The sequence below is a fragment of the Myzus persicae genome, unplaced genomic scaffold (genome assembly GCF_001856785.1).
Source record: "Myzus persicae strain clone G006 unplaced genomic scaffold, MPER_G0061.0, whole genome shotgun sequence".
NCBI classification, from domain to species: Eukaryota; Metazoa; Arthropoda; class Insecta; order Hemiptera; family Aphididae; genus Myzus; species Myzus persicae.
In genome coordinates, this window is record NW_019101643.1 from 83,981 (window position 1) to 372,338 (window position 288,358).

The 288,358-nt window shown below is 31.4% G+C and overlaps 3 protein-coding genes across 8 annotated transcripts; 2 read left to right on the top strand and 1 right to left on the bottom strand.

The window, feature by feature from the left end:
- Positions 1-18,897: 18,897 nt before the first annotated feature.
- LOC111029930 lies at positions 18,898-213,666 on the bottom strand. Of its 6 annotated transcripts, XM_022309177.1 has the most exons (6): positions 213,602-213,666; positions 160,735-160,806; positions 156,901-156,973; positions 88,350-88,419; positions 46,428-46,540; positions 18,898-23,774 (listed from the first exon to the last, which is right to left on the bottom strand). In XM_022309177.1, the coding sequence occupies exon 6, from the start codon at positions 23,625-23,627 to the stop codon at positions 21,225-21,227; it is 2,403 nt and encodes an 800-aa protein (XP_022164869.1). In that variant the 5' UTR covers positions 23,628-23,774; positions 46,428-46,540; positions 88,350-88,419; positions 156,901-156,973; positions 160,735-160,806; positions 213,602-213,666; the 3' UTR covers positions 18,898-21,224. The 6 variants fall into 6 exon arrangements, with proteins under 6 accessions (XP_022164869.1, XP_022164872.1, XP_022164870.1 ...); XM_022309180.1 differs by lacking the exon at positions 213,602-213,666 and having other exon boundaries at positions 156,953-156,973; positions 160,735-162,544; XM_022309178.1 differs by lacking the exon at positions 213,602-213,666 and having other exon boundaries at positions 88,350-88,415; positions 160,735-162,544.
- LOC111029929 lies at positions 128,488-132,944 on the top strand. The gene is made up of 2 exons (XM_022309176.1): positions 128,488-128,880; positions 132,674-132,944. The coding sequence occupies exons 1-2, from the start codon at positions 128,726-128,728 to the stop codon at positions 132,942-132,944; spliced, it is 426 nt and encodes a 141-aa protein (XP_022164868.1). The 5' UTR covers positions 128,488-128,725.
- LOC111029931 (glucose dehydrogenase [FAD, quinone]-like) lies at positions 157,550-159,654 on the top strand. Its single transcript, XM_022309183.1, has 2 exons — positions 157,550-157,723; positions 157,787-159,654. Exons 1-2 carry the CDS (start codon positions 157,682-157,684, stop codon positions 159,548-159,550), a joined length of 1,806 nt encoding a protein of 601 aa, XP_022164875.1. The 5' UTR covers positions 157,550-157,681; the 3' UTR covers positions 159,551-159,654.
- Positions 213,667-288,358: the final 74,692 nt, after the last annotated feature.

Below are 288,358 nucleotides of genomic sequence, written 5' to 3' on the forward strand. Positions count from 1 at the left end.
ATAGTGCCAACTGCCAATGAATTGTAGAATACTTAAAAATATGTTTGTATTGCTTGTATAGATGATGTAGATTCTCATTCAATGAAAAACGTCCACTGAGGCACACTGTGGCTGTCTAAAGATCACAACACGAGAGAAAATAAAATTATTACAATCGAACATGGTTGACTCGAACTTCTTAAACTCGAAAATCGTCGATATCTCGATGACTTTTTCCGGTACCTAGAACTTCCTATGATTGTATTATCCTAGGATAACCCAAATTCTAAGATAACTCGACATTTTTGGTTGGCCCCATCAGCTTAAAGTTAACCAAGTCTTACTGTTTATTAATTGAACATTTTTCAATGCCCCACATAGCATTTTGGGCTCCTGCACTAAATATTTTTGAAGGTCTATATATAATGTTCAATATATAATACAATCCTTTACAAGCGATAGGAGAATCCTATACACTATTTCTAGGTAATAAATGATTAACCTGCTACAGCTGAAAATAACAAAATAATTTTATCTATTATAATATACATTTATTTTACTTTATATTACTTAATATACCTAAAATAATTATTTATATAAAAGTTTAAAATTTCATAATAACTAAAAATTAATTTTAACAGGACTTTAAACAAACAGGATCCTGTATTCCTGGTCCACCCCCTCTTAAGTGAGACCCTGATTTCATTCCCAGTCATCAACTATCATAAAATTGTATTAAAACACTTAAAAAATTAGTTCTAGACAGTGTGCAGAGGTGTAGCTAAAATGCCTATTTCAGACGCCGTGTAATCGATTCTTGTAGACAATTAGATTCCGTTGGTACTGTTTGCAACTTGAGGTAGAAAATTCTCAGTAATTTTCAAAATTAAAAATATTTTTGAAAATTACCAAAAAATACTAATATTTCTTAAAACTGTAATATTGTTTTCAAAATAATTGTTTGGTGGTAACCGTGGTTAGACAGTCAGTCGTCACTCAAAATTGTTTTTAAACATAGACAATATTTTATCATTTATAGTGATTCACGCAATGACAATGTACACCCGACATCTATCGTACAGCTGAACTATAGAGAGATTTTTGTAAAAATAATTTTAAAAAACAATTCTGTTCTTTTGAATAGTTTTTTGTTTGGAAACCTGTTTAGAAATTGTTCGAATAATTGTAAAAAAATCAATGGAACAATTATTTAGATTAAAATGTACCTGACTTTGGTAACCAGTGCACAAAAAGTCACATTGGAAAAATAATAAGGTTTACTTATTTAACTTATGTACCTATTTCATTAATATTCTTTTAGTAACTTATTTTTTAAAGTTATTAACATAAACTTTTAGCTGAAGTTGCTGAAAATGCTCACTTTCCACCCTCTACACACAATTTAGATACCTACTATTTAAGTTACAATCTTACAATATAAATTGTGAACCTGAAACATTATAGGTTATAGGCCCCAACCCCTCTAAAAATAAATTCAACATACAACACACCTAAAAAAAAACGATCCGGTATACTAGATATAGACTATGCACAATATATGCTCGTTGTCGAGCTTGAGCAGTCAAAACATTTAACCAATAACAGGAAAAAAATACACGAAGGAAGGCCAATGGTAGAATGATAACGAAAAGGCAGCCGAAATTCGAACCCACTGCTCAAAAAAAGTTTAGCCTAAAGTATAGTCACATTCATTTGCATTGGCTATTGAGTGTCAAATTTTGACGAAATTTGATAATATAATGTAGTATAATGACAGTCTATTATCAAACCATTTTATGCTATTAATCATTCAACTCACGATTTTAGTTATTATGTGGTTATTCTAGAAATTATAACTGTACGGGCTTTCAACTAATTGTTTCTCAATGGAAAAATAAATTAATGGTATGATATTATTATAGTGACTTAAATTGACTTTAAAACATTTATAGAAATAGAGAAATAGATCCTGCTACACAATCGCTACTCATAATCGTTTTTTATATGCAATGATTTATCATCGAATTCAAACTAAATACATATAGAATTCATTATACTATTACACTAGCCTACTTAATGTCGATGAACATTCAACATTTACTAGACAGCAGAGTGATATGTATTTCTCCGGGTTTTAATATTTAATCAGACTGGTAATTTTTTTTTTAAACTAAATACCATATTTGTATTATAACATAACTTAAATACTTACAGTCATATTGTAAAAAAGTGTGTTGATTTTGATGTTATTTGTTAAAAATATTTTTTTTTTGTATATGTTAAGATTGAAATGGTTTTCAATGATCTTTTTGTATTATAACGAATATAAAACGTGTACATAGACATATATAATACAGTTTATAATGTTATAAACTTATATAGAACACATTAGGTTAATTAATATTATATTATAACCTACAGTTGTATGACACTATATTTAAAACAGTTTTATTTAAAAAAATCTTTTTTTTTTTTTTTAAATAATTGACTTTATTTGGAGAATTACAATCTATACATTTTTGTACAATAAGTAATATTAATAATATTTACACAGTTGACAGAGAAATAACATGAGGAGGAAATCACACATTTGTGACACCTCTTTTAAAAAAATCTATGGAAATAAAATTAATAGTAAAAGAAAAAAAAAAAAAAAAAATTAATAATACAATTTGATTATCATATTATGTAAGACAAGACAATGGTCACATCACGAGGCTATCTTCTTTCATAAAAAAAAAAAAATAATAACAATACAATGTGAACATTGTTAATAAAATAAAATTGAATTGGCTTTCAGTTATCAGTCAACAGACACACACATTTTTATCATTATTATACTACATATTATATATATATATTTATTATATATATATATATATATATATATATATATGGTGCAGTTATAAAAATATTAATGATTGACACATAAAAAAATTAACGAACCAAGACCATAGCTCACCAAAAAATAAAAACTAATCCTGTGATTAAATTTAATAATAAACCAAACGACAATGGTTTTTGATCTAGGGACCTTTAATTTTTCATTGAGTGTTATGAGCGATGTGACGGAAGTAACGAACGATGTACATATATTATGTATGTATATATTTAAAATATAATATTTTGTTTTCATAAAAAAATGTGTTAAGCAGCTTGGATCTTATAAGCGGAATCAAAGTCAATATTTAAAAATATAGATACTATCTGGGATACTGAACATATTCAATTTTAAGAGGCTCTAGTTGTATTTCGCATTGGGATATTCATATATAATATGGAGTAGTTTTACTATTTATCTACGATATTTTGTTGAATAAAAATGGTCGAGTAAACATATTTAAATCATATAAAGCTCATAAGCTGAGTTTTTTTAACCTAGGTATCCAAATAGAGATGAATACTAAGTAATAAGTATTAGTATACATATCAGTTTATTTTTATTCTTTAACATTGGCCCAGTAAAATAACTCATGGATTATGATAGTATAATACTATAATATGGTATTCTGTTACAACTTACAGGTATTTATTCTAAATTAGTAAACTGAAACGACTATATCATATTAAATTATAGAAATATGTCATTTATTATTATAAAAGTACATGATGCGATTTATATCATAAACATGTCTTATAACCTTATCTTGTAATAGGCGTATCTCTTCTGTCGTGAAAAATAACACACAAAATAACGTCACAAAATAGCAAAATCATAAAACTGCGGAAAATAAATCTTTAGCTTCTAAAACTAAATCCGATATCAATGAGGAAGAATCTTAACACATCTTGGAGTCAAGTCGAATCAAAAAAATGTATTATTTCGTCAAATGCTATATTAACATCATCTAGCATAAAAAAAAATCATCCGAAAAAGATGTTGCTCTTATTACTGATTACAAATCGTTTTACGCCCATGGCACTTAATACTGAAGACAGTCCGATGTCGATCGATGGTGATCATCATACAACTCAAATCATCGGAAATACAACCAACTAACCCTCCAGGATTCCACTTATATTTGTTAAAGTTGAGGTAGATATAAATGTCTTCTCTAAACAAATTTATGTACTAGCTACACCTTTACAACTGACTCCCACACAGAGGTTGTAATATACCTCAAAGAACACAAAGTCTCATTCAATTAATTTCAGACAAAACAATCACATCACTAAATTACCATAAATCAGAGAGAAATTAGGTCTCCATATTATCTATCTGCTATTTCCAAACCAGAAACATTATGATTGTAACTAACAGGCATACCAAGTCACATCTACCCATGTTTTTTCATTGATTTATAATTTAAGTCTAAGCCTGAAGATCCTCGTGCCAAAAAAAGATACTTCCTGCGCTGTCAATCGTCACACTGGTTCTTGTTGTAACTACCAATCGTAAGTGTTTTCGTTGTAGCGAAAATTACGATTCAACTCAGTGCATTAAAAATAGAAATTTGCTGGTCTAAAGTACTTTATGCAGCGGATCTCATCCAGTCAATTATAATGAACGCCAGAACGCTAGGTACACAAAGGTAAAAGCCCTAAATAAATTCTGGAAATCTTAATCAGCTAATCATTGATTTAAAAACAAATTACTTCAGCCAAAAAGAAAAATCGCAAATCAGTTCATCAGATTCTCTTAGACCATCACAAAAAACTTCTAACTAAGCAATCAACCCCTCCATAATAATATCATCCAACATTATGTTAATATCATTCCAAGTAAAGATAGGTCGTACTGTCGTATTGGACGTGTTTTATATAGAGTTTGCTTATGCTGATAGATTATAACGGATAATAATAATATACAGATTAGGATTTATTTTCACTGTGTTTATTTGATTTTTTTAACACTCGTATAAGATCTTACAATAATTACGTTGTTTTACCAATAAGATACTTATGTCATACCAAAATTATTTTAACCTTGCATTTTTGAAAATAAATTGTGTATTTGTCTGTAAATTTGAATTATTAATTTCTTTCAACAACAAGTATAAATTTTAGAATAAATTAAAAAAAAAAATCGAACTAATATGATATAAATTATGGACTAATTTTGTAAAATTGTAATTATTGTCAAATATTGTTCTTAAAATAGTTATAATATTTGTGTGAAATTATTACAAGATGAAGTAATTCATGGCATAAAAGATTTAGTGTCCATACAATAGTTTTTGGTATTCGGGACTTTACTGCAACATTTTCTTGAAAAATAACATTTCTTTTATGTCCACGGTTTATTTTTTAATGACAATTTAACAATAGACTTTCATTAGTGAAAGGTTGAATGTTCTATGCATTATACAAGTTTGTCATTTTTATTTTTTTAAATATTAATTCATTTCTCTCCGTCAATTTCTAGTGCGTGTAAGCTGTATTATAAATTACGCATTTGGTATTTTCAAATGTTGCCGAAGTATTCGATCAAAGGTCACCACTTGGTCAAAATAACAAAATATTATAGTTCAAATAAAAATAAAAATGTTTAATTTTGTTTTTTTATATTATGAATGAACAATGAACAATGTATATAAAATAAATGATAATTATTTTGAAGAGGTTAGGTTAAATTTAAAACATTTATGTTCGTTTTTTAGTATACAGTTAAAATATTTCGATTCCTGGTGATTATGCATACATAAAAAATTGTATTGTTTTATAAAAAATTAAAAGTTTTATTGGCATATTACCAATTAGTATTTTTAAATATAAATACGTGGTTCGTGTATCGTTTTATAAAAAAAGTTTTCATTTCGTATTTTGTCTATAACATTGCTTATGTCTTTTATGCTTCAAAGTATTTTGTTAAAATGGTTCTAAGCAATTATAATTTTTTTTCATAACGTTTTTCATAAAACAACAATAAATTATTCCACAGTCGATATTTCAATACATTTTAAATTAACGTATATCTACCGTTTTAGTTTTTTAACACTTAGTTTATGAATATAGGTACCTATAAAATTCATAAAAATAATTGTTTCAATAAGTGAACGTAATATATTACGTGATATAGTATAACAAGAGTCACAATTGACAGATACAAAGTCATGCAACGATGGCATTTTTTCTTTAGCTTGCTTTTAAGTTCATATATTTTATGATTTCAGGTGTCTGCACTAATGAAGTCTAATTGTTTAAGGCGTTTTGGAGGATTTTCCATTTCCAAAAATGGTGATCTGGTATAATAAATCAGAAAATTCTGATAAAACATTGTTTCGGTTAAGGACTGTTTTATTTGCAGATTCAGTATTAAATTATAATAATATGTAAGTAAGTGATTCCAATTACAGAAGTAATTATTCAAGACATATAACAATCTGAAATAGACATTATTTGAAGGCTGGTGGAACTTGGAAGTCTCAGATTTTGGAATGTCTGGCCACGTATAAATATACACAATTATATGTCAAAAGTGAATACAAACATTTAAATTATTAACTGTATTTCAATATTTTCCTAACCCAAACGTTTGTTGTTATTTTTGTTACAATGAGTTAAAATAAACTATAGTTTTTATGTTTTTGTACAAAAACTAATTTTGTTGAAAATAATTTACAATAAAGCGGAATGAAAGACGGGTGAGCACCAAGTAGTTTCACCCAACACATTAATTGGGAAGGACTAGTCCTAAGTCCTTAGGACAGCATCTTTTTAACCGTCTGTTAGGATTTCAGGGGTTAGCCCGAAAGAAATGAAGTTTTATTAGTGGTTTTTGTTAATTTTGAACTCTTTGGTGAATTAATACCTATCTTATAAATACAGGATAACATTAAGTACAATATAAGATAAATGACTTAGCTGTAATAAATATTCAAGTTGTTTAATTAATGTAATATACATATGCGCAAAACTGCAATAACAACATAAATACTTCAAGAAAAACTTTGCGAACTAGAGAATTTCCTTAAGTTATTGGACTTTGAGATAGAGCTGGTAAATCCACTGCATATATTTGTCCGACATGTATTATGTAGACGAACATATTTGATATTTTTGTTAGTCATACAATTTGCTTTCATAAATTATGTTCGATTTGGCACGATAAAATATATGTATCTATTATTATCTATTAAAATGCAAAAAAACAGTGTTTTCACAGTTTTTTCTGTCTAAATGTATACTTATTTTTATTCCAACATTATAAGTTATACCTAAATAAGGTAGTATCTTATCTAACTAAGGTTCTAAAGCATATCAAATATCATAAAACAGTTAAAACAGTCAACAATATGATCAATAATTCAAATGTGTTTTTATCTCAATTCTTCACGGATCCTTAGCCGGTACTAATCACCTACGCTGGTTTGTACACACACACACACACACACACACACACACACACACACACACACACACACACACACACCTGATTTATCTGAAAACACATTAAAAACTTCAGTATGGGGTCCTGTTTAACTTGGATCATTTTATATAACGTATACTTATTAAAGTTGTCTCACACAACCAACTATTGTACTTTTAATGCATGCAATGCAATTCATACATTTCTTAATGTTTTTCATTTAAATCCACTTCTTCTACAACATTAGTATTTTAATTAAATAAAAAAAAAGGAAAAAAGATTCACTTATTCATGATATCGTAATAGTAAGATAGAAAATGTAAGTTATGTTTATTAAAAATATTTTATTATAAACATTTATTTTTATGAAATTAATGTCATAAGACGGACGTGAATATGATTTATTAATAAAGTATAGTATATGTATTTTCTGTGGTTAATGAAAACTATGACAATTTCAAAAAAGTAACGAAGACAAAAATATAAGATAATGATTTAATTTTTTTAACTAATTAAGTGTTATTAGACAATTGTAATTATAAATATATTTACCTATTAGGTTTTAGGTTTTACAAACCATTTATATTCTTTGAAACAAAAACTTCTTACTTCTTACTTATACCTACTACTTATTATATTTAATAAGAATAATTATGGCAATGAATAACGACCAAATGATGTATGACTCTACATAGGAATATTGATCGAGTCTATAATTCTCTGTACCTACTCAATAATAATACCAAGCCACATTGTTTCTCACATATAAAACTAGCCGGTCGCCTCTAATAAAACTCAAGTCATCATATTGGATTGTATAAATACTACGGTTATAACGTCAGTTTTTTGTTCAAATTTAAAGTAGAAGAGTTACACGGGGCAGATGAGATAGTTCGCTTGTAAGTTGTAAGACAAACTTTTTTTAAAATTTTAAAAACCCAGCATTCCAGGTAGCAGAAATATGAGATTGATAAAAACCGGGTGAATTGGTTCACATAAAGAATAACGATACAGATAGAATGCACGGAACTTGAAGAATTTTATTTGGGAGGAAAACAATATTTTGATACATTTTGGCCAAACCTAATGAACCTAGTTTCACCTATAACTCGAGGACATAAAATCATTGGCGGAAAGCCAGTACAATTTCTATGGGGTACATTTTTAACATTAATACAAGTGGGAATCACCACACTTCGGAAACACTGCATATTTATTTGTATTTTTACTTTTATTTATTTATTTTTTTTTGTGTATGGGGGGGGGGGGGCTAATCACTTCACAAGCACCACCCAAATCCTGTCTATGCAAAAAATGCTGTGTAAACAATGTTCTACAGAAAATATAATACTACAAAACAATACGCTACTATATGTATACATGCTAGCTAATGCAAAACAAAAAAAATTAAAAGATATAATATTTTAAACAAATTTAATACTGACACACAATACCTAATACATATTGTGTAATAATCACAAAACCTACCCAGCCGTTGTGACAAATTCCCGTTTTTTTTTTTGTTTATTGAATTACCTTTTACCGAAAAATTCTCGTGATACCAAAACAAGCTCGTACAGTTGCTGCTGACTATATCTGGCCAATAATGCAGACGGAAATCGTTTGACGATTATGACGCTAAAGGTATCGGACCACCGGAGTGAATAGTTATCATCGGTTTGCCGAAAACTTTACAACTACAATAATATGATTTATATCGAATGTTGATGGCCTTTCGAACACCATAGAATCCAAAACCCGTATAATATAGTCGTGCGATGATGACGAGAAATGGGGCACCTCTGGGCGGTTTTAAATAATTCATCGGCGGCTCCGCGCGTGTATATTATAGTCATCCTGCTAGTACTCGTCGTTGAGCGTTCGGGCGTAATGAAACTCTGGCGCGCAAAACTATTTAACAACTAATTAAAAGTCAAAAATAAATTTGGTTCCCTATATACATAATATATACATATATTATAGAATTTTCAGATGGAGGACCGTATAATATATATATATATATACTATATAGCGGTTTTAATTTAGTTCCTCTGAGAAATAATATACCGTCGCCGCTTTCGGCGTTCGCGGTCGGCCGAATCCGAAAATCTTTTCTTCCCGTTGGTCTCGAGTATTCTAATAATAATAATAATAATAATAATAATAATAATTACGACGATAACCACCATAAGAATATCTCTGGTGTGCTTTGCCGCGGGGGAAAAAAAATGAGGACTCGATCGTCGCTGCCCGTCCCGCCGGTGCCTGCAGCCCTCGATAATTACTGCTTACATATTGTATAGTGTACAATAAATATGGTGACATTTTAAGCATACTATTCCTGTAATTGTGCTTGAATTATGCATTTAATCAAACTACAATTTTTGGAATTTGTAAGCTTATTAAATGACCATTTAATTGCGAATAGGTACTTATAGAGTCTTATATAATTTATAAAGACTGCAGCGATCCTGTTGAAACAAATAATTTTATCTTTTAAACAAGCACATTGGTTTCTTGATGTAAATTTCCGAGCTGATGAGTGATTTATAAATATAATATTATAAATATATAAGGGCTTAGAACCTCTGATTGTAAAAAATAGATAAGACGTAATTAAAAACAAAAGAATTTTCTCTGCTGTATAGTAGATTTTCAGTGTACCTAAAGTCGTTGAGTAGGTCACTATAATGGATGTGTTATACATTCATTTCAATGATATATCATTGATTAAGATAAATTGTTATTAATTCGCAGCCTCTATTTTCAAGGATATTAAACAGTTTATTTCAGTTTCTATTAGATGTATTGTGTGTGTTGAACTAATTTGTCCTAAAATATCCTAAAATTAGTTTGTTTATTCTTGAAATGTCATTGTGTAAACATAGTATACGTAATAGTTTACAATATCCGTAGTATTGATACGTTTCAAGTCTCTACAGTTAATATATTTTGTATCACAACAAAATAATAAGTACAACCTAATCCAATTTGCTACCCACAGAAAGTATAGTGCAGTTTGAAGCAATTTGTCTAGTATAATTCAGTCACAAACTCCTCTCACCTCCTCCTCAACCTAAAAAACAACATCGTTCAGCCAATACATTCTTCTTTCAGCTCAGAATTTAGAACGCGAATCGACTTTCAAGGATTTTTAACGAACATCTATTTTATGCACGCCTATAATTAGACCTCAACACGTATTGCATAGATACTAAACCCTATTAAAAAAATTCAATAACATACCTAGTTTATAATATCATTATTATTACATGCAGTATATTATGGTGAATAGCACGCTATGACTGTTTATCGCCACTATAGGAAGTCCTGAAATGCCTTTAAAATCATCTGATCGTGAAAATATTAAATGCCTAAAAATCCAAGGCCTATAAAAGCATAGTTGTTGAGGTTAAGACTGAGCGTAGGCGGAGTGTTCCAATAAAAATGTTCGTGTACACTCATGTTGTGAGCATCGATCTTATTATCCTCAGGTTTTCGCGACGTCGTCATCGTCAACGCACTCGGTCGTGTACCCTCCGAACCGGGCGGCGCTAGGGTGCCAATCGTATATAATATTATGTGTATTGTGCGTGTCGCGAGACGAGTGCTAACTATAAACCCCCAACTCCCCCGTAAGTCTTTTGTACGACGGATTACACCTCCGACCTAGGTACGTATATAAATGCGCACACGCGTCACACACACACACACACACGCGCGCGCGCGCTGCTGCAGCCGTCGTGTGCTGGAGATCCAATCATCCGGTAATCCTTTATTGTTTCCGTCTTCCGGTCTCGCCGTCCTCGTCTGTATTATACACACACACATAAGCCGTACACCGATGAAAAGCCGAACGCGGGCGACACGACGCGAACCACGTGTCGTAATTATTACACTTGCATGCGGCGGCACTAGAGTCGTCGTATATTCTTCGACGTCGTCTCTTGCTATAGAGAGGATTATCATTTGCCGTTATGTGTATGTGCTCGTGTACACATATATGTACACCTAATGCCGTCGACGTCATAATACGCACACAAGTCGCCGTCGTCGTCGTGCAGGCGTTGACGTCTACAGCGGCGGCTGCGACGACGACGATCTTTTGTCGCACTTTTGAAATCCTCGATTAATCCTTACTCGCGACGGGTCTCCTCTTCCTGCGCCCGTCGTGCTTCCTACGCTATACTACACACACACACACACACACACACACACACACACACTATTTATATATATATATAAAACATGTCGTGAACTCGCCGTGTTAACACATATTCGGGACTTAGGTACCTGTGGTGCGAGAAAAGCGCTAGGGATTTTTTCTTTTCTCGTCGCTTTCTTTCTTCTCGAAGGAAGACGAAGGCGCGTCGTTGTCGTGAAAAATCGATCGAATTCGATTCGCTCGTCACTGCCATCATATTATACATATGCGACAGCTACTATATAATAAATTATTATATTGCAGGGTAGTCTAAATGTTGTGTGACTGCAAAAATTTAGAGGGATCCTGCATAATCCTCTCCGTCTTTATCTCACGAAATGGGTACTCGTATTGTATATACTATATATACTATGTTATACATAATATGGCGGTGTAACCTTTGTAATATGTACGTAAAATATTACACATAGTACGGTTAAAAAATAATAAACATATTATAATATTTTTTAGATTTGACTACACAGTATTTTAGCACCAACGTCATGTGTACGATTATTTTTGAATTCGCACCATCAGTGTTCGGCGGCAATTACCTATTGTCTTATTATTATATATTTTGTTGTTTCTAAAGTAGGTACGTTGTTTTTTTCGATTTTCAGTGTTTTATTTATGACTTGTCAACTCGTTTTTATCCAAGGGCACTGCTACTTTGGTGGTGGTGGTATGTTTGCGAGTCAAAAGTTTAGTATGGTTTGTGGTTTGTTTTTAGTAAAATTAGCTGTACAGCGTTTCAAAAAAAATTTTATAGTTTGATCAATTCACCGAATTTAGTTCCATCGTGATGGTAATAATGAATTATCCTAATAATTATTATTGCCCACTGTGCACTCTACACTATTATAGTGACGTACGAGCTTAAAATTAAAGCGTTTTTCGTGTATAAAATACATTTAACCATTTAGTTTGGTTAATTGGAAAAGTTTCTGTAAAAATAAAAATAAAAATAAAACTCGCGTACTCGTTTTCATTAGCGTTATTATCGATGTTGTACTATTTTCTATATAGATCGGCGTTTATATAATATCCGCGGTGATGAAATAATTGAACCGATGAACTCTTTTGATTATTTTAAACCATTATTATTTAGTGTTACCAGAAATACTAGGGTATATGTACCTATACTTGAATCACATTATTTCGAGGTTATAGGATTATTTTTGGTTTTTATAAACCCATAGTCAACAATGGGTCTAAAGAGCACAATACTAATTTTTTTATAAGAAGACCGAGAAAGAGGTTTAAAAGAACAGCTTATTGTATTATAATATTTTACGTATGGTGTTATTCAGCGGATAAAAAAGTTTATTTTATTAATTGGGTATGTTTACAATTTATACAGAATAGGTGTCAAAACCCACCAACTAGTATAAAATACACGATCATACACGTTCGCATATATAATATATTATATGAATTATGTATATAACGTCTTCGAGATAAATCTTATGCGATAAAGTTTCACAACTGAACTTCGAAATTAAAATCTATGTTTTGAATGTAAGTGTTAGCTTACCTACCAGGCGCAATAATATACGTGTGTGGAAAGGAGGATTCTAGAAGTCATCGTTAAAACTAAAACGAGTTAGAAAGAAATGTATGTTTTGAAAACTCGTATTAATTATTATAGTACCTAGTTGAGTATACGATGACAATGCGATAAAGACATGTATAACACGAGCAACACGATTACGTCATTTGCTTACCTATATATTTTAATAAGTGTCAAGTTTTACGTAAGTACACCAAATTATACATGAATACACTGAAAAAGCTACGGTAGGATAACTTAAAGTAATTAACGTATCAAAAAACACTTGATTGCGGTCAGGGAAAGGTTTTCGCGTAGAATATATATATATTAATATTTTAGTGTAATACTCGAATGTTTATAAATTTACTATCGATCAAGTCGTATAATTGTATTTATATTTGTTCGCAAGCAGTTAAATAACCTATTTATCCGAAACCAATATAACGGTTATATTCCGAAATCAAATTGAACTGTGTTTTAGAATAATAATAATAATAATAATAATAATAAAAAAAAAAATGATAAACGTCGGGGTTGGGAATATGAGGCCAACGCGATTTAATCGAAAAAGTAGTCGAGCGTATTATAGTCGCCGTCGTAATTTGATCAACGTAAAATATGTTAGTTGCTAGGGACGTTCACATACTTTTTGATCTATATATGATACTGTCGTTCGTGGCAGCCTCACACAAGAAAAAAAGAAAAAAATTCTTTTGCGTCTATGCCCTTGTCGGGTCACAATCTTTACGATTTCATTTGAATAGCACACCGCCAAATCGTATATGTATAAGTGTGTGGGTTTCGTACACAATTGTGAACGTTGCACAGCCAAAACACACACACACAGACACACAACCTAAACGTAACCGTGTGTATAATATGCGGCGAAATCCTCAGCACGAGACCCTCAAACTACATGTAAGTTAAATGGCGCGGAGCAAACGTCGACAGTTTTCCACACCGGGTCATGCATAATTCAGATAACTGCTGCAGAAGGCCTCCTCCGAATTCGGGGCCCGTCAAAACTCTAGGTATCAAGATTAATAACATGGTGATAAATAACCAATATGAACTTTGGTATACGAGAGAAAAATAAGTGAAAAGAAAACGTGGAAAACTGGATAGACGAGAGACGACGATACCAAGACCTCGAATGATTTGGATAATGAACTATTTTTTTTTCCATTTCTGCTCCGACTAAAAATTTGTTTGTTTGTTTGCTTTTTATTTTCTTGGACAGAATAACAAATCACATAGTCTTGATTTAAAGTTCAAACAAATTCAATGTTTTTTTTTTTTGTATAGTGTTATATTATTTTTATAGGATTAAACTTAATTACAGGTTCGCTCAATTATGTCACGATTACGTACATTATTGACAAATAATAATAATAATAATGTTAGTACAATGGCCTTAAAAGCTTCTTACAGCGGCAGTCAGTCGCATTTACTCTAAAAAAATTAAAATAAAATAAAATAATATGGTTACATTTCTTTGAAGTATTCCGAAATAATCAAAATTGATTCGATTTTACCAAAAAAAAAAAAATACTTTTCTTAAAAATAAACGTAACACAAGGTGATTTGTTCAGTATGTTCACCATATTTTATGCTTTAACAATGCATATATTCGAATTCTGATTTTTGGAATTTTTAAATACACTTGACGACCGTATTTCCTAATCCTTGAGATTTTTTGTATCACTTAAGGACGATTTTGATAATACAAATGCCCATTTTGTTATTAAGCAGATACATTTTTTGAGAACTTTAATGTATCTAAATCAAAATTCAAGTTATTAGTTTTTGAATTATACAACTTTGTGTACCTACAAAGTACCGTGATGTAGAGTGAATATCTTTAGGTGGTAATAGATTTAGTAGATATATGGGGGCTTAGAGGATTTGAAAATTATAGTAATTACTATTTATCTATCAATACGAATAATTTGTAAAAATTATCCAAGTATAACGAATAGTACATCTAATATCATATAATAGCTTATATTTGTGTTAAGCCATTTTTAAAGATAATTATATGCTTAAAATAAACATTTTAATAATTTGGAAACTACTCATCAGAATTTTGATTTAAATACATCAATATGTTCATTAAAATGATCTTTCAAATAATTTGCAGTAAAAAAGGGGGATTCTTATTTGAAAAATAAAAGTTTATATTGCCACAGGACATTCCTTAAGTAATACAAAAATTATTAGGAATTTGAAAATATGATTTCTGGTATACTCAAAATTGAAAAAATCAGAATTTAATTAAATAATATGAACAACTATTAAAAGAAAAAATGCTGAAGATCTTACCTAAAAAATCACCTCGTGTATTTATATAGTATTGTACTCTCAAATATCACCTAAAGGCTAGACTTTGTCAACATCCCCCGATTATCCATAAATAAAAGATTAAAACTACAAAAACGTTTAACAAGATTTCAAATTTTAATATTACTACTTAGGTAAAAATAAGATATATGATACTATATTAGTTTAAATAATTAAATGTGTGTATACTTATGGTAATGTATTAAATTAACTATTACACTTGTAATGAAGTCAGATTTTAGTACAATTTGTTATCAGTAGGTATAAGGCGTTATATTTTCATCCTAAATGGTATTTTGAAAATTAAACAATGTTGAACCTAACACACAATAGTATAAATTAGAAAAAATGTTTTTAGTCAATATCATAACTAATTGATTATTTTGTTAAATTATGGTTACTCAACTAATGTAATATTATAAAAAATATTTAAAAAATATTTTCCAATTTATTCACATTAAATGTATGTGTATTACGTACTAATAATTATATAAAATATACAACTTAGGGATAAACAGTTACTTAATGTACGATCAATGATTGATATACTGATAGTAGTTCATTCATATAATGTTGTCATTAGTATTTAATGTACATTTTAAACTAAACCAACATTTATATTATTTTTTTTATAAATATAACACGAACCTATAGTATTATGCCCAAAGTAATATATTTTAGCTTATCGACTAAACATTTTAAAATGTATAAAATATAACTGACATCATAAAAAAATGAAGTGTAAAATAAATCAAATATGGTAAGAAAATAATAATATTATCTTGGTATTACGATGGTATATCATTTGGGCTTATATATAACTGCATAATTGCAGTCTAAAGCTTTAACATGAATTACGGTTCCGTCAAGAATAATGTTCCGCTTGACTTAGTAGGACATTAACGCGATTTCGTGCAATTAATAATATGACAATTTTCAAACTAAATAAACTAAATTGTATGTTGACGATAAGACTAAAATCATTGTTTTACGTAACTTTAATAATATGTTTAATTTCTAGCAATAAATTAACCCTATTTGCTGTGGGCTATGTATATTATTATATAGACTAGATAAATACTGTCATAAGAATTAATATTTTTTTTTAGTAATATAAATGAGTTGTCGAGTATTAACGCTCTTAAGTTCCTGTAAACCTAACCGTATTCTCAACTTTTGAATGATGAAATTATTAGATTATTCTGAACTCTGGTCTTGCCTCACCAACTTTACCCGAACCAGCTTTATATACATATAATGATGGTAAATTAATTTTATTTATTGACAATGGGATCTTTTTGAACATTTTTATTTCTGGAAAAATGTAATACCTTATGCTATTTGAACAAATAATTACACGAATTGTTTATGGGAAAAGTATTTATCAAAAACAAATAGCGGATATAATTCACTCGAATTACAACGTTTTGAACAGACTATTAAGCTGAATGCTTTTAAAATTCATTCAAATACGTATTTAATTAGCTTCACTTAAATATATCAGTGATAACAACTCGAATACTGCAACATCGATGATTTAAATTTAATTTACTCTATATTGTCAGGAATTTTTATTTTAAATGACTGCTTATATTTCTTCAATGTTGTCTCAAACTACTTTAAATTCTAGGAACGGCATATTATCCAAAGTACAATAAATTTATGTTCAATTTTTTTTATTTTTCCTATCTATATTGTAAATAATTTATAGTTTTATATGAAACTTTTTGAGCTTTTCCACTTTTTTTCCACTTGTCTTAAAGTGTTTTCCACAAAACAGCAGATGTCATTATAAAACTAACAACTTCTAGAATCTGACAGTCGTAGAATCCTGAATAATTTATTATAAAATAATATATTTTAATATTATATATGTATATTGAAGTTGATAAAATATGTATAGTTTTAAGTCACATGTTTGTAGATGTTAATGATTTGTATTTATTTGACATTAAAAACAAAGAAATATTAGAACACTCACAATAGAAACATATTAATCGATAACTCTTGGCCAATCATACACAATTAGTATTCGACGATTCGTTACTTAGTTATTGTTATATTATAGTAACTTATTTAGGTTAACCTAAGATACTAAGAGCTTGAATTTTAAATAATTTAAATTTTGGAGTCTAGAAATTCTGAACTAAACTATACTTAGAATCGTTAAAATCCACAAATTCACGTTCTTGCTTCAAAACTATTTCGACAACTCTCTAGTTACGTAGGTTTAAAAAGCAATTCGAGCAAGAGGCCTTTTCAACATAACTCACTCTAACTACGTAGAACATATACGTCTGAGAGGTCACTTAATAAAGTGATTTCCTCCATCTAGTTTATAATACACTGTCTAGTAAGTAATAGGTATGTGAGTTAGGTGCAACAATATACAGTGAACGCGTCTGAATATCGTTATGCGTATTATATGCTTGAACTACTTTTAATAAATCGTGCATTTACATTTCGAAGTAAAATTAAAATGATTAATGCATGCAAAAAAAAAGTTTACTTAATATTTCTCGCATTAATCTTGCTTTTTATGAGACCAGTCGTTTTATATTTTTTGCTCATTTATTCAGTATGCGGATAATTAAAAATAATGTTCATATTGTTAAATCCTTGCGATACACTTTTTATTCGGTTTAGTTGTTGTTGTTGTTGTTGTTGTAGTAGTTGGCTTAATACACTTAAAACCTTTAATTGGTCGAAACAAACTTTTATTTGTTTTTTTTTTTTAATTAATTCCCATAGTTATGACCATAATGTTTTGTGAACAGTACAATATACATTCCAGAATCCTTGAACTTGTGGTCGGACAATCACTTTAAGTTCTCTCTTCTGATTTATTTCACTGTAGACATTTAGTTGGAAATTTGCCATGCACTGATTAAATGATGAGCGTTTTGACCATATTTCAGCATTAAATACCTACCTGTTTACCGCTATAAGTTATAAATGAGAACTATAGGGCAAATAATGTGAACAAGGTGATCAGGCAATATTTTGTATTATAGTAATGGCGTAGTTGAACTACAATAACTAATAATAAACGCTTTATTTAAATGACTATAAATTATTATTTTTATTTAACCATAAATATCATAATCAGCGATAATATATTTTTATACAGTACATACATATACAATGTCATAATATTATCATGGTTCTCTGGTAAAAAAACACTAATCTTAAATTTCTTCAATGATAATAAAACTAATGGGAACCTATAATATTATGGAGTAATACAATATAACAATATGCCAAATCAATTCGGCATGGCAACATATTTCTACAATAATTAACATACACGTAAATATACAACAATGATATAGGTATAGCTTAACAGTATATATATATTATATTATTAACATAAAATAAGATCATCGATATACATATACTATTATATTATTATGCATATCAGTTTTGTTAGGTTATTTTTTTATTTACTATAACAATGATTTAAAATAATTAAGGGTTTCTCAAACGCGTAAAGCCGAATTCCACTTCACCGTATCTCGTGGTTCTTAAATACTATTCAATATGTAGGTATCACAATGTTGGTCACAAATTACCTAAAAGTCGAACGCCTATTATGTTCAACTCTGAACCTTGAACGGAAGGCGTAGTGACAACCCGGCTTCACTCTTGCTATTGGAGTCATTAAAATGTTTTACGATATTTTTACGGCATCCATCGAAAATAATTATTGGTGTTTGTATGGGAAATCAAAAATAATAAAACGTAGGCATAGATGTTTTTAATTTTTCTTGAACACAACGCGTCTGGTTCGTCTAAGAGGGGACACGACGATTATCATTGTACTTCCCTCTCCTGCTCTCTTATACCGAGACGGTTTCTCGAAAACTGAACTTTACGGATACGAAGCGTGTTATAAACAGTATTGAATCGAATCGTCGGGTTATTTACAATCGGCACCGTTTTTGACTCGTCGAAATTAAATTCCCCTCCCTGGAATGCGCAACATGAGAGTAAACCCGTTGGCGGTGGAATGCATCGGGCACTTTTTATTATGTATAGGCCGAGCGGCATAGTTTCGGACAACTAAGCGTTTTATTGTTACATCAATCCTACGGCCATGCCGGGGCCTAATGGCGAGGAAAATTATTATAAATCATCGGTTCACCGAAAAAGCACGGTGGTTCGCGGAAGAGCAGTCCCGCACGCGTCCGAGACTTTAAAATAAATCCACTAAACATTTCTGAACGTAAATTCTCACAGCAGATTTATTTTTATTTTTTCACTGTTTCCCGCTTTCCCGCACAATACTATAGCTAAGTTCCATTTAAGCCGTTCGTAGTGATTTATGCGATGAGTATTTTTTCTTTTCTTTTAATATTAACGAGTTACATAATATTCATTTTTTTTATTTTATATATCTTTTTTTATTTATGTACATATTATTATTACGAAAGTTAACTACACTTTTTAATCATTACTCATCGAATCTCGTTCAAAACGAATGAGTTAAAATATAATATTATAATCACGACCGATATTATTTTTCACTAGAAGAATCGGTCGTAATTTAAAATCGAATCGGGTCAATCGTCCGATTGACACGTAAAATATCATTATGTTCAACCGAAAGCGAACGGAACATATGGAAACACATTTCGCTATAAGTAATCTTTAAACTCGATGAACTGTCAAGAAAAAAAAGGTAAAGATATAATTTTATTATTTCGACAGACCCATCCTTTTTAGGGAAATTATAGGTGGGTAAATTTGAGCCAAGTACGCAATATGTAAAAGAGTTTCGTTTTACTAATTTATTGTTTTTTTTTTTTGTAATAATTATGGATTGTCATATTATCATAGTTTATATTCTTTTAATTTTGCGATAGATATTATAATATTAAATTTATTTTCGTGAGGGATAAGAAATACATTAATAAGGTGTGAGTACGCCGTGGACATGTACTTATAAATAAATATAAAAAAAGTAACTATTAAATAGGTATGGTAATTCAAGTCGAATTAAATTTAATCTGATAATAATGATATGAATTGAAAATCTCAATCTTTTTATGCGGAAAAAGTTTTCATGAAAAAGGAAAATAATAAATATAAGCTTGCTTTAAGATTCTGTACAGCATTGTTGTTAAAAACAGATTGTAGTGCCGTTACAACGACTTAAGACTAAAATATTCCATTCGTAAATTAAAAATAATAGTTGCGCTAAAAAAATATTGTTTTATATAATAATTAATCTTTTTCAGAGATCCAAAAGAATTCGGTGAAAACATACTAAATTCTGCTGAAAAAACATAAGTTTACCTCATTAAAAAAAAAAAAATTACAATAATTAGGTACATTAATTGAGATAACTTCACGGATACATACAATTAAGCAGATTATATTTTCAGCAGCGTTGAATTCAAACGGAACTAAATATGGCTCGATCGGTTATTATCTAGTTCAATATTATAAGTTTTATAATTTAATGACGTCGTTTAACTTTAACGGTCCACGACGCACGATATTGCGCCCTTCGATTACCGAACTATAACGATTGGAGAAAACCGTCGAACAGCGGTCGACATTTTCCGAAAGGGTCTATTACAGTGTGAGTGTGTGTGTAATGGTCGATAAATATCAAATTATATTTTTACAACGCTATTTCTACGGTGTGGACTTGCAAACAAGTACGCACAACAAAAATATTACATATTTCACAGCTTTTATATCGATACAATATTAATATTGTTATCGAATTATGTACAAGTAAGACTGACGATAAAGTGTCCTTGAGTATGACCTTTAGTCGTCTACGTCGGCAGACGGACGTCTGGATCGCGGAATGGACGCTTGAAACCGGCCTACGAGTCAGGACCTTCGCCCACGTACCCTTCGTCGGGACTCTCCGTGTTCGCTGGTTGCTTTTGCACGGCGGTGACGGCCTTGTGTTGGCTCGCGTGTTCGGCAGACAAGTGTTGCGGCTGTCGGCCTGCTGCGGGTAATGCGGCAGCGCCGGTCACGAGTGGTGGCGGCGGCGGTGGAGGCATCATCATCATCATGACCATCGTTTCGTCGTCAAGCGTCTGAGCGGATGCGTTCGACAACGATGGTGGTTCGTAAAAAGTGGTAGCGGCCGTCGCATAGTACGTCGCGTCTGCGGCTACTGCAGACGCTGGGTACGGGTACCCCTGCTGGTTGTACCTGACGTTTTGCGGTTCGTACCGGGTCAAGTGGTGCTGATGCTGTTGCTGTTGCTGATGGTGATGGTGGTGGTGATGGTGATGCTGCTGTAAAAGCACGAACTCAGCTTCCTGGCACGACCGGCCTTGCGGCTTGGCCGCGTTTCGGCGGTGTGGAAGCGTTCGGTACAATGACGGCGGCGCAGGCATCGGGTACTGGCCGGACAATAACTTGGGCAGTCCATAATCGGCCGGATACGGTTCTCCGGCGGCTAGCTTGCCTGGTGATAATTGCAATTCGTACGATCCACAGCCACCACCGGACGGATATATGATGGCCGCACCGCTCGCACCGGAAGTTGTCCAAAAGTCTCGGCCACCCGACGGAGGTGGTGGCACGGCTATCTTGTACACTTCGTCACTGGCATCACGGTAGTCACCACCACCGTTATCCCTGATCACGGTGGACGCGTCACTGATCAGATCTGGATTAGCTTCCAGAGTGGTGGTCGTGGTCACCGTGGCCGGATGTCCGGGGGCCACGTGTACCTGCTGGTACGCGTCGTAACCACCACCACCACCCACGTGCAGCACCTCGTGGACTTCGTAACCAGCGGACGATCCCGGGCCAGCTGTGGCGTCATACTCGCCGTACACGCTAACGTCCTCAGCCGACGACAGCTTGCCGTCGATGGTGGACGAAACCGTCAGGTTTACTGAGTCCGATTGTCTGATGTCGGACGTCGTCTTAGTCCCCTGCCCATTGTTGGACGGGTCGTCGGCGCCCGTGTCACCGCCTCCAGCGCCACCGGACTTGCCGCCTGGTCGACCACCGCGTTCCCGTCGCCGACGGCGTTTTGCCACCACCAAGCGGCAACTGATCGCGCAGACCACGGCCACGGCCACGAAGCATACCGAACCAGCCAACACCACAATCAGCAGGGCTGGAGGGGGTGCGTCAGGCGGATACGAACCAGCCGCCACCTCAGACGGATCTTGGACTACGCGCACCGTGAAGTTGCAAGCGGCCCAGCCCGCACGGTTTTCGGCTACGCAAGCGTACGTACCGTTGTCCGCGGGTCCAGCGTCTTCGATGGTCAGCTCAACGCCGGCCGCCGTAGTGCCGTTGGCCACCTGCCGGCCCTCGAACCACCATGAAACTCGCGCTTGCCCGGCCGGCGTCACCCTGCACGCGAGTGTCACGTTCTTTCCGGCGTCCGTCTCCACGTACTCGGGGGACGTGGCCGCCGCCACCGGCGCGCACGCCAGCTCCTCAGCGTCCAGCTTGCGGATGACTGTGCCGCGCAATCTGTCCGGTCCATGGCAAGTCGGCTCGACCGTGTGCGGCGCGCTGTTGTTGTTCAGCCACCGGTGTACGTCTCTCAGCCGGCAGTCACACGTCCACGGGTTGTGGTGCATCTCGATGCCATGAAACGACAGCGGCAGCACTACCGCGCCCGCGCTTTCGATCCGAACGATCTCGTTGTGGTCGAGCCGCAGCCACTCGATGCTCTGTAGGCCGTCAAAAGCGCCCGGCTCGATCGTGGACACTCGACACCGGCTCAGGTCGAGCACCGTCAAGTAGGCGAGCCGCTTGAATGCGGCAGTTCGTACCACAGTCACCGCGTTGCCGCTCAGCACTAGCTTCATCAGTTGCGGGTAGTCGTCGAACGACTTTGTCGGTATATCGGTGATCCCGTTGTCAGACAGGTCCAGCTCGACCAGGTTGGACAGTCCCTGGAACGCGGCGTCGTCCACGTACGTGATCCGACACCGAGCCATGAAGATCTTCTGCAGGTTGGACAGACCGGCCAACATAAACCGGCCCCTCGACAGTGAATCCATCGAATTTCCCGACATGTCAAGTACCTGGGTGCCGGCGTCCATGCCCGCCGGTATGGCTGACAGACTCCGATTGACGCACTCGACCGTCTGCTTGCCACCCTTCCACTTACACATACATCCAAGCGGGCAGCCGGCGACCGCTGCCAACAAAGTGGCCATCACGGCTGCCACGAAAATCATCGTCGTCGTTGTTGAGGTCGTCTTGGGCGTCTTGGTCATCGTTGTGTTTGTAGCGTACATCACGCCGGGCGGCGGTGAATCTTCTGCCCTGTCGCTGACTCTGCCAGCCTGAAAGTCATGGCGATCTCTCTGCTCCAGGCACGATGACTGTTTCTCTATATCTTGCCCGTGTCCTCATGCACCACCCCGTTGTCGATACTACAGCGTCTGCAAAACAAAAGGTATATTATATTATTACCTTAAATCGATTTTCTTTGAAAATGATTTATGATGTGTATTAATTATAATCAAGGAACTATATTAAGTGTTGTTTTTCCCATTTATTCGAAAAGGGATAAGAACACAAGCAAGACTTTGTAATGCTAGTAAAATCCCATTTATAAGAGGTGATATTATGATAGTATGTGTCTGTAACATATTATATATAAGGGTTGAAGTTTGGTCCTTAAAAATAATTCTTATCTTTTAACAATTGTTTGTGTGTGCACACATTTGTAATCATATAAATTATATCCATTAAAGTGTGGACTTTGGGTTTTCGATTCGGTTAATGACAAAGTTTTAATTTCAGTTAACATTCAATTATATTTTGTATATCAGATTGCAGTTTGTCAATCTGTTTTTTAAAGTCAGAGATATTGTTATCAATATATATAAGGAATCTTTCAAAAGTGTCATAGATCCCCTCTACTATTCTCTCTTTGTTTGTAAATAGACATTTTTCAACCCTAAAACACATTTACCTGTTTATCTTATAGATGATATAACAGTTTTTGTAGAAGAAAAATTTCTATTCTGACTATCTAAGAATCAGGATGATCGAAAATTATAATATTTTTTTTTAACTGGGATGAAACCTTTATTCATATATTGAATATTAACAAATGTCAATCAATGGTATTTAATAGAGCTACCAATAACTCAGATTATGTATTATCTCTGTAAAAACAGTATTAATATAATATGTGATCTTGGGTTAACTTTCATTTCGTTTCTTTGTCAATATGCTTACATTGAAAACGCTATTTAGAGAGCTCTTGATGTATTTTGTTTCATCAGAAGAGTTTTTGGTTAGTTCAATCTTTCTGAAATGTATTTAGTGTTATTTGTTAAATAAACTGCTGTAAGTGGGTAAGTTGTATGGGATCCTCGACAGCTAAAGCTAGTCAAAACTAACGGGTTCAATGAAAGTTTTTATACTTAACTGAATATATATTAAATATATGTTTTCTTCCTCATGATAGTTCTAACATATGCAGCATTACCTATCTATCTAATGATGGTAAGTCATTATTGCGAATTATATATTCTTATTAACTGAAGTGTATTAAATTATTTTTTCGTCTTTTCTTTTATGTTATATTTCGTTACCTCATAATACCCACTTTGTGTTGGGAATCTGTCCGTTTTTTTATTATAAATAAATAAAAGTAAAATAAAAAATATGCAATTCGTTGTTAGGGATATTATGCAGTTTATTATTATTTTTTATTTAACAACTATTGCTCTAGAATGACTCGTGGGTATATAGGTACTACAAGAGATGAATACATCAAAAGAAGAAGCTAGAGGGTTTGATGGTTCAGTCAAGGTTATACTTATAGTTCTCGTTATGTATCTAAGAGTAGCACGAGGAAATAAAGTATATAGAAAAGAAATACTGATTTAAAGTGTGTTATTATTAAAGACAGAACTGTGTACTGTAAAGTAAGTACAAGTTACTTCATTCTTACAGTATAAAGTGTCAATAAAAAATGTCTGAAGTTGAAAAAAAATATAATTTTAAAACTAACGAGACACAATGAAATAATGACTAGTTGATGTATCATATACATGCATATAACTTTTTAATGGTTTTAATTGAATGTGATATAACATATATTATTTAAAACAAAATACCAGTCATTGATATGATGGAGGAAAAATGACTTAGAGATATTGTTTATTTATTGATGTTATAGTCAAGTGAACGTATAAAAGGAAATATATTTTTCACAACCAATAAATTAGATGAAATAGTTATAAAGATAAAACATAGTTTTATCGCAGGTAAATAAAAATTGAAGTTGATAAAAGAGTCTTAGTAAAGTAGTTATTGTCAAAAATACCAGATACTATGTAAGCACAGAAATGGTTTACAATAAATTGATTCCGATTTATCAAATCTTCCACACATGAAAAGATGCCTACTACTTAAACATACGTTTTATTATTAAACTAAAATAGAAAAAATAGAAAAAAATCAGAAATATCGCAAGTACGAAAAAAGTATGTAAATATTATTTTATAAAAGTATGTTAAGATTAGGTATCAATCAATTAAAAAAAAAAAAAAATTATGGGGCCCGATCGAAAAATTTACAAAACACATCTCTACCACGTATGACATGAAATAGTACCTATGCTATACATTTATGGTAAATAATTTTTTTTTGATTACGACTGTGATGCTGTTCGAATGAGAGCAGTGTGTCGAAATGCATGTAGGACAACGTATATTATACTAATTATTCTTCATACCGTATTTAATTATATTAATATTACATTATATTATATACAACTTCTCTCGCAGAGTGGCCCTTCATCCGTTTAATATTATATTACCATACCACACCACATGGTCGATTTCACGAGACGCTGATTTTTAATAATTTTGGAAGTAACTAGTAAACTAGATGCTTTTCTGTCGCGTGATCTGCGCAAACGAATTATTTTTGGAAAACGTTATGTAATACTACAAATAAATACATAATACATTTCATGAACTAAATAAAAATCCAAAATATGTGTGTGTGTATAAAGGGAATTCAACATATCACCGACGTTCCGCTGTGCCGGAATTCCAATGATTCGATCTAAATTTGAATACGATGGCTGTAAAATGGATACAATTTTGAGGAAACTGGGTATAGATTTGGTTTTCATATTTTTTAAACTCTACCGACAATAGTATAATTTAAACGATTTTGCTGTACGCGGAGAGTAAAAAAAAAAAACTATTTACTCTGAATTATTCCCACATTCGGACATAATATTATTGCCCTTCGAATACTTAGCCCCTTAGGCCTTTCCAGTTTTCTCCCTCATTTCACGCACCGCAAAAACGTAGGCTGATTTTTGTCTTCGCATCGGTTGAACATATTATTTTGTTTTATCTACGAATACGCGAACGACGCACGAGTGGTTTCCCGTGTCCATCCCTCCTCCTCTACTACCACCTATTTTACGGAATGTCATTCGTATAAATGGTTTTCAGTTGGATTTCAATAGAATAAAAATCATTTCGCCAGCAACTGCGTGTATACACATTACACGCATGTATAAACCTGCGGGTAATAACAATTCGTCGCTCCTCGCGTTGATATTATTTTTGTTGTTTTTACTGTGCAGAGCTTCAGATGGAATGTTATGAACGGAAAATTCAATTATTATAATAATAATAATGACGATATGTATTCTTGTTCAGTTGTTTATTACACACATATATATATGTGTACAACACATTACACTTGTTATTTTTATGTTACCTTTGTTTACTTGTGCGCAGCTGACGAACCTATAGTTAGGAGTACGAATGCGAATACGGAATACGATAACCTAACCTACGTGTGGTATGTTATGTATGATTTGGTGATAATGACCCTACTCGCAGACTTACTGTAGTATATACTGTATAGTCATCAATTTGAAAATAAAACTCTTCAATAGAACGTATGACGATTTAAGATCACTGGCTAAGCCAAGTCACATGGCCCTTAAACAAAATATGTATTTTAGGACCAGTGTACCAATCATTGCTATTTTGCGGTCTATACTATACTAATCACCGAGTGGCTGGTTAAATATTGGTTGTTTTCGGAAAAAAAAGAGTTTTACATTTCAAATTTCAATAGCTGAAGACAAGAATAGACAGAATCAGCATTCGGAGCCAATATTCTTTATTAGTATCGGGACTATTATGAAACGTCACCCTAGCCAACATACGCAATATATACATTTGAATAATACATAATACGGGTATAATATGGCTATATACAATCAGAATCAAGTTTTAATTTTCGAGAATTGTTTATCGTCCTAATCGGTTCGATACATTGCACGATACTGTATAATAATTTATATATATATATTATAAGGTATGTAACAATCATGATACTATTAGATATTTTAATACATGGGTACAATATTGTCATTTATTATTATTAGATTTATAATATACTTATGTTAATTATTTTGTATGTTTTTATTTATTTTAAGTAAGGTAACTAATGTTGAGTAGGTACTGAATATGCTAAATGTCTAAATATTATTTTTTACATATTTTAAATTTGAATGACCAACGGCTATTATCAAATGCAATTTGTGTAGCAATGCATTAACGTATTGGCATATGAAAATGTCGTTTAAGCGAGATTGGTGAACTACCACTATACTACTTTTATGAGCTTATGTTTACTAAACGAAGCTTTTCTAATTGTTAAAGAGTGAAATATAATTTTTTTCAATTAAGTAGATTGGACACATGTAGGTACCTAATATTGTTAAAAATCTAAATATAGTTATGGTTTTAATTTTAGTTTATACTTCATGAGACGGTAATGAGTGACAACCTAGTGGTCCAATGATATATAAATCTAAAAATTTGCTTATTTCAGAAACAAATAAAATTAAAAAATGGATAGAGCGTTTAAAATAACAATACAAAAGAAGGGTCTGTGATATTATTATCTTCACTTCGTTTCTTAAAATGTCATTGATATTTCATTAAAAAGTAATGAAATAACATCATAGGATATTAAAAACAGAATGTTAATTATTATTAATAACTAGTATAGTGTAAGAATGAAGAAAAATTCTGGTACAATTGTTCTGAAAACCACACTATTCAACTAGTACCTTAGGGCTTAGATAATAAATAGACCCACGTGGTTGAAAACTTTTTAAAGATTTTCAGTGCTTCAAAAAATAAAATTTGTATTAAAGCTTAGCATAAACTATAAAGCCACAATTAATGTTTTCTGGGCTTTTGAAGTCAAAATTATTTATCGGATATTAAAAAGTCTAGTATCGATTTAGTTGTAATATTTTTTTTCAAGAAGTTAGTTCAACCCACCTTAATTATACTGTAATGGTAATATCAACAAAAACAACACGCCGTCTCCACTCAGAATCGTTGTCTGTGTGTTATGATTAGAATGTATAAAAATATCATTGAACTCAAAACTACAACATCCATTGCCGTGACCTACTCAATTATAAATTATAATGAGGTACATTCGAAAGATACTATACAGCAGACCCACTTTCCCGGTTTTTCTATTTTTTTTATTCGTGGTTGATTTGGTATTTATAGGGTAAAATAATTTATAATTTATGAGTATAATATTTTTCTGAGTAAAAAAGTCGTTTGTAACGTTCAGGCAAAGCTCAATGAAATCTGATTATTAAAAGCAATGGGTAAGAAGATAATATAAATAATACATTTATATTTATACTGCTTCTTCTTTCATTTGAAACATTTAGTAATTTAGGCGGATCTATGTAGTATTTGATGATAAGAAATAACTGTTAGTGCATAAATGTCTAAGTATATATAATATATATAAAAGAAAGGGATAAATAATAATAGTACAAGTTGATGAAACCCATAGTAGACAACCTCGTTCGTATATTCGGCTAATAAATCACTCCTTGTGTCTTTTACTCCATAGAGAGATATATGATGGCCACCGATGGCTGAACAATATATATCTTAAAATTACAATGCAATCCAAAAATAATGTGCTAAAATATTTTTTTTTGAAACAAAATAGAAAATCACTTAACTAATTGATTACTGTTATTTATTGTCCAGTTTCCACTATCTTATTTATACAATTTATTGCAATAAACTAAAAGGTATCAAGGGAAAATTTTATGTGGAATTTGAAGAAATTCGCATATGATTATCATCAGAAAGGTACGGAGTAGTCAAGTAGTTAGAAGTTTGTCATTTTTTTAAATATTGAAGTCGAAATGCTCATATTTATGCGTATATTATTGAGTCCCTTTTTTCCCCAATTAACTTAATTTATAGTATATGCAAATTTCGTTTATTATACAGGGTGATTTTCCTAGAATACTCAACCCCACTTTTCCCTTTAATAATTAAATTCTTCAAATTTTGATTTTTGGAAATGTTAAAAATTATACTCAATAATCCTATTTTAAAATTATTAAACCCCTATTATCTGCATATCATCTATAACCACTATTATTAGTATACAATGTTTTCAAAATATTTTGACAAAATGTATTCACTAAATAATGTATATAGACTTATATTAGAAAGCGGCGTTCCGATTTGAAAAACAGAAGTTTGTGTCTCAAAATTACACTCTTTCAGTAGTACAAAAGAACTTCAAAAAATGGAAAATATAGTTTTTAAGTATACTCGTACATAGAAATTGCTAAAATCATCTTTAGAAGAACCTTGTTATTGAAGAAAAAAGGGAGTGAACATGCTTGATCAGTCACACTCTGTATATATATATATATAATTCAGTTCAGTATATGGTCCACGATTTAGTATATTTAAAGCGATTTTGACGTGAGATTGCCGTTTGTGGGTATCGATCTATTGTAACCAATACTTTTTATGATTTCAGATGACAAGTTAAACAAATATCACTGTGGTTGATATATTACACAATATTTTGTTTGTACTAGTGCCAAACGTTTATATTCATGTAATATATCATAGCGAAGTTTTATTTTTTTTATCAAGGTACCGCATATCGAGTACGGGTAGATTTGGGAAAATCAAAGTTGTATTTTTTGAGACGTTACTGCGTAGAAGCAAATGCTAATCGTTGTGTGTGAGCACTTGCCATAAAATACACTTATTACTATCCGAAAGTTTTCAGGGTTCGTGATGAAATTCTATTTTGTTTTTCGGTCAGGCAAAAACAAATATCTTTAAGCTCGTAAATTACGAAAAAAAGCATGTAAAGTTAATCAGTAATATTTACGAATAGTAATAATATTTAGTTTAAGTTTTCAACGGTGTAGTTGCGTTTTACCTCTTTTCGGAATTTCAGATACTAAACTTAATTAAATATATTTTTACATTAAATTACATAGTTATTTGTTTTATTTCATAAGACTTTTAAAATTATCATAATATTATTCTATAGCCCTACCACGTCGAAGCCAAGTGCCGTAAATATCGTGGATACGCATTAGCAGTATGAACAAAATTTGAAAAAAACGTAATTGTATATATTATGGTGATGTGTGCTATGCATGGGCTTCTTAGCAATTTGGTAATGTCGACATTAGCCGAAAGACGTTAAACTGTTGTAGTCGAGTATTTTGGCGAAAACACATATTTATGTGACATAAAGTCACTGTGAAAATAAGTCAAATAGTAATGTACTAATGCTCATTTTAAGAGGTTTGGAAAAGACAAAAATAATAAGGAATAGGATTACATTATTTATTTTATAATAGGTATATTAAAAATGTTGTGCAAGCTGAGATTTGTTGAAGAATCTGCTTATATTATTTTATTTCCGCATGCCATCTCAACGTAATTAAAATCATATTAATAGTAATAATAATAATGATAACAATACAGTCGAGAGATGCAAATTGCGCGTTGTATGCGTTTTGCTCGCAGCCGTAAGCAGGATCATGACATGCGTCGTATTATTTATATGTTATGATTGATCGGTCCAGTTACAACCGCATAGGTGTGACCAGTATGGTCTGTAATCATCGCAGGAACAGACGGCAGTGGTTGTGTGTGTGACAACGATAAATAATAATAATAAATAATGGACTCATCGCGAAAGTTTGCGTTTGACGACGATGAAACACGATTATTATTTACGTGACGTATCCAAGACGACCGTGCATAGTGTAACGATTGTCTCATTTCGTCGGATAGGGAAGACCATACAGCTGCAGGGATGGTTTAAGGTGGTGGTCCCCAGAAAGACGAAGACTACGCGAGAGACCCTTTCTCTGTATTTTGCAGGTCGCGATTACTCGGTACCACTCGTTCTGGACAAAATTCATAAACATTAAAAAATAAAAATCTTAATAATTTATTATATTGTGTACCAAATAGGTTTTTTTCTTTACTTGTTCAGGAGTTGATGTGTCTCTCCAAATGCGACACTAAACATCACCTTTTTCTATGTTTTATACGAAACGCGATAGCAGGGAGCACAAAAAAAAAGAGATTATTATATTATATTGTATACAAAAACACACTGAATTACTTTGTACGCTTATTTGATTGTTTGTTTGTTCGTTCGTTGTTTTTCTTTTTTTTACAAATCTCTTAACAAAGAGATTTCTTAATGATTTCCCAGTGCTTGATAAAGAATAAATGTTACGAAATAATTAAAATGAAATTCCGAGTTTGCGACATAATCATATAACATAATATAATAGAGCAATAAACAGTAGTGCAGAATGATTATCCTTTATTTTTTTGTACACTTTACAATACATGGCGGAAATTTGAAACTATATACGTAGGTACTTAATAATATTATATAATATATTATATTATATTTACTGTCGCCGGCTGTCGTATTACGTTTACACAACTTAGTTTACCTTTTAGAATTTGATATGGTTTGTTTTTGGGTGATGTTCAATCTTTGTGAAATTAATTTTTCAGACCACTCGCATTAGTTCGTTCGCGGCCAAAAACATACGCACGCGGAGCTTTTGAAAATTACATTTTCGCGTTATGCAATTTAAATTTCAATGAATAGCTGAAGGAATATTGCCGCGTATGAAATTAACACACGAAATTAACGAAAACTCACATATAGAGAGAGCGAGAGAGAAATAGGGGAAAGAACGCTTGTGCATAATATGTATACACACATAACGCACATAATAACAATAATTATAATAACTGTGAATACTCTTCTGCGCCGAACTACTCCAAAACTGGGAATGTTGTTTAATATTATGTGTTTCATACTACCGTATTATTATTATTATTATTATTATTTTACACGTGTGGAAATAGAAATCGATAAATTGTGTGGCAGTAAAAGAAAATACTACTTATTGATAAGTTGGAGACCTTCCAACAGCCGTTCTTTCGTTTAACGCCTTTTAAAATGGGTCTAGGCGAATAATAATATGTGCCGTTCGATTCTATTGCATTTCCACATAACTCTGGTGGAAGTTTAGACTTTCGGCCGACCGCGAACAAAATACACATACACAATATCCTGTTGGTAAATTTCGTTTCTTAATATTTTATTTTATTTCTCCCTCACACTTTTTTTTTGCCTCGTAATTCAGTAACTTCTAGTAAACGCACGTAATATAATATAGTGTCTGAAACGAATTTTTGAACAAAGACATGTATATATACATATATATAAGTTAACAGAGCTTGTTTGTATGTGTGTATGTATTTAACAATTTAAACGTAGGTATTATCATATTACGTACAGCCATTACTTAAAAAAAAATAATTTATGCGAATCAAATTTATTAAAACATTTATTTGTTTATAATATTACTTTTAATTATACAAGTTGTAATGGTTTTTGAAAATATTACTACACCATATGAGATGGTGGTGTTTTGTAGAAACACATACATTTTGTAAGTGCGCTCCTTGTTGTGAAGGTATTTTAATAAAATGTAATATAATATATATACAATCATATATTATACAATACACGAAGGTAATAGATTTTTCCTTTAAACTTTGCGCACTGTTGTTGGTAAAAATAATATTATGACGATTTTAATACAATAACTGTTTATTTTCTTTAACGAGAGTGAGTTGTTCTTAAATTATACGTAAATATTTGTTTTGTATGAAAACACATAATTTGTTATACCTACCTACGGCCGTTATTTCTTTATTTTATTTTATTTTATTTTATGTTCGAAATAAAAACTACCTAGTTGCACAAACTAAGTTCGAAGCCAACTAGTTATTGTTTGAAATATTTATTATTTACACTACTACATAGAACTTATTCCACATTAACATGTACAAATGTTGACTCTGTGTCCACTGTATACATTGGAATATATTTACTGATTGACCTAACAGTGAGTATTTAGTATTTACACCTTAAATAACAAATACAATACAGTTTAATGTATAGAGCAGTTTTCTAGATGAATATATAGATTTTTTACCAAAACTTTTTGGATATTACGTAATTGTTAAACTAATGTAAAATAATAACACGGCGCTGTAGATAGGCAATTTCAGTACATCCTTGCCAAGGGTACGTATTTGTGGCATCTCAGTAATATAATATAATACTAATATTAATATGAATTATTTTAGTCATACATTTTTTGGTTTGCAGTAATTATCAAAAAAAAAAAATACCAAAGCATGGACACACGAACACTAAAATTATTCCAGCTCAGAAATTTTTTGTACATAAAATTGTAATACTTTTATAACACCACCGGTCCAGGTGACAATTGTTTATGGCGTAAAGAGTTAAATTTGCACTGTATGCGATTGAAATAGCTAAATGTTGGTCACTAATTAATAACAAGTAATATATCATTTTTCAAATTGAGTTATGTGTTAGGTGCCACATCAGATTCTACTACACTCCTGGCTCTGTCTATGATATATAAATCCATGGGCATAATACAATGATAACACAATAAGTTTTGTAGTAGCAATTCTACATTATGTCGATATGTCGTGTTCATTTCTAATGATCAATAAAATCTAAAATGATTAAAATATACCGACAACAGCAACAACCCCATTTCAACTCCAATAGTTTGTGTAGGTCGTTTCGAAGTTTAGAAAATTACAATGAAGATAGGTTGACCCAAAGTCCTAAACTTTGCTGCTTGTTTGGTTATGCAAAGTTGGCCCGGTGGAAGCTCATAAAGGACGACATTGCGGAAATGAGAGAACTCGCGCTAAATTGAAATGGAAGAGTGGTCGTGTGCGTATATACTGTGTAGTGTTTATATATATATAGTTTAAGTAAAAGTCGCTTGAAAAGTTTAAAGGGCAGACGTTTTGAAGTGGTCTCGATAAGGGTGAAAGTAACGACGAATAGTTGTGTAAGGCCGTTGATTATTTCTGTGCACAGAATATTATTATATAGACATTTCACGCTTTTGCGAACGCAATAATAATTTGACCTCTAAACAAATTACACTTTGCGCACGCACTTGTTAAAGTCGTATGCAACGCGTTAATATTATTTCATAGTACACTTTTACGCTGAATACTATTTTTTATTTTTTTTAGTTTTATGGTGGAGGCGTCGTTCGCTACTTCGTTTAATGCCCAGTTCGTCATTCGAACGTGAACTAAATTTTCGTTTTTTAAAAAAATTTTATTTTAAAAACCTCTCTCATCGTATATTACTATTATGTATGTATACTTGACTGTTCATTTATATTAATAGCAACTACTGCAGCGGTGTATGCAGTCTGCGACGAATGGCCACGGTACACACATACTATAATGCAATTATAATTTATAATAGAAGTTTAATTGGATTATATATTTTTAAAATGTAAATCGTTTAGTAATGGCACGGCGGCGGGGACACGTCGAATTTTGTCGGTTGCAGTGTGATCACGAACATTGGGATGCGTGTGGCGCATAGTCCATATTTAGCGTCACGTAACCGGCGAGTACTAACCTACATATTTTCCACGAGATATTTTGCAGACTGTAGCAGAAAATAATACAATATAATAATATATTATGATATCGAATCCTCGGCAGAAACCCTCCGCATCACGAGGAGCAAACACGGTTTGAACTCTGCAGAAGTCAATACGAGCTCGTCGAGGTCGAATAAAAATAAATTAAAAAACAACAATAGACGAGTATTACAATAATACGTTGTTGTACGAAAAACGGGGTATGTCGGCAAAACAGTAATTTCGGCGAAAACATCGGCCGAGCGGACGGTCAGACGGTCGGCTAAACACGCGTCGGCGAATACGCGTCCTATTTGCTTACGAAAACCCGCACGAGACTTTTAGTAAATTAGTTATTATCGACTTAATTGTTTCGGACCCGGTATGAATAATTCACCGTCTGGTTTAGTTCTGGGACACCTGTATTGTGAAGTTTATTCCAGCCGAGATTAATATTATATTAACGGTATACGGATCTCTCGTGTAGGTGCTTGTATAACATTATTATAATATAATATATATGTGTGAATAGTGGGTGGTGGGTCAGCAGGTAGGTAGACAGTGTGGTATCCCGACATCAATTTCGATTGTAGGGACCTTGGCGCGATAAATTACAGCATTAGAACGTATAATATTAACGGTTTTTACTTTTTTTCTTGTTTGCGGGCCGGATTAAATTTGTCCTCACTTCGATAACCCCTGACGAATGCAATGGTCATATTTTGTACCATCATCATCAGTCGTCCGCAAACGTTCGGCTGGTTGTTCATAATATTATATTATATTTTCCTTTCACCGGGGGTAGTATCGTTTGAGTTATCAATAAAATATAGTACGTATTTCGTTCTATCGTCGGATTTTCCATTCTGGTCGGTGGACTGCAGTGTTTTATAATTACAAAAAAAATAAAATATAAATGTATAATCCACGACAACAAAAGGGAAAAATGTCTGAAAATCGAGAATCGCTCGACAATTCTTCACGGCTGTATTGGTAGCAAGCGTACCAAGTTGACGTGTCGTCGCCGGCCCTCAGTGGCGAGACCATTTGAGCAGGCGGATTATTTTTTTTGCACCCACAATCGGCGGCGGGAAAAAGTTACGCCGAGATAGTCGGAGTCGTGGATCAGCCGCGTGTGATCAATATGCGTACACATACGCATGTGACGACGGCGTGATGATTGATCAGCGGTGACGCCCGTTACCGGTTTTCTCGCCCCTATAATTCAATGGCGTCGGCCAATGACGGGCGCGCACAGGTGACCCTCGATCGCGGGGAAGGCGTTAATTTTATTTATTCGTCCCGCGTCCGTTTTTCGCCGTTCGCGATCATCGCACCCCGAGGTGTAAACGTCACACGCGATTTATCGATCTTTCTCCCCCCCCCCCCATCGCACATGTCTCTCGACCCCCGCGGTCGTCCCGGTCGCACGCTCGGCACGGCGTCTATCTATCTATTTATCCATCTACGAGCGTTAGTCACTCGAGTGCCATGCCACCGCCTATGTGTGATATAATATATGTGCATGTATATTATACACGAGCCGAATGATTTATATCTCGTTCCGTCCTCTAACTCATCCTTTCTTGCCCACTCACTCACTCACTCTCGCGTTTCGAATCGTTTCAGGTGCACCAGAGCGGCGCCGCCCCTCAGGTTATCGCGGGATTTTCGGTTGTTTTTTTTTTTTTTTGCAATACTCGAACTGTACGTACAGATATATATTATATGAAAATCACGTTCCCGCGCGTGCCATTTTTAACGATTCGGAAATTTATCGTTTTCGAACGCTTTCGTTTTTCATCCCTCTAAACCCTCACCAACCAGCCCTATTCCCGTGTTATAATAATATATACGTAAATACACCGTTTTAGGGTTGTATTTGACGTAAATATACGAGAAACACAATAGATTTGTGTACTCGCACTTAAAAAGCCTTATAATTTCACGGACACGTATAATGCGTCTGTACATTGTTATTGATGTATAAGTAATGATGCTAACGAAAATCCAAAAAAAAATTATTCACCAACCGCTTTGATACTCATTTTTTTTCTTTTACTATATGAATAGTTTATTTAAATTCTGATTTTTAAAACTTTTAAATTTACCAAAAAACTGTTTTTGAAATTCCTAATATTTTTTGTAATACTTATGGAGTGATCTGTACTCCTGTGGGGATAAATTCTTTTTTTTTCTCAAATGAAAACCAACTTTTTTACTGTAAACTATTATAAGAAGATGATTTTTTAAAAACTGTTTATGTATCAAAATCCAAATTTGAACGAGTAATTTGGAGTTATTAAGATTCTAACTTCTAAGGATTATGTCATGATTCTATATTATGATCTTAAAAAAATATAAAATATAAGCAATACTTATATTTTAATCTAGAATTTTTTATAGAAAATTTAGAAATTATAAAATGTTGATATAAATATATAATAATCATTAGGACATTCAAATCATCATAGCTTGTCCATGACAGCTTATCATCTTTAAAAACCATTATTACGGACCTGTTTTATTAAATACACAATGTTAAATAATTTAAAACCACCCCGTCGAATTTCAATTTAGACTCATAAATATTTCCAAAAAATTCATTTGGTTAATAGGTTACTGAAAAAAGGGCGATTTTTGTTTAAAAAAACGAAGTTGACACGAGATGATACTCCCTAAATGGTATAAATAATATAAATAATTGAAAATATGGTTCGTAAGTATACTCAAAACTTCCAAACATTTGAATTTGAATTAATGTATTATTAACGAAAAAACGGGGGCTAGAATTCTTGATAATCACTCTGTACATTATTTATAACGTAAGAGAAAGAACTTTCAAACTCAGTTAACTGACAATATACTACATGAACTTTATTGTTATTATAAATTTAAAATATTATATGATTTTTGTTCTATACCAAATAAAAATTAAAAGTAACATTGATATGTTAATTTCGATAAAGTTATTATATAATTATTAAGTTACATTTGTCAACTAATTCTATTACACTTCGTGTATTGAAGTATTAATTAATATGTAATGTAGCGCTGAGTTAAATTATGTTTCTACGATGTTTACCGATAAGGCGATAAATGAGCTCACATTTCAAACGGTGTATGTTTTATGGTAATTATAATTGCGACGTAGATGGCTTGTTAATTGTTATTAAATTAAATTATTTTATGTTGGTATAATACTATAATATTATTGGTCTGTGCTGAATATTACGAAATAATATCATTGCACGCTTTCATGAAAAACATTTATAATATTATTATGTATTATATTAAGATGTGGATTGAAATAAAAAATATCTTCTCAAAATGTCAATATTATGTTAATCCGAGTACAAACCGAACAATTCAGTGTAATGTTTAACATCGAACCGAATCTGTACCTAAACATTTTGTCATCGTTTGTTCGAAATGTATCAAGTGTTCCAATTTTTTGGGGTTCGAATTATTTTAGATATTAAACTATTTATTGAATTTCAAACTTATTGTTCGAGTTTAATTTGTTTTTTTTAGACTAGCTTCGACTGTCGAACTTGAACAGTACACCTTAAAGTTATTTATTACCTTTAAGTTCGGTTCAATTTTAAAAACTTCGAACAGTTCGACTCACCTCTCATTATATTATGTTTATTATATCTGAATACTAGTTTATACCTAGATAAGGTTTCTTTACGACTTTCCCGTTACACTTTGAACACTTATGTACATTGTTCTCGAACCTTGGTAGCCACTGGTAGGTGTGTATAGTATATTTATTATTTATACTTAATATTTTATTATTAATTTAACACAGTTTTAAAAACGCTGTCCATTACACTACGTAGGTAGCACTAACACCTTAAAATAACACTGAGTGTCATATTAATGGTGTTTCAAGCTTGTGCACTGCGAGTTGGAGCTCACAATTACCCGCAAGCGAAAAGCGATATTCCACCGCATGATATAACATCATAATAATACACATTGCACAGTACCCATACCGCGCTTAACAAGAGTATTCATTACTTTTTGTTTTCTACACCGTGGCACGTGCATTTTGACGACCTTTTTTGGCAATTAAAAACGAGATTTCTTTTGACGGTGAACTCATTACTTCACTCGGACATGTTTTAAAAGCGAAATTAGTGCAAAAGGGCATAACAATACCGTTATACCCCTCCCTCGTGCAATTATATATGCACGTAGTATAAATGGTTTGTAATTAGAAAGGGATGATCTTTCAGTAGACTTAATTTACTTCGGGTTAAGTTTCTGGGGACAGTTTTGTTGGAAATCGTGAAGTGACGTTAATCCGACCACTGCAGATACCACACAGACAGAATTTTTTTTTGGCCAGATAATATGCCGTTGATGTCGTTTTTTTATACTCAATCGCGGTGGTTGTTATATGGTTAGCTTGGGCGATTAGTTTTTTCGTGTCCTAATATATTATTCTACATGAATCGGTTTGATAAAAATATATAGAGAGAGGGAGAGAAAGAGAGAGATACACAGATACATAGACGGCTAATACTGTAAGTTGTTTGGTATCTTATTTTTAAAACTCCCAAAGGACATAAATTGAGTTGGCTGTCGGATTTTTTTTCGCCTCGAGAAGAGAAAAAACGGCATGCAAATTAAACTGTGACCGTAACGATTGTAATTCTTTTCTTATTTACAACTACTCTTACACACACACGCACGCGTTAGCGTGCACACACATATTTATATAGTATCTACTCTCGCACCGCGTTCTCCTCTCGTCTGGCCAATGAAGTCTCAATAAACCGAAGGTTTTATTTTTTTCTCCACCAGCGATTTATACATGAAATGTGTACGGACGTCAATGAGTGTGCAATCCGTTTATCTGCAGGCAATGGGGTTTTCGTGTTCGACTGGATAAGAAGCAAATAAATAAATAAAAAAAAAAAATGTCCCGAACGGTTTCGACGACGACGGTTCCGGATAGATAACATTAATTTTCACGGCAACGCGCGATTTAACGTGTGGCACAAAATATAACTGCAGCTCTAATACAGGCGAGGTGTAAATAAAACTGAACGTGTTGACGCGAAGAATAATATCGCAATCCATGCGGAATCATTGACAATAATTATAACTACAATAGTAATCTAATTGTCTCGTGTACGATTTAACATTTTGTGTTGGATGTCCGGCATGGATTGAAAATGTTTTATAATGATTGTGTGTATGATATGGACGCTACGCGCTGTGATTCCGAAATTGATGGCGGTATTCGTTTTTAGTGTGATATTATATTTCAATCTAATAATATGACGGAATATAATAAAATGCACAGGTACACGGTGATAGTATTAATTACCCACCTGGCCACCTATATAGAAAAACATAAATATAATACATTTTTATCTGGTAAATTCTTTTGCACATAATATTTCCTCTTATCTAGTCGGACTCGTAACATTATCGTTATCCGGGAAAGTAGTAGTCCACCTTATACCTACTGAGAAGCACACAATTATTATAACATATCAGGTACGCAGAATCAACGGACGAAATCAATCAGACGGAAAAATCAACCGAGGATAATAATATTATGTGACGAGGTTAAACAATAAGCTAACTAAACGTTGGTATAGTTATATAACCATTGGTATTTTACCAAACGAATCGGTGGCGTGCGACGACCCACTCTCACCCACCCATATTACGGGTTCGGACGACGAAATGTGTTGGTGTCGCATACATCGTACCATAATATTATTTTGCGGTGGATACATTTTGCAGATTTACAAGCTATATATATATATATAATATGCACACACACTCGCCCACACGGTGTGCCGACGTTTGTTCAGCGTGTGTGAAAACAGACTGATAACACAAAGAACCCTTACCGTGCATAATACATATTATAACAAATATACCTACACACGTACGCTCAATCGTTATTGCGGTACACAACATCCACATATTATTATGGCCAGCTACAATCACTGGTACGCCCTTAGTTTGTTGGTTGGGGTATGCGGTTAGTGGGTGGTTGGATGGGGGATGAATATGAAGCAAACTCGTAACGGACAGACTCGTGTTTATACCTGGTATAATATATAATATACGGTCCGGGTTATGTTAAGCGCGAGCGTCCTTTTTCATATTTTCGCGATTAACAAAACTTTTCGGCACTCGGGTCAATATCAGTTGTGTTTGCGGCTCCGTCCAATTCTCTGTTCTGCGTGTTGCGACAGTGTCTCTACGCCCAGAAACGTATATTATTTTATTTGCTATACACCGAGCGAACGTTTTTGAATTTCAATTTGTGAAGATTTATCGGATGACTATATTATTATTATTATTATACGTCAATAAAGCCGGTACTCAGATGCCTTTCATCCTTTGACCGCACCTCTATTTACTGCCATCACGAACGTTACGGTTTTTTTCCTCCTCTTATTTCTCTACTCATGTCCGCCATTGACGTATTTAGAGCGTTCGAGTGTTACGCTCGTCTTATAGCAAATAAAGGGTCGGAATGCCCTTTCCGAAGTCGTAATGTACGTTGGCCCCCAGGTTATGTTCAGTTTTTTCTAATATTACAGTTAATCGCGATCGATCGTCTCAGATTCTAGATTTCTCACTGACTCACTGACAAACACATAGATATTCAACCGAAGACTGTTATCACATTAAAATAGTGACTGCAATTACACAACATTTACGATATCCTATATTATGTACATTTTGGGCCCGTTGGTTGTGTTCTAAACTCTAACATGATTCAGCGACGTTCATAGGTTATATATAGTCATAAACTATATAAGTACATTGGTATCGGTCATAGACAAACACAAATTAACTACAATTTTACCATAGCTTTTGCCCTTTGAATATTTTCTTAGTATAGTTTTGTTAGAAGTTTAAAAATACATTTTTATATGAATAGACTGTCAAAAGCACACATGTACGTATATTGCTTATTTTTATATCCTACATGACATTTTCATTGGAAATATTCATTATGCATTTAATATGCTTTTCATAAACATTTTTGAACTAGGAAAATGTATTTATTTTTATTTTATGAACGTTTTTGTACGGTATGTCTTACATATTATTATATTACAGAAATGTATGTATAAAAAAAAAATCCAAAACTATTATTACCTATACCTATTACACGAACCATAACAGTTTCAAAATGGTGTATACATTATTTGATACACTCGGTATGTCATATACTGCTTTTTTTTTTATTCGTCGCAATTTAAACTTATTGCAGTATCAACTTTATTTAGCTAATAACTTATGACTATGAAAAAAAAATAAACCTCACAGTATAATTTTTTAATTACACCCTATAACCTTCTTGGCAATACGCTCATTTAATTATGTCCAAAACGCGTATAAAATACTTCTAATAAAGTTAAGTGTAATACCGCTTCAAAGGTCCAATGAAAAACAGTGTTATCCTTATTTTTAATTATTAAAATGGAATTTCCTTCCCTTTTTTTTAGCTGAAATTTATAACTCCAATTATTATTAATCGAAGGATAAATAGACATTAAATATTTATTATATGTTTTTTGCAATGAAGTAGGTTCATACTAAGGCTTTAATTTATTTAAATGGGTATGGTATAAAAATAATGGATGTATTTTCAAAAAAAAAAAAAAAATGAAATGAAATAAGCCTCCCAATAGACATATTTAGGAAAAATGTATTTTTTTTTTTTTGGTTTCTCCTTTTCTTTTATATCTCTGTTCTTAAAATTAACACAAATATTAAACAAGTTTTCTTCAACCATCGTACAGTTAATGGATGGTGTCTCAACGTTTAAGAATCGGAAAGTACATAATTATTTTGGTTTTAAAACAATTATTGTGATTTATTTTCTTCTTAAGCTACTTAAGTTCAGTAGTAGACGTAAAATAATAAAAATAAATTTTACAAATAGAAACATTGCAGTATTGAATTAATTCAATCGTATTAATACCAGTGTAATTATATAATTTTTATCTGAACGGAACAAGTCAATTTAGGTTAATTGTGTTGAATTTAATAACACAATCGATAAGCCATGTACACATTTTTACTACAGGCATTATTACCAATAAATATAATGCTGCAGTTTATTGCACCTATATTTTAACAAAAAAAAAATTGGTTATAATGAAACTACAATCCGATATATTCTCTATATTTATGTATTTAAATACACAACAGTATAAACATTGATATATTTCATATTGACATTATATAATATTATATTTGATTTAGTTACATATTAAAAATTAAAATGAGAATATTTTCACTTAGAATATCATTATAATAAATTATAATATTTTTATATTTTTACTATGCACCTCTTGAATTTTTTTTCATGACCAATAATTTTGTAATTGCAAATAATATTATGGATATTTATATTTATTTATGAACTCAATTATAACGTAAATATCGACAAATAATTATAACTCGACATGTTTTATTCAGTGATTTTAAAAGTAAAAGTAGCGTTAACTATCGATTTGGGGTTGAAGTAAATAAAATAAATAAATAATTGTAAGGAAGAATTTAAATAGGTAATCTAGATTATTTTTAACCATTTTGTAGAATTATTGATGAATATGATATTAATAGGAGTTACTTTAAAAAAATTGTTACATTACAATTTTTATCTTTAATTTGTTATTTAATTTAAAATTTAAAAAATACATATTTAAGTTGAAAGAAAGGACTCTGAATTTATTTTTATAGTCTTTATCAGGTACCTCAAATATTTAATTCATAGTTAACGTGCCTATGGTAATAAGGATAAACCTATGGATATATTTTGTATTAGACTTAGAGTGGAATGATAAATACTCACGACTCACTTAAAAATTAAAATATCGTAAAAACTAACGAGGGAACCCAGATAATGATCTTAATTTAAGTTTGATAATAGGTCAACTAACTCTAATACTTAAGTTAGCAACACAAAATTAAAACTGTTAGACTTACATGAGGATATATTATGCTTTATTAAGAAGAAGACAACCTATGAGTGTAAGACTCTGTCTTAATAATCTTACAATTGTGTGTTTTTACATTAAAAAAAAATGTTTTTATAGTTATTTAGTCATTTATTTAGTCATAGGGATTAGAAAACAGAACGAATTCGATTGTGATTAGGGAGATTTCTAGTAGAAAATTGTACCTAGTTTATACTATAGGGGTAAAAAAAGTAGGTTATAAGCATGAAAAAATTGTTGGATTAAGTTTAAAACATTTATAATAGAGAATTACCTAGTAACAAGGTTCACTTGAAACCTTCTGTACAGCAGAGTAATTTCCTTTGGTCATTTCTAAATTTTAAACCAAGCCAAAAAATATAAATCTACAGACATATACTAAACTAAAGTATTGAAATGTTAACTATTTCATATTTAATTTTTGTGCTTAAAAAATGTTTAAAAAAAATAGCTAGATTTGAAATGCACACACATTTTTTTTTTTTTATGAATTACTAATGTATTTCCTAAAAAAATCTTTGTTTACTTTATATTCTTATGGTTTCATATTTAATCCTATTAAAATGTTAGCTCTGAAAAATGATTCTCATACATATTTTTAGAGTTTTTGGAAGTTGCATCGTTATAATTGAATTACTGTTTGTTCATTTAGCTCGACGTGACTGTTTGGTAATTTTTTTATTATTACGTGCACGTTCAAATCTTATTAAAGTTTCCCTTAGAGAGGAAGTCAATCAAAGAGAGAGTGTTTCTAAAATATTCAACAGCTTCGATTTTGCTCTTAGGTACTTTTTTTGTATATTTAATTATTTAAAAATTACACTTAGAATAAAAGTTTCATCTTTGAGACAAAATAAAGGGTATCATTAAAATATATGGATTTTGTTTTGTTCATTTACACTTTGTAACGTTTAATTGAAACGTATATTATTTTAATAGTTTTTATATATTGACCAACTTTTAGAAAATATCTTATCCATCATATTATATGTCCATAATATATGCCTGATGGATGACAGATTTTCTTAAATAAAAAAATATAGTTTGACCAGCCACCAACTTTTCTTTCACTTTTTAATTTCAAAATAATATCTAAAAGTATTTAATTTTGCAAAAATGCAATAGAATTAATAATGGGTTAAATTAAATTGTTTAAAATGTGACAACTTGTTCCAAAATAAATTCAATAATAGATTATATTATGCACACCAATTATTTGAACAGCCGTTTCAATTTTAAAAGATAATGCAATCAAACATAATTTTGAAAAGCTTTGTCATAGAGTTTTTCACAGTAAGATAACAAAAGTAGATATACCCTTTTGCCTTTTATTAATTTGCTATAGTTGAAAGATAATCTTAGACTATAGACTACATAATAATACATTTTTTTTTCAAGTTAATTAAATTTGATTGAATTAAAAAAGTTGATATATTTTTTTAACTTAAAATCTAAAGTAAAAATATAGGTACAATAGTAAGTGAGTAATGAGTATACTAGTTGAGCAAAAATAACTTTTTTTTAATCTTTTTTTCTTTCTATTTTCTATTTTCTATTCATCCACCTTTCCAATGTTTCTAGCAATATAAATCATATCAAATTAGTACAAATGATTTATATTTTCACAATCAAATATGATTTATTAATTAAAAACACTATCTTCTATCTATATATATATAAGAATCTTTTTTTTTTTTATTTATTAAAAGAATAATTACAATCTATACATAATTTTGTACAAAAAATAATTTTGTTGAGTGAAATAGCGGTGAATATAACAGAGTGGGAAGATACTCAGTACTTCAGTAGCACCAACCGACTAAATATATAAGAATCTAACTTGATTTTGGAGACGAAGGAAACCGGTTTTGAACCCTCATAATAATAATAATAATTATTAACTAATTACCAATTATTTTCATATATTCACCGATAATACTAACCGATTTTATAATCGTTTTATTATTTGTATAGCCAAAAAATAGTCTTATGTTTTTAAATTAAATTATAAAAAAATAATTTCTTCCGGAGGAAGATCGGGCAGCTAGTACATATTATAAACTCAGTATATATACCTAAATAATCTATAATAATCTTTCAATAATGTAAACATGTCGAAATGCTTAACTGTGTCTGTTTTTGGAGAAAATTAATTAAATAACATTAATTGGCCTTATTATATAAGCTATAAATACCTATTTAGTATCGGATGAATTGCATAACATAGTTTTAGACAACATTGTTTTGTCTGTTATCGAGGCTTGTATTTTGTGTTCAATCATGCTCGCTAAAATTCATGGCACCAAACCTGGAATGAGAATGTGTTATATTTCTATTATTATTACCATCATAATAATATGTTATGGCACATTTTTTGATTGAACATAATATCATATTGAATAATATTAACCATACATATAAATCAAAGTTTATTGTGTAGCTTGTTGTAAAATTGAAAGTGAAATCATTTTGAAGTACCTATTTAGGAAATAAAGTTACAACGCAAGACTGGACCCGTTGCTGTTCACTGTAGGTACATAGGTACATAATCGATCAAATTCAATGTTACACAAATGGTAGGTATTACGTTGGGGTCTTATTGTATAATCCCCCACTATTTTGTAACATAAAATATGAATGGCCTTGAATGGTTTTTTTAGTACAAGACGCATTTCTTGAATAAAAATAAAAAAGTTTTTAAAGATATGTAATTTAAAGAAATACACTTTCAGAACTGTGCTCAAATACAAGAAGCCAACTCGAACAGGAATTTATTAATCAAAATAAAAATAGCAGCCATTTAAGTCAACGTAGATTCGTCCGTTGGTACATGGTAGGCTTTAAATCAAACCTCTATTATAATAGTAGGTGCTTGTAAATCAAATTGCCTCAATTTCATAATTGTATAAGACAAATGAATACATTTTAAAAACATAATTTTAAAGGGTTTATTATAGTTTTAAATTATTGAAAAATTATTAATTTTAGGTAAAACGAACAAAACTAAATTTGCACATTCAACTTTACACTGACTGTAAAATGTATAGAGATATTTTAAGCTTTTAAAACTTTAGTTGGTTAATTTACATTAGGAAAATATCTGTAGAGTATACGTTATGCTATATTTAGAAAATTGTAAACGTAATCAATGAATTATTAAATTTGTTCATTCTGCGTATTTTTAAGAATTATGATATATATAAAATATATTATAGTTTTGAATTATGATGGTGATTAATATAAAATGTTCAGTCATTTGTTATGGACTACAGTGGTTGAAAATAAAATAACACACCATCATTATTGTATTTTCTTTGAAGTTTAAATAAGCGCACTATTGCGAAATAAGAACTTCTAAACTATTTAAAATTGTATCGTAGTTAACATTGATAACTTTACTTAAGCTATCGAATAATAACTAAATTTCAAAATTACAAAAAAAACTTCTTTTGAAAGTTTTAAAACTTTGTTTAAAAGAATAATTTTGGTTTTAATTTCGTAACTTTTTTATTTGGTTAATATTATTATCTAACTGGAATGATATTTTCAAAGGGTAAATTATAAAATCAGGAATATAAAAATAATTTAAATACTTAAGCGTCAATATATAATACTACAACTAACCAAGTTTTTATCTAAATATAATGCATGGCAGCGTTTAAGGCTTAATCGATAAGTATTACTTTCAATGCAGTCAATTCTAAGTAGGTAGTAATAATTTACCAGTTGTGGGAATATTTCCGTTTAAAAACATATGTATGTGTATATTTATATAATATATTTTTTAAATAATTCTTTATTTATTCAATATTTTACAATACATAAAAAAATAGATGAACAATACTATTTATAATATAATAGGAGTACACACTAATACACACTAAAACAGATCGAAGAAATCTCTCGGTGCAGCGACTTCGATATGAATTAGTTACGAATGTTAAACATAAGCATTTACTATTTTTATTTTAAAAATAAAATACATTTTGATTCCTTTTTATACATGTATATTTTTTTAGTAAATATTATCATTATACTTTTTACTTTGTCGCCTGTGTTTCCTTATTAAAGATAAATCGAAATCCAATATATTAATCAAACAAATGTAGGAAAGTATTGTTTTAATTTTTTTTTTTTTTACTTTTTATTGTTAATACCATCAATTTACAATAGTTATTAGTTTAATATTAATATTTAAATTGTGTTAATATTATATTGAGTTCAAAATTTTTTTGAGATCGGAAATGAATCTTTTGATATATGATAGTGGATCAATTGCTTCGTATCGACGCCGTCCGGGATGTTAAATCCATTTTTGACTCAGTGAAATTTGGACAATTATGGACGATTATGATGTTCTTGGTGGAATTATTTGCATAACATGTTAGGAATAGGGTGGTTTCGTATTTCCCATAAGGCGTGTCCAAGTGAGAATTTAGTGCCACCAATTTTTAGTTGGTTAAGAAATACCTCTTCTTTCTGATTTAAATATATGTATTTGGGACAGAGTTGAAAGGAGTGTTTTATTTCTCTTAATTTGTTTTCTGCGGTCTAGTGACATTCTGTGTTTCATATGCCCATGCGGTATTTATTTATATTTTGTTGTGTATTTATGGTGTGTCTACAAGTAACCAAAAAGAAAATATTTCACTATAAGAGTTTTTTTATCCTCGTTTTCCTTTATGTTGCAAAGTCCTAGAGTTCATATAAATCTCATATATATTTGTTAGATTTGGAATTAAGACCACTGATTTTTAAAGCAAAGAATAAGGTGCAATTAATATTTTTGATTTCAAATTGGACAGGATATTAAGTGTGTCAAAGGGTATGTCTATTTTCGTTTCTTTAAACTGAAGAGATAAATGGGTTTTTTTAAGAAGTGTTAGGTATTCGGCAGCATGAATGCTACTTTGACTATTTGATTGGAAGTGTTTCTTATAAATATTTTAAAAATACGTGAGACAATTAATATGGCATACAATTATTATTAAATTTTATTCGAGATTGCACTAATATTAAATACAACAAAAGAGCCAACGAATATACTAAATCCGTTACACGCCCACAGACGAACTATAACTGCTTTATTAATATGATATCTCATTCGATTTATTTTTAATCTTGAAGCAGAAGTTGAAAGCTCTGTTGTAACCGTATTATTAGTATTATTAATATCATGAACGCGTGTACTAATATAATAATATGAACTCTAATGTGGGTGAATCGAGAGAGAGAGAGAGAGAGAGAGAGAGAGAGAGAGAGAGAGAGAGAGAGAGAGAGAGAGAGAGAAAGAGAGAGGAAGAGAGATAGAGAGCAACCTTATTTTCGACGATCAGACACAAATGGTCTGAACTAAATCGACGGCTAACTGGCGCGGCTTGACAGGTGCAGGACTCTTGAGTAATGGTGGTTACTAATTTGGACATCTAGCCGGCTGTAGATCAAAAAGAATTACGGATATATAAAGGATCTAGTGTCCGAGATAGGTATCGTCCGTGGTGGGCTATTACGTGATAAGTAGTCCGAATAATTCGGACAGGCGTTAGACTCCGTTACTTAAGACAGTACAGGATTTCCGCACAATCGTTTATCGATAATGCGATCGTGAGTTGAGCGTTCACTCCCGTTATTCTGGCAAAGACAAATGTACTGGTCCAACGTCATCGTCTTCATTAGAAATCGAAATATTTATATAAATTATAAAGAGCTAGTATCGTGTACCCATGTATTACGACATTACGTGAATGGAGGGTAATTTTTAAAAAATGCTCACCCCCGTATTTTAATTTAATAATGCATTAAATGTATCATACAATACATTTTAGATCCTGATATTATTTTTATTACTTAACGAATATTGTGTGGCGATATAAACTTTTATTTTTCAAATGAGAGCTCAATTTTGTATTGACAATTATTTAGCAGGGGATTTTCTTGAAAATGTCCATGCGTCTAAATCAAAATTCTAATGAGTAAATTCCGAGTTATTAAAATGCTTATACTTAGAATATTTATCCTTAAACATGGTTTCACAAAAATAAAAACTATGTATAATATTAGATGTAGTATTTGTTATACTTCTACAAATCAACTGAGCATCCACATTACTTAACCCATTACCATAGTCCATAGACATACTATGATTGTCCTATCAGTACACAAAGGTATAAAACTAAAAAAATATTTGTTCGAAAAATTAGAAGTCAAAAAGGTTGGTTTCTATTTGAAAAACAGAAGTTGGTATTGTCGTAGGATCATCTTGTGGTACATATAATATCGAGTTGAAAATATGATCTTCAAGTGTATTTGAAAATTCTAAAAATCAAAATTTGAATATATTATGTGTAATTTAAGCATAAAAATACGGTGACCATGCTTAAGAAATCACCCTGTATACTACATTCATAATGAAATCATACATTTATAATATGTAGTAGGTATATATACGAACGCAATCCAATTGGTGCCGGGCGCAATCACTTGAATTCACCTGACTTGTGGTTTTGAAAGAGGATAACCACTTCAAGAGTTTGAATAGCGTACGCAATAAACATTATTTTCTCTTCTCACAATATTATAACATATTATTATTATTATTATTATCTTTGTGTCTGTCGATAAAGTGTTTTATACTTTTATAATCTCAAATGTCGGTCTTTTGATTATACGATACACCGTGTTTCATCACCTCATCCACCCCTTTACATAATAAATGCCTATACCGGACCTTATATACTCATATCTTCTGTCTAATCTTGCACTGCCATTCAGTGGAAATTAATAATTCAGATCTTTATTAATACTGCCATATTATTTTGTAAAAATATTCACCATTGGGGCCACTGTATCACAGTACACAGTTACATTTATCTCAAGTTTTTAGTCACCTATGTTTAATATTAAAATACGTGTCGACAGAAAATTTTAAAATTTATATATTTTACGTGGAAGTACAATGAACTTTTATTTTGGGAAGTGATAATATTGTTAGTAATGAAAATAATTTAATAATAAATAAACGTATCTTGACTACTTCTATTGCATTTTTAAAAATAACATTACAGTCAATTTATATATATATAAAGGTAATTATAGTTATTGTTGAAAGAAAAACGAACATCCCCGCACACTGGTCGACGCAGTATAATGATCGTAGCGAAATGTAATAGATTAGGAACGAAATATATATATCACTTATTATTACGGGCAACGTGGTATAGGTATAGCAACTAATATATAAAACTCCATATGGTATATAATATTATATATGACGTGCATTTCCAGTGTTTGTGTACTTTTACTCGGACGAAAAGAAAGTTGGGGTGAGGAGTGCGGAAGACAACATGACGATGATGGTGATGATGATGATGATGGTGATGATGATGATGACGATGATTATCATTGTTACTTTTTTTTTTATTCTGTTGACATTGGTTAGAAAAGTATTACAACAACACGAAAGAGAAGTGTCATAAATAACGTTGATAGTATTAAAATTACTTTACGAAACATCTTTTGTTGAAGTGTCAAATGGAGTGGGAGAGGAATGTGCGTGCATCATTGTAACAAGCACACCCACACACACACTCGTGCCCGCGTAGCCATCCCGGTACGAGTTGTTCCGGAGTGTGAGCGTGCTCCGGGGGATGAAAAAGGGATGTGGCGTGCCGGGGGCGAAGGAGCATATTTGACATGATGTTTGTTGTGGTTTATATTCCTAGCTAATACACGCCACAATGCGTACAACAATGACTACGGTGGGTACACGCTGTTAAAGAGCTTTTTACCCTCCCGTAGGCACCCCGAAAAACCCTTCTTTTCAGGGTTTGTTTTTTTTTTGTCTGTTCCTCTCGGGTTAAAGTTTTACGATGACGTGTGTGTGTGTGTGTGTGTGTGTGTGTGTGTGTGTGTGTGTGTGTGTGTGTGTGTGTGCGCGCGCGCGCGAGTGAGGCGGTGAAGGAGGAATCGGCCCGGTGCGGGTTGGGTCATGTACATCTACTGGTCGCGCGGGGTCCGCTGCAACTGGGTCGATGGTAAAACCGAGGTCCGTATTCTTCTTTTATCATTATTATTATTATTTTTTTTCTTTTTTGTTGTTTACCCCGTATATTGAAAATATGGATGAGTGCCGCACGCGGATTTCAAAGGGAGAGATTTCACTTAACGCGTGCGACCGAGAGGGTGTGTATGCATAATACGACGGCGTGCAGTACCTACTACCTACCTACCGACTGTATGTACATTATACGAATATATCGTACTCGATGACAATGTCGAAACAAAAATAACAGCACTACCTGCCTGCGTACCTACTATATTATACGCGTAGATGGTATCACATAATATGATGCGACCGCTGCGCCGAGAGAGACTACATTCACATAACATTAGTACATAACATAATAATATATTATATGAACGCCGTGAACAACGTCTGACGCGCTCCGAGTAAGTCGCATAATCTCCGTGAGCGGAACGAGATATTATATTTCGAAAGCTGTTTGATTCAAACAATAGGAAACATTAAAAAAAAAAAAAACCACTTTTGTGTGATTTACTCTGTATACGAAATTTTAACCGTACGCTTAAATATTTTTCAGTTTTATCTTGTTTTTTTTTTTTTTTTAACTTGAGTACTATTCTCGGAAAAATATAACGCGTACATCATAACGCATACGCATTTGTCGTACGTATGTATTTTTTTTATTATTATTTAACTTTTTGTTCTATATTTTTTAATTTTTGTTTTTAAAATCGTACTATTTTTGGTCAATAGACATGCAGATCCGACAGTAATGAAATTCTAATTTAAATAATTATACTATGATTTTCCGTAATCTGATTTTAAAGTTGTGATTTTTTTGATAAGTTATTAAAATATTTAATTAATTTATATATATATTTATAAAATAATATTATTTAAAATTTTAAATAATCGCTTTCATATGATTTACACTTGGCACATAATTATAATTGGCACTCTCGACAGATCAAGAGGGAGGTATATTATAATAATAGAGCAGAGAATTATTCGTTTAAGTTTAAGTTTTCTTTTTTTTCTGTTGGCTATTGAAGAATTTGTAGACCTTTATGCCAAAAGACCGTATTATTATCCAATAATTATTATACCCTCGTTAATCTCTGGCATATTTAAGTAATTACAAAATTATATATAAAAAAAAATATAATGAAAAATTTATGACAAAAACTAAATCTAATATTAAGAAAAAATACGTCCATTATGTACGTAAAAATGACGGCCATTAAAAGCGATTAAAAAATGAATGGTTATTAGTATTATTATTAATTTATTTTCTTAACTCTGACGCCGTAAGTCGAGATCGTAAGTAATTAATTGTGTATGTGTATAATAAACGCATTTCGTGTTTTGTGCAAATGAAATATCTATAACATGCTATAATGCCTATTAATCCAAGATTTATTATATTACATTGCAAACTTCTACAACGATGAACATTTAGTAAATGAAATTATTCTGTTAACATGTGTTGGTAGTTCGTCAAACACAGTTGGTCGAGCATGACGTGGCACGTGTTCGGTAAATTGAATTATTGTAACACTGTTAATATTATAATATTATTATGATTCTGAAATATTATTATTATCATGAACGTTACACGATATGACGTGATCTGATAAAAAACGTCAGTGTTATATGTTATGTTAGTGTATAATTATGTAAGACTGTCACTTAGTTACAATACAGTTTGATATTGACCTACATTATATTATAGTCGCTATATTATCATCTTACAGCAAATACCTACAATATCTATTGCTAAAAGACGAAATAATTGATATTGTCGGTTTATCGAATATGGCCCATAACTTGGTACTAGATCTGCATCGCAAGCTGGACTTTCACACAGTTTTATCAGCTAAGAGCAACAACGTTCGGTTGTACCTACCTATATTATGGGCCTGAGGTCGATCGTCAATATTCGAACACTGATCAGACGTCTACCAACTTGCGATCGATATATTATTGTTATAATTATAATCGTGTGATGGATGCTGCCGGGTAACATTTCGGAATAATTTGTTTTCTGGTTCGAATAACGAAGGGGATGATTATTATTGTTTACAGCTTAAGACCGGACATCCCTAATGGCCGACACAGATCTTAACAGAACTCACAGTTTTTTTCAGTAGAACGCATTTCCAGCACGAGAGTATGACTACAACTATCCTTCGTTATTTTTGTGGGGTTTTTTCATCCTTATACATAATATATATTTTATACATATACATACTTATTTTAAATCGTTAGAACTTGAAACCGCTTAAGAAAACCGCCAAGATTTACATGTAGATATCTGTAGTTGTTGCTCACGGGGACAGGGTACTAAAGTAGTATATTATTATACGTATATATAACACGGTGTGGACCCCAAAAAGCTGGTATCGTTCGAACCACTTTTGTTCAAACAGCGTGCAAACGCATCGTGACTAAACGGCACACTTGGTTTTTATGACATTTTCGATCCTAGAACAAATATTCCAGATATGGGTTTTCTGCTTGAGTTTTTCAGTTATACGCCCGTCAGCGCCGTCTTATCGTCTTTGGTTTTTTGGCCCTTCACCTGATTATGGAATTTTTATACAACCAACTTCATGATGATGACGTTATCGTATTATTAAAGACATTTGGTAACAGGGGATTTTTTTCTTTTTTAAACTCTTTGTTACAATATCATATTACTAGTTAAATAATAAATGTGGAAGTGGAATGTTAATCCATGGAATATTCGTTCATCGACATTCAATTAAATTATTCCACCACAATGAAAGTATTCCGGAATATGGTATCTATATGTTATTTTATTTTATTTTACTTTATAACAATACAGGCCAAAATCATAAAGTGGTCATAACTATAATTTATTAATTAAAACGAGGAATTTTGAAGGGTGAAAACGATACTTTGGTCGTTGACTAAAAATAATAAGAGATATAATCTCAAAATACTATAGCTGATATTCCTATGATGTAAGTAAAGTGTTTTTAAGGACAGAGATACGAAATAAAATTAATTAGTTTTTTTATATCATATTTACTTTTGAAGTTTATGATTATTGGTTTCATAATTTTATCATTTTTGATAAGCTAAGAATGTAAAATAGTATGCGACATATTTGAACAGTTATTTGATAACGTTTAACATACTAAAATATCTTAAGTGTACCATGTTGTCATTGAATTTATACTTAAGGTCTTTTTTATTCAAACTATAATTTAAAAACTCTTTGAATTTAGCTTACACGCAAGAAATATATTTAATTATATATTCATTTTAGGGTTTGATAAATATATGTAACCATAATATTAACTTGACCGGTTTCTTGGAATTGAATATCCCAAGTTGAATGATGTCTTAATTTTTTTTTTTATTATTTTACTGTTTCTAAGTGTATACACGTAATAGTATTTTTTATCTATAATTCCATTTCAATATATATAGATATAATTTGGTACAGTATTTTAGTTTTATTGTATTATACTTCGTACAGTTATGACTATAGTACAATTATAGTCTGAGTAACTCTGTATCAAAAGTACATATATATGATGTACTTAAGTACTAGCAGCATACCAATTGTGTTTTACAATATTTTATTGTAATTAAAAATAAAATGCAATCACAAGTCACTATTATTCACATAATGATATTATAACATACATTTTTGTATATGAATGAATAATAAGATTTTCTGATTTTTTGAATGTTAAACCCAGCAAATTTAAAACATAATATTATTTCATGGGGCGAGCTCTTTTACAACGTTATATTCAAGTAGTTTTAATTATAATGAGCATCCTCGTACTGCGATATTGTAGGTAATATATATATATATATATACATAAGATATAATTTATTTATATCGATTATTGCGGCAACGAGATGGATAAATCGGTATCGTCTTCCATAAATTTACAATTCATACGAATAATGTCAATAGTAGGTATTAGTGTCACCGTCGTAGCGAAATAAAAACTATACCGACGTGTCTTAGATTGTTTTTTGACGATAATCAGATACACACCGACTACAGATGTATTTTATTCCAAGTGACAATACCGAATAGTCAAATAATAAATACATTGTTGTAATACTTTATTTATACACTAATATCTGAATATCGAATGATAGAGCCGTAAACGATTTAAGTTTAAATAGGTAATATTACACCTAATAGTACTCAATACATAAGACTTATTATTATTATTATTTATATGCATTAGTTAAACAAATATTATATTATAATATTTATATAAAAACGAGATGACATTTGAAGATTTATTTATACTGTTTTCAAGTGACTTGAGCAAAGCTGTACAGTTGAATAAAAATGTTGTATCTACCACTTTGCGTGCATTACCTACATGTAACCATTATTATAAAAATAAGGTGAATTCTCAAGTAAAGCGGTCTATGTATCATTATATTCATATATATATTATTTCATATTAAGCAATCGTTCAAACTTAAGGCAAGTCATGTTCCTATGTCGCCGATGTAGGGTACTTGGGTCATTTGAACCTAAATGCAGACAATATATATAAGAACCATAATTCAATCCACAATAACCTACTATACACATTATGTATGACAATAAAGAGTGACGGTATCTCGTCGGTCAGTGGACAACCAATATAATATAATATACTGCCTTATGAAAATCCAGAGAAAAATTATGATAATATCACGATATCAAAACACATAGTGCGTATTAGAAAAGATTTTTTTGTTGAACATTTTGATTTTTCCGTGAGGCGTCGAATATAATAACACAGTATATACTATGTGAAGTTTAGTCCAACTAAATTAGGTGACGTGGATTATATTGCAATCGAATTTATTGCACTGTGTGAGTTGTATATTCGATATGTATACGACTGGGTAATATTTACTCCAACAGAGTATATTGCGTTTACTGGAGTATGTATAATATGTAACGCATCACCTATTATAAAAAATATTTCTATACCAATTATACCAGCCATGTGTGCGTATCACTTGGTAAATGAAAAAAAAAATGAAATTTGATCGAGAGATAATACCTACGCTGGAGTGCCGTCGTTATTGGATTTATGATGTTTTAGCATCGCATGTCGTGCTCAAACCGATTTCGATAAAAGTGACAATAAAGCATGCGTATAATGTTGAATAGTCATCGAATCTTGACATTTCAATTGTTTAAACTTTCATTCGATTTTCAGAGAGTTTACTGCATTATTTTTTTTTTCACGATATATCTTACTTTATTAGATTATGTTGCATGAGCATAAGCTGAAAAGGGTTGGGTGAAGGGTAAATGTGTTTGGGACTTGGTGTTCGTGATGTTGGAATTAAAGTAAAATGAAAAAGATATCAAATGAAATACAAATAGTCAATTTGAAATGGTTTGATTTGTAAAATTTGTCACGTATCGAGATCTTATGCAGCTTTAAATGTGGCAATCGCAAATTGTAGGTACGACCTATAAAGTAGATGAAATAAATATATTGATAGCAAGGTTAAATTTTATGACTTAAGTTTTTTTTTATAATGAAGAACGCTTCTATGTAGATATTACAACATACAGATTACAAAATAGTTAATAATGGTAAATAAATAATAATTTTTTTTTTGTTAGGGTGCATAAAATAATGTTAAACAAAATAAAATGTACAAACAAATATAAATATAAAGGATAGAAATAAATGTGTTTTATTAATAATTTTAGAGGTTTATAATGTTAAAAATATATTATTGTCGTGTGGAGACTTTTGGACGAACGTTACAGTAGGCTGATTAGATGTAACCTAGAAATTGGCTGAGCTTGATGATGTTGATAGGTTCAGGTCTGAATGTATCCGGCTAAAGTTTTATTTTAGTTCATATTACACAAAATAAATAAAATAATGGCACATTACATTTAGGGATTTATGATTGATATAATATGTCGTCTAAAACTTTTAAAGACTTTTGGGACGTCTAAGTTTAATGTCGCCTTTTGTCACTATAAATAATAATATTTTATATTATGTGTACCTATATTGTACAGTGTACATCAAACAATCTTCAAACATAGATCGTCTGCAACTATGCCACTACTGTATACAATTTCCCGAAAATCACACCGACGACAGTGTGTGTACAATGATCGTATGCGTAATGATTGAAGAATATGACTCCTTTGTGCTGCTCAAGTTTTTAGCAACTGCTAGACACGCGCACATATCCCGATAGCGGATGTCTCGAAATTCCCCGCTACAATCCACAATAAAGAGACACCACAGTACTACAACTGTAGTAACTAACAATCACGTCGAGAGTCGTGGACGGTTTAACATTTCATCAGAACACAATAAGCCCCCGAAGTACGGTTAGTAGTGGTAGAATGGTATATAGTTGTAGCAGTCTAACTAGTAGACATATAGTAACAGTGTTAGTAGTGGTAGTAGCACGAGCAGCAGCAGCAGTGGAATTCGAGGGATGAAGTTTGTAAACTGCCGCAATAAAAAGCGCACCGAGCAGATCGTTAGCGGAAACAATAATTTGTTTCCACGAGAGAATTTAATATTCAACCGCTTCTCTTCCGCCTTGTGCCCATATCTTTCACCTCCCGGCACCCGCGGCCACGGCCACCGCCATCGTAAATGGCCACCTCCACCTCCACTGTCGACATGTATTTTTCGTCGTCTCCCGTTTCGGCGCCGCCGTATTTCACCACGGAAACTCGGTGTTTTATGATGACGGTCGTTACTGGTTCATTAGTTTTTCTAAGATCTCCAGGGCCTCGCTGTCACAGAGAATCAGCAAATCGCATAAGAATCCACTTATTTAAATTCCGGAACAACGTTTTTACGACCTCAAACACGTAAACCCCACGGTATACGTGTATTAATATATCGCTTAAAACAACAAGGCTTTTGCGGGGGATGATAGTCAGCGCTGAGCGTCGAAGCGACGTTTCCATCTTTCGTGAACAGAACTGCTGCAGTACTTTATGGGTGTTCCGGATTAAAACTGGGCGGATTCCACACAATCTCGGAAAATACTTATGTGGTTTTTATCGCCTCCAAATGCGAAATCCAAAAGTTTCCCGCTATTTGCTACGCGTATTTACGACGGACCCGGATTATCGGAGATTTGTTGTACAAGAAGACTCCGCGCGCGTAGTTAGTGCTCTTTTTTTTCTTTTTTTTAGTCTCTTTGTGTCCAAGATATACATACAATTTATGTTATCTTTTTCTAGTTACAATTGCAGCTGTGAGGAATACAACGCAATTTGTAGCGGAGTGGAAAAAAAAACATCTAAGCATTTTATATAGTTGAAATACAAATATTTTCGAAAACTTTTAATACATCTAAGTTTTATTTTACACTGAAAACTGAAACATAGTATGCTTAGTTGTTACGATCACATTGATTTCTAATGAATTTGATTTATCACTCTAGGTTACTTGTGCAATCTATATTCTGTTTGATTTCCCATTTTCTCTTTAACATTGCATTCTTATCCAGTTGTTACCCCTATGTTGGGGCCGGGAAAGAAGCAATAATAGTTCGTGTTCCCGGGCACCGAAGCGCTTACACGCACCTTATCACATATCGACCGATCTGTGTATTTTGTGTGTCATTGTGTTATAGCTCAATTAGAAATGGTTGGGTTCACCGCGTAAATACCAGCCAACTTTAAGTGTACATGTGTTTGTGTGTGTGCTTGAAAATATGGGAATAATTTTCGTGTAATTCAATAAAACAAATAATAATAAATTGAATATGTAAGGAATGGTCAACGGCTCCCTTAACCTTACACAAAATAATGAACTACTAATAAGTTATATCTATGACCCTTCTGGTTTAACACATCAAAATAATAAATTCAGCTGTTTGATCTGGTATGAAATAATAATTGAATCATCACAGGCCGGCCGACACAGCTAATAAATACATAAATAGTACTTATATAATATAAATCCATAGTAAATTTATTTTCTAGTTACTTAGTACAATACTTACCATTATATCTTATATAAGGCATAGATTAAATGATTAATGAATAAATCAAATCAACCACACATATCATATTATTTATTTGTCCTGTTCTCTCCCGACATTTGTCTACATTTACCTAAAGTACTTTTTAGTCTAAATATATTTTAAATTTCATAGAATGTAGATAATGATGTATAATTTATGTATAGTAGAATGTTTCAACTTTAAACCATTGATAAATTTTAATTACTACAAATAAATTAAAATCGTTACATTATGATGCGTTGACATTCAATTGAATGTTCTATAATATGAAATATAATTTATAAATAATACATTTAAAGTTTAAAATATGTTAAGAATTGATAACCAAAATTACTAAATTTCATATAATATTTTCATTTTTAACATTTTTAGTGCTACAACATTTTCAACAACTGATATTGATTCTATAATATTCTCTAGTTTTTTACTTTGAGATGATTCGTTAGATTTAATTAACTGAGAAAACTCTGAACAATGCAATTTATTTAAATAATAATATAAAATTAAAATGTTTGAATATACGAATATAATATAATTATCTAAAAATGATTTAGGTAGCTTATTTCAGTATTAATGCAATGCCATTGGCTAGTAACATATTTTAAATGGATAACGTCATATTCAACGTTTTTTGTTTTGTATTGTTATTAATTTAATGTGCAATAACTCATCGTTAAATTTGTATTGTTATAATACATATTTTATTGTTACAGTTATAATTTAATTTGTAATGTAAATAGGAATTATGTCCGTTATAAATACAAATAAATAAATAATTAATAACAATTATTTGCCTGTACCATGTTTATGTTTTTTGGATAGTGATTCGTATTTGAAAAATGATTAGCTCTCTTTTAAGTTTCACTTATATAATAACAAATTGCAGTAATTGAATAATATGTATCATAATATTTTTAAGGATAGCATATTATCTTCACTGGTGGTGAAAACGGAAACATCATGGCCAAATAAAATTATCAAATTTCAACGATTGAATGAATGTAGGCACAATAAGAAATTATATATATATATTTTATTATTTTTAAGCTTCGGCAACTGAGGCCATTAGCGGTAGGTTGTGGTACTCTAGGGTTTTGGGACTGTAGGGTTATGTGTGAAGAAAAAAAAAAAATATTATAATAATATTATACACGATTTATATGAACCATAAATAGAGAAGAATGCAATGTCATATTGAAAGTTAATTAGTTATAAGTGATAGAACATTTCTGTAGTGTACCAAACTAATAAAAAGAAACAATTTCGGAAAACATATCTGAATTACTCACGAGGTTTACTTAAAATCTATGTTTTCGAAAAATCCCCACGAACTTAATAACGAACAAAATCGAAACGACGTTAACAAACAACCGTGGTACATACAAATACCTCAAATATATAACAACACACCAGTCACAGCAGCTAACACATTACAATCAATCACATTTCTCAATAAACCAGGAGGCTAATGAACAATATGCCTCAAACAAATTATTTGCAATATAACTACAGAAACTCATCTACTCAAAGGAAACAATACCTACCAACTTAATTTGATCAAAAACATTCAAAGGATGTTTTTTTTCAAAAATAAACCACTCTTAGTGAGTCAAAATTGTAATCAATTTGGGCATACTGGTTAATAATATTGTAATTTATATTATGTTAAAAATTCGAAAAACTTCATGTAAGATTAAACATAGTTGATACCCGTTCTCCTTTAACTACAGCATCTTATAATGAAATAAACCGTACGTCCTATGTTTTACATGTTAAAATTCAATGTATAGCCCTATACTACGGCAACTCAGCAGCTCAATTAAATCAATGCTCAGCTTATTTAAAAACCATTCATTGAAATGATAATTAGACAAACATTTTTTTTAAAAGACACATCAAGCGTATACACGTCAAATTTGTAATAATTCTGGACAGTTAAAAATAATTGGCTAAAAACTGTAATTTAACCTTAAAAGATAAATTAATCAATAACAAAATAAGAAATAGTTCGAATTTAGCTCTCAATAGTCCGAACTTCACGACAGCCAAAACAATTCAACAAAGGTGTGGTTGAAAGTAGGCACGGCTCTGCTATATCATAGTATATGAAAAAAATTCTGAGTGGAGGTACCCCAATATTAAAAAGTATATTTTATCATATAAGTTAGCAAAGGTCATATTAAATTTATAAAGCCCTTTGTTAATTATTTTACTATTAGAATTATGGTACCTAAGTTGATTTAATTTTTGCCAAAAACATTGAGTATAGGGTACAATATTAATGATTCATCTTTTTAAATTCTTGTGTTTCCCAATTATTAAGAAAATATTTTGAATTTTGACCTCCTAAAAGTACCAACTAGATCCAATCTCCAAATCACAACGAAAGTTGGAAATTCAAAACATTTTTCTTCTGTTTATCATGGCGTAAACAGACACACGCAAAAAACACACATCATTGCAAAATCAATACATTCATCGTTCCGCACAGAATCTTAAATATACAAAAACAGTGTGCATTATGTGAAAAACAAAGGGCGACCTACAAAAACACTTGTCAATAACTTAAAAAATTACCTTTACTAACTCTCATCGTGGTATTATGTATTCTATGGTTTATTTAGAATTTTTTATTTATTAAACAGTCATCTAAGTGAAATATTTTTAGATGTCAAAATACTTTGAATCTATGAGCAATACTTTAATTTAAATTATGTAACGTTACTTATTTTTTTAATACTTAAGAATAACAATCTATTTAACTCAACTTGCAATTTGTAAATATACAAACAAATTTTAAAAAAAAAACTTTTTAACTATTATTACAAATATATACTACATTTGTCCACTGTTTTATTAAAGTGCTTATCATAATATTATATTGTATAAATACAAATTAAATTTTTTTTGGCTATTTTTTTTATTTTTTTGTTGTTATATCAAATATTTTAAGATGGGTAAGAAAAAAAACATCAAAAGTATTTTCCATTTATATACTTTTTTGCCAAATAGTCGTTTTTATATGTATATAACATAACCACAGTAGAAAATATTATATCCTCTGTATAGAAGTACACATTAGATATGAAAGTTCGAGATGTTCAATTTTTAAACGAGAAAATTATCATTTTTATATCTCAAAGTTAAATGAAAAAAAAACACAATTACCATCTGAGCCACACGTTTTACACACGTTTTGGCGAACCTTTAAAAATAACTGCACATAAGTTAGTCGGTTTACGTGTTCGTATTGTACATTGCCAATCTTACAAAGGGTTTTATACTATGTTATAATAATATGTATTATTGAATTGATCGCATGCATATAGTATTAAATTGGTTTCTTTTCTTTTCATCGTTGATGGTTATTGAATATTGATACATATCCACTATCATCTTCATCATCTCAATTTTATTTTAGAGATTCACTTGAACAAAATATATATACCTGTTCATATTAACACGTCATTGTCGATCGGCGGATAAGTAAAAACGTCAATGGTCTTAGAAGTATCACATTTAATACGTTCACGCAATAATACGAACTCGGAAGCATGCGTCTTATACGTAGAATAATATTGAATTGTTTCGACACGAATAATATTCAGCTCGAAGAATAATTATAATTATAATACGATAAACGTTTGTACGAGATACGGTTTCTATAATGTTGACATTTCAATCAATGCTCCTACCAACTTTAATACGAATCCGTATTCTGTACTTGAAATATTACTCCTAAACGAGCTGAGGAGTGAATCAACCGTCGTTCCGAAACGTCCATCACACGTTCATCGTTACATCCTGGTGTAACAATGTGAAAGCTTATCAAGTGCTCTTTTATATATGTCAAAGCATAATTAAATATAATAGAATTGAATTATTGTGACTATCATACTGGAACCAAAATGAGAATATTTTATGGTTTTAGAAATCGATTTAAGTATAATATTATTACATGTACATGTTGACTTTTTATGCATGTTCACCCCACATGCAATTTTTAGTACCACTTAGGTTAATCCTGTGACAATCCAAACATTTTTTTTTCAACTAAAAACCTCCTTTTTTCACGGTTCATAATTCAGAAGATATTTTTTTTTCAAATTTTTGAAGAATGTAAATCAAAATTTGAACGATTAGTTTATGAGTGGTTCAGTGTGATTCAAAATTTATGTTACAGCCATTTTATCATATACATGTTCAAAATAGTAGAAAATAAATTATACAAAAGTTTTTTGATTTAGAAACATTTATTTTGATTTCATAATTTTATAATTGTGTATACAATATTTTAATAGGACTTTAGAGAGTCAACTTTAAAAATTCAAATGAAAACCTATACTTTTTTGAAATAGCTTGAAGCATAGAGTTTTGCATTAATTAGTGTTTTCCATGAACGAAAAATTTATTTTAAAAATGTCTTCGCTTTGTCTTTGCAAAAAAAGTATATGTTCCCATTTTAATTTCTAAAGTTAACCCTCTAAAGCTCCATTAAAATATTGAATATACAATTATAAAATTATGAAATCACAATAAATGTCCCTAAATCAAAAAATGTTTGTATATCGATGTGTTTAATTTCTACCGCAGATCACTCGATGGACAAATCCCTGCTATAATATTTATTTTATTACGCATCATTCGTTTTCCTTAGCGTTATAGTTATCGATCACGAAAAAAGTACTGTCCAAAGAAAAATACTCGAGTTGTAGTGTGATAATTGATTAGTGCAATTGCTGCTGTGTAGCGCTTGATTCCGCTACAGAAATATGGGTGTGACTGACCTTATGATATTTGGAAGTAACGACATTATTCCCGTACGAATATTATACGTAATGGCGAGAACAATCTTAAAGTAAACTCACGGTTCCTTTTCAAAAATCATTACTAGAGCAATAAATTAATGCCCTCGAAAATACTGTAATAATATATTGGAGGGAGATTGTCAATAACACCTTTCGGTCGAGACATACCAGTTTGGATTCGCTGTTATTTCCTCCGAAAAACAAAAACAACACCACGTATAATATATTTTAATGGGAACACACGTGCAAGCACTCGCTCGTAATCCATAAACGTGTCAGATAAATATACCATAAAAAATGCACGATCAATATACAAACAGACTGAATGCATGTGTTCACATTACGTCATATTGAATAATTTTTTTTTCAAATGTACAGGCATAATTTTTGATTTAACTAGACATTTCAAAATATATTTATTTACTAAACTAATTAATTTAATGCGGTCAGGATGCAATTCTGTTTGATTTTCTCCCGAGCTGGTAATAGTAACGATTTCCAATGTGCAAATTGAATTGATACATTATTTGTATATATCATGTGCCCCCAATGAACACTGTGCTTTGAATATAATTACAATTAACGAAATTGTCAAAATTAATAATATACATTAACCGCTGCAAACATTATTATTATTTTTATAACCATCAATCCGTGCTTGTTTATATTATGCACGCAAATCAAATAATCCGCCCGTCAAAAGTTTATTCTAATTCGCGTAAATCAACCACCGTGTAAAACCACACGAATACCGTGAGTTTGTTAACTAGATTACACATTATTTTAAGCGCGTAAAGCAAAAATTACTTGTTCAAACTACGACTGTAACGTCATTTTTGAAAGCTCTAATTTCTAATTTTAATTTTACATGACTATGGTTGGCATAATCACACTTAGTTTTTACAAGTTTTCGTTGCTTAAAATATAGGTCACCGCCTCGAAATGCGCACGGCGCATATTATAATATTATCCACGGTACCGTAATCGTAATCGGATTAAACGTGATAAAACACCGGCGAGAAGATGAATATAATAATGTGACGTGTAAACGAATCCGTCGAAACGCATACTGACGTTTATCGTCGAGGTGTACCTACGAGATATCAGAACGATGAACTATATAACGCGATGCACGGCTGTCCGGGGTCGGCGACATTAATTAAACTGCTTGTGATCTAAACCACTGTAATATTATTATAACGGCGTTTCGTGTTCGACTGGTGGACTCAAAAGCTCACACCGAAAATCGGAAATCCATTCTCCTCGGAGACCTTCAGTCTCGACTGACGTACCACGCGTGAAGCGGATGTACGGCGCGGGACACGGTGTCTTCCGTGAACCGTATTTAATATTATGCATTTATACCGGAAGAGTTATAGTTTGTTCGGTGACGTTTGTAATTCAGTCTTGTCCATATAATATATAGGTAACGTGATAGAGTGGTTTAAGTCGTCCCGTAAAACATGATGAGTACGACGTTTCGTGAACTCACGAATCGAATCTTATATTATATTCCTCATCCGTCGATTATTATATTATAGTGCCTCGTGACTACATGATAAAAATTGACAGCTTCCTGTTTACGATATAATATCGTATGTTCACCGCGTTCGCGACCGCCATGGTTGTACATTGGATAAAACATTGATATCACATTCGTGCAGAGGTGGATTTAAGGAGAACAGACAAGCCTATCTGTCCCCCCTCCCCCCCCCCAAATACCATAATGTATAGCTGTGTCAGCATATAGTTTTGACCCTGGCTTAAATGTACAAGGTTATTGCAATAGTACCTCCACTATATCGTATTATCACGTTCAGGAATTAAAATGGCAGCGTAAGGAGACGATCTATACTTAAGCTATGAGCTGTACCCTTATGATGACATTTTATATTGTTTGATAATAATATTGGCCATGGGCAATAACCTTGTATTTTTAAGCCATGGTCGTGAAGTAAAACTTGTGTGAGCAGGTAACAAAATGTAAAAAAAAAAATATATTTTAAAAACGAATTTCTATAGGTTTATTATTTAAGTTTTTGAATCATATTCGATTTGATACGCAATTAATAGATAAATACTTTGTACTTATAAGTCTTTGAAAGCGTGTAAGTAACGTATCTTATTGACGATTTGACGGACCTTACGTGATAATAGTATACGAGTGCACTAATCACTAATATAAGAGTGTTATTTTTTATATATATATTATATAACATGTGCTTATTTGATATCGTTATTTTGAAAATTTTTGATCCCCCTCAAAGAAGAGTCTCGGTCCGTCTAAAACCTAATCTCGAAGTATACATTTATGTGACGTGGAGGCCGTGCACTTGACAGAACGAATGATCGTTGAATCGGATTCTCATGCCGAGTGTATTATACTACGACACGCCGCGACTTTGCCGAACAATAATTATAATCACAATAATAATAACGGTATATTCGTCGTCGACTGCATATATATATATATATATATAATATATGTATTATAAGCATGATATCATATACACACGTATAGAACCGATTCGCTTCGCCGTCGTAGCCACCATATTATCTCGTGAAGTCTGTCAGGCGTGTTCAAATATTATAATAATATACAGTTTGACTGCTACAATGGCACCGTGGTGCGTTTGGAGGGGGTGTGGAGGGGTGTAGCCAAGCAATGAGTGCTTGGTTGGATGGGCGGACCTCTCCTCTGGCGAGACGGGCGTTTTTAATAGACTCGCATAAATCCCCCCTCCAGATATATATATAATATATATATATCACATAATATCACATAATATCACATCGGTGGCAGAATTCGTGGTCCATAGTTTTCCGGCGTAAAATATGTGCGCATATTACGGTAGGTACCAACTTTTATCGCCGTTTCAGGTTTCGTCGTTTCCGGTTCGGCACACTCGAAATTAATAGATTTTTATCGTACTTTGATGCATTTTAATACGCGTATTATAATGTACTGCAGCAGCAGTGTGACCAAACAGTGGCAGAAGATATTATCTTCATAAAACATTTGTTTTCGGAGATAAACTCTTTTTTGAATTGAGATTTTTATTTTGTATTGTCTTCACGTGTTAGTACAATACACACGATATTTTACATTTATGATTGGACACCGTGCGTGTGTATTTCAAAGCAATTATTTTTCTTAAAACAATGACAATTCCCTCTGTTCATTTAAAAGAGTATATTTTTTAACGCATGATATTCTAAATAATAATATTATAACACAATATAACAACGTCATTATAGTATATAACATATTAATTGTATTATGGATAATACTTTTAATGTGGAATTAAAATACTTTTCGAGTGAAACTAGGATACAATTTTAGAATTTGTTTGAATATGCTGAAAAAAAACTGGAATCTATTTGCGAGAAATGAGATGATAAATTTAGTAAAATGTTATGTGATTATTATAAGAACGTATAAATTAAATCTTTGTGTTTTTAAAACTTTGCCTGATATTTGTTACTAGAATACAGATACATTAATTTTTGAAATATTGCCTGACTAATTTAATACAAATATCATAATATTCCAAACTTTTTTATTTTAGGGCAGTATGAAAAAAATTAAAAACTTTTTGTTAGCCAATATAAAAATCCATGTTATTTTGAATTGTAAAATGTATACTAGATTATAATTCAGGTGATAATATCTGAAGCCTGACACATGCAACATTTGACACATCATGATGGGAGGATAAAAATTTAGGATATAAAAAATACTTTTAGATTATTCACTGTCCTTCAAAGGGCCGGATAAAACTTGTTTGTAAAGCGGATGCAGCCCGAGGGCTGTAGTTTAGAAACCCCTGGTTCATCTGATAGTTATCATATTATTTTATGCATTTGTTGAAAAAATTATATTAAATAGTAAGTCGTTTGAAAATGATTTATTAATACATTATAAGTGTATCAATCGGAAAAAAAGCATTATGTTCTATAACTGAGAAATCGATGAAATATGTAAAAATATGTAAAATGTTATTTCGTTTTTAAAACTCATTATTATAATATATACGAAATACTTGAAATAAGATTTTTACTATAAATAGGAAAATACATAAAAGATCATCTTAACCCTAAAGTTTTACGATGGCTATAAGGTATAATATTATTATTGTATCGACTGTATTATTGACTGCAAGTGTATAATATGTCGTAACACTGTTTAAATGTCCAAACTTTAAGGTTCTATTATGTTATCATTATATTATAATAGCCTAAAACGTATTTTATATCTGCATAGGTAGGTACACAAATAAATGGTTAATAATTCAGTAAATTATCGCAAACGTTTTCTAGCAAATAATTTATTGATATTATGTATAAACCATATGACATAATCACCAAGAAGAGAAAACAAAAAAATATTTAGCACAACAGGTAAAATACATACTCCTTTATGGAATAATCAATTATAAATAGCAATATATTTTGTGATAATATATGAACCCCCGGAAAAGTCTTTCGGCCTTTTCTACAAATGTATATCAGCTCGTTACTAGCAGAGACGTATACCTACGTGTATTATACTTAAACGTTAACCGAACGAACCGTTGTTTTTTAATAACTTATACCTACGAACACGACGCATTACACTTATTAAATATTATATTTTCCAAGAACGTCAGCGTTTTTAACCTTATTTTTTTCCCTACACCATCAACGTTTCAAAAAGCGAACAAACTCGCCGAATCTCGTTATTTGTGACGACCCGTCATGTTTTTTCTTATTATTTTTATTTTTATTTTTTTTTACCTCGAAACTAATAACCTACTCTGTATATAATATAACACGAGTTGGAATTGAAACGAGTTGTATAAACATTTTAGTATTGATTATTCCTGGTGCCTCGCAAAACGCGTTCGAAAGTATATTATATCCACTTATATACTCACACATACTCGCCTGCAGTATCTCTCACTCTCGCTCCGGCCTCCTCTCACCCCCTCTCATCCTCGCTCTCTCTCTCTCTCTTTCTCTCTCTCTCTATCTCTCTCTCTCTCTCTCTCTGTCTCCCTCTCCCTCTATCTCTTTCTCTCTTTCTCTCTCTCGTACTTATATGTGCCTATAGGTACGACGAACGTGTGTCGTGATGTGAAGAATGTCCATAAATTACCAAGAGACGTTCGCGATACTTATACACCGTGTTTCCGAGATGTATACGCAAATATATGAGTGAAAACGCTAAAAATACAATATCCACATACGTATATGATACGCACGTAGCTATTATACGAGTTGTTTTTTATATTCCGACATTCGTTCAATCCCTCGGGTGGTGGTATTCGTCTGGTTTATGTGTGGGTACGTATATTATTCGGTGTTTTAACGAAACGTTTTGCTGGTTTCCAGGACGAGAAAAAAACTAAATAGAATATTATTCCCTCTCTAGTATTCTAACTGCGCGGCCTGGGACACGTGGCAATGGAATAATAAAAACGAAATAAAACAATGAGAAGAAAGAGAGGCATCGTGATAAGAACGTACAACACGACCACCGCGGTGATTATTCTTTGTCGCAGTAACGAGAAGAAACCGAAAACCATGACCTCATAATCTGTGTAGTTGTCGCGTTTTTTGTCACCGTGTATCGTAGAAGTCCATATTATTATTATTGTTATTATATAAATGTACAGAATCTTTTATGAAACGCTTATCCAATTAAACGCTGTATAACGTGTGACGACATAGGAATACAAAAGTTTGATTCGACATGCCTACAGGCTATAATGTGTATAGAAGTTGTTGCTGTTGACAAGTTCATCACTGAATTCTAGTTAGGTACAGCGAGACCGGCATTCCTAAATTGGTAAAGAAGTACTGAATACCTTACAACAGAATTGTATAATATAACATTATAATATTAAATTAATAATATTTATTAGCATTGTTTAATTTTAATTCTGGCATAAAAATGAAAACTATTTAAATAGTAACTTGATTTTCAGTTACGTAAGTTTATATCCTGTAATCTTACTTTGATGCACTGTCACAAACAAAACCAACCATTACAGAAATAGATAACACGATAACGAACGCACAACCGAAATGTACCTAAATTGTCTATCCATAACGCCGTGTTACTTAATTTGATTCCAAAAAATATACTTAGCGACAATCTCATATTAATTATACGAAATAATGGGTCACAACTTAAAATGAAACCACAAAATAATTTTCACAATACTTATTGTGGTACATACATTTTTTTGATTTTGAAGAAAATGTCTTATTTGATTAACATAAAACGATTCAAAGTATTAAAGGAAATAATAAAATAATTGCATACGCCTTTAAATTAAGCTTAATATGGTGGCGCAGGGAGTAAAAGCAGTGTACAAATATTACTAAATTAAACTACATAATTAAATAAATTATACTGAAAATTATAATAAAAGGAGACAAAATATACACTCATAATTTTGTATTAATTATATAACTATTTACGCGGCTATTTTATAACTTCTCATGCAGATATTGTTGATAAATGTATACTTTAAAAATCGTAGAACTCAATTATTGCATGCACAAGTTAAACAAATCAATAAATTGTATGAAAAGAAAACAATTATTTTGTAAATAAATAATATAATAATATTTAAAAAATTAACCACCCTGAGACCCTCTCATAGGAACACTCCTGCACAGACATCAAACCATAATGAATAAATTAAGAATTGTTCTTACTTTATACAATGACGAACATCTACTGAACAAAAATGAACAACGTAAATGCACCTCTTGCAACACCTTAACTACAGTTTACACCTCCCGGCGAAAGACTCCAAGGATAGACTGATGCTAACCTAAAATCTATGTGAAATACTAGCACCCAACCTAGGGATGGCATCGTTTCTTTTTCAACTCTTTAATGAAAGGAACCTGATACAAAAATTATGACATATGCACACAGATTATACCACATGTAATTAAATAACTTAAATCTTTCATATGTTGTACTTAAAATATTTTGTTTAAATGTTTAAATTGTGATGTATTTAAGAAACAACAATAACCTCAGCAGTTGAGCCGTATATATAAACAATAAAACATTTTTTTTTTTTTTTTAACTCGTCTTTTATATTCGTTTTCAGTACTTAATTATATTTGTTGTATGTATTAACGAACAAATATTTAAATGTAGGGTCTTACGAGTAATTTATTTGATTTTTTCATAACTGTTATTCTTGACATTGTTGCAGACTTGTTTAAAATGTATATAATTATAAATTAATGTTAACTCCGAACCAGTAACTAAACAAAACAAACGAACAATCGTTGACTATAAAAACGTAAAGTCTGCATATTTTTCAATTGAATTGTTTCGAAGGAGAACGAAGACGCAGCTTCATTATATTCAACGGATTTGGCAGCGGATATATATTACTCTAGGATGGTGTATGACCACTAAACATCAAGATTTACATTTTGTTTTATGCGCACGTATACGATGTGTATATAATATATATATAATTTAGGCCGTAAAAAACGGAAAAGGTCAATTTAGAATACGGTTGGGCAACCCCAAACGTATGTTGTATATATTATTATAAGTACGTAATATATATACTAAAAAAGCAGATAAATTGGGTGTGCACGCCTCGGATTTTCACTTTTTGTGTTGTATGCATATTCAAAAGCTTCTTTGAATCATATTGTTCCGTATTACGTTTTACTGCACGCGTCAAACGTTTGAACATCGTCCGCACACACGACGTACAACCCCCTCCCCTACACATCCCCTACACATACCCACCCACTACCACATGTACGTACCGTCGGGAGGTTTCTTTTCAAGGGCGAAAATTGAGTTTGACACCCCGGCGCGTCGCCGCAGGCCGTGTCCCGTCATACTTACACCTTCAATAAAAGACTCTCACACACGTGTCCTACCCTACTACTGCACCGTCACCTTTCAGCTGTAGTACGTGGGGACCTTTGCGTTGACCTTTGCGCGCGACCGTCCGTTTCAGCACCCCCGCACTGCATTTCCAACTGCTCCTCCACCGCTGTTTTTGGTGATGGAAGTTGGGAGGGGGGGGGGTGGCTGGTCCTCTGCCACCTGGAAATTCGATCTCGCCGCGGCGCTGTGGTACGCACTCGGCCTCTGGTCGACGGGGTGCGTCTTATATAGACGTAAATATTATAATGTACTCTTGGAGGGGCGTGCTCGCGGAGAGGACCACGATTGTGGGTTAGCGGCCAACCCAAAAAAATAACCCTCCGAGTCAATACTACATATAGGTACCTACTACTATATCGTGCACAAACATAACGTATGCATACATGCAGTGTGTATATTATATATTGTATATTGTTTATACGTTATCATGGGTATGAAAGATTTTACGAGCAAACCGGCCCCGCTGCGATGATTTCGGAATGGTAAGGGTTGGTACGAACCTCGCGGCGAACGTGCAAAACAATCAGTCGGCAAATCGAATGAGACCCGATGACGTTAAACGGTTATTCAAACAAAAGTCGCGCTCGCGTAACGATATCAACTAGGTAGGTATAATATAATATGGGTAGTCGGTGCGTGGCGGCGGCGGCGGCAGTAAATGAGTCCGATTCACCGGGGAATCCGCCGCCCCGCTGCTGCTTCCAATTAGGAAACGGCATTGGACGAATTCTTTATATCTCTGTCACTCTACACCACCCCGCCCTCTCCACCATCATTAGAATGTGTGTGCGTTTGCGTGCGTGTGTGCACCTATAATCTCACTCTCCCTCCCCACATAATACATACCTAAATGTGTAGTCGAGTGGTATATGCACGACGTAGGTCGTTTTGCGCCCTCTATGCCCTCGTGTGCACGCACACTGTACCATATATTATCGTATATATTTATTGTGTGTGTGTGTGTGTGTGTGTGTGTGTATAGTCGCATTGAAACGCTGCCGTAATGAATTCCATTTCAACTGTGACGTTTCCAAATTATTATTATTATTATTATTATTATTATTATATTTTTTCATCCCCTTTTCCACCTCCGCTTTTTTTTTTACGATTTTTCGTTTATTTATTTTCGTTTTTTCCGCCGGATTTTATTTGCTCGCCCTGATTTTCACATAGTGCCGCCGCTCGTTATTCAAAGGAACTCACAACCACCGTAACCACTGCCACCGCTCGTCGTGCCCTCGTTGTCCTACGCCATCATCCATTGAGTGAAGAAAAAATAAAAAATAATAAAAGCAAAAATTTCAACGCTGAAACCTAGGGGCAATGTGTGCATACCGCACTTACCTATCTGACAAGGAGTATATACATTGTATAATATATAAAAAAAATATAATACTTATTTCTTGTTTAAAAAAAAATAAGTGAATGCAATGCTCATATAAAAGATATCCTCAGCATACACATTATTTCTACATAATATATATGTATGTGCTATATTGCATACTGTATATAATATATATATATATATATAATACAAAGCGAGTGAATTTTTCCGACAACATAAAATGCTAAATATTTTTGAGACTCCTGAAATTGTCAAGTACATGATAAATAGAAAATTCTATATTACTCCAAAACATGCTCACGATATAATTTTTTAATAATGTTTAATATAATATACTTATATATCAACTGCAATACTACTTAAATATGCGGAATGAAAATTTAAAAGTGCCACAATGCGCGCGTGTATAGTACTTTTAGTATTTACAGTTATCCGATTCTGTTTCTTTTATTTTTAATTTCCATATTCCACGAGTAAATAATAAAATATATTCGGTATTCAACACGACAAATATATCGGGAAAAAAACTGAATAATAAAAAATGATAAAATGATAAAATGAAAATGTGAGTTTGTTTTTTTCTACATAACGGGATTTTTTTATATATAAAAGAGGGGTATACAATGTACACACCGTAATACCACTGCTTTACCCTTTTATTACTGTCCGAAGGTTTTTCAAATAATTCGTAAAATATTCGTGAAAAGTAAACCTAATATTGATAATCATAATATTAGTCGTCAATAAAAGCGAATCTTTTTCAATATTATTTTCATTTTGAATATAAACCACTGGTATAAATTTTAAATATTATTAACATCTCATTCGGCAGATTGATATGGAAACGATATGATTATATTATTTGATTTCGTTGATGATTTGCGTTTACGTATTGTATAATATGCATGATATTGTAATAACTGTATGTGTGCCATTTTGAATTGACTCGTTGAATGATATGTGTGGGTACCGAGAGTCATTGTAATCGAACAAATATTATTAGTAACAATTAAAAATAATTATTAAATATTTATTAATGTTATAATAATGTACAAAAAAATTATTATTGAAATAAAGAAAATTCAATATACTCTATAAGTAAATGCAATAATTAATACATCAAGAATCAAGATACATTGATACCTAGGTATTAAATAATAACTTAATAACTTATTCGGTATGTATTATACTGTGTGTAATTATAATAAGATAAATTAATTTAAGTGATTAAAAAAATGAAAAGACACGTTGTACAGTTTGCCTATTGGTTATACAAGCAAAACGTTTTTCAAAGATGCACATCTGTATTATTGTTTAAAATCTCGCTTCTTGACAACTATTTAACTCGGCTTATGGATGTTTTAGTGTAGGTTAAAATTATGTAAATTTAATAATTTCTCATATTAGTTTCTTATCAAATGAATCCCTTGAAATTATATAGTATAATAGTAAGTTACAGTATATTTAACCTTTATAATTATATTTAAAACAGTATACTGGTATTACCATCTATACATTTTAATATTATTATATTAAACATAATATATAAAATTCAAAATCCAAATAAATATATCTGGGTAAAAGATTTTAATTTTAATCTATTATTAAAAAAGGTGTATTTTTACTTCAGTATATTAAGCGTATAAACCCTTCTCTACTTACCTTTTCATTTTTTTGTCATTTTTTATTTGAATTATTTCCACAACTTTACACTATCTACTTTTTTATGAGTAGTTATTAGTTATTACTATTGACATTGTAAATAGTTTTTACACAGGGCCATAAGTCATAACAATTTATAATGTATAAATATTTTTTATTAAAATGTAGGTACTCATTTAAAATTTTTTTTTTTTTTTCATATTCACAGACGTTTTAGATATAATAATATCATATTTTTTCCCCAATTCATACGTATATTCTCACATCTTAAGTAAAATATTTTGTTTTTATCTCTAAATAAACATATAGCATTACAATAAAAAAAACGAAACATTCATAAGATGCAAAATATTTAAATGCATCTACAAATATACGTATAATTATTTATGAAGTCATTAAGATTAAAATTTTTTATTATTGGATGAAAAAAAATTTGAATGTTATACTGAATAACTAAATTATAGTTATAAATCTAATTATTCAAAAAAAAAAATTGATTTTAATACTTTTTGAACTTATGATACACATAAAACAGTTTTAACATACAACTAAAAAGTAAACTTAAACAACACAAATGTTATTTTTTCCACTTGAATTATTTTTAGAAAACAAGGAATCAAAAGAACATCATTAAGTTAGCTAAAATGTTACCTAGCTTTGGAGTAAATCCAATTACCCTAACAGTAATCCTTATAAATTAAGTTTGTTTTAATAGTTTTATATTTAAGCTCATCTTATCCTTATTTTATTGATAGCAATTTGAAAATGTTGGAAACTTTCTAGTTCGTTATAATATTAACCAATCGTATAAACTTTATAGTTGATATTAAAAAATATAATGGAAATGACAATTTGTAACAAAATGATAAGTAAAAACATCATCATGCCACGTACGAGTAATGAAAATGTACATAACATACTGTTTAATTTATAATATTTACAATATACACAATTGTTTTACTATACCATAATTGTTGATATTTAGGCTTGTACTTTTGATATTTACCCTCGTATTTTCAATTATCTCTTTTTTTGCATTCTTAAAAAACAAGTTCCCATTGTTTACTATTCTATTATTTTCTATAATTTTCTTTATATCCCAACTGATGTGAAATTTTCAATAATTCACATTTCTCATGAATTCTTATTCTTTTGTTTGTTTTCTCCGCTAACATAAACTATAAACACTTATAAGTTACAACGCATTAACATTTCCTTCCATATGATAACAATTTTGTTCGTTCTGTAAATTGTTTAAGACTTTAAACTGATATAATACAGGTAGGTAATTAAACGATTAAAAATAAAAGCACATTACGAATTAACATGACAACATGTATATATCTCGAACAAATCTTATATTGTATATATGATTTTATATTTTAATAATGATAACTTTCAAAAAATCATTGAGTTAAAATCTCATTTGTTATATTATTATTAATATTATTATTAATTAGTTTAACGCCGAATGGCACATTTACAATATTTTTTTATAGAATATTTTATATTGCATTAGATTATATTACTAATATCAAAATAAAAATAATAACTGTGCATCTTTAATATAAAGGGAGAATCATTTAATAGCATTTCATTACCGATTTAAATTCGTTTTCTACCAATTTTTATGAATGAAAAAAAAACATTATTTACTAAAGTGTTTGAAATACACGTCGTCTTAGGGACCACATGCATAATATTTTCAAATCTTTAATACTTTAGACCATAAAACGGGATGACACAATATCGGTGGCTATTGTCGGTGCGCGCATTCGTCGAACATTTAAAAGTCGATAACTTATATCGCAAGCAAGTATCGCCAGCAGTGAGAGCGAAAGGCATGAAACCGGCACAATTCAAGCGTTATTATTTTTATACACTTTTACACCACCGGAATGACGTGCCGATCGGTTTTTCTTTCTTCTTACACCCTGAAGAACGGTGGTGGAGCATATAGGTTTAGGGGAGGTAACACCGCGTGCTAGGAATTTACCAGCCACCATCACCACCGCTCGATCGCAACCCTTTTCATACGAGAACACAATACCATACGGATGGAATGCAATGTCCACGAGTGAAGGCTACAGAAGACTATTATTACATTAAAAAAAAAACACAGTGCCTTCCGGAGGACCGGAAACGCGCGCTCTCCCTCTCTCCCTCACTTTATTTCCTCTATCTCTCCATATATTATTGTGATATTATGTAATCGAGTTATCCCAAAATCCGAGGAAATATTGATAAATGATGATCAATTTTTTTCACCGAATCCTACCTCCGAAAACTCCTCTTGGGCAATTGTTGATGTGCCTCAATTTAATGCGTAATCCAGTTAACAATAACTGAATAATATTGTGCAATATATTTATATGTACATAAAATATTGTCCAGGCGTTATGAAAATAGTATTAAGTTACACAGCTGCCGCCCGAGGGTAACGCGCGAACGGTATTCACGATGTCAAAAATATATATTGGTTGTAAAAAAAAAATTCATTTTGGCTCTTGGACGTCGGAAACATGAGAAACATTTCCTGGGATCATATTCTACCAGAGATTATCGAAACAACAGTTATATATTTTTATTGTCCACAATATTATTTTATCGACTACCCCTATGTCCGTTCCAAACGTATACAACGAACTTTATTGGTGCGTTGTATTCCAGTGTCAGTCGTCGTAAGGTCGAATATTTGGAGCCTTGGGGGGAAGGTAGTGAAAATCGAAAAGTAATTATCAGTCTGTCTTTCGTGACAGCCATGCCAGTGTAAATACCTAATTAAATATTTTAATATAAATATTAGAAGAACCGCTGACACGTTATATATTTGGTTTATAAATCGTAATAATTTATTTTATGATACAGTTTCCAATAGTCTGAATATTTTTATTTTTCGTTGAGAAGTTGACAAGCGTATGACATTGACACATTGGCTTTTATATTTTTTTTTTTAGATTTCCTACTTTTTTTTTAGAATGAGGTAAAAGTAATTGATAAGAGGGGTATGGGTACCTATATAAGTAAGTGTACTAGTTTAACATATTGTGGGGAGTATTAGGGAATTAAATATTGAGAGGTTTTAAAATGATCGATTATAACTTTTTTCTGATTTACATTGAAGAATTTGTATACATTATAAAATATGTACTTGATTCATTTTATTATCAAACACATTTAATACGTCTCTTCAGCATAAACTGTCTTTAATAAGTTACCTGCTTTGAATGCCTCAATATTGTCATTTGTCATTCAACTCTATGAAACTCTAATAATATTATATCAATCAAAATAAAATTGTCTAATAAAAAACTAAATCCATTTTATAACGACTTACAGTTCTTAAAGCGCACATTATTCTCATACTGTATTATGACTAAGTAAATCGTTTTTTTTTTTGTGAGGAACCGGACGGTGTACTTTTTTATTGTATTAACCAGATATGTATTATTTGTATAACATTTTTTTAGCTTAATAATAATTAAATCTTTGGTTACAAGCAATTATGATTGTATAAACACTGTAATATCATACACATTATTATCTGTTAGGTTAGGTTAGGTTAGGTTAAGCAGCTGTACTGGATGATATTGATTGACAGTATTAAATGTTTCGTCTTGACCGAATTTAGTAAGATAAATTAGTAACAACATTCATATTGTTCAGAAAAATTAAACGTATTTACCTATAATCTCCATTTACAAACATTTTTAACGTCAAAAGAAAGAACTATACGTGATTATCCGAAAATCTGTTTCAACCCGCGGTACAATGATAAAGATTACTTTAGAATGTTCAGCAACAGGAAATTAATTTTAAGTCAACAGTACGTGTTTGGAGTGTCGAAAATATCATTAGTAGAATATTTTCAGTTTTTACGTTATGCATATTGCGTACCTTTAGTGATGTGTTTTGTATAGACACAAACATAAAATAATACTAAATTTATTAAATGACAACGATAAAATTAAACTGAAATTTTGTGATACAATATATATTTTTAATTGAAAATTAATATTTTAATTATTATTTAAGTTAAAATTGTATATAAACGTAAAGAAACTTAAGAAACAGATATTTTAGTAGGTATTTTCTAATATAGTGATATTCTTTTAACAAATTCATATATTTTAAACACTTAAATACAATTTTAAATAAAAATCACTAATAATAATAATTATTGTTAAATGTTAATAACTGTATTATTATTAAAAATAAAAACTGTTTGGTTATACTGTCTTATTTTTATGTGAAAAATTAATATCGAATTAATATTTTAAACTTAAGTTTTAATATTGTATATACCTAGCAAACTGTTATAAGTATCTTCTAATATAGCATAGAATATTGTACACCTATTAAATTTGTTTTTATGTTGTGAAAAAAAGTTTATTTATGTTGTTTTGTATTTCAAATACAGCTTTGGATGTGTAAAAATGATTTAGGAACTTCTAAGGATTTAATAAAATATCTGTGAAAAAAAATTAATAGCGTATCAAACAAAATAATAAAATCAAATTACGTTTAGTTTATTAATCAAAATATGATCATAATTTTTCCTTTTATTTAAAAATGTTTTCATTAATACAAATACTGTAGCGTCAATACAAGAAAAATATTTAAAAAAAAACAGAAAATAAGCAAATAAATGAACTATTCGTATTGTATTGAAGTAAGAAAGTCAGCTGCGATGTTTATACAGGAAGTTATTATCCATGAGGCTATTTAATTATATTTTATGACTTAAAAAACAACAAATAATGTTTCTCTAAAAAGTAAAGAAATGTGCTCAAGTTTTAAATGTATATTTGTATACATTTTTAATAACAAATCTTAAAACACAATTTCGGTAAAACTGTATTTTAGTCTATATACTGTAAATAAAACGCGTCATAAATCTAGTAATATATGGTACACTAAATATAAAACTATTATTGCATTGTTCCAGAAAAATTAATTATTGAATGTACCTTTAAAGACAGAGAAGAATGAAAAAACACGGATGATTAGGAAAACCGATGATATAATGATATATCACCTATGTGCATCACAAGACCTGAATTGATAAAAAATTAAAAATCGTTGACTCCTTCGAAATTATGTTAGTTCAAAGAGTAAAACGTTTTGAAGCCAGTTTAAAACACCAGGCTTACCGCGCGTCGTCGTAATGATTTATAATTTGTTTAACATTTCAATAACTAGATTATAATAATATCCTCATTGCATCTGGGATAACTGGTAAGGTTGCTTAATTTCAGTTTTAATTGCATTTTTATCCCTTTAAAAGACCTTAATAAATAGTTCTATCAGTTTTCACCGTTAGAGTAAGTGATATGACGAGCCATATTTTATTGTCTACGGTGAAAATCGTGAATGAGTTTGTACAAAAACATTGTCTATATGTAATGTTGTATAGTAAGTATTATACTATAATTTAGACAGTGAAGTTGTTGCATTTGTATATTTTTCGTAGATGCTTATATTCATTGCTAAGTTAGCTTAAAATATGTATCGGTTAACAGTGAATTTAAAACAAAAACATTTTTATTGCAATAAATGCAATTTTTTTAATTTTTTTTTTTTTAGTGCCATTTGAACCTTTTGATGTATAAAATAAGAATGGTTCACATAACTTATCTGTTGGTATTCATAGAGTTGCGAACAATATAGAAAATTTTTTTTAAAAGTTGACTAGCTTATTTCCAATGTACAACAAATATTTTTTAATGGACCCTCATGTATTTAACTGTTTAAAGAAGAAACTCCAAGTATTAATTTACCTTCTCAGTTGATAATAACTCGATGAGGTAATTGGTAAATACCATTTTCTACTAATGAGAACATTTTTTAGGAATAAAAATTATGGTACAATCATTAAATTCAAATTATGCTATTTGTATTAAAGAAGTTCAAAATGATAAGTTAGATAGTTCAACGGAAACCAATTTAGCATTCAATATTTCCGATTTCGAATTTATGCCAACAGAAATGACTAAGCTCGAAACCCAACATGTTCCATTAAGCGAAGCTTCATTTAAAGTTAAAAAAATTGAAATTGAATTAGAAAAAATTACGAGACAAAATGAAATTTTAATAAGGCAGATATTCAAAAGTAGATACCTATTTTACAAAAAATAGTATGGGTTTCAAACAATTATTTGTATTTCCAAAATATTGAGTGGAGAAAAACTGTCGATAAAGGGATTGTCAGAAGACCAGGCAGTGACGATCCAACTTATTTAAAGTACGCACCAATTACAACTAAAGATGTAGAAATAAGTGTCTCTCGATACAAGAATATTTTGAGCGATTACAGATAGTTATTCGATTTTGAAAACTAAAAAAAATCATTTGGCATGTAGTGTAGTAACATAAGAAACATTTGTTCTTTATTTGTTTTTGTATTATAATATTTTATTTTACTGATGAATGATGAATAAAGATTAATGATTATAATTATAATATAATAGTATAATATTATATCATATAATTATAGTTTATTATTTTATTTGACTAATGAATAATGAATAAAGATTAATGATTATACTGAGATTTTGTTAATGCAGTTTTCAAAATGTATAAGTGCAATTTTTAATATATTTTAGTGCACTAATGCAATCAATTTATTGAGTTATTAATTAATTAACTTCACTGCTTTAATAATAATGTTATCATAATCATAACCATTTGCACTGCAGTCCACAGAAATATAATATTCATTTAGAGTGCAGATTTTTTTATGTTTGTACATAATTTTGTTTAATGCAGGTATATTAATTCTGATGAAAAAAATTATAATTGCATCCCGAATAAAATAAAACTTAATGTATTATTTTTACATATTTTCGAATAAGTATTGTGAAGTAAGCATCTAACACATTATTGTTCTATATTTTCCCAAAAAGTACCTATATTTTTTTTTTAAATTTACATCACCGATTTACAGACACTGATATAATTGACATTAATCGTTATTGTGTCTTAATCATTATGTTCAATATTTTGTTAAACATTGTATAATTTATTAAGCGTCGTACCTATAAGATAAATGCTTTTGATGTCATCAGTGAATATAAATGTAGACTATAGTTGCATTCACATTATTTTGTTCATATTACTCATCAGTACATTTTTCTTTTAAACACAGTAGCAATTAATATTTCATAATAGTTTTTTAAATAAATATTTTAGCAAAAATAACAACTTAAATATATACATATTTTCTCCTTTCTATCGCAAAAAAATTCACAAATTATAATATATTATTATTATAAAATCTCGTTGAATTTTAAATGTTTTGTTGTCTCTTTGAATATAAATATATTTTTGTACCGGGATATACAATTTTTGAGACTGATTTTCGTCATCAAAGATACTTATTAACAAAAACATATTAATGATTTATGGATTTTTTTTGTACAAGAAAAATAACTACGAGCGTGCAATGTATTTTTCGAAACTATGCGTATATGATATATGTGTGTTTGAGTAGACATATTGTTTAAAATACATAATATTAATGTTTTCTTTGCTGTGGTTCTCGATTCGCTTAACACCATTACAAAAAACATTCTTGGTGAATTTGATCATCACAACAATAATATGTGATATTTTTTTACGATATTGCGTATAGTCGAGTTGATCTTGTTTAACAAACGCTTTTAATGCGCTCCCGCAAAACTTAATAATATTACTGAAATTTACAATTCAATATATATATACATATAATATATATATTATAAACATAACGACCGAGTTTACGCAAATATTCTTCAAAATTAAAACGAGGATTTTATCACACCTACCCACCTACCCACCTTCTGGTTGTAATACCAGCTTCAATTGGGACGGTTATTATATAACTCGGCACATAAAAGTATTTCGCACCCAAAATGTAATATACACGAATTGCTCGTAAAATTCTACCATAATTTATTTCATTTCATTTCCTTACGGGAAACGAAAACAATTTTCTCTCTTGATGCATTTTCCTTATGTTCATTACTCTTTAAGATATTTATGACACAAATGGTTTTTCTCATAAACGTTATGATTTTACGTAAAAATAATGTACGAAAATTGTATCAAAAATAAGAGATAATCCTTATCCATCGAATAACTGCATCTCAAAACTGTTCAAGTATTAATACGCATCAAAAAACATCTTCGATGGAATCGAAATCTGTCAATACATATATCCATTATCCAATCATAGAGATAAAGTTATCTCATATTATGATTATTATAACGCATATAAATCATAGACTTATTGAAATATGAAAAGCATCAACGATTATTTATGTTTAGCATACTTGATATAATATATAGGGTGATTCACCAACCATGCTCTCTTCTATTATCCTTTGATAAAGAATGTATTCAAATTCTGATTTTTAGAATTGCCTAAGTATTCTTAAGGACCTTAATATTATTTTAAATTATTTACCTTTTTATACCATTTAAGGAGTATCGTGTGGTTGTACAAACTTAATTTTCTTCAAATGAAAACGAACCCTTCTTTACTGTAAATTAAATTTTAACTTACTAAGTTACTGTAATTTAATTGTTAAGAAGATAATGTTTCTGAAATGTTTATGTACTTGTCTCAATCAAATTTGAACCAAATTATTAGTGTGAGTTATTAAAATTTGCATAATTTAGTCCAAATGATTGGTTTTATAAAAATGTAAAATAAATAATAATATATGTAAAATTGGGTCCAGTATTTTCTATTCTCAGACAATTTTTATTAAGTATAAAATGTTAGTGGATAATATTATTAATAACTTAAGTTTTCAAATTATCATAGCTCTAATATTCCGTACCCATCAAGAGGACTTATTATAAATTGTTAACTAAGTTAAATGACTTAAAAACTGCTTCTTTAAACTTCTATTTAGATACATTAAAATGTTAATAAAAGCTGTTGAATTCACAATTTACAGAAAAAAAGACGATTCTTCATTCAATAAGAAATTGGTATCGCCAAAAGAAACTCTCTGAATTATATAGAGAGTCTATGGGTACCTTACAAAATTGTCTTTAAGTATACTTTCTTACGAATATTCAAACTAAATAAATAAATTCAAATTAAAGGGATAATAAGAGACCATTATTGGTGGACTTTCTATTTAACGCGCATCATAATGTTAAACAAAGTAAATTGTATCATAAAAAAATATTTTTTTACTTTAATTTCAATACAATACCAACAGTAGCGACATTTGGAGTAAAATCATCAAGAACCATACTTAATATTTTATATTAAATTGCACGTGATCTAACGAAGCCTGGTAGCAGTTGGTGGATGAAATAATAAAATTGTTGGTTTAGCAATTGTTACCTGTTGTAACACCATAATCACGTAGTATCACGTAATATAACAACCAGATAAGTTTGCTCTTATTTAGTTATTAGTAGGTACAATAGGTACATATTATAATAATTCGTTGCTCCCCATACTTATGTATATGTATATATATATATATATATATAAGAAAATGCATTTAATTTTGTAAGGAATATATATATCCTAAAGGTATCAGGTATAGTTTCATCCGCAACTTTTTAAAATGTAGTTCTTTTTAGTTCCTATACTTTTCCAAAACTTTTGTCTAACAGCATTAATGATTTATGTATTTTATTCGAACATTTTTGATTATATAAAGAGTTAAAAAAATTGTCCAGTAGTAGTGTTGTTATATAAAATCCAGGTTTAAAAACAGAAGTACAATTTATATTATGCCTTATAAAACGAGGAAGCTTTATGAAACCAGCTATAAGTTATTAATTTAAATAATAGCGAGCGTAGTGTAGGTGGTTTTCACCTCTGTCACCCCAAAAACGTAAATAAAAATATAAACCGAGCAATAAAAATGCTGATTACAAAAAAAATATATAAATAGAAGTAGAAATCATTTTACGATTCACGGCTATGGGCGGTAAAAGTCCGTTGTCATGAGTCATATAAATAAATTTTAACACGTACTGCCAAATGAGTGTTTCGTGTGTGTATGTGTGTAACATAGGGGAGTGTTAATTTTTTTTTAAGAAATAGATATGCTATATACTCTCGATAGAACTTATACTTTTAAAGTTATTATTATCAACTAAGTATGATTCGGGGAAGCAGCGGTAGTGATGCTGAAGAGCCGAACGAAAGCTTTTTTTCACAAAATCCTAAATATAATATCATATTGTAACATAATAAGTCAAACGCGGAAACGTAACCTAATATACGTATTGGAATCGTAACGAGACGAACGAAAAAATACAAAAAAATACAAAAAAATAACAATACCGCAGAAGTAACATCAGATACCTAATAATATACCGGCGGCAGCAGTGGCGCTTACGTAGTTACGTCACCGCCGCCGGACACGTAATACAATAACACGATATTAATATTATTATTTTACGGTTTTTGGACCCGCGTCGTCCTTGCCGCAGCCATATCACACTACACCCGTTTAACGCGTGATGTAGTGCACGCTCGACCTACGCACCTGACCCGAGGCTCACGAGTATAATTTATACGTCCAATAAATAACGCGTCACCCCTCAGACCACACCCCCGCCGCCTCAAACTTCTACAACCCTTCTTCCACTACACCCTGCTGGCCGTCGACCAACGTTTTCCGTTTCATTTTGCACCGTTTCGCGGACACCGGACCGGAAGCTGGTTATCGGTCTTTGTATTCGTCGTTGTCGTCGTCGTCGTCGTCGTCGTCGTCGCTACCGCTTCCAGTTCGAATGTGATAACGCCGCCGCCACCCCACGTGAGACGAAAATGTGAAATTGTATTGCCACTCCCTCCCCCCCCACACATCACAAAACTCGTATTTATATAAGTCACGCAGTTCTCTGAAAATGATATAATGATTATTATATGACGTTGGCCCGGTTTGGTCGACAGTTGTTTTTAAAAAGAAATAATATACTGCGATGCCTGTTTAAGTGACTCATGAAATACTGGTCACAAAAGTTGCGTCGACTCCATATCAGATGGAGGTGGTTTTACACTATACTGTAATTAACACCGACGGCGGTGTGCTTCAGATAGAGATCGACTTATATATTGTATTTATGCCCAACAAAAAGGGAAGGTCGCGTATAACGTGCCTTCCGTTTTAGATGAACGAAAAACATCAACCCCTACTACGACAAGTATACATACATTCCTCTCAGTTTTCACTATGGTCTGTGTATATCTATTATAAGGTATCGTGGGCAATCTGCAGAGGTTATTATCTCGTTGTTATTATTATTATTATTATTATTTTTTTTTATTCTCTCTCGTCGTTTTCGTGCCGTCTACAGTTCCGTTCAACCTACAGCATGAGTAAGTTCGTGAGTAACACGGAGTAATGTATCACCGGTATGTCCGGGGGTGACATCGGAGACACACGCATAAGTCTATATGTTGTCGGTTAACGAAATTGTGAATTTTTCATTTGATGATTATTACTTTGGCTAGTATTTTTCATATTATTTCTATTCAATGATTAATAACTCTGTGTCTCGATGATCATAACTAAATATTTAATTTCTGTAAATGGTTTTTTATTCTTATTTAATTTTTATATTATATTGTTTACATTTTTTATTAATTCATAACCACGTGTGGTGACACTTGTTTGATCATAAGCAAATCTCCCAATCACCTACACGAGTTGCATATGTTATACAAATTAATATACTCATACATATAATAGTATTTCTCGATATTCTTTGTGTTGTAGGTATTGACTAAATGTATGTGATATCTAAATTGTCCTGTGCTCTCGTGAAGTCTCTGAAGTATTTATATATGATTATACACATAACTTATAAAGAATATATACATAATTAGATCACATAATATGTATATGATTATTTGTTTTATGGCTACATTTTCTGTTTTTTATGTTCCCGAGGTTTTTATGCGGGAAAGTTCTTTTACTATAAACTTCGACTATAAAATACACATTTAATATATTTAAGTAAATTCCCCCACCAATCACATGCATTTAATTTTTTATTTATCCAGCTGACCTAAAACTATTTGATATTTTATGACCTTCCTATCTATTTACCTATAATAAGTAGTATTGATTAAATAGAATAGGTAAGTATCAAACTACATTGCACAAAAACAAATTCCGAATGCTGCGGAATTTTAGGTTCAGGGCTTCAGCTGTAGTTTGGCGAGCCTTGTTAGACGTCAAACGAAACTATACCCAGACCAGAACACATGCAGGATGTCACATATTTATATATTATTATGATATAATATAATGTGTAATGAAAAATTGAATGAGGTTTATTTTAATAACAAAACTCTCTTACCTCAATCCACGTTATCCGAAAACGTACGTATTGAACATGACACTCTCAGAATGTATATGCTGACGTCTATCTGAAACAAAGATTAAAAAAAATCCCGGTTAAATGCATGTTATATTATATTCCGTCAAGACAACGACGTTTGGAATATTTCCACGCAAAACAATACTAGTACAACACTGGAGATAGATTTATGGGGGTTGTGTTGCAGAAGGAATACGTGTCAAAAGTTTTAGGTGTTTGGTGAGTTAGCTACGACGGTGATCGAATGGTGTGAGGTGGAGAGAAAACTAATGCGCACGAGAAGACGACGGGTCGGCCTGTAAACTCGACGGGGTGTAGGATTTTCGAGCTCGATCCGTCGTAGTATAACAAACAGTCCGGCGGACTGCGGTCGGACGTCGAAAGAAGATAAAAACAAAGTCCTTAAGCTCTGAAGGTTAGGACGTTAACTAGTCTTTGCAGCACGGTTATTGGCTCAAGGGCCAGACAACTCGTATACACTACCTACGGAGGTAATGTGCTAACCTAACCTTAGGGGTTGGCGGAGTGGGGTGAGAAGGGTAAAAGTATTCTACTTTCTGGAACAGACCCGAAACGGTGGCCGATATTTTATAATATTATTATTACACTGTAATTATACTGTTCGTGGCTGACTGCCGTAAAATACAACGAGGTAAAATAATAACGATATTGCCCACTCATAAAGTCATAACGATGCATCCGAAAAGCGTGTTCAAACGGTCGTCAGATTAAGAATAATAATAGGTACTCACACTGTAGCAACAAACTTCCATTAAGCCCGAGGAAACATTGCGGTGAAATTTTAAAATGTATTAATGATAATACGTACCTAATAACTAATAACGTTATGAAATATAAAACTCGATAAAGTGAAGTGTGTACCATAAAAACTGTAGAATATTACCATAATATCGGCAGAATGAAAACCGAGTGCCACGCATGAGCACAAATGTGCACAAATATAGGCCGATTTATAGTCATTGTCACTAAATTAGTAACAATAACTTATGTTTGAAAAGTTTGGTTTTTTAATTAAATGATAACGATTATAAAAATTAATGTGTACATAATATTATCTTATTATTATTATAACGTTTTCATTTGAACAATAAAGTTTAATACATCACGCATAATTAGTTAAGAAATGATGTCAATTTAATTTAATTTTAATAACACCCTTAATTTCAGCCTCAGCACCATTTTTCCTTTTTAAAGGCTACTTACAATAATATACATACCTAATACACAAAATGATCCGGTGCTAACATTTTTTTTTCAAAGATTGAAGTTGTTGAGAAGTTTATGTTGATCAGAAATGCGTTGTTATGTATGCTATACCTTTTAGTATGTAAGTCGTGTAAGAAAATGTTTTACCAGTAAACTTTAAAATATGCGCACTTTACACAAAAAAAGAAATTTTTTTAAAACTATATCCGCTGTTGAACCTCTCTACTCTTTTACACCGGGTTCAATTATCCGACGACGGTGTAAGCTTTGCCCTGAATATTTTTTTAAATACCTAATAAAGAAAAGTGTTAAAAGCGAAAATTACTTTTCAACCATGTTAAAAGCGCAGTAACCTTTAAGTATCGTTTAAATAACTTTTATTTTAAGATAAAGGTATAACCACTGTGAAGCTATAAAAATACAATATCAACTGAACATATTTTATGCGAAACCATATACTTTATGTACCTACATAGACTAAATGGTTTTTTTTTTAATTGGGAAAACTTTACTTTTACAACAAAAATCTACAAATTTCTAGTAAGTGCACAACGAAATAATAATTAATATCTAGCATCTAAAGTAATACTTCATCGAACCAAATTAAATTATTTTATATACATGTTCAGTGCAGTGCACCGGACACTCAATTACTATGAATATAGGATATAAATAAGTTTGCGAGTGCTTATGTTTTACAAACATAGTTTTTCACTCCTTCAAATGTTATAGAACAAGAAAATAAAGACAAACATACTTGGAACACACATACACACACACACTCACATATATATATAAATTAAAACAACTATTTTCTGCACATCTCTATGCGTTTTCCAAAAGCATAAAAAAACATAAGACGGAAATTAGTAGATAAGACTTATTATTTAGACATTATGTTCACAGTCCAGGCAGTGGAATAATCAGGGTTTTCAATGGGTTTTGTGGTAGAGCTAAACATAACAAATACTAATTAGGCACCCTGTAACTAACTATTATTTTCATTATAAATAAATATCTTATAATTGTGCCTATAACATGTGCAATAATTTATATAAATAAATGGTATAATATGCTAACCAGTGTTTAATGTTCCATTTAAATGCGTCACAAATGTAAATTAATCATTTTTTTTATAGATAACTACAGTATTATACTTTTATTATCTGTTCCAATCATCGGTCTGTAGGAGGGGTGAAGTGTGTAAACAAATAATTAACGAATCTACTACAGAAATGATTTCTAGTTATAGAGAACATAGTACACTTCACTACTACACCAATACTAGATAATACACTAGTTAACAGCGATGCAGCAAATTGAGTTTCTAGCAAACAGTCTGGTGCGTACCTAACTCACAAGTATAATATCTGTATTATACGATTATTATGTTCATAATATTATATATATATATTATTTATATTAATATATACGGAACTGATGAAAGGACGAAGACGATCAATCGTTTTAATTGCGCATTTCGCACAAGAGTTAAGTCAAAGATGGTTTTGGTTGATTTATACTTAACACAAACTTCTGCTTAAATAGATGAATAATATTAGTTCGTTTTCGTTTAACCGGGCGTATGCACCGGATAAGAAGGTTCGCGTTAATTAACAGTTAACATAGTTAAATGCATTAGACCAATATTTTAAAATGAACATTTTAATGAAATTAGCTTTGGATTCATGAGCGTTTATAGTTCCATAATATATTATAATATATATAAACAAGGTGATTTCTTGAGCATGCTAACCTTATTTGTATGTTTAAATTATACATATATTCAAATTCTTGAGATTTTTCCTACCACTTAAGGATGATCCTGTGACAATACAATCTTTTATTTTTCAAATAAGGACAATAATTTTCAGTTGAATTCGGAGGGGGGAGTGGGAGTGGAAGTTCTCATTTGAAATATAGACATTTGTATCACCACAGGACACTCCAAAGACTAAAAAATGCACAACAAATATCAGGAATTTGAAACTATATGATCTTTAGATATATTTAAAATTTAAATACCTATTTTAAACATCAGAATTTGAATAAATGTGTTATTATAGGAAACAATAATGGCATATTTTAAAAATCACCCTTTTCGTGTATACTCTATGTCTATACAAATATTGTTGTATCGGTATTTGCAGACGACATCTTCACGAAGAATAATGAAGCATCTGTTTTGAGTCAACGTGGATAAAATATTATTTCTTGGAAAAAAATCTTTTTTATTACATTTTTCTTATTTCATATATTTATCTATTAGTGTTTTAAACAAAGGTTTATGATTTAGCTGCGCCGAATAATGCTTTTCCCAGACATTGGAAAATATTATGGAAATGTTACTCGACTGGATCGTGAGTATAATAATAATGTTTTTATGACTCATCGCGTTCAATTTTTGAAACTATTGTATACAATTGTTCAGAAACTATGTGCGCTAACTAAAATAAATAAATACTCAAGTGATTGAGCAGTGAGTCCATGCACCAAACTTAAAAAACCACACCAGTTCGGATTTCATGCGTATCCGCAAACTTTATATATTATACATATGTATATGTACGTCTGTGCATTTAACTCTGGATATAAACTGGAAACAAAAAGAAATCTAAACTTGTAACATGTATTTGGTCTATGTGTTAAATGTCTTTAATATAACTATGAAACAAACCTAGAAAAACAGTGACATAGAAACTTCCATACTGACAATATAATACTTTACTTTTATATTTTTCTCGACACATTTATATATGCTCCATGTATGATTATTTTATATTCCGGAAATGTTGGGGTCATAGTGCTATACATATAAAAAAAAAAGATTTACTTTTTCGTGGGATTTGGAGATTTTTAATATTTATAACTTAAATTTAATATTTTAATAAATTCTTGTTCAATTACATATTTACATAACTGTATTATTTATCTGCATTTAGTTGAAAAAATATAATAAGCGTTGTATCATTATGACGTTAGAATATTATCTTATTCTTAGAAATATTATATTTTAGAATATTTTTTTTTTTGAAACTCTAATCGTCCGATATATTATAGCGTCTTATAAATTCTACTTTTATTTTAGAATCGTATAGATTGCATTCACGTATTGATTAAATTAATATTTTCAGCAACAGTATTAAAAGGGGAAAAATAATTTCATTTTTAAAATACCAAAATGTTTTGCTTTTGCACAGGAAATTTATATTTATCCAAATTTAAACTAAAGGTCTACAAGTTATTTATAATGTTCAATTATAATTTAATATTTGCATCGAGTTGTGAAAGAGTGTAAATTGTGTATCTACTTTAAGATAATTTTAACTTCATTACTTTCACAGTTTAAACTTTAGACAATTTATTATAACTTAATAAACTAGGAGTAATTTATTGTAGAGATTAAAATATGAACGCGTATTATTAACTTTTTTTTTACTATTTTTGGCGGTTCAAAAATATTAGTTATTATTTAAAACCGAAATATCGTGTAAGTATCACAAATTAAAGTCAAGGGATAAACACATTTTTCATTTTCATAAATATATTTGTGTTGTTTAACGCCATCACAAACATATCTTAGACTAGCTATATTTCCATTGTTAAGAACGGTTTTGTGTGTTTCGTGCAAATCAACTATTATTTTTTTATTATAATCACATTAAGGTGAGGTACAATTTAAAAATCTGCATCCGATTTTTGCTTTGGATAGTGTATCTGTGTATTATTGAATTAATGAATATTTAACGCACACAAAAAGCTTATATTATTAACATAAAAAACAACTGTGCAAAATTGTAAATTTTAACCCTAAGTAACTGTAGTGGAAAAATATTTAAAACACTAATTAAAGATAAATAATTGTGCACAATCTCAGAAGCATTGTTATATGGGCATCATAATTATTAATTATTGTTATTTAAAAATTACAAAAAAAAAAGGGTAGTACATTATCAGAGGGCGTTGAATACTGACGTTTAAAGGGTTAAACTTTGCCAATTTACATACACGCCTCTAAAATATGTAAAAATAAAAAAAAAATGGTTGTGAATCTGTTTTGTATCACACCTTCAATTTCCTATATTATGGGTACTTTTAAATATTTCATTATTTAAAAAAATAGAATTATTAATATTGATAATTACATTTTATCTGAATTTAGGTGTAACTGTATCAGTAGGTAATTTATACAATAAAATTTACAATTTTTGTACTGCAATAAAATTAAAGTATAAAACAATTGTCTTACTAAATTGCAATAAACAATAAAAAAAATTCAACAAAATGTTAGTATTATAATATTATTATGATATAGAAATGGTACCTTTATCATTGTAAATATTGTAATAAATTTGTATATCATGATTTCGGAAAAGTGGAAAACATAGAAAATGTTTTTTTTTTCATTATGTATATATTTATGCATTATGTTTTTTTTTTATATAGTTAAGTACAAAAATACACGTTTATTTTAATACAAACATGACTAGTATTTGACTGTGTTTTCGGTCTATATTTTCTCTACTTATTATGGACGTTTATTCTGCGGGTCTTAACTTTTTCGTGATGTCTAACGTCTAACGTCTTTATCATTTATTTACGGCATCATTATATTGTGATAGAATTATTATGGGTATCCCGTCAGTAATTCACACCATACTTTCAAAACCCTAAATTATTTAAGAAAGTCGGGTACCTATACAATTTCCCGTGCGTATACCTATGTGTACGCTCCGCGGACCATGTAACGCCGTTTAATAATACACAATGGCCGTAAAATATTATTATAATCTTTCGGTTTCCCCTAAGTAAACTTATATAAGTATGTTAACGCGTTCGGAGTCATTAACGGTGCGTATATAATAATACAGTTTCACTTATAATATAACTACTATTATTATTATTATTATTATTATTATTATTATTATTATTTTAGGTGACTGGTGCAGTATCCGTTCAAATATGTAATTTGAACGTTGGCAAATGTACTGTGTTCCCTAGCCAAAAACCCATCGGTTTCCACCGCAAACATTTCGACGGTTCCCACACACATACATATATATATATATATATATATATATATATATATATGTACAACATAACGGTCAACTTTTGTGTTTGCGTCGCAGTTGAACTCGCACGATACACATTACACACCTTTTCGAACATCGATCATTATATAGGTACTCAAATTAGAAGATCGCTGCATTGCTTCGCGAAACGCCGACTAATCGATTTTTATTGCGCACACCAAAATCCCTCGGGTAACGTTGTTTATTTCGGCTGTCAGACGTCGATATGGAGAAAAATACTTAACATTTACATATATATATATATATATACATATATATCATTATGTTATTTAACGAGAATGACGACGAGTTTCGTCATAAAGTGTTTCTGTATGAACCGAAATAATGCTGCACATATTATTAATAAATGTTTATATTATAGTGTACTCCTAGGCTGCACGCAGTCTTGTATATACCTAGTTGTGTGTAACTGTTATTACTACAGCTTAGATGAAGTGAGTTCAATCGGCGGTAGACGCAAAGAATAAATCACATCAGTTACGTCCACGGTATAATAATATTAACGTACTTTTGTAGAACAGAAACGAAAAACACAAACAAATCACTGGATAAAAAATTACAATATTTTTTTGTTTAACTTTTAATGGGTTCCATTACAACGTTTGTTTTATCGGCTGACTTAATTAAGTATACAGCCTGTGTTGCGTATAATGTCACTTATAAGTGGTCGCGTTAACTATATAATCATATTAAGTCTTATTCGAATGTATATTATGCGAGTATGTGTACGAGTGGATGGCTTTGAACTGATTCTGGTCCCATTGACCAAAGAGTAATATGGCAACGTATCCGGACAATGACAAAGTATTTGTTGACATAAAATATATTTCGACTAGTCACTACACACATAATAATGTAATGGAACCGTTGCCAATTAAAACATCATATATATAAAATATCTTGGTCTGTTTGTATAAGAGACAACAATGCAGCGATGTAACCGAGTCAACGGTACTCGAGGACTGCAGAGTTATATAAATATATATTTCATTTATATTAAAAAAAAACTTTAGTTGGTCATTAAAAACATAAAAACACAATCTAAATAAAATAATGAATTCAATCCGTCGGGATCGCGGTCATACATTTTCCGCAGTAAAGTGTCCGTATACCAGACAAAGCATGACTTAGGTTTAAATGTCGGAGGTTACGATGAGATATTGTAATAGTTTCCTATTATCGAAATGTCGAATCGTTTGCAATCTGCGTTTTGTTATTATAATATAGAAACTTCCCGGAAATTGCTTATATTAATCGTCGAATGATGACATTTTGATATTTCCTAGTTGTTTCGTATTACGATCGTTTATTTAACGCAATGCTTAAAATCGAATGACTGGCCATCATCATATTGTTACGTGTCAGTTGAGTTTGATTATGACTGTTGACAATATAATATCATATTACGGAATAATTGAATAGACAGTAATAATACTTTTACTAAAAAACTATAGTTGAGTGAAAAAACGGAAATATTTTATACGAGGATCGTATGCTTTGTTCGTCAACCGGAAACCGTCTTTGGACAATGTGATCCATAAATATGTATACGCGGTCGTTGTATCTCAAGTGTTTTGCTCTAGCTGCTGTATCCCGAGGTGGTGGATTGGGGTCAGTGGCTTTGGCACGTCAAGCGGGTCGTAGTGGACGGTTAATATTATAATATATTATTACTTCGATCTACCCAAGCGAGGATTGTCGGGTGGTAGCGATTTAATTAATCCTTCAAGACGCCGAAAAGCCCGGATATATTAAGTATGCCACCGACACGTTATGCAAACGTTCGGGCGATACAGCGGACGATACCTTGTCTAAAGCGTTCGCACTTCAACTGTGCATGAATCTACCGCGTGCTGTGAAATACTGAAAAAAAAACGACTAGGAATTATTCTAAACGAACAGTATAATCTAGGGGTAATTTAAAAAAAGTCAAATATTTTTTTAATTTTTAATTTATAAGTATTGCGTGTTGACAAACAATTATAAACAAAACATTTGAAATACAAGTGTTTTAAATTATTAGGTATTTATTAACAATTATTATTGGAAGAATACGAGAATATTGTATTTGGGCGAGTATAGTTACACGATGTGTACACCTGTTTGAAATTCGCCAACGCTTTGCACGTGGGTGGACTTTGGTCCGGCTAACGTGCCGTCGCACAAGTTCACAACTATATTATATATATCATATTTAAGTACGTACGCGTACCTTTAAATATATACATATACTTATCTACTTCTTGATGGATGAGGTTTCACCCGAGTGTGAAATATTGTTTGTTGTTGTTTTTTCCCCTTGTCCGCACGCGCGCTCACAAAAATGTTTTATTATATTATTATATCAAATTATAATATATCATTATCATATTATATCACACGCGTATTATACTTGTACATAAAATACATACGCGTGACAACGGTATACATAATTTAAGGTGCATATTGTTTACCGACCGAGTGTGCATGCACACACACATATATTATATACCGTTGTGAAAACTTTACTGCTCGGTGGTTGAATATATATATATATATGACGTATCGTATTACACATACGTATATATTACAATAATATTATGTGCCTTCTGCGGTGGTGGTCCGTCGGGGGACAGTGCTTTGAGACTCCGCGCGCGTCTTCTGCTACTAACGGAAAACAAAAGTTGTTTTTACAGTATTAAAATATGAGATTTAACGACGCAAAATCTTATGAACGATGGGTGTGTGATAATACGTACATAACACTGTGAAACGCGCCAATTATAGACGCGATGAAATCCGGTCCTTCGAAATACTATATCTATATTATAATATTATAATATCGTCTTTAAAGTAATTATACATATTATATTATAATATACTGCGTATAAGGGAGATTCCCTAACTATAGGTCACGGAAACTTTTGAAATAATATTCTATACATACGTCATATACTTTTTATAATATGACTGAAGTATTTAATGTTATTAGATTTAATAATATAAATAGAAAATAAGAATATATTTTATGCATAAAATAAGATTATATGATACAGCAGTATTCTCTGTGTAACTATATTGCGCATTTATTACTTTGGTATAATTGCAGTATAGTTCCCATCTGATTATTCAATTATTTTATCACTTTAGAACAGAGAAGAAAGTAAAAATACGAGTGTACTAGTGACGGAGAGACGTGTTATCACAAAAGCTACTAAAAGTTATATCAAAGATATAGGGATCATAATATTTGATATCTTGTAGGTGGCCAACATTTAAACGTTTTCAAAAATGAGCCATATCGTAAAAAGTTTGAAAAAATGTGTACTATAATATGTGCTACGCAGTACATACGTCAGTATCATGAAGAGTAACCACGAACGCGAGTACAGCAAGTCTAACTATCGTTTACAATGATATACTGCGGATGCAGTAAAATATACTATCACTTAACGATTATTATTTTGAGAATAATATTATTATGTATAACGTATAGTATTGCGTACTTATAATGTAACCTTTATTCACATGTACGTGTTGATAAACTTTGTTGAACCGAACGGCTGATGGCACATTCGAGGGTTTTTGTAAAAAAGTAATTTTATCATAATACTATACAGTATATTCATATGATGCATACATCGCCTCTTCGAAGTTTACGTCACGGTCGTCGTCGTCCCCGTGTACTCACTACAGCATCATAATATTAATATCTCTCGCTTTATACATATTTTAAACAACTTTTTTTCCATCAAAAGATTCTTGTCTACCGTATACACACGAGTATGGTAGGTATAGAAATTGATAAAATACAAACGACCCGTCTGCAGCCATTGCTGCTGGCTGCATGCCCGAGTCGCAAACCGTGAGTATGGTTTTCGATTTCCTTTCCTCGACAATCGAACTACAAGACTTCGACTGTAACAATGTACGACAATATACTACGACACGTATGTCATCGGTTTCCAGGATACAATATACTATATTTGGCTGTCGTGGCGATCGTCGTCGATATTCGTGAACTGGGTGACACGATATTTTAGGTATATTCAGGTAACCGCGACCGAGTTTCACCGTTCGTCGAGGAGATATATAATACATATTCTTTTTATTGAACAAAACGTTTCAACGGCAATGGTTATTGGTGAACAATTATTTAACCACATTTTTTTTTTTTTTTGATATTCTGCTAAATTTAATTAAGCTATATAATTCTGATATTTTCAAAAAATTTGAAACTTTGGCGTTCGCTTCTTCGCCGGATCTCAGGATTTCGAATAATTGCTCAGGTAAATCATTTTCTTTTCTAAAGTTTTCGTATTTTAGACATTCTGTTAATACGAGTATAATATGTTTAACTGTTAAATGTGTTCCACATGTGGTGCATACTGATGGGTGTTCTTTGGGCATTTAGTAGCCGTGAGTAAGTCTTGTGTGGCCTATTCTTAATCTGTTTAAGAATGTTTCGTATTTTATGTTTGGATTTGTGGGCCACTTAAAGGTTGTTATTCTTATTTCTCTATGTTTTTGATTTTTGTGTATCAAGTGATATTTGCTTGGATTGAATTTGCTTCTGTTGTTTTGTTGCCTTGGATGTTGGAATGTCCTGGTATTCATATTAGAACAATGTTTTTGTCTTGCACGCTGATTGAATTTTCTATTTTTTTCTGTTATTTCACTGAGGTTAATTAAGACTCGATAATACGCTAAGTGAATCGGCGAGGATTAGCCAATGTTGTTCGTTTTAGTTTGATATATATTTAACTGTCTGCAGGGTGGCAAAGGTTCGGTGGTATAGGTAGAATAGTGATATTCAATTTTTTTGGTGATATTGCTGTGGTTTTTGTGGTGACGCAAATGCCAACTCCTTCGTCAGATTTTGATGCGTCGGTGTATATTTCTGTATAGTTATTGTATTTTTCCTTGTTTTCATTTTTTTTATAATATTTCATTTGTTTCTTTTTTTTATGTTCTTAAAATGGTGTTTATTTCGATGCTTGGTGTCCAAACCTTTTGAAATATTCAATTTTTTATTATGTTGTTTACATTAATTTTATATTTTATTTCTACGTCAGGATATTATATTTATTTATGATATAGGTACGAATATTTTAACACCTAGTTATAGTGACAAAGTGCGTGTACGGTGATTAGTGAATATAAATACAAATATTGTACACCGACACTATGATATTGTACAAATGGATGCTGTCATTAATCTAAAAGAGATGATTATAGGCAAAATATATATGATTTACCCTGGAGCAAGTGTTCCCAAAAATATTAAATCAATATGCGCTTATTTGTAATTGTTTTATCTCGAAAACAAAAAAATCTTTAGATATAAGATACAATTATTTACAATCTGAGAAGAATCATATAATGAACAGTAATAGTGTATGTTTACTGTACGTTTACGTACGTAAGGTGCTAAAATTATTTGTGTACCTATTTGCTGAATATGATAATGTCTATAGACTATAATAATATCCGTTCAGTGAATGGTACTATAATAAGGTTTAAAGTGTTAGGCAAGGAAAATAAAGCCACGGTTATATAATGAGTGATTTACTTGTTACTACCTAGCAGATTGATCAAAATATTAAAAAATATCAGGAGAAAAAAAGTTATTTAGCCATGAATTTTCTTTCAAATGAATAAAGAATGTCGTGTTTCATAATTTAAAATATTATTTTACATTATTTAATAATATATTTATAAGCGAATAGTATTTTTTGCGGTGTGTGTGTGTGTGTGTGTGTGTGTAATTGAAAGGTCTATCTATAGAATGTTTCCGAAACGAAGTCGACAGAATGGTGGGTCTGAATGCATATAGCGATGAAACACACATTTTTACCCCCCCCGACTATCGGAAAACGAGATCTTTAGTGCGCTAACCACCAACACACGTCTGTGTGTACACCTCGCAGGGTTGACATATAATCAAAAATTCTTTTTATATATGCGACAAAAAGCAAGGGTTAGCTATCACTATACATAAACGCATATAGGTGTGCGTATATAATATATAAATCATAACAGCGTCGTCGTCGTCGTCGTCGTCGAGTTGCTCTATATATTATATTTTATATGGATGTATTATGTATAATATTGCTGTCGACGCGGTACGGAACGAGTGAGTATAATGCTCGTCTAGGGAACCCGTTGGCGGCGGCGCGAGCCGTGACTGTATTATTACACACACACACACACACACACACACACACACACACACACACACTCACATATATATATATACAATATAAATACTCCGCGGTGACAGAGAAATTAATTATTGCTACGAAAATGATAAAAATAATAATAATGTGAGAACACGAGAGCGTATTTAAAAATATATAGGTAGTGTCATGTATGTCATTGTCACCGAAATGTAAAACACTATTATAATCATTATTGTAAGCCAAAACCATCGGCATTCAATATATGTTAATATGACATACTATTATAGACTATACCTGTAGTATACCCAACGTACCCTATAATATTAAAATATAAACTATAGACTCTGATTCCTACCAGAAATATAATACGATTTTGAATGTTAGTAGTTCTTCAGGAACACCTCAATAATCAAAAAAAGCATTTCGTCATATTTTAGTTCAGAGCTTATCATGTTATATGTCAACGAATAATGGCAAATTTGTAACACAGAATATTCTAGTTACTACTCAAGTACTCAAAATGATTAGCAAACAAAACCAAATAATCGACTTAGTAGTGGTAATTTAGATTATTTTTATAAACACGTCCTAACTCCTATAATTGAACCAAGTTTTTTAAAAGTCTAATATTATTATAGCTAGTAAGTAGCAACTTGATAAGATATTTCTTTCCCATTTAACTTAAAAGTTAACTGGGCGATTTAACATACCGAAGAACCATAGATTGTCAAATGAGTAAAATAAAAATGATGTTCATCCCCTTCTTATGTGGTTCAAATTATTGTCCATCATAGTTTGTCGATGAAACACGTAACTGTTGAGCTTAATGTGTGGGTTAACATGATTTGAGGTATTCATTTATATTTAAATCATTTGGTAAAAACAAGGACAAATTCTACCATTTTTCTAAACCTAATCACCCATTACAAAGGAATAAAATCACACAGTATTAGTCAAACCACTGCAAACTAACCATAGGCTATTTAAATGTTCATAAAATATTATAATTTAATTACTTGAATTAATAATAAAATGTAATATTTTCATATAAATACACTTGAAGAAATCTGTACCATATTTCAAAATATTTTGTTCCTCATTCAGCTCTAAATATTCAAAAGATATAGGTCAGTATTTTTTAATTATAAAACTATTATTTTTATAAACTTTAATCTCTTGCTAAAAAATGTGATTTTAATAAGCAAAGATGAAAGTATAAGGATTAACAGAATGAAAGTTCTTCGATTTCCTTTTTGAGTCTCCGGATAATTAACTTTGCTTAATTAGCTTTACTTAAGAAAAATGTCGAAGAAACTTAGCTCTTCATGATGTCATTTAGATTCTCGACAAATTCATCAAAAATATTAAATACGTACTTTATAACGATTTATTATGTATATTTTATAATTTTTACATATTCTAATTGCAATGTTTACCAAAAAACACTGATTACAAAATCTATATATCTATTCGTACATACATATTAAAATTAAAATTAATTTCATATCATATTGTTAAGTTTTTTTGATCTTCTGGAAAGTTATTTCAAATAATTAACTTTTAATATAACTGACATAGAACCTTTATAGAGCTGGTTTTAAGCCCTAAGTATGGTTATACTGGTGGTTAGGTTACACACCAAAAGGTTGGTACATACTACATTTACTTTATAAAACTAGTCTAAATATTTTGAAATTGTCAATGTTCATAAAAATAATAATTTATATATTAATATAATATGTATTTACAAAAAGTTTTAAGTTCCTAAAGTTAATTATTTTTTTTTAAATTAAAGCATAATAACTAAAATTGTTAATTTTCGTTTAAACATCCAATCTTGGCTAGTTAAAACTATGAATAAAATATGCATATTATTGATTTTTGATATTTATATCGTGATACAAAATTAACTTTTCAAAAAACTTGTATTTATTTTTCAAAAAAAATATTTAAATCAGTAACCACGAAGAATGACAAACATTGATCTTTAATGCATTTTCGTGAAAAAAATTGATTGAATAAATCACGGAACAAGAGTATGGCCGAAGACAGAGGTGACGACGTTTGTACTGTCGGTGGCCTCGGAAAACATTCGAAGTAGTCGGCTGGGAAAAATATCGCGTGGTGGCGAGGTGTGTTTGTGTGTGTTTGTATGCACAGCCCGCACGATTCTTCGTCGCGTCGTCGCATTCGTTAAAAATAGCTAATGGGAAAACGGCGATGGCGGGAGAGGCCTATAAAAATCGCACCAACGACGATGACGTTGACGGATGGACCTCCAGAGAGCGCCGACGACCGTGCTGCCACACGAGAGGCGTTTAAATTGTATTACACGGAATACTTTTTCATTTTTTTTTTTCGTTTTTGTTTTTCACGCACACCTCGTTTTCCCCGGACGGTCTTCCGTCATCTCCGTCACGTTCCCATCCTGTCCGGTTCTCACACACACCGACACTCACGACCGGCCTCTTACTCATCATTATAATCATCATCCGTGCAGTCTGCTGGTCTTGGTTTTGTATATTATTCTATTTATTTGACTCGTGTGGGTGTCTACAACACACTTACGCAGGGTTTTAGACACGGGGGTCAAGAAAAGCCATCGCCTCCGTTACAAACAATTGTTGATTCCCTTTAAAAAATTTAGAAAATAGTAACCGTTTTATTATTATTATTATTATTATTATTATTATTATTTTAAACTTTGTTAATCCCATCTAATAAACTGGTCTGGTGATGTTTACGAAAATACAACATATTATATGGTAGAAGTGAATGATGAAAAAATGATTTGCTACCACGAAATACCAAATAGAATTCGTATTATATTGTATAGGCACCACATAACCACTGTCTTTAAAACTAGATTATAAGTTTACAATGATACACAAGCACGTTAGGGTGTAAAACGTTTTTATATAATCGTTAATCGTATATTATAATATATCTATTATAAATCAAACCGTGTCCATGCATAGTTGTAGCCTAACAGGGAACTTACCAAGGATCTACATTTTTCGGAATAGTATTTTCTGATAATCTATGTCACTAGTTTACAGATATTTCAGCCACAGGAAGTCTACTAGTCTATGCTTTTATTCTAGAAATATCAGTCTGATTCTTTTTACCTAGCATGCTATTAATATGCATATGACATGCCAATAAACGTCTTTACCCAATAAGTATCGCGATACTTGAAAGAATCGTCGATTACGGATAGGAAACTTACAAATATAATATTTTCATTTGCTTTCAATAGTAAGGTTATGTTAAGACTTACACAACCACACTTTTTTTTTCTGGGTACCTACATAAATACATATCCGATACGTATTTGGCGATTTCGAGTCAGAAGAGTGGGTGCCGATGATCGGGGAGATGGTTCGTGGACATAAATGCGTCACTACATAATATTATAATATTAACAGTAAGTACATCAAGGTATATCGTAACACTTATCGCGGTCAACACGAAATGTCAACCCAATTTTACCACCAGACGAGTGTATCATACCACGATAACACTGCACATCGGCCGTTTAGGTCAGTGCTATATCATAATATGATATACGGTACATACGCATCACGTCAACGTTTATTGACACGAAATATATAGGTATTATATGAAAACGGAGGGTTCACGTTGACCGAAAACAATAAACTATAGCGAATAACTGTTGGCCACTGTTATTGACGCATACAATTAATATAATAATAGTAATGTAGTATGTGGTGCGCGTGGTAAAATAAAATCATTAAATACCTACCGTTGGTTTTCAATTCTTTTTTTTTTTATCATATTATCAAATTATATAGGTACATGATCATAACTTACATTAATTATTTTTTGAAATACCGTTCAAATAAAAGCTTAAATACGTAGGTATATATATAAATATTTATACGCTCACAGCGATTTTCTGAAAAAAAATGAATTTTCCATGAAATACCCGTCCACGGAGATATGAATTTGCATACTGTCAACCAACTATATATTATTTTCGTACATCACAATCGTATCAAAAAGTCATGTAATACTATTATCATCCAACGAGTGTCCAGTTAAAAAAAATAATTCCAAGAAACCGGAAAATATAAGATAATCAATTATAATAGTCGGTACCCATATACGTGCGTACACTAAACCGTCCGAGTTGACCACCACCTCGATGTATATATAGATGTTGTGGCGACCGGTGGCCATTATGACTCGACGGACCCGGGCAAAGGTATATATGTAATATATACGGCACAAGTATAGGTATAAGGAATAAACTTGTAACTGCGAAACGAGGCCGCTGTGGAGATTTATTAGACCGGGGAATGTGCCGGGGTGCCCACTACTGTTTCGTCGCCAAGGAACGTCGTGTATGTAACACGACTATATATATCATATATATAAGCTTAAGGCTGATAACAATATAATATATTTATAATACATTTTTTAGGCATGTTAACAATAATAATAGTAATAATCAAAAACCCAACCGAAACAGCGGGGATGCCGATTATACAAAATCATCATTATATTAAACTATGGTATGTAGGTTAATAACGGTTAGAGCAATATATTTTATTGTGTACAGTTTGTATTATATTTAAATAATTTTGTACACTGGTGCCACAAACTGTCCTGTGTTGCTGAGCTTAATTCAGACTTCTTCACCAAACTTTTGAACGATTCTTACTTAACGTGCACAAGTGAGGATTCGCTTGTATATATTAACAGTAGTTATAGTTAGTGATCATCATTATGTACTATGTTTCTATCAATGTTATCCATATCAGTTATCATCATATGCGATGTTAATAATGCCTGCTTAAGACTCTAGCTAAATTGTCGATTATTGGTGCATAATGTTTCAGTAATCGAATAGCAAGTTTAGTTTTTAGTTAGTGTAATTTATTGATATTTTCTAAGCTGGTTATGTCGCACATGAAACTATTACTTTTTGGTTAGATTCGTTATTTTTTGAAAGAGATGGGGAGCTGAAGACGTGTAAAAATTACAAAAAACGCTTAGATTCGTTTTTTTTGGGGGGGGGGGGAGGTTGTAAGTCGAGGTGAGAGAATGACGTATACATTTTGGAAATAACACGAACTTACAAAATTTACATGCTAAATATTTGCAAAGAAAAAAAACTGGAATATTTTTAGAATTTGTACAGTCCAACGTGTGGTTTGATATTAATAAGTCCACAGCTGCTGTGGCCCTTCAAACGTAAATCAAAATATGTTGTTTGATCAGCGGGGTTCAAAATGCGACTAGGACCAGATTCGTAAACATAAAACTTAATTGAATAATTATTAATAATGCGACTCAAGTAATACGTATATCATTTTATTGCAATTGAGATTACCACTACGTATGTTACGTGCCGGAAGCGATTTTATTATGCATATGGATGGAACAAAAAAAAACCCCATCGAGTTTAAATTATATGTATAATACAAGTGCGGATTCCTGCGGAACGTTACCTGCAGTTTATTTTAGGGTTCAATACATATTTCGTAACAGGGCCGGTGGAGTAATCGGGGGCTCGTTTCTGTTTATTCGCCTGACGTTTTCGTTTTTACCAAAAACTACCCCCTTCTCCACTTATTATTATAACCCTCTCGAAACATCCCAATCGACCACCGGGGAATTAAAATCGTGTCGTAAAGATTATACGCGTATACATTTATTTATACACACCAATATTTCAAACGAATTATTCATAACGTTTTATAATAATATAGCGGTTCGACTGCATTTATAATATTATATATATTTACCCGGTCGAAAATTATCATGCTATATCCAAAAAGCATGTATAAAATAATATCAGGCTTTTAATGTTTATTAAAGTACATTATATGAGAACGATGCACGAAGTGGTTGAAAATATATTTTTATCGAACCTATTTTGGACGAGCACGAAAAGCTAACGGTATGAAATTGGAGACCGGACTTTTATAGACACACAAGGTACAATTATACACCTAGGTATAAGAATACATCTATCTTATATGAATATACCATTTTAAGTATACAAATTTGTATACGATTTGGATATGTATTAAATATCCATGTCTACAAATTGCTATATGGGCAGTGGTGTGAATGGAAAAATATCGTCGTACATACTGTTTTGGAGGTGAGTTATAATAACATGCAATATTATTCTTATCATATTCACGGTGGTAGATTTATAAAATAAACGATTATTTATTATTATTATTATTTTATTTACGATTTACTAAATATACCCAAATCCCTGGGCTTTAGGTCGGGCGTTGTTCGTGATACGATTCCGTTTATCGTGTCACACGAATTGCGTTTCAGACGGACTTAACCAGATCCCAGATGATCACCTGGACGATTTTTAGAACTACCCTCGAAGAATACATTTTTTTAAAATTATAATTTAATTTTAAAACGATTACACGATTTACGGCGACCGATTACGTCAGAATTTAAGCGCCTACCTCCATGCTATCAGCTCCACTACTCCAATACCAGCCTTCAAAGATTGGGTTCCACAAAAAATTCACCTGTGACAGTATAAAGTACTCACAAAAACATTTGTCATAATAGTAATGTTATCCCAAATTTCTCAAAAACATCGGTCAACGAACTAATCTTCATAAATATACTATAATTTGGATCTATGGTATCTGATATAATATTGTTTTTTACAAAAAGAGTAATATAATGATTTTTAGCCATCAAAACTTATCTCGTGCGAATGGAATATGAATATAGTGAACATAATGTACACGTATTATAAGTTGACAAAAAAATATTATTATTATTATTGTTATAGTTGTTATATATTTCACATCTGTTTGAAAATTATGATGAAATGAAAGAAATTGTTTGCACACAATATAGCGTTCATATTATACATCTCAGTAAGTCGTTCATTAGAACGATATAATCATTTACTTAGTGTAACGCAGAATTTAAAAAAAAAAAACAATTTTTTGTTTCTTGATTAAAAAAACCAAAAAATAATGGTTTTTTTTTGTTTGCTTTTTATGAATTTCAGTAAGCGGGCCACTAAACATCTAGAAACGTAATCGTTTGATGTTAAATGAATTCCAGTTCACGAGTGATGTAATTTTTTTTTTGGTTATATTTAATTTGAAAATAAACGATTTTGATTAAATTCTTTTGAGTTCGGTGAAACGTCAAGAAGAAAAATGACAATCAGCAAATTTGTGCTTCATGCTTTTTCTAAATATTAAAATATAATATTGTATATTATCATATTATTGTACAAAATATTTGTACATCGACATTTTTTCAAATGTCAAATAATTGTTTTTATATTTATTTTAATGGGAAATGGTATTTCTAATTTCATAGTTATTTTTTTAAATAATTTGAATCATATTGTAGATTTTAGTAATCTTAATGTATTTAATTTAATCGTTTAATTTTAATAAAACATCATAACTTTTAATTATATAGTATATACTATTATATTTATCAGAATCGAGTAACTCATAATAATTATTATTTCGTAATCATAATTAGTAAGACAATATTTTATGCAATAAAAAAAAAAATATTTAATAATATTTTTAAAATCTTTGAAGACCTAACAATGAATTACTGATCGAAATAATAAAGCATATTATTTTATGGTGATATTTCCCTCATGGGTAGTACGTACGGACTTATTTATATTTCATTATGTATATGCTTCAATCAACCATTATTATTTAAGATATTGATATCCCACAAGTTTTAATTGTAATTACCTATATAGCGTGTACAATGCACATAATACATATATTTGAATTATGTGGTTTCGAAAAAAAAAATATTTCATTTTGTTTTCAATAAACAACTATATATTATGTTATATGTGTATAACACAATCATATTATATTACACCGCGATAATTATGGTGGTCGTCATAACGTTTCGGGTGAGAAAATCTAACATTAAATGTTGTCATAATTGCAATACGTTTTTGGTTTTTATAAAACGGTGTGTTCTGTATAGTATAACAATTACTACTGTTTATATTTGCAGTTCACTTATAATGCGTTAAGCACAATATATATACGACAAGCTATACAATTTGTCTCGCATTAGTTAATGAATTTCATTACAGTGAGTGGATGGTTTCAGATGAAAACGATTGAAACGGTTCACGCTACATTATAATACGAACAGGGGTTAGGATTTAAATTAAATAAATGTTTACCGTTCATAGTTTACCAACATTTAGCGCACATAATTAATATTCTAACTGAAAAATCATGTTTACACAATATTATATCATGTCCTAGATTTGGAGTGAAGAGATTTTTTTCCTTCAAATTTTATCTTATATTAACAACTTATGTTAACAAATTTTGGACAACAAGAAGAGCTCAAAATGTTGTACGTGATCATTAGGAATGCAGTGTATAGTTTGTACAATAGAGAGGTCTTTTCCGACGGTTTCAGTTGTTTCTTCGCCACGAATCGCTACCGAAATCTGTCTCAAAAGGTTGACAATTGTCGGCTATTGTGGTCTTAACTAAGTTCTACTAAGAATCTTTTTTGTATTTGGTAGGTATAATTATATTTCGACGATGTATTTTTGTCAAAACTGAATGAAGTCGCTGTAGAAAATATCAACAAAGAATCGCATTATTTTATCAGTCAATTGGATATTTTGGTAGTAATATTTTATACAAACTCTTTATACTAACTAATAATATGTAATAATATCTACTCTTCGAACTTAGTACACTCTATTTATATAATTGTAATACATAATAGCTCTCTGATCAAAACGGTATTAAATAGGTTCAAATTTAGGTTACTCCCTCAATAGTTTTACTCTCTGCACCAAGCATGCGTTATATTCGTGAAATATGATAGTCAATAGTCCATACAACATAATAATATATCGTGACTTTATTATTATTGCCAAAATTCGTATAGTTCCAGCTATTATTAAAGTGGAAATTCTGCGGGCACTCAATATAATAAAGGCTGAGTGCCGCACAACTAACCAGAATTTAGTCTAATATATGTAATAGAGAAGATTCAATCTTCTCAATTGCACATTATTCTAAAGACACCATACTAAAATTATAGTTTCCCAATGAGTATCGAAGTGGAAGGCCAATTTGTTGGGTGATGATCAGGTAGAATTTTTTTTCAAAGTTATTACGTGCTATTTAGTAAATATATTATGTATAAATATAAGCGTTCTAATGTTTTGATACAATTTAATACACACCGAAAGTGTGCAGTATGTTTATGTAGCAGATATAAAAGGAGGAATTTAGTACTACGTGGATGCTCTATTTTATTGCTAATTCGTGGCGTGAAATGTTAAGATCAAACGTACAGACATTGCTCAATAAGAATAGGTATGTAAATATTATGACAATATAATATATGTCATTAAGATTAAATATATTGTCTCATAAAAACTTTCAAAGTGTATAGTGTTTTATAATTTTTTCGCTTTTCGAAATATATCTACCAGTAATTATTATTATTATTTGTCTAGCAGAGTGAGTGAATTCATGCAATATTATTAAACTGCAGTGATCACCGACGTCATTTGTTTCATTAGTGTCCTATTGAAAAATCACACATGCATACAAATATTATATTATTCAACAATATTGGATGGATGACTCGAGGTTTGACTGTAACAAAATATTTTATTGAAAGCATCGCTCAGCGTAATTATTATTGTTCAGTTGATACAGTATAGACACTCAAAAATCCGCGTGACTATAACCTTTGCTTTGAGTATTACGTGGTTCACGGTAACGCTGGTAACCTACCTTAATTCGACTTGTCCGAAACGGTGAGGCTGATCATCGTTGCTTAAAATCGGCCGGCAGACCAAACCGGCGTTAATTATACGCCGACCCTTTAATCATAGCAAAACCGGTGCGGTCAGGCGAAGCACGCGTGTACCTTATACATACATATTGTGTATATATAATATATATATATATAATATAATAGCAAATTTATACGTTCATGTTATAATATATATATATATAGCGTGCGCCAGGTCAAATTTTAGTTTCTGAATTATCGTATGCAAATGAACGTTAATATACATTATTAGGTACTGCCTGTGACTCCGTGAACTCGCTCTGTCCCTAGAAGTTTGTCAGTCAAAAGTTTGACAAGAATTATTCAAAAACGTTCAAAATTTGTCGGTCGGAAATTGCAAACGGCGATAGATTACACGGTGGCGCCGCCGTGTTTTGCCCTGACAGATATCAAGACCGCAATAAACGTCTCGCGCCGGATAGACGACGTCGTTTTTACTGATATATTTTCGAACACCAACTAGCACTCAAACGCCACCTCGGTAATGCCGCAATAAACGAATTATACAAATAGTCTCGTACAAACATTGTATAAATATTAATAATTATATAACGAAACATAATCTACAATGTATAATATGTATAGAATGCAGGTACACTGGCCACATCAGTGAGGTCGACAAAAATGAGGGCACAGTGTTGTAGTTGAATAGTATAAAAAATGCATCGAACTGTCAGTCTCGTCTGATGATGATTTTGGTCGTGATGCCACATAATTGAAGTACCTAGTGTACCAAAATTATTAAAATCGTTTGAGCATTTTTTATTTTTTTATCGAAAACTGATTAGGAATAATCATTTTTTGTCAGGCACGTTACACAGTAATAATATAATACTTTTCCAAACACACGACATGCAGCACCGCTAATTCATCGCCAAGACCAAATTTGTTGTGACCTTTACTTCTATTATAGTTATATACATGCCGTCTCGTGCGGATTACCATCACTGCAATGTGTCCCTCCCTCAAACACTATATATTATTATTGCATAACGACGTCTCACGTGGTCACGTGTAAACCCCGTGTCTACCTATACTGTTGCGAGCAATAGAAGATAATAGAAGAAAGTTTTAAACACGTCGAAACACGTGTCACTATATTGTCTTCTAGATGCACTGCTGTTGTACGTATATTAAGAATAGTTAACCCACCCAGGGATAGATTCCGTTTGGTCACCGCATTACAAAATAATCATAACACCTAATAATGTGTTGTCAGACAACCGGTGTACGAATAATATTATATTACATGCGTCGACGGCATTCGCAGCTATATCGTAATAACTTATTATTATTAACGTTAAGGGTACGTTGCCTATTATTACAGTCACACACCGGTGTGTATTATTTTACACATTAAAACCCCGTCGCCGACGCATTAGCACTCTCCGGCTACGTCGCAGCTGCAGCGTGTATTGTGTACAGCCCGAGCGAGCTCTGCCGAGATATTCCTGCGAATGTTTAATAATAATAATAATAATAACGCAATAACGGTACGTAATAGGAAATTACGAGCTCTCCGGAGCTAATTTCTCACACTAGCTCTGTAATATACGCTTCCGTACATTATAATATTATATCAAGTCCCCGGGGCGGCGCTGTGGCAAACGCCGACAGTCGAACGTTAACGCTCGATATAAGCGCGTAGGTACAGCACGTCATAATAATGATAATATATTATTATAATGCCCGCAACAACAAGTGGATCGTGTGTGCGATTTTTTTTCGGTGTCCTGCTGTACGTTTTCGATCACCATAATAATTATTATAACAATATAACATAGTTCCTTGAATATTATTTATTATAGTAAACGGATACCGTCTTCGTGGGCTGATATCCGACGCAGTCAAATCCAATATAATATAATGCTGGATTATGGTTCATAATCGATGTCTGGTGCACCAACCGTGTTCACAAAGTCATCTGTATTTTCAATAATAATAGTTTTAGGTACGTATTTTTATTTTTCGTGTATAAAAGGTAGGTACGAAACTTCACATTATTATCATTTATTTTAAACACATGCGGCGTAGTTATAATATTCAATGCAGCTGAAGTGCGTATTTCTTGGATAGGTTATTATAACTTGTACACATAAGAGCTTAATATTATAGTTAAGGGCATCGTAATCAGACAGTTTTTAAAGAGACCGATATTGGAAATGTTGGGAGAACTATCATGTGGTTCTTGTGTGTGTAGTAAGTGATCACTGATCATTAGTGTGTAAGTAACCGTAACTCGTAAGAGAAATAGAGGAGCAATCGCGCAAGCTCACGTTCAAGTCACCACCGTGGTCGAGTGAACAGTAAATAATGTATGCTTATTTGTAATACATATTTTCATCTCTACCAATATTGGCCTGATAAAGCTATAAGACTTTTCAAACTGATATGAGTTCGTTAACATGTCTACTTTCAATCGATCACCAGGCTTTTAGGTTTTTAATTTAAATTTCGAATAATCAACATTTAACATTTCATATACATTTTAAAAATTCAAAGTTTCAAACAACATGTATTGGGGTCAGAAAAAGTAATATTTAAAAAAGTGCCATGATCGACCAGACATACAACTAAATTTAAATTACTTTTTGAAAGTATAATACTATAATTACAATACTAATTGGTATAATTGAAAAAAAATATTATTTCGTACATTTTAGTTGCAGCGACTGACCGTTTGGAATTTCCCTCAAGGTTTTGGCCAGACGCATCTAATTAGTCAATTATAATAACATAAAAATATTATTACAATAACACGTCTTCGGCTGCTTTAGTCTCCCTGTGGCGGTTAAACCAGTGGGTTTGGCCGGCCTATGATGAAATGGCTGTGCAGCAGCTACACACGACGACGGAGGCTGCGGTACATCGGTTGACAGATTCGTTAACGTCATCGCCCCCACCGCCCCTACTTCCTACACCGTCTCCACCGCCTCCACCACCGTTGAGGATAAATAATATTATACACTCGGAAAGCACGTCGGGCTTCGCATGCATTGTGTCGACGCGGCCCCGGCGACGACGATTGATTTCGCGCGCGCGCTTTCTCGACAAAGACGAAGATAGATTAAAACGCTCGAACGCTTTCGATAATGGCATTGTGTCTTTTGCCAGGGCCCCGACGTCGTTCGGGGGATGACGGCGGCGGCGAAGTACTTACCGCGCCGCCACCGCATTTCTGCAAAGAAAGAGAACGACGAGACAACGACGACGATAATAATACACAAAACTCTTCTCGCGACAGGCAAAACAATATCAAACTATATAGTACGCATATACCTATGTGTATAATATTATTATATTATACGAATCGATTTTCTATTTTCTATAATAATAGTAATAATAATAATATTATGCGGTCGGCCTCGCGGCCCACCGCCGTTTTTCTTTTTATTCGCCACCGTTTATATTATAATATAATGATGACGACGACGATGATAATAATAATGAGGTCATCTCGTCGTGAATGGGTTCGACGCGTCATTCCGGTAAAACCTATGTACGGTCGGGGGTGGAAAAATTATTGTTGTGGAGGGTGATAAGAATGATGGGGTGAAAGGACAGACGGCGAAGGAAACGTCGACGGAAATATATTATATAAATACCCTCTATCGGTGGATAATGGATACGATATTTTTCGATGGTTTCTTTGTCATAATATTTCACTCTTCCATCCCATCTAGTTACCCATGGTTATTTTCCACCCCGGGACTCAACGCTGCGTGCTGTTGTCATACTTTGAGCTCCGCAAAATAATAACATAATATATTATTTCGCGCCCAATTATTATTATAATAACCATTTCGATCGGAACGATTCTGATCACCACCGCGACAACGAATAAAAGTTATTTTTATTTTATGAAGTTCTATTCTAAATTAAAAAAAGTACCGAATCTTTATCACATTTGCGAGCACTGGCAGATATCCTGGAACTATTGAAACGTAAATATTATTAACTCCTAAAATATTCCATTTCAAAATATGAAACTAAGATACGGACTTCAAAAAATATGTACTACAAGTTACAACATTATATAAAATCGTTTCATAATGTGGTATTACTATAATAATATAGAATAAAGTAAAAATGCATCAAAACATGTTAAATACCCCCCGAAATGATGTTTTCAACTTATATATGTACTTATTTTGCCTATACATCACGCCGTGTTACTCGGTCTGTTAAATATATCATTATGTTAGACTAAATACACATTTTTTACAAAATTAAGTTTCTAGATAACGATTTTGTGACAGTACTTAATATTAAGGACTACGATCAAAATATAAATAAACTGTAGGATCAATAAAACAGTAGAAGCACATCTCAGAATGTAAAGTGACTATAATATAATATGACATTTTTAACATTAATTAATTTTTTAAATAATTAGGTATGCTTATTTATTACAAAAAAAAAAGATTTTACAAATTTTTAAGTCACATTTTAATTAAATATGTACATCTAAACTCATAAAAGCGATATAAATAGTATTTGATTAGGTATTAACACTATGTTCAATAATTATTGTGTAACCAATAACATAGTCGTATATATTTATGAAAATGACATAGTACGTAGTATAATCTATAAAAAGTGAAATATGTATTCTGATGTATTTATGATTTCAATTTCAAGAATAGAAAAATTGAATTCCAAATAAGTTAATTTAGTTTCGTTAAATTATTTTAAGCCATTAATCATTCATACACATTTTGAGCGGTTGTGACGATACTGTCGCAGTAATGACAAGAAATTCAACAAATAAATTATTCTACCACCGAAGTTATTTGAAAAACAAACACTATCTTTAGAATCCATTACAAAAATTGGATTTTAGAGCGCTGTAAAAACTAGAATTTTGTTTGAATGAAAAAAACAGTCCATCCGAAATAAAAGTTTTTTTACATTATCGAAACTCCCATTTTTTCGTTCGATAAAATAATTAAAATAAACGTAGAATACGTACACGTAAGATACACTAGAATTCAAAACGATATTGTAATATTATCATATGGTTTTCATCTGTTTTTCTCAACCATTAGAACAATGGATATCAAATGTATGTATTTGTATACTCAATTCTAAGTCTTAGATTTCGATGCATTTGTATGTTTTTTTTCTGGAATGCTTGATATGATATATTTCAAGATAAAAATTTGTATCAAGTACACGGTTTACTCACAACAAACTGTTTTTGCATTTTCGAGGTTTTTGACTTTTAAGTGCAGCTAAATCATTTTTAGCGCATTTTTTTTTGTTCATTTTTAACCAATTTCTAGTAATATTACAAAAAAATATAATATATAAATACACGTGTGTCACATACGATATGTATCAAACAATCATTCAGTGTCGCGTGCACACAACATTATAGTTCTGTTATAGAACAAAGATTTGTTTAGCACCCAATGCAACACTATACATATAATATTATCAGCAGAATATTCGTTGTCGGTTAGGTTAGGCTTTTTGACGGAATAACCTAAACAATTCACGAGACGACTACTGATACAGTCACTCGTCTAAACTTCTAACAAGTAGACAATATCGTTCCAAGTGAAAACCTGTGTTTTCCAAATTCGCACTCTTCCCGTTTCTGCGTTGTGAATGGAAAGTGTCGAAAAATTACAATATGTTTACAGTCACTATATTTTAATGAAACGCTTATAGTATTACGGTAAACGCGTTATAATTTATTTAGTTTTAATTGATGGGATCTCCAAATAGTGTACTATTGTAAACATTTCGTTATTATTATACCTGTAGGCTGTAGGTGTTTAGAGTAATCCACAAAAAGCGTTTTCCCAATAATGTTTAATGTATTTTATTCAAATTTCATTTATTGATCGCTGTAGATTAAATTCTAGGCAATACCTATGTTTTTATTATTATATTTAGCATACGGTTAACTATTATCCTCATATAATAGTGTCTATAATGACAATAAAAGTAACAACAACAATAATAATATCTACATTAGGCTATTGTCCATAATTTATATTGTAAAATCTTAAGAGATTGAACTCTGCAGTAAAGTTAAACAAAATTGTACATTACACAGGCTGTGCACTGGAGTGACGTTTTTCGCCGCCAACACTGCAAGTCTATGTGACATCATCATCGTGAAATCTGTGATTACATATTATTAAACATAACAATTATTGTGCGTATTCCTTCGTCGTATTCACTATCGGGATAAATCTAACGTCATGAGCAACAATATAAACTCCATAGTTATTGCACTGTGTAGTGGTCTACGATTTTATATATTGTATATATATTAAATAGGTAATAAACTGCGGAAAACGAACATGAATATACGAGTGATAGTATGCGTTTAAGTGTACCGGTAGAGTTCGGTAAAATTATGATAGGATTTCAGGCACTGTTTGAATGCAGTAAAAAATATGCTCTTGATCACAATTTGAAATAATAAAACCTTTGAGTGACCACGTTTTCTCCTTCGAATATTCTAAACGCGTATGCACATTAAATCACACGGTCGCTTTTTATTAGACTTTGAAAAGGCGATGTCTCCAAAGCAATATATTATCATACACAAATTACGACATACATATTATATAGTATTATGCCTTATTGAAATATGCCCTACTGTGAATGCTAACTTTTGGCGACGTGTTTTTGTTACATACTGTTAATGGATCTTATTATTATTATTCATTATGCTTGTTCGGTGTTTGTTTGAAATATTAAAAAAAAGAAACAACTCTTTTACATAGGTACTGTAAGTCCATAACACGTAATTTGGTGGACGAAGAAATTTTCCGATTGCCATATTATTCATTTATCGTGTTCCAGATCTGGAATCAAAAAGATTTAGTTGAGAATATTTCGATATATTCTCTGTTTTGCTTCATCTATCACGATTCGTGTACGATTTAAGATGCGTCGAAAATATACCTAATATTAAACAGGGGTGTAAAATTGGTTATTGTAATATGCAAACAGAGGTGGTAGCAGCTGTTGGATTATACTTATTACGTATACCTATATATTTTCAGGGTAATCCACCCTGTAAAATATATAGTACACAACAATAAAGTAGAAATGGTTAGTATTCGATAACAGATGGACCTTTTGTACAGTTATATTATGGGATATGACATATATAGTATACATATATAGAGATTGAGAGTTGATGACATTAAAATAATGGAAAAATGACTAAAAAAAAAAAAACGCAAATAAAATGACATCAAAATGACAATAAATTACCTTAAAAATTACGAATTAAGGTTTAAAATTAACAATAATACAATTTTTTTTCAATTTACAAAATACAAATTATAAAAGCTTATAATAACTCAAAATCTTTGTATTGTCCCAATAGACTTTATATTTTAATGTTGTAGAAATTAAACGAATGACGATTATCGGGTGATAAATATTTATATTTGACACTGAATTATTGGAGCCAAAGTTCTAAAGTTATAATTTAGAGTTAATGTAAATTAAATTACGTTTTACAATATCATCGTTCATAAGGTCTTGTGCTTTTTCAATTGATGTATATAAAAATTTCAAAATATTCATAAAAATAAGTATACAGAAAAAATAAACAGAGAATAGATAGATGGATAGAGAGAGAGATGAGATTGAAACCCAGTCTGTCTGACAATCAATCAGAGATCGAATATAATGCACCAGCTCGACCATATTTTTGTATATATTATAGTAATACATGGATAGTTCCATTGATCGCTTGTATTAACGTATCCTGCAGGGTGCAAACCAAACAAATTCGAAAGCTAACTGTACGCAATATAAGAAATCTAACCAACTACCATTCGTTTCCACTTCCGTTGTGTTTGAGTATGTTGACCAAATCAAACGTCTTTAGATTTTTATGTAATACCTGTACAAAAAGTATAAACATTTATAGAAAAAAAATCCATTTCCTTTAATCCCGTGAAAATTACTCTTAAAATTACCTTCATAACTTTAGAACCAATGAACTATTGTATAAAGTATTATCCGTAACTGATTATACATTGACAATAACTTTATTGTGATCTGTAATAGCAAAAACGGACTATTCATGAGTCTTTACTCATCGATATGTGGACGAAGTGAGATTATGAAACGTTATGCGAGTAGACTTCATTGGTCGTTATTTTGCTAGCGATTTACAAAACGATTTCGATCAAATCACTCTTCGGTCACCGGAGACTATTCCGATTGTTTGTAATATGATATTATAATGTAATTTTTACACGCAATTTTTCATTAACCATTATAACCCAAGCATATTTTCACTCACAATCTCGTTTTCTCGTGCAGCTTATGAAAAACCAATAGTATAATGTGCGTATTTCAAAAACCGGAGATAAGCCTATACCAAAAATCTTGAATTCCATAGCTCTGCGCATTACGTAGAAATCTTTTAGTAAGCGTATTAACACCATTCGGATGTACTAACTATATATAGGTATTATTTGACCATCGATGTTAAGGCATGTTACAAAACGCATTATCTATCGTATTATGAAAGCAGGTATACCCTTCCAGATTGAGGAAATGTATTTTGTGGATAACTTTGACAACACACCTGCAATAGTACACCTACATTTGCTATTATAGTTCACGTTTAAAGTGCATTTGTTCGAAACAAAAAAAATGATGTTGTTCAAATTATTTTAAAATCACCATCACATCGTAATACTGCTATACTTACCGATGAAATGTCCTATTTTCTTTCTGCTAATACCCACCCACCCAAGTTTAAGGTGTTATCAGCTGAGCAACACTTGAATCTTATGATACAGCCACTGGTATAGAGGTATGACATATTAAAATATCTTTCTTGATACGCTGGATAAACGGAAACCACAACATTTATTTGTGTGAAAGTTGTACGTTATATTTTACAAGGTGAGAAATATTGAAGGCATATTTCAACGTCTCACGTGGGCTTAAGGGCCGGTAGTTTTGGGGATTTATTTTTCATGACCGATTCAAAATAATTTCCGAGAAAAGTATATGTGTGTGCGCGACCGTTACAACACTTAACGCTGAACGGAAACTGACACGATCAAGTCGAAAATTGGAACCGATTTAGCATGAAAACGGTATTATAGCCTCGGCCCGGCGTATTTCACTGCGGAGCCAAGTTCAATAAAACAAGTCAAAACGAGAGAGGGTCGCCACCGACGTTTCGGGCATAGGTATGTATAGAGGTATACTGAACGGGCGAGATAAATGTCGGAAAACGCAATATCGGAAGAATGTATCAAGCTATTTGTGACTTTTAAACAAAACTTTTTTTCACCGTTTTTTTCTCCCCCCTCCATTCCTTATCGGTTAACATTGGAAATTTACGATCTGAAAAACTTCAAGGTAGGTACCAATAACTTTAGAAAGTTTTCGCCTGAAACGTTAAGTTAATTCAAGAAAATACGCAAACAGTAGTGTATGGCACAGGTACCTAGCGAATTTGGTCATAACTGCGAACGGAGAACAAAACAAAAAAATAAATAAGAAACACTGCTCCAAAAAAATATATGCAATTTTTGTTTTTTTTTTTACCGTGCGATACACAACGCGTCTACGTAATTTGGTTTATTTTCTCAGGGAGTTGGTGCTTCCGGGCAAAAGTGATAAAAGAAGTACGACTCGGTGTGTACACTCACGTATATGGCTCATAGATTAGATGTTTTATCAGAATGTAAACAAGTCCGACAACCCGGGCGACATTGGCGAGATGCAAACGCTCAAGTAAACAGCAATCATATATTCCGTTTAAATTGAGTTTTCAATTCTCGCGGTGATGCCACAACAACGAAAACGGCATCAGCAGCAACAACAGCAACAGCATTCATAATATTTTAAAGTGGCCGTGGTCGTGGTTTTTTCTTCCAAAACTTCAACCCGCGCCGGTGCAGGCGGGGGGAAATAAAATACAATTAGGCACTAGCGAATGTTATTGTATATTATAGTATTATACAAGTAGGCAGGTACCTAGGCGTATTATTAGAATATTACAATGTATTGTTATATACCACAGTGTACACTTGGGTGGCTATAGTTTATTGTACATAATATAACGCGCGCACACACACACACACACACACACACACACACACACACACACACACACGCACACACACATATATATATAAGAAGCGTGTTGCCTCGCTGGTACAGTATACATATAATGTAGTCATCGTGTACTCGTGTATCCCTCCTCTACCACCGCTCTCCGCTCCACCGGACACCATGACAAGCCTTTGCACTCTCCACGTCGCCTCTGATTGCATTATTCCGACTAAACCGATGATAAAGTATATCCAAGTTCGGGTGAGAGGTACATTACTATACTACGCTCGGTCGTATTTAAAAACATTTTTCGAATAACAGACGGAGATGATTTTGCATTTAATCAATATATCAATGCACAAGTACAATATCCACTTTTTCCAATATTTTCGGTAACGGAAAACGCAAGCGTTGTAGTCGGTTATTTCTATTTCAAGAGCACAAACGTTGTATGTCACATTAAAAAAAAATGTTTAAAGCTCAACTAATCTGCTATGTCCGGATATGCATATTATCACCTACGTGTTTTGTGGTCTTCAAATAGAAATATCAGTCATGTGTACTAATGTCACGATACTCAAAATAGGTATAGAATTGTTTTGCTTCTTCATTGGACGTGGGGCGAAAACAACCCGTTTTGGAGGCATCGAAAAACCATACGACTTGTGGGTACCTAACTAACGAACGTTATAATAATAATAGTGTATACGAGAAAAACCGTTTCCGACATTAAATCAAATACGTTTCACGATAGTTCTGATTAGATTTGTCCTCAAACAGTCGATTCGAGCAGATTTATGATCGTGACCGTCGGGACGCTGTAGCGTGCGTTGGTCTCTCGATCGCGATATTCGACCAAACGCCAGCAAAATATATGTAGGTACGCTCTGGGTGGTTCAGCTCGTAAACTGCATCCGTATCTCGTCGATGGATCGGTATATTGGATATATCTATTGGGCATAACAATATCGTATATCATAATATTATCGGGCATATTATATACGATGTCCCACTCCGATCGGTGTCGAATAATACATGTTACCGTGGTCATAGTATTATATATTATTATTTTATATCTATACGCTGCGGCGAAGTTGCATGAGGTATATAACGGACAAATACCTAATTGTGATGCATATTAATTTGTTGTGAAATATTATTATATTACTCGACATTGTAATATGTGTGTGCAATTCATAATATTTTGAACGGTGCCTATGGCGCGGTGGTCCTGTACGACGATCCCCTCAATATCGTATCCCAGTGAGTTGTGACCACTAGTTTAATTCGTGCGAGACGATTTTTTGAAATTTCAAGCGTCGCATTCCATTTGTATACGATGTTATTGCATTTTGTTTACACCGATTCATATCCACGACTATGACCTAACCTATAGGTCTTATTTTAATATGATTTTGTTTGCTAAATAAAAAAATAGTCCCAATATACCTTCAAAAAAATACGTGCTCATAACATAAAAAAGGGGTGCCACAGGAGCAGATGATAGAACGACCGCCGTTTTAAAAGTTTAAATGCTCTTCCCTGTCAATCCTTGTTCAGCACTTTAACGATTGTTCTTAAACCAACTTGTGCAACTAAACATTTCATAAGCGGTTGGAGACCATAATATTTAAATTACTAATAAAATACAATCGTGCTATTAATTTATTTATTTGTATAAATTACATATACACGTTTGAAGTACTCAAAGACATCCCGAATGTGATTTCGACAAAAAAGCAATTGAGTATATTTCGACTGAAGTGAAACAGAAATAATTGACCTACCTATAATAGATGTTCGGCCAATAAAGAGCTGTAGTTGTTAGTCGGGAATGTTATATGTATTAACGGTGCAAGCGAAAATCTACAGTTTTCGACAAATCGGCACCAAATGTTGTACTCCGGGATCTTGGATGGATTGTGAGAGTATTAGAATAGAAGCAGCGGATAACAGATATTATATATGAAAAGCATAGTGTATGACTGATCAAAAAATACACGACTAATATACTATTGAATATTCAAGGAAGGTTTAGTTGATATTTTAACCAGTTATTAGATATAGTGGTTTAGTTGGCTTACTCTCTATTGGAAATAATAAGATCATGACCGCCTAATCGTCTATTTTTGCTTGCAATTGTTTCGAGGAAAAAAGGTTTATTTGTTACTATTTAGTATTTACCCCAATTGGATTACCAATCTCGGTTTCGTTTATCCTCGGCAAACGCTGCAGGGTAATACGACCTGTGCTAGTGTTATATATTTTTATTCTCTTAAGATTTTACGCCGTCTTTTCATTTATTATTACTTTTAGGACAAATGCTTTCAATATAATTAAATGGACTCTTGAGAATACAATTGCAAAATATTATTTTGACGAAAGGCTATATTAGTTATATCACTGTTAACACAGTTATTTTTTCGATGACACGGAGAGAAGGGGAGGCGCCGAATTGTGTTTTATTATATAAAAGTGCATGGATATAGAGGTGCAAAAAAAAAAAAAAGGAAAAACCGGCTCCGGAAAACGAGACTGATAAAATAGTATTAATGAAAGACGGAAATCAATAGTTCTGTGCAATATGCAGAGGCGGATTTCCCATTAGGCATTGTAGGCAGCTGCCTAGGGCGGCAAAATTTGGGGGGCGGCAAATTTTGTAGTGTTTTATTAAAAAACATCAAACATATAGTACATCGTATATGATATTCAGTATACCAATCTATTTTGGTTCATTATAATTTATAGTCATTACCTATAAATATTATAGTAAACAATTATATAGAAAACGGTTTTTGATAATACTATATATTTTAACACGTTGGTATAGTCCACCCAGAGCCCGCATGGGTCATAAAAATATATAAAGCAACAATGGTTTTATTATTCTTATCGGGGATCGACGTCGCGCGTCGTCGTAATTTCGATAAAAATAAATACTCACACTGCCACACTATATTACTAATTCGACATATGACAATCATATGAACTCAGAACTGTAACGAATAATGATAATAATAATCAAAAATTTGGTTATTAAATTATTATATTATTTCGCAATCTGTGTTTGAAACATCGAGTCGCGTGTCGTAAATAACTTCAGGCGAAAAAAATAGTCTAAAAATTAAAATGGATGTCCACTACTATTGTCTATATATTAAATATTTAGAGTAGGTATTTTGGAGGGGTATTGTAACTTTTTCACCTATTATAGGAGCGGCAAATTTTTGGTGCCTATAGCCGTAAAAAAGATAAATCCGCCTCTGGCAATATGTGATGGCTCATCTGGAATTTAAACCGAGTAAACATGTCGTGAAGTCAGCATTGTTTTTCTTAAGCCAATACTATAGTGTAATGTAGTGTAGTTGAAGTAGAACTATATAATAATTGAAGACCGCAGTAAAAGCGTGGATAATCGGATCACGACGTTATTGCGGGGCTTCGATGATTTATCGGTGTAATGACGAATCGGTGATACGTACCACCCCTCAGTATAGTCACTACATTTTAAAACAATATGTTCTATGAATACTGTTTTAATCGTGGCACCTATAGGTTTAGTACTACAGAGCATACTGTTAATGTAATATGTTATTATATTATACACATATAATATTATAAATAACCGGAAATGACAAATTTTTTTTTCAGCCAAATTTCTTTTTACCTCGGATTCTTTGATCTATTTCCTCCCCTTCGAAACCTCTTATTCACACGTCGAAGCAAGAACACTTTTAAGTTTCAACGAAGGTTTAAGTCTATTGTTACGTTTTGACGCGAGTAAAGAATAAAATACCTACAGCGACGTTTATATGATGTTGTACGTATCGATTTTCGATACAGCTTATAACTATATAATATATCCGTCGTATATATATATATATATATATATATATAATTGTATATAATATAATATAGATTTTTTGTATCGTAACTATATATAGAAACGTAGGTATATAATGGCGTGTTTTACATGTATAGGCTCTTGTTGACTATAATAACGATAGGTATACCTACGTATGAAAATAAAATCCTATTGTGAACTTAAATCCTTACACCTATTATACTGTGATTCCTATCTAAAAGTTTACTATTGTTAAACTCAAAGACTATATATGAGGATATAAAAAAATAAGAAGCATAATCTAATACGGGAAATAAAATCTCAGAGTTCGATCTCCTACTCTTGTTCTCAGGAGAGAAACTATTTCGGACTGGCGCCGCCCGATCTGGGGAGAGATTTCGTATTCGTTCAATTTTATACAGAAAATAATCATCACGTTTCGAAGATGATGACGCTCGTTTCGTTAACACTAAAGTGATTGAGTTTATATGTATTATAGTATCTTACACAAACGCGATTGATGAGAAAGAATAATAATTTCTTTTTGGCGGATAAAATCGGTCACTACAGAAAACCAAATCGAGATGAGAAAACAATATCACAGAAAAGCCCATGATATTATTGTTGTCGTATATTGATAATTTTCTCTGCACTGCACACGTCATGGAGTTGCAAGTGTAACATGTCTAAGGGGTGAAACTATCTGTTATATAAATAAAAAATAAATATAAAATATGGAAACAAAAATTGGAAAAGCTTCGTTGCACGTTCGATCATAAGAAATATTTTATTTAGGCCTCGAGAACCACTTCCAAATATCGTGATGTAGCAGGTACTATTGAGAGTAGATTGCACAAAATCTATACACTCAAATACTCAATTCGTGTATATATTGCATGCGCGCGCACGCGGACCCGTGTGTGTGTGTGTGTGTGTGTGTGTGTGTGTGTGTGTTTCTTCCAAATACAAATAAACTATATAATATTTGTATACGTGTATGATACGAAAGAAGATCCTAGCATTAAATAAACCTAATATTCATAAAACGTATAAATCTATAGTATTATTATATTTTATTCATCCGTTTGAAATATGCGAGCAATAAACAGCAATAGTCAAGTCACAAATGGAAAAAACACTGAATTAGGTAATATATTTTATGTATGAAAAAATCAAACGTAATATTATAATGAAATGTAAAGTTCATATGATGAACAAAATATTAATCAAAATGCGGCTATGGTTGTATTTCTATTTATTAAAATAAGACGGAGTAAACAAACTTTAATTTCAATAACACCTCATGACTTTTATTCTGAAATCAGTGGTAGAAATGTTCACCAGAATTTATGAAAATGATTACAATTTGAGTGCAAATATTTATAAGATGGTCTAATATAGTAATATATATTACTACCTAGTATAATATAATATTAACTGCATTATTATTATAGTTGTTTATAAATTAAAACAATATATTATATATTTTTTTCTTGACAAATAATTACTAACTAGTCATTTGATTACAATAAGATATTATAATAAATTAAAAGACAAACATATTACAAAAATAATATTCCCTACTGCCGTGAAGCTTTAGTACACTTAATTTGTGGATATACCTCGTACATATACCATGAAATATTGTGTGTTGACAACGAAGGTGGTAAGTTTTAAAATATTTTTTTTTCTAAACAACAGTTGAATAAAAGTGATTGGTTGACAGATGAGATAATCAAAACAAGCATATTTTAATCTTGAAAAATATTTTTTAGATAAATCTCCACTATTACATTATTATAGTATACATGGGCATAACGATTATCTAGTGATTTGGGATGTTGTGAAAGTGTACATTGTTATGGATTTAGTATTCAAATGTATATTGGGTGGTGTTTATACAAACTATCCGTGAACAATAAAGCTGAATATAAGTGCCCTGTTAGGAAAATAAATGTTGAAAAGTTATACTGAAATCTCCTTTCTCTAAATTCAGTTGTATAAAATTTCGTCACTGTGTATCGTCATTAATCGCACAATAAAAGTATTTGAGACAAAAAAATGTTTTTAAATTATGTATTATTATTTTTATGGGTCATATTATTTTTTATTCAGACTAATATCGTTATGAAATTACCAAAGTATTAAATTATTTTATAGAACGGGTTGTCATGATAAGTAAGTGGTATTAAAAGCCAAAACCGGGAAAGCATCACTGTACAGCTGAATGTGTTCATCAGCCGTGAAAACATTAGTGTTTTAATATTTCACAGAGTATTAATGAGTACGATGAGCGATAATTTGATTCCATTAAATCAAATACAAAGTCGACGGTTTATAAATAATATATTATAGCCGTGTGCCAAATGTACGCTAACATGCTGTAAGAGATTCAATTTTAAGTGTACTACCATAATCGTGTTCTGAGCGTTTTGGTGTGCGTTGAAACAGTTAAGTAGAGACAAAAGCCGATACGAAAATATTTCGTGAAGAAAGAATAATTTTTACAACCATTTTAATATCTGGCCAAAAGGGCAATCTTTTGTCTCTGTCCCTGAAGTATTCCACAGAAATCAGAGCTGCCAAGTCTGGTGGAAGCTGTCGCAAAAAAAACAGTCAGTATACCTACTCCTCGGTTTGGGGAGGGATAATTATTGATCTTGACAAAATTCTAAGAAACTTTTTTCCGATCAACCCTTTGATGACTCGAACAATGGCGTATAATATAGACAGTAGTTATAGTTTTACAATAACATTATTTTAAACTAAAAATATATAAACAAGTTGAACACTCTTTGAGTTATAATTTTAAATAATATTATATTTTATTTATTTATTTATTGAATAATATTTGAATATAAATATTTGAATTTTTTAAGGTACAAATAATAATTTCTGACTCAGAATTGGTAACATAAACCGTGCTACTCATCTACTAGAGTCGTATGTATTTGTATGTTCACAGTTCGTTTTTCTACGGTAAAATGTTTTTTTTTCAGGCGGAAATGTCCAGCTCAGAGAACAAAGATTTACCGTATCATACATTTCACACTCAGTGTCCACCTATTTACCACTCACTCAAAAATATTTACCATGTACATACCACTTACTAGGTATATACTACTTAAAAGCTCTTAATGTATGGAATATAATTGGGCATTTATAGATTTTATAATATCAAACCAATATTTTCAGAGTAACAATTTCATATGGTAACAAGTATAAACCCGGTTAAACTTTATCGGGTGACCTTATGTCGATTTTTGGTTACTGGTATGTCGTTATAGTATTTAATTCGTTTGCTAAAATTGGCATACTTACACATTTGTATTTTAGGCGAGCGTAGGAGTTTGTTTACTCTCGTGATCAAACCGAAAGTAATTATAATCTCTATACAGAAATGTTTAATAATATTTGAAAATTCGGAAGACAACATTCCAGTTGATGAAAACATTCTTCGTCGACAATTCGTTTAGAATGGTCAATATTAGTTAACGAATACTTAAGTTCACAATAACGGTCGACTACATGCATAATATTATTATGATAATCGACCCTTCGAATATTCCCATATATTTGTAGTATGGCATTCATAAATGCTAATATCACACCAAGGCTACATTTTACAGTGTAATAAATATATAGTAATAAATAATATAATATGTGTATAATATGGATAGTATGATAATATATATATATATAAATATTTTGTATATTATTACCTATATAGTAGGTATATACCTATAATACCTACAATACGTGGAGAGAGAGTCAAAAGTGAATTGGACTCTTTCGGAAACGATCAGGAGACGTGATTTTCGATTATCGGGAGCAATAACGATTCAGTCATATCATTAAATTATGTTGTCGGAATAATAAATTCGTCGAAGGTTTAAACGTCTGAATATATTATACTGATATACGCACATCGGCTTACACAGGGGAAAAAAAATAAAACGCTTGCGTTTAATTTACGATGAAAAATAAATAGATAAAAACATATGCTGTAAACCGATCGTTTCCAAGAATACGGTATCCATCAAATTCATTTTATTTTATTTGTTTTAAAAATTTTAGTTAAAAAAAAAAAAAAATTGCACGAGAGATCAAAATAGTAATATGACCGACGATAGCCACGCACGAGATTATTCAAAAGGAGGAGTGCGGAATACAATTCCGCCGGACCAGATCAATAGACTGAGCTACTGTTTGCATCCCGACGGTTACATTAACCCCTACGAAACACCGGTCGCCTTAACCGAGTACCAGCTAAAGTAAATTTATTTGAAATATCGGTCAAAAAACTCGTTTGCTCAAATATAAACGCTAAATTGCAGTGAAATAAGTAGGTTATTATCATCATCGGTATAGTTATAATATCACTTATATCGAACTAAAAATACGAATTAAAAATAAGATTGTTGGGTATTTCATACCGTATGTTCGTCGGTAATATTCACTGATTTATTTTATACTCGTATCGACCTTATATTGGGCAATACCGAAATCTATGATTAGTCGACTATGATAAAGGTTTTTTTTTTATAGTTGGAAATTGAATCTTGTTAGTGCGTTTCCAGGTTAAATTTTAAAGTTCCGAGTAGATTTTAAAAACGCTGAGAAAAAACAAAAAAAAAAAAAATTAAGGAAGAACGTACATTTTTACTCAAAGTTGGTTTTCGGTAAAATCATAATAATTATAATACAATCGTTACATACTTTAAATGTTCACAGCCACAACGACGACAGCATATTATACAAAAAAACCATCATAGTTTTGGGCCCATATTATGATGACATCGGTCAGCGCCGATGTCTTCTATATATTAAAATATTATGCAATAGCAGGTACCGTCTGCACTATAACATAATTAATATAATATTGTGTTTCTACTTTCTAGTTTCGAATTCCGTAATATCATTATAAGCACGTATATATAGCTATTAATTTTCGGTGTGCATAATAATAATAATACTGTACGGTAGGTAGTAAGTTCATTATTCAATATTCTCATCATCAAACCGACGTATAAAAATGTATTTCAAAGGTGCATTGACGAGTATATTATTATCATCGTGATACAGCACTCTGCTGCCGCACCGACAGTATAATAACGAACTCTTCATCATCATCGTCATCACCATCATCACCTTCGTCGTCGTCACATCGCTCGTGTATCTTGCGGTGCCTCTCGTGCGCACATTGTTGTTTTACCGGTCGGCCCGACTACGCGCGCGCAGCAGTCGGATCGTCTGTGGTTTTAATTAATTTAATTAAAATCCTTTAGTGTTTTACACACGGTCGAGCGTAATCACTCGAACGCCACTGGGGCGGCGCGGCCAAAGTCAGGTCCCGCCGTATATATACCTACAGCGATGAACCACTGTGGAGGCACGATATCATATTATTATTATACGATTTACACTGTGATAATACGTGCGTTTATAAATTGTAATCGTCACGTGTTCTACGGGTGGGAGAGGAGGAGGAGGAGGAAGAGGAGGAGGAGGTGGAGGATTATGCTATTCCCGAGCAATGATTAAACTCGACATCCTATATAAACAGCGGTTGTAGTAGTAATAGTAATAATAATAATACGACGGTATAAATATCGCGATTAACTTTGACAACGTTTGTTGGGGCCGACCTCGAAATAAGGTGATATAATAAATGCTTATTAAATGAGACAGTGATTTATGCGATTCGCCGCCAACTCTTAATGGCAAACATTCGTTTGAAACGCCTAAGTTTTCGTCCTAGCGCGTTATTCCCGAGCGTCGCGTCGCCGCCGTCGTGTATAACGTATAAAGTTTGTTTTTTTTTAATGTCACGTCGCATGTAAACATTGTGTTGTACAATTAGTAATTATTAGGCATTATTAAGGTTATCGGATCATCGTTAAAATATTGCTACAAATCGTGCAGGTTCATCAACACTTCAGTACACCACTCCTTGCCCCTTGGGCAATTTTCTTCGAAAAGTTTACACTACAATATTATAATTTATAACCGTTGTGGTATAGGTAGACAAAACGATGGGCATATCGCATATAATATAAAGTGTTGTATATTATGTAGATTTATAATAATTACGTCTTAAATCGCAATGTAGGTACCAGGTACACCTATAAACAAAAGCGATTATTATTAGCTGCGAAATCGTTTAGTGCCGAGAACGTTTGAGTAAAATCCTCTATTGCAAAATAAACAAAACACTCCCAAGCACATAATATTTTCTGCGAAACGTGGTATGATTGTATAAAATATATTGCGAGGGACTTCAATTTTATGTGAGTGCTCTTCGCCAGCTCTCTGCTTCGTGCTCGATGTATCTATGACTACGTCCTCGCAATCAAAAAAAATTATGTACGGGTCCCGGACAAAATTTTACAATAAATGTAAAAAGCCTATGTAAAAAACCTATAAATTTATGTCCAATTATATTTAAGTGCAAAATTTATTTTTGTTCCTAAAACTCTAACAAACGTACTGCAAAATCTTGAACATAATACTTTTTTTCTTTTAGATTCTTAACAGTTTGTTAATTCAATAAATATATTGTGTTCATTGAAAACTAAAATCGATTATACATTACTAGGCGTTCATGTACTTCGCTACAACCGATGACCACAAAAACAAGTTCGTTTTCAGATATTTAATAATTTATCACTTTTTTATCCACCCGTGGCACAATTTACTTACAATCTACATTGTAGAGCATCGTGGAATGCTAGAAATGTAACGATTCTCGTATGATACCTGGGATGCGATCATCCTTGAACGTGGTGGTTTTGGTATAGTATAGGTATGGACAGAAGTGACACAATATTATTGATGAAATAAAGTGGATACTAAGAATCTCTGTGTTTAATGGATACGCATAATATATTATACTGTTACTCAAACAAAATTATATTATCCAGTCGTAATAACAATTGTATTATATGTAACCATAAACCAGTGGCAACCATTTATGTATAATATATATATATATTATATATAAATATATATACTAAAATACTAGTTTCTACTATAACTATATTATAATATGTGACCTGAAAACCATTTATGAATAAAAAATAATTCATAGAAAAATGTCATTGAAAAATGCACTTCAGTTTTTCCCGAATTTCCCATTTTTTTTCTGGAAAACCTTCATTCGGAATAATATTATTACGAGCGTTAAAATTAAAAAAAATTTCAAAATTACTTCAACTGTTCTCGATTGATACTATTTCTAACGAACTGCTTTTCATTTTCAACATACAGATCACCTAACTACTTAAGTTATACAGTTAGTATGTGCAAGACTGCAAGATGTTCAAAAGATTACTATTATACTTTAGGGTTAAGAAGATTTATCTAATAATATGGCCTTGTGGTAGTAATACGCTGAAATCTGACTTTTTAATTAATTGTAGCTATAAAAACTTTGCAATTGATTAAAATTTAATTTTTGTAAAAACATTATTATGAGAATTTTTATTTTTTATTAAAAATACTTATATAATGGATACATTCATTATTGATTATAAATACGCGATACTAAATATTGAATATAAAATAAAAATGTTCGCTTCAACAATATATTTAATATTGTTTCGTTGATGACTATAAGTGCCTATGTGTTTTACTATAATATTAAAATATCATAGAACTATTATGAAAAATATATTTGATAGGTATTATTTTGACACACACATTTACATGATCCTAAGCATAAGAACCTAAGCTCCTGCCCCCCGAAATTTAAAAAAATTGCGCTAGACTTTTTATATTTTGAACGTAAAATCTATAAATTGAGTATCCATAAAAAAAAATTTGGACCCAAGAATTTTTTTTCAATTATTTACAGATACTAATTTGATTATTTTTTACACTGTGAATTACGTTCCTGCAAATAAATATACCTACTGGTTGCACATTTACGAGTAAGTACACTTCAGTATTCCAAACTTAGTTCGCGGTTTCAGCCAAAGGTTTTTACCAAGTTCCATCACTGATGATATATATATGTTTTGATGTTGTAACTACGTTTCATCCTGTATAACTGCACTGTACCCATAGGTATTGTACTTTCAAGTTGGAAAACACCAAGCAATTAGACGTATCGCGTGCCGAACGGAACCGCGTGCTCGCCCTAATGGAAAACCTGTCGACAGTCCAGCAGCGATCGTTCACCAACCCACACGATTCCCATTACCCGGTCATAGGTTCGACCGCGATAAAGCCAGCTCTGGACCGGAGCAAAGAGGCTGAAATGAGAAACTTCAAGATGAACGGCTGGAGTGAATATCAGGCCGTCTACGACCGGTACGGGTACAAGGCGATTGCGTGAAGTCGAAGTGTGCACATCAAAATATATTTCACATATCACAAGAATGATATCATAATCACACGAGTTCACACAGAGAAAAATAATATATTTAGAACATATTATCATCTGAACGCTAAACCATGCGTAGATTATAATAGGTAGATATGAACCATTTGTTTTAAAAATATACTCAATGAATATTAAGGTTTGTCTTATAGAATATTGCATTATTACATAAGAGCGACAGTTCATGACCGTTTGTTTTTAACATAAATACGTTTTTTTGGCTGGGTACAAGTATTTTGATTTTCTGGATTTATTTATTTATCTATTTTATTATATTAATTTTCCGATTCTAGCTGACGTGTTCGTTGTCATGGTTACTCTACTCATCAAACAAAAACATACTTATGATTCATAGATTTTTTTAAGAGGAAAAATGTCGAGTAGCATGATATAGTTTTTTTTAAATTCTTAGCAAATCTCAATATATCGAACACTCCTACAAGACATACCACCAGTGATACATTTAAAAGTGAAATATTATAGTTATTTTATCTGACCTACAACACCACAAATATCACGGTATTGTGACAAAGTATTGCTGATATATTATATTGAAATATATGTCTATTGAATAAGTAATATTGGCCGTAAATAATATTATTTTTACGAACTCAAATGATATGGGCTGTAGACAATATTATTTTTATTAATTCAAATTCTTGAAACCTGCTTACACGTCTTGTACACGATCGATTCCCTGTAAATAATATCTAAAAACAATCGAAATCTGCAAGGGCTAAGATACGATATCGGCACACGCTTTTGCACAGCGTTTCTGTGAGACCGTCGAGAGGTAATCGTCGCTTACAATAGTATACCACAACCAGTGTTATAATGAACGCGGTAGCGTAGGTATATACCCAGTAAACACAGTGGCATGCCGCAGTGGTGTTCGTGCGATTACCTACCTAGGTGGAACGTACACTCGACTCAACGACGTAAAAGATTAAAGGATTTGAATTTAATTAATTAAAACCTCCGGCGGACTGACGTTAGCAGAACAAAAAGAAATGTGGCAAACCGCAGATTAATATTACCGTTGTCAAAGGCGACGGCGAATTCAGTTTTACAACACTCTTGCACACGAGCGAGTGAGTGCACATTTTCAGACAAGCGTTTACATAATAATAATATTATGATAATCTCTCTTTTATGGTCGCTATTTTCTGTCAACGAGGCACACTCGCGCGAGCCCAAAAAACTAGGCGAAATGCATGCATGCGTATTGAGTATATTATAATATGATATAATATTATTATTATAATAATATACTGTGATATACGAAAACAGAGATGTTATTATAAGAGCATGACGTCAACGCACTGTTAGTTTTCTCCCTGTCTGGTCCACGCAAAACACAGACAATTCAACGCATTCACTCAAAATCATTTTTTTTATTTAATGTTTTTGTGGCATCTTAGAGAAAAATTATATGAAATAATAATTTTGAGTGTATGAAGGGTATCTCGATTATTTGTCCAAGTAGTATTTCAAAATAATTTTAAATACGTTAATTTAAATGTAAATGTTTTTTCTAAGAACAATAATTTAAAGTCAAATAATAAAAAACTATAAAACCGATAAGAAAAACCCTCAAAAATATAGTATAGTAAAGTTTAGTTTTGTATAGTTTTTGTAATATCAGCTGGTGAATTTATTCCAAGATCACTCAAAAATCTTAGGAAAAAACGTTACTTGACTGCGTTTTATCCATGTCGAATGAGGGTCTGAGAGAGAGAAAAAATACTTCGCTGACATCCTGTTAAACAGCGTTTGTTCTTAGAAGAAAACAATTAGAAAATAAAATGATTAAAACAAATAAAATGTACCACGCCCTTTGTTCACAAGCTAAACTAAATATTTTATTTTCAAAACGAAACTATTCAGTCGCTAGCCCCATCAACCGCAGTATTATTATATTTGTACAAACGGCGAAGTCAATTAATACCAACAATGTAGGAGTACCCGATGGAGTGGTGTGGGGCTACATTGTAGAAATATATAGGTTAGGTAAATTGTAATATACGTTACCATAATAATATTATATTTATGTTGCATAAGAAGATTTTTGTATTTTTTCAAATTAGTTTATTATTTGCTAACATTTTTATCATAGAAGAATTTTGTGAGTTCCTTAGTTTCGGTCCCATATCGTTCATGACATATTTGGAGGCCAAGAGTATGCCACAATATATTGAAATCATGGTTTAATCCATTATTAAAATAAACTTTATACCAAATGTACTTGTATTTTGCGATTTATTTTTAAACCCATTATTGTAATTTATAAAAATAAAAAATAACGAAATAACAATATTAATTCATCTCCACATGTGACTGGGCTTCTGTCTTACAAAAACATACAAAAATATTTTCTGGCATTTGAAATATTACATTTTACTCTGTTATTTTTAATACTCTAAAGAAATGAACTAAAATCAAATATAAAGATAAGAATATTATTATCTACGGCCTCGTGTAGAATTTAATTTCGAAGCTTGTTATATGCGCATTTTAAAAATATGTAGGTAATAAAAGTGTGCAACATTGTTGATGGATCCTGTGCTCAATTGTGTCGTTGAAAATATACAGTGTGCTCAATCGGATCGGGTAACGGCCAAAAAAACTATGAAAAATGTATAGACGACTTTTTAAAAAATCTAAAAATATTATTAACCACTGTAAATTGTGTTTTTATTTAGTGAAAAAATAAACAAGGGTTTCAGTCCATGTGTGTACGATAACTGTTAAAAAATTCAAGACTTTAATATCGGTGTGTATCCAAAGTAATCATGTGTCTGACTTAATACCAATTATAACTCAGAATTGTTGATAAATCATCGTCAATGTTTACCTATCTGGACCATGTACGAATATGTCAAAGAAATAGTTGCTTGGGACACTATCGAGTTATCACCACATGGTTTGTTATTTATTTATAAGCACAATTTCAAATGGTTATGCAGTTTAGTAAAAGTCCTATATAAAACATCTATTATCCCATGCGCGCTCACAATATATTATTATTTCTGTGAAATTGAAATTGAAATTGTATAATATAATATATTATATAATAAAATGTACACACGATATGAAATAGTATATCATATCATTTTTTTTTTTTAGTTTTTTAATAACTATTATGCTGATATATTACGTTCCGTTCGGCAGTGTATATTATGTATATTATTCATAAATATTGTTTTCTTTATTACCGTATAGTTATATTTGTTGATATTATTTCCAGTGAAATAAAACAATTCAACGAATGTGTTTGAAAATAGAAATAAATTTCATGAATTTTTATTGAATACATTTCGTAATTCAAACTGATGAAGCTCTCGAGATTTGCTCATTTACATTTACTTATTTTTAGAATCCCATTTAAACCAAAACTATGTAACTTTTTATGATTAATTTTAATAAAGAATTCATTAAAAAACTTATTATTTACTTTTTATTAATGGTTTTAATGTGTTTTTGTTGAAAATAAAAAACAAGTTAAGAAATGTAATTTTCTGTTCATTAAACAAATTAAAAAAGGAAAAAAAATCGTGTTTAAAATACTTTAGTTCTATCCAATTCGGAATATCATAGCAACATCTTATTAATAAAAAATGTTAAGTCTGAAATAATATCTGAAACGACTGTTCGATTTATAATAAACAATAATAATATACAAACAATAATTTATTATGAGAATTCGAAAAGTTCAGAAAAAGATTTATTTCTCATTGGTCGAGTTCGTACATAATATTATTACAATTCATTATTAAACGGTTTTATTTCTTATTATATCTTACGCATATTTGAGCATATCAGGTGCGTATTAATCACTAAATATTTATCAATTTTTTTTATGTACCTGTATGAATTTAATATACATATAAAATTACGAGTGTAGTAAAAAAAATTCCATTTGATATTATTCTAGGAAAATGCAATATTGTTAATAATTGATCGACGGCGTTAAACAACTCTAACACAGAACATAATAATATTATGTTGAAAATAGATAAGATTATACCATCATGGTGATTTGTGTAAACAGGTGCCCCCATATAATACACGAATATTAAAAATTATAATATATAATTGTACAACATTTTCACAGAAGGTATTTATAATTATATCATAATATTATTGTAATATGATTTCAAACAGCACCACCGTGTGTCGATGGTCTATAATCAATAATTCTGGAAACAATTAATATATTTTATATTCGCCTTGTAGGTATACGCAAAATATTATACAACACATTATTTTGTCATATACAACCACCCCCTCTCCCACAACTCACCACACCGATGATATTTTAATGTGCATTTGTCGGGTTATACAGCAATATATAACTTTTAAGCATACACATATATAAAATGTACTCGGTGTGACGTTGCGGAATAACCTTAACAATAATATATATATATATATATAAAAGTATTATACATAATTGCATTACTCAATGATAGTCACCGTCACGCATCGGTATCGAGTTAAAGAGCCGAGGGATGCGTCGACTAAACTCGGTCTCGTTTTTATGTGGTGTTTTTTTACGTGATTGTGTTGCCAATGGACATTGTTGTCGGTCGTGTACGAATTTAGTTGCCCCGCCCCTCTCCACACCATTATTATATATACCGTTGGCGCGTTATACTTTTTTAAATTTACTAAATTAAGTTTGCCAACTCAGTTCTCCGCCGTCACTATATTGTGTGGACTGTGTATATACTGTACAGTGTATATATATATATGTGTGTGTGTGTGTGTCGTCTTTCGCCACGTTTGTCTTACATCGACCCTGGTAATTGCGTTTGGAAAATTAATCTTTACTATTTTCAACGTTTCACGGACGTGGGAGGATAACGAATTTCGGCGAAAGACGTAGATATGACATACAGGACGACCATAATAATATTGTTAAATCGTGATTTGTATTTTAATTCATTTTCCAGCCTGTCGGTCTCAATAATAATCATATTATTAAGATTTTGCCACAAGGTTTCGTTAATTTCTAAAATAAAAATAAATGTTTACATATTACAGCAATATGCCTAATACCTAACCATATGCTCAACGACATTGTACGACCACATTATAGGACCACAATACAAAAATCTTGGATGCCTATTACAGTATAATATTGTGAAAGGTTAAATAAACTGTTAGGAATCGTTTTGGGAGAAAGATTAACTTGAGGCTCACTGGAACCTGATCCCATAGATAGTTGGTATAAGAGTACTATCTTGAACTGACGATTGCATTCACCTCAAGCTACACTCTTAAATCAAAACTCTAACTCTCTAATCCAAAATACTATTAAAGCTATCAAATCAATTTCATCTTATACCAGTCCTTCCTGTTTCAAGTTCTACAAATTATTTTTAGTACCTAATTAATATACTATAAGCAATAAAGAAATAATATTGTTTTTAAACAAATATTAGCTTGGCAGTCCGTTGGTTGGAGAGGTGGAGATCACTGATATAAAAATTGTCTAAATAAAATGCTTGTGCCATGTATACTAGACTCAATTTTATAAATAATTTACACGGCATATGTTTTATATATTTGATGAAAAACTTCACTATTGTGGATTAGTATCCCTAGTACACACAGTTTAAAAACTCAGCAACAGCTGGCTCTAGAATTTTGATTTAGGTGCTTCAACATATTCACACAAATTAACTTATTGACTACATGTGTACTGAAGTAAAAAAATAATAGCTTAAAAAAAAGCTTGGGACACAACATGACATGTAGCATGAAAATTCTAAGTATCTAAAAATTGGGACTTTAAGCTTCAAATAAGAATCATATTGTGTGATATACTATTCTATTTTCATACTGCAGTGAGTTAGTAAAGCGATAAATGGTTCCGAAAGCGCTGTATACCACATAATAATAAATAATTTCGAATTAATTCACCGTCGCCGTTGTTGTCGTAATGAAAATAATGAAAAAAAACACACAAAACAAATGAGCGACTTGGTTTTCAGCGGTTAATTATATAAATTGAATTTACAGTTACGTGACGTGTTTGTAAAAAATAAAAAATATAAACCACGATGTTCTGTGCTGTACTCAAACTGTATTAAATGTTTTTCTTTTTCTTTCTCCTTCACCCTCATAATATGATTAAACATTTCTAAAGTTATATTTACGCGTGGAGAAGAGGAGAAAAACAGATTTGTATCCTGCAATCCCACATTTCTTGTCGCGTATACCTGAAGCTGCTATATAAATTGTACAACAGTTGTACCTACATATTATTATGCGCTCGGCGATATTAAATTCAACAAAACCGAACCGATCCAACACAGTCGGGACGGTTTGCCGTTTAATATCGCTGAAAAAAAAAACAGAAATTCAACGAATTGATTTCTTCGGGTATGCGTTTACGTGTGGCCACTATGTATAATATAATATATATATATATATATATATATATATGCAGGTATATAGCGCGTTGTATACAAACGTCTTCAAACGGACCGTTATTTCTCATCAATTTCCAATTAATTCGGAAACTATAATACTACTACCACGAAATCCGTCCCGAACGACACGGACGGCTTTCAAACGACAGCTTCTGCAGCTGTAATTCAACCACCTTTGGGGATGGTTCGATGAGTGTTGCAGTAAAAACCGTTAGTCAAAATAGTGTTGTTATCGAACTATAGTGCCTATATAATGATATACTTCAGGGGTGGCCAAACTGTTTTTAATTATAATCTACTTCGATTTTTTTTCCATCGATGATCGACTAATATAAAACAAATTAATTTTAATTTTAAAGTACATCACTGATATTAATAATAAACATGCATGTTAGTACAATAAATAATAAAATTAAAGTGCAAAAATATATAAAAACTGAATGTTTCACATTAAATTCCTAAATAATTTCAAAAGAAATTAAAATTGTAAGTAGTGTTGGAGTATAACAGTATCATGCGATATATTATTATCGTTTGCCAGTTCGATATTCAGATTTTATAACTTTCGTGTGAAAAAATACCAATTCACACAAACAGATTAATCTGAAATATGCATGTAACTGTATCCACCTCCTTCGTGTAGAATAAATAAGTTTCAACTTTCAAATATTCTAAGATTGACTTGTCGATAGCGATCGACTATTTTTCCATCCCTCTAATATTTGTTCCAAAAACTGTGCATTATTATCGTAAAACGATTTTCATCGATAACTACATTATCGTTGCTGCTGCAATATTTAACATGTTACAGGGAGTTGTTTTAATATAAATTATGTTTTAATTATTTGCTTTTGGTACTAGCTAGCGTAGGTAAAGTACGTTTTTCCACTTAACTCACCAAAAAAAAAGCTTTATCTCACACACTCCATGCACACACACATACATATGTATATATAGGTAATACATCAATATAATATATATAAATAAAAATGTACTTTGCCGGTGTCTATAAAATATATTGCGTGGGGCGGCGGTGAGGCGTTAAAATAAATATGCACGTGCACGCGTGTTGTATTATTAAATTTAAACACCACGTCTACCATACTAAAACGAAAAGCGTATAATATATTTTATGGGATGAAAAAAAAAAATTTTAATAATAATAATAATAAAATATTTGAACCTGAATGTGTCACGGGGCGTCGCGTATATCCAGTGCATGTACATAATATCTATATACGTGTATTTATAGTGCACGTAGCTTTTTTAGGATTAGGTGTACGACTCTGAAAGTATCAAGAGCGTATTCCGTTTTTCGACACTTAGGTACTGCTGGTGAATTATTTTACTGTTTCATTCGCACCACGTGCAGAGACGTCGTGCAAAATACGATCGCCATATTGGTATACCTACGTTATGTTATAACATAGTATTATAAGAACAATGAGAACAACAATAATATTGGAATATATTGTATTGGATCGGATTGGATTGTGTGGGCCTAATGTGAGTGATTGTTGGTCACAGTCACAACTGTGTGTGATACGGTCAAGCATCGTCCGACGTCGCTAGCTCCTAGATGGGTAACCACACTGATTTTTAGTGACACATCCTCGACCCACATACACTTGTTCCTCAACCAACCGTAACCCCTGTAGAACATGCTAATGGCTATGATAGTGGTCGATGCTTAAGTTTGATAAAAAATAATAATAATAATACGTCTTGTATGTAAGCACTAATATAATATCAAGTAATACGTGAACTAAATTTCGGCAACTTCCTCGAGTCGCCGACACACACGTGTGACCGTATGATTGACGCTATTGTAAACAATATTATTATAATATTATGTATAGTACGTCGACGGTGACGATATTATTATTCGAACGGAGTTTAGATCGCGAGGGATGTATAATAATGTAATATTTCAACGCCACTAATCATATATTGTACCTATAATAACACATATTATAATATAGAGTATAATAATAATATAATACACATGTTCCCATACACGCACTCCGTATCATGGTACCTACACTCCCGTATTCCGTTGTCGTATTGTATCCACGACGTGATGCGATGTTTTGTGAGTTTATTAATAATTATTATTATCATTACTATTATTGTTATTATTTATAGTATTATAATTTTAACCATTGGAAAATTCGAAGCCCGACGTCCAATGATGCACAGAGCCGCTTTCTTTCAAATCGCGTGGTATACAGCAAGATTATTCACCAATCGTACCCTCACCTATACACCATATTTTTTCATTTATTTGGAATTTTAGACCGTATTATTATCAAATTATTGAGATTTTTCCTACTACTAAAGGAGTGTCCTGTGTCACCTCGCAGTAGCAAACTTCTGTTTTTAATAAATAAAAAGCTTTTTTACGGTAAATTATTTCTGAAAAAAAACAGAATAACATTTTATCCTTAGTACATACAAAATTAAATAAATTTAAAACTACTCCTTCGAATTTTGATTTAGATATTTCAACGTTTTCATAAAAATGATTTGTTAAATGTTAAGTAATTAACAGTATAAAATAACGTGTCTCCTGTGAAACAGATGTTTATATCTCCACAGAACATTGCTTAAGTAGTAATAACAATACAATCTCGAGAATTTGAAAGCATTGTCTTTATATAGGTATATCTTCAAGTAACACCTATACTAAAAAGAACCAAAAACTAGATTTTGAATAACTATATTATTATGTTATTTGAAGAAAAAGGGTGTGCATGTTCAGTGAATCACTCTGTATATTAATTCTTAGTCCCCAGACGATCTAAATAAATGATTGCAGGGTCGTGTTCAGAAACTATACCGAAAAACGACGACGTGACCAGACGCGTCAGTTCAAAGCGACTGCGTGTGTCGAAAAACTGTTCAACAGCTATAATAATACATAGGTGCAGGTACCCTACGTCAGTAATACAGTAAATTTTATATTAGATTTCGGTAGCAACTGTTTCTGTATTGTATACGAATTCCTGTTAAATTAAAAGTCGGTATAATACAATTATCGTGTACGCACGTCGTTCGTTTTGTCGGCGGAAAATTGTAAGTAATTTAATAACGTCATCGAAAGGGACGTATTCACATAATAGGTACGACATAATATTATTTCCGAACGTTAAATTCGTTCTGAAAATATTTGTTCAAAAATTATTTTCGAACGGACGCATGTATATATACGACGTGTATGGTTTCGTACACTATAGCCATTAAATACATCATATAAACGTGTATCGACCCTACAGTCATGCAAACTGTTTATTGACGGGACGAGAAAAATGTCCAGAACCATCGCAGCACTGAGCGTGATGTTCCTTCCGTCTTTCGGTACCTATTGGCCAACATAAGACATGCAAATATATATACGCTTGGAGATAATTATCGTTTCGTTAACAATGAATCGCGATACCTACTCAGAAAAATGGCAGAATTCGTTTTTTTTTTTGCGAAATTTCTTTTGATCACATTGCCACCCGTGATCGAGTTAAAACCAAGAGTGAAATGGTTTTCAGGGATGTTGGCGATTTGACTTGTTATACCTATGTTACTTATGCATTTTTTTTATGACGTCATACTCACTATCGTGAATACTGTGGTTGAAATTGTTTTCAATCCAAGCTACACTGATTCAAGGACGAACAAGGCCAGATCCCTGAAGGTATACAACCTATTATTTTCTGAAGATAGAACCAATGAAGTTCAAACGTATACCTTTACTTGTGAACTGTAGGTTTAGTATTATGAGTTTGACGGCACGATGGTTAAACATGTACTCTAGAATTAGTTTTGTTTAATGACTGTGATGAGTATTGTTAGTTGTTACGAGACCACTGTGAGACGTTTGATTAACGGTTTATAGTCAGATAATAAGTATTTAAAGATTATAGTACATCTATTATACAGGTATATATAGCTAATTGAATGGCACTCGTTAGTGTACCGCTGTAAAGTGCATGCTACAACAATAGGTACAGCATAACCACCTAATCCAGAGACATAACCCGAGTAATTTCTTCTGTCTTAGCTTTCAGTAATGAATACATTACAACTCAACGACGACAAAATGTATAATAAAGTATAGTGTATGACAGTAAACAGTACTATAATCACTGCATTAATAACTGTTGAAATTATAATTGTCCTATAGGTATATTATATAACTAACATGTTGATATTAAATTAATTTAAGGATTACTATTAATCATGTTTGAGTGACATTATAGTTTCAACAATTTTTAATATAATTTCTAAAGAAGACACTCCTCTCTCCCCTCCATGCCAAAACAATTGATCTTTCCATCGAGTCCATCATGGTAGACTGCTAAAAATACACTCATGATCGGTTAAACACACGATATCCTATAGTCTTGACACCGCACTTTGACTTAATCAAGAACGAAATATACATTTATTGTAGTAAAATAAACTAAATTTTCTTGGAAAAAACCTCATTGAAAAAAAAAATATATTTATAAAAATGTAATGTAACTAATGGCTTGAGATACCAAAGTTTGTTTTTTTGGATCAATAAAAAAAAATTACAATTATAATTAGGTACTGCATATTCATGTACAGTTAGTTTGTTTAATGCAGGTTTTCATATTCTTAAAATACATTTTTATACATCTCAATAACACCATTTTATACTTAAATCATTACTTAAAATTTCTGAGAATATCTCTCGAAATCCCTTGGTTAACGTGTAACGAGCAATTCCACCGGAATAGAGAAAACTGTAAACTGTACAGTTCAAGAAATTTAACACAGAACGCAACTCGATAGAGTTATCTATCACTGCTCAAGTTATAATATGACCAGCTATGCATTTTAATATTTTGTTAATTAAAATTGTATTGTAAAAGTACTTAATCCATGTTGGAACATTGGAACAATACAATTCAAGATAACAATTAAGGTTTTGAATTTCATATATTTGATTAGAAATTGTTCGATTGAAATATATCAATGAAGTTAAGTATATTTTTAATATGTGTCCTGATATAGACGATTATTATTGTTTATCTAGTGGATGTCACGATTAGATAGTGGAAAAAAAGATAGTAGATAGATAATGGACACATAGAAAAATCTATAGTGAAATATTTATCAACAATGATAGCTGTTGAAATAATATTATTAATGGTTATAAGTTATAACCTTATCACTTTTCAATTACATATTATATCTACTGTTCATTATTCGCCATGAATTTCATAGATAAATCCAAGGCTTGAATTTTTATTATTTAAAACTCATCTGAGTTCCTATTAAGTATTCCCACATTTTCTTTTTTTACGATAAAAACTATACCCATACCAATTATATTAAAATATAATAACACCAGGTAATATTATTTTTTAAATATTGCATAATAATTTGAAATAATTATCAAACCAGATATAATAAGAAACAAATAGAATGTGTATTACTATGAAGCTTTGAGCCCATGAAGTAGTTATAGTGTTTAAACTAATTTATACTGATATTATAAATCAACTTTCACATTGTAGGTACTGTGTTAACAGTTTATCTTTGTTCCACAAAATAAACATACTTTTAAAAATGTATTCTCTCTTGTTCTGCATTTACCACCTAGAGATTAAAACAGTAATTCTAATTTTTCATGATATTATAAAACCCTATTAATAATAAAAGTGCACTATTTCTCTACGTTCGACTACAATAATTACAGAACTGCATTACAGCCTAACAAAATCGATTGAATGTTTTTAGCATTGAATTCAATTAAATCTGACCTTAAACCGAGAATGTTAAAAATCGATTTTTCAAAGGTATCAGTTTGAAAGCTACCTACTATGAATAGTTTCGTTATAGAGGTTTCGTTTATAAAAAATTGTTTTGGAATCATATTCAGGATAAATGTAGAACTCTCGTTGGTTATATTATAGAATTAACTTCTATTGCTAAAAATACAAGGAAGTGGACGGATTTGAGTTGGTATCTCACAGTATATATATATATTTTACTAAGAATAAAAGAAATGTAAATTAAGTCTATTTAACAGCTCCCGTTAACAGTTTAATTATTTTAAGAAAAATACTTTAAAATGTAAATTAAAAACTTCACTAAATGTGCAAGGGATCGCAATCGTTTTCACTAAATCTGGTTAAGGATGAAAATGTATGGAATTTTCTAATATAGTAATTGTGTTGTATAGGTATTATATAATATTGTATAATACAATTGTATACAATTCTCTATTTGCAATCATCTCATCGGTACGACTATAATAATAATTATTGTACACAAAGGCTTGATGATAATTTACATTTTACATATTATTAAGCTAATACAAAAACCATTTCGAAATTGTACAAGTACAGGTAGGTATGGCTTATATTATGCAAATCGAGTGAAATTTTTCTCTAACAATGTCCCGTGGACCGTGGTTATATAGGTACCGTGAAAAAAGGACCACGACCACTCACACCACACGATCAATTTGTAAAGCCGAATTATATTATTATCATTATTGTTCTTATCATCATCATCATCATCATCATCATCATCATTATCATTATTATGACTATTATTATTATTATTATTATTATTATTAATACCACTACTGAAGCAATTCAGGCCAGTATAGTTTTGTAGTTTCGTGGTCGCATTGATGCATAATTATAATATTATATTAGATCACAATTACATTTGAACTGCAAATCTATATTATGTTTCGCGACGACGACGATAATAATATTATTATTTTGACTTACGCTGTTCTATCGATGATGTAATTTGAAATAATCTCTCTGAATTTGATAAATGCAATTTTTTATTTAAAATTAGATTTATTTATTCGCTAGACTGGATGTGAGCGACGAATATACATCGGACTGCGTACACGATTTTTTCCCGCTCATAATCACATGAATTGATCGAGAGAAAAAAACTCGTAGTGCATCTCAGTTTAAAAACGGACTTTGCATACGCCGCATGCGTATATAATATTATAAATATATTGGCGGGCAATTTTCTCACGTACCCTCGGCGTCGGTCGGTCCCCGACAGGCGTAAAAAAAAAAAAAATAAAAAAAATGTATAAGTATACACGATCTGTGAACCCGATGCGGTTACACAGGGTATACCGTGGTCCTTGATATCGTTAACGACTACGCTGACCCGTTTGTAATTTCGTATCCGCGGCAACCACGCATAATAATTTTGCGACTCTTAACCGAACGCGTACCACAGGGTCGTTAAGATATTTCGAGTCCGAACGAGACGGACTGATCGAAATATAATATGATTCCGGCTATTATCATAATAATTAGGCTTTGTAATAATAGTGTACGTATAATACACTGCACGCAACGGGTATAGCGTGAATATGACGTGCGAAATGTATTATTTAAATTACTTTTCATATTTTATTATTGTTTTATGGTCAAATTATGTTTTTATTGATCTCGATTAGATTTTTTGATTTTGCCTTCTCATTCTGTTAATTAAAATAATTTAAGCATTATTACATGTCTTGTATAAAACCTTAAAACGTATCAACTTAAAGCAAAACAATTGACTTCGAGGACGAAAAACTAATAACAGTATTATGACGTATATTGTTATTATAAAAACATTAATACCATTTGAATGCTTAAGTGTCGTGTTTAAAAAACGCATAGATGTGAAATTAAAATGGAAACGTTCGCTGGCGTGTAATCATAAGTTAGTAAGTTAGTGAAACGAGTAGGTAGGTAGGTGCTAAAAAACGACTTCGTCCTTCGTTTGCTCTCGGAAAAGCGAAGTTTGATCACGATTCACCGTTCTTGATTATTCTGCTTAATATATAATAATATTATAATATGATTAAAGTTTTTTCTTTTCTCACTATAGCGCCGTTCGAAACATTATGTATTACACCAAATCCGAGAACCCAACATAATTCGTTTCTCGTCAGGTCTATCATCTATAACTTTGATATTTTAACAATGTCCGTCGTGTGCTTATTGCTTACTGTCATCATTACTATTGCGTGATCACGGAATATTCGTAACAACTTGTATAATGGACAAGGATTAAGTATTATTCACCGTAGTTCAATGAGAAGATATAATTGTATAATCGATAGGTAAGAGAATAGTCGTTTTAAATTTCTTAAAGATAAATCCATAATAATAACTTTTTTTTTCTAAGGCATCTTAAAGACCATTAAGGTTCACTTCCACAGCAACAACGTCATCCCTCCACTTCTCCCCGTTCATTTAAACTTCTTCTGCGTTCTCTACCACAATTATCTTGAGGTCTTCCTTGATTCTGTCAGCCCAAAATTGTCTGGGTCGTCTTCTGGCCCGTTTGATGTGTTTGGTATCCATCTAATTATGCTCCCTAATATTTCTTCACATCTCCGTACCGGCCATTGTCATATTCTGCTACTCTTTATGGTCCAAATAAGGTTTACTTATCCATATAATCATCTTTACTCTTAATTTGTAATAATTTCAAATTCGCTTTCTTAATTTTTTTTTTTGGTCTAAATATTTTCCGAGGTTTTCCTTTCAAAAACACTAAATTTGTTCTTGGCCATCTTAGTGGTTTCCCGCGATTCACGTAACACATATTCACATTTACATTCGTATAACAGTATGGGTTTAATTAGAACTTTGTAAATTGTTATATTGTGTAATAATCAATATTACACATTGTATATTGAGCTTTAATAGAATTTTGTTCATTATAGTGCCGATGTTTCAAGCCGTATGTGTGGTTGGTTTGCATTGTTTATAATAATCTAAATACTAAGTATCTATACTTACATTTCTAAAAAAATGTTATAGGGGAAAAAAAAAGAAAATCATCATTGTTATTATTAATACTTTTCAGTTTTAATTTTTTAAATACACTCTTCCGTTAACAATATACCTGAAGACACATATTAATTATTTAATGCCAAAACTAATATTTAAACACATAACAACTATAAGAATTTTTCAAAATATTCATAAACTATTTTATTGCATAGTACAATTGTTCAAAACGATTGCCAAAATATTTATATTCTAAAATTTTCTATGACCTTATGATTTCTCAAAAAGATTCAGCGTAGATAAATCTATTTGAAAGTTAGCGGTCAAACTATTATGTAGTTAAATTTAGAGGGGCTGTGCTAATCTGAACCCACACTATTTAAAAAAATTGTAATAAATAAATTACTTGATTTAAATTAACTTTTTACCGTAAAAGATTTTCTATAAATCAGAATAACAAATTTGATGTTTAATTTTTGTCCAAAAATGTAATTTTTAAGTTTAAATTTATTTTTATTCAAGAAAAATAAGTATATTTCTGCAACTATACAGCATGAGCGTTCATAAAATTATGTAAAATAAACATTTTATCGATTAAAACAAAAGTGATTTTATTTGTCTGGTCGTTCTGTTGCACAAACTGTGTATTATTATTATACGACTATTACACCGCGGGGGGTTATCCTCTAATAGGTACTAGGTAGACGCGTAAACAATACGCAACAATGATGTTGGATTTCATAGTTCATACGATCCACCTACAAGTACTACGCTTATGTAAAGTATGTTATATTATAATAAAATAAGGGAGTAAATGAAAGGTTGTTGAATTCGTAGAAGTCGCCACCGGTTAGTCACTGTCATACGCATTTATTGTTATACATATAACATACTCGTAGTGTGGCCAAGTAGAAAGCGCCCATCGTCTCTGGGCTTGACATCGATGTCGGCAGCTGAGTGGAAGGGAGGGGTAAAGGCTTTCACGTGCATATGTTTACTCTGCTCGCTTATTGTTGACATTTCGCGAATGCTGCAGGACCACGGGTTACACCGCCACAGGACGGGTGTACGACAACGAGACCATAATATAGCGACTTCACGAGTGTGCGTATATTGTACAATAAGTGTACACCCGGCGCCTCGCAATTATCCCGACGAAATATTTGACCTGGCTTTGGTGTGGTGGTTATGGCGTGACATGCTATAATGCGACTAATGTGACGTTCAACTAACCACTGCGCTGTCGCAATAATAATAACAATAATAAGCCTAATAATAATGTTGGTAAATAATATAATAATAATAATAATAATAATAGTTTGTGTCACGTGTTTTGTTTATTCACTGCTGAAACGACCTGAGAGATTTTATGATCGTTGTGGTCGTTAGCCGGACTCGTTACCGTACGCGTTGGCACTAGCAAGTCGCCAGTCTCAGAGAATTTGTCACAGCGTCGATAACCGATTATTTTATGACAAATATTTTAAAACTTTTAATACCACGTCCGAAGATTATTTCCACTCCCACAAAGGCATACACAAATATTATAACTTCTGATGTATATATTTAGACTTCCCTAATGCGTTTCTTTAAAACCTAATACAGCCAATGTATCCACACAGAGCTGTAACTTATGTAAATATATTTTGAAATGCTTAATATTATTAATTGTCATTAGGTGCTATTCAAAATCAATCAACATAAGAACTTAGAAGAATATTATATTATTATATGTTACAATAGACGATTGCATGGCATGTTTGAGGAAAAACATGTTAGGACAATAACCCATATGTAAAAATAATATAATATAATCAGGTCATTATACCTTGGGTAATGGGAACACTTTTCAACTCTGTTTTTAATATCACGGAGCTACAAAATCGAAGCTCAAAGCTTTATTAAACAAATGTTTATTTAATTTTTGAATATCACTATGAAACAATAAATTCAATTACTAAACCAATATTACTACTAAACTAATATTAAATAAAACAGTTTAAATGAAATCATACAATAAAATATGTTATATTTGGTGTGTAAGAGGCATCTGTGGTATTTTCATCGTTTTTCTCTTGTGTAATGTCTATGTATAAAGTATATGGTATAAGTATGTATACAAAAAATAACAATAACTCAGAACTCAGAAGTGACCACCTTGAAAAGAAAAATATAGTAATCGAGAATAATTTGAAATTAATGAATCTACAAGAAATGAAATCTGAAATATTGTTGAATAAAAAACATAACGCCTGAAAATATTTAACTACATCTATTTTTAGAGGAAAAAATAAATACGGGATGAAGTGTGGTGAAAAAAAAGTAGAACCCGTCAAGAATATAATAATATATGAAAACGACTCTATAGAGATTTCAAAGAGAAAAATAACCTTCTAGACTTTATAATATAATATAATATGTGTGTGTGTGTTATGTTTTGGGTTTTGGGTTTCCAAAGAGTTTTCGAAGAAATTATTCGATTATGTTTAAAGTTATCGAAACTGAAACGATACTTGTTTCGTCCGGTATATCTGGTGTTGCGCATCAATATTTCTATTTTATTTTTCGTTCTTCCTGAAGGAAACGGGAAGGAAAAAGTCTCCCATGACGTTTTATAGTTTACCAAAGGGTACTTTCTTCGCCAGCACGTATCGAGAAGTTTAAAAACTTTCCGTGGTGGTAATAAACAACAGCAAGTTGATAGAATAAACATAAATAACGGAATTTACGATCACTGAGGGGTGTAGAAGGGAAAACCGAAAGTTCGAACAACTTTTGGGAGGAGGGCAAAGGGAAACCCTGTAAAAAAATAAATAATGCCAACAGACAAATTACTGGCAAGGAAAAAAACCTAGAAAGCTCCTGTACATTATATAGTTCTTAACACCTCTATCGCGCGATACAGAGAGGGCAAACAGTACACAGGATATAAGATATAATATATAATATATTACATGCGTGTGAGTACCTATATCGATTTTCGTCGTTTTCTGTGCACACATATTATATGTATATATAATACATACGTATAGGTACTAGGGACTTTTCTGTGACTGGCACTATTTAGTTAGTGCTGAACGAGCGAGGTAATGGTGAAATATCGAAAATGTCATCAACGTTGGTCCACACACTAAATGTCTTGTCCCTTACTATGACCTGCCAGTTGTATAGGTATAGAATTCGATAGTAATAATAATTATTATTATTGTTTAAAAGACGTTCCGATTGCACGAAATCCACTGTTTTGGTAAGCTGTATTTTATTTTAATTATTATATAATATTATACTGCTATACGAAAGGACTGCTCAGATCGTGTTCACACTTTCTATTATTCATGTTGTAGAATTTGTCAAATACATGTCGATTTGTAGTCGATTTAGTATAATAATAGTATTATTACAGCATATCTAACTGATTTAATCGCCATAACATATTATTATTATTATTATTATTATTTATCAATGAACTGCTACCACATTGGTATTGTTTGGTATTATTTTAGTGCCAAGTATAATATTATATCGTATTATTGCACACGTTGCTACGAAAATCAATTGTCAATGCACAACATTATTATTCTGTCCGATTTCTAAGAAACCATAAGTCCTTCACATCAGTCCTTGATGTCAGATATTCGTATGCATTATACTTGCCTACTGTAATTTTTACTAATACAAGCAACGATCATCTATTCAATGTGTAAATTATTATAATAATTATTATTATTATTGTTTGTTGTTCTTAATTAACATCGGTGACCATGGACATAAGTTAATTTTTTTTTTTTTTAATTAGGTTACACAATTTGGTTTTGTATGAGAACTTAAAAAATTGTTTGTTGTGGTCACGTCGTGCTGCATATAGGGTGTATGGATTGAAGCTAGTGAGTTCATATACGTATTGGATGCATTCTGTAATTATGTGTTCGACTGAAGGTTCAGTCCCAAAAATATTTCACTTGGGTTTTTTTTCCTTTGCTATGAGGTATCTTTAGTGATGGGTGTGGCCGGGGTCTGTAGTTAATTACCTTATCTCTTCAGTTCAGGTGTCCATTATTATTATGATAAATTTACCTACGAATTTCATAACTGCCACGTTTCATGTTTAAGTATTTAACGGTGTACAGCCAAGTATTTATCGAGATAATAATTATTATCTATGTTCGTGTTTGCCTAATGTGTAACACGATCGTACAAATTCAGCAGATCGATACCAATACAAACATAACTCAGCTAAATTGTCTGCATCGCATCGTTTCAATCGTCTGCTTTTTTGCACTTGAATAACAATTATAATTGTCGTATTTATGCAGTGCACAATGCATATAAATATATAACACATCAGCTATCTAGACGTGTGCATGTTATAATAAAATTAGACATAGAGTAAAAACAATATTGCACACCGATCACACCTGTATAATATATTCACTGTGATTTAAATTAATTTATGCAGGGTCATTGTATAAGCATTCTCAGCCCTATTTTCCCCTTTGATAAAACATTTATCAAACGCTGTGTTTTAGAACTTTTTATTATAACCAAAGACTATATTTTCAAATTTCTGATATTTTTTGTACTAATTAAGGAGTGTCCTTTGAACTCTCTTAAACTTATATTCTCACATCAGAACCCCACCTATTACTGCAAATTATTTACTGGACGATTTTATTGAAAGTGTTGATGTATCTAAATCAAAATTCTAATGAGTAGTTTCTGAGTTCATAAAATAATTATACTAAGAATAATAATCCTTAAAAATGGTTTTAGAAAAATAGAAAGTACATCGGTATATGTAATATTAAATGTAATAATTATTATACTTATATAATTTTTAACAGCTATTGACTTATATTGAAATATCAATGGTGACTACTAATATTTTCTTAAATAATCACCAATAATTTTATGTATGGCGAAAGAGCGTTGTATTTTAACGAATATTCGTGACTTCACATGTGGTGAGTAATATATGGAAGTGCACCTTATTTGTCTGATAAACGGCTAAAAACCGTATTAAGTAATAACACGATAATCATCATCTGATAATTGTTTGAGATGGATTATGTTTGTTTTTAAATTTAGTTTAATTCGTTTGTGTCAGTCGTTTTTTTTTTGTCTCGGACGTTTTTCATTTAAATAGCTTCTTTTTATCAAGAATTAGCATACGAATATAGCTTGTTATCTCAGCGTCACAATGATTGCCTCAAGATCTTTGACGTTTTGTATGAATAAATTATCAAAACTATTAATATAATCGTAGTTAGATTATCGTGATAAGAAAACTAGGGAGATTTTTTTATTACGTACAAAGTAACTATGTGGGAACTGCCTATATAATATTACTATCCCATTTGTATACCTAAAGATGTTATTAGTAAACAGTTATAATAATAATTTACGATCGAACCACGACGCGTCGTCGTTTACTCGACGAAAATACCAAATTTGACTTAATGGGGGGAAGTCGGTGGCTATGTACACAGCCACGTAGCACACACTGCATCGTACGCATCTATGCAGCACAGCGGTCTGTCATCCGATGAAACTATTTAACAATTATTTACTGTCGAACAATTTGTACGAATTCGAAGTATGTGACGTACAGTAAGTTGTTCGGAAACTTCGGTGAATATTTCAACTTTCGGGCGAATATCCTGAGCGTATCGGACTAACTCGCGATACCTCACCTTGCCACCGTTCACCTGTAACAACAGCGGCGGAGTGCCTACGATCGAATAAAATAATATAAACCTATAGGTACTTCCAAACACCAACGAATTGTTTTTCGATTGCCACTTAATCGGTCCTCGGTTTGTCCACGTGTATAGACACACATTTACGAACTGTTCCACAGTATTTTATACCTATACAATACCAGTAATTATTATTTTGAATAAATGCTTAAAATCAAAATTTTAAAATGCTCAGCTAGGTAGTAATCGTGACAACAAGACGTGTTATATACAAGCAAAACAAATATATAGTAGATGCTTATAAAGAATTATATTAACTGTTGATTAAACTATTAATGTATACCTAACCTACTATTACACTATTATTTCTAACTATAAAAATGTATACGTTTTACTAGTCAGATTTCTGTGGAAAAAACGTTCACATTGAATGATTCAAATACAATTCATTGTTTAACAATAATACATGTGAATAAACGTGAAAAAAAACGATTGCTTTTCGTGTAAGATACAAAAGTGTTTAGACTATTTAGGGCCTTTTTACTTAAATTCAATACTATTGTATGTTACAAAAAACTATGTATATTCAATGATGTAAATAAAAAGTTGTACTACCTTTAGGCTATAACTGACTATATTTTAATGCTACATACTAATTCTATTATAAATTGGTTGTTCAGTGAATTTTAATTTAATTTAATTTGTTTAAAAATCATGATAGAATAAATAAAATATTTATCGTTAATTGTTAAATAAACTTTAACTTAATTGCATTTGAATAAAAATGAAACATGAAATTCGATTTTTAAATATAAATTCTAATGGATATAATAATAATTCCATCACAATCATAGCTCCAAGAATTGTAATTTTAAATAATAATTAAAATGTAATTTATTAGTTGAGTAAAATAAATAAAAATCGTATAGTTAACTACTTGCTGAACAATGTCCAATTTATTCAAAATAGAATGAAAATAGTATTGAAAAGAACACCTATTGATACGGTTCAGTGGACCAACCGGGATTGACTGATTAACATGTTTTATCATAACTCTTGATACCGAGGGCGAATCGTCGCCACTGACATCACATTAATCAAGTTCTTCGATTATTTATTTATTATTATTTTTTTTAATCAGAAATGATAATTTAAAATATTGTATCCAACGCAAATAATTTTGCAAGCTTTATCATAAATGCGTAAAAGCGAAAATAAAGCCGACGCCTAACTCGCAAGGGTTAAGTCCGTCCATCAACCCCTCAACAACCACCTCCAAAATTAGAAATACAACATTTATACGGTTAAAAATACGTCACTCTTTGGAATTAATGTATATTATGTTGAATAATAATTAAAGTCACTACGTTAGGTACGTTACCTATTCGGCGGGCGTGCATGATAATAATATTGTTACACCGAACGAGAATCGTCTAGACGCGCAATGAAGTCGCATCGTAATCCCGTTCGCCACGATAGGTACACAAAATAATAACATTATTGCTATCATACTTGGTGTCATGGTTCATTACGAACTATAACTAGTTAGTAAACCGCATTATATTAAGTACGGAAGCTGCAGGAAACAGTGCCCGACGATACTTTTATTTATTATTCCTTTCATTATAATATCGTGTTTTATATGGCCGACGCGCGACGTCAGACTGTGTGCGCTCGTCATAATAACATTACATTACATAATATATATAATCATTATGTAATAAGTGCGACGCACAAGAGGACTGATAAATACCAAAACGATGTAGAAATACTCGTAAGTATATACAAATGTCTCGATAACAGAAAATTTGCGGCGTATACATCTTGGGTCTGTTATATAGGCTTGTTTTAAATTCGTTTTGCCAAGCCTTAACCATAATTGTGTATAGTGGTGGTCGTGTTGCAATAAATAAAAACCATTGGGCTTAACACGAGAATCGATCTATATAGTTACAATTCATAATTTGTTAATGTAATTTAATCTTCTAGTGGGTTACCTACGACTGTGCTGGTAACAAAAATTCTTAACGACAGATCATTTTAAACACATTATGGATGGTAATGTACTAATGTATGATTATAGATAACAATAAACACGAGGAACCTTTTATAGACGTCTATAGTTCCCGAGTATTGGAAATATAAAACATTAATATTTCAATAATTGACCAAATAAACGATTGAATCTTTTTTTACATTATTTCTTGACTCTATGTACAACTTGACTTAAACAAGCAATTTATCTAACTTTATGGGACCTATCTATAGAATCATTAAAATTTAATAATATAACTTAAATCGTTTTCTCAAAAATCCTCTGACCCATAAATTTAACATTTTTCCTTCGGTAGTTTTGTCTTTATAAATATCAATGAACTCTATGCCTTCTTTCTGTCAACGTATACAGACTAGTCACAATTTTCTGTGAATAAATCAGGTGAACATTTAAAAAAAATGTCAACAAACCACAAAAAGTAAACATAATATTTTACTGTAAAATTATTTGGTTTATTTATGGTAACTTATGGATCTATTTATTTATTTATTTATTTATTTATTGGATTTATGACGTGATTCGTTCAAAAAGGTTGGTTTATCTGACTTGGTACTCAATTGGTGTGCACCGGGATTTATAATGATAGTGCATCTCGGAATCCAATAAGACGTATAATATAGGCTTACGCTTCTATTTTTTTTTTAATTTCACGATGATAATATACATCTCTGAGCATTTATGCAATATTATTTATTTAATAGTACCTAATACCTATATATAATATTATGCTCATTTGTTATAGCATTTCCCGAAAGATCATCGTAACCGCGGAAATGGATGTAACACCTAACGTGCCAAAAGCATATTTCTCCTCAAAAACAACTGTGTGAAATATGGTCGTAAATTTTCCAAAAATTAATATGTACCTTCTACTTCCTAGTGTTATTTGTTTTCAATAATTTGTAAAACTTTTTGACTTACCCTCTAATTTCTTATGCCAAAACTTAAGGATAAACCGGAATCTCACACATACCGTAATACATCTTCTGTATATCTGGTGTTGGGAAAAGCGATAGCTAATATCGATAACCAATAGCGATAACATTATAATGTCGTGCTTCTCAATATATATTATTTGTAATAATACCTAATACGAGTTAGTTCTTCGGTTTCCGTCAACCACGACGCAGTAAACATATGCTGACATTCGCCGCGTAATATTTTTATAGTTATTTGTCTAATAAAACACACAATTATACTTTCAGCCTATGCATTTTAATTAATTATACAGTCCACAACATAAAAGGTAATAAAAAACAAATTAATCAGACATAACATCTGGAATAAAAACATATATTTCAAAATAAAAATTATAAATTACAGTTCTGATAAAAAAATATAGCACATTAATTGCTGATAGCATTGATAGCATATTAATATAATATTATCTCATTTAGTTTATGCAAAATAATAATTTTTATTTATTTATTTCAAAATCGTATTATTAAATCATGAAATCCAATTTTATATTCAAATATTTTCGTACAATGCAACCTCATATCGTTTACACAGATGTTTAACATAATGTTTACATAGTTAGATATGTATCAATACCTAGTACAAATCGCTAGTTGGACTTGTATAGAAAACTATTTACCAGATCACTACTTCTATTTTGCATATCGAGTGCATTTGTCTATGTTATTATTTAGGAACGATTTTACTTAACACATTTTAAATCCTGCAGCTTGTGTTGAACAAAATGACAATAATTTTCAAAATAGTATTTATCTTATTCATTATAGTAAGTACTTTGACTTAAATTTTAGTTATTTTTTTTTTTAATGATATTGTTTGTTTTACTTAGATATTTCTAAAAACAGACGCGATCAAATATCCGAACGATTTCACTCCCACTCTGTTGTCAGGAGAGTGCAAAACAAAATTCGATTTTATTGTTATTGGCGCTGGTAGTGCCGGTGCAATAATTGCTGCTCGTTTGAGTGAAGTCGCTGATTGGAATATTTTACTATTGGAAGCAGGCGGTGATCCTCCAGATTCATCGGAAATTCCACTCAAATGGAGTTTGGCATTAAATACAGAGTACGATTGGAAATTTTTAAGTGAACAGGAAGATAATTTATTCAAAGGTTTAGACGGGGAAAGATGTCACGTGCCCAGGGGATGTATGTTAGGTGGCAGTTCGTCTATGAACGTAATGTTGCAAATTCGTGGAACAAAGTTTGATTTTGACGAATGGGAAAAAGCAGGGTGCACTGGTTGGGGTTTCGATTCCGTTTTGCCTTATTTCATAAAATCTGAAAATTTTACCGACTCGACTAGGTTCGACTCAAAGATTCATGGGAACAGTGGGCCTCTCACAGTGAGTCCCTTTGAATCTCCAGATCCTGCCATAAAAACGATATCACAAGCGGCAGATTTGATGGGCTTGACCAACGTGAAAGATTTGAACAAAAAAGAACGTACGGTTGGATACGCGATGTCAGACAGCACGACTAGGAATGGACTGCGGTGCTGTACGTTGAAAGCCTTTTTAATGCCCAATAGTGGACGGCCAAATTTGTTCGTTGCCAAATATATTCGAGTCACCAGAATTCTGATCGAGGACAAAAGTGCGGTTGGCGTAGAGTTTGTAACAAAAACAGGAGAGTTCAAGACCGTCAACTGTACGCTTGAAGTTATACTATCCGCTGGCGTGGTGATGAGTCCTCAATTACTTATGATATCCGGAATAGGGCCAGCAGCTCACTTGAAGGAGATGGGTGTTAACTTGGTGGCTGATCTTCCCGTCGGCAAAAACTATCAGGACCACGTTGCCTATTTCGGGTTAGTTCTTAGTGACCGTAAGGATAGACCAATCGAAGATATTGCGGCGGAAAGTCAAAAGCTTAGAAAGGAAACATTTGATTTAATCACCAAAGGTGTTAGCACTATGGGACTGACAGGACTTCTTAGTTTTGTCGATACCAAACGCGCGTCCGGAAACCCCGATATCGAAATTATGAAAATCAGATACTCGTGCAACACAACCCAACAAATGAACACGTTCAAGAACATGTTTGGATTTTCTGACGAGATGGCAAAAGTGTACAACGAGTTGAACACGCACAGTGATATAATACTGATGATACCGATTAGTAACATCATAACCAAAACCGGGCAAGTTTTACTGAGATCGAAGGATCCTCTAGCGAGCCCGAAAATAATCTCAAACTATTTGTCGGACCAGCAAGAAATCGATACGATGATCAAGGGTATTGAATTCGTGGTTGAAATGTGCAAGAAGAAACCAATGACTGACGCAGGATACGCTTTTGAAGAGATTGTTTTCCCGAATTGCGAGGCTAAGTGGGGCACTGAAGACTACTGGAAGTGTGGTATTAAAAATCTGGCCACCTCAATTTTCCATTCGGTTGGTACCAACAAGATGGGTGCGATCGGTGACAAGACTTCAGTGGTCGACCCTAGCTTAAAAGTGATTGGTGTTGACAGAATTAGAGTGATTGACTGTTCTGCGATGCCATTATTAGTGACTTGCAACACTAATGCCGCCACAATGATGATTGGTGAAAAAGGAGCGGATATAATCAAAACCCATTATGGAAAATGAGGTTATAACTTTATATTTTTGTCACCTTTTATTATGAGTGTTTCGGGTATATTAATTTATCTTAATCATTTTAAAAATGAATATAAAATATTCTTTTTATCCTATTCCTTAAAAAGAGATTTGACTAAAAAATTAGCAGAAAAATGAAATATTTTCATTTGCAAATAGTATATAATATATAATATAAAAACATAAGTATAAGACTATACGGTTGTTGAAAAACTAAATTAAATAATTCAAAGTCAAACGATCATCTATCACATTTTAAATGATTACCCAATTTGATATGTTTTGAAATAATACGATAGTATTATTATCAGTTATGTATACCTATGTCATATTTTGTGCTCCACGATTATGATAAACCTTGAATTTAATGCCATGTGTATCTTTAAAAGAAAATATTGCACATTTTCATACATTATGTTTGATTAATGAATTTACAAAATTGTCTGTACATTTTTTCACTAGGTGTTTCGCAATTTGTTCACATAACAATGGAAACGCAATGTCAATCATTTTTATGTTAGAACGTAACATTTTAATAAACAACAATATTGGTCGCATCCGTTAGTATAGTAATTGCGGTCTATCGTGAATGCGCATTCAACGTAGTCGTACGGTAGGTATGCTACATTTTGTATTTGTATTTTATATTATACGACCATCTACTATTGTAATGAGTAATGACTAATGACTAATGAGTAATATTTACAAAATTCTCGATGAGTCGTCTCCTGCACTAGACATAGGAGGAATTGTAGGTACTAATTGTTATTGCAAACACAAATCGTTATTGAACGAATTGTTTGCCAATTTAAAAGTCCCCTGAAGGGTGCCTCTTTGATCGCTGTTCGTAACATCACGTGATTATGTGAGGCGCGACCGATTCTCAATCGAAAAATAATTATACATTGCACCGATACGTGCGATGGCCAATTGCCACACATTGATGATCCTCTACCCAATTGTTTCAAATAATGTATTAACTCTAAACGAAAACACGATAACATTAACAAACTAAAAACGGATTATTTAACGGGTTTCGTACCTTTTTTAACAAAAAATACGTGGTGGACGTAGTCGAGTGGACTATCTACCTCATTAATTTATAGATAAAACAACAACGCATAATTTGCCTAAATTCTAAAAATGTCATATATTTCTGAAAATTGTAGACTTACGGTAGATTGATTACGCCAAAACTTGGTTAAATAATTGATTCTCATAAATAACAAATCACTGCATCAGCTCATCTGAAACGAAAACATTGGAATTAAATCACAAATTTATAAATCGTTAAAATGTTCTTAAACTATTGTAAGAAAATATCCAAGTGTTTTTATAAATTTAAATTTTGCATAATATTATATTACATACAAGTGTACTGAATTTGTTTCGAGACACACGGTTTTATAATAATTTATGTCCATCATCACAGCAATTATTCATTTTATGTGTAATGTTATGTTTGTCATTCATGCATTAATTAACTTAATAAAACATCGAGTGGAAATTATATATTTTGAAAGAGAAATAACAAGTGAACAGTTTTTAATATTTATTCACTGATGTTTGTCTAAAAATTATTATTTTTTACCCTCCTCGTTACTATATTTCACGTGACCGAAATTCAATGAATATTTGTTATTTGTAGAGTAAAAAAGCGATGCATCTAGTTACTATTGTAATTATTTATAACTTATAAAACTAATTTTTCACCTGATTATACATTATTGTTTTCAAATTTGTGTGTTTATTTAGATCTATTATTGGATTAATTTAGATTTTATTATGAACTACTGGATTTATTTCTACTTGACTTTAATTACATCATTTTTCATACATATATTTCAGATCGAAATAATTTAGAGTGATAATATTATAACAATGAAGTATGAATTTTTTTTTAATTTCCATGGCAAACTACACCTGAAAATCAATCGAGCATACAAGCGTATACATTTTCATAACGACATCAATTCGTAGTATCTCACAAATGGGAAACGTCGATCATGAAACACGATATGACATATGTCATTACGACAGGTTAAGTTAGATTAGGAAAAAAGGTTTTTTTCTAAAAACAATTAACAAAGTATTGGTGATTTACACAGGTGTATAAAATACATGACATAATTCAATTACAGTTATAATACGAACAGTTCGCTGACAATCAATATTTTCAGATGTATTCTGTTATTTTATTTATTATATTTTTAAACAAAATAATTTGCAAGAATAAAATCATTGAGTCACTATATATAATTCATGTACTTTGAACATATATTGTTGACAGACATTTTAGTCATATTATTGAGTATAACATTTATATTATTTTAGAAAAATATTACAAACGAATAAGACTTACGGAGTAAGTTCTAACCAAACAGAGATGAATTTTAAAACGAGTACCTAGTGCCACCCATTAGGTGTATTGAAACGATTCGCATTTATCAAACATTATAGAAAATATTATCTTTTGTTGAATTTTACTCAATATTCATAGATGCAAGTCTATAACCATTACTTGTTTACAACTTCATAATTTCCTAGCTTAGAATATTTTAAAAGTTTAGTTTTTTTCGGTAATACCTAGGTAAATCAATGGCTATGAATAAATATTTTTGTGTTATTTGTTTAAAACACGACAAACAGAATAATGTAGGTGTATCGTTAAAAAATATTTTCATTGATATACAAATGTGTAATTTGACGCACAATAAAAATAATTTCAACAATAATTATTATCATTTACATAAAAATATTTATAAACGCTATTTACCAATCAAGAGTTTATTTACTTTAGAGCACAAAATGCAATCATGTATTTCTGCATGAAATTCGCATATACACATAATAAGCAGTTCTAGTTTAACATTATATCATTTAACAGTGCAGAAAAATATATTTTGTGAATAGATTTCCGATATAATAATATAATAATTAATAATATAATCATTATGAGATTATTATACACACAACATATATTAGTTTATTATGTCAAAATCTGTATTGTTAATTCAATATAAGATATTTAAAATATTATATTATAGTATATAAAAATTAAACAATGATACAAGCAGTTTCATAATTTTATTTTTTTCAGTGGAATAAACTAAAAGTTGAAACTAAATCATGATTATTGAAATTATTGTCTTGATATTACAAGTTAATTGTATTTAAACTTTTATATCATTCTAGTCTATTTGGAAATTCGTATGCCTGTTCGATATCTTAAAACTTTTTCGACAAATTCAAACGTAAAAGAAAATGTTTCCATTCTAAAAAAATTACCGAACCTTAGATATTTGTTTGGCAATCTTTTTGAAAACTACTTGGCAATTCTAACATACTACTCGACTATATCTATGTCCACTTTAAAATCGATAGAAGTAGAGTTTACAAAACTTTCCAAACACAAAAAAAGTGTTTTTCTTGAAAATAACACATTATTTTAAAACCAATAGCTTTTTTACTCTTATAAGAATTTCAAAATAAATATTTTATTAAAAAGATATACTTTTAACTGAACGAAGTGAACTCGATTTTAAACTTTTTAGTTTCAAGTTGAGATACCCGGAAGTCAGTATAAATAATGAGAATTAATGAAAGAATCGTGAGTGGTAACAAGTGCTGTGTTACAGTTTAATGGAACTATTAAAATCGAAATAAATTATTATCATCTCAAATGTCAAATATATTTCTTATATCACAGCTGTTTTCGAATCACAGTGACACATAAGGTACTGAGACCTGCTGGTCATTAAGGATATGAAAGATCGTTAATCACTTTTGAACTAAAAATAGGCACTACAAGTTGAATACAGAATCAGATTTAGACTTACTTCATTTTTTTTACAACCATCCTTAAATGACTCAACATTTATATTTATAGATATTCCTGAAATAAATATAACTTTAAGAACAGCTGTGGACGGTCTTGCTCCACAAACCTAATTAATAATCACATCCATTACAAAGTATGGTCTATATATTATGTACAAATTCCGCATATTATTAGGCTTAAGCGAATCATAATTATTGTGTAATTAACAATGGAATTAACACATAATGAATATCTCAAAAAGATAAATGACTCACAAATTACCTATGTAAAATTAATTATGTTAATGAATATAACATATTTTTGCGATTTAATGTTTAATATTATATTTTATTGATCAACTTGTTTTGTTTTGAGAGCAGAAAGTATTTGAAAATTAAAATCATCAGCGTATCCAATATACGTCACTACGCTTTACTGTTATTCTCATTATATCACATAATATTGTCCTCTCCAAGCGTAAGAACCATATTATCAATATTTAAGTTTGTTGCCTACAGTAAATGGATTTAAAATCTCTTTACCGAAAGTAAAATCAATTTACATCCTACGCTGCTATAAATGCCTAAATCTATGCTTTCGAATAAAAATACAAAACTATAACGTATAAAATATAAAATATTTTCGTATATACATTTTTTATTGTAATATCATATATTTATATAATATACCTTGAATTTGAATACCTGTATTGTTATTCTCCCTATAAAAATGTTTTAATGATTTTGATCAAGTACAATTATTTATTAATACAAACATAAATTATAATGATACATACATTTTGAATATTGACATTATAATTTTTTCCTAAATAAGTTGACTTTTTCTTTGCCACAAAATACTAGTTATATCTTTTGAAATTTCAAGTCTTGCAAACCGAAAAAAAATACTTATAAATATTATCAGTAGTTACATTTTTAATTTAATTCGTCTCACAGAAAATGTTGTAATTCATTTCCATCAACACTCTTTTTAAAACCTATTAAAATACAAATTAGCTTACACACATTTTCTATATTTTTTCAAACTCCAGCAATTGTGTTATTCACTGGAATCCATTTAATATGTACATATTATAATAATGTATGATATTATATTGCGAGTATATACAATATTTTAAATCTTATAAATATATTTCATACCTACTGTAAAACCAGAATATTGATGAAATAAAAGGAGTACTCGTTCGAATTGGGTTACAAAAACAATTATCTGTGCGTTATACACTACATTTTGGAATTGTATGATACAACATAAGAGTTGTTCACGTTAAAAAACGCATGTAGTTGATTACGTTAAACAAAAACAAAGTAGTACAAAACTACAAAAGTGATTGCGTGTATACATAATATGTTTCTGATGGGCACATTTATCGATGTCACCCATTTTTCGGCTGTATTGGACATCAAGTCCAAAAGTTTGGTATATTTTTCATTTATAAATGAATGTGTGTGTGTGCAAATGTGTTTTCGACATTTTGGTAAGTCATGGGCGTGTCAAACGTGGCAACTAGAGTGTTACCCGATTGCGTCTGAGAATGACCATTACTTTATGTCCCGTGTGCATCCAAAGAAAAACACATGGTATTTTTGATAATATTAGGTAGAATATGTCCTAGTTCATTTAGAGTTACCCAAGGTGCATTACGGGGAGTTAAACTTGCTTGCACCCCAACAAGTATTTGGATTTTTATTATTTTTATGTTTAATTCCATACTTAAATGTACACCTTAAGACTATAGGTTATGTTTTATTGTTCTTCAGGTTGGTATTTAAATGCATTTTTTTTGGGAAAAACCACATTTTAATATTCTCTAGTTCTTTAATGTCTACTTCGATGACATTTTCTTGCATGTACTTTCTCGTTGACTTCATGTGGTCTGCTTGAACTTTTTTTAATATTTCTATAAATGTATAAATATCATAATATGTATGTTTTTAAATATATATTGATGGGATATATAAAATAAAGATTCGCATTTAGAATGGAAAGTGTTATAAGGATTTATCGTCTTTTTAGAATTAAATGTCATTTATGCCCACATAGAGGTAGGGAATTTCGCTTGCTCAAAATCTATATAGTTTTCATAAATGTAATTTAAAATATTAGGTTTTTAATGTAATTAATAAAATAATTTACACATGACTCATTATTTGTTAGTAAGTAAAATATGCACTAGGTTAAAAATATTTAATGGCCATTTATAAACCATATATTGTAAATACAATTTGGTTAAGTATTATTTTTATAACATTTTAATAAAACAATACTGAAATATTCTTTTTACTTATCATTTAGTCTTTAGAGTACTTAAAGCATTTACATTTTTTCCACATGAAAACATTGCGAATTAAGGTTATGGTAATTTAAAATAAAAAATTGTTCGTTGTCACAAGTTGTAATTTCTAATGAGTCCAATATTTCGTGCACATTTGAATACTACATTTGGTATAGTTTTGGTCTTATTGCTAAATATATACTTTTCTGGAAGCATTTCATATAGCCCGATACAGATTTTGGCTACAGTCCGACGAAAAACATGGGGTATTCAGTACATAATTTTTCGATAAATGCACTAGGTGAATTAAATATAATTGGTCGATAAGACAATAAAGACGTGCTTGGCTATGAAAAAGGTAAAAAATCTGAACATTCCTATCAATGCTTTTACTCCTAAAAACGGTGATAAAATTCATAATCATCTTGTTGAATACCAAAAATTTCATATAACCTAAAAATGTTAACAAAAACTCTTGTTTGATTGGAAATACTAATACAATTTAACCTTTATTACAATATCATACAAATATAACCACTCATTTTAGCAGTAATCGTCAGATCAATGGATGAAAAAAAATATATAAATTAGTAAACAAAGTTTGCTTTCCGTTATTCCATTTCGCGGGTTGTTGTTTTATTTTTCATCGTGCGATTGAGCCCTGGGCAAAAAAAAACCCGGACGGAGAGAGGAGTTAATTGATGGTAATTTATTGTTTTTAAAATGCTAAAAACGTCAGAAGTTATTTACAAAATGTTTTGTTATTAATATAATAACCCACGAAAATGAAAAGTAATGGTAAAACCTAAAAGCCAGGTTAAATCAATTTTATTAATGCTATTATTTATTCAAATATATGTTTGAAGAACTTGAAAAATTAATTCCTTTAATGATCTGCCTAAAAACTTTGCTTATATTTCATGAAATCAAAATGTAAAAAGTTTGTGCAGCCATATCAATGTTCAAATAAATAATATACACACCATCCAAATCGTAATTAAGTTATTGACATGTATAAAAAACAACAGCAAAGTTCGAACATACAAATGTACAAATGTGCCACTAGCAAAGTCATGTAGGTAAGCCTCCCAATCATATTATTAATATTTACATCTGTGCTTGTGAACAATATTAATAATTATACCTTTTAGTATTCAAATTTCTATGTTTGAAGTCGTGCCGAGTTATTTGTACATGAACGAGTTCAGAGTTATTAAATATTATGAGAATGTGTAGCTCCCGCAATGTTAGATAACATTTGATAGTGAACGATTATTTACAAAGCTTTATACATATTAATTATTGTTTTTGTTAGATACTCAACAATAATATTATAGCCGGTAAATCATTATAATCATAAATAAGAACATCCGTTTCAATAACGTCGCTCGCCAAATGACAATAACGACCCGTCCACGAACTGCGATGCTGCTACTGTGTCGTTAATATTTTAATCTGAAACCGATCGACCCAATATCGAGTTTACGAGATAAATAATAATAATATATATATATATAGGTATTATATTATTGTACCTGCGTAATATGGATTCGACTAAATAATAATATATATCGTTATCTATGTACTCGCGTGCTATACACAAACACCTACGTATAATAACTAATAATATTATTATGTAGGTAACTCAAATTCAATTCGAAAACGGATGCAACCAAAGTAGAAACGTCCGCGTTAGGGAAATAGAGTAGAAACGTAAACCACGATTTGGAGAACTACTACTCTACTGTATACCTACATATTTTGTATGTGTGTACACCGTATACTGTGTACAAGGGTATTATAATACAACGGTTATAACATCCACGGGCTATCTGAAGGCAACAGAGAAACCTCAATCAATCACAGTAAATGAATTTTCTCAACAATCGTATACAACGTATTACTAGAAGGTAAAACAATATTGTGCAACGACAGAGGTGAGTTCATATACTATAAATTATAGTAATGTATAGAAATAATATTAAATGTATGTGTATTGGTACTAACTCACAGTGGGTAGGTACCTAACCTACTATTATCATACCCATCGCTATGACGAAATAAAATATTAATATAATAATATTATAATAAATATCATCGATTGGAGCCAATAAGTCAATTTATTATTTTGTCTGAGCTTTATGTACTGTTCTTACAATGGATAGAGCTATGTGATTTTTCTTAAAGACTCTTTTTTTGAAAAAATTTCTTTGATTTTCAATATTAACCGTAATTTCTTAAAGTGAATCAGATACGTGTAGATTATACTTTTAAAATAAGATAAAAATTCCCAGTACTTTACAAAATGATATTGGAAAAAATGAGTGGAAGAATTTATTTATTTTTATCATTTGTTACTATTCCTTAACAATAATAACATTGCACTTATACCATAATGTATTAGTTGCATATCGTAATACCCACTTACTATATTGTCATCGTGGGTGTAATAAAATTTAGTGAAAACGTATTGAAGAGCTTGACTGACGTGCTACGTACCGTATAATATGATGGTACTACAATTCGTAAATAGGTACCCATATCATTTATTAATAGAAAAATAAATTAAACAGATTTAATGCCTAAACGTATGACATTTTGATAAAAGGAATGGCTATGGTATTAAATTATGGTTATAATAATAATGTTAACAACATAATTTATTACGTTATACAGTCGTACCAAATGTTGATAAAGTAGACTTACCTACGAATGTTTTAAGTTCTAGAAATATTTTTGTACATTTTGCAGGATAATTATCTTTACAGTTATTTAAAATGCTTGTTATTTAAAATAATATATTATATATTATTATATTCATGTTTTGGAAAATTTGTTGTTTTACTTAATTGTATTAATCGTGAGACGACATTTTTAATAAAACTGGTTATATAATTATGTTTCAATTTAGATGATCATAATTTTTTTATTTAAGTTTTTTAATATTTTAACTACAATAAATTGTAATATCATATTTTACAGTGGAGTATTTTCTGTAAATTAATAATTCTACGAATCAAATTACTAAATTGTAGTTAATTATATTCATAACTAGAGGGATAAACCGAAAAATTATGGTCTACTAGGTAAGCACTCAGATCATCAAACATTTTAACGATTATAAAAAAATAACTACTCGTTTGAAGTTCAATGTTTCTACTTAATAATTCTCAGAAAAATGTCTGCATAGAAATTTAAAATTTAAAAAATTTAAAACAACTTTTTTGATTTTTTTTTTTTTTAAATATTGATGGATTTAAAATCGACATAGAAATGCATCAGTTTTTTTGACTATACTAAGGGTAACAATAACATAATAATTAATAATAATGATTCTATAAAAATATGATAATTGCTAAGGAAAATGATATGGAGGCTATGATGAATGATGATCTATAAGAATTGCCTAACCAGACTAAATATTACATACATATTATCATATTTTATTTGTATGCTCCTAATACAGTGTTATTAACATTTTTTGTATTTAGTATTCAAAGGTTATACTAAATGTTTATTCAGGCACTTCACTTTCTAATTTAGGCATTATTTTTTGTTTCTGAATTTTAAAAAAAAACTTATGCTGGAGAAGCAGAAAAAATTCTTATTAAAAAAAAAGAAGTTTATACCACAAAAAAATATTTACTATTTGGTACAAAGTATAAAGTATGAATAATTTTCAGTTATTCATTCTGAAACTTATAACTTAAAAAAATCATTATTAAAGAAATTCGGGGGAGTGTGATGAGTTAACTTGGTGAATCACCCCGAATATATGCTCATCAATCAAGTATTAAAACATTATGTAGACAATGTCGTAATGCAAAATAGTTTTGAAATTAGTCTTGACGATTAAATATAATATATTGACAGTAATATTATAACTATCAATAGTTTCTCTGTTGCGCTGGTGGTAAGAATAATATTAATCATGTAAGACAGCAATTAACATCGATCTGTAGAAAGTATTACTAAGGAGATTAAACTTTTAAATTCGATTTCTCGTTGAAATTAGAAAACAACTGAGGTTAGATAAATTATACCACACCCAGAGAAAACGGGTAGTTAATATTCAGTTTATAATATGTAGTAGTGTATATTATATTTTAAAACTTCATTGCCATGCAAGAAAAAAAAACAGAGGTACGAGAATAATTAAACTGATGTTTTAAGACCAAAAGTAGAATTTTCGAGATGAATACATCTCAACAAAATATTGTAAAATTAAAATGTAATAAAATAAATAATTTTAAAAGTAATAATAAATTCTTTATAATATGTTCATCTATGAAAGTATTGAAGAATAATAATATACTCAAATGCTCAGGGTAAAAGTTGGGTTATAAAAAAAATGTACGTTCAATATTATAATGTACATATTTTCAATATAATATTATTAAAATGGAACTACAAGAACTTAGTTGTGAAGTATAAAAAACAGCTTTGCCGTGAACACCATTCAAGTGTAATTCGGTTTCTCAAATGTATTTGTAGCAAGAAAACTAAATCATTCAAATACTTACATAATATACAATGTACTATAGTGATATATATATATATAATTGGTACACTATACGATTTATGTACGTTATAATGATATAATAATTATTGTTGTTGTAGTTGTTGTTGTTGTTGTTGTTGTCATTAACGGCGGAGTGGGTGAAGCGGAATTTAACGCGAAAGACAAATATAACAGAATTAACCGTTAGATATTATTATTATATTATAAAATACACGTGGATAAGTAAAATTGCATATTTTAAACACGTAAACATACGCGAAACACAAAATACGTTATTACATATTATATATTATTATATACATCCAAGCTCAGATCCGGTATGTACACAGGGATATATGTATATATGTGGGTGAACATCCGACCTGCACCGCAAAAGCAATTGCTGTAACATCACGTAATTAATTTTCGCAGGGAAAGAAAGAAAAGAGCCTCGAGGGATTTTTGGGGGTTCAGTACCCTATACATTATATTATATACTCTACCTTTATACGGATACGTATATACATATATATTTATACGTATATTATATATTGCGCATCCACGAAAAGGATACATCGAGATAACTATATTATTATATTAGGGTAGGGGGGGGGGGTGGACGTGAACCCGTTGGAGGACGAGCCGTTCCACGAAACATCTTTTCAGCTTAATTTAATTAAATTTAATCGATACGCGTCTCCTGCTTTTACCCTGGATCCCGGGTGGCACTGTTATTGTTATTATTTTTTAATTTCAAACCTTATTGTGATCGAAAAAATTGACAGAGCCTATTATTTAAGACTTTTTTTTGAAGCTTCAATGGCCATTGTATTATACTCATACAAATATAAAATAGCGACGCAGTGCAGGTACGCCAAAATATTAATATACTATACTGTCCAACTTAAATCTTGCTATTTTTATCGTCTTTTGGACGACTCGGATTTCATTCGAACCAAAATAACTACTCAACACATGCCTAACTAGTATTAATGTATTTTATCATACACCACTACCAGCAAGGTGTTAACCAGATTCAGCCTATATTATATTTTGATTGATTGGTACATTTAGTTAAGGGAAACTGGTGCATTTCGATCTAAGTAGTTTGGGAGGAACTTTTATAAAAAAAAATGTATTTTTGAGGGAAACCGGTACAAGCAGAGGTGATATTCAACACGCACACTCATTTTACAGGTGCACATCCGAGGGATAAGATTCGTGCAACGAAGGGTCGTCCGTGGGGTACAGAGCCGTGTTATTGTGAATTCCGGTATATCAAAAATACGGAAGTGAGCTCACAGACGGTTTAACTGCAAAAGCCGACCCACCGGGCAGCCGCTTACAGTGGTCACAGTGACAAACTACAGTGATCGAACGTTTTGGGGTCGGTCGGTCGGCTGGTCGGTCAACCACCGGAAATGCAATAAAAATAATAAAAAGAAAACAATCTACTACTGGGTAGGTGTTACAATACTATAATATACCATCATGGTCGACGAGCGTCATTGAGAAACAGACGATAACAGAAGTAATCGTAAAAAAAAACACAAAGGTTTTAACAAGCAATTATATTATGTTATACATAGCAAGGTAACTAAATAAGGGAAAAATGGAAAAGTTTATACTCTGCCGTATAATAATTGATGAAAAATGTTTTTTAATTATCATACCATGCCCGCATTAGCCTGTATAACAATACGAATCATCCAGTTAGTAAACGCTATAACTTCAAAAGTGCATTTTATTTTATAAACAATTGACACCTTATTCTGTAGGGCAGTTCAATTAAAGGTATATTATATCGAAAAAAAATAACTTCGCAACAATAATTATTCGTCCGTGTAGAATCTATTTTTTTTACCCAAAAGAGGACGACTTCCTAAAAAGGCACATGTAATTTCGATTTTTTTTATTTTATTTCAAACAATGATATAATGTAATTTGGAAAAAAATGCTTAAATTGTATTAGTTTTGAAGACACACCATACAGTTCGAAATCAACAAATGGAAAATCTAAGTTCAAAGCAGCCTGAAAAATATTACCCTTTATTGGTAGAAAAACAAATATATTTAAAATTTGTTAATTCTTCTTTATTCCCGTATAGCTTATTTGCATTGACAAAATTACATTGTTACCAGCCGCCTTAACTCCTAGTAAAAATAACCGTGACGATGACGAATCGCGTCAGAAGTTCGTTACGTAGGTATATTATTTCGTATTTAACATACATTATTCGTTTTATATTGTTAATATCCATCACGCGGTTGCGAATTAAGTGCGAAACGCGGTTAACAGGCATACGTCTTTTAATATCCGGGTCATCAATGTGTGTGTGTGGGTACACTGTACACAAACGCAACAATATCCACGCCTATAGTGATCAAATACTGAGCATATTACGAGTTACTTATATTATTGGACAACTATTCATTCTACTGCTCTTCGACCAGAAAACGTGTATGTATACCTTCTATAAGCAACGCTTTCCAAGTCCACCAATTTTTTTAACTAGTTAAAGTTAAGTTGTATTAAAATAAAAAAATAACTAAATTGAGTTACAAATACTTATGAAATGAAATAACTAAGTTATTTCTAGTATTCTTTGTTTTGCGTTAACTAGTTATTATAAAAGTTATCGAAAGACGTAACTTCTTAACTTAGCTTTTAAATGTTTAACTCGTAACTGTCTAGCTTTGACCATACGTTTTTATACATTAACAGAATTTTAAGTGCGTAGAGGAAATACTAAGTATTAGAATAATATTTATTATTATTTAACTATAGTATAGGCATTGATGATCTAAAAATCACAATAATTATATTGTATCTATACGTGCAGTAAGTTTGCGTGTTGGAATACTTTCGGATGAAGACAGACAGTGTAAAATATATTATTATATTATGCTTTATTAATATGTGAGATTGTTTTAAAATTTTACTCTGACACTTGTACATTTGTTTGTTTGAATGTAAGTTCAGGTTAAGAAAGTTTTAGATACGGGTGTTTTAATAAATTAATAAGTTATATGAAACAAATCCGTATTAATCTCACGCGTGTCTTGATATTCGGTGACTAATACTCTGCCACACTCTCTCTCTCTCACTCTCCAACTTTATATCATTTCTGTTTAAGCAGCGTTGCAACTGGCAAATACTAAATCGAAAGTTTCAATATTATTAATGTAGAATGTCTGAACTCCCACGGTGCTCTGGCTCTGTAATTACGAAAATGCAGTTTGCAGAAATGTTTTCTTTACTTTTCTCTTTCGAAATATGTTAGAAAGATAATTCTTATAGTAGAATACGCTCGACTTAGTTTTGATTTTAATTAAATAAACCTTTCTTGATTTTCGCACTATTAAATGTTTATTTTTAATTATTTTAACCTAGTTAAGTATTGTTGTATCACCTTTATGCAATCAAAAGATCAAATGAAAAATTGGCTGAATTTGTTTTACAGACATTTTACAATAGGGGTCTCAAAATTAAAATAAGGAAAAAAATAAAGATAAAAAAGAATAAACAAACCAAACAACCATTAATTGTTAATGTAGGTGCATATTCAGAAAGTTTCTACCTCGATATTTTATTTTATGCATCAAATAAACATCAATAACGAATTGTACTAAGCCGAGAGGTCATCTTAGATGTACGAATATTTTCTCAATGTGTAAAGCCAACAAAGTTTTTCTAAAAATGCTTGACTCAAGTTTTAGTTTTCAACTTTTTTTAAAAATATAAAATGTTTCTCTATTTTTATTTTTAATAGCTCTTGAAAATTTGAATACTTTGAAATAACTTTGAATTAATCCTCATAACCTCAATTTATATCAATGGCGGTGCATGCTCATATTTTATGTTATTTTGTATTGAACAGTTTAAAACTTACGAACTTCATAATTTTATTTGTTTCCTAACTGTATAATGTCTAAAATTAAAATCTATTGCATAAAAGACCTTATTTTGTATAATATATCAACTGCACCGTCATCAATGATCAGGGTTGGTTTGGACGATTGGATAGTAGTAAACTTGTGGACAGCTGATATGTAGGTACCTATGTAAAATATCGAGTAATATTTTGATCTTAGTCCGGTAAAACTTAGTATTCGGTGGTTATAATAATACGTTTATGTTTCCAATATAATTGTGGGTTGATATTAAACCTAGGTTCGCCTCAGTATCAGCAAAACAGCCCGATAACAGCGTGCGCAGCAATTTGAAAAGGTATTGAGTTATAATTTCTACTCGGTCGCCAATACGTCCGCATCCGAAACGATGAATATGAATAATAATATAATATATTTTTCGACCACGAGAAAAGACAATAATATTATGTCTCAATAAAATTATTGATATATTATATTATTATACAATCGATCGACTAACTTGTCGGTTCACGTCCGATCTCGACGAGCTGGTCGTAAAAATCACCAACGTCGGGTTTCGGAGGGCGCATGGGACTCTACAACATTATCATAACCGACTGGCACCCTCCCCCGTCGTGGACGTAAATATAATATTTATACGCACACACACATGCACTCGACGACCGAGGACAATAAAATGCGTTTAATGATGATATAGTGTCCGACGGAGAAATAAATTACTAATACTGCCATAAATATATATATATATATATGTATACTCGCACGCATAAAACGATACGTTTACGATAGTAAATTATTATATCGGTAAATTTACAACGCGTACCGTATATTATTATTATTATAATTGATAAGGACTAGGAGTCGGTGATATTGTCGATGTATAGATATGCACCAGATAACTATAATACATCATTTGTATTCCACATATAGTTATTGTTATAACCACAAAAATAATAATATAGTAGGTATATCGGCGCCTATCGCGGTGGTGACAATTAAACATTAGTTATTTGCGCAGTAATATCAAACGATGTTATAATATTAAGCAATACTTAAATGATTTTTGTAATGTGAATATTATTTTTTTCTTGTGTCGTCTAGGCCTGAGCAATGCAAAATCAGAGATGTTCAAATTCGTGTGTATTTGTAACTGTAGATTAGGTTATGCATGGCCGAGAGTACTCGCCGATATACAATATAAGCATCTAATATCATACAATACTGCTATATAAAGTGTCTCAGTGTTATATTATCACACGTCTACTACTCACCACGTGATGTGGAATAGTCAAGTATTCGTGGATCCAGCTAGTTATTTCACATATTTTATGTGAAGCTAGAATCCGGGTAAAGTTGCATAGTGAACACTCGGACCTGTTCGAATTTAAATTGATTGAAATTATCTTCTTTTTTGAGTGTCTGTAAAATATACCAGCATCAGTAAGTAACTGCATTTATAAGATACAATTTAAGTCTTTATGCCAACATGGTTCTTACAAACGAAATTCAAAATATTAATAAGGAATAATAATGATGTGGTTCTCCAACGATTTTTTGTTTTCGGTCTACATAATATGTTTTCGCCTTAAAAATAATATAAGCGTTCGGTTAACGCATACCAATTATTATTTTTGTTATTGTTTTTCCAAGACTTGTGCTTAACATTAGTAAAAAAATATTTATCTTTTGAAAACGTATTTTCTTATTGTTTTACCGTTATCACCGATGCTTTTTCAAAACCACTTTTATGTGGCTATAAGCCAGAATATTATGATGTTTTATTGCCTATGAAGATTGATGGGATTTCAAAATGAATGTATATAACATATTAGTACCATTGTAAAATAATCGTCATAATTAATGCTGGGATTGTGTTGCGATGTAATTGTTTTTCATATGTTCCAACTTATAGGTCTCTAAACAGAAAATATGTTTCAGGTGATACTGATTAATTGAATGTAGTAATGTTTTACTTCGTATTTTGTTGGCAAATTTAACTATAAATGCAATTTTGTGCTTTTTGTTTTTAATTTTGTTTAATTTTATAACTATAATTTTAAATAAATACAATTTAATAATATGTTTGATATTATTTTTTCAAGATGTTATCGTTAGAACACTGTTTGAGAGTCTTTAAACGCAATTAAATATTTAGTTTATGACATTTACATAAATTTTATGCACATAGTGTTTGATCTGTACAATATTAAGGTATATTAAATATAATTGGTAGTATATACGCTGCAACTCTTACCACTCTCCCAAAACTATAAGAAAATTAAAAAAATGATTTCAATGGTCACGAAAGTTACTGCAAATACAAATGTGTAAAGCAGTGCCGGAACTGAAACCTAAAGGCTAAAATAAAGTCTCGACATCTGTATGCTACACTTGTGGGAGACCCTAGTCAAACCAATTCTGTGTAAATTCATTATCATCCTCCCAAGAGGAATCCCGGTTCCGCCACTGTCACACAGTTACACACTACGATATTATACATTTTTGTACTTCACCGATATCAGTGAGAAGCTAATTTTTGTTCACCAGATGTCGAGTTCGTTCTTGAATTATTATTATAAAGGAAAACCGATGTATGAATTTTACTCTCGAATCACGCCAAATAACTGTCATGGCTCGGTGGATACGATACAGCTGAGGTTCAAGGTACACGGCGTAGCTACTTCCGCGAAGAACGTTTGAAATCAAATTTGGCGGGGGCTAAAATATGCCAATGCCCTATACACGACAAGTACAACAGTACTTTGTAAAACGCACAGTATGGCTTAATCATTCTGATATTTCGTGTAGGTATTGGACCGACTATAATTTTAATGGCTCACAATACATGCTCACACGTCCTGTTGTAGATGGACAATATTATTATTGTTGTGAAACCGTTTCCGCGTGCGCGATCACTGCAATTAAATACGTTCGTAACAACACATTATAATTTATATTTATGATGATAAATTGACACTGTATGACCTATATGTATATTGTATATTGTACGAGCGGTCGTGTTTGTTATGATTGTCTGATTTACACTTTCGGCGTATTGCGAATTACGTTTGTATTGTTATCCACACGATTTCAGTGGCACGCGCGCGCGTGTGTGTGTGTGTGTGTGTGTGTGTTTTTGTACTGCGAGTTGCAATATTAGTTATTATAATACAGTCGTAACTTTATGTATAGTTTTATAGCGTTTTGTGAAGAACAATAAAAATAATATTGTCACTTGCAGACAATTATTTAACCATAAAGTGTATGTTTTAAGCGACAAGAACAAAGAACATAATAACTGACAAGTTGGTAAACTTTATTATTATTATTAAAAGGTATTATTATTTTTAGCTTATTACAAGCCATTAGTTAAATAATCAAAAAGATTTTATAGCATTTTAATAAAAAAAAAAAATAATTGTCAATATGTAGTTGACACCATCAGAAAATTTGTTTATCTATTTTAAAATCAAAACTGGGATATCTGTTTGGTTATATGATTATACAACGGTTTCTAATTTACAGATTTATATTGTACTCCAATAAATTAGTATTAATTGATATGATACAATGAGCTATTATCGAAAAATCAACCTTAAAGGATATATGTAGCTATATTGCCTATCCGGAGCGCCGCGTTATAATAATTGCATAATGTCATTATTGAGCGTTCGAATAGCCCAAAGATAAAGTCTCATCATCGAGATGGAGAAAAGAAAAGAACTTTGACTTGCATAAATCTAACTTAAAATTGGTTGTCATATTATGATGTAAAGCGTAGGTTTTGTTATACAAAATAAATCATGATTTTATCAATATCTTTAGTAATTATTTGTTTCAACCATGCATAATATTATATATTTAATACTATTTCAAATTTTGAATTTTACTCAGTTATTTATTTGTTAAATTAAATGCAATTATTTTTTTTTTTAATTCAATTGTTCGAAGTATTTAACATCATATCACTGGAAATTTGCCTGACACAGAACCTATTACATCTAGGGTAATTTATGCAACAATGTATTTTACTGTTTAGTGGAATATACACGTCATGATATAACACATACGTATAATATTATTGTTATTTGCACTCGGCTAATATAATTTAAATTTAAACGATCGCGTTGCATGGACGGAATGCATAGCAGTTATATAATAATTAAGGAAATTAATGGACTTCTGTTTATGATACCTATACCTTAATATTATCACTATAACGTATTTTTTCTAGTAAATGGTATACAAAACGATAAAAATTATGCAATTAACAGTGAATTCATACACACTCACACTAACGAAAATAACAGTGGGATTTTATAATGTATTTATACATAAGTAAACGTGTGCTCACTGAACCATTAGTGTTGAGTACGTTTTCATCGGGGAAACAAATCGTAAAATATTTTCAAAATCAAAATTCAATACCACATGCATTATAGTTTATTAATGTGTATACTTAACGTAATAATTAATACGGAATCAAATGTGAAGTGCGGAACGTTAAGTAATATTGTGCGTATAATAATAATTACTCAATTAATTCATACACAATAATTATGACTATTATATTATAATGGAACATGGAGTATATTATATTTTCATTCAATCTAAAATCATACATACAGTGCCTGTCACGCCACACTTCACACGCCAATAAAACGTTCGTGAAAAAATGTTTTTTAATCAAATAAACTATTAAATCATATTATATTTTATTACACGTAAGCGAGAATGATTCCCATTATGCACACCACAAGGATGAATTACAATAAATTATAGTTATTATTAATTGACTGGGCGTACAACAGCATAAATCTTGAAAAAAATCCACCGCTCGGGTATTACCATGTACGATAAACCTAACGTACATTTTAACATTATAGTATAATATTTTTTTTTTATGCATACCCTCCTACTCGAGACTCGTTCATTGTTTGTGTTAAAAACGTATAAATAATAATATTTTTTCAGGCGGTACAGATGAGAGAAAATAACGGATAAGAGAAAAAGTAGGTAGGTGGGTAGGTACATGGCAGGTACTCGAATAATATCGTATTAAGTTAATATACGTGATAACTGTTGTACTCGAACAAATTCAAACCAATAAAGTGCATTCGGCTGTTATAATATTATAATAATGTACGTGGCATTTTAATAACATCATCATCATAATGGTTATAAGTAATACGCATGGTTATTAAATCGTATTTTTGTCATGAGAGCAGCTAATAGTATTAATCCACTTTAGTCAATCACAATGATTATACTGGCCACGTCCATTGATTATTCTTGAGTTGTATTACAGACACGCCGGCTCAAAAAGTCTCCACATACAATATTTATACGAGATTACTATTATTATTATTATTATTATTGTTAATTTTTTTTACTTTGTTAACTGCCTCAGTGACTTAGGCCATTAGGTACAGGAATCTTAGCTTAATTGAAGAATCATTTTATAATATTATAATTTAGAGAAAAAAAAAAAAAAAAAAAAATGAACATAATATAAATAGATGCAATGTTGAATAAAAATACAGTTCTACATTTGTATGTATACTTCAGTGTCCTTTAAGGATTTTAGTAAATTATAATTAAACTTATTATTACTATTTTTACAACTGTGTAGTGTATGACAAAAAGCGCGCAACGACCGTTTTATTTTGAAAATGCTAAGGCGCTACAATAATAATTATGATGAGAAAAAATTTAGTGTGGAAATTGATAGAACCCAATAATAATAACAATAATAACGATGGTGGACGTGAAAAATGAATGGATTCATATCGCGATAGATATCGTTACGAACGTTTGTGAGGGAGAGGATAAACGGATATAACTTATCGTGTGTATAATATTATTTCAACGGCCGACGATCGCTGAGCTGGAAAACTGTTTAAAATATTTATTTATTGCACAGTGTTCCCCTTAGGTTGTTGCGACTTGCGGTACGTATACGACACCCCAGACTGCAATCGAATCTTCAATATAATTGTACAGGTATAATACGAATATACATAAAATATACAAACAACGATAATAACCTCGTGTCGGAACTACATTTAGTAATGGTTCGAAATTAAAATGTATTTTAATTTTATAATTGGTTCTAATACATGTTTTAATCACAAAATATAACAATAATATTAATTATACGCATTGAAGTTGTAAAACCTTACCTGTAAGATTTGATAAGACCTACTTACGAGATTTCGCTACGACGCGACGAAGCCATTAATATTATACTTGTTGTGTAGTCAGTACGAACTTTGTTTTAATAGCGTTTTAGAATATTATTATCATTTTCTCGGAACGACTTCCAACCGGAAGAGCGGAATAAGCCCACGTCAACCGTTATGATGTTCATATGTCGTATATACGTACGTTAACGGATGTAAACAGAAATCGTCAACTCTACAGTGAATTATTAATACTATTAGCAGCAAAAAATTAAAAATAACTCGAAATAAATAAGGTTTTAAATTGAATCCGATGGCTAGGCATATAATATTATCATATGTAGGTACATTGTGCATAACCCTTAAAAATGGCTGCTGTCCGAAGAAAAAAATAACGTCTTATTACAATAATATACGCATACTGTAAGGGGTTACGTTAGGTTCCCGAAGGTGACAACGATATTGATAGTCGATAGAGTCCTCTCTCTTTTTGTACCGATCAACGCCCGAAATTTGTTAATAGTTTTATTTGATAATTATTGTAAGTGCCTATTGCCTATTGTATTTCTCGAATAATCGATGGCGGCGCCACGGAAGTAATGCGCAAGCAGTTCCCGTTACTTCGTCGATTTCCTAAAAAAGCAAAAACAAGGTTGTGGTATGTGTAACGTGATTTATCATTAAGTATGAGTCCGAAATTGGATTTGAACAAAAAACATAATGCTTTTATGATACACGACATTATTGTGGTGATATTGACCAATAAATAGAAAAAAACATTAATGTGAGAAATAAAGCACTGAGCATTTGCTTACGTCATGTATATTACCTAACGATTTGGTTTTTTGAAAATTACTACCATTCCCGAATTTCGTTACTTATTGAATACATCGAATAACATATATACGGTATTGTTTTACGTCGAATACGTTTTTTTTTTTTTTTTGGTCATTGCTTTATTCTATTTCAAGGGTTCATTCAGTTCATTATTTTACCAATACTACTTTATTCCCCCAATATCGAGGCGGTGATTTATGCGTATGACTTGTTTTTGACACCTGTTTGCAGTATACATTTTTCACAATGGATAAAATTATCCATTATTATTTATTATACATAATAATATATCAATCTGCTATTACAAAATATGATTTTTGACGAATACATTTTTGATTTAAGACTTATTTACTTACAAGTGGTCAATATATACAGTATATGCGAATACACTACGTATCGGAAAATGTGCAGTTAAAATATACGCATTGATTTAAAGATTTTGGCACAAGATGAAATTGCGACCGATACCTATATACGATTCCGACCATTTCCTACGATGACCGTCGTATGACAAAATTTGAAATCATCTAATTTCACGATAATCAAGAATAATTCCTTTATAATATCATGGTTTGAATAAACTGTGTATTATATTATTATAGTATGCTATTATTATACTAAACTATAGTGGCTATGAGCTATTTTAAAATAATATGGAACAAATTGAGGATTTCGCTATATTATTATTTATAGTATTATATTCAACGAATATGAAAATTTAAGATATCTCATATTAAAGTTTCTTAACGTTGTATTTCAAATCAACCACTCTTATATACACTATCAATAATAATAATTAGTCTGGCTTGTAGTTAGGCATAATATGTACCTACTTTAGATTTATTTGTATATGAACACCATATTAAATCCGACTATATTAAAATGTACGTAAGAACGTTGTACCTATATTATGTTTACCTGCAGTGGCATATTAAATGGCTTAAAATAAACAAGAAAGAGAGGAATTCACGAATATTAAAATGATACTATTTCTAACAAAACATGTTGTTGCAAAGTTTATATAAATATAAATATAGCTTATCATTTGGCTACAAAAACAGAATTTATTGAACTTCGTTAAAATTCCGTTATTCATTGAACGAATACAATCGAAAAACAACTGCTACGATGGCATTAAAACTTCCAATTTTTGGAAATGAACCCGAGTCACTACTCACTAGAATAATATTATTATTGTGTCATATAACTGGCACGGTGTCACAGAATAAAAATATGCAAAAGCAATTTTTTAATTAAAGTTGAAAACACCAATTATGCCAACTATTTACAATTATTTAAGCAGACTGTGTTTTTGAGTCTTGGTTATACTTTCGGTGGTTGATAATACAAAAAGAAAAAAAAATGCAATAATTTATTTATAAACATTTTTAGAGAAAAAAATATATTATATTCTCGGTCTTTAATATTTACAAACAGTGAGTGTACACTCGCTAACAATATTAGAATATTCGTAGCTAAAAAATTAAAAGAATTCTAAAATTTTATTCTACACGCTGCACGTTTCTTGTCTTCGGTTGTTTAATTTCTGAACATTTTATTTATCTTTTTGTTTACCTTAAAAGTAATTTGAAATTTGTTAACAATAGCAAACATAGCGAACGTCTGCTGTGTTATTACGCTTTTTGCTCTCGCGCAATAGTAAACGTCTTGGTTTGCTCAATATTTTAAAACACGGAATTTACAAAAATATCATTACGGAATGTTTGTTTGAATTAAACGAGTTTTACGCCCAAAAAACATAATGTATAATTGGTAGTGGTGGTGGACTGTTTTAATTGTATTAAACGCGCATATTATCGTCTAATTAAAGTCAACTTATAACACGGTACGAATTTTAAATATCGATCGTTGAGACAAAATAAATGATTATTATGATTTTGTAACATAAATTGTTAATTTTTCTATTATATGTATTGTGTTTAAACTTGACCTAAGAAGTTATAAATCAGTTACGTTTCAATCATTTTCCATTAATAATCTATGGACAATTCTGCTTAACTTAACTTTTGGATTAGGTAAGTTTTTGATCTTTAACTTAATTTAAAATAATTAATTTACTTTCTTGTGGCCCTGGATAATATAATATAGTTATAATAGCCACACTCGTACAAGACGTCGTTTTTTAAGATCTTTAGTATTTTTTCCGTTTCAATATTGTATCGATAAACAATATTATTATAATAATTTTGAGTTGAAATTTGTTTATCCACTTCAAAAAGAGCTCATTCCTATTTTTAATATGTTTCACGTAGCACTTGCACGTGGTTGTTGACTGTGAAAGATGAATTTAGCGAACTGGATAAAATTATGTTCGCTTTAGCGTATTCATAAAAATGTAATTTAGTTTGTCTGTAAAGTTCTCTGTGGATCAATATAATAATATGTGAGAGTGGAATATTTGTCTATTCATGTTGTATCGGTGGTAACTGTGGTGGTGGTGGAGGTGGTGGTAGTGGTGGTGCTGTAACACGGATAATATTAAGTTTTATTTGAAAAACTATTATAATATAATACTATAAAATGTATAGTGTATATGTTTTATTAATTGTGTATTTATTAAAAAAAAATCAGAAATTGTGTAATAATAATATTTTAACAAAAGAAAATACAAATTCTAAATCTGAATTTATACCTATACTATAGAAATGAAATCAATATTTTTAAACGATAATAATGTTAAAAAATGACTACCTAATTTAGTAAAATAAAAGGCAACTGGACATGGACCTTAAGTTGAACAAAACCTTAAGTCATATTCGAACTATAAGCCGTTTAGGACATCTCAAAAATACATCCTTGTTAAATTGACTTTCTCAATCAAAACTCTAAATTCCTACAAATATTTACTTCTGATTATTATAATTTAATTTTTTTTTTTAACAAACGTTTTCATCTATAAATACAGGACACGTGAGAGAAAAACAATAATATAATTTTATTTTCAATGATCAATAATGATTAAATAATATAAAATATATTATATTATAATTAATCTGTGGCGATGTGGACTATTTGATAAAATGTAAATGACAGTTTTTCGGCCTTTAATTTTTCTTCATATTCCTAATAACTATTGGAAAACGACATATTAACACGAAGTGTACCTAAAGTAATGAAATTTTCAGTTCGATCAAATAATTATAATTTATATCACGTCGCACAGCCATAGGTATGCTATAATAATAATAATATGTTATATCTATTATAATACCTATCTATTAACAATGCGAACAATAAATCGCCGATCGTTATTCGATTCGCGAACTCACGAGCTTTCAAAGTTCAACACTCTTCGCATGTTAGCAGTATACAAATCTTATATTCACCATGTTATGTCATGTAGTGTATAACTACAGTGGTAACAATAATATGTACAGTAATTTATTCGTTGGGTTGTTTAATGTTGTGTTTAGATGTCATCGTTCCGTTCCACTCGTGACCGATACGCTTAATATTATCATAATAATAATAATAATAATATGTTCACAACCTGGTACTACTACTGCACAATAGGCGTACAAAAATGTATAACAATAATAATAATAATAATAATAATAATATGTGGTGAACAACTGTGTGCCAAATTTAATATCATATTTTGGGATGGGTTATAACTGTGTAATATTATTATACATTTATTACCCGAAACGGCCGTTTGTGTCAGCGCGCCGCGGCTGTGGCAATAAATCGAAAAGATAAAATACGTTCGACATCGCTATTTACAACAAATATTATATTATGTGACGTTTGTTTTCTACACGATTTTCGTGGCGGGTATGATATCGTAATATTGTTATTATAATAAGACACTATTATTATTATTATTATTATTATTATTATTATTATTATTATTGAATGTGTGTGTGTGGCACGCCACTCTCACAGCGGATCTGACGACTGTAGTTAAAAACTTTTGATGATGCTCGCAAACTAAACTCGGGGCTTTTTTTATTCTGTTTTTTTTTTTTAAATATTTACCGCAGCATGTGTGTTTAACGCCCGTGCACGATTTGAACGTGTTAATAATAATGCAAAGTTAACGCGCAGGCTAGTTGCTGTTAATGATAATATTTACTCGTTTCCCGAATCCAGTTACACTGCAGGCGCGTTATGCATTTGTAAATAAATATACATAAAAATGAAAAATATAAACACAGTTACATAAAATATACCCACAAAAGTATTTAACTAAATTCGATGTTTTTAAAATGACGGCGATAAAAAAAACATATTATATCATATCGTATACCTACGCACAAAAACCTCGGTGTAATAATATTTTAATTATTTTTTATTGCTTAACAAACCGAATAAAATTTAAAAAATATATATTTATGAAGGTAATGTAAACGACATGTTTAAAATGGAATTTCGAGGTGGTTTTAGAATATTTATCGTCAGGTACTGAATATAAAATAAAAAAATGATCACATTTTACAACATAATAATATATTATACACACGCTGCTGTACAATTTCGGTATTTAGTGAAACTATATCATCATGATGTGATCTCGTATGATAAAATATTTTGTACTGTTATCGAGCAAGTCTAACGAAAGAAAAAAAAATGAACCAAAAAAACACATTAAAACGCGGTTAACTAAAAACCTGCCCTCCTTCTGCCGCAGCCCACAAACACAAATTCCTTCGGCTTTTTACGCACGCACATTTAACATAAATTAGCTTGGGACGTACACATATTCTTACCATAGGATTCCGACCTCATTTCCCATCGTCCTGGTGGTCGAGCTCCGTGACCCCGTCACCGGTTGTACGTCGAAAACTTTTTGACATATTTCCAGCCGATGCTGTTGCGACGATAAATCGAATCGATTTGTTCAGTTGCAAGAGTGACACACACACACGCACACACCTATATTCTTGCCACACATTAATCCCTCTGCTCTGGTGGTCAGCCATTTTCGGTAACTGTACACTCGGTGTACACGAATATGACCACAGCTAGAGAGTGTAAATCAGAAAAACACCATTGTTTTGGATCACCCAGTATATTATTACATCCAACTAATCAGAACATACTGAACAATGGCAAGACAGTGAAAACTCACTATTGGGTGATATCGGAAAAAGTGCTTCAGGGTAGTAGCAGTTGTAGGAGATCATCTAACGATAGTGGATATACACTCTCGGTAGATGGTCACTTTACAATATCCCAACAGGGAGAAACGTACCAATAGAAGCTTTTAGGGGAATTGGATAACAAGCCGTGGATTCTATTCACGTCCCTATAGTAGTGTATATATATATTCACGCACACGTATATGGTTTTTGTGTGAGACGAAAAACTGATCAATTTACCTCCTTGTCAACACTGTGGGGGAAAACGAAAAAAAAAGTAACAAACCGCGACAACCGTTTTCCGCGATCCCTCGATGTTTTCGTCATGCCTAACGCAAACTTTATCTGCGTATTGACCGTTTAAAAAGGTAACTAACATACGAAACGCACGCCACTTTTGACCCAAATCGCTTATCCGGTGGGTGTGTGCATGGCACGTGCACGGCCGGCGGGAGATAACGTTTATTATTTAATATTCCTAGTCACGGTTATAATAATATGGAAGCGAAAAAAATTAAGCCGAGGGTAGACGGATAGACAGCTAGACGTGTGGAGAAACGGAGATGCATTAAATCCTCGAAAAAACGTGGCCCGGCCCCCGGGTCCGGGGGAAAATCGCAACGGCGTTTAGGGACGATTAAACGAAGTTTCCGGTTGTATCTTTATTTCCTCTTTTACGAGTCCTCGGGGGAAAATATTGTTCCGCGCCCGCGTCCTACGAAACTTTGAGGTTTTTAATCGGAAATTTTCGTCCGGGCCACGACCTATGTGGGTGATTGCGAGGGGGAGGGAATCGGGGTCGAAACGGCTATAATATATTATGCAAAATTTTATTATACGTACCAGTGTTGTACATGTAATATCACAAAGTCGTCGTCGTCGTCGCCTTATCGCTATTATACAATTTTATATATTATTATAGGGTTCTTAGGTTTCTTTTTTACCACATCATCCACCGTCGTCATTCGGACACGCACACAATATGTTATAATATTATTACTTATGAAAACGTGTGAAAACATCATATTTATACGTATATGTACCGTTTTGGGTCTGACCTATGTATGATAGTAATAATAATATATTATAATACACGCGACCTTCTTGTCACGCGCCGTATACCCAACGACCAGATTTGCATCACAATATGTGTGTCAACTTTATACGATAACATATTATTATATGTACCTTCTGCAACACGCCATTCTATCAGTGTTTGTATAAAAATATTATGGTGTGATCGGACACGGAGCGAGTAAGATTTTCCAGGACGACAGAAAATCTGTTTGCGCCGACAAGTATAGAATATAATATGTGTAAGAGTAGTAAACCTGGTTGAAAGCACAAAGGGTATGATTTCCATGCTATATAGTCGACTTCACGCAAGTAAGTTTTTATTTCATTTAAAAAAAAAACATCGATCCTGTTAACAATAGTAGCTTGGTATAATCTGGCGAAACGACGTTATAGCAATGAGTTTAATAGATTAACGAGGCACGAGTAAAGCTGGTATCTATAATGGATACCACTTCGGCATGGTTTATTTTATTTTACAATAATGCAGTGAAGGAAACAGAGAGAAAAAACACTAATAATTAAAAACTTATTGGAGAGTTATAGAAGTGTCACAATGTAATTAATTACTTATTTTATTAAATTATTTCAGTATGTCAGTTGGTTTATTGAAGGAAAACCCTAAGCCATTGCCGTTTAATCTTCTAGTGATGTTTCCAGTAAGAGAAAGAGATAGAGAGTGTAACCTCTTTCGATATGAGGAGATTATAATGTTCGCGGAAGCAGATATATGTGGAATATGTTGAAGTGCTATTTTGCCATGACACTTATTATACTCGTAACTACCTATTAAGTATGTATAGGTCTTAATGTAAGTATGTAGCGTTCGAGATGTTTGGCGAGGCATTAGTGGTAATGGGATGTTATTTAGATTGAAAAACAAGAATTTTATTAGTGTTGGATTTCTTGGCCATGTCCCATGTGACATATGTTTGGACACTGGATAGGTTTTAAAAGGACTTTATGAATGGAAAATATTGTTTTTAAGTTTAGTTATGAAGATTTATATTGATTGTTTTTAACTGTGGGGATCGTCTGTGGAGAAGGGTGATGTTTTTTTTGTATGAACGTGTTTGGACCTGTTTAATTTGTAGTTGTCGAATAATAGGCTCAAATAATTATAAAAACTGTACCCAATATTTTATTATTATACTGTTCAGGTATATTGGATGGAACCGTCCTCGTCTTCGAGCGAGTTTAATTTAAAACTGTTTGTTGTTAATCACAGCGCGATATATTTTAAGCGACGCGAGAGTATAAAAACGAATATCACAAGCCCGCGGTGCTATAAATTTAAATTTCAGCATGAAAAATAAAACCCCCGATCAGTTCCGACACCCCACCGGGTGTAGTTTGTGTACTCTTTTTATGCGTGTTTCAGTGTTTGTGTATTTTTTTTTTTTTTTGTACATTTTAATCGACGACGTGGAAACGAAAGCTACGGGTGTGAGCGTATTGTACATACGACCCGATTAAAAAACTGGGCGGCGGTGCACGAATCGTACAAACGTTTTGCGGCCTTTTGTGTAATTTTTTTTAATTGTGCCATGTAATGATGTACAATAATAATATTAGGTGTGCACAGCAACTGAACAAAGTCGCGAATTCGATTTGCACCACGTCCAGGGCGTTCCGACCAAATTTTCAAACTCGCAAACTGCGGTATATAACTTGTATAGTATTGATTCGGTGACATCCATAATAATAACAATATACAATGTGTATTTGAAAACCCTTCTATCATTGTATGCATATTTTTTATTGCCTAAATATTCTATACACATTAATTAGGTAAAATATGTCCTGATCACTTAATCATTAATTAGGTAATAATATTAGAATATCAAATTATTTTCGTTTATCAGTAATATTTAATCTAATGACCGATTTCAATCTTTTTGAACACCCTGTATAATAGTATACATTACGACTTTACATTATATTTTATATAAACAATTATACATTCTACGTATTTTGTGCTTACATACACATCGTACAGGTATATTTATACTGATGATATGAATTCTAAGAAAAAATATGATTGTTGACCGCAAAAATCTAATATTCAAGTATACAACGCTATAACGCAGTTTTATTCGTGTAGTATTATTCGTACTACTTTCGGACCGAAAACTGCAGATGGGTTAGGTACAATAATACTGAAGTATATAATATTATAAATGATAATTTATCCCATATTAAATAATACGTATAATATATAATATATATGCAGAGAGAAATTTCGAGTATTTAAGCTCGGCGGCGCAGTATCTCGGATTTCAGAAGTTTTAGGACATATTAGGACGTTTAAAGTTTATCACTAATTTATAACGAGCAAAAGGTTTACGGAAAACTTTGAAGAGTTTATTTTCTGCAACTTCTTGAGCAAATTAACTTTTCAAAATCCCATCCCGCCGTATCACATACAATTATTTAAATACCCGAATTTGACAAAAACATATAAATAATTGGTACGTATTACTTATTTTCCATTGGTATCGCCGACCCTCAGACTTCTACGGGACGAATAATGCTTTCTCGTTAAATGAGAAATTCTATAAAAGCCATTGCTGATAGTATCTGAGAAGAAAAATGCCATCTACAGAGATATTATATGGGTAATCCCATAGACAATGTGATATGAAACGCGTTGCCGGTATTATTATTATTATTATTATATGAAGTCGTGTGAGTCCATTATTATACAAAGCAATATAACATATTGTGCCTACTTTTTCGAATACCTAGGTATGGAATAATACTATTGAAAATCGTATTGAATTAACTATGTATTTTGATTTGAGCTAATTTAGAAACATGTTATTATGAGTTAGTGTCATCAGAGCTGGGACATTTTCAATAATCTATATTGTCTTAATTTATTTTCGTATACATCGATTTTAGGACATTTTTTTTTTTTATTATTAATTTATCAAAGATTCATTTTTTTAAATATGTTTAAAAAAAAATTAAAATGTTCGCAAAATGTCTAATAAATGGTTAAAACGTATTGAATGGTTCTATATTATACTGATATAGCTTTATATAATATTATTAACTTGACAACATTTTTAAATGTTTCGACACAAACATGGTTATTTATAAAATATAAATTAGAGTTATTACAATCTATATACGGATTCGTATTAACCTTCTTAAATTATATAGCCCTCCAATGGCCTTAATATAAAATACGTCTAAGCCGAAGGGGTGAAATACTGCAATTTTATTACTTGAAAGGACAAGTGACGCCGTTGTAATTATTACTATATCGAATTTCTTGCCGTCGATTAGGTGACTCGTAGCGGTTCAAGATTTATGGCACAACGTATAAAGTACCTACATATTATAGAACGCATTAAATCATTAGCTTTGACATTGAGCTTTATGCGACCACGATGGTCATGAAAAATATAACGACTTGTATAATGTATTGGTTTCACGTTGAAATTAGCATTATAAAATAATTGTTTTTCGACAATGAAATATAAATTCGATGCAGCAATTTTGCGCCTGAATTATTTTAATCGGCTGAGCGTGAACACGTTCAGTACCTATTGTTGTTACTAATTACCTATCCCCTACTACAACAGTTAGATCACTTGATAAAAATATTAAACATGCATTCAATGGGCTTAATTACTGATAAAAAAAGCGCGTTCGCACAATATGTGAAAAACGTTGTTAATCGAACGAAAAAAAAAAACATTAAAAAAAAGTCCTAGTAAACTCACGTATATAATAATACAATGGAACTAGAACTCCGGTATCTCAAAGATTCTATAAATCAGTTTTTTTTTTTTTTGTTGTCCCGATTTCAATAGTTGTAATATTTTAAATAACCTCAGTAACTCAAAGTTCGACATGTTTTTTTTTTGGTCCCTCGTGAATTCGAGATATCGAGGTTCCATTGTAGTTAGTAATAAGCGTGAAATCAATTTTATCTTGTTTTATAATATTCCGAACACGAGTGATCAATGATTATTGTACCACCCGTAACTCGCAGGCCTACCACTACTTTATTATTGTCGTGATTATAATATTGTATAGTATTAAAAACAATACCTATACGATTCGTGGAATAGTTCTGCTTGAAGTCGTGCGATTCGAGTCCTGAGGCGCGACGCGTTTTACGCAGTCAATTGCCGAACAAAATAAAATGTATGATAATGTAATAATATACATTTGCCGAAACTCGTAAACATAACAATATTATTCGGTAAAACGTTAACACTCGTAATTTCTATACACACAAACACTTAGCGCCATTTGGCAATTTGCAATAGTGCGTTCGATACACCGCTAGTGGGTGGTGGTTGGTGGATTTACGCGTGTATACGACACACGCATTAAATATAAATATATATATTATTTATATATATTATATATATATATATGTACTAATTGTACTATGTATCTAAATATGTGTGTAGAGTCTACATACATATTATATATATATATATATTTTATTTATAGATGTACCTAATAATAATGCGAACAACCAACGTGCGAACATGCGTATTATAATTATTGTACTGTTTTCGAACGACAAAGCGTGTCAATTGGGGTTCTCGTTGTGCGTGCCGAATAATAAATAATGAAGGCACCGGGGAAATAATCAGGCAAGTTCATTTTTTCACATTTTTCAGGAGACAAAAAAACTTATTAAAAACTGCTAAATGAACCCGATGTTATCATGACATACGTGTATAAAAATAAGACAAAAATGAAAACAATAAAATACCTAATGAAATATAACAATTTTATATGATATTCATACTATATTTATGATGATAATTTATAAAAACTGAAAAGTGTTGAAAAATACATTTGCAATACTTGTAATGACCAAATAATCTAAAAAGATGCACTGGGTATTGACAGTGTGAGGTAACAGTCAAAGAAAAATACAAACACTAGTCCAACTTACACTACTAGCATACAATTATTATAATGAATATATCAAATCGATTTTGTAACAGTAAATAAATACGTTCAGACGTATTGTATTTTTATCATATGGTTTTTAGGAAAAATAAAGATACCCAAATAATATAATATTTAAGGTTACGTCTGAACATAATTGGTTGTGTACACCGGTAATTATTCAAAAATAGTTTTATAACTGTATTCCATCATGTACTTAATAATGATAAGACGTATTTGGCTCTTGCAGCAACTGATAAAGAAATATATCCATGTGTATAAAATGTCAACATTGTTGTGTTAAAAGCTAGTTTCAAAAATGTGTACTTGTCTGGCCATTGCACCGGTGACCATTATTATTCGGTTTATTGCTAGCAAATTCGTGCGGCAATGTATTATTACTTTGAAAACGCGAGACTCCTGTCTCCAGGCGCAAGTGAGTCGTGATATTTTTGTGTATTTTTATTTGAATTCATACAGACGAGTACAATCACTGAAACTGGTCTAATAATAATGATATGACATCCACCCGACGCTCGAGTGGTATATACGTGTTACCTAGTATACTACGGTCAACCTTACGAATACCATTATAATAATATCGGTATTATAGTCCCTCGCGTTTACCTACGGTTTCTCAACCGGATACGCTTTAGTTTATTGTGTAGCTTCTGGTAACACGACGATGTTATCGTCATACCATTATTATGTGCCCGACGCACTCGCACGGTTAAGGTTACCTAGTCCGTAACCGCGGTAAAACGACAGGACGCCTTACCATGCGATGTTCCGTGAACAGAATAGACCCTCAACGTGGGATACGATCACCCAAAGTCGACGTGGTCTTACACCCTATCGGTTGGTGGTGGGTAATGGACTGTTTTCATATCATCCGGTTCAATCCTCTCGACTACGATAAAGTGCGATGAAAAACCAAAATCGATTGTATAAAATAATATTATCATATCGGCCGTTTTTCAGTTGAGTATTTTTTTTTTTTTATGGATATGTGCAATGGATATTGTGCTCCAGATGTATGGATTTATATTTTAGCTTGTTCGTCTACAATTTAGTTTTATCAACTATTATAATATAATCCAAATAAGAATCGCAGTATAAATCACATAATATAAAGATCTTCAGGGGACCTAGATAATCAGAATGCTATATTTAAAACATACTGCATGCGATATATAAAACCAACCAAGTACATGTCTTGGAATAGTTTTATCTGGAATATCGTAATTAATAAATTCTTCTGCACACAGTGGTCGAAGTGGGGGGGGGGGTTATCTAGGATGGCATCCCTCCACTTATATAATTAACATTTCCCATCCCTCCACTTATTTTGTGTGACTGTTTAAGCGATATATGAGAACTATAAAATAAATTATGAAAGGCATCTCACCACTTATTTTGAGCCACTTTGAAAACCGACTGTAGATAATTGTTTTTTTTTTTGTTGCTTCTTCTAATACCTATCCGCGAAGATCTGCAGCTATAAGGTGACAACATTATTATATATATATCCACCTCACAAATAATACGTTGTTGAATATACTTTTGAAATAACTACGACGACCACGACCACAACCACGACAACAAAGACCACTGTAACAACAACAAAGGGTAGTCTTGCACTGTCGCGTAACGCCAGAGTATGGGTGTGGGTGTGTGTGCAGTTTGATCAATTTTGGCTTATAATATTACAGTAGGTACTCGCGTGACAATATCGCGGGGGCCGGAAACACGCGTACACCGCCGGACCACCTCTATAATATTATAGGGTCGGCAGCGTAGCGCACCCCACACACGGAACTTCCATTAAAATGTCTAAATCGCCTGACGCTCAGGGGTTGCTGTGGGGGGTGAGATTCACGGCGAGTGTGATGTGGTGGCGGGAAAGGGAAATGAAAAACAACCGTTGTCAGTCCGGTAGAGCCCGCGCCGACATTGTATAGCACTTATACGATGGCCTATAGTCTACGTGTGCGTGTGTATGTGTTCGGATATAATGAAGAGAGATGATTGGTGTTGTGGCTGCAGCGCAGGGAACAAAATTTATTTATTTATTTTGTGTTTTTTTTTTTCAATGTATATGTAAAAATGTGCGTGCGTGTTTGTGCATGTGTATTGATTTTCGTTTTGTATTTTCGGGCGCCGCAAATGTCAGTGGCGGCGACCGTGGTGGCGCGGTCGAGGAGTAACGTCGCCGCCGTAGCCAGTCGGTTCGACCCGCCGCCGCCAAGGAGTCTGTCAAGATTATACACCCCTTGAATTATTAATTTCAGCAGCGGCGGTGTCAGTAGCTTTTGGTGCGGATCGGAGACCAAGGGGTGGGGGACATTTTTTTTTTGCCCAAAAGCCCACGACTTTAATACGCGTGACTTCGACTACGGTGGTGGCGATGTCGACGTGGGAAGAGTAAAGACATCTTCCGGCCCTCGCTCACTCCCACACACACACACGCGCNCCCACCCTTCCGCAAGACCTAACGAGCGTTAGAAGACACGTCGATTGTTTCAACGGTTCCACACACACACACACACACACACACACACACACACACACACACACACACACACCACACATACACACACAGCTGCAATGACCTAGTCGTGCTAGTATAATTTATCTTGTTTACCGGCGACAAGTTTCGAGTCCGGAGAAGCAGCTTTAAACGACGGGGCATTTACCAGGGGGTGAAAAAGCTGTATAAATGCGGCGAGAAGGATTTCGGCCGTCGAGCGAAACAAAAGGCGGGTATTAACGATCCGAGACGTTAGGTTTAGAGATGCCTATCTCCTTCTTCATCTTCGGAGACCCGCTGAGGGGATGGTTGGATGGTAGAGGCGATGGGGTACAAAACGCACTTCTGCACTGTGTACTACCACCATTACAACAGCAATTTACTGTGACTGTGGGCGATACACAATATATAGAGGAAAAAAGTGTTTGGAAATAATAAGCACAAACACATAATTGATTACTGAGAGTCGGGCAACGGGCATTTTAGAGGTGTGATAATATGTAGATTATAAATTATATTTACATTTCATTAATAACGTGTGCACATTAAATTTGTTATAACACTTATGAGTTTAGGGGTTGATGTATAGATTACTAACGAAAGACAACCCAAGTCCGGGTTTATTGGCACCAAACTATATACATTTCCAACCATATACTAGGCACTTTATATTTGTTAAGAATATCATTGAACTATTAATAAGGAAAAAAATACCACTCGCATAATGTAATATTGTTTTTTACGAATTAAGATTTCAAATGAGAAGTTGTTTGTTTAGTTTGTTAGTATACCGGTATTGAACACGAAATACAACTAGACGTACGTCCAGAATATTTTTTGCATCTACAGATTTGTTTTTGAGTAAACTTTGAAAAACCACACTTAACACGGATATAGTGCATCACCATAACGTATAATGTGTGCAGAGTAAACGTCGTAATACTGCAAAAATGTTGTCCGTTCTGATGGTGCTATACGATCAAAACCGATGCCAGCAGAACGTTATCGGCGCGCAAGCAAACCATTTAACATTGATTCGTTTTTAATGTCAATTTTTTTTTCGTAATAATACTGTAACGCACACAAAAATCGACTTTGATAAGAAAAAAACCGTATTGTGACGATACAAGTATGGTCAAAGAATATTATAAGCATTCTAATGTCGTGTTAAAAAAAAGACGTTTATTTTTTTGCAATAAGACTCCTTGTCTATTTCAGACTGACGGGGACAATTGTAACGATATAGATGGTACATCACAGTAATATAACATTGTTTAACTTCCGCAGTGTTGAAAATATATAATAAATATATTACACAATGTCTCTACACAATATTATATTGCATATTAAATTGCATTATATTGCTATTGTGTAAATCATATCATCGTGTATTTCTCTAACAGGATCAATAGGTCAATCATACCTATATAAAAGCGAACAAATTCACTCTGTGATAACTGAATTATTGTCTACGAGTACATGTAAATCTCGTAAGAATATAATTTGCATTGTTAGAAGACAAATACATTTCATACTTAGATATTATGTGATTAAGTTAAAATGAAATTATATTACTTATTGTTATTATTGTAGCTAATTGTGTTGTTTATTTTATCCTTAATTTGTAGATCCGAATTACAACTCTTTATTGTGCACATGGAATTTAATATTTCCTATTATTCAGTATAAACTTTATTATTTTTTTTTTTCTAAACGCTGCAGGACGTTTCTGTTTAGTACAAAGAAGTAGAGAAAAATGTTGTCACCAACAACGAGAATAAATAATTGATTCCCGAAGGTGTTCGTTCTGATGTGATTCCGTCTGGTTTATTATATTATTGTTATTAATATGAAATTAAGTCTTGTTAATTGGCTCGAGTCGTTTCGCTGGCGCGTACCGTTGCGGTCGGGATAAGAAGAAGATTAAAAAACACTTTTACGCGGGTTACTATAATAATGAAATATTACACTGGCCTCATTTCTGATTATGATTTGTGTGAATTACGTAGTGCCTCGATATTTAGCTGGAAATACAGCAAAGTAAACACCCTGCTCGAATGTCCACTTTAAAAATGGCGATGGAAAAAATACTTGATCGTGCAAAATTATTATTATCATTATCATTATGTCGGACCGAACGCAATCGTGCTGTTATCGTCCCGGTTTCAAAAACCCAAAGGACCCAAACATAACAGAGCTTCGACGGGGTAGTTACCGGAAGTCCAAGTCAGGCGATACGGATCGATATAATATACAATAATAATATTATATTAAGCTGTCTATTGATGTACGAACAAAATCGGCTTTAAGCAACCCTGCATAATATACCCGACGAAGTAAACGTACCAACCGTCTTCTCGGTCTATCGAATTATGTGAAAAATCACTAACATAAACATGTGTAGTTCGATGCGGTGGGTGTAATCGACTATTAGCCGCTGGGTCATTGAACTAAATGCGTAATAGCGTGTACGTACACGAACATCGTGGTAGGGTGGGTTATGATGTGTAGATAGTGCTGGTTGGGATATTTAGGGGAAAGGAGGACGCGATGACGAGGGTATGTGTGAGGGTTTTTTTCAACATAAAGAAAACAAGGTATAGGATCACACGTGCGCGCGTGCGTGCGTTCGCGTATTATGTGTAATACGAGCCAAAAATCCTGGGAGGTATTTTTTTTTTATTATTCCACAGCCGATACTCTAACAGGGGATGAAGGGGCGGGTGGTCGCCGAAGACCTCCGCACCGACGTTTGATCGTTTTTAAACGATTTAGGTTTGACCCGAACCTCACCGACTCTCATACCGAAACGCTGATCGCCCGTCCGTCATTAAGAGATCGGCGTTCCAGACAAAAAAATAAAAAATAAAAATAAAAACCAACCGCGAGAGCTAACGTCCGTAAAAAAAAAAAAAAACATTACAGTATGATATTATATGATATCACACATGAAAGCTAACCACAACGATAATCTTTATCTCTCCGACCACCGCCGTCAATCGGTTTGAATTTTTTTCTTTTCCCCGAATGTTTATTTTTTTTTTATATAATCAATTAATTTTTATATGCATTTATTTTTTACACCCCATGGCTTTCAATCATACGATATATGGTATACATTTATATTGAGCGTAAAAATAGGTACAGTTTGGTGGTGGTAAGTGCAGTTATATTGAATTGGTATTGCAAAGTTTGTCAATACGCTCTCCGCTGGATCGTCTTGCACCGTGTTTTTCGCACAGACCTTATTATTATTATACACAGTCGAAACGGCGTTCGTCGATTGTTATTGTTTTTATTTCCGGTGCGCACCTCGCGGGACCTCTGAGATTCTCCATGAACACGGTGTACAAACAGGGCGTCAACCCAGTACTCTGAACAATTTAACCTGTGGGCCAGTCGAAAGAAATTACCTCGAAACCCGTAATTTGGACACCGCCAAATGAGACTTGACCCGATTCCGTTCGGCGGTACCGACAATACACATACATATAATCCTTATATTATATATATAGTGATCTCTCTGCGTTTATCCCAGAGCCTTGATTAGATATTTAGAAAGTTAGATTACATCTGAAGTTTCCTTTTAACTAATTGAACGGTCCCCGATTGGCATTGAAAACACTCGCAGCTTTAATTTTCGTTTTATTATTATTTGATAGGAACGTTCAAAATCAAATATTAGCTCGGTCTATTTTTGTCTTTTGGTCCGATTACTGCAAGTTATCCCGATGTTATCTTGTCTGGTTTAATTTCAGAAACGATTTTTATGACATATTCATTTTCAAAATGAATAGAGATGTCATTAAAATGTACTGTATTAAGAAAAAAAAGAAATAACGATTCTTAACAATATTAACACTGTTCCTTTTCTTATTATTTTGATTAATATCCAATTTATTCGGTGCGCAGTTAAATACACGAGTATAACAAATCATTATTTTTTTCTTCGAGGATTTTTTATATTACTATGATTATTTTAGGTGTACAAAAAACGGAATTTAATAATGATTTCATCGAATTATACTCGTTATGAAAATATGAAGTAGGTATTAAAAAACGTTTTTGTTTAATAATAAATATAAACCATAAAGTATCACATAAATCATTTATAAATAAAATATATATTAAGCCATTACCAAATACGTAATTTAATATTGCATTGTGAGTGTGAGGGTTTCAAAATAACAACTAAATAAACAACTAAATACTAAACATTCACATTTATTATTTTTATATAATTCTCTATACTAAAATGTGGCACACTTCTGTTATTTGTTGTCGTAGAATATTATAGAATGTCGTCGTTTACTCTATTCGTTATCAAAGTTTTATTTTTATTTTTCAAATTTGACAATAAGTGAGTATTAAAAATAGTCTTAATACGTTATAAATATTTTATAAGTTGTATTATAACAATTGTAACTTTTTAAAAAATATTTTTACAATAAAAACAGTTAAATGACATTATTTGTGTAAGCGGAAAAACCTACGTTGGCGAAACCTTGAAAAGCTCGACCTATTCAATGCTTATCCATAAAAATGTTACTCATTTATCATTAATGATGAAAGTAAAATTTCTGAAGAAAAATGTAATCACTATAAACTGATGACTGATGTACACAGTTTAAATTAATAACTAATTCCTATACTGTTTCAGTAAACTTACTCAATATACCATCACAGATAAACATGTAGGTACATAATAAAGTTTTCATACACAGTTAATAGTAATAGTGACATCAAATCAACTTTATAATCAAAATAAACCTGACCTTATACGAGCACCTATAGTGTGGAATTTGAAAAATATTTTTCAATTATGAGCATCACAGTATTACTTATATCACGGTGTAAACATCACGGTATTACTTATTAAAAAAAACTAATTGAGTTCAATAAATACTCAATGGTAATATCAATGCGATATGTTTCGGGTGCTACATGTGATTTATTATATAGTTTTTACTTTTTAATCATACATTCGAAAAATTCGATACAACTGAGATCCAATATGGACAGCCAATACAAACTAAAAAAAAATGTGCTGCCAATATGTGACACTTATATTCTGTTAATTACTAAGTGTGACCACAATATAATACTCATGAGTCATGAAATTGGGGGAAAACCACAAAATATGGCAGTCAACTTGATAAAATAATTTTTCTAAAAGTTGTATACTTTTATGAATATATTCTATAACTTTTTTTACATAAAAGTATCAATTTATAATCTCTTACGTTGTAATATATAAATATATAATTGATTGAATTGCATGATTTGAATCATTCTCATATTATTATATTTTTGAGCAGTGTTGAACACAAAAACAAAATAGCCATTTTATATATATGACTAAATAAATAAAAGAAACAATAACATACACAAGTATTGAGTACATAAAAATGTTGTAGTATTGACCTTTAAAACCAATACACTGATACTACAAACTAAATTAGCTCATAAATTATATTATTAAATTTACAAATAGACACGTTATTCATTATTATTATATCTAAAATGTATTATACGTAAACGAATTAACTATTTCGTGATATCCATGACAATGCAATGAACTACAGAAAAGTATAATTTTAGTTCTCCGTAAGGCATAATTCATACAGTTAAGTTTTTATGAACAGACAATTATAAATAATTGTGTTATATTATTTTAGTTTCCCATATGTAATATTTTTTGTAATTACATTAAATTGACAAGAAAAATTATCATAATTTCATTATGCTAGATTTTCCATTATTCTTCAAAATGTATTACTTCCACTTTGATCACATATTTTAGGATTCGACAAGGAATTTAAAAATAAAAAATGCATTATTTAAGCTGAGGTCACTTTTGGTTCAAATCGTTTGAAGTAATACAACTGAGTTTGTGTGATATTATATGAACCTTTGGAATATTACAGTAATGCAGAATAATATTCAAAAGGAACACAGAAAAGAAAAAGTGAATAAAGGTTACCCTATGATAACATTTTTTTTTTTTTAATTTCATTATTCTGATTTAAATCTTACAAACCTTAAAGCTTCGTATAAAAAAAGTATTAGAATATGAAAAATGAGACATAAGATAAAAATATAACCTATGGTTAAAATATGTTCTATTGAAACTTTAAAATTTATATCAGTACCTACATTACGTATTAAATTTAACAAAAAAAAAAATAAGAATTCAATTTGGATTCAATTTAGATTTAAAACGGATTTACAATAATATAGAATATGTTTACCGTATACACATTCGACATATTGTGACGTATCACAATAATAGTAATTATTTTAATAATACATCATGGGCTCATTTAATATAACTTTGAATAGGTATTAACGAAATACGAGCTCACAAATGAAAATCAGAGGCAGTCGGCAGCAGTGAACGCATATCATTAAAAATGAAATTTAACAATATGCATACTGCACGTGTTTAGAATGAGATTACCTACTAATAATAATTTGATTTTTTTTTTTATTACAACAGTACAGGTTTTCAATTTTCACGGGATCGTTCAAGTGAATAAATTTAATTTATTTAATTTTCGAGCGGAGTGAATAAATTAATAATATGTAAATATGGCGTAATATAGTGGCAAGGTACCATGTAGTGATCAGATAAATCACAAAACCAAAAATATAATATTTCAATTGATATGTGATAATAGCTTAGAATCGGAAATAAAATAATAAATATTGTGTTGCAAGTAGTACTAATATTACCGATCTCGGAGAAATGTAAATTAAGATATTATTTTGCTACTATATAAAAACTTCAAAGTTTCTTGTATCGTTATAATACATTTCAAATAAACTGGTGTAAAGACTTTAAAACAATTAGATTTACCTCAATCGCATAACACATAGCTAACAAGAGTATAGTTTTTGTACTTATAAAATATAACTAAATAAATAATAAGAACAGTTTTTTTTCCAGTATTTTAACTCTCAAATCTCATCAAAAATAAAGTATGACGTGTCCCAAAACATTTTGTGATATACTTAAACTTGAAAATACTCAGAGTTTTTTTCGACTGTGTACCTACGATAAAATAACTGTAAGAAAAGTTAATAATTGATTATGCCTTTGTAACAACAATTTTCTCAGTTTGACATAATTTAGTTTTGTGCTCGTTGAAGTGTAGGTAGGTACTTGAGAAAATTATGGACCACAACTGTGAAATAATTAAGATTCATCTGTTACTGTACGTTTTCAATCATTGATTTAATACTGGCGATTTGGCTGATGAATATATGTACAATAGGTGAGTTTGGCAGATGTGATTTCATGTGAATATATTATACTCAGTGCTTAGAGGTCCGGCGGCCTTCCGAGTAGTGATCAGGAAACTTATTTTTCTGTGATTTTTCATTGGTTGAATTTGTGTATACGACATTTTATACTAAAGCAGTAGTTCAGACGTCCTGAATGACATATTTTTGTATTTCTATTAATTTTATAGGAATAATATTTTACGACACACGTTAAAACCGTTGCAAACAAAATCAAACCCTCGTAATATTGAAATGTTTTGAAGTACTGCCGTGGCGAATGCCAGTGTATCTGGAGTACACGTTTACGTGTTCAAGAGTGTTTGAGAATGATCAAACAGATATTGTAAATTGGAATGGATATTCTTTTGGATGAAGTATATATTATAAGTAAAATATTTAAAATATACACAGTGAATAGTAAAACCTCTGAATGACGAACACTCTCGGTAGCCGTATTTTTGTCCAATATTCGAAGGTGTCCGCTATTCAGAGAGGATACATTTTGAAATTCGTAAAGGGTGAATGTGTAAAATGAGAACATTATTATGGACTAAGTTAAATTGTACTATAATTTTTATATTTAAATGGACTAACAATTATTAATTTCTTGTTCAGTACATACTTCAATTGTATGAACAAAAATTGACTAGGTGCGTATAAAATATATTCAATTTCAAGAGAAAATATCGGTCATCTAGGTGGGTTATAATTATTTTATCTTTGCACGGTTTTGAAAATTAATTTCAAATGTTACAGTAGAAGAGAAAATAGCACTGCTTTCTACCTCTATTGATGACATATTGAAATGAAACTATTTACGTACTTTACAGCAGACAATGCGTCCCGTCGACTTAAGTAGGTATACATTACAAATAAATATGTATTCCGGGTGAACTTACAGTAGAACACTAAAAACTGTTAATGTTTTTGGAAACATTTTTTTACATGGTTTCTAGTCGTAATAAAACAACGTTTTTAAATATTTTTTATCCTCATAATTTTTTTAAGTTCTTTACTTTTTGAATTACAACATACAGTTAAAATTTAATTTTCGAAAGCCGAACATTTTTCTGAGTATTTAAAATTAATGATGAGTAGTTAATGATTTATAACTTATAAGTACTTAAAATTAAGATGAGCGGAGTTATGCACCAGCATTTTGCGAGGTTACCACGTACCACTCCACACATCAAAACTTTAAATACTTATAACGCAGAAGCTAATCCTAAATTATTCGATTGTTATGTATTAGCAAATACTTAAAAAAATCATTATACTTTAAAATATGAAATTAAAACTGTAAGTTGTCATTCAAAGAATAAGAAAATTAAAAAATGTATAGGATAAAAATATTTAGATATTTAAAAATGTTGTTTTGTTAACCACTACAAATCATGTAAATTTTTTTTCAACATTATTTATAATTTTTGAAATCACGACTGTTTAATGATAAAATAACCACCTGGCATAGGTATACATTATATATACATAATATGCCTTTGTGTGTAAAAATACAAAGATACAAAGATAAGCGAGAGTTGTAGGTGTAAAATGTATTTAAATGTTTCTAAAATTTGTGTCGTTTCATGTCCGTCTTGATTTCATCTCTAGGGCTGTGTGAAGGGAATGAAAGCACTTTTTGACGAACCACGTCATTAGAGCAAATAATTTAATGCTACAATTGTATACGAACAGCGGCGGCAGCCGAATTAAAACTATAGCGTGCTCCCTATAATAGTCTCGTATTCACATTCTGCGCAACATTTATAATAATAATACTATCTCCATCGATGCCACCCGTGGTAATTTTGGCGTCGTCGCACTCTGACTTTGCGGCGGTATGGAGGTGTAGTGGTCGGGGGATAAAGACGCCCACCGGTCACATCGGTCGTAAGTTATATACCGCAGTTAACGAGATCAAAGGATTATGCGCAGCGACATCATTAGAGTGGGCGGGGGATGAACGGGTGCAGGCCGGTTGAGGTTTAAACGTTTGACGCTCTTCTTACCCAGCTACACAGTCACCCCTTCATCCCTTCACCCACATGCTCCTGCCATACAACGACGCTTCCCGCTCCGCTGACCACGCCACCCCCCACACGCCTATGCACATTGCACGCACATACACACTGTACGTCTGATACATAGTGTTCAACGTTTGCACATGACTGAAAAGAGTCGGTGTCTCCATAGCGCGTTTGTGGGGGAGGGGGGTCGCTCCACGGGCCGAGAGTCAAACGGTGGCGTGCATAAATTCTCGTCGACCGCCAATGTCGCGTGGTGAGGGTGTCCGACGAGCACCGTGACGACGGGATGGCGTTCGAGGGGGCACGAGGGTGATGCTACTGCTGGGCGGACGACAGGTAATAAATTCACCCTCGAAACTCGGGCTGCCGCCGCCACCGCAGCTAACCTGGTTTCGTGCGTTTTCGGCACCACCGTCCGTACATATAATATATACCTGTGTACATATATATAAATATATATATATATATTATGTACAAGCATATATATTTTGTCGAAACGGTTTTGCACTTCTGCTCCAATAGGCTTTAATATATATACATGTATGTGCACATACAGACACTGCTGCCACCACTGTCTTTCTTACTGCTCTCGCGGCCCATAATATATAATATGTATATACATATTATTGCGAGTGTCGTAGTGGAATTATCGTGTATACCGCATTAGATACCGTGGTACCCTCCACTATGGTGATTTACAACCGCAAGTCTTACTTTGTACTGTCACGACCCTAGCTGGCGCGCGTGGCACAATCGTACTATAATATGTACAGCCGCTACTTTGCGGCGACAGTGGCGCTGCAAACGAAGTAAAACAGTTGCCTAAGCAAAATTGTCGATTATTAGGGGAAAATATTTTAATTTTTTATCTATTTATCCTATTTGTCTAGAGCGCTGATATTTTAACCGAGAGGGCGGTGCCGATCTAGCTTTGAGCGATGTTCAGAGAAAGAAGATTTCCGTTTAAATCACAGTGCAGTACTTAAATCCAGTCCGATAACCGACGATTCTGTTCTGGTAAAGCGACCAAATATGGAAACTGATTTGTTTTTCGTTGTACGATTAATTTTTTCGCTGGATTAACGTTTAACATGGAAATAAGTAAAAATAAAAAAGGTAATATTATATTTTTAAAATAATTAATATTATAATTATTAATAATCTCTAATAATAAATTAATAGGCAACGTGTGTGTGTCTGTGTGTGTGTAAACGATCCACAGAAAAGTGTATCGCAATCTTTGTTCTGAAATTTGATACACGTTATGTACACATATACATTATTTGTTTTATAGTCATCAATAATTTTAATTAATTATCAGTATTATACGTGGCGCTCAGAAATCGTCGACTAGTGATTGTTTTTGATTTGTCTTCTTTGGGTAAAGAGAATTTTTAAGCGCGAGTGACAGTTTTATAGACGATTTATGCACGGGTCGATTCGATCGATGGACTCCGTCGTTCTGGTTGTAAACGGTCGAAGACTTGAGGTATTCGTTCGAAAACGTGTATACGGAATTAATCACTGTCCGCTAATGTACGCACGAACTTTTCGACAGGGCGAAGACGCACGCGTTTTTAACAATATATATGTATATAAAATACGTTTCCCAGGCGTTTATTAAAGTGCGAACCGTGTACGCTCCTGGACGTCAGAGAATCGACGGGAAGAAAAATTGCGCTAAAGTCGATTAACACGCCACACCATCGCCGCCGCCACAAGTTAAGGACGATAATATATTGCCATTATATGTAGGTATACATATATATATATATATCAAGGTACGTATGTGAGTATTGTACTAGAGACACGATGAGATCCTTCGCTGACCACCGTCTCCGTGGTTCTCAAATCAACGAACTGCCGGCGATATTTTAATCGTTATGGTATAGTTTCTATATTGTTGACGACCAACCGTGGCAAAAATTCTAATACAAATGATTTAATTAACTTTCTCGTATGGGAGTTCACTCGATGATATATTCACGCATGTTCAGGAAATTCACAGAATTCACCGTAATAATTATTGCTGAAATTATTACAATATTATTAAATTTTTTATATAAGTATCATGCAACCAATAATGTGGTCCGGAAAACGAAGGCCGATAAGTGATCTACGGTGGAATTGAAAGCGCATAATAAATACCATACGATAATGCATCATCGATTCAAAAAATAAACACAAACATAAAATATTATCATACGACACATAGGTAATATATTTTGTAGATAATATTTACTTTTTTATAGGTTATGGGGTAAGACAATGAGGCAATTAAATACATTTTATTTCCAACAATCTATTTTACGAATTGTTTTCAATGTATGATAATATGATTTATTATTGATTCAAAATACATAATAATATTATTATTTAAAAAAAAAACAGTGGAAAATATTTAAATTTTTCTCATTTGAAAATTGCAATGATAAACATTGAATGTAAAACGAACTCAAAGCAAAATTTAAAACTAATCAAGTAAGAAAACACCTAGGTTAATAATGTACAAATATTATTAAACTGAAATGTTTCTGTTCTTTTGAACTATCAAGATTAAATGATCTCCTGTCGTAGTTTATTTTAGACTTATATTTTCATGCGAGTATGTAAATATCAAGAATAATAACTCATTATGGCATTATCAAAATAAAATATATATTTTTTTTACCTGTGCAATTACTAGAATGTAGCAGTTTAAAATTGAAATATTATTATAAAAATCCAATCAACAAACTCGGGCTGACTGACAAAGTATTTCATTTAAAATATACAGCTACAATGTTTTGTTATTTAACGAATGTCAGCTAAAAATTTACAATTTATATTATATTAACTTAAGGGATATAGTAAAGTAATTCTAATAAAGATACCGTTCTAAAGATTTGGCTTAACCAAAATTTGTGTAAAGTTTGTACCACATACTTTGACTAGTTTGACTGACGAAAAACTTTTTTGGCCAAGAACCAGACATTGAACTTTACTACACTTTACTTTAAGGTCATCTTGTAAACTTTTTCTTATTATTGAAATTAAACTTTTAAGCTTAATATTAAACATAATTATTTTATAAGCATTTTTTTTTCAATATATATATATACATTATATTATAATACTAATACACTATATAGGTTATGTTGTATTATCTTTGTAACATTATGGTTTAAATCGATAACATTGATTTGGTAAACTACAAAAAAACGAAAAAGATAAACACTGACAACATTTATCTAATTTATTAAAATCACTCAAACAGTTAATATTTACAAACCGTTTTTGTGGTCAAAAACATTATTTTTTTAAACATTTTTATCACATATCAGTTATTAATTATTATAACATCATACATGGATATAAATAATAATATAATTTTTCTGAATGAAATATATCGTCGTTCGATTATACGACAAACCCCAATAAAACGATCTACGAACAAAATACGTACATTCCAAGTAATTATTATGTTTTCACATTTCAAAATAATAGGTATTTGGAAGGCTGCGGAAAATGTATGGTATCGACACTATAATATTATAATCTTATCATTTCGAGTGTGCGTTCTACGCACGTTTATCTCCAACGTCACTTCAGTGAGCTCAAAATAATAATATGCTATGACCTGTGAAGGAATGCTCTCATAACGAACTGGAATCGTAAGAGTAAATACTGAGCTTCAATAAATAAAATTGTGAAATTTACTTCATTACGAGATTCTGCGAAAGTTCTTCCAGCTTGTAGTTTAACTAGTTAAATACACACTGCGAAAATCAGACAGAAAAACAAAGAAAAGGGTTTAAATCGATTTTTGTCGTTTTATTTTTTTCTCTTATACATATAAGAGATGGTAAATACACTGTTTGAATTGTTAATCGAGTCATCAGAACAATTACTACGATACGAATATTCTTCAAAGCGCTGAAACGATGCAATCCACTGACAAAATAGCGTACTATAATGATATATAGCATGTAAGTTATTATAATAATGTTATTCATATCCTCGTTATATTTAAGGACAGAGTTCAAATAAACTACAACAGTCAGTCGTGTACTCTTGTAGTACCCCTCTGCTCCTACCACCCGACGGTTGCTGTTTGACGCATGTCGTTAACTTTGGAGACGGTTGTCCCCCCCACCTCCTTAATCCGTAACCTCGTCATCACTGTTCATATATTTATACATATATATATATGCTTTACACAGACAGCTCTGTTTCTACATTCATACACACACAAACATATTTATCCGACTCGGGCAGCGGCGGCGGTCCTTTAGTACATCCTTCGAGCGTATGTTCTTGCACGCGGTCGCCTGCATAACATTCGCCTTAAGCGGAATAGTGTCTCAGTCGGTAGCTGAATTCAAACTGCATCGGTCCAGCACTGCACACACACACACACACACACACACACACACACACACACACACACATACTCGTCGTGACCTGACCATCGGGCGGGAGGGGTCGGTTTTTCGAATAATGTTAATTCCGTTTGTGCGCCGTTGCGGTCGAAGAAAAGAAAGCTTAATGGAGCGTGCGTTTTCTCAGTCCCGTTCCGCTCATCCCTCCGCCCCTATCTCGACCGCAGTCCGTACGTTATATATATATATATATATATATTATGTGCACCGACAGCCATCTAAATGGTAAGTGGTCGCCGTACGAAAGCAGCTTTTTGCGGGCTATAACGTTTTCGAGCGGTATACCACCACCCCACCCCCCTCACAACGCTGACGGTCTTCCCCGTAGTCCGCGCCCGAGTGCCGCAGGCGTCTGAATGTCCGAAACCGTGATCGAACATTTATCAGCGACGTGTGGTGGGATCGTCTTAGATACTAATATATATATGTATATATCTGTACGTAGTGTATTGCTGGAGACTCCCGAAACGCGTATGGGGGATTCAGTTTCGGACGTATATACATATACTATTCGCTTCCGGTCCGCGCGACGGCTGTTCCGGTCTCCGCCGGATTAATAATTATACGCAAGGGACGCACACGTCTCGCCACTCGTTTTCGTCGTCGGCACTCCCGTCGTGTTATGATAACGACAGCGGCGGCGAGGAGGTCCGTCCGCATCGAATTAATCGGGCGATCGTCCCGTCTAGTCGGTCTCCATAATTTCGAATTCCTAGGATGATAGGCCACCACGGCTGTGAGTGCAACACTGCCTTCTGCAGTTTTGTGCAGTATTGCTACAGTAAAACATGTATATCGTACACAACTGCAGTAAAGTCTCGACCTCGGAGACGAGCAATTAACGACTCTCGCGGGTACCGCATTAAAAGCCGCTATATACGTCGCCCTGTGCATTATCGTCGACTTTACCCTCTTCTCTCGACCAGCGACCCCGTCATACGTCCGTTTATGAATTACTCCTGACTTTGGCAGAGGCGGGCTACGGTTTTCGGACCGAGAAAAGGGTCGCGGAGGCGTCTGTCTCTCCGAATACAGATGAGTGTTTGCTGTCGAGCATATTGTGTGCGTGCGCGTATACCTGACCCGCAGTCCGTTCCGCTCCACGACATCGACCGCGTCTTTCGAGTTCCGATCCCCGAGGAGGTAAACCGATGAGGACTGTTTGAAATGCATAAGAGGATCGACGTAGTGGTTCATTATCGGAATAAACGTTGGTACGTACGAAATTAATTAAAACAGTCTTCGTGATGACGCACCTAGGTTTAGGTGCGTAGGTACCTATACATATTATTATTAGTTGTATCAAGTCACACCACTGCTGCCCTGCAGTATTCAAATGAGTTTTGGGGAAATAGTATCATGACAACAATGTAGAGATCAACTTCGATCGATGTTTACGATCTCATAGACAAGCGAGTATATTCTAAAATAGTCAAACAAGTTGACAAAACCCGTGGAGGTAGTGAGCAATTAATTTTCGTTTCGTAGGTAAATGTGGTTAAAGTTTTTCATAGACTTTTCACTAAAACAACTATAAAGCGCTACAATAATCATTCAGGAAGTATGTATACGTTCATGGATATAAGTCTATTATGATGTCATAAATAATATGTTAAAGTCACCGGTACAGTATTATATCGTAATATTTCGGTGGCGTCAAAAAAGTTACTAGAAAATTCTGAAACAAACAAAAATACTATTGTTAATATCATAACAATGTTTTTACGATTATGACTTTATAAACAAATCTTTAGTTTTTTTCCTACGACAAAAAGAATAAATTAAATGAAAAGAAATATGGTTGTCATATTTTATTTATTTATGTTTTTTTATTTTATTAAAATATAATATTTAAGTGAAAAAAAAACTTCAAAATTACTTTTTAAATTTTCGCAATACTTTTCTTGTCCTGGATTTTACGGCAATCTCGATACAACTGCCACCTGTGATTGAATACCAATTTCTTTTGACTGATGTGTACAATCTGGTTGCCCGCGAAAAACATTTATGTCAAAACTATGTCTATTTGTCACACAAAATATATGTCCGATCATTTGTATGTGTACAGAAGTGTTTTCACGATTTTTAGATACCAAGGTAGGAAAAAACAATTCAAATGGCATTTGAGTGAATGTCTTAATACATCGCCTTTTAACGATAAAATCTATGATAAATGTGTACACAAGTCACAAACTGAAGCAATAAGACTGTAAATTACTGTAAATAATGTTATTCTTGTCTGACCATCGACATTTATGATGTAGGTATACTAAAAGTGAGCTTATAACCAACTATAGACGGCGAAAAATCAAGATTTAAATTAATTTTAAAAAATGTATACAATATGTACATGTGACGTTAAGCCCAACGACTGGATTCGCTTGATGAGTAGAAATAAACACATGTTCAATATGTCGTAAACCATATTGAGAATTATGAGCACGTCATCAGAAATAAGATGAAATAATGAAATAAGTAAACGATTTTTAAAATGGTCTTACCTATTATACAACAACTATATATTTATACATTTCTCTGATAAGTAGTGTTATTATAGTGGCTTAGTTCATTAATTTGATTTCTATTTAGTATTTTTTCCTTTCCATACGAATGAAATTTTAAAAAATGAATGTTGAATAAAAAGTTTTCGTAAAATGAAAATAGAACATCTTAGAAGAAAAAAAATAATATAAACACGAAAACACGAATACTAAGTTATATTATAATATTTATATATATTGTATCTGCTGAAAAATGTGATAAAAAAAAAGAATAAATTACTTATTCTTTCATATAGTATAAAACCTAAAATTATATCAAAGTAGGTACCTAAGTGGCGACACTTTCTTCTGAGAAGATTTTGTTTTCAAGTTTGACGAGCCACGAGTATGACAATTGTATTATTGTGTACTCTGAGACTTTATATAGAGTTCAATGACTAGTTTTTAAAACGTGGAAGACTAGATAACAACTTCCGGTTTCGATCGATAAAATCGAAGAAGAAAATCTGAACATTCGAGTGTTTTTTTACTTTCGTGTGGCGCATTGAGTCCTGTGCAAAATTTAATATTATCCTCTTCGAATCTTCTGCAGTTATTTCGCTCGTATAATTTATAACTCTTGACTTGGTCTTTAAATGAAACATAAAATATTTGTGTTTATTTTATGTATATATATATATTATTTTTGAATACATATCAAAACGTAGTATTTTATTGTATATTGAAGAAATAAACTGAACAGAACAAGTGGAAAGTGGCCAACGAAAATTATAATTTTCACAGCTCTCTCAGATAGCTATAAAATATGTCGGTTTTCCCATATTTACGATTATTATACTATATTTATATACATTTGGTATGGTAAGATATATTACGTACTTCTCATTACGATGAAATATTTGGTCCATTCTTTTTCGATACCAAAATTACACTACACACATCATCCACAATACTGTAAAATGATACAACAAATTAATGTCATGACTGTCATGATTACAGTTTCACTTTTCTTTGTCATTTCTTTAGTTTTGGTGTTTTTTTACAATGACGGATGAAGGTGGCGATTGTTGTATACACAGTATTTCAGTTTTGATCCATCGCCTTAATTTTAAATTGAAATGTTTTCACCGGTGCTTTTCTCCCGAAAGCGTCGAAAGCAAATATTGACGTAACCAGTTGATTTTGGTAGATTAACCTTGATTATGTTGGCACCGAATTGTTTCCGATCGAATTGAAGTTCGTCCCTAAAGGCTCTTAATAATTGTTTTTTCTCTTAATTTGTACTTCAGAAACCTCTCAACATAATATATTCTTTGTCGAGATATTATAGAGGTAAAGCGTTTGATATCGATATGGATGTTCTGCCCAAAAAAACTAATGCGTATCCATTTGAAACAATAGCGTTTTCGAAGTTATAGAATGAACGTTTTAGAATGTGTATAAAACTATATATTATGTTTGGAAAGAAAAATAAGTAGTATACTCTTTTCCGTTTTTCGATAATAAAAAATAAAAAAAGAACATTTTTTGTTTTTCAACAAATTATAATATACTAAAAATTGAGGGATATTATGCTAATTTTATCCTCATTATAAGTATTCAGAGAACAATTCGCGTTTGATAATAATTATAACTTTGTACACTTTATAATTTGTATAATCTATAATTTATTGTTATTTAAATATAAATTAACTTATGGATGTTTGAATAATATTTAGGTATATGGTTAAATAACGTTTTTCCCTAAACAATAATAATGTAATTTAAATATGTTTGTTTTTTTCGTAAACAATTGATATTATTTGCCTGGGTTGCTCTCTTTAGTGGTGACAAGAAGTAGAGTGTAAGATGCCATGTACGGCTGTCGTATGATTTATGGACAAGTCGAAAAAATGTATTTTGTCAATGCGACCAGAAAAAAAGGAAAAGAACGAGGAGGTTACAAAGAACGGGCGCAGCTTATTCCATGTGAATGGATTCCAAAATGGCGCACAAAATTCGTCTGACGCAAATAAACAGACTTAAAGTTTTCAGCCGACTAACGAACTGCCTACCGCTGTGATTCTTTTTTTTTTTATTCTTCACGAAATAATAATTAAAACAAACCTGCCCGTAATAAAATTATATGTTTTTATTGGAGTAATTTTTTTTTCATGCCCCAAGGGGTAAAAACTGGAGTTTCCTGTCCCACTTACCTTCCCGCCAAGTTAAATCCTTTACCATCGCGTAACACGAAGAACCGATATTTCCAACCACCGGTCAACAAAAATTGGCAATTAACTCACACAGACTCTCTTATATTTTTCATGCCGAATTATTACGGTTATAATTTACACAGCCCCACACCTCCACGCTTCTGCTGCTACCACAGTAATTTACCTCGGCACACTAAATTCGATCAATAACCCGCTTCGGTTGCCACACTGTAGGAAAAAATAAATAAATTTCCACCGACAGACAACTTATAATCTTGGAGAAACATATTTTTGTGATGCCTATGCGCACACGCTTTAGCTCACTCCAGCCTCTGACGCGATAAAAGTTTCGCACTTTTTATTATTATTATTATTTGTATTCCCCCACCAAACTATAATAATTTTCTTATGAAAACTACTAGTAACCGTTAAACTTAGAAAATACTCACTGACAGATGTCTTCTAGCCTCGAGTTCAATATTTTGTTTATGAACGCGTCGGAACACTCGAATCTGAAACGTACAAAACTCTATATAATACGAGTTTGAGTGTCAAACCGATGAAAAAAAATATTTGTCGATGTTATAATATATTTTATCCTACAGAGATTATAGAAATGTAGAATTTATTGTTATTGCTATTATAAAAATATAAATCAACAACAATGTTTGTCGTTCTCTCGTTATTCTTATGTAGTATAATTTAATATTATGATTTATGTTATCGCACACTATACAATATAATGCACATTGCACATTGATTCTTCTTCCCGCACAAGAGTTGATTAATTGGATAAACTTTGCATACCAAAATTTACTCATTCTCCGAGTGACGTTTTACATGAAAACCAAAGTTATTTATGTATTATTACACTCCATGTCAGTTACTCAAAACGTAAAACTTTAGACAATTATCTCAAAATTCGAAACTTGTAACTACGAATACAATTTAAATTATATGTACACCATAACTTCGTGTTTATCTACCTTTTTAAATAATAATTAACAATTACCGTTGTAACATACATTTAATTGAAAACTAAAATGTTAGCGTGAACGAATGTATTTATTGTTGAACAAAATAATTTCAGATCCTTAATGATATTTTAATCTTTTGCATTTTACGTGATGTTCTGTTCTCAAATTATAATTATGTAAATAGAATCACAATATTGAAAACCAAGAAACCCGATATTTTTACTTAAAGCCACTTAAAGTAGTGAGTACAACTTTTAAAATCAAATATTTTTTTTGATTTAATGATTCATGTTTTTTTTAAAATTATTATTTGATGTTTCGAGCAATTTTGAATGATTTTAATAAATATAAATAACGACATACCAATTGTGATCGACGTTTTATTCGTGAAAATGCAATGTGGTTCAGACTTAGAAAATCCATTATTGTCACTAAAAACCGCAAACACTACACCGACGATTAATTTCTAACGTCAAAACGCTGTGTAGTTGTGAAATTAAAACTCAATTTTTAAATTTACAACTCCTTTGAATATATACACTCTATGGGAATACACGTACAATGAAAACAGTTAAAAAGGAAACTTCACAGTACTATAAAAACTTCCGTTTAAGGTAGCTTTCCGTTTTATTGGCTTTATTATTGTTATATTACTCGTTATATATAATATAGTATAATACAAAACCTTATACTTCATTTTCGAACAAAACGTTCTGTTCGTGTTTTGGTTGTATGTTGACTGTTGACAGATTTGAAGAGAGAAAATGTTTTTCCCTATTATTATATTGTATTATTATTACTATTATTATCGCGAAGTGTGTTTTTTATTAATAAATATTATTTTCGTTAGCGTTATTTTATTATATTTTGTATTCCGCCTACCTATTTAGTGTTTGTAATTTTTTTTGTATCGACGCCGAACAGCAAAATATAATATTGTTCTGTGTATTTTTCGTCGCAGTCTACCGCACTCATTAACACTGAGTTAATGCCATTATATTGTATTACAATAATGTTATTTTTTGCCCCCATTATTATTATGTTATTATGTTTTTATGTGCGTAAGCCTCTGCGCTTTTGTACTGCTGGAAGGCGTCAGCTTGGTTGGTGGCGCCGACAACAATTGAACAAAAATAAGCATCCGATTATATTATTTGTTCTCTATAACGGTTTCCAAGTGACGCAATAACGGACGTGTACATTCGGATAACTACTTTCGTTCGCGTGCTAATGGTACCTATATTGTTTTAGCCGCGGTATATTAACGTTTTTTTTTCGGCTGGATTTTGAAAATTCTTGGAATCGAAAAGATTTAAACGTGAGCTTTGAGTTTTCCAAGTCAGAATTCGTACGCGTCCTCCGTCCGACTTCCATAATATTATTGCGTTATTATTTTCATCGAAATCATTTTCGCACGTGATAGTTAAATAAACTACAGAAATAAGAAAGATCACACGTATGTACTCGGGGCCAAGCACACACACATACACACACATACACCCATACATTCATATGCCCACATAACCGCCCCTCAAACTTTTCATTGCCGACCGACATCAACCAGTTAATGAAGTCGTCCCCGGGGAACGCCGTTTGCCGAAATTGAAATCTCTCGACAGGCACAAACGCCAGCGGAAATAATTCTACCGACGAGAGAGACTTAGGCATGATGGATTCGCTTGGCTAGAAATTGCACCCTCAAAAGAAAATCGCCTCATAATATATATAACGGTTTTCGTGACACTGGTTTAAAATTGTATCATAAGTTCGTGTGAGGAATCCCCGGTGACGATTTCGTCGAGTGGTGCCGTGGTGCAGAAACTGACAAAATAGCAGTCGGGGCTCGGCGATTTAAATGACCGGTGTAATATATAACGGCGCGATAATTCTGGCACGTTTACCGATTTTTGGTTAAAATGCGCAGCCATTGCAGCTTACCGAGGAGCGGAGGGGAATCGTTATTTATAACCACCGCAACGCCGAACTGGCGCTCGGTTTTCATAATATCATAATTTACATTAATGTGCCGGCGAACAAACTGGATCGCGAAACCGACTTAATTACACCTCGGTGACTATATTTTTCTTCTTCGCATACATACAACACTTTGTATAACCTACGCGTACCTCAGTGGAATAATGTACGCTTTTCTTTTCTTTTCTTTTTTTCTACTGAATATAGCGTAAGTCAATGGATAAAAATATAAAATATAAAAACCCTATTTATTGCGATCTTTATATCTTCAAATCCCTCAAAGGCAACAAAAATCACTTCTCTAAAAAAAAATAATAATTTATGACCCAACGTTATAATTAGTAATTACCATCCATAAATTCGTTCTGTTGCATTATATTATAATTTATAATAATATACGAACCTAATAATCTGTTTGCAGGAAGTTAATTAAATACATCGATAAAATACCTAACTGTTTGTAAAGAATTAAATTTGTTTGAAGGAAATTGAAAATCGTTTTAAAGGAGGATAAACAAATTTGTTGCCTTTGGTGAAGATAAATACACAAAAAACATCGTACAACTATAAGGGAAAATAATAATAGAACCCTAGTAAAAATAGTATGATTTCGAATACCTCAACCGAGAGATATATAAATAACAATAAATCTATGCAATGGTAATATAATTTTGTCGGAAAAATCGTAATGAGAAGTAAGTATAGTAACTAATGCATGTGTTTTTGTGCTACTTTATATCCATAAAGAATGTAGGTGCTAACGCATTATTAAAGTCGATTCTTACTATAGTATTCTAACGTTAACCTAAAACCACACTTAAATAAATAATATACAATATTATATACTTATGAAATTCTATTTTAGTAGTATTATTGTTCAATAGATAATAATTCCATCGGCAGATACGCCGTTCGAGACATTGAGATTTTTCCGGTAGTCCCCCATGAATATTATACCCAGAGGCCTCAAAACTAAATAATTAAAAAAATTAAAACTAAAAAATTATGTGCTTGTGAAGTACAATTTATACATAAATGCAGTCTGTTCATCGCGTATAAACGAATGCTGAAATTATCCATGACACATGTGGAATGTGAAAGGAGTTTTTCTAAGTTGAAATATATATAAAAAAAAACTCCTTAAGAAATACATTGGGCCAATCATGGGCGTAGCGTGATCGATTTATTAAGGGGGGGGGGGTCTATAGTTTATTATATTTATGGTACACAATGTATGATCAAAAAATGTAACAAAAAGAATTTACCGGATGGGGGAGTGGGGCATGGCCACCTTAGACCTACCATTATACGCCTATAAGCAAGAGCATTTTAGAAAGTTTCATGCTGATAAATGTTGAAAAAGATTTATTGAATACAATTGATTCAAATTATGTGATCATTAGCCGTCAAGAGTGGTACATTTAAAACATCATTATAATTTTAATAGTTATGCTTTCTTAACAGTTAATTGTGTAGGATTTATTATGTATTATATTATTTGATTGAAAAAAGTATTGCGATCGAAGCTATCACTTTTTTTTGCACAGCATATAATATAGGATCAGTTATGTATGGCCCTAATTAACATATCCTGGTAAAAAATTAACAATCCACTCATGCGTGATGCTATGATAGTAGTTGTTATCTTTCAGAAAATTATATTTACTATTTACATTTAGTTTAGTACAAACACGGGCCATGTACACACACGTATAAAGCCAACTATCATTCCATCGAATACAGAAAAAAACGAAACAGTAAAATATGATAAGAGTAAAAAACGTCAAATTAATTTTTATCTGAAAATCACAATTATTATCATATAAGTAATATTTTCTATACATATTACAATACCTTGTATTCATTTAAAATTTAAATTATCAGTAGATATTTTTAATTATGTATTTAAATTTTAACAATATTTGATTTGTAGTCAGTCAACTGAATGTTTTGTTAATTACAAACCATCCAACACAATTTTTTTCAAGGTGTGTCTTAATGAACCTGCAAGATTTTTTCATCTAATATTATTAAGACATAATGAACTTAATAAACTGTAGTCATTGAATTCAAAAACAGGACACAATAATTATATTTGAAGTTATTTTCCTCACTTCAAACAGTTTAACTGAATAATCCATTAGTTAATATGGTAACAAATTACTAATCCATGTACACTTTGCATTTTACCGTGTAAATTATCATAATGTAAACTTTATATAGGACTATTATTAATACTTGTATCACAAACAGAATACAAGTATGTTTATATCCTATAATATGTTCGAGCATTAAAAAAAAAAACATTATTTGCTCTAGTGAGTACATTTAGATTTCAAATTTTTTTTAGTTAACAATACTTAATAGCAGTTCAAGACCCTTACAATAAAACCGACTATTCCTTGGTATTCGTATACGATCAGGTTTGTTTCTGAGTGATCTTTTCTACCGGGAAATGATAATAAGACCTTCACGGAACTTCCTGTTCTGTTTGAAATATTAAGAGGGAACTAAAAAGGTGAATCCCAGAACTTATGTATTTCAGTATCAACAAGCAGTAGCGAGTTGACACAAAGTAGTTAATTCTCGGGAGGTACCAGATTGAGTATAAAGGCAGGATCGAGTTTGTATACTCGGTACTCGAACGTGTCACCAGTGAATGGGTATTGAATAGGCACTTGCTATAAGCGTTTCCCAGTTGATACTAAACGGTCAGTAGCTGGTGGTCATTATAATAGTAATACAATTTAAAGTAATCATGAAAAACATACAAACGTTATGACCAAATAATCATCCATACTGTATAACTTAGTGCATGAGTGTATATCATAACAATATATAATTGTACATTCATAGTATACTTTAGTTTTTGGCTATACACATTTAATGCTAATATTAATTCATAACAACAATACATAATATATTATATTATATTATTATCGAACAAAATTAATTTATTAAATCAAGATCATTGGATTCTTCCTTGAATAACCATATAGTCACTATACTATAGTGCATTCGTGCCATGAATAACACAAGAGCTTCTCAGTTACATCCATATTGGTATTATTGAGGAAATAAACAAGGAACGCACGATAACTGTTTCGTTGTGCTTTTTTGTGTGAATGTACATTTAATTTCTTTCTTTCCAATGTTTCAAGAATACTACTACTCCAATAATAATGATGGTTATTATAGCCCAAAGTTAAGTGAATGCCGTTTGCAGCGTCACCATTGCTGGATTCATTGACTATTGCTGCCATGATCAAACCCGATTTTAATAGTGTCTTCCTTTATGTGTCTTCGTCGTCATTACTCCTGCCACCCTCCTTTCCACACTCCGAAAAACCAATAACCCTTTACCGGATACAACTTCGCCGTTTTCGAATACCTACACCGTAACTATTCAAAGTTAACGTTGAAAGCACGAAAATATGCCAGTGTATAACCTTTCTGTCCCAGACAAAACGTCGCAATAAAAGACAAACAGGTATTTGCATTTAATAATAATAGAAAAATTCCACTCTGTGCATTCCATATTCGCTGTGTTTCAAACTGTTTTATAAAAGTATTCAATTACAAAACGAAACATAATGGGATTAATAACAATATAATAAAAATATAAAGATACCGTACACTCGACGGTAAAAAAACTGAGTAAACTAGTGATAAAAAAATAAACTGTATTCAAACCAGGTGTCTATTTGTAATATACAATTGACAAATTAAAATAATACCAATACGTTGTTATATCTATACACAGTGGTGTTCGTAAATTAATAATAAAAAAAAAACAAAAACGTGGTGGAAATTTAAATGTGCTTTGAGAAAAAATGGAGATTGATTCAACGCCATTTATACAACAATAGGTACAGCGGCTTTTTAATAAAACATTTTATTTTTCATTATATTTAAATCATTTTCCGAACTGATTTAATTGTTTTTTTTCTTTTAGACTATCAAATACAAAATCGAAGTCGGAAATACCAGACGTATCAATCAATTACCTACTAACGTATGTTGCTATAACAAAACTCATAAGTGCTTTTTTCTGTTTTGGTGGTTGTATTATAGTTTTCAAGTCGTTCGTTAAAATAAAATATATAATAAACGGTATTGATATAATTTTACACTTATGATATGTTTATATATCTATGTGGATATGGTATGATAATTAATTCGCACCGGCAGTTCTTAAGTTATTGATTCTCGACGAAAAGTGACGATATACAAAGTCTTTACTTAACATTAAAGCATAATGCACGAGTGTACATTGCACTGTGTTTGCTATTTTAGATTAAAACAATGGTATTGCACATTTTAATTAAATTGGTATATTGTCGCCGATCGTCGGGTGATGGTGTTGTGTGCACGCGGAAAAAACAGTTGCAGCGACAGCAATTTTATCGAATTCCAATAACAAAGTGTCGAGGAATACAAATAAAACGGAAGAAAAGTATTGGTCCCCCATAAACAGTAGCCGAGAAAACTTAGGAAAGTTCAATTGTCTTGTCTAAGAAATTGAGCATTGTGGAGGTATTTGAAAGTATTTCCCTATATACCATCGATTTTATCACCTCCCGTAGCTCTCCATCTATATATATATATGAATAAGCTTTAAAGGAAAGCAATTCACAATGCTCCAAAAAGCAATTTAAAAAAATATAATGTTTAACGGATTGTTCCGAGTTGGAAGGAAATAAAAACGCGAAAAATGAAAATAATCTCCATACGCACACTCAATTTACCATATATATATATATATAGTAACGGCATAGTATTTTTATTAAACGCCAATTCCGTTTTATAGGACACTGTAAACCATAACGAATTATTAGTTCCGCGAATTGTGGTTGGGTGTTTTATACCATTTTTCAATTGCACATAAATAGCGCTAGAAGTATAGTTTTATTTGATTATCAAAACGATGATGCCTAACAAATATACGATATAATAATAGTTAGTAATGCCAAAGCGTAGCAGAGTAGCAGAATTTCGATATTAAATGGAAAAAAAAATTACTTCTGCCCCTAAAACGATTTATTATTATTACTGTCCAACGTGTTCGTGTCGAATGAAACCACAAATTTCTATCATATACCTACCATACAGTTAATGTTTTTTTTTTTTTTTTATCAAGCCATACTGTTTTAACACTGAAATGATTTTTTATTATCACCAAAAAAATAACCTTTTTTTTCCGGTCGTTTCTATAAAACTGATTTTATTTTAATACATAAAATAGGTATTATTATAAATAATATACAATATTTCATGCACCTATATTTATAGTTAAATGTATTGTAGTTGTTTAAATATTTGTCAACTTTCAGCAAAACTAAGTAGTGGAATGTTTTGATTAGTTGTTTAGGTTAGATTTTATTAGTTCTTAGTGATAATGCACATATATAATAATATTTTTTAAAGACACTAATTACGATTATTTCCACCAATATTATGTTAATATTATTACTGACTAACAAAATGTCAATAATAAACTTTATAATGTGCTGTTGCTCTCACTATAATAAAATAAAGTGACATTCATCTTCAATATCGACCAGTAAAAAATACAGAATATTTACTACAAAATTGTCTTAACAAATAATAACTACAAATGTTTCACAAATACACAACTAGAACCTTATGTAATATATACCAAATAAATCTCCACAAAACTATAAATGCCACGGACTAGTCCAACAATTAATAATGATAGTTAGAATAATATTGTTATGGGTTATATACAATTATAAGTGATATTGTAAAACCTGTCGTTCATAAGCGATTCTATAAAATGTTTTCAATAATCTTTTGAATCGATATTTTCAGCTTCATACTAATAATTATATTTATTTTTAGTTGTGTAAATATTAAAACTAATGTAACATTTATACTTCAGATTAGATGGGTCCAACTCGCATTACTTGAACTAAGAGAAAATTTGTTTTTGCAGTTCGCTTCGTTATGTTTAGACATAATTTAGAGAATTAAAATTAAAATTGTATTAACATTAAAATGTCATTTTTATAGGTTTAATGTATGTAATAGTGTAATATTATAATATAATGCATTGCCTTAAGATCGCAAATACAATTTAAACGAAAAATTAAAATTAAAATTTTAAAATATAAACTAGAATAAAAAAAAATATATTAATAATAATTTAAGAAATTCATATTGTATAAAACTATCATTATAGATTTTCTAAATTGCACAAATTCAAAATATATTTTTATTTCAAATATATTAATACCTACAGATTGTATAGCACCTATTAAATTCATAAATATACTAAAAAATAAAATTATTGACACAAATTTCAAGTTTATATTTTATAGTTTATCTTTTATGTACCTATGTTGTTTAGTAATAATAATTAGTAAGTACATACATAATTTTTACAAAAAATTGTTATGCGTATTTTCTGCTTCAAACCGTTCACTGAACCCAACAATAGGTTAGTCAATACCGCATGATGATTATTTATTTAATAACTTCAAAACATTCTAAATCCTTTTTTGTCAAAATACTACAGTGGATCGTCATGGGAATGTCAATATATCTTTGTGGTTAAATATGTTTAAGAAACTATTAGTCAATACTGATACCTCTACGTGAACAATGACTTCTTGATGTGCAATCGCCAGTTAGTAAGTTATATAATATTTCGTCTACATTGCGGAGGAATTTTAGAAAAATCATTACTAATGCTGTAACAATTAATTTAAAACGTTGTATGTTAAAAATTAACACCATTTACTATAGGTAATTAAAAATAACAATAAACTAATAATGAATAACACATAAGTTTGGTACCTACATTGTTTGGAACATCTAAGGATGTTCTAAGGGCAAGTTATTGAATTTTGAGGAATATAAAATTATGATAGCTTTGTCGACTCTAAAGAAATGAGTATCATTGAAGAATGGAAAGTACCACAAACAATAATAATATGGTTTTATTTAGATTTGATTAAGACGAAACGCAATAACATATATACTTTCAAAAAGTAATCACATATTGCGTGCATATATAATATTTACATATTATTATTGTAATATGGCTGTTATTAAGATTATCAAAGGAATTTCGATATTGCGGAGCAGGAAATTCAGACTGTATACCTACGCATAATGCATATTCTGTCAATTAAACAATCAAAAATTCCACGTTTTCAACGGTAAAATAAATATTAATATTGTTGCTGCGGATTTCACGTGCACGATGCACACAAAGGTTTCCTCACTTACAGATCAAAGACATCGTATTTTTTGTTTATTTCTCGTTGCTAAAGGGTATGAGCGCGCCATTATACACATTGTTATAATATCTATATACTCTGTAGTAATTGAAACGGGGAAATGGTGTCATAACGAAAACCACAGGCTCTCTCTGGAAAAACAAAAACACAATATAATATGCGAAATGTGGCTCGTGGCTGATAAAACCGATCTGATTTCGGGGTTGCGACAGCAATATAATTCGAGACGAGTTCATATTGTATTTGTTTATTATTATTATTATTATTATTATTATTATTATTATGAGGAGAGATGGAAGTTATGCGTGGGGTGGAAGAGACGGGGACGTCGAGTCGGTGAAAACATATTTACGATAATATTAACCGGAGCGGGCCGGCGGCGGAAAACAAACATATATTATATACGCGTCTGCCGAGTAGGTAATATACCTTAACACTCACAAAAAAAAAAGATCTCCTATTTTATGTTTTTCATTTTAGAAAGGTTCTCAACGACAATATACTCGAGATGTACTCGCGTAAATATAGAATGCCTTTTTAAAGCACCAGAAGTAGGATACCACGCCTATATATATCTATTATAGTGTACACATATTATAAGCGTACCTATAAGAGTTTTGAATAGCTAATATAAGTGTAACCCTATATTACTTCAAAATTACGTAATATAGTATTTACACATTGCGGTATTACAGCAGAAATCATATTTTATAATAAATACAATTTATATATACGCATGCACCGTGACGTACACCGTTATACCAACTACGTGCGCATAAGTTAATAATAAAAAAAACACACATGCGCACACTCAAGAAACAGGCTCTGATTTTATGAGCCTACTATATTCCCGATTCGAAAACGTTAAATTTATATAAAATAAAATTGACCCCTTGAAAAGTCCGATATTACTGTCCGATTAAATGCGATACATCATTAATCATTATTATATAGGTACTTAAATTATTATTGGCTAGCTAAATTCAAAATTGTGTATGTAACGAACACGCGCATAGTATATAATTTTTAAGATGTCTGATAAAGGTATTAATAATAAATCATTAAATTTTAAGAAGAAATAAGGATGTTTAGACAATCATTACAATTTTTTTTTTGTTAAGAGATATATCGAAATTCGCGAGAACAACATTTATTTTGTAATAGTCGGACACATCATAACGTTTACTGATCTAATATCATAAAATTTACCATATAAATATTAAATACGTAATAAAGTTGAATAGAAAAACTATTTATTTTTCTGAATGATATGACTTTTTGAATTGTTCGGTTTTTACGTGGTTAAGCTGATAGCACCGATTCAGTACCTATAAAATAATGTGTGATAACTACTGAGCACAGTACCTATTTTATAATCAGTAATGATGATATTCAGCTGACGTATGAGTCATATTAATATTATATCTAAAATAAACAATATTACAAACCAATTTGTTACTATATAACTACAGATCTGAAGTGCATAATCAGCACAGGTTTCGTGAATTTTGTACTCATATCTTATAGTTACTTGTAACGACAATTATTACGACGATGGAGATTGAATAATCCAAATGAAGCTTAAGTTTGTTAATATCGTTTTAATATTCAAGGTGAGTCAATGAGACAGAAATTTATTGTAAATACGCTGATCACGTTTAGATCGCGTTGATCGAAAATGTGAAGTGGCAAAACGAATCACACTACCCAAAAGTTCGGAGATCACATAATAAAAAAAAAAGGTCGTTTTAATTAAAAAACGGTCCTACGCTCCCATTAACTGGCGATAATGTCCGCCAAATCACTGGACAAAAAATGAAGGCGCCTTCGCGTGTGTTCAGAATTTCCGCCGAACGTTTTTTTTTTTTTGCACAAAATAGTTGGGAATAACGAAAAAAGATTTTAAACATGTCACGAGGGTTGACGCAACCATTGCATTGTACCAACAAATTATCATAATAATAATGATAATAATAATAACGAAGATAAGGTGTTTGGCGGCCTCTCGGGTGCTGCGACGGGACGGACTATGCGTTCGAATTGGCTTCTATAATAATAGGTAAACCGTTTGAGAAACGTCATCCGTGTGGTAGGGAAACGGTGAGGGAGATACGACGAAAATCGTCAAAATTATTACGATAACTGCACCTCCCCACGCGTCGCTGAACAGGTGAGTGGCGCGGACCCCGTCCGTCTCGATACTCCGCGGTTACCGAAAATGATTTCGATCGTATCGGAATGACGCTGCCAGCGGACGAGCGGACGGGCGGCGGTCGCGTTTTATCGATGGCCGTCCCGCGGGCGACGCGATGACGGACGCGCACTCGCGAAAGGCCACAACCACCCCGCCACCGCAAAACAGGAAATTATTGTTCAAACAAACACGTTTCTCTCATTTCCGAAAGGGCAATTCGCCCGGTTCTCGTGCTAATAAAATCATTGCCTCAGCGGACGCGTCAGAAGCGCCACCGGGCAAAATATCGTTAATATCCGACGGCGTCTCGATAATAGTAATAATAATAATAATAATATACAGGGGGATTCGTCCACTATTTTCTTCCCCAATAATGCGTTTGTACAAACTCAGACTTCTGGAATTCTTAAATACACTATTAAATACAGTGTTTTAAAATTCTTGAGATATTTATGTTCTACTTGTCTACGCAGATTCAAGCGTATTTTTTTTACAGTCAAATATTTTGTGTGTAATTTTTCTACGTAAATTTCGACGTCTCGATGTAGTTTTTTTTAACCATTTAACTTTGGCACTAAGGATAATAATATGTCTAAGCTAATGTGTTTTGGAGTTATTTCTAGGATGATAATAACATCAATTATATTTATTAACAATTATAATCTATACATATAAAATCCAAATACCTGCACTTAGTCACTGATTACTGTAACTCAAAAACTACGCAACGTACGAACTTGAAATTTGAAATAGAGGTTCTTCTCATATTTTCACCGTGAAATAAGAAAGGAATTTCAAAAATATTGCGTTTTAGTGGAGTAATTAACAATTATAATTATTCATCGCCAACGCGTATTGTGCTGCACGGCACGGGTTCATGGCGGCTCGCGGGTTTCAAGCTACCTGCAACCTTTCCTTTTTGTCCGAAGGTCAACAATATAAGAATTGTTCCGAGAAGTTTATCGATAAAAATAATCTTATGCATCGCGCGTACACCAATATAATAAACTTGATAAACCAATTTAATATTATACTCCTATTACATGATAATTTTCGAACGATAAAATGCACACCCATAACATAAGCCAATACACATACAAATTCTGTTTATGAGTTATCTCTCTATTATTGCCTTGCAACGGTGTCTATACAATATACATTTTTATGTGCACGCGAACAAATATTCATTTAATTTGCTCGCCGTACTACCAGCGGTTCGGACACGCGTGACACATTCCAAAATGGCACACGACTTCGAATTAAGACCTTACATAAAAATCTAATTGAATCAACTATCTTTACAGGCTTCGGTATGGGAGAAACAGTTTTTCTACCAAGAATACCTTTGATTCCATCTGACTACCACTTTCAATTCAAATGGCTACAGTTTCCCGTCGAGGTATGTTTTGCCATGGCAATTAACAAAGCGCAAGGACATTCTTTGAAAGTGGCAGGAATAGATTTAAGGAATGATTGTTTCTCCCATCGCCAATTATACGTTGCCTGTTCAAGTGTAAGCTCTTCTGATAGTCTGGTATTACTGTTGCCCGAAGGAAAGAACCAAAAATATTGTACGCAAGGAGGTATTATGAAAAATGCGAAACGGCTTTGTACAAGAAGACTATTTGTACACAACAATGTTACCCATAATATATTCTAAAATAATATTGTAAATATGAAAAAAAATACACACCGATGAATTCGGTTGATTATAAAAAAAAAAGCAAAAACGATTTACTAAGCATAAAAAATATATTGCACTCAACAATATTACTCATAATATTCTAAAATAATATTGTAAATATGAAAAAAACCAAAAATACACATTTGGCTACACCGCTACACATTAAAAAATGATATAATGTACATTTAATAAGACTTTGCTTCCACAGTGTCTTACACCTAAAAGGAGTTTTTCAGGGCAACGCTGGGTACTTCAGCTAGTAAATTTATACAAGTCGTCGAATCATCTATCCAATATTACTAGATCCATTAATACAGCTATTTTATATTCTATTTAAAACCATTTTTAAGGACTACAATACTAAAAATGTTGATAACTTGACGTCACAGAACCCACTGCTTATAAGTAGAACAAAATATCTCAAGTTAGAAAAATATGGTTTGTATAAGTAAATGTATAGGTATTTGTGTAGGTACACGTAACTATAAATTCCAAAAATCAGATTTCGAGGACGAAACGCCATTATTTTAACTCGCTGAAGAAAAACGGGATGATCTTATACTTGGTGAATCACCCTGTATCAAATATTATTATTGATACGTCGTCGGATATTGACGGTTCTAACTTAACCTGCATATCTATACTTATAATATATGTATATGGTGCGCGTGTGTGCGTGTGTGTGTGTGTGTGGGAGAGTGTGCGTGTTTCTTGCACCGTGTACCGTCACTCGATAATCCTTTAAAACACAAAGTTTCGCGAGGTCGGAGTACGTGACCGCCAGTGTGGCACTGAGGATTTTTCCTCGAGCAATATTATCACTACTACCCATCGGACCGTCGACGATGTTCGTCCTGGGCTGCGTCAGGACATGCGCGCATTTATTTAGGTATTATGTATGCGTCCTGTACATAATAATATTATTTACCTACGGCACACGATGGTTATCAATTTTATTACGCGTGTATAGCCAGGTGTATAACCATGGTTATAATAGTTGTGAGTGGCTGCCGGCGATGAAAACGAAACTTTTTATACTGAATATTACACTCACGCGAGAAGATTTTTTTTCATAATGTATTATAAACTTAAAACGATAATGATAAAAATCCGTAGGTAAAAGACGCATTTTTTTTCCAAAGATGTTGTGTGTAGGTACCTAGGTATTTGTAATGACTTCAGTAAAAAAAAAAAACGTTTTCAAGAACACTTAAATTTATCGAGAAAATGACTGCACAACGATAAGAGAATCGCCTTGTTGTGTGCTGCAGCGTCGTCTATTTGTACGAAATCGTTTTCCAGTCACGACGCCAACCCTTCCGAACGAACGCGTTTGCCGAATATTTTTATTCGGCTTTTCAATGGGATCACTGTGCGTATAGTGAATGTTTTTTATTTATTTGTTGTATATATATATATTATGTGTGTGTGTGTGTGTGTGCATACGACGAGCGAATGATAAATAACGAGAGAAAAACGTCTTTACGATTTGATCTCGTGAAATCGAATACGACCGCGTCGTCGCGAAATACAATTTGCTCGGCGTTATCCGTGACCGCCTACGCGCCGGGCCCTCGGTGGAGGAGGAGGAGCACTAGTGCCATAACTTACGCTCAACAAAACGGTTATGACAATAAAATCTCCATTACTCCGTAGCTCCGTCACCGATGCCGCCATTTGGATATCAGATTATACAATATATATACACGAATATAATATAATATCATATATTATATGCATATACAAAAGATCATATTATTATTTATTATATAATATTATGCACCTCTGAATTGTTATAATTTACGTGCTGTATACACTTACCTGGAATCAGAGGCGTCCCGGAGCAGTCTTATTAATTGTTAAGTATTTTTATGAATGCTGTTTTATTTTTATAGCGAATTTTAAATGAACGAAATATTTAGGTACAATAAGTGTATTTTCTTTACTGTTTTTACTCACGGTAGCACTATAATATATCAGTGACGTCTGACGCGACCGTTTGACGTACCTACGTTTGAACCTTGAACAACAATATTGTCACTTATTTATTAGGTAAGTACTGTGTCTACTTGCATAATATTATTTTCAAACTTTAATTCATTCATATTTTATGTTTTGCTTACCCACACAGTACCTTTACCGAGTAAATAATTATATATGACCTGATACTAAGACAAATTTTTTAAGCCTATAAGATATTTTATTAAATTTAGTATTAACTCGTTTGTAGTAGTTAAATAAAATGCTTTTCAGTTATAAATCATTTTATGACTGAAAATTTAATTATGTTTGGTTGAATATTGTACTTACTTCATTGATATTAAATCTTGAAATTAGTTTCCATAATTTAAAATATATGACGACCAGAGAGTGATGTTAAATAAATTTTACCTTTTAATAATTGATCTCATTAAAGTTATCAGTTAAATGTATTATGTCATGTCTGTATAGCTTATTTACAGTGTGTTCTAGAAGATCGGTAAAATATGAGATTAAATAACAGAAAAATATGTATTGAAAAAATTGTTTCTATCAAAAACAGAAACTTAATTATATGCCATTATGAGGTCAAAGGTTGAAAAACACCTATCATGTATTTAAATTAATGTCCTTATAACATCGCCGTGCTTTTATCATCCCTCCGGAATCACAGTTACTTCTCTTTGAATATGAATTTTCAACTAGCCAATTATTCTTGCGGGAAGAGTGGTGAACACTCTGTTTTTGAGATAACCACACATGAAAAAATTGCACACCGTTAAGTCTGACGATTTTGTAGGCCAATGAATGTCACCAAACCGTGAAATATTACGCGATGTTAGTATCGAATGTACACCATCTTACGGAAATTAATTTCAAGACATGATATTTTTTACCTTTGAACTTTTAATAATGTCATATCAATAGATCATATTTGAGTTTCTGTTTTCAATACATAAAAAATATTAAAAATACATTTGTTTACTTATATTTTGAGAGGTATTTCATATTTTCTTGTTTTCACGGAACACCCTGTTCCAATACACCTGATAACCATACATTTAATAGTTCTTACCCTAAAAGATGTTTAAATATATTTCTACATTTTTTTCCATCAAACGATTTTTCACTTCGGTGAGCTTTATTTGGAGTAAGGTACATAATACGAATTTTTCCTTCTTATACTTATGATTTACTTTTTTTACTTTCAATTATTTCTCATGTACACATAAGTAAATACTACCCTCTTTATTTACTTATTAGCTGTTTTATTAATAACTTAATATATTTATTGAGTAGAATGAGGTTTTTTGTTTGATATTGTTTGAATAGGAGGATTAATCTAATTACCGAATACTGAATAATAATACGAAACGATTATCTGTCTTTTTGATGTTTTGCAATTCTGCACATCGAGTACAACTTTTTGGATATTCATAAAATTACATGGGTTACTAAAAGTATTTAATTTGAATATATAAGTGTGTACAGCTGATAAATAATTATGTATTACATTAATTATAATGTACAAAAACAATATCGACGAAAACCACGAAAGTCACTCTACTGTACCGATAGCAGAATATTATTTTGAGTCATCGAAGTAGACCATTGTAATGGATGTGTTAAATTTAATTTGTACTCAATGATTTATCATTGAATATTAATTAAAACTAAAAACTAATGAGGACATGTTACATTTACTTAGTTTTTGACCTACAAGCAAAATTCAAAAAAGTTTGAAATGTCCATATAAATATAACTAAAATAACCGATACATAATTATTTGTATGGATTTCTATAATGTAAAATAATTTCATTTATATTTAATAAATATATATATACATTAATGCAAATATAAAAACATTTTTAATATACAGAAAATGTATAAAAATAGGTAATTTGAAAAACTTCAATACTTCCTTCTTCGTTGTTTATTCTCATATTATGCGGCTAATTTTTGAAATATAATTGTCTTACCCACCAATTTTGAAAGTGTTAGTTGTACAATATATTTGGCTTTTATATAAAATTGTGTTTCGGAGTACTTAACAATAAAATTGGAAAACTTTATTATGATTTCTATTAACTCGAAAACCATATAATGATCATAGTCGTATTGTTAAGAACTTCGAACAATTTGATACTCAACTTTTATTTTCTTATTCCATTATTAACAATGTATCAATAAAATATTTTGTTATGTAGAGATAACTTGTACAATTGTACTATAATAAACCGTTTTCAGTTGTTTTCGAAGTCATTAAAGGTATAATTTGAAATAAGACTTAAATTAAATTCAGGGTTTGTTTATAGTTAGTATCATAAAATGTTTTATAAAATATGGCCTACCACTCTTGCACTTCTCAACTTAAGAACAATATATGATTAAAAAATAAAAATCATTTACGTGATAACTATTATAAAATTGAACCTTGCAAATAATTACAAATAAATTAAACCACCCGGATATCAGAACAGATGATAAAAATTATTTTCAATTTAAATTATTATATTTATTTATAATTTATACGCTTATTAAAGTATATTTATTATTTATCACGTTTGAAACTTGTGTTCTAATAAATCCATAATATTATAAAAGTAATCACATCACACCGATTATATTGTTGAACGACCGTTATTGTTGCGCTGCCTCTAATCACGATGGTTCCGAAACTTTATTGTTCGTTGATGCTAAACTTTAAAAAAATTGGCAAATTATAAAAAAATATTTAAATAAATATGCGTCCTGATGTAGGCCATAAGAACGTCTTATTATATCGCGTATATGTTATATCATCAGAAAATTAGCGTAGTGTTTCAAAATATGACTGTTGGTGGTTTGTGTAATTTTAGGTAACATTAATATGAAGGCAATAAAATGTATCCAAATTTATGAGAAACTATGTGTGCAAAATGCTTAAACTAATTTATTTAGAAACATAGATTTTGCGTGTCACTACTTTGATATAATTTTTAATATATTGTATAATGATAAATCATTATTTTGAACTCGCAACAATCTTTTTAATTTGATATTTTTAATGTTAAATTTCGGTCGCCTAGCATGATAAGTTATCATTGATAACCATTGTGCACTGTACAGACTATAGAACGTATATAATATTATAATATCCGATACGACGAGAAACTCTTGCCAGTGGTGCATGGATGTCGAGGAGGGTTTCGGGTGCTTTTCGAAAATCGCGGGTCGTAAAGCCAGCACTGGCTGAGTACAAATCAGATCTCGGACGCCCGGAATGCGCAAGGGAGGAGATGAGATTATATTACAGACCGGCCGCGCGCGCGCGCGCGCGTGTGTGTGTGTGTGTGTGTGTGTGTGTGTGTGTGTGTGTGTGTGTGTGTGTGTGTGTGTGTGATAGANCAAGGGAGGAGATGAGATTATATTACAGACCGGCGGCTATATAGTCATTGTCATTCGTGTATAAGCGACGTGTTCGTGTGTGTGTGTGTGTGTGTGTGTGTGTGTGTGTGTGTGTGATATAGAAAGAGAAGAGTCCTTTGTTTTCTGGTCTTTTAGCTGCGGTTAATCGGTGCCCATTACCGAATATTAAACGCGCTTATTGTGTGGACGCACGCTTTAGCGGTCTCTTGCACAATACTCGCCTACACATACGCACGCGTGTGTGGCGTTTATAATATATGGTAAATGTTACAGTACTAAAAAACAGGCTCCAGTGCAATTTGTTCGGTCACACTCAGTCCCCACACGTTCTACATCTCTACCGACGATTGGGCGGTGATCGAGATCGAGAGGCGGTGAAGGAATGGTCCGAGAGGGAGAAGGAGAGAAGAGAAGACCACTGCTGAGAGAAAGGAACGGACATTATCGGCCGGCCGGAATATATAATAATATTATAGCCATTTATACTTATGGTCACGAAACGACTATGCCAGGGGGTACGCTTTTTTATGTAGGTATGTATGTTTTGTATACGCGTACATTAGCACTTAAACTCACGCACGAAAGTCCGTTTTAAACGACAAAGTATTATGTCGCGCAGTGTGTGTGTGTGTGTGTGTGTGTGTGTGTGTGTGTGTGCGCAATCGATCGAACATGGGCGTTGTAATGTGCGTAATTTTTTATATGCATATATTATCATGCACCCCACTTATGACGATGAGCCCCCCTCTCCTTCTCCGGTCTAGAACTTCTCGATGTGTGAACAATCTATACCTCATGTAAGGATGAGATCTGGAAGCGATTTGAACTGGAAGAAGTCCACCGGCGGAGTGTGCGCAAGCAAAGCGACGAATTTCATTATTCTTCAACTGCCCTCGCTTAATGCGCTGACATAATATAATTAATAACAGCGATAATTATAACAAATGTATAATTAAGTGTACCTTTATAATATTTGACTTTGCACATCCGGAGAATAAGACGTAAAAAAATACGACGACAGCTTAAAAACAAATCAAATACAAATTAACTGACAAAGATAAACGACCGTTCTGCGAGACGATATAAAGTCTAGAACGCATTTAAGACGCGCGTGGCATTCTAAAGTAAATTACTTAATAAAAATATTTGTCGTTGTTTTATGAACACAATTCAAAAATTTCACTCGGAAAATAATTTTTAATATTCATCATTGCAAAGTCATAGTGTATTTGAGAATTTGAGCAGATGGTGACATAAATACAATGATTTTAAGTTTTGCCACTTCTCTTTTTTTCTAACGCACATTTTCCCCGCTTCTATATTATAAATTAAAATCATTATAGTCAAATAAATATAAATTATGCCGGTTAACTTAATTATGTTATATCATTATACGATGTTTATAATTAATTTTTTTTAAACTTAATTCTTTGATTATTTATTCGCAAGTCATTTTTAACATACTCGTAATTAAAATAATAAAAAAATATATCAAAGTTTGTTTAAATTCATTAACGAAATTAACATTTGAAAACGGTTGGTCACGGTGGTATAATTAAAATTTTTTTGTGCACGTAATATTATTTAACTCGAATTTATGATGTTTGAAAATGGGATCGTTAAGAAAATAATTAAATAATTTCCAATAGCACACCTAGGAATTTCATATATTTTGAACTAGAAGCTCTTAGTAGAAGCTAATAGCTCTTATGAACACGGTTTGATGATAACATTATGTACAAAAAATGGCTAATGGTGCTGCCTCGTAAGTGTGAATATTTCCATAAAACTGTGTTACAAATAAACATATTATTTTATTTAAATTAATTGTAATTTTACTTGTAATATTGTTTTGATAAAACAAAATGTGTTGCTAATAATTGCATTCTTAGTGACCTGAAATTAAACTCAGTTGTAATAAATATATTTTTTAATACATAAACGTCATAAACTATATAATAGGTAAATATATTATCATAATATGAACTATTATAGTTGTATCACCGCTATTACTAAGATCCTGAAAAATAATACTTGTGACAGTTATTAAACAGCCTGAAACGATTAAACAAAATGCCCTGTGAACATTGTTTTATTATTGAAAAATGAATCCCAAAAAATAAAAGAAAGAAATTATGTTTCAAGTGTTTCAAGGTTTCAACTACAACGATAATGCACCGAAAATGCCTAACCAGAACGCCGTGTTAAGAACTATAATGGTCTAAGGACTATGATTTTGAAACAGTTGTATAAAATATTGTAATTATAATATTTATTCAAATAAATTAAAGTCTTGTAACAAATGCTAAGTTATCGAATACCAAGTATTATTCAATACTATTATGTGATATTGTTTTTCAACGAATGCAACATCGAAAATATCTGAGTGTAAGTTATTCTATATTATAGCTGGTGTAAAATGTCGTTATATCAGACTGTTTGTGCAATCAATAAGACTCGGATAATTTTTGAATTAACAATGTTATTTCTATGATGTTTTAGTCCAATCTGTATAAATCCTATTCAGGATTACTAAAAAGTTTTCATATAAAATGTATAATGGACTAATATTGACATTGGACTTAAAAAATAATGTACACAATTATATCTGACACAAATGTGTATAATTATTGTACAAAGGACAAATAAACCACTCCACCAGTGCTATGCAATTTTTCATAATTTTTAATAACTGATCCATTAAAAATCCATACATACCCAAAAAATCCATGCATACCCAGTGGGCTGTATTTAAATAAGTGCCATTGTTTCTGTCTTTATTGAACTTTTTTAAATAATTATTTTTGTTTCTAATAATATGAATAAAAGAAATATACAGATTAGGTACATATCATGATAAATTAAATCAAATCATTAATTAAAGGCACGTACAATATAATTAAATAAAATATTCTAACATTACCTATGCTATTTATACGGTAATTACTAATTAAATTGAAATAATGTTTATAACTTTAAAAATAATGATTTAGTTTTCTGTGTACAATTATTACGTAATAACAAATAATATTATTATCAGACGGATAATATGACATAACACTTTTACAGCCATTATAAAATATTAGGTATATTTTTAAGAGATACTAATTATTTAAGAATTAATTTTCCATCCTTAATATTTACAAAGATCACCGTCATAACAACGAATGCCTACCTCAGTAATTAGTTGCATACTTCCATATTATACTAGTGTACACTACCATTCTAATTAATTATTCACTGATTAAGAAAATAATATAAAACATAATTATTTTTGCTAAAAATATTAAATATATTTCTCTTAAAATGTTACGTATATTTGATTCATTGAAAATCATTTTTCTGTTTTAATCTAACGTATTATAGAACTTAACAATATTCGAGCTTATTTTTTATATGACGGATTATGGTGTACTTAATATTTAAATAATTACTATGTACATAATACCCTAGTCCAGACTTTAAATTTAATTTATAAAAGGTGCTTAAGTATTAATCAATATTCTTTGAATATGTAATGTAGTTCTATAGAATCATATACAGACACCACAGCTGTCGAATAAAGTACGGAGAAATTAAAGCTAAAAGAATAATGCACTTATGCAAATTTCATGTTAATCCGACGCGTAGTGTGGAATGGATATTTTTAGTTTAATGCTATACAAACATTTTCTTTTAACCGATATTTTTCTTCACTAAAAATTCTAAACAAAATGTGATATTTTTTTAAATTTATGTAAATCACCGACATTAACATTTTTTTTTTTCTATTTGAATTATCTTTTTTTACTTTAGGCAGTGAGTTAATCAGAATGTATTTGGACAGACATTATAAATATAACGTGTTGTTTTTCAAATGTCGACTGAAATTCTACAAGAATCACTATTGCTATCAAATATCCTACCACGTACATCTATTGTTGCGCCGTCAAACAATAATATAGTAATTAAAAATAAATAATGATATGAAACTTAGATTTCCATCAAACATTTTGTCGTTTTAAAATAATCGAGTGGTGACATATTATATTGATCTTGTTATCTACACTTTAATACATCGATATATTCTACACTTTAATATCTGAGTCTGTGTCCAAGTTATTCAATTTATTTTTCGATTGTTTGAGTAAACGTTATCTAATGTTTTCGGAAACTATCCTGGTGATAAGAATAACGAAGTTGCGAAATAGTTGTTGTGCACTTTCCATTTACAAAGGTTTGACGTCATATTTTTCAAAAATTTAATTTTATATACAAAGGAATTCTGGGGTGTACAAATAAAATTAAAAACATTTCAATAAAAAAATTTCAAATAATATTATTATAAAATTGTATATCTATATTTAAAATCAATATCTACAGAGTAGTCCACCCAACATGTCCACCCTCCATTTTTCATTTAATAGAATTTATTCAAATTCTGATTTATGGAATTCATAAATGTACTCTAAACCCTTATTATCAAATTCTCAAGAATACTGTCCTGCTATGATGCACATTTTTGTTCTTCAAATGAGAATCACACTTTTGTTTGCTTCACACTATTTGGCGGATAATTTTTTGAAAATGTTGACCAATCAAAATCAAAATGTATAACTTTCATCGTATTTAAAATTCATATTATATACGTAAGTTATGAGTACACAATATAAGTACCTACAATATAAACTCTGTTTCAAATAATACCAGTTTCTGTGAAGTGCAAGTATGAAAAGTTAATCCACCTGGGCACGCTGAATATGTCAATATTCTATCGTCGGGAATCCTTATTCACATATTTTGAGCACCATATATGTATTGTTATAATAGATTATATTTTGTACAATTTTTCTTATTGGCATACATTCAATCGAATGGCTACCTAGGTTATCTTTGATGTTATCGTTGTGAATGCTAAGAATATTATTTGCACGGTTTGAAATAAATAGATTTCACATCGCATACGCAGAACAATACAATGGAAATCCACGATACTTGCTCTAAATGCACTTTCGTACAAAAACACATAATATACAATCTACACAATAATAGTAATAATAATAATAATAACAATAATGCAACACGCGTTTACCTATATAATAATAATAGGATCTGAAATGTTTCGTTGAAAACCGAAAACGAAAAATGTACACATTTGACTTGGAATTCACCGTCGGGTTTCGATGGCGATAAAATAACTATGTAACGACGACTACCTCGTATTGAGAATTCGCCTTAGACTGATGTAGAAAAAACCATCAAACGTGCAATGATCATAATAATAACATATTATTCACAGGCATCAGAATGAACTGCGCTTATAAAGAGAGAAATAACTTAAGCCAACATTGAGCAAAAGGGACAACCTTAATTTGCTGACATACTTGGAGAAATTGATAGCAAAGTTTTTCTGACATGAATAATATCACGATTACAGAAAATTATTCTCATAAAAATACAAAATCATGTAATATATTTTTAGTAAATTAACATTAGACTTACTACTTTACTAGAATTTTAATGTTTCTTCTATTTTAGTAGGTACCCATTAATTGTCTTTTATGAAAATATAATAACAAAAAAAAACAATAGTAAATACTTGTTGTGTGTTTTAACATTTGATGTGAAGCGCGAATTTTGAAATTTTATCCAAGATTTCACAGGTACCTAAGATATTTTCAGTTGCGTTTAAAACTATTATTATGAAATTAGGGAGGGATCCTATTTTAAGGACTCGACTGTTCTATTATCTTTATGATATTATTATTATACATAGTTTTTGCGTAGGGTAATACTGGCGATTCGTTTTACCAAGCACGTTCATATAACGTCCCCGAAAATACATCGTTTGGGTTTGGTGCGTATCTATATACAGTAGGACAATAGGTACCGAAATAATCTCGAAATTTTCATCGTTCGATATAATAGAAACGAATACGTGGTTTCAGTTACGTGGGACAGTACCGAAACCGTGGTAACTACACTACATTGAGAATGCGAATCGGTTTAGTTGTTAGGACGTACGATACGCACATATTATATGAGTAGGTAACCCACTGTTGCAGTACTTACCCATACGATGTGCGAGAAATTTGTTTTCCAGACAAATTCCGGAAACTTATTAGTGTTTATTTATTTTAACAATGTATCATAAAAGCATTTTAATTTTCATAATTTTATTAAAAACAGCTTTGACGTTAATCGCTGTGAGAAATATTACTATAAGAATAAGTTTTATTCATATATGCCCGTTAAAGTATACAGCCGTTTTTATAATAGATATTATATAATTCATTATTATGTTTGTTCAGGAAAATACTAAACTTCTGTTAAATGTGATATCATTAAATTTATCCAATGAGTATACTTCAATATTTCAATCTAATAGTTGAACTTGTAATAAATAATAAAATAGTATGTTGTTTTTTTTTTTGTAATTTTTTTATTTGATGTATTTTTCAATTAAGCAAATATGAGATGGTTATAAAAATATAAAAAGTTAATTGTATCAGCATCAAACATATTTTATATTCACTGTCCATGCAAAACGATCCGACAGTATAATGTTATTCAGTATAGACTACGGAGTTGAAAAATAAAAAAAATACCTAATTATTACCTTTAAACATTAAATTATTTGTTTGAACATCATGTCAGAATATGATGTGTGATTAAAATTGTACACTTGGTATCTAATTTATTTAAATCATTACTATTGTATGTACCATCAGATGCACCATATTAGAGGTCTGTTTATTTGAGAAAAAAAAACTTCGACCGTGATGAAACGATAGCAAATTTAATTTAATTATTTTAATTTTAGATAACGTATAATTCTATTTCATTTAGAACGATAGGTTTTATTTACTGATCTAGTCAGTTAAACATTTTTGAAAGTTTCATGGAACCTTAGTAGATAAGAACTGTAATCAATGCAGATAATTCTAATGTCCATGCAACTGGTACTTAAAAAAATTAACTTAAATATTTAAAAGAAAAAACCGTGCAATTTACGGCTTGAACTTAATTAACATAATTGGTTTTTGCCGAAATTCAAAATACATTAGTGTAATAGAGAATTTCAGCAATTCATTATTTTAATATAAAAATGATTCAGTCATAATAACAAAAACATATTTAATTTAACCACTTTTACTCTCAAAATGTGGGATTTCAAAAACAAAATGTGGTTGACTTGTATAAATTTAATCGAATTCAAGGTTTTTCATTGGTAAGTCTATAACTACCTATTAATTAATATACAGAACAAATAACCTTGTATTATATGCTTTTTCAATTTAAAAAAATTGAAGTTAAGTTTTCGTAATTCCTTAAGATCTAATTTTCAAAATGTATAATAATAGTAATTATAATTGAATTAAAATTATTTTTTTTTTAAGATAGATAATGTATTTTCCAACTATCTATAACAGTGGTTTCCAAACTTTTTTTTTCGGTACTGCCCTTTTTTTGACTTAATTCAGCCATGGCGCCCTGCGGTAAGTACCTCGAAAATATACATAAAAACATTTATTCCCACTGATAATCAGTTTTATTATTTTACTGAATATAAAGCATACAGCTGAAGTAAAATTAATACAATTTTATACTTCAAAAAAATTATGACGAATTATAAAAAAGCAAAAAATGTTTATTAACGTGAATAAAATAGCATTACTAATGAGATATGTGTGGCTGCTTATGTTGAAAGTTTGGCAATGTTCGGTTTTATTTTTGACAGTTGGAGTCGAAAATCAGGTTCTGCGTTAGGGTGGCTGAGGTATAGCTGAAAATCCTGATTCGCATAAATATGTGGGAGCAAATGGTAATGTATAGTAATGTTTTCGCCTCTTAGCTTGAAACCTTACATCTATTGTCTTTCAAACATTGACAGAAAACGACTGATATGATTAGGTCATAAAAGGACATGAAAAGAACGATCCGTAAATATCACTTTTCCTGTATGGGATATGTGGCTGTAGGCATCTATTAATTTTTTTAGAAGACTATACGATTATGGGATTCCGAGAAGTTGTGCGTATTATGCAATGGGAGTCATCGGATTTTGTTATTATGGAGTCCAAATCAGAATGCACGAAATAAATGTATTATACAAGATTCTATTTGAAATTAATAACAATTATTATTATTAATTATAAATAGTTTTTTTATAAGTCACTGTGTACTCGGAAAAATATCTCGATACACAGTTTGTGAATCGCTGATCATTAATATGCGGGTATCGGCTAAATCACCTAGAAACATATGAATACATTTGCACATATTGTGATGAGAAATATTTTTTAAATGGAGTTTCATTATCCATACGTCCAAAATAAAAGTACAAGTCGCGTTCTGGCCAATAAAACTATACGTACCATCAGATTCTGTCTGTCAGGCTGTCCGTCCGCCTGATAGTTGCAAATATAGTAATATAGTATACATTGCTGATATTAGGTTATACTTTATTAATGATCCGTAGACTAGTTACTATACGTCATAGTTATGATTATTCGTATTAAGTTTTCGCAATGGTTATATTCAAAGTAAATTTATACTAACTAGTATAACAAAATATCAACACTTGAGTAATAATTATAATACAGGCTAATATTAAAAACATTGTCGGGTTCCCAAATATAAAGGTAACCAAAATATTTTTAATTTGTTCATGGAATTTATTATAGTTTGAGTTTACGTTTAGAAATCTGGAATTCAGCACATTCGTAAATCGAGCTTTCCTCAATTGGTTATATTATAATTTCCTAACTATTAATGTTTTTTTTGCATTTTTCCCTTGTTATAAAAATTAAAAATAAAATAAGTTTTTCTTTCCATAGGGCAAACTAGCAAAATATCAACATTACATTGTAGAGTTGCATTTTAATAGGATATTTTTGATAATTATTATTAGTTATTACGAATTATTGTTAGCATTTTCTCCACTCACTAATGTATACACACTGCCCCACATCCACACACCAGATATCTCGAGACCGCGTAGTGTTGTTTCTTCGATGTGGGCGGGCGAAATAATACAATTGCAAAACACACACACACGGAATTAAAAATCGCTGTGGGTTGTTTGTACACGGTGTAGAAAGAATCGATTTTTTTTGGCACTCCTCCGCAGAGAAAATAGGCGCCTGGGGTTCGCCGTGTGACCGAAAATCTATATTTTCACTGTGTAAACACACACACACACACATAATAATAATAATAAATAATATAATATATAAATTAAACCATCAACTGAGCAGCGTGCTTGGATATGCGTATACAGCCGAAGAGGAATCGTCTCCGTTCGCAGCCACCTAAAAACTAAATTATACGAGTCGAAATAATTTATATCCCACGATGGCACTTCTGCTGTGCGTTTTTATGGCACGATGCATTATCGTTAAACACAAAGGAACTCTATCGTGGTTAGGTTTACTCGTTTGTTTGTTTGTTTTCTTTTTTTTTTACCGTATCCTGCCACTACAACTCTATACTCTGCAGTATACAACGAAAATAAAGCGCAATCGTATTAATACGATCCCTTACACGCTTACATCGGACGAGTTAATTATTAAAGTAAACACTTGGACGATAAAAAAGGAATACCATCGAAACATTGCCCACACATTTGAATTAGAGATTTCTTTTTGAATAGTGAAAAAAAAATGAGTAGGTAGGTACCTCTATGCGTACGAATATAATGATATATATCGACAGACGCATTTGCAGTAGGTACCCATACTCGAGATGCTCGAGATGAAACGAGTATAGGGTAAAGGTACTTCCTTAGAATTCCGTCGCCGATAAATTATCGTGAGACGGCGTCGGCGGCGGGGTGCCCCACGGTGTTCGGAATTTTCTTTAGAGCACGCTGTACACACTATATATAACCTACCTACGTAGTTGTATGTACGACCACACAGTGGAGTGGGGGTGGTAATGGAGTTTCCATAGTTCCCGCCACTTTAACAAAATAAAAAAATAAAAAATCTCAACGTCCCGGGGTATATAGCTTTGGGTATACCTTTGAAATATTATGAATATTCCACGTCGTCATAACTTTTGACCAGAAAAATAAAAATGTTTTAATATACCTACTGCTATATAATAACAATAGTAATATGCGAACAGTACGTGACGAGATATAATGAGGGATTTGACTCGATGACGTAAAAAGCGAGAGTCACAATCACAGTTGTAGATATGTGAATGTACTTATTCCGCTGTATCCGAGACATGAATCAAATTAAGTGACAATATACGTCTATCGTCGAGTTTCGTGATAATACTATATTTACCGAAAAAGCGTTTTGGGACGAATTCGATTAAACGAGCTCGTTTTCGATATTATAATATTAAAGCTGGATGGTTTATGAACATACTCCAGGTGTATCATTATAATGAGGCTTAGGTACATTGACTTCACATTCGTTACAAACAAACGTTTCCAAAGTCCCACTCTTTGAATACTATATATTATAATTTACTTACTTAATACAATAAATGTGCGAAAGTCATCTACTACGCATGCGTCATACGCGTGTAGTTACGATTAAAATATCTTTGAACAACGACGATCGATTTTTCTAGATAAAATCCCTGTCCCAAGTAAACAACAAAATATTTATTTGAGTATTATTATTTGAGTGTATTATTATACTAATAAAATACTCATAAACCTTATCGATATCATAACGCATTTCAGTCATTGCCAATATATTTTAATATTCATTGTAAGTTTTTTTCACTAATGGAATCCTGCAGAAATGTAAACAGAGTTACGCATATTATTATAATATATTATAACAATAACAGTGAACGCTATATTTTTTTTATCTACACTTTCTAATAATTGTACTTATTATTTGAATAACTCACTGAGCCGGTGTTGGTGCATATTATATAGGTAGAAGGTTTTTATTTTGTTTGCTGCCGTAAATATTATTGATACTAGTTAACGTCATATTTTAATGATATATAGCGATTGACAAACCTTTGATCAATCGATTTCCTGAAAAACAAAAAATACAAACATTAGTTGTTTTTTTTTTTTAATATGGAACAAAATAATATTATTTTGTAGATTCATAGATACACAATATAATAAATAGTTAATTATAATTTATTTAATTTGATTATGCGATAGGTACTCATTGTTTTTATAACCCTTGTTCGGATAAAAAAAAAGGAATTGTGTGGAAACGTGGTCAGAATAATATTATGATCTTACAAAAGGCATGTTGAAAGGTGACGAAGGCTGATTGTGATTCATATCGAACCAAGTTATGCACAAAATTACCGACAAAACTATGCAAATCATCAGATTAAACTACAGGTACTCACCTATATTGTTACATATTTAGCAAATTAGTCAATGTCAGATGGAAATCTTATGGTATGATACCTATCACATACTACTGCACCAGTAGAGTACTATTATTATTTTAATTATAAATTATATTGCCATGTCGGCTATGAAATTAGATGAAATCTAGTATCGTATCATCGTATTGTATTTGTGAGAGACCAAATAGAGCAGAACTTAAATTATTAATCACAATACCCTTGTATATAGTTTACTCCAAGTTTCGTAGCATACTACGTGAAGTGACAGAAGTGTACTTAAACTTTGAAATTTCTACGATGCCAGTAGTTCACGGCTGAAGTTACATTTCACTTTTACCATATGAACGTGTTCAATCTCTTCTGAGCACAAAATAAAATTTATTTGTGTGTAAACTTAACGCTAGATGATAAATAACAATATACTAAATTCGACCGAAGTTTTAACTCACGACAATAATATTTCAAAACACTATCAGACACAATCATTCCCAGAATCGTAGGTCGTTCGATGATATAGGCCTGTCCAATGAAAATTGTTTAAATTTAAAACTTTTTGATGTCACTTTATTATATACTTGTTGATGTTTAACATAAATATAATTTTGTAATATACTTACGCGGAATTACATGTATGAGATTTGATATTTAATAAAGATTTAACTGAAATTATGTTATTAAAAATAACGAAACCCAATAATATTATGAAACAAAAATTCATTACGTTCGTGTAACACTATTAGTTTTTATAATATGATTACAAGTTATTATTTTTGTACAATTCGTTTAAGATTATCTACCAACATTTGAAGACTTAAGTATTTCATGCAATGTATTAAACACCGAACCGTGGGGTATCTATCGATCGCGTTAAAATTATATGGTTATTACAGTCGAACGTATTACGCTCATACAACACCCATCTATGTATGTGTGAGTAATGATTATGTGTATAAATAGGTATACAGAGTGATTCACAAGACGCGAAACTCCGTTTATATTCTTCAATTATGCAGTTGTTCAAAATCCGATTTTTATAATTCTTAAACGTACTTAAAGACCATAATTTCCACTAACATATTGACTTTAAACTAGTTTCATACACGTCTAACTATGAAATAATTTGCGAGAACTTGAGATTTTGATAAAAAATAAATGTGAATAAATAACTCAAAAAGAGTCAACCTATTTTTTTAAATTTCCTTTAATATAGATAATATTAATATAAACAGTTGGTGAACATTTGAACTATCTACGGTTATTATTTTGAGAGACATATTTAAAAAATTGAATTGATTATTTCAAAAACAGATTTTACATAAATTTACCATTTTTCCTTCTTTTTAATTTTAAGTTTTCCTCGATAATTTTGTAAAATACTGGCAATTTTCAATTTTGACTTTTTAAAAGTGTACTAACCGCCCAAGAAACCACCTTCAAAGCTAAAAGTCGAAACATTATTTTGACTGCTTATAATCTATAATGTTGTGAAAGAACACATGTGATTATTGTAAAATCAATGTAGTCATCGCTCAGAATCTAAAATTAAAGTGAAAGGCTTGGTGAAACACCTTGTATAGTGTAAACCTATTATATTTATGTATTTTGTATAATCAAATATAATACAATTAAATTGTAACGCCCGATAAGTTTTATTAAACGCAAGTATATTTGCACATGATATTTTATAAGTAATATTGAAAACGCAAAAACCAGGCAAAGTCGATTGAAAAAAAAAAAAATATTGGAGGAAATTCAATTTTCTATTACCGCCGAGGCTTCGTCGTTTGATTATTAATTTTCTCACCACTATTACCACATTTCAGTCATAGACCAGTAAATACAAAATTCTATATCTTTATAGGTAATGCATCTATCTATGATAACTCAAAGGTCGATCATACTCAAATATGTTTACGAGAGTATATATATACATTATAATATACCTAATATTTTTTTTTACTCGGGGAGTCTCATGAAAGTTGTACGATATTTTAAATTCTGTTTAAATTATTGTGGAGATTATCTTGTATAGTAATATAATTGTTAATGGAAAAAATTAAAAATTCAGATTAAAATATTAAAAAATAATTATCGTAATTCTACTAAAAATAAATAATGATAAAAAAAATGTGTTTATAATAATAACGTAGCTTCAAATAATATATTGTTCGAACACAAAATAAAGTTTGAACAAAATAATGAGCTCTTTAAAACAACAGCAATTTAATACATATATTATGTTGGTTATGAAATGTTTTTATTTTAGTTTAAATTTCATCTACTCAAAATTTAAGAAAAATTACACCAGTGATTTATATGACACTATGTTTATGTTTAAAGTATGCTAAAATTGTAATAATTGTTTTGTTCCATATAACTCGGAAGAGTTGTAAACTATATTAAAAAAAAACTAACCTTAATCGTTATTAACAGTCGGATGCTGTAGACCCGTAATATAAATGAAAACTTTTTTAATATTCTCACAGAAATAAATCATCAGATAGAACTTTAACAGACATAAAAAATTGTATTCGATTACCGCTTTGGGGAATTAAAATGTCAAACCTCAGTTATTATACTAAGCAAATCGTTTTCATTCCCACAAAATTTGTTAATAATTTCGGTATTTATCCACTTGTAAAAAAAGTATACATATTCATTTTATATATTTTAATGACATATAAAACGTACTGTAATTTTCAAAGTTTAATGTTTTCAAAAATAAAATAAACAAAACTTATATTCAAATTGTGACAGTTATTTATGTGTTGTAATTTTTAGGTATGATAATGTTTGATGCCTCACTGACAGTTGATTTAAGGTTTTTTTGTATATGAATCGATCATTTTCATTATATGTAAAAATATTCTCGATATTTTTGTATACATAACACAGTTGGGATAGCTTTATGTTCGTTTTCAGATAACATTCAAACTGATGGATAAAAAAAAAATAATGATAATAATAATAATGATGATATTTCAACCATTTTTTCAAAAAGAAGTATACTCGGCGATTCTTTATCTATTTTAATATTCATTGGTTTGAAAACTACTAAGTTTTTTTTTAATTACATTTTTGTATAATTTAAATTGGTTATAAAACAATATTTTTTTTTAGAAAGATTATATTGTTTCTTTTTTTTAAACTACCACTTACAGTTTTTTTAGTTTTTGAACATAAATTTATTTTCTATATATTTTCATCTTACAAAGCATTTTTAACAATTTGTATGCACAGAAATTGAATTTTTAAGCTTTTTTAATATAGTTCTGAATGTTTCAAGTTAAGATGAATAAAGTTATTAAAGATTTATCTAATTAACTAAATTCATACTGTGTAGTACTTGGTCGATGTGATATTTTTATCAATCAACATTATTAAAGAATTGTTTTACTTCCGAATCTACTAAAAACGTTTACTGTCAATTAAAAAGGTAATGAAAGCACAAAACAATAGTTTATAAAAAATGGTAAAAAAAAAAAAAATGGACAGTTAAAAATGTGTAGTTTTAATTAATCATATTGAATTTAATCATATATTATGTTTAAAAAAATAATTTGTTCTTCATGACTTATATTTTTTTGTTAAAGGGACCTTCGTACAATAATAGGTATTCGGTGTCATCTAAATAAAATATAAAATTCAGTTCAAAAAATGTTTTCAAAACACTATAAGAGCTAACTTAATATAGTTACTTAATACAGTAAACTTAAACATCAAAATTAAAACAAACAACTTAACAAATGAAGTCAAACTCTTGACTGTTCAAATGTAATATCTTTGAAGTACACAATTGAAGAACAATTTATCATTTCTATAGTGACTTGTGTATATTCTAAATGTTCGTTCGAATATGTGTATCTATGAAAGCATTGAGAATTCCTTCGAATCACTGTAATATTAAATTCGTCATTTTCCACTTAGTATTATTGTTAAGTGCAGTTTAATGAATTATTGCATATTTTTAGTTGCACCAAATAAAAAAAAAATATACCATTGTCCAGACTTTAGCCTCTCGATACTTAAATATTTTACAACTGTTGGATCAATCTTCTGTTAGTATATCTTGCTTTTTATACCCAATACTATCCTGAAGATTCATTTTCAGTATTTGATCATGCCATATTTTGTTATAATTATAACAATTAAAAAAAAATATACAATTAAAACCAAAGTTCGTTATTTCAAAGTATTGTCAATGGAAGCTCTAATCTTTTATCACGTTGCAGCCTTTAATATACATTTTTAATTTAAAATAATTTCTGCATATTTTATTTATTTTTGCACAGACGGTGTATTTAATATAAAAAAAATATATATATTTTAAATTAAAGCTTCGTTTTGAAGTACTATTCAAATGCATTAAGCTCCATCCGAGTCTAAAGACAATGTAAACAATAGTTTTTATTTTATTCAACCGAATAAGCTCAAATTTTAATATTTGAAAATTTAATAATTTAATATTTTTTAAGCGCGTCTTATATTATAAGATATGTAAAAAAATCAATTTTATAATATTGTTTTTGTGATTTGTTATTTACTTGGGAAAGATTATAAGTAAAATTGTAATCAACTGAAAATACATTTTATAATATATCCAATCGTTTTGCACTTAGTCCGAAGTAAAGTCCGTAAGTATACAAACTTTCTCACCGAATATACGGTTATAAGATGAATTTTTAGGTAAAATATCAGGGATCCACTTTTAGAGAAGTATTTTAAATGAAGCAAGTTAACTAAGAAAATGTTTTAATATTGTAAACATAAGTTAAGATATTAGTAATTCAAATTTTGATTTTTTTCTACTATGTTATTCTATCTTATAAAAATATTGATTTTTCTAATTTTAGAACTTATATTATAGGAGTTTTCCCAATTTAAATGGAAGAAACTATTTGGGATTTATCACTTAAACATATCTGAAGTCACAAATTTGTTAGTTAAAATTTAATCAAATTACATCAACTATGTTAATTGATTTTTTTTATCTACGAACTGAAAATTAAATTATTACTCCCACACAATAGTGCAAAACACATTAAAAAAAAAATAGTTTTTAATAGTATGAAAATATAAATTCATAGAAAAGCAATGGTCTTGCAGCCACTAATAGTTTAGGTACCTACGATATTTTATGCAGCGTAATATTCACAATATATTTCCCTCCGCTATGGATTCATTATCACTGACCTCCATATTTCAATTTTCAGCTGTCTCGAAAAGGGTAAACTGGCGTCATTAATGAAACCATAATTATTTCTATTTCTCCATCCATCACGGTAAATTAGTCAACGGCGCGTATACATCATTTACTAAAAATGTCATAACGACATTTTGGTCCAGAAAAAATATTTTAAATAGTTCAAAAAAAAGTAGATACAGTGATAATTTAAATAAGGTAAACGTATTTATAATACTCGTAATTAATACAATTATGGTAATATTATGGTATGTCTAAAATAAATAGTTCACCAGCCGTTACTACATACGTATCTATTGTATTTTATTTGCTTATTCGAATATGAACGCCAAACGGTCGGTTTCATTGATATATTTTTTTTTAAATATCAAACACTCATGTTATGAAATCAGTATGCTAATTAGGTACCTAGATACCGTTGTTATTTTTAGATATTGGTATGATTTAAAAACTGGAAACATTTTTTTTGCCTACAATATATCGAATACAATATTACCTAAATTTTGTTTAATATTTATAAACAATGATTAACAACAATACTGTGAACTAAACAATACAACAAATGGTATTATAATGTTATATTATGTAGTATTGACGTCGCGCTCGGAGTTGCGAAGCCAATAGAAAAAGTATCATCATGGTAGATTGAAGTTGTTTTTTGTGTGGGAATAGCTTTAACGAAACAATTTTTTATTGCCTTCGGATAAATAATTACCTGTAATATATGCACCTAAAAATTATTTGCATTAAGCTGAAAATGGGAAGGTTTATTTGTTTACACATTTTAATGTGTAATTTTTGTCACAAGGCTTCATTCCTTTTGAAGTCACATATTTCGAAGTTGAAACATTTTTAACTTTAACTATTTTAAGTTATTCACTGCCTAAGGTTCTGCAGTCAACAATATATTTTTTGTTTTTTTTTGAAACAAATACAAAAATATTATGACATATATATTAGTTTCTGGACTGAAGGCTTACTATTGAAACATTTGAAACAAAACCACTTAAAAATAAGGGACAATATGTGTTGGTCAGATAACGGGCATAATAATACTAAGAATAATACAATTTTTAATAAAAAAATATTACCGACACAAAAACTGCGACCCATAAATATAAGGGAGATATGTGTGCGTTGAAAATAAGAGTATTTAATTTTATTGAATAAAGACTAACCAGTAACCACTATCAATGATATTATCTATAAATAAAATGTTCGATTTCCACCTCAAATCTAACAACCCTTGTGTGAGCATAAATTTAAAATTCAAATTTAGCATAATAAATATTTTTTTTGTGGGCTTTTACATCATGAAATAAAGATATACTGTCAACATTTCAAGTCTTTACCCATTGTGGTTAAGGCTGTACACTGATTCTCAATCAGTCAGTCGTCCGGACAATGACTCTAATATATAATAATAATAATAATAATATAGAATATATACCGAGTGTAACAGAAAGACCTTATAAATTAAATAACTTTTGTTTTAAACAATAAGTTTTAGTTGTTTTTCTATACAATTTATTGAAGATTTTGCTACACGCATAGTATAACATAGTTAATTTTTATTTTTTAATACTGATTCAAATCTGATTTAATTATTTTTTGAAAATTTGAAAATTTCCAATGTATAAATCTAGGTTTTAGAAAAATTTCAATTCAATAAACATTTATCTAAGTCAAGTGGTTTGTATTTTATGGTTTTTTTAAATATACATTTTTTTTTGATGAAGTAAGGCACATCAGTTTGAAAAGTAATAACTTAAAAAAATATATTTATATTTTAGCAAGTATCAATATAAAAATTGACATAAAGTATTTTAAAAAAGTTTATGCTTCTTGAACTTACAATGTTTTTGACAATTGGATCAAATTTTCATAGCAAAAAATATGAGATTTCAAAAAGTTGTAATAAATTAATTTCATGACTTAAATGAACATTTTTACATTTTTACAATCAAAACTTTCCTAATCATCAGATTAACAAATTAGATATTTTAAATTTTTCAAAAAAAATTTACATCAGATTTCATTTTTTAATTTCAGTATTAAAAAAAAAGAAAAATTAAAAAACGTTTTATTTACTGTAACGCAAGGGTCTGTAAATATTATGTACAAAAAATTTTTTAAATATTAACTAGAACGAAAGTTTTTCATTTTTCAGATATTCCTGTTACACCCTGTATATATAATTCCTCATATTTCCGGAATTTATTTTACACCGTTCAGAGTTGTCCCAATCGGAACATATTATTTGAAAACCCTTTGTTCTAACCCAAAGTGCATTATCTGGTTTTAACATAATCCGCTGTAGTTAAGTCCAGAGTTGCTTGCTTGCTCACTGCCTCCACTCGCAATGAGAAGTGATCGTTTTTTTTCAATGAATATTATGCTTTCAAAAGTGAATAAAAAACAGATGAAGGGTACTATTGAATTAATGAAAGCCGATCATATGAAAGTGGGGGTGGGTTGATGATTTGAACCGACTTACGGTTAGTAAAAATGTACAAAATACAATTATAGTAAAAAGTGTACATTATGTATTGTTTATTCAAATTTAACTTTGACATTATGCAATATTTAAGTTATTTTCTTTTAGAAAAGAAAATAATTTGGCCAAAAAATGAAAATTTTAAGAACAAATAAATTCACAGAATCTCGAATTTTTATTTAAAGTTTAAACGAGTAGTGTGTTACAATGATTAATATATTATATGGTATTCATTTTAAGTATTGCAAACAAATATCTTGTGAATCCATAAGTACATAAAATAAATGTATTGGTTTGTACCTACATAAAGAAGATTGAATTTAGTAAAATACCGATTGAAACGAAATTATCATATTATCCTGGCTCCTTTCATCTCTTTGTAAATAAATTATTCTATTACTAAAAAGTATATTGAGATGTGTTGAATTAATTCCAAATTTAATTCCAATTCGATTGGAACACAAAGGTTATTACTTATTGCTTATTATTATTAATATCATCATCGTTCGGTATACGTGCTTAATATCGTTCGTTATATTATGTATTAAGTACAGGTTTTAAATAAATTAAATATCTCGTAGTTGTAAAATTATGTTCAGAATGAGGTAAATGGTAATGCACAGAAATACTTCGATCATAAATATCATATGAAATAAAATGTATGATAACGTTCAAATAGTAATGGTGTGATTATTATTGGCATGTAAATTGATTACACTTACAATGCTTGCTAAAAAATAAACCACCTAAATCAAACATTTTTCTTGAAATATTGGATAGAAACGTTTTACATTTTTTAATTGGTATAAAATATCCGTGATCTGTGCCATGACATTCACAAATTAATTTTATCCGGATAAATCTGAATATCTGATGATTTTTAATAAATATTACGATAGAACTATTTTACCATTAGACTCATTTTTTGTCAGTGACTGACAATAAAACTGTACACAAATAATAGTGTAACGGTTAAACGACAATATAAACGTATACTCACGATAAGTAATAGTTTTGTTTGGGGATGTGAAATTTGGAGAGATGCGTTAAAAACACGAATGATAACCTGTCTCGAAATGAATAATAAAAACAATAGCAATCGTTCATAAAGTGTCACAGAAACAAATCCATTTTAAATTGAACATTCAATGAAAAAAAAATTATATATATGTTTTGCATTCTCTGAATTATCAATAGCACACCTGCACACCTGCATTATACCACGATTGGAGAATTTAAAGTACCATAATATAAATTTATTGTAAATTTCCGAAATTGTTAGAAACGTAAGCATAGAAAAAAACTTAACTTCTTAATCATAATTTATAATATAATTTCTAATTTAGGAAATTCGTTTGTCAGAAATAAATATAAGACTACTTATAGGTACTGTGATATCACAATGTTTTTTTACAGTTAATTTCTTCTTGTAAGCAGTTAGAAGGTACTAACATTTTTTTTTCTTACTTTTATTTGTTTGTGCTAAGACATCGTTTAAAATAACGCGTTTAGCAACTATTTGATTTTAAAGTGTTGGATTTAATAGAAAAAATGGTTTAACACATAATATACGGATAGCGGATGATGTAAAAACAAATTGAAAGAAGTGTCAAAAAAACACAAAACTGTCTGAGTAAAAAAGTGTATTTAACAAAAACATCATCCAAAACACATACCAAATACCTTTTCAGTTTTCTACAACACTACATTTTTTTTCAAACTTTTATTTTAATACCACAATATATAACACTGTACTGTTTAAATTTGGCAAACGTCGATGCTGAAAGTTCAAAGTGTGTAACGCAACACGATAAGCTCATTGGCTTATAATACGAATCGGATACTTTTCGGACATGTGTGCTCATTTACTAACATCTCAAAAATATCACCAGTTTTAAACATACTCGATGTAAAGTGTCTCAATTTTGTATATAAAAATGCAATGTTATTACATTGTTTAACATATATATCAACGATTAAGTAGGTAGATAGTACTAAATTATATTCGTCATTAAAAAGTTTATTGTCTATTTATTAAATTGTGACTGGTATTAGAAAATGTGGACAGGTACGAATGGTATTGGAAAACTACCTACTAAAGCTACTATAGTATGAAAATAAAGTTTCTTGAATTTGAAGATTTCGTTTGTTGGTCACATTATCAAGTATATGTTATTTTATCTGTATGATGAAATTCATAAATACGGTATACATAGCGTACGACCTTATAAGATGCAAGGTATCATGTGGGATTGTAGTACACGAAACCCAGTTATTATAATATGCATACATATATCTGATACCCAAATATTAAATATTGTAGGTATGTGTAATACGTACTCGCCGGAAATTCATATGGTACATAGGTAAACAGTTTGGTGTCTATTTGTATAGTCGTAATAGATCATATTATTAATATGTCTCGAATACGTCATCGGTTATAATAATAGACATCAATATAGTACCATATAGATATCAGTAATAATAATGGTTATATGTGGTCGTATAATAATATGTATCACATTGCCGCCAAATAATGTATATCTGCACTTGACGTTTACTTTTCATAGGTAATTATTATTATTATTATTATTATTATTATGATCGGTATTGTTTCATAATATGTTATTGTTCGATGTGTCATAATATTATTGTGTCATTCTCTACGTTATTGGTACCTACACATTATTTTTTATCAACAAATTTATTTTTAGCGTATGCAAATTCTAAAATAATATTTAAAATAGGACAGATCCCCTGTTATAATAATAAAATGATCATATGTACTTCGTGACGGTAAAAAAATTAATCCATCGGAAGTTGGTTGTTTTAATTTACGTTTAGGGATGCATGTTTCAATATTTCAAGTATGAGCAGGTGGAGAAGGGGTGAACTATCTGGATAGTGATTTTGAAATCGTTTAAAATATCAGAAATGATGAAAATTTAGCAACTTTCTTTTCGGTAATAATGGTTCGTGTCATTAAGGATCAGGTCATTAGATGGTAAAGATACATAATATTATGGACGGTGGATCAGGGAAGAAATTATGACATGCAATTGGTGTATCTTGTATCGGTAATTATAACACAAAAGTGATGTAAAATATGCTACGCAATATACAGTATACCCGTACTAATATAATATATTTCAAAAATAATTTTCAATAGTTAGAAAAAATAATTTGAAACGGTTACAATATAATCTTAATTTTTCTCCACGAAGGACTAATCGATAAAAACAATTTTAATTTTGACCAAACAAAAGGTCCACGATAATACTAATGAAATAACCGACAATGTTTACACGGTGTAATCTCAGACGCAATCGAGGTGAATACGCGGTATAAATTTGTTCAAACGGATGATATAGAATATTGTAAATCTGTAATCGTGTTGAATAGTATGCACACTTAATACATTAATGCGATTATTTGCGTAGCATAAATATTTATATTCACCATAACGACGAAAATTCGTCGTCAGTTCTGCGTAGTGTAAATATTATAGCGACGGCGATGGCATCATCTTTGAAAATTGGTCGATTACAAAAATTAAAGATTTAATCACTTAACAGCTGACGTGTATATACTATTTGATTCGAACCGTAGTAGTTGAAGTCTGTTGTTGACTTAACCGGAAGCATTGAAATTACAATTAATGGAAATTTAATGTGGATTTTACGATAACCAACGATAGTGTATACATTAAAATATTATCTACTTATATTTATACATTATATAAAAGTCGAGTTTACGATTTTCAATTCCATACCGTAATGGATTTATTAAACGTGCAGTATTCAGTCATATACTCGTAAATAGCGAGAGAGGCGGTCTTAACTATATAAAACGATTTAAAAATGAAATGGAACGTAATCGAGGGATTTCTATTAAAAGGCACTAAGTGACTTTTTCTACGACTCACGCGAGAACGGTGGAAGAAATGTATTAATATGCATTGTAGATTTCGCAAAATCCACTTCTCGGCCATAACGGCATTCCGTCCCACCTCTATAATAAGTCACCACTAAAGCTAAACTGTAAAAGCACTACTTTATATTATACGTCGTTATTATAAAAATAGGTGTGTCCGTAGACAAAAGTGAGGTGCAATGATAGGTAGCAATCAAATACTGGTATAATATATTTGTTGTTATTTTTTAGGTTTCTTAACATATTATACATGTTTAGAACCTCTTATATCCCGCCCGTCCGTCCGTTAGTTAACAGTACACAATTACGATTGTCAATATTATTGTGTATTGTTGATTTTCATTTATTTATTGTCAGTACGATTTATGATTGTTGATACGTTTAGAAACCCGAAATTTAGCACACTCACAGAATGACCTTTCCTAATTAGTTGTTAATTGTTTAGCATTAGTTAAATACACAGTGTCTCTTCGAACTGGCTCATTAATAAGTTCTTGAAGGCAGATTCGTCTTTGGCTATAGGTTTAGCGACCTCTTCTAGACATCATAAGTTTATACTGTGGTGTTATAAACTTATAAATGAAAAAAAATATAAAATTTACATTTCTAAAAAAATAATAAACTTGTTAAATTTCTGATGCATCACTTATTAATTAATTATATCCAATCATAATAACTATTTTATTTTCTATAACCAACGACAACCATATTATATTATGTACGAAAAATATTTTCATTTTCTGAAACAAAGTCCCCGTGTGAACTCATCTTTATTATACTCATTTCTTAAAACCATTTAATAAGGGACCCTTACACAATTGTGGTATAAAGGTACCATGGATATTTTGGTCTCTATAGACTCTAGAGTCTAGACATATAGTTTTGGCTGCACGTTGAGGAGTCTGCAGGCTGGACACCTTTTATCGTGCAGAATGTAGATGAATAATCACTGTAATTACTTAATGAAATTACTGAATAATAACATAATTCAAATATTAATCGTTTATCGTATGGCAATGAAACTATTAAAATAATTGATTCGTGGGTGAACGATAGTCGTTTGGGGGCAATATTATTGTCCGCCCAACACAACCTCGGCCGACGACCACTTTCCTAATACGATATTTCATGACATTTTGTATACACCTTGAGCATATTATATTAATGTACATTGTACATAATACTAGTAAAATCATAAGGCAAACATTTTGTGCCGGCAGTTGCTGTTATAGTTATTGTAAAATATTTTTGGAAAGTTGTGAATCGACTCACTGCATCGGTGACAGTGCGGCACAGGAGCGGTCGGGGGGAGTGCGACAGTTAGTTTATACTGACTCCGCAGAGACCTACGACTCGCAGAAGGTTTCCCTCATAAGGTTTGAAACGTCATCATCATCGTTATTATTATTATTATTATTATTATTATTATAAACCTATAAGTATGAGCAGCTCGCCACTGTTGTAGATGTTCATAAAAAAAATATTGAGATCGTGCAGAAACAAACGCACATAATGAACACGACAAGGCCTTTTGTATAAGGCTACAGCTTAAGGAAACTATCTTATCTAAGTAATATAATATGATTATACGTCATCATTGCAGAGAAGTGTTCACACAAATATTGCGGCATTATCGAAGGGTTGGTATAATAAAGAATACAATATATATTTTGTTACCTATCATGTTTACACTTTTAATACTTATTAAAAAATATTAATTGGACTATATTAATAAATGTCAATAATAATTTGTATGTTTGTGAACGAACTATAGACGATTTAAATATCACTTGTGTAATATTAGGCTTCAATAAAATTGACTAATACATTTGATTCCCTTGCAATTTTAATATTGACATTCAAAAATGTACTACAAAAATAGATTATTAAATTTAGATTGCAAGATTGCAGGTTATATGTGTGTGATTATATACCTTGCTGGACATGACAAAAATATCATGGACTCCACCTGACTAGTCTAATATTCTTAAAGATAAAAATGCGATCACCCATTGACAGAAGGTATTGTATATCGTAATCATATAATGTCTCACGATCAAGTGAGAGGTGCCAATATCGTACTACAATAAAAAATAAATTAAGCCGAACGATAACAATTTATTTATTCTGCAAAACCGTGGCGATGTACACGCACTATTTATACCCGAAAACAGCATAATATATATATAGGTATTTTGCTCAAACGAATCAATTACTGTTATTATTATTAAATATGTATAGCCACCGACCATCTTTCGCATCATCACAATAAGAAACAACGACGGTGGCGCACATAGTATTTATATAATATATATCTATATTACCCGTAACGAGGCGAATTACATTAAACCTTGCTGTGGTGGCGGTGGGATGGGAATTACGGGTATATGGTTATAGGTAAGTATATATATACTCATGTATTGTATATAATGCTCAATCACTTTCCCGGAAACGCTTTCGGTCACCCTCCTCCGGCTGCTTCGAACGCGCATTACCTATATTGACACGCGAGAGTGTGTGCGTATTTCGACATGTGCAGTGCGGGTGTGTGTGTGTGTGTGTGTGTGTGTGTGTGTGTGTGTGTGTGTGTGTGTGTGTGTGTACAGATAAAACGTAAGGCCGAAGATTTCCATTGGAAATCGAAGTCCCTGGTCCCCCCAGGATTTCAAACGGGATTACGCCGTTTCCTGCTCCACCTTCCACACCACAACGCCAACTTACCCGGTGAAATTCAATTATACAAACGCCTCGCGACGAGTTCTCGTCCACGAAGCAACCCGCGACCTCCGCCTTTGCAACCGCGACCAACAATCCGTTTAGTTATTACCACCGAAGAGGCACTTCTGTTATTGTGCAGTTATTGCAGCACCGGAGTATGATATCCGCGCGCTGAAGTTAGGTACCTCTCGACCGGCTCAAATGCAGAGGAGAATCGTTTTTTATATCCGATTTCGCACTTACCGCCGATGATAATGATAATATTGCCGTGGCAGGGACCGCGCGCGCGACCTTCGCTACTTTCAGTCCCCATGACACCCGCCGCCGTGTACGACAAAGTAATAGATTTTCACGTCAGGCTCAACGAGAATATCCATAGTATTAAGGAAGTACGTATGCAAACGCACTGCACTTCAATATATTTTATTATTATAAAATAATTGTGTTGTACATTCATACACTAGACCATAACGCTACCGCTGCACTGACTGTCAGTCGCTGGGTATTTGCCGACCGGCCGGCTCATTCTCATCGGTCGCGCAAATAATAAATCTGGGGCGCGAAAAATCGATATCCCCCCTCAACACCCCCCCCCCACCCGAGTCACGACGGCTATTTGTGGGTATCGGACGTCCGCATAAATAATTCGCCGGAGGTTTTAAGCCCTTAGCAATTAATTCCCGGCTAAAATTATGTACGGAGTCGGTTAATCCCTTTCGGTAGCCGTTCGAAATCACGTCTCTTTGAGTGCCCGCACCCGCACACCCACCTCAGCGGGACGTACGTCCACCGTCGTTAAGCCCGCGCACCGCCGCCGTTGTTTTAAATAATTATAAACGCGCTGGTCCGTGGCACGTCAATTTACATTAACCAACGCCGGCGCCAAAATTCGGGCGTACAACAATGATATTACCTGTGCCTGTTTATAATAATATGATGAGAGAGCAATTAATAGTGCAGTCGTGTGGGCGATCGAAAGTTCCGCGTTGCCGCGATATTATTTCGATCGCATAATGAGACGCTCTTTTTTCGACTATAAACGACATATTTTGTTTCTGAGTGTTAATACAGCCGCCTCGGTGTCTCGAAGTCATGAGGGGACCAAAAATACAAAAATGGACACATCGAGTACACTTTGAGTACCGACGTAATTTGAAATATGTGAATGAATGATTAGGATTGGAAAAAAATTATAACCAATGTACAAAAACTTCAAGATACCAAAGTTCGAGATGTCGAGGTTCCATTGTGTTGCGGTACATCATGAGATAGCGTGAAATGATAAGTTTGTTTGTTTGTTTATTTTTTTTTTTTTTTTTCATAGGTTAGAAAAATCAATAATAACAATATATATTATTTGTTGTGGTAAAAATCGTGGCGTACAGTATAGACAGTACTATAATATATATATTATACCAATCATCATTACATCTCGTCCTCCACGTATTCGCGTATCCGGTGTATCGTTGGAAACACAGAATTTTCATACAAATTCTACAAGTATAATAATAATACAGTGTTAGGTATTATACGAGTAAACAGCACTTGCCCTCCCACCACCACATCCAGTGACCTGGAAAATGACTACGCTTCTGTGCAAATATATACAGCAGCTGTAGTCTGTTGGATTAGGTTAGGTTAGGATAGGTTAAAACTCCGCCGGCTAGACTGGGCGCGTTACACGTTAAGCTCTTTTCGGATGAGAAAAAACGCGTCTCTCAACCGCGAAATTTACTATCCTGTAACTCGGTGAATTAACTACACGTGCTCAAGAGTATATAAATATGGACAAGTGACAGCCGTTATTCCCGCCTGACCGCGTCCCGCGACGTTTGAATTAAGTGATCACGGCGTACCAACCTTATTAGTGTTACAATATTTACATAATATCTTATAACATTTATTATTTCATCATACATACCACATGGTCATTGAGTATCGTAGATTATTTATTATAGCTATGTACTTAGAAGTCCAACTCGACAGTATTAAAAGTATTTTCCAAACACTTGATTTCAAAAGTATTCAAAAAGGTGTACTAAAAAATACACTCTCCATGTTCTTAACAGTGAATCGGAATAACGTTCCTCATACATACCTGAAACGATAACAATATTATTATTAAAATATATTATAATATTTTGCATATTTGTTTAACATTATATTAATTTTGTACACATTTATTGACACTATACTGGTGTTTAATTCGTAATTTCATGAGAGTCAATTTTACTCTGCACACACGGTGATTCTATATCGGAGCTAAGCTGCAGGTTAATGAATAATATTTCCATAACGGTTAATCGGAGCGGAAAAAAAAATAGTAACTCCAGTTGTTTTAATTAATTTTTTATAAAAGAGTTGTTTATCAAGTGTTCGGTGGGTGAGAAATCCGTCAGGTATGTCTATCACTTAAACGGGTACACAATGCAATAATTTACTGCCTATTATAAATTACAACATACTTGACTAAGGGTCTATTGAAAATCAATCATAATAATAGTGACGCAAATTAATGAATAGTGAAAAGTGAAAAGTGAAAAAGAAAATAATATAAAATTCAAAAATCGTCCCAGTAGTGCTGTGTGACCTCAAAGAATAACATCATTATTATTTTTGTAAATCGTAATCCGGCACATATCCGACATGACATGTCGTTAACGGGGAAGGTTCTGCAACCAATTTTTGCCTAGCCGAAATTGCAAAATTTTAAAAACATGGGTGAAAAAATTTCATTGTAACAAATCGTGTGGTTTTCAATGTAGGCGGCGGCGACGTTCGATATAAAATTCCAAGCGATATCGTGGTGTCTGAGAGAACAACTTACGCTCATCAGCGTGGTATAAGATGGTACAAAAAATATATAATAGCATCTGGTTTACAGACACCTTTGAAGAGTGAGTACGAAACTGTCAGACGAATTCAATATTATCAAATTATCAGACCACTGCATTACCGCTATACTATTATTGACGTTTTCTGTTCAACACTCACACAATCTTTGAAAAAATAAAAAAAAAATATATTTTTATGGTATATCGTTGATTACATACGCGAGTAAAATAATTATAATTGTTTATAATGGTGTATGACATGGCAGTTCAATGAACGATGTATTTTTTTTTACTTAGGATTTGTTTGGTATTGAAAAACGCATACTATAATATTATAAGTAATAACAGCGGGTATTTATAATAATTGGCCCAGATTTAGCGTACGACTGATCAGGTCATAATATAGGAGGTACGTATAGGTACGCAATAAAATGTGATTAGGAGATCCGACGCTCGTGGACCTCTAAATCGGATAATCCAATATTTGCGAGCTTTGCCTGCAGTACTATACAATTTTCGATACGATTTACACGCACGGCTAGCTCAGTAGGACACAATAATTATATTATTATGATAATTGTCATCATCGTTATACCGCACGGACCAATCCAATAAGGAATCTATCAATAATTCCATGACATGATTACAAGGGGACGGAGAAATATGGATGCTGTATGAAATTAAAAGTTTGTATTTTGTTTTATATTATATTATCTAATAATATAATTTTTCTTACATTAATGTTTTTAATCAAGTTAGTCATATTATTATATTATGTAAAGAAAATTAAATAAATAGTTAAGATGTTTGAGCTGGCATAATGAATGAACAAATAATAATTTCGATCACGAGCGAAGCAAACTATTTTTTTGCTCGTAATATAATAAATGTAAATTCTATTTCTTCTCCCCTCTATAGGCTCTACGTAATACCACCAATCATTAATTACGGCATTCGTTAAGTATTTGTATTAAACTTATTTTAAGACTCGTCCAAAACTGTTGGAGTTTTCAATTTCACGTATCGCACACCAATATTTTTTTCAAAAATTCCATCGAGAAGAATAAAATATAGAAATTTAATTTTAAAAAAAAATGCGATTAAAAATTATAATTTTACGAGATATCTAATCAACATCAGATCAAAACAGTTATAAAAAGTCTTAAAAAATTGATAGTTTTGTATGTCATTTTAATTGAAAAAAAAATGTAAACATAATAGCGTAACGTAGCAAATTTATCGCATCATATTATTTGGATTCGAAATATCGCATTGACCGTTTGTTGGAACATAATGACAACTTACTGTAACTTATTACAATGTCGTAAGCTACTTTTTGAAAGGTTATATCTTAACGAACCAAATATATGTGTGATCATGAGTTTCTATTAAATCAAAATGTGCTTAAATGTCTTTGTTCGTTATTCAAAATATATCATTTCACATCCAAAAAATAACTATTTGGAAAATTTATTGGTTTATTTTATTGTTTTTCTTTGATAAATTGTATAGTTTTAAAATCAATATTGCCAGAGTTTCGGCTCAAATAAATAAAATAAAATGCTCATATCATCTCACGCCAACAATAAAAACCAACAAATTTAAATTTAAATAATTGCAGTGCTATGGTTTTACATAATTTAACTCTCGCAGTGCTTATTACTCAACATAAAAACATATTCAAAATAATACGGTCTAAAGATGACCAACATTCATAATATTTGGATTTTTTTTGTCAGCCGTACACAATTTATAGTTTTGACCTAAATACATAATTAACTGTAATTAATTTAATGATTTGGTTATAAAGGTATTATTCCCTACGCGCACGGTTCAATAAAAAATCGTATTTTAAAATAATCATAAGGGTCTGCATAATAGTATATTATATTATATTATATAATATATTATTTGGTGTGCTTACTTACGGATATAATAATATAATTAATGGCCTTTTTGCTCGATTTAAACAAAATAATATTGCAAGTCGAACGTAATATAATTATTTATGTATCACAGCCAAAAGCCTAAAAAACACCGTTTTAAAAATTAGATATAAAATAATTTCAAAACAAATATATGCTATATACTGTTCTGAAAAACAATAATACAACTTGATATTATAAACGGCCATATAATAAATGGCTCGCGTCCAATAATATAATAATATTATATGAAAATAAATCGACCGGCAAACGGCCAATATCAGAAATAATAGTGCCTACTTGAATATAAAACAGGTACATAAGTGCATATAGAGGTATATTAACCGAACAGATAATTTCTGCAATTTAATTACTCACCAATGTCACCCTCTAGTAATCACTCTCCAAACAAAATGAACTACATGAGCATATATTGCAACCTAATAGAAAAATCAAAAATAATCGAATGCCTAGATAAAAATAATATTTTTCCGATTTTATACCAGAGTAAATTATAATTCTGAAATATCAATGCATCTAGGTATCACATGAATAATGAATATTTTATGGTCTTTATTTTGCCTATTGGAATTGATTATTCTAAGTCAGTAATGGTTGAGAAAGGGTCAGCCTCCGAGAGGAAAAAAAGAAACAAACAGTGCGTGGAATGATGGAACATTAATTTTGAATCATATGGTGATTGGATTAAATTCATTCGATTAGTATATTATTGTCAACAGGCTAAACATTTTAACAAGTTCATAAAGTAAATGTAATAACGACCCAAATGTGGACAATTATGAGGTGTATATTTCACAAAGTGTTTGGTGACAAAAAATGTGAATAATTGTAAACAGAGAATATACAATTATTATCATTGTATTGTTTCCTACTTTGGTGGCACATTTTCCGCATCCAGAACGTGAAATAAAAATAAAACCTTAAGCTACATATTATATGATGTGCATAATGATTTAGGTATTTAATTAAATTGCCCATGACCTGAAATAATATAATATTATAATGTCCAGAAGCTCGAAGAAAAAAATTAAATTAAATTGTGTTCTATTGATTTATATACACAGCGTAATAATTAATGCATTTAGAATCGGGTCTTACTTCACAGAAAAATCCCCCGAATGGGAAAACTCTTTAAAACTACTGTTACAATACGACAATTAATATAATATGCATGACGTGCAAGATATATTATGTTTTGAATTCATTTAGTGAAAACTGTATTCCCACAAAGTCGTGAAATACTTGGAAATAAAACTGGAATACATTTCAAATAAAAACAAGTATTTACTACGTAATTTTTATTTTTAAGTTTGATTAAACATTTTCCTAGCAAAACAATATTATAATCCTTTGCTGAGAATCGATTTTCTTTGAACACTGAACAAAGTTTTATTGTGTGTTTTGCTAATTTAGGTTATGATAATATTATTCATTTAACTATACCGTTATTTGATACCAGTAATTTCCTACTGACCCCTCGCTAGGAATCTTTGGTCACGTGCAGTTCTTGTAATCTATTTTTCGGCTTTCAAACATTTTTGGTCAATTTGTATTTTATTTTTGTTTCTCATATTACGTGAGACGTATTGTATATATATTTATGCAATTAATATACAATCTTATATATTTTGTTTTATATGACTCTAATAAGTTTTAATTTGTACACATTAGTTTAGCTGAGTTATAGATTTTATTCCATCGTATATACACTCAATAGATAAGTTCAGCTTCATTTTTTAAATCTAACTTGTATAATCTGTTATTATCTCAGATTTTATTCTCACTAATTATAACTACGATATTAAATCATTTTAAAGAAATCGTTTATGTGGTATAACTAATTAAACCTAATTTTAAATTTCCACCATTTTCTAAAACTCTTAGGCTTGTACAACTTTTAAATGAACAACTTTTACATATTAATTCAAACTTCTCTGAATTTAACTTTACTCTTGTTAATATTATTTCTATGTATTCTCATTATGTATGTAGGTAATATAGTACCTACCTACTAAATTTTATATATTTCACTTATTTTAGAATCAAATTTATGTTTTGAAAGTTTTAAATTAGTATTTTTTTATGTAAACTTCCCATTATGAATCATACATTTTTTTAACGAGTTGTCTCGTCCTAATATTTCCTAATTAATTTTGTTCATTCTGTGAATTATTATTTTTATCCTTGTCTTCATTTTTATACATAATCATATGATTTTGAAAAATGTATATTTAAATTTTTATATTTACTTTTGACCCAAGCATACTTTGGCAATGACAAATTGTCTTGTTGAAATATTGCTGATATCCATTTTTAAAGGACAATTATCCTTAATATAAATATTTATAAATATTTTAATAACCAAGATATTACTTGTTCGAATTTCTGAATTAGATACACAAAAAAGTGATCCTCTAAATAATTTACAGTAAAAAAGGGTGGTTCTCTTATAAAAAAACAGAAGTATGTATCATCGCAGCACGCTCCCTTATTAGTACAAACAAATTCAAGGATTCTAAAAAAATGGTCTTTGAGTAGTAAAATGGTCTTTAAAAATTCAAAAAATAAGAATATGTTTAAATTCATAATTTAAAGAAAATACGGGGGTGGGCACTGAGCGTACTTAGCGTACTTCGCGTACATCCAGTGTATATTACATACCGAGTGATCCATAAACTGTAAGACACTCATTAGGTATGTGGCAATGACAATCGTTAATTTAATTTTTATTTTCGAGTCACAGTGTGTAGAAAAAATGGTTTCAATTTCAAGATACATTCTTATTTTATCATCTTTTATTTAAAAATAAAAATCGCCCATAATGTTAACATATAACTACTTTATACCAACTAAAAATCTCTTACGACATGATATAAATCTGCGAAACTCAATAATTGTTAAAAATACAACATTTATTATGCATTTTGTCAATATGAGCACTATAATAAAATAAAATAATACACTCGACCTCTACACTCACTCACATGGGACTACAAATAAAATCTATCAACAACACAATAACACATTTTTTAAAAACTCATTAATAATATATTATAATGTTAATCTAGATGATAAAAATAAGTGTGAAAAAAAGTAAATTTATTAAAATTAAACAAAAATATATAAATGGTAATTATTAGAACTAATAACCACTGTAGTTAAAACTTATAATATAAGGTCAAATAAGAAATTTTATTCGCGTACAACAACGATAAATTATTAGATAATATTTTTCATAACAGTTAGTAAATGAGTTAATATTGTATTAATAATCTCAAAAACGATTGCCCAATATGAGCCACATAAATATAATAAAGACGTTACGACAAAATTCATGTAAATAGTCACCATAAATGTTGTAGGACGAATGGGGAGGAGATACCAAATATGGATCAAAATTATTCACATAAAAAACAAAAAGACATCGTAACGGTCGTATAATATTATTATATAGACAACAGCAGATACGATTATATATTTAATATTTCTACAATTATTACGGTTTTAGTGCGATATTTCAACATAACATGTTAAACATGACATAAAAATATATATTAACACTAAGACTGTAATAATCCTTTGGTTTGAGAATAATAATAAGATGAAATACGAAACGCATTTTATTGTCTACCCGCCGTTATGTCTGGAAGACAGAGGTCCGCACCGCGGCAGTATATTGGCTGGACGGAAAGTTTGCACATCTCAATGGAATAGACCGGATAAATAATCATATTATAATATTATAGTATAATATAGTATAATATACTCACCGCAAACGGGAAATAATAATAATAAAAACGTAATTTATAGTGCTACTGCGACCTTTAACGAAACATGACACCCAAATGCACTGTACCTAATATAATAAAATATTCGAATAATATGCGATGTGACGTGTACATAACAATAATATAATATTATTATCATACGAGAGCTCAATCGCATTGCGTAGTAATGCAGTATCGCGTTTTTTGCCGATCGGATGGCACAGCCGGTTGATGGACACGTGTTCGACGGGAACCGCAAACGGTTTGATAAACTAAAGCGATCCATATAGACGATAATAATATTGTATTCGTGTTGGAGTCGAAACGGACGCCCATCTGGTTCCGCGTGTTACCGGATACCGAAAAAACGTAACTGAAATTCGTGTTTAATATATCTTGGTATAGATGCAGCGACGTGCACCCCTCTATCATTACGATGCTAAATTCATTTTTTTTACGGGCTCATAAAATATGTAACCCACAGCTCAGTGTTGGGGGAAAACTGCGTAGACCACCCCTCCCTAACAACCCTATAGAAAGTTCCTAAACAAGCCACTGCTGGGTGGTGTGACTGTTGAGGTCATGGCCGCTTTTGTCGTAGTCAGCATAGTCGTCGACGTAATTAGAGCCCGAGAAGACAAGCGAGAAAAATTGGATTTGTCGATCTCGCCGACACAGTTCTACGATGGTATACAATATATTTTATTACGATGCACAAAAAGGTAACAGAAAATTTGAATTTTCTTGTTGAATTCTAATCCGGATAAATACACTGATGTACTCTTATAGAATATTCGTATAGTCATAATAATGGTAATAGTGACAGTAAAAAAATGTTGAAAATAAATTACAATTTTAAATTTGAAGAAATATTAATATTGCATCATATATAAATACAAATTTTGTATGGGTCTAAACATAGTAATTTGTGTAAAGATACCATAGCGATGAGATTTATTTTATAATACAATGTTGGTGTTCTCGGACCTCCGCACAACAGCGATTAATAACTATTATTATTATTTTAATAATATTGAAAATCGTGGCCGGGGCACTGGTTGGCATTAACCTCTCCAAAATTAATATTCTAATTGAGTGAATTGTGAACTTCCGTCAGCAAAATTCTTGCGGACGTCTCCGTATTATAATAATTGGTAAACGTGTTTTAAACGTTATAACTAACTCTCTGCTGAACTAGATGTAAATCACTAGATTACATAAATCAACTGCAATGGTACTACCTGTATACTTAATGTTATACAGAATACGTACACCGTACACACCACTTCATTTATTATTATTGGTATATCATTAATGATTGATTTTCGAAACAGATTAAGCAAACGGACAGGATGGAGTAAGAAGTAATTAACATAAAAGCGATTGATTTCGAACAAAAACAAAATAATTTAATATCAAATCGAATTCCGGTACATACGAACGAACGTGCGGTCACTACAACAGCTGTTATAATAATCAAAGTAAAACCCTTATAATTTAATAAGCAATGTATTTTCTTTAACATTTGCTTAACTTAAATAATTGATTATATAGCTCTATAATAATATAATACTATGTAGGCATCTATTATGTATTTTTATTCATCTTCTTATTGTTATATTGTTTTTTGTATAATATTTTGTTGTTTTTGCATATCATTATAATGCTATATTATATATTATAGTTTCGATTTTATTAACAATACACGTTAACAATAATATTTAGAAATAAAAAACAATAACAGCGTTTTATAGAATGGAAAAACGTAAGTCTATAATGCTACTATTATATCTGTGTGTATGGAAAAAGTTTAACAGTTCGATGACATTATTACGAGCTAAAATCAACAAAAGAGTAGTCCGTTCTTTTGTTACAATCAAATTTACACAGGCTGAATAATATACTGTTTGTTTTTTAATGACTTTTTTTTCGTTGGCGTCTACGGCGTTCGTAAACATTTTGCAAACTAACAAAAGCATCATTTAAGTACATCAAGAAAACGTGATATCTGTTTAAATAATGATGATAATATTAAAAAAAAAATAAAAAAACAAATTTTTAATCTGCAGCAATCACGGGAATGCGTTGTACCCGACCACAAGCGACAACGGCAAAAAAATATATATATATGCATTATAATTTATAGGCTAATCGATTTTTACCCCTCGCACATATACCCGGTAGGTAAACACATATTATATTATGACGTAAACATATATATATATATATTTATATTTATAATAATAATAAATGTCCTGCAGCTACCAAAGTGCGGGCGATAGGAATACAACCAGGCGGCCGAGGTTTAATATTAACGACGTTCTCGGCCGGCTACACGACGATATGGGGATTTTTTTTTTTTTTTAAAGCACACACACACCTCCCCACACTTAGGTACCTATATGTCACACACCGTAGTATATGTATAAACGCAATAACAATAAGGGTTGTACCTATATACTCGTTGTTGTTGTTGTTGTTGTTGTTGTTGTTATAATGAGTATGTGTATAGTAGACAGGACTTTAGACCTGCAGTGCGGTAGAACGCGATCACATAAATTCGAATGACTTTCATCCTGAATGCTGCAAGTGTGAATAATATAATATGAAATCTCCTATAATTATTCGCCAAGTACTATATACATTATAATTAGCCATCGGATTCACGCGAACACTGATTTCAGAGACATCTCGCTGCCCTCCAGAGATGTCTCCTGCAAAAACGTGACACGACGGGGCGTTGCGTATACAATAAGTCGATACACTAAGGTTCTCTGCGACCACCAGCTTCAGGTGCTCCATGAAACATCCGCGAAAACACCAAAAATGTCTTATTCTACCCATCGCTTCGACCGATTTTGACTTGAACGCACTAAACGGTTCGATGCAAGCGGCAGGTACCATAATATGTTATACAATGTTTAATATTACGCGTAACATAGGTAAGTACACGATCTGCAGGTATAGTGCATGGTGTTCGATCACATCGTAGCCCGCAGATTGTTTCCAAAAACGTATCGCACCAAGACGTGTGCGGAGGTTATAATATTATTATTATTATTATTATTATTATTATTACTACTATTGTCATTTATTTATTTATCTATTTTTTTTTCTCCGCCAGTTATCTTTTAAGTGCGTAGTTATAGAGGGGCTCCTTTGGCATGAGAAACGTTTTGTCCGAGAGACGGGCTCCACCGTTTTCCCTGGAACACGGCCAGAAACCACGCCGCCGCCCTCACCGCGGCCGGAATCGATATCCACCCCCGGGCCCCTGGACGGCTCTTGCACGGCGGCGTATACACACATACACTCGCAGGACGCACACACACCCGCGCCCGCGCACACATAAATACGTATACGCCGGGTCCACTGGTTTTGTGTAAACGTACACATTTTATCGGTGACGGGGACGGAGCGCGAGACGGGGCCGAGTGGACGGGAAAAAAAGAAAAAAATTTATATAGAGGGCGAACGAGATGTGACCCGAAAGTTTGTGTGTGTGTGTGTGTGTGTGTGTGTGTGTATTTATTTTTATTTTTATTTATATATATATATATTTTTTTTTTTTTCGCTGCCAGGTCCCATTTGTTTTCACGTTTATTCGCATTGTTGCGAGGGATGTGCCCGGGACTCTTGTTTTTATTTATTATTGTTTTTTTTTCTTCTCTCCACTATCTATACTGCCTGGGCATTGTATCCGTTGCACCCTGCGACGGTCGCGTACACATGCGGCAGCGTGTATTGGTCATATATTATAATAGTACAACGTAATATAATAAATAAATATTTTGATATAATGTCTCACAAATATATAGTCGCAATGCCGTCGGCATCGCGGCGATAACTATTAGCGTGGATGTGCGCTTTGACGTGAGTACTCTTACCTAACCTCAGACGTGTGTGTACTCTGCGAACAGTCGACAATCAAGTCGAAAAGCAAACGAAAACGGGGGAGGGGGAAGAGCGCATCACTCGTGCGGAACGGTGTGAAAGAAATCTCGCAGCAAAACTATTTGTGAATTTCGTGTAGGTATATACCTATATACCAATAACGTAGTCACGACACGTTAATAATATATAAATGTATAAAAATAAATCGAATTCGATCATTTTTCAAGTAGGTGGTCTTTTATATTATAATGGTTTAATTGAAATTAACGTAGTACATATAGGTACAGGGTTATTCACCAAATAAACTCAATCCCATCCCCCAAACCGTGTACAGACACACCACACACCTTGATCCGTAAATATAATGCATATTTTCTAGAAATTGATAAATTTTTTTAATTTACTGAAAACCTATACTTTCAAATGGGTACTTAGATATTTTATGGGTACCATTTAAGTCCTGTAGAGATAAAAATTTATTATTTTTCAACCACGAGAGCCACTATATTATCGTTTTCTATAAATGCAGGCTAAGCTCATAATTTATTTTTAAAATGCTTCATAATTTTAATCATGATTCAGTTCATATAAATGTATAGATTTAGAGAATTAATAATGTCCTTAGTATAATGTAATGGACACTCGTCGAAGGTAGGTATAAAAATGTTTGTAATTAAATTGTGTTTCGGAAAGGCCAAAAAAAAAAAAAAAAACAAATACGGCGAAACAACGTTTGCCGTTGAACTACCCTGCAGTACCTCCCTAATTATTAATTGTAATAATAATGTTTTCGTTTTGATTTCGTGACAAAACCCAGGCACAATCGTTCTGTTTGCTCTGTAAACCGTTTAATATTCTACCGTAAAATGTCAAAGTATTATTTCTGACCCTCTGACCCAAACACAACAAACATAGTTTACCTACACATAATGCACAAGAAAAAACCTAAAGGTAGGTGAATTAGAAAAAAATGTCTTATACAAACAATGTATTGGTGGAGGTACATAATAATCGATGACACGCGCTTTCTGCACTTTTAATGGCGTAACTTTTTTTTTCACTCGAATTAATTTAATTTGTGTACTTTAGATGTCGAAGGCCTACCCCGTTTTGGCGAAAAAACAATGGATGAAATGAATTACGTTTACTCGAAACGCTATCACCATTAACACTATTTTATATACATTATTATACACTAACATCTGTTGTGTACATCTATTTTTATTGCGTACGGTGACACATTTCATATTTTTTTTTCAGTAAATACATATTATATATACCCCCGTTAATGTGTAATATATTTAACCGGACGATAAATTTTCTGTCCCAAAAATTTAAAATGAAACCTCCCAAACAACAACAATGTACGGCCGGCAGCTGTATGCACATTGCACACATATAATACATATGGCATAGAAAGCGCGACTGCACGAATTATTACAGATACTTTTTGAAGTGTTAATTTTTGAATTATTTTTCCACCGTTCGAATCGTCTTATGGGACACTCTTATTGGTTTATTAATGTAATCCGGTTGAGTTAACGTTAACACGAATTTATGGGTCACGTTTGAAATAATTTAATAACTAAGTTTAAAATTATTTATTATTATTTTAAGAAAATTGTACATGCATTCTACCGGGGAAATTTCCATAGACGGTTTCGGTAATTGCATTTCTTATGTATTATTTATGTATATCATGTTGTGTATTCTGTAGCCAGTAGGTCATGGTGGGATCAAACATTTCCTACCGCAAAGAATTTTTAAATTTATTGTTTAAAAAAAGATTTAAACTTTTTAAACGCGAGGTAGGTATATATTTATACATAGGTATTTAAGTGTTTAATTTTTCACTATTTCATGGAAAATTCTCAAACAGTTAATATTATAATTACTTTACCTGTAATAAAATATCACAAAGACTACAACGTTAAGTACTCGTTTATTCAAATATATTTTATATTAATATTTAAGTTTTGAATAGATTTATCGCGGCGGAAAAATTAATTAAACGCAGAAAGTATTATAATATAAGGGGTACGGTAACTATATAATATTATTATATTAAACATATATAAACAATAACTTTTCTGTTGGTTTGTTATAAAAACATAGTCGAATGAATACTACCTATACAATGAATTAAGATTTTAATACAGAATTTATAGTTTATAATTAAATAAGAAGTATAATTATTTGATACAGAGTGGAGGGTTGGATGTATTGATTTTACAGTTGTACGAGTTTTTTTATTTTTGTGTCTGTAGATACTTTTTACTCCAGACCAATATTGTATCTCCAACTTTGAGAGTAGTTCCTAGTAGAAAATAGGATCTAGTATGGTACTAATGGTGGAGGGAGGAATTTCAAAGTAAAAGATTCCCAGTTCAAGGAAACAACAAATCGATGAACCTTTAAAATATGTGTCGTGTTCCTATATGTACTTCCTTATTTAGTAAGTCACTGTAATAAATAGACTAAATTTGAATTCAATAGTAAAATAAATCATCGCATACGGAAAATGATTCATTCAGAGATATATGAAGTCTATATTTCTAAGAATATTTTACTACGAAATATTTAGATTGCTATTAATAATTTATTTATTTTTGTACTAGTAACTGACAGGTCGAACTAAATGTTTACAAAGAAAGTTACTTGTTTTTAAATAATATAATAATGTTGTTTCATAAAATAGTTTGTAAAATATCCATGGGCACGTATTATTGTGGTCGAAACGTCTCCTCTCAGAATCGTTATTCGTGTTCAACTATATTCATTATTGAATTAAAATTGTTGACATTAACGAAACTATCACAGTGACCCACTCAATGGACGAGGTACACTCGATACGTCCCGCTATACATAGCAGAGAAACTCGCGTCCTTTTTTTTCTCGTGCCCGTATATTTTATTATTTCTACATCTGAATCTGAATTATAATTTAATTATTGCAACTACGAAGAACGTGCTATGACCACAACAGCTAAAAGGCAAAAGCCAAAGGCACTTTGAATATGAAAGGAAATATATATATTTTGAAAAGCACCTCGTGATTACATTGTATATTATATTTAAGACTTGGGCTCCATCGTTTTTGCGTACCTACACCGAGTAAATATTTTATTCTCGACTACATTCAAATTGATAGAATTAGTTTTGAAAGTTGTGCACCTATATAATATATAATATCTGCGAAGGAACTATTCAACGCGAAGTACGAAAAACAAAAACTTTCCCTTTTTAAAATGGGAAACTAGGAGTAAACTCTCGGGCGGTGGCTTTTGCATATCAAAGGCTTATTGAGACCATCATATCTTTGAGAAGTTCCGGAATTTTTTTTTTTTACTCACCTGCAGGCTTGTGTTATTTAAATTTTTAAATGTAAATTTAAACCGTTCATGGACCTTTTGATTAAGGTAGGTTTTCAGTAGGATTTAGTGTTTCCGACCAATTTATAAACACAGCCAAAGCGAGCGCACATATTGTTGCTTGAATTATTTATTTTTCGTAATTTATTTTTCTTTTTTTAATAAATCGTATTTTTATTAACACACACACATTTCTGTGGGTAATTTATTTTCATGGGACACTTGATACTAAATTCTAAAAAAAAAATGTGACGTTATATATACTTTCCCATAAATATTAAACGTTAGAAAAAAATAACCCATTTTATACTGTACGTAGTGCGTATATATACTAATACTTTAAATTCATGAATTGTTTATATGTCTTATATTTTCATTGCAACTTTCCGACAACGAAAATGTGATGGCCACAGGAAGACCCATTGAGTCAGTTTATCTAACTTTACTGAGTTAAGGTATATGAAATCCCCCGAGCAAAGATGTCCACGGAGATTTGCTTTGACGGATCAAAATCTTCAATTCTACGAAGGTTTAAATAATATTATTCGCCACAAGCCAAAGATTCTGTATTATATATATATTTTTTTATATATTACGTTGGACTCACGATGGTTAGTTTTCTTCTTCTTTGCTCTCTTTTCTGTTCGTGGGAATTAAACAGATATACTAACGTTATTTATTTGTTTGTGTACTAAACAGAGTTCGGTTTAAGTCATTAACTAAATTCTAATGGAAAAATAGACCATCACGACACGATTCTACTGATTTTTTATTGTCACGAGTAATAGAAAATCAACTAAAACTACAGAATAATGGCATGTTGAATTGTAAACGGTGACACGAAGCGATAACGAACTACGTTCATATTTTATTTTATTTTTGCAGCACGTGAAATGTATATTGTACATTTCAATAGTTTTCAATCAATCGTTTCCGGACAGTGAACGGCTCAAAAAGTTCCATGCCCACACTCATATAGGGGTAACATTTTTCGAAATTCCTCCAGTGATATTCGAGTAAATATATATAAATATCTCGTGAAAAAACATTCACAAACTCAATGGTGGCGAGGATCATGAATTAATTATTTGTAATATCTGTGTATCGGAATTACATTTTTTGGAACACTCGATAGTGAAATTCAAATCTCACGATTATGAGATTTTTTTTATATAAAAATTATGTAGAAACATTATACTGTTTTAGTTTAAATTATTCACCTACTTACAACAAGGCCACACGATAATGTGACGATAATACAGACACCGCTTGATCCGTTTTTATCCTGAGCTAAAATAACATAGAATTACGATAATTTAATCTTAATCTTTCCGACACAAGCAGTATGGCAATTAGTACACATAACAACTATACAACCGATTTTTAATAATCTTGATCATTTCGTCTCGGGTAAATCTGAACTATATGACTGAATCCATTTTTGAATTTCGTCACGACTGCTGCACACACGTGCAACTAGTACGTAATTGTATTATTATTATTATATTCGCAACAGCAATACTTTATTGAACTGACCACTTTAATAATATTATAATAGGCTTCTAGTAGTTAGTACCTACAATATCAATATGATAATATAATGGCGAATAAACCGATTGGATTGTCTATTAAGAAACTTCGTCAATCGTTGTCTTCGTAATAATAAATTGTAATTTTATCAAAACGTGAGTGTATATTATAATATGTCCTTGTTGGTTGTTTTCGTTTTTAATAGATAAATATATCAATATTTGAATAAATAACTACCGGTAGTGTACGCGGTTATTATTATTTTACCGATGTGATACACACGCATACCTGCATATCTAACAGTTATTTTCGCAATAATTACAATAGGTACTACACACACTTCATCAGAAACAGCAACAGCAGCAGCAGCAGCAGCCGCCTCGGAGGCGTTCGCTCAGATACCTCCGTATTATACACGCGTAATACATTATGTGCACAGTAACGAACACCTCTAAGGACAGTTTAAGTTTAAAACGAGCCAATTTCACCGTAATTGGGATGCTGCTTGCAGGTAGTTGCCGTGGCGGTTGTATTATAATAGTCTTTATGCGAAAACTACGCGGGGGCATTAGTTATGCGAAAACTTATAATCAAAATCCGATTCCCAGGTGCGTATATGAGGGGATAATCATTGTACGAGCGCTCATTCCGACACCGGGGCGAGATAATATTATACCCGAAAGCACGCCCGTTACATGCACTGCAGCAGATAGATAGGCAGAGATATAATAATTATTATTCCCGCGAAAAACGTCGATAACCGATCCGACCTACGCTCGTGTTCTACGACTTCGGCGGGGTTGGCGGACGGGCGAGAATGATCGTCGTGTGTGGGTCGGGGACGGTAGTCGGGGTTGGACGGGGGTGCGAATCAATCAGTGTTCGATGCAGATATGTTCCCGCGCGAGGGTGCTTGGCCAACTGTGCGTGTGCACCTATAATATTATGATTATTATTATTATTATTATTATTATGTGTATATACCTATATTTATATTATTATTAATCTTCGCGGTCGTCTCCGCCCTACGCGAAATCGGTAATACCCTGTAAACTGAGAATCGGTGATGGGGGAGGGGGAGTTAGGGTTAGTTGTTCGAACGACGGTATGTTGTAATTCTCCATACCATAATATTATGTCGTATAGGTATGCCATACGGATATATATTGCAACGTTCGAAGGTCAGAGTTGGCTTGCCGAGTAAAACGAAAACGTGGTATTTTTTTTTCCCCATACTTTTTTAAGAACGGGAACCGAATATCTTATTACATGCAGATCGATCGGACCGTATGACACAATAATAAACAGCAGCCGTCCACTGCAGCAGAGTGTATAGTTCACAGGGGGTCGGATATTATGGAGTTGTAGTCCAACGGAACTTACTGAACGTGCATTCCGAGTACACTGTCCCGCCGTATTTTTTCCTTCGTATTAACGGGACGAAAGTCGTAATAATATTATATTTTTTGACACAGACAAAACTGTTTACATTTGCCAGAAAGCAAACAAAAGTTTAAAATATTGTTCAGCTATTACATTATAATAGAGGCGATAACCAGCGAATTCCAGCATTATTTATTAATATTATATTCTACCAAAACTGCATGACCCCTTACTACGGCGAGCATGTGAATTTCGAAAAACTATTTACTGACAGCTGTTTTTGTCCTCATCCGTTATAGTTGTTCGTGCATCTCGCATGTGTGTCACGTCTCCCGAAGAACGGTGCCCAATTGAACTCTTTGATGTATCAGTTTTCATCTCGAGAAAATAATATTATTATGAATATGCAGATTGGTAATGCAACTATAGTACGTGTGCCGAGTCCGTCGATCACCAATTTCGTACTTAATATAAATTGCATTCCGAATTTGTCAGTACGCGTCTTTTTAGATACTCTCAAGTCATTCGTCACTTGTAATTTTTCAAAAACCCGTGGAAACCAGGAATATTGTCACTGTAGTGTACCAGTTTGTTACAATTATACCTCCTTCGTTGCTCCCTCTCTCCATATACCAGCTAAATACATATAACGTATCGCTATTGTGTTGCACCAAATAATATAGTTCTCCACAATATCGACAGACGAACGATTAAAAAACAAATAAAACGAGTTTGTTTGAAACACTGTTACTCACGCGTCGACAAATTTCATTTCAAACATGTTGATTGAATAAAAACGTACATCATGAACTTACAGGCCATAAGGGTATGACCTCTAAATGCTGTGTGTGTAGACCACGTATGCAATAATGTTACGTGTGGTGCTTCCTGTGCGGGTCGTGTGAGCGTAAGATTAAATTTTGTAGACGTTCCTCTAGACAAATTTTTAAATACATATCATATGTTGTGACTCAGTGCTTTTGATATAGAACTCCCGCGTTATAATGCAGGTATAAGGGGACGTAAAATGATCTGACGAATACCGGCGGTGACATCGCAAGAATATAATATACACACTATTATAGGTCGACCGAGAATTTCGTTGGAATTACGTGTTTGATGCACTGAAATTACGGTTATTTATCGTGTTGTTATTATAATAGTATATATCGTCGGAACGGTCTTCAGTCGAGTGAGCGAAGTAAATCGCCGACAACACGAAGCCGTGCGTTAAATTTAGTCGTGCGCAGAGCACATCTCGTCGTAGATCCTGTCTCCTCACTCACACTCCCCGTCCTGCGAACGCACACATGCACACACACACACACACACACACACACACACACACATGACACACTAACAAGCACAACGAGACGACCCGCCAAAGTATACTTGTTTTCGCGTGTATTCGTGTGCATGGTAATGACTTCGAATCATGCCGTCGAGTCTTCACCCGCCGCCGCATTGTTGTCGAGAAAATTAACTTATCCAAAGTTCTCTCAGATTAACATAACATATTTAGAACAAGTTTGCAGGATACTATGCATTATATACACGCGATGTACGACAAATGTCAAACGTATTTGTTTTAGTTTTTCCCACCCTCGATGTGCGTCATTAAAATATATGATATCATACGAAAGAGCCGAAATTTTTATTTTTAATCGGAGAAGTCCAATCAATAAGACATTTCGAATCATTTGTTTTCTCATTGAAATGAGTTTAGTTGAAACATATAAATAATATATAATATTATGACGATAACACTATGGAATTAATAATTAATAGTATTTATTAGCTAAGTTGCAAAATGAAAAAAAGTTTAATTTACATAAATTTATTAACTAAGTGCTATGCCAAAAGCAGGTGAGTCTCTACTATGAACCCCCTCCCCTTTTCAGTACTTCACTACCACACATGATTGCAGTGTGTCCGTACATCCGTGTAAAACACATTATAAATATTATTAGGTTTTTTGCGTGTTTGGTTATTGAAAAACTATAGAGGCATTACAATGTTTACACTGTACACTGTATATAGTATGTTATTACCCAACTTTGTGTACTTTGGGATAGAAGAAAAAATTGGTGTATGGTTTTCCCAGCCTCGCATAAATAACAAATTACATTATATTATAATTTTCAAAATTATAAAAAATATCGGGTGTACATCGCTTATTATACGAGATACTGCATTTTTAAACGCATTATGTTTTCAGTTCATATTTCATTATTATTTCAAGTGGACACGAAAAAGTTGAATCACCACGACCTGACATGAAATTGAATTTTCAATTTTCAAAAGAGAATACGCAAACCACGACCTTAATTCTGTCAACTGTCAGTCTTTTGGTAGGGTATAAATATCGTCATTTCTGTAGGTATATAATTCGTATAGTTGATTGGATTTTCGGTAAAACTCTTAAAAATATAAAGTGCCTTTTACTCATAAATGTCCAGTATTAAATTCTAAAGGTTTAAATGCATATCTATTGTATATTATGATATCCATCATTTAGTTTCAACCATGGGTTTTATTTATTAGACTTTTCGTGAAATAAAAATGAAAAAAAATATATAAAGAAAAAATACTAGTATTAAGGACCTATATTATTGCGTGCGTAAAAAAATCGTTGATAATCTACAGTGACCATGCCAAAACACCCTAAGCGAACGAACCCAACGAAAATAGGCAATAAATTATCAAAAAGAAATAAAAAATGAAAAAAAGGTATTTTTACACTCATCTCGATATTTCGTATACGTTAAATAATATATTGCATCGACCAAATAATGGAAATGAATACACGTACATACCAATCCACACACACACATACATAATTATAAGCACCCGCTCTCATACACTTCTATCGTTTCTATCATATACCGAAATTCTGTTTGCAGTTTTTGTTATATAGCTAGTCGGCCAATAAATCGACGGGGCCACGCCGGTTGGCTTTCGCAGATAAATTCCATCAAATGGCACGTTAAATCTTCGACCTCATACGCATTATAACTGAATTATATTGCTAGCGCCCGTTTTATTTTCCTCCATTCCACGCTCAAATCCTTCCGAAACGCCTTTGCGTACTTACTGTGTATGTATATATATATATATAAATATATATATGTGTAATATTGGTTCTTTTTTCCGCAGAGCTCTATTATTTTTCCTTTCTTCCCCTTCCGATCTCTTCGCGCGCGCACTTTCAAAAAGCTTTTTCCCAAACTACCGCTACAAAACGATTATCTAAAAGAAAAACAAACGTTATGTATATACCGCACATTGGACACATTGAAAAACCTTTCGATATCGAAGTTCAGAATTAGCTTCTGTCGAGAAAGTGAGTGTAATGAAATAAAAATTTCATTGTTTCCCGCGATCCTTCTCGAAACCGTTCAACGTAATTTATTCGAACTTCACGTATCGTAAACAAAAATTAAATAAAAAAATACAACTTAGTGCCTTCCGAAGCCGTCACTGCGGAACATGGAATTTTGAGTGATATGATACATAACAGGACCAGACGTATCTTTGATCATAGATGCGGACCTTTTAAACTTTGGACCTTTATATAATAATACGCCCGGTCATAAATCTCCATGTTGAATAGTCTAGCCATAATCATTTTCGGCTCCAAGTTTTCGGTGGATGGTTACTGCAGACGCGGGGGGGTGGGTGAGAGTATAGACGATGTCGGTGGTAGTGGCGTGGAGGTCAACCAGGACGCCGCTACCCGCTTCCTATGCCAATAATAAGTGGCGGTACACGCTGAGTTATAATAAAAATCTGAAGCCATTTTTCTTAGCCCCTCGCGTCCTTCCGGACTCCCGCAGAGACAGAGAAAAGAGAGAGTGACGGTGTGTGCGTGTGTGTATAAGATAGATACCGAGGACGTAGACCACGGTGAATTGGAGGAAGACGGACAGAAACGGTGTGAGGGTGAGTGTGAGGGAGGAACACGGAGAGATTCAGAGGAAAAGGGTCACGCCACAGTTATTTTTACTGACAAATTATTATTGGTCTCAGCTCCTTGGTTTCCGTTGACTATATAATATATATATATATATATAAATAATAAAAAAAAAATATATATATAGGGTACATGAATGAAAATGTGTGGCTATGATTCAGTAATAATTTTATAGTATAAAAGTGAAAAAATAATGGAGTTGGCTAAAAAAAAATCTGAGTCGGCGTAAATTATTATTATATAGTTTTACAATGGCCGAAATCGAGCTGTTCTAAATTCTTTGAAATTTTCAGTTATCACACGATTATTCGGGTACATTTCCGGGAAAAAAACATACTCAATAACAGTAACAGTTTTTTTTTTGCCTAGTATAATAGGTACCTACGTAAAATAATATCGTGGATATTATTATAGTAAGAAGAAGACAAATTTTTATTCGAATTTCACCACTCAATCTCCGTATCTAATATCACACACAAAGTTGGTATTTACTAATAATATAAAAAAAATGGATAGTTAATTATCACCAAATACGTATTATTTATATATAACACGCAGCAGATGCGTTACACTGTTGTGAGGTAGAATGAATGTTACACACTATATTTTGTCCAGTTCCTCACCTTTGTCTCTCTTGCAATTTGACAAATATAAATTAAATAAAAATGTGTTTTGTTATCACATAGAAGACAAGTATGGCGCCGCCATTGCAGATTGATTACAATACTTTGTATTTGTAATTTTCAAAAAGATAACAAGGTTCACAATATGTCGTTAAAATGAGAAAATCTTATAGAAATGACGGAAAAGTTTTTTGTTATATTTTCGCATATATATAAAGTATATATAATTTATAGCTTCCGTTTTTTGTTTTAATACACAATACCATAAAACTCGTTTTAGTATCTTTTTCTGAATGCGAGGAACTACACTATTGTGTTTTTTCTTAGTTATTAGATCGTTTTTTTTTTCGGAAAAATTTTACATGATTTACGAAAAATATAATATGTATAAGACGTTTTTATGAACACAATATAATAGTACGATATTATTATAGTTGTATTCATTATAATTTATTTTCTGATATTATATTATTTACTTGAAGTTATGTACTCATCAATAAGAAATTAATAAAAACTATAAAAATCTAAATTTTCTGTTAACCGGCAAAATCGTTATACTTAATATATATTATGTTTGCTATATAATGTATATAAAATGTTTATAACGAGTTTATAATATATTATACGTACATGCACTTAATTATCTGCTTGCGATTAATTTTGAAACTTCAGAAGTTTATTTCACGAAAATTATTAAAAATTAGTTTTGGCGACAATTTTTTCGGGAAAGTTGGGAAAAGTTTCGGAGTCGAATAAAAAAAGAAAAGAAGTTAAGGGAACATTTCGAAATAGTAATCAAGCTCGTTACGCGACTGCGGAGTATCATTTCTGTTGATTATTATTCGCGAGCTTATAATATTGCGTATTAATAAGATGTGAATTGTTCAAGAAATAGTTGAATTGCGTAACAGACGAAGTGCATGATAATCCATGATTTAATTACCTAAATGAAAATTAATGACTGAGCACGTCGAATTATGAAACAAAATAAATATTTACGCCAGCATAACATTATTAGACGCTTGTATTTCGCATTATAGTTTGTCGCAATAAAAAATATTAATTGATCGAAGTTAAACTCACTCGGGCTGAGTTGTACAAATCTAAACGAAAATATTATAATCAATTTTCCGACTCATTATGATATATATTATAATATTATGATTCACACGGTGAGTTGTATACAGAATATCTAGCTAGCAAAAAAATGATTCAAAAAATATGTATTCTCTCGACAACAATAATATATTATTATTATATTGTATAGGAGGTACCTTTTGACTTTGTTGAATAATTATTATTATCTTACGTTCGGCCACTATAATTATTTATACCGGTGAGCGGTATTAATGTGCTCGTATTATATATTCTGTAGATCGCGATTATAACATTGTTTTAATAATGTTTTATTGAAACGACCGACACTATATTATAATAATAATCCCATTACAAATACCACAATCGAATACTATATTATACATTATTTATACGGCCGAGCAGAACAGCTATTGCGCCGAAATCGAATTCGAACAGAATCAATATTTGTTAGCACTATGCCACCATCAAATCGCAACAAATTCGTTCGCCGTGATCGGTTCGCGATTAATTTCACAAAATACCGCGTCACAACGACGGCATGTGTTTGGAAGCGCATAAATAATAAAATACTAATATTATGTAAAGTTTAAACCGGTGATCGTGCTGCTGCTATTCTACACTGATTGTACAGAGAGGTATATAATACTATATTATTACAAAATCTTGTATTTTTACATTAATTAATATTTTTAGATTGAATACCTCCGAAGCGAAGCTGGTACAATAAAGACATTTGGCACCGATGTCATCGCAACATCAATAGCACAAAAACTATTACAACTTACTACATTTCAAACGAATAGCGAATTGCGACCAGATGACCATTGGTGTAACCTACCTGGGGGCCGGCTTACCCACCCAGTATCAAATTATGTTCTAGCTCCAACTTAAATAGCTTATCAAATCCACCCTGTTTTGGTCATCAGGTTTAAAATACAATTTTTTTCCAATTTAATATTTTAATATTACATTCAACGCAGTACCTTTGTGCGATTTCAGAATTGTTCTATAGCCAGCCAGTCAATATAGGATATTATTATTTAACATTATTTTTATATTATGTAATGTAATTAATTATTAATAAACATTACGCTGTTTACGTATTTTTATCATTATATATTACTGTCTGTTGGTTTCGTTGTCGATGTTTTCGTAATTGCAATTGTTAATTTGTTTTTACTTTTTAGTGACAAGGGATCTGATCATTCGCACACGCTTTGTTTTTGCACAGCAATACCCGAGTTTTGCAGCCGAACGGATCGCGTTCATTCGCATCCACGAGTTAATTGTGTCGTCTGGCTTCAGGTAAATAATTTTCTTTGAAATAATTTATTATTAGAGTCAAGTTTCTAATTATGAATTCATCTAATTCTAACTACCCGTTGTCTCCGTAAAAATGGACATAGCAAATATTAGCTAAGGAGACCGTCACCAGAGTGAATTAGTCTGATCCGTTAAGGCTGATTTCGGTCATGTTATGAAGATTTCAACAAGTCAAAATAATACAATTATCATTAACAACCATTATTTCATAATGGTTTAGACCTGTTCTGTCTTTTGAGCTGAAATATTATACTCGTAGAGAGTGGAACATAGTATTCAAACATACATATTTTATTAATAACGGCCATGTATGCAAATTGTAATTTATTGTAAGCAGAGACTTGTCGTGAATTTTCGGTATTTCAATACTGTGTGAACTGCACGCATTGTTTAATATAATGTCTAAAGTTATACTATTTTAGACTATTCTTGGGGGATTTATTAAATCAACATTTTGAATGTTATTGATACGAAACGTGCAATTAAATTTAAAAATGCGATAAAATACTAAAAGTGAAAGCAATAAAATCAATAATTGTATCACGAATATAAGTAACTGTTGGTAATAAAATATTATAACAATAATACAAGCAAGCGTAGCCCTGTTGGTATAACAACAATTAATTTGCGAGGGGATCATTATTTTCATGCAATTTGAGTTGATCCGGTAAATTTAGGACACTATACGTGGGCTACTACTGGTTATTATTTAATATCGTGGAGTGAACATTGCCCATTGTGCTACTTTATTGAAGGGTTTTATAATATGCACTATATGTATTGTAAATTTAATTTATCCATATTCACATTGGATATCATTATATTGTACGAACGTTCGTGTTCACGTAAGTACCTTCTGTTAATGGTAAATGTATGGACGAATAGCTTTCATATCCAATTGCGGTAAATAACCATAAAGTGCTCTTCTATTTAATTTTCTGATGATCCATCTATATTTGCATTTGACCCGATAGTATTTTCTAGTTTTAAGTTACTGTCCATTTAATTTTCGATATAACCGATATCATATTGAAAAGAATAAAAAATATTTTATAAATTAAATAAGTCTGCAGATACACTGCTCTACGCCGGATGATATGTAATAAGAATTACTATCGGACAACTCCATCAATACAAGAACTTCAATAAACAGTATAACACCTTTTTTGAACATTTTAATATTATGTTACGTTAACAAATATGAACAGCTCTATCTCAAAATTAAATACTGAATGAATGGTTTAATATCGTGATTTATACGCCTGTAAGTGTAACACCAACATCCAAAGAGTTAACAAAATTATAATATTCTTAAGAATAAGTTTTTTTTATTAAAAATTAATTTTTTAACATTTATTAATATGTTTTTTTTTTAAATTCAACATTGAAATGACATCAATATTGTTAAATTGTAGTTATAATATTGACATGTTTAACTAGTATTTGCATGGTTACTTCAATAGTATATATTATATTAGGTATAAGTATAATAGCTTTAATTATTTACCATATAATATTTATAAATTGTGTGTATTTCAATATAACGTTTTAGAGAGATTATAAACAAGTGACTTATAAATCGAATTTTCCTTCGTGATATAAAATTAAGTGAATAACTATAAAATAAATAGTGGTGTTTCGAGATCTAGCCACTATATGTGATTGACCTCTAACGACTGATCCGTTTGTATTTTCGACAAAACCATTGTAAATATATTATACAAAAGAAAAAGATTCTAGACAATTTGTCAATGACCAATTGAATTTTTTTATAAAATAAAATCAAAGTTTCGATAGTTGTTACCTACAAATATATTGCCATTCGCTACGAGCTAGTCACAATATTGTTTACTAAACTTTCTCTCTCAAATAATAATACAAGATAAGGTACCGACATTTCACACATTTTTCTCGAAGTACATTGTGCTTACTGGTTACAAAGGTATTCAAATAAACGAAGTATGATTCATAATCAGGTCTATACGTACATGGTATTATATTATAAACGATCAAATTCGATCAAATTATGATCTATTATATTTATTATAAAGCAAAATATAACAAAATATTATATACATTAAACATGTTAACACATCATAAGACATAGCTAACAAGTAACCTAATCCAATTTCATATAAGGTACAAAGTATATTATCATCTATATAAACCTAAAATTCAATTAAAATTTAATATTATAAATAAGGGTTATTTGAATCTAATGCTTATTGACATATTATGTATTATGTTTATTGTGTAGGTAGATATACCTCTATATGATGTGCACTGTATATTATACAGCATTTTTAATAAATAAATTGTGTTTGATAAAAATGATGGAAATAAAATTTCTTGTACGCAATCCAAATCATTATAATGTCTTTAAAAATTTGAAAACAATGTTTATAATATGCAAGTGATTATGATTGAAATCGGTAATTTGAAGCCGACATAATACTTATATTTGGTAATAAAAATAACAAATTCGATCAAACGAAAAACTCCTGCAATGACGGTAATAAATAACAACAACATCATGCTCGAAATGGGAACCCCGAAGAAACGGTGGTGTGCACATTCCATATAGAAACTATCGGAAATCGATGTCGCAAACGTTTTAGTATTCGCACAGAGTTGTGCGGTCAGTTTTTTCTCGTTTTACACGACGTCTCCTTGCGAGCTCACCGTACAAATCGTTTTTGTCCAAAACTTTGTACATAATATTATTCATCTTGTAACTTTGGCAGTTTTTATTTAAAACGTTAGTCACCGTCAGTTCGAATCGCAACCCAATTTGTATTGTTCCTCGAAACGCGAAAAGATAAAAACCCTGAAATGTTGCACGATTAAGTAATAATATTAATATACATATACATAGTGGTGCAGTGCACGCAGCGCACGGCGCAACGATATAATATTGTTATAATAGGTGGACATTAGTGTGAAAAAAAATTATTTTCTTGATATCAAATACTGCGACAACGCGTTGAAGTATTACAATGCACTGAAGTAGATATCGGTTTGCATAGTATAAATAGGAATTACACCTACATTTCGTATAGAATAATTTAATGACTTAAGCCCACCACCAAAGCGTGTATAATTATGATGTATACACGTTCATCTATCTTGCTTTTAACGACAACTCGCTGGCCGTATTATTTTACGACGTTAAACAATAACAATAACTAACCGTAAAATATAATATACAATGTGTCCCGCGAAAAAGGTACCAACCGGAGTCATATGATAGTTGTTAAGACCTAAAGTTATGAAGAAAAACCCCTTTCTAAGGTCCAACTACTTTTATTTATTTTTTTAGTTATGAACAATAAGCCATTAGTGGACATCGAGCTTAGATGATGTGTTGAGGTACTCACAAAAAGGTAAAATGTACAAAATAAAAATGTCTAAGTTATTGTAGGTATTATTCTGTAAAATAGTAAAATACAAATAAAAATATTTAGTAAATGCAGTGTATAATGACTTATAAGCGATTTCCTTTCAAAAATGGCAATTAATGTCAACTTTTTTCTACTTTTTGTAACTCGACAAAAATAATTTGTCAATTTCTGTGTTACATATGTATGTCAGTTTATAGCACAACAAAAAATGGCTTTCAAATGAAAAAAAAATAAGTTAAAAGTTGAAAAGAAGTGTGAATACCAAAGATATATCAGCAAATGTATGGAAGGTTTGGTTTTATTTAAAAAGTTGAAAATAAAGTTGCAGATAACTAAAAAATAAAAAAGTTAGACCCCCCTTTAAAAGCGTTTTTTCATAACTTAAGATATACTCCTTCAGGGGACAAATTATATACATAGATAGATAATAATATAACCCACAGGATGAGAAAAGTTATGTAAAATCCGAAATCTAATTAAAAACTGCTTTCAGTCGCTCTGTATAATAATAATAGAAATAATAATTCAATTATGTCCACAAACCGAAGTACCATAGCCGTATTTTATACAGACAGACAGACGGCGTTTACGAGGATGACCGTACCCAACCCGTATAAAAAAAAAACCAGCCAATTCGATATTTTTAAACACCTTATCCGCAAACAACATCAAGCGTACAGTGCATATAGTGTGTGTGAAATTACTGGCAAACAATCAGCAATTGATTTTTTTCCCCGAACGGTTTCCCAAACAAACCGAACGAGAATCATTTGGCTCGGAAACTTGTGCCAATGCGGTTTCGTACGCGTCCAAATAATAATAATATTATTACGTAGGCACGCGTAAGAGCCGTTCCAGCTTTTAGTGGGATAAACCATAAACGGATTTGGAGGTCCGTCAGCCTG

Bases quoted from the DNA above. Each gene is read 5' to 3' on its own strand.
- LOC111029930 (XM_022309177.1), bottom strand. From the start codon at position 23,627: ATGTACGCTACAAACACAACGATGACCAAGACGCCCAAGACGACCTCA.
- LOC111029931 (XM_022309183.1), top strand. From the start codon at position 157,682: ATGACAATAATTTTCAAAATAGTATTTATCTTATTCATTATA. The intron at 157,724-157,786 runs GTAAGTACTTTG...TGTTTTACTTAG, and splicing joins TATTTATCTTATTCATTATA to ATATTTCTAAAAACAGACGC.
- LOC111029929 (XM_022309176.1), top strand. From the start codon at position 128,726: ATGACCGACGATAGCCACGCACGAGATTATTCAAAAGGAGGAGTGCGG. The intron at 128,881-132,673 runs GTAAATTTATTT...CTGTACCCATAG, and splicing joins TTAACCGAGTACCAGCTAAA to GTATTGTACTTTCAAGTTGG.